The sequence below is a fragment of the Nelumbo lutea genome, chromosome 5 (genome assembly GCF_056320005.1).
Source record: "Nelumbo lutea isolate HS-2025 chromosome 5, American lotus-T2T, whole genome shotgun sequence".
Classification (NCBI taxonomy): domain Eukaryota; kingdom Viridiplantae; phylum Streptophyta; class Magnoliopsida; order Proteales; family Nelumbonaceae; genus Nelumbo; species Nelumbo lutea.
In genome coordinates this window covers 73,760,240-74,048,597 of record NC_142688.1, presented here as the reverse complement: position 1 = coordinate 74,048,597, position 288,358 = coordinate 73,760,240, and the positions used below count along the sequence as shown (strand labels likewise).

At 38.9% G+C, this 288,358-nt stretch overlaps 5 protein-coding genes and 1 pseudogene across 8 annotated transcripts; 4 read left to right on the top strand and 2 right to left on the bottom strand.

Annotated features, from left to right (window-relative positions):
• Positions 1-15,506: 15,506 nt before the first annotated feature.
• LOC148852914 (Integrase-type DNA-binding superfamily protein) lies at positions 15,507-16,919 on the bottom strand. The gene has a single exon (XM_088942827.1). The coding sequence runs from the start codon at positions 16,828-16,830 to the stop codon at positions 16,129-16,131; it is 702 nt and encodes a 233-aa protein (XP_088798953.1). The 5' UTR covers positions 16,831-16,919; the 3' UTR covers positions 15,507-16,128.
• A 34,646-nt stretch (positions 16,920-51,565) lies between these two features.
• Positions 51,566-62,762, top strand: LOC148852913 (T-complex protein 1 subunit beta-like; annotated as a pseudogene).
• Positions 62,763-64,673: 1,911 nt separating this feature from the next.
• On the top strand, positions 64,674-73,748 carry LOC148852912 (uncharacterized). 3 transcript variants are annotated; one of them, XM_088943091.1, is made up of 10 exons: positions 64,674-64,859; positions 65,201-65,809; positions 66,254-66,658; positions 67,169-67,230; positions 67,307-67,402; positions 67,558-67,651; positions 70,651-70,752; positions 70,879-70,928; positions 72,098-72,151; positions 73,587-73,748. In XM_088943091.1, the coding sequence occupies exons 1-9, from the start codon at positions 64,779-64,781 to the stop codon at positions 72,120-72,122; spliced, it is 1,524 nt and encodes a 507-aa protein (XP_088799217.1). In that variant the 5' UTR covers positions 64,674-64,778; the 3' UTR covers positions 72,123-72,151; positions 73,587-73,748. The 3 variants fall into 3 exon arrangements, with proteins under 3 accessions (XP_088799217.1, XP_088799216.1, XP_088799218.1); XM_088943090.1 differs by lacking the exon at positions 73,587-73,748 and having other exon boundaries at positions 72,098-72,377; XM_088943092.1 differs by lacking the exons at positions 64,674-64,859; positions 73,587-73,748 and adding an exon at positions 64,916-64,992 and having other exon boundaries at positions 72,098-72,377.
• A 32,656-nt stretch (positions 73,749-106,404) lies between these two features.
• Positions 106,405-110,920, top strand: LOC148852911 (plasminogen activator inhibitor). Its single transcript, XM_088945115.1, has 2 exons — positions 106,405-108,161; positions 109,120-110,920. The coding sequence occupies exon 2, from the start codon at positions 109,544-109,546 to the stop codon at positions 110,756-110,758; it is 1,215 nt and encodes a 404-aa protein (XP_088801241.1). The 5' UTR covers positions 106,405-108,161; positions 109,120-109,543; the 3' UTR covers positions 110,759-110,920.
• Positions 110,921-140,645: 29,725 nt separating this feature from the next.
• Positions 140,646-144,184, top strand: CYTC-2 (cytochrome c-2). Its single transcript, XM_088947910.1, has 3 exons — positions 140,646-140,976; positions 143,457-143,590; positions 143,839-144,184. Exons 1-3 carry the CDS (start codon positions 140,865-140,867, stop codon positions 143,932-143,934), a joined length of 342 nt encoding a protein of 113 aa, XP_088804036.1. The 5' UTR covers positions 140,646-140,864; the 3' UTR covers positions 143,935-144,184.
• Positions 144,185-167,143: 22,959 nt separating this feature from the next.
• LOC148852909 (esterase/lipase/thioesterase family protein) lies at positions 167,144-282,034 on the bottom strand. 2 transcript variants are annotated; one of them, XM_088944173.1, is made up of 13 exons: positions 281,653-282,034; positions 278,195-278,276; positions 278,046-278,116; positions 269,232-269,346; positions 269,005-269,084; positions 237,316-237,400; positions 237,118-237,198; positions 222,797-222,891; positions 219,521-219,571; positions 190,208-190,288; positions 179,557-179,629; positions 179,354-179,463; positions 167,144-167,528 (listed from the first exon to the last, which is right to left on the bottom strand). In XM_088944173.1, exons 1-12 carry the CDS (start codon positions 281,751-281,753, stop codon positions 179,365-179,367), a joined length of 1,014 nt encoding a protein of 337 aa, XP_088800299.1. In that variant the 5' UTR covers positions 281,754-282,034; the 3' UTR covers positions 167,144-167,528; positions 179,354-179,364. The 2 variants fall into 2 exon arrangements, with proteins under 2 accessions (XP_088800299.1, XP_088800298.1); XM_088944172.1 differs by having other exon boundaries at positions 179,386-179,463.
• Positions 282,035-288,358: the final 6,324 nt, after the last annotated feature.

The window sequence follows — 288,358 nt, the reverse complement described above, 5'->3', positions numbered from 1 at the left end:
TTAAAAAAATAAAAGAAAATGATCAAAAACCATTGAACAGGTCAACGGTTCGACTGCCCAGGTCAATGGGTCGTTGACCAATTCAATGGTTTTTTGCTAGGGACCAGGTTTGGGGTAAAACAGAACCGGTTGCCTGGATGGCTCCTAGGCCGAATGGTCCGACCGTCTGAGTCAACCGCGGTTTGAAAACCATACCTATAATGGTGGAAGCTTTAGTTGTTTTTGAAGGTCTTACCTTAGCCAACGTTTTGGGTCTTTCCCATGTTATCATTTAGAGTGACTGTCTTATAGTGGTGGAGTAGATTTTGAAGCAAGGGGTTGGCTTTGAATTGGACTTGTCCTTTTTAGTTTTTAGTTTTTGATTGCTTGAAGTTAGCTCAATAGGTGGTGAATGCTTCTTTTTCTAAAGTAACTCGTTCAGTAAACAAGGCTGCTCTTGAAGCAAGGAGAAAGGGCCTTTCTCCAAAATCAGTCATTAATAGAATTCATCAAATGTTTGCTAACTTTTTCTGGGGCACCTTTGAGTTTGGGAACAGAAATCATTGGATTAGTTGGAATAAAATTTGCAAGCAACTGTTGAAGGGGGATTGGAAATTAGATCGTTGTTTGACTTTCAAAAGCTTTTAAGCTAAAAATGTGGTTTAGGCTCTTACAAAAGGATTTTTTTTTGGGCTAAATTTATGATCTCAAGGTATGTGAAATCCACCCCTTTCCCTCTTCTAGAGAAGACAAGAAATTGGTTAAAATCTTGAGCTGACATGCTAGATCTTAAAGACACGAATCATTTCAACTGTGTTTGGTTGGATGGAAAAGGTCTAATTTCTTTTTGGTAGGATATTGGACAGGTTTTGGCCCATTAGTCCACAAATTAGATGAAGAAAGTAACTTTGGAATTGAAGATTTCAATTTGAATCATATCTTGAACGATGACAGGAATTGGAATTTTAGGAATGTTGGAGACATCTCCCAGAATATTATTCAGATAGTTACTTCAACAAAGCTGTATCAAAACAATGAAGTGTTAGAAAAATGCTCATATGGGTAGGACCCGGATTGTGGCCCATCATAGTGATCAAGATTCAGATTGTTTGGTCCTAATCCAATCATCCAAATAGAGTTCATTATGTGGGCGACAGGACTTAAACACATTCCTAAAATAGTTCCAGAATTTGGGGATTTGACAATTTAAATCTCTTTAGGTAAGCTCTTTGATAGGGGAGATTGCCTAAGAGAATTAATATGAGAGAGGACCCCTCTCCCCTGGGTGTGTGAAGCATTCTCTCTATTACCTAATCTCTTCCTAACCTCCAATTCATGAGAGTGCATCCTATCAGCACTGTTTCTTAGAGAAATGATACATGAAAGAATCATTGTGACAAAAGGGGATAGACTAAGTCCTTGCAGTCACTAAGAACCCATCTTGGCAGAAGAAGATATTGCATTCAAGTGCAAACACATGTATAGGTTCAGCTAAGGAAAGTGCATGGACGTGGTTGTGCTCCATCCCAAAGGCTGATACGAGAAGGAAATTGACTTCTGCAGGTCAAGAACAATGGTTATGGTGACTGGAGGTATAATGTTTGTTTATTTTTGTTGTTTTGATTGGTCAAAGCAATTACTAATCTTCATGATCTGCTCATGTCAGGTCTGCTTTATTATTTTAGTTTATTACTCCATGCTTTTACCTATTACCTAGATTGTTCAAAGGCTAGTGACTACATGGCCGACCTTAATGAAGAGGATAGACTAATTTGGAAATGCAACTCCAATGAAAAATTTTCCATCTCATCGGCCTGGAATTTGATTAGAGTTCAAGACCCACATGTGTATAGGCATTATTATGTTTGGATGTCTGGAATTCCTACTAAAGTTTCTGTTTTCATGTGGAAGCTTTTTAATGGTGTGATTTCTGTTGACAGTGTGATAAGAAATCGAGGTGTTCAACTTGCTTCGAAGTGCTCTTGTTGTGGCCAACCGTGTGCTGAAACTGAGTCACGTCTTCATTAATGGTGTCATTGCAAACAAACTTGGGACCTATTTCAGCAACATTTTTTATGTTCCTACCATCGTGGCTCAATATATAATGGATAGAACTTAGTTGTGGTGGAACCTCACTAGAAAAAAAAACTGCAACCACTTAAGAGAGTTCTCCCCTCTTTACTACTTTGGGTGTTATGGAAAGAAAGATGCAAAAGAAGGTTTGAAGGTAAAGGACTTCCATCTAGTATGCTCATTAAACAATGGATAATGGAGATCAACATGTCACAAGGTAAGTTTGACTCTTGTGAGATCAATCCATACATTTTATATTACTTGAAAATCCTATTTGTCTTATTAGAAAAGAAAAAACTTCTACGGATCTATTGGCACTATCCATCTGAATTTCCCTTTAAATTGAAAGTTGATGGGTCTTGTTGTGGGAACCTAGGTGACTATGCTCGAGGTGGGATTATTAGAGATAACAATGGTGTAATGGTTTGTGCTTTTAATAACTTTTATGGTGATGGCACATCAATTCAAGTATAGTGTTGGGTGCTTCTGCATGGCTTAAATCTTTGCTATAGAAAGGGTTTTGATGAGGAATAATTTTGCTCATCCAATGACGTAATGACATGTGGAGCGATGCAATGACTTGATGACACTCCAGCATCCTCAAATACCTCAGTAGTCATAGTCACCTCGGGAACTTTGGGTCACTCAACCAAGACTGGGGCCCGAGCAGCTCACTGCACTCACCGACCTATTCCGGTGCCATGTAGCCTCCTTCTAGAAGCGAGCCAGCTGTCTCTCATCTCCTAGGGATCATGTCACATACCAACAGATCTTATCTTGATCCTGCCTGAATCGGATGAACTTAATAAGACTTATCAGCTTACTTAGAGTCCATCTTCGGGTGCAGAACATACTCCGGGTTAGACAGGCCAGTGATTTTGGACACACATCGTGAGGCCCATGGCAGCTCGCCTATATAAAGGCTTCACCTCCAACCTCACAAGGTATGCGCAATTTAGCTCTCTCACTTGATTACTTACAAGCTATCAACTCTCTCAAACCTCCTTCGCTAATTGAAGCATCAAAGTGCCCACACTAGGTAAAGTACCCTAGAACACTTTAGTCTTTTTGCCTTGCAGTTTGATTCGGCCACATAGCAGTCTGTCCGAGATTCTTTCCAGTAGGGAGCGACTAGATCATGCACGAATAATTGGCCGTTTGTGGGAAAATGCAACAAAAAGCCGTAGTCTCACCTTGCTCTCTTATTTCTACTGATCCAATGGCATCTTCAAGCAACAATCAACACACCACCAACAACAACAACCAAATCACAGGGGGGCAAGACCAGCCCACAGCACACCCTGAAGTCCCTTATGTAAACATTAGGTAGGTCACAATGCCCTTAACTTTGCCTAGCGTGCCACCAATGCCAAACCAAGCCTTCCATCTACACTAGGTGAATGCGCCTCTCCCTCCAGTCGAGCCGTCAATGGTTTCCACTAGGATCGATGTGTGTCAGTTCCACGATTTAGTGCAGTAAGTCTATGGTTTGAACCTTCAGATGCGGACATGGGAAGAAATGTTTGTCACCTTCATGCAACAACCACAACAGCAACAACAACAAAATCAGCATCCAGGTGACCAACAACCCAGCCACATAAACCAGGACTAGGTCCCGGGTGTACCTCATCGCATTGACGACCCGAACCAAGTCCCAGTCGAAGAACATAGCAGAGTGACGACACCCATTGGCACAAAAGGCAACAACATGACCGAGGTGTTGAGGAGAAGAAATTTTCGATGTGCACATCACCACACTGGGAGAAGCTCACTCCCACTAACAATGAGGAGGCAGAGAAGAAGGGGAAGGTAAGCCAGGTAGTCGCACAACCAGCAACACCGCAACTGACCTACACCTCTCCACTAACACTAAAGATCCTTACGACCTCATAACCTAAGGACTTCAAAGCCCCAAGCATGGAGTTATACAATGGCACAATGGATCCTATAGATCACATCGACAGCTTCTAGAACCTCATGCAGCTTCATGGGGCAAACGACGTGAGCCTCTACATGTCCTTCCCAACAACTTTCCAAGGTACAGCTCGGATGTGATACTCGGGACTGGCTGTAGGCTCGATAAAGAGCTAGAATCAATTCGTAGACTTGATCACCACGCACTTCACCACCAGCAAGAGGTGTACCAAATCAACGACTTACCGATTGAATGTCGTCCAACGACCAAACGAGATGCTCCACGACTACATCAAGTGGTTCAACCAGGGGCAAGCTCATAATGTAGATAAAGACGACTGAGTACATAAGATGGCCACCCAGAATGAGAGGTGACCTCACCAATTGCAACCCAAACAAATACTGTCACTTCCACCGTGACATAGGCCATGATACAAAGAGTTGCAGAAATTTAAAGGATGAGATCAAGGAATTGATCCATTGCGGCTATCTGAAGCAATTCATCAAGCACGATGACTGAACCCGAATTGCAGACCAGCCAAGAGAAGTGTCAGAGTTTAGCAGGAACCAAGATCAAGATCATCCACCTCGGGATTCACTACCACCAGAGAGGCCTATTCGTGGAGTGGTCAACATGATCACCAAAAGATTGATTGTGGTAGGATGTACCACCATGACGGAGAGGAACTCAATCTGAGAGCTTGAGCACGATAATGAGAACCTGTCAAAGTGCCATTGCATGAAGGAAGTCATATACTTCACCAAGGATGACACTCGGGGGATCCAATATCTGCACAATGACACCCTCATTGTCAAGATGGTGATCAACGACTTCGAGGTAAAGCAGATTTTGGTTGACTCCAAGAGCTCAGTTGATATCATTTTCATGGGGGCTTTCAAAAAGATGTAGCTAGAGTGAAAAGACTTGTAGCCATTAGATGTACTACTTGCCAGTTTCAATAGAGACGTGGTGAGGCCCTTAGGCCAAATCAAGGTGTCAGTTGTAGTAGGGTCAGAGCTCAACTCTATCCGATTTGAGCACACCTTCCTGGTGGTCGCGACCTCGTCCTCCTATATCGCGATTCTAGGTTGGCCCATCCTACATGCACTTCGCACAGTGATTTTGACCTATTACCTTTCAATGAAGTTTCTAATGAGGTATGTAGTAGGAGTGGTACGAGGTGACTAGTTGGAGTCACATAAGTGCCATGTCACGGCGTTAAAGGGTAAGGGAAAACTAGCGAACGATGTTGGCCTGGAGCCACCCCTGGGAACATTGATGAGTGAGCTCGACCAATGGAGGACAATGTTCTAGTCTCGGTCTCTGATATCGAGCCCAAGAAGACGGTCTAGATCGGAGTTCACCTGGCAGAACCACTTCGGTTTCAACTAGTAAGTTTTTTTACTTTAAAATTTAGTTGTTTTTGTATGGTTGAAAACAGAAATGCCCGACATAGACCCATCAATAATTACTCATAAACTTAATGTGGACCCTTTAGTCAAACCAGTCAAGCAAAGGAAAAGGAACCTCGCCCCAAAGAGGTGGAGGATAGTAGATGAGGAAATCAAGATGCTCCTTGCAACAAACTTTATTAGAGAGGTTCAGTATCTTTGTTGTGTAGCCAACCCAGTGCTCGTGAAAAAAACAAAAGGAAAGTTGCACATGTGCATTGACTATATTGACTTCAACAGAGCCTGCTAAAGGACAGTTTCCTGCTCCCTAGAATAGACTTCCTAGTAGATGTGGTCTCAGGGCACAAGTTGTTGAGCTTCATCGACGCCTACTCTAACTACAACCAGATCCGGATGGACCTAGAAGACCAGGAAAAAACTACTAAAAAATGCTAGAGCAACTTCCCAACGCCTTGTAAATAAACTATTTCCTCCATTGATTGGAAATAAAGTTGAATGTTATGTTGATGACATGGTCATGAAGACCTAGTTTGCAAATTCCTTAGTCGATAATTTAAATTCTGTTTTCCAAATACTAAGAAAATTTAACATGAAGCTCAACCCGAACAAGTGTGTCTTCGGGGTCACGTCAGGAAAATTCCTTGGCTATATAGTGCACTGACGTGGCATCGAAGCCAAACCAGACAAAATCCAGGCAATCCTAGACATGAGACCACCTAGGTTAATTAAAGAAGTACAAAAATTAACAGGCTAGAGCTACCCTAAACTGATTTATGTCTAAGTCGGCTGGGTGGTGTCTCCAATATTTCAAAGTAATAGAAAAGAATGACGATTTTGAATGGACCGAGGTGTGCCAACTCACGTTTGATGAGCTCAAAGGGTACCTCAGTTCACATTCACTATTGACCCAACTTGAAGCTAGTGACGAGCTAAAACTCTACCTCTCCACGAATGGCGAGGTAGTGAGCTCGGTATTAGGTCGAGAAGTAGACAATGTAAAACAACCTCGTCTACTACATAAGCAAAGTTCTGCATGCCACTAAGACCAGGTACCCCAACATAGAGAAGCTAGCCTTTGACTTGGTCTTGGCAACTCGAAAGCTATGCCCTACTTCTAAGACCATACTGTCATATTCCTAATTGATCAACCTTTGAGGCACATTCTTTAGAAGCCCGAGGTCTTGGGAAGGTTGATGAAGTGGGCAATCGAGTTAAGCAAGTAAGGAATCAGGTCCAAGCCATGCCCAACAATCAAAGCACAGGTCCTAGCAGACTTTGTCTCCAAGGTTACGTTCAGCACGCCAACCCTTGGGGTGGATGAGCCAGTTAACACGTCAGAGGGATCAACTAGTGCAACGCCCATCCCGACCTAGGATGAAGAGCCCTTTATCCTCCACGTTGACGCCTCATTTAATTAGCATAGAAGTAAAGCTTGGCTAATACTTTGTAGGCCTAATGAAGTGAAGTTGGTGTATGCCCTTCGATTTGCATTTGAAGTGTCGAACAACGAAGCGAAGTAAGAGACATTGATAGGTGACTGACTTTAGCGAAGCAAGTCGGCGTATGCAATGACTCTCAGCTAGTTGTAAACCAGGTGAATGGGCAGTATGAGGCTGGTGAGCCCGCCATGTTGAGAGAGCTCCCGCCCGATTTCCACCCTTGGTATATCCAACAAATACCAAGGACCGAGAATGTAGAGGCCAATGCACTTCCAAAACTGGCCAGTGCAACTGATGTAACAAGGAGAACGGTCTATGTTGAAGAGTTTCCACGACCTAGCATTGAGAGGGTGGAAGAAGAGGTCACTCCTGTTTTGGCAGCAGAATCAAGCTAGATGGATCCGTTTGTCGATTAACTGAGCCATAGGACCCTAACATTAGACTGCAAAGTAGCTCAAAGGGTAGAGCACCAGTCAACTCTTTACGTCATTATTGGCGAGGAGTTGTATAGGAGGTCTTTTATGCTCCCCTACTTGCATTGCTTGCATCCTTCAAAGGCTAGCCAGGTGCTACACGAGATCCATGAGGGTCTCTATGGAGGACACCTGCAGGGCAGGACACCTGTGGGGTAGAGCACTTGCCCAAAAGGCATTAAGGCAATGCTATTATTGTCCTACAATGAAAGCGGACACACTCGAGCTCGACCCGAAGTGTGACAACTTCCAAAGACATGCGAACGTACCCTACCAACTTCCAAAGACATGTGGACCAACCTCAACCTGGTGGAAGACTACTGAGATCGAAGTGCCCATCCTACGATTAGAGGCATTGCGGCCTACCAGCTATGAGTAGCTCGATAATATAATGCCCGAGTTAAGAGATGTCACTTTTGAGTTGGTGACCTTGTACTTTGGAGTGTTATGGAACTTGAGGCCGATGTAGGTAAGGTAGGGCTGAACTGGGAAGGTCCCTATAGAGTACTGCAGGTGATCTGGAAAGGAACGTGTATAATCTAAGGAAGTACTACCTATGAGCTCAGGAGTCTAGCATCCGCAACTTCAAACAAGTCTTTAAAAAATTTCACCAAGTATAAAAGACCACCCACCTCGGTGACCTGGTTGAGTTGCCTCACCTAAAGAGCACGTCAGTAGGAAGTTTGGGTGAAATTTCACTAAGTATGATCATATGGATGGCCAAACCCTATAGGAAGGTTGGGCAAAATTTCAAAAAATTTCTTTCACTCCCATCCGAGAATTGTATTCCCTAATTTAGAAAAGTTCATTTTCAAGGTCCATTCTTGAATCAAAATCGGACCATATTTGAAACCAAAAGGGAAGTGAAGAATATACCTGATATGAAGTAACAATAACTCCCAACATAGGTGTTCACGCCTAAGGGGAAGACCAAAACCCGCCTCCACTGAATATGACAGTGTGTGGTGAAGCAGGATCAGTAGGATGGTTCTTCAGCAAAAACCAAACTTCTTCAATAAGACTCGAACAAGGTCTGGTGAGCACGACTTCATATTGTTTCTTCTAGCAAGAAACAATATCTAGGACCTTTTTTGATCATTTCCACAGGTGAAAATCAAATTGAGTAGGGGCAACAAGAACTGGGGAGAATTCTGCAGATTACTGAGTATATCTAAACTGAGGAATTCACCCCCTTATTTATAGCCTTCTTTGGATCAGCCTTCTAATCCAATTAGGAGAGAGTTTATTGATTGAAATCTGATATTTGGATTTGGACTCTTAAATGGATAAGACTTATCTTATCCTTCAACTAATCCTAATCAGGTTATAAATCAGATTTCGCCCTCTTTTAATTAACTGACTTAAGCCCACTTTGAAATGGGCTTTAGGCCCATTAAGCCACATATCTCACTAACCCTTTAATCTGTTGGCTAACTTGGCTCTCTTTGTATGGCGTGGGACCCTAACATCGATCTACACATCAGCCACATATGTTCAACCCAGCCTCTATTATAAGGCCTGGTCGAATTCACTGTAGGATACAATGAACCCCTGAGTCCATCACCATGGGTTCTTAATGGGCCCAACATTTAAACTAAATGGTCATTGGATCCATCCATCTTATGAAAGCCCAAGGACTATGGGCAGATGCAAAATTAGCCCATCAGGTATTACTCTCAATGGTCTTACCCTTAATGATCATACACTACTTGACAAGAGAGAACCTCTCCCTAGACTGCAACGTACAGTGTTGCACTCTCTACTCACATGGATCCCGGGAATTAAAACCTTTTCTAAAGAATTTGAAACCATAATATATATATATATATATATATATACATCTCTATATAAATATATTTTGCAAAACAAATTTGAAATCCACTACCGGTAGTTTAGGTTTCCATCAGAGAGAGTGCATTCCCCGATTATTTACTTTGTCCGACAAAAGGTTGATCCTGTCACTATGATCACCCACTCAGGTGAATTCTTGGACTATCCCAACGTACTCAGGTTTTGACCCCCTCTAAGGATCTCACTGATTGGCATATCAAAGATAGCCCAATCCGACACGTAGTGCAGTATCATAATCGTGTCTAGGGGTCAGGTGTAATATTTCAGTTTTGCCCATCTATATCCAAGGTCCAGGGCAATACTGGAATTTAGTTCGGTTCAAGTTTTCAAGAAAACCCACTGCATGTACCTCAGGTCTGACCCTGGCAGTTAAGACAAGCCACCCCAACCAACTCGGCGACACATCAGTGTCAGCCTTGGCAAGATAAATCTTCCTAGATTTATCCAATGGCTATGAAGATTCTAAACTAACACGAGTCTCATAAGTGTCCAGTTTAAGGGTATTACACAGAAACACACCATAATAACATGAATCAATTATGCACTTTATTCATCTATAATAAATGACAATAAGTACATCAATCTGATTGGAGCTAAGGGTATACACTATCTAACAAAAGGTCCCCTATGCCGACTTGGTAATGACCTCAATTCGATAAGCCTAGTCGCTTCGGCATATAGGTAGTTCAAGTTAATTCTATACTATGCCTAGTTGGCACATAGATAGATTGAGTTGTATTCCATACTATGCCTAGTTGCTTCAGCATATAGACACCTTGGGTTAATCTCATACTATGCCTAGTCGTCTGGGAGCTAGGCACCTTGAGATAATCCTACACTTAGTTTATTTTTGAAGTTTTAGGTTCAAGAGAAGTACTAAAAGAAGATGGATGTGAGGTGTGTAGAAAAAAAACTTTCATTCATTGAAGTTAAAGATTGATTTCATCATCATCACCAAGAAAAGGGAAAAAGTTCTTCAAACCAAGCTTAGAGGCACGACACTTTACAAATTTACAAGGGGTCCAAGATAAGAGGTAAAGGATTCAGAAATTCTGAGGCTCCTCGTCCCCATCTCTATCCATTTCGATAGTTTCCTCCTCGGCAACATCTCCCTCGGCTGCATCCTCTCCAGTAGAATCATCTTTGGCTCCCACCTCAGCTCCCTCGTTGACCCCATCTTCATATCCTCAAAATCTATTTCCTGGTCAATCTGATCTAACATCTCATTGGTGTAGGCTGAGGACTTGATGGGTGTGAGGTCGAGCTCAGGATACATCGAACTCATCAGCATCCGATAGAGTTTGAAGCCCTGATGGAAAGCCACAACTCCGAACTCTTCCTTCTCTTGTAGATAGATGTCTGTCAAGACCTTGTACTCAATGGAACGGGCTTCGGCAACTTGGACCTCATCAAGAAATTGGACCTCGCATTCAGCGAGGCAAACACCCTTCTCTTGAAGATCCTTTTTGAGCTTCTCGACGTGAAGCTCCAGCTCGCCGACGTGGTTCCTCTTGCTCACCAGCTCATCTTTCAATTTCTTGATGGCACTAACAACTCGCTCTACCTGGGACTGATACTTGCTCGCCACCACCTCAGCATTGTTAGCCCTCACCAGATGGTTCTCAGACATCTTGGGAATAGAATAGTGAAGAGGTTGGAAGTTTATCATCATGAAACGCATGGCTTTGGCACCGAGCTCACCGGATTGCATCTTGGAGAGGTCGGAAACCTCCTCGGGGAAGATGGCCTCATTGCTCTTGACCAAGGCAGTCCTGAAGTCCATAATGGACCACCTCTCCTCGGGGGCCTCCTTGGCTGATGGAGCCCTGGGTTGCAGAGGGCATGCCTCAGGCGTTTGGGCCACCTCGGTCTTTTGTGAAAGCCTCTTCGCTTGATCTTCCTCGACTAGGTCAACCACTAGGACTTCTTTCATAGTAGTTTGCACAGTGGGCTCAGGAGAGGATTCCCGAGGTGCGTCCTTGTGAGACACCTTCCTCTTCTTTCTCTTTCTCATGCTCTAGAGGAACCCCAAAGTTGCGATGCCCAACATGTCACCAGCACAAGAAGTTCGAGAGTTAGTCAAATTTAATGTGCAGCAAAGAAAGCAAACATCCAAACCTGGGATGACGACCTACCCAAAGGACTAATCCTGAATTGGATTAGCTTCTCCTTAGATGTTTGGGCCACCTTGGTATCTTGTGAAGGCCTCTCCTCTTGATCTTCCCCAACCAGGTCAACCACTGGTACTTATTCAACAGTAGTTGGCACAGTGGGCTCAGGAGAGGATGCTCGAGGTGCACCCCTATGAGACACCTTCCTCTTCTTCCTATTCCTCATGCTCTGGAGGAACCCCAAAGTTGTGATGCCCGACATGTCACCTACACAAGAAGTTAGAGAGTTAGTCAAACTTAATGTGAAGAAAAGAAAGCAAATATCCGAACCTAGGACAACAACCTACTCAAAGGACTCATCCTAGCCTAGATTAGCTTTTCCTTGGTCAAGAAATCCTTTAGATCTAGCTCGCGGTCTACCGGGTTCTACACCCTGGCCTGCACTTGCTCGCTCATTTCCTCCCCGATGTCTTTCACCCCCCTCTCTAGTGTGTCGGGAAGGGCCACCCACCAAACAATGCAAGAAAAAAAATACTTACTCTTCCAGGTTGGGACTTTGGATGGGAAGCCTTAAAGAAGTTTGTATCCATGCCTGTAATATAGGTAGTAGTTGACTTTGCCCGAGGTGCTAGCAGGAATCTATTTGATTTGGCAGAGGCCAGCAAAGGTCTTGATGTCAAGGAGAAGGCCGAGGTGAAAGAAAAGAGAAGTTGTACCAACCAAGGTACGAATAGAGTTCGGGTGTAATTGATTAAGGCTGACATTATAGTAGTTTAGCACCTTGGGAACAAAGGGGTGGAGCAGAAACTAGAGACTTTCCTTTAGAGCCTCCTTGAAGATGACCACCTTGTCCTCGTCGTGCTCCCAAGGAAAACCATCGGTGGGAAGAGAATGGCCATAATGGTTTGGGAACTTGTACTGAGTTGCCAGATTATGGATCTCCTTGGCAGACAACTCAATGAGACTAAAGTGGTCCGACACTCTAGGCTTAGATGGCCGACGGGAAGAGGAGGCCCTTTTATGGGAACTTCATCGGTTTTGGACCGAGGTCCCCTCCTTGGCCAGACCAAGTTGAACCCTCTCCCCACTAGACTCACTACTCGACATACTGAAAGGAATGAAAACACAAGGAAATGAAACAAGCAAAGGAAGATGACTCACCTAAAAGGAAAGACCGACCTCGTCGATTGAACTGATGACACTGACAACAACATGTTCCGTGACCTCCGAATGCACCAGAGCTCAAAATGGGACGAAGTAAATGGGCCCAAGGTCCTTATTTATAGTTGCCTTAACTGACCATGGATGGTCTAGATTGAACAAATCCAATGACTCCCAGGGGTGCGACTATTTCGTATTTTGAGGTTGAATTCGGTTAAGCATGTTTTTAACGTCCACGGAGTTTATAGTTTGCGTGATGTCCGTGCATACCCAAGATGCGACCACACCCCTTAAGGTCGAGCCAGTTGAGTTGATCAAGTTTGAATCGTTGGTTGGACCTCGACTAAACCAAAAACCGGCCAAATCCATTCAGTTCATTGAGATTCTCGTCTCGAGTTAGCTACATCGGGCGTGGGAGTGGAGGGCAATTGATGAGGGATAATTTGGCCCATCCAATGATCCAATGACACTTGGAGCGACACAATGACTTGGCGACACTTCAACATCCCTGGACAACTTAGCAGTCCTAGTCACCTCGGGCACCTCAGCCACTTAACCAAGACCAGGGCCCGAGCAGCTTGCCACACTCACTGACATACCGAGGTGCCACATAGCCTCCTTCTAGAAGCAAACCATTTGTCTTTGATCTCCTCGAGATCACACCACATGGCAACGGATCTTATCTTGATCCCACTCGAATTGGATGGACCTGGATAAGCCTTATTAGCTTACTTAGAGACTAACTCTAGGTTAGATGGGTCGGTGATCTCAGACACGCATCATGAGGTCTATAGTATCTCGCCTATATAAAGGCTTCGCCTCCAGCCTCACAAGGTACGCGCGATTTAGCTCCCTCACTTGATTATTTACAAGTTATCAGCTCTCTCAAACCTCCTTCGGTAACTTAAGCATTGAAGTACCCACACCAGATAAAGTACCCCAGAACGCTCTGATCTTTTGGCCTTGCAGTTCGACCCGACTACATAGCAATTTGATGTCCGAGTTGCCTTCCAGCTGGAAGAGACCAGATCGTGCACAATCAGGTTTGATAGAAGTGGAAATAGAAAGTGATAACAAAGTTCTAGTGGATATCCTTATTGATTGCCTCCTCGGTGTATCACCAATGTGTTAAAAAAATCAGATTTATGTGTTTGGCTATGAGGTATAAAGTTTATCATACTCTTCGCAAAGGTAATACATGTGTAAATTATCATGCAAATTTAGGTATTGAAGAAAGGAGATATCATGTGTTTAATTATGCTATTGAGCTTTCTTGTGATCTCTTAACCTATTTGAGGGAGGATCACATGCGACTACCAATCCTAAGAATTGATTAATGAGGTGTTTATATGGTCTTTTATTTGTTTTCTTCTGTTTTGTGTAAATTTGTTGGGTAGGGTTGAGTAGGAAAGGAGGTTTGATTGTATTTTGGGTCTTGGCGCAAGGTGGGCTACGTCCTCCCTTGTAAATGATTTTCCTTTTGATGTTGGCAGATTAATAAAAGTTTAGGTGGCCACCCTTCCATTTGGAGCAAAGTTTGGGGTTAAGGCTGTGTTTGGAAACGATGCAAATAAGTGTGAATGCAAATATGTAGAGTGTAAAATGGTTCATATAAATTGAAAAGTTGGGTTAGTTTTGTACTCACAAATTTACCTTCTTACCAAACAAACTTTTAGTTGTAATGGATGCATACATGAATTTCAATAAAACATATGTTTCTTTTTTAATCAAAAAACCACTTGAATGCATATTTGCTTCTTTTTTTATTGATGTATTTTTACATCTTAATATCAATGTAAATATGCATTGGTCTGTCAATTGTCAATGCATAAATGTAATGTTGCCAAACATATGCAAAAGTGAACCAGACTGCAAATTTACCCTGAACCAGGATTTACTTTTGAGTGATTTTTCTTAAGGCTGTGTGTAGTGCAAACTTATTTGCACAAGTACAAATGCATGGGAGTGCAAATGTAAAAAATGCAAATTCTTGTTTAATTTTTATTGGATTTTATTTTATTCTGCTTCATATCTTAATTTACTTCATTTGTACTGCAATCAAACGAAATAAACTAAAATTTGAAACAAAAATAGGTCAGAATTTACACTGGCATGGTTTTGCATCAGTACAAATTTATTTCTATTGTAACCAAACACAAAGGAAAATTTAGAAAATAAATCAATTTTGAAAAAGAAATTGGAAGAATTTTGGATAGCATTTGATACAAATAGACATTTTGAAAAATAAACATTAGGGAGGTGATTGCAATTATCAAACTTTAGGGGATGTTTCAGCAACAGTTAGAAGAGATTTCAACTATTTACCAATTATGTTTTAGCAACATGCCCCATGCATCTAAACCTTAACATATCATTTTGCCCTTTATTAAGGACCTGATTTTTGAGAGGGCTGAGGTAAAGATTCAATTAAGCTGGTTCAGGTGCTTCAAAGCTCGGGATAAGCTGTTTAAAAAGGTTGATGTGGACAGTTCTTCATCACATGAACTGATGGACAGCCGATTCGGGCTCTCCAAATTTTTTTACCCAAAAATACCTTATTTATTACCTGAGTCCAGATCTGCGCCCCACAACGTCCCACAATACATCCTCGCCTCGTATTGAGAACATCTCCTCATGATGATACCATCGAATCTGGTATTATTATTTGAGATGTTCCCAATACACGACGGAATGCGCTGTGGAACATTGTGGGACACAGATGTGAACTCTTATTACCTTAACAGCGTGGGGCCCATCTTAAAAGCTGGAAGCTGCTGCGCTTCAGCACTCCCAAATGGGTACTGAACTAGCTTAATATCTCTTTAACACTTTATCTCTAGGTAAAACGTTTGGGCTATACGAAAATAATCGAATAAAATGTTACACTTAAGTTGTTTGATTTGATAGAAGAAAAAAATGCTATGTCTTCTCAAGGATTTTTTGAGAACTTTCCGTCACCTTTCTCTTTCTCCCTTATTTTATATCATACCAAACACAGCCTTTAGGTTCTGAATATATTAAATGGGAAAACAAACCTAAAAAAAGCATAAATGAAAAATCCCCAAAGCATATTAAGTAGATACATCCACCACTTGTTTAATTCCAACTTTTCAAGCATTAATTCAAGATAATTAGCCCATGTTTACATGTAGAAAAGATACTTTGTATTAGCTGCAACAACAATAATGAAGAAAAAAAAAGTAAAAATATATAAAATAAGTCATTATGTGAGCTTGGCCCCTCCACTTCTCTCACAAACAGAACGACCACAAGCTATATGTAACCCTCAAAAAGCATCTCACCTCTACTCAGATGGGCCCCTTGAACACTTCATCTTGGACATGAAAGGCCCCCCTTGGAATAAATTATACAGGAAGTAATGTAGAATTAACAATTCTCTCACAGATACAAGCACTCACAAACTTTAATTATATTCCCCAAATCCCCACCTACCAACAAACAGTTCCTTTTTCTTGCTTTGTTTCTTCCCAAAGCAGACCCTAACAAATCCCAAATCCCCAATATGAGAAAATCCGGTTATATTGTTTAATATGAGACAAGAAACAACATGGAGAAGGACCCAATGGATATTATCCTAAAATAAAATACCAGTTGGGCTAAATCTCTCTTTCTCTGTCTCTCAAGTTAATTAATGATCTTTCTCTTAGGCTTTAGTTATTATTAGAATATAGCTACAAGTAATCTAGCTAGGGCCTAGGGGGCCCAAAGGAAATCGCTTTGCATTTCATTCCCCCAGTAACTCATTTCGGTATCCCTGTAAACTACAGTAGGTGGCTCCACCAACAGAGCCTCTGCTAACTCTGTCCACATCTTAGGGGAGTCCAGTGGTGATTCATTTATAGCCTGAATTTGACTCTGTGACAACCCCACGGTTGTTGGAACAGAGTATGAGCTGGAGCCAGAGCTACCCACCTCGAAGCTTCCCGTCGGGTGGCCTTTGAGCAGTGAAGCCGCCTCATGAGCTGCCGACCGGATGTCATCAGCATTGGAACTCACAGGACGAGGAAGCCTGCCCGCCAACTCAGGGAAGTTAAGCCTCGCCGACCGTCCTCTAAGCTGTAACGCCGCGACATCGTAGGCGGTGGCTGCCATCTCCGGCGTTTCGAAGCTGCCCAACCAAATTCTCGTTTTCTTCCCCGGCTCACGTATCTCCGACACCCATTTCCCCCATTTCCGCCTCCGAACTCCCCGGTAATTCCCTCCACTCTCTGCTACACTCTGCTCCATGAATCTCCAACTGAGCAATTCTCCAGTAGATTTGCTAATTCCTGGCAAACGTTCAGACGAGGAAGAGTGTGAGTCATGCATGGAATATATATAGGCGAGTGATCGATGTTGATGGGTATCGACGTGGGCTTTTATTATGAGACGAAGGGAGCTTCCAAGTAGCAGCATGAGTGGTAGTGTGTGAGTTCATGGATATATAAACAAATCCTGAAATCCAAATTGAATATATGCTTAAATGAGCGATTGATTCGGTTAAGTTGAAGAGTTTCTTTTTGAAGAACAGCTGGATCATACTAAGCTTCATCATCTCTGTCTTCCATTAACACACTTGTCAGTATTTGATATCTTTGAATACGAGAGAGCTTTGAACAGGTTGAACGACAACCTCTTTCCCTCCTCTCACCCTGTGCTTACGTACGTTCTCCGCGTCAACTGGCAACAACCGGTTAATTGTTAAATCAGGGGTTTGGTCTCCGTACTGTTTACCTAGTACGTTTTCGGCACGTGCCATTTATGGTCTGGCGGTGATCCACTAGTCCTGCTCTCATTGGTATTCCCTACTCTCCCCACGTCTAACCAGTTTTTGTTTAAAGATTTAGAACCGTCAAATGGATCCGGGCTGGTTAATTAGGGACAGGGTGGACCAATCCCAAACCCATTAATTGTTCCACAATATTTATATTATATATTTACGGAAAAAATATGTATGTTATATAAAATAAATACTTGCCTTGGCAACCAATTTTGGGATGGACCCGTCCAAATCAAAATCTATTTAGATGGATTAGATAGACTGGTCCAGACTTAATAGTCAAAGTGTTTATTAGATTGGACTAGACCTGATCCATTGGTAATGGATTTATATTAGATTGGATAAGGTTGAACCAATATTTGTCTATTGGTAGAAGATTAGAATATAGGTGTCAATGGACCAGGTTTGGGTTGGAATAAATTTAAATTAAAATCAATTTGACCAGATTGGAGGGTTTAGACATTGAATTGAATTTGTCCAAATTGGTTCAAAATATTCATTGGATTGGATCAAATCTGGTCTAATTCACACCCCTAGGTGCAAGTCATGAAGTTAAACCAAAGTAACTTATATTCCGCCCTTTCATTCTTATTTGCACATGTGTGTAGCATGTTTGGAAACGATGCAAATAGAGTGTATTGCCTGTGTTTGGCAACAATACATTAATGAATTGACAAATGACAGAAAACACATTTTTCCGGTGTATATTTACATTAATAATACGATGTAGAAGTACATCGATAAAAAAGAAGTAAATTTGCATTCAACTGGGCTTTTGATAAAAAAAAGGCATATGCTTTATTGGAATTCACGTTTGCATCCATTACAGCTAAAAGTTTGTTTGGTAAGAAGGTAAATTTGTCAATGCAAAACTAATCCAACTTTACAATTTATATGAACCATTTTACACTCTACATATTTGCATTCACACTTATATGCATCGTCTCGAAACACGGCCATAGTGAATCAGTTATCAATCAAGATTAATTAGCTCTATCTGATTGGTTATATTTGATATATATATAATTTAATAAATTAATGGAAAAATCTATGCTCCTTGAAATGCATGATATCGGAAGGGAAGAGACCGATCAAAGCCCTAGTGAATTTTGATAAACACCTCCTTATTGGTTACCACTTTTTTATGATATTGGTTGATTGATTAAAAGTTTTTGTGGTATTAATTATAGTTGAACCCTAAGTTAATAACAATTTAAAATTTCATTTTTGATAAAATACTTTCAATAAAAGTGACAATAAAATAATAAATTGTTTATATTTTGAAAGGCAAGCGTTTTAATCAAAATTATATTTATACTTTATATGAAATTTTCCCTTTTAACATAAAGCACAAGAAAAAAATACATGAAAACCAGTAAATCTATATAACTATATAATTGGTTCCGGTTCTACTCGGTTCGAAACAGAACCAGAACTGTCATAATCGGTCGGTTCGGTTCTGCCGAGTAGACCCGACACATTGGCAGAGTTTGTTACAGGAGTTATGGGCTAAAAGTGATGGGTCCCACAGGCTCTACGGATCCAACGGATCAAAGCCCAAGGGTTCGGTTCGTAGTCCAATATCTGCTGTGTCATCAGAGGATATATATAATATCCAATTACAGAACATAACGTATGGCTCGTTGAAAAGAATCATTGTTCAGCGGCTGCTATTTGCCACGTGTAGCGTACAGATTGACGTTGATACTTTGGACCTTGCAATTATAGCACCAGTAAGCAGTAACCAACCAACTTGCCACTTTGCCAGGCAAAAGAGATCAGGCAATTTTATGGTGTAGCCAAGTCTTATCATCAACAATATGTCTTACTGATCTAGCGGTTTTACAAAAGTGATACAGACCGTCAAACAGGAACGGTCTAGATCACAAGTCTAGCATAGATGATCCGATTGAGATGTAAGAGTAAGGCCCCACCGTCTAGAATGATAGACCGCGTTCTTTTGTTTTATCTCCAAAGAAACTGTGGAAAGTGAACTGATTCATGCGTGGGTTGAAAACCAGTCAATGGCCCCATACCGATTTAAATGACTTGACATTCTTATCCCGGTTTGATTTGATGATTTCCACGAAAAAAAAAAATTTCAAGTCTATGATTTATTATAGAGTAATTTACTAAAACACCCCTTCAATTTGCAACTGATTTACTTTAATCGATTTTTGTTAAGAGCGGTTTGTATTGCCACAATCACTTAATCATATGGGTAATGGATTCATTCTAGTATTTCATATCAAGTTTTTAGAGAGAAACAATGTCTTCGAGAACAAAATTTACTGAACGAATTTTTTTTTTATTAAATCTGTTCTCATGGACGTTAAGATAAAGTCATCATTCTTCATTTTCATTTAATAAAAGGTCCTGGATTCAGTCCATCCATAAAAATTTTAGCTCCACCCTGAAGTATAAAAACCCTATTTTGTTTTTCCTTCCAATATCAATTTACAAAATATTTATCAAGGATCTTAGTTAAATTGTTTGAGTAATTTAATTTTTTCTTTGTATGATCCTAATTTGATCCAACATGTTATAAATTGGTATAGTATAACAATGTTTTCAACCTGCCGTTGACCCAATCAATTGAACCACTTGTACCATCACGTAGTCAAGATTGATTTTGGGTCTGATTTATATATATACTGATGTAGGCACATGTGGCAAGACTTAAAATGGCACCATGTGGCAGGACTAGGAAGCATTCCTAGCCATTTGCTGCTAACCAACTCAACCCGAGCTCAAATATAAATAAGTGGCTATCTTGGCATTCTCTCCTTAGGCCTTGTTTGACCCCCTTCTTAGTGCTTATTAATTTGCTGGTCGGAGTCTCTGCCCCTAGGATAACACATGGGGCCTCTGGCATGCTTTCTCCTTTATAGGTTGGATTTATGGGCCAGCGGCTTCATCATCCCTTGGCTAAGAAAGTGAAAATACCTCGTTGCCCTTGACCCATCCTTGACAGTAATAATTACATAATATAAAATAGTTTTAGGTAAGTTCAAAAATATAAAAGAATAAATTTGTAAGTATAAAAGTAGGAATGACCAGGACAGAGACGGAAAAATTTGGGGATGCTTATTCCCTGTTAGGACAGGGGTGGGGTTAGGATTTTTAACCTTGTTGGGGTTTGGAGCAGAGGATAGGATGGAGCATTTGAGTTTGGGGTCGGGGATAGGAAAAATCTAACCCCGCCCTACCTAGTTACCATTTCTAATTGTAACCGTATACTAGAAATATCTCCGTATTTAAAATATTTTTATTATATTTCCAAGACAGTATAAGCGAGAAAACAGTGTGAATATAATCTTTTGAGGTCTGAATCAGAGTTCTAAATTAGTTACAAATAATAGGACATGTTTTAGTGAAACGTAGGTTACAGGATAAATGAGAAAATCTGAGGGATCTTTTAGTAAATGATCCCTTATTATGAGTTAGCAGCTTAATGGGAAGGAATATATATATATATATATATATCGGCCAGCCTGTAAAAATAAAATTGGGCCATCATGGTAGAGATTCTTTTTATTTATTTTTTTCTTTTAAATGCAGAGTACAAACTGTTGGGACATGCTCATTTAACTTGAGTTGAAAAAGGATCTCGGTAGTACTATTTCTGTTATAGGCGAGGTGGTAAAAGTCTAAGGATATCAATGTACTCCTAATTTCTGTTAGGTTTTTGCTTTACATTATGCTGGTTGCAGTGTAATTTTATTTGTAATAGTACAAATGCATAGAAGTGCAAATGAAAAAAATATAAATTTTCATTTAATTTTTTTTTGAGTTTTACTTTATTCTATTTTTTGTTTTAATTTACTTCATTTGCACCGTAATCAAATAAAATAAGCTAAAATTTGAAACAAAAATAAATCAGAATTTATATTCAAACTATTTGCACTGCCATAGTTTTGAATCAATGCAACTTTATTTGCATTGCAACCAAACACAGCTAATGAAAAACTCAAGGGAGTGCAAATTTTGATCACTTTAGTTTTTTTTTTTTTTTTTTTTTTGTTTTTTCTAAAGATATGATATTGGAAAGGTTTTGACCAATCATAACCCGCTTTGAATTTTGATGAAAATCCATTTGATTGGTTCCTTCTTTTATGATGCGAGTTGATTGGTTGTAAGTTTTTCTAATATCATGTTTTTCCATCATTATAATTGAATCTCTTTGCTATATTTCTTTGAGAGGAATAAAATTTGAGGTGAAATGATTTGGTTCTTACTTTATATGGGAGAAACTCAATGTAGGAGTAAGGCTATTTCTTACAGGTTCTTTTAGGAAGAAGCATAATCCTGAGAATTTTACATTGTGTGAGAGAATGAATGAATAAGGAAGAAGGCCATGTTTGGTTCAACTCCCATTTTTTCTCATTCTTACCCAAGATGAAATTCTAAAATGGACAAGAACGGATAAAAACGGGTAGAATGAGAAAATATTGTTATGAACTAAACACTTTTATCTTAAAAATGAATTCTTTTCAAATTGGCAAGTGTCCTATGTTGCTTATTTTTATTCATAAACAAAACTGTGTTAACGGTCATAAACCGCCAACCTAGGGTCTCCAAAATTGTCGCATAGATGTTTATCGATGGATGGTTGGTGGTCAATGCCTGTTGGCATAAGTTTTTACAACAGTCCACCAATAAACATAAATGGTGGTGGTTTTGTAGACCTGGGATGGTGATTAATGACCACTGGCATAGAGTTTCTTTAAATAATGAAAATGAGCAAGATGGGATATGATTGTTTTTCATGTTTTAAGAGGCTCAATTTTTGTGCTATGGGTTGATTTTTCATTCTGAAAAGAATGAGTCCTATGGCAAGAATTTTGTAATCTAACGCTCTAATACTACTCATTCTTGCCTAAAATGAACAAGAATAAAAAAAAAAAAAAATATGAGGCCCAGAGCAACGAATTATGAAGCTATTTTTGTTGAGCCAAGATCTACCACACCTGTAGCTATGTATAGCAGGCTTCCTAACCAATTATGAGCGAACACACCATTGTTTCATACATATGGAGCCGACACCAATTGTTTTGGCAATAGATCCTGAGTGCTGTTTGTTTGCAGTAATAATATGAACTACATGCAGATTTTGCACCCAATCCAACTTTACATCCAAAATTTGCACTCTTTTGCCTCATCATTTGCACATATAGTGCAAATTTTGCACCATTTTCCTCCTACCTCCCTTTTGTCTTATATAAAGTGGGAACCATATAATCCTACTTCTTACCCACACTTTTAGACAAATAACCCTCATCTTCATTTTCTTTCATATAAGGTGGAGACCATTAGGGGTGAGCATTCGGTTTATTTGGTTAAAAACCAAACTGAATAAACCAAAATTTAAAAAACTGAACTAAAAAAATAAAAACAGAACCAAAACCAAAATTTTTGGTTATTTCGGTTACAATTGAATTTTAATAATGTATATTTTATTATATATTATATATTATAAAATATATATTATGAAATCAAATTTCAGTTATTATATATTAATATATAAATATATTATATATTACATTTTACATATTATATAGTACATATTATATATATATATATATATATATATATATATATATATATAGATATATATCGAGCTCGCAGGCCTGGAGGTACTATTCTTCATCAGAAGGCACTTCGACAATGTTCGAAGGTCCTACCTCGCCCTTGGAGTCCGGCTCACCATTAGCAGCGTCGGCCATCTCCTAAGTGATGCGCGAAGTGGATATCGCACTAATATCAAGCTCGGGGTATGTATTCCGTATCATCCACCGACTTAGTTTAAAGCCCTTTCGGTACGAATCCTCCATCAAGTCATCAAAGCGCAGCGAGGCGATATATTCGTCGACTGCCTTCTTCTTAGCGTCCTCAATACCTTGGGAAAAGATCTGCGTCCTCTCCCTAATGTCCTCCTGAAGGTATTCAACCTGATGCTGCAGATCTAGCCTCAGGTCCGCCATTTGCTTCACAACCACCCCCATGGCCTCGGCATCTCTCTGAGACCTCGTCTGCCTGGCCATAGCAGCGCGAGCAGCCGCCTCAGTAGCACGAGCAGCTGCCTCAGTAGCTCGGGAAATCGTCTCGGCAGCACGGAAAGCCTCTTCGGCAGCTCTCGCCTGCCTCGAGCTCCTCTCCACCTGGGCCGCCAAGGCATGGATAGAAGAGTTCACCTAACAAAAGGAAAGAACAAGTGATTAAGAGAACGACAGCAAGAGGGATAAAAGCATAGAAGCCCGACAAGAAATCTGGCTCACCACCATAGCATGAGTAGCAGCACGACAAGCGACCTGGTTCAAAGGAAGATCGGTCCACACTGCGATCTCCTCGGGGAAAGTGGCCTCCCTACTCTTCTGAAGAGCGTAGTTCGGCAACAACATGCTCCTGAATTCCCCTTGGGTTCCCGAGCCTGAGGGCCCAGCTCGCGTATAAGCGGACTCAGAGTAAGCGGGAGCACTAGAGTAGGCGGGAGCCCCCGTGTGAGTAGTCTCGGTATAAGGGGCCCCTGTCGGTTCTTGCATTGGAGCCACCACGGGCTCCCTGGGCAGATCCTCTGACGGGTAGTCTGATACCTCGGGCTCCGCATCCTGGGGCAGCTCGACACGAGTTCACTTGGCGACTCGCTTCCTCCTCTTCATGCCTTGAAACAGGTGCCCACTGTGAGTCCTTTCTGAGTCCATCACACCTGTAAAAAAAAAGAGTTCGGCATCAGAATAAACGAAAGAACAAAGCAAAACGAGAAACCTCTGAGCAAGAAACCTACCCGAACTCAGGCCGGCCGCAATGAGCTTAGTCTCCGTCAGATACTGATGGCATTTTAGCCCTAGCCATGCCCATTGATGGAGGCCCTTCACCGTCTCTTTATCAAGTGTAACACCGGAGTCAGGGGCGGCCATCCCCCACCCGGTCTGAAACGGCCACCCTAGTACACTTCGCACCCCGAAGTAGTCCCGCTTCCATGCCAAGACCTTGTTGGGAAGTTCGTGCAAGAGCTTAAAACCCGGGCGAGGAAACAGGTAATACGCTCGCCTACGCCCGGGAAGGGGACTTGCTTGTTTCTTAAGCATTAAAATAGAAAAAAATATCTCCAAGTCTAAAGGAAAGCCCTGTTCACAAAATAGGGAGATTGTCCCCACCAAGTTATGAATAGAGTTCGGGTGAAGCTGGCTGACAATAACGCCAAAGTGATTCATGACCTTGACAAGAAGGGGGTGGAAAGGCAGTCGCAGCCCCGTAGCGAGCTGCTCCCGGAATATCATGATCTCTTTAAGACCGTGTTCCCAAGGAAAGCTACCCGAAGGTATGAAGTAGGAGTACTCCCCAAGCAAGTTGTAATAGGTAATAAGGGATTGGAGCCCTTCAGGCATCATGGTCGAGGGACCAAACCTGTCTAGCATCCGACCTCGACGAGAGGTAGACACCAAACTGCCCGAAGCAGCTCGGCCTACGGGCTCAAACTCTTCCTCAAGTTCTACCTCAAGTTCGCTAAGGTCGTCGGGGGATGCAACTCGGTTTGTAGAAGTTGCATCAGACCCACTTGAAGAACCGTCGGCCTACGGGAACTGGAACGAGCAAAAAACCTTGAAGGCGAACTAAAAGCCTGGATGCGAGCTGAAAACTTGGATGCGAGCTTAAGAAGCAAAGCGCAAAAGTGAGCGACTGGGGTCCCCCACTATTTATATCCACAGTGATCGAGAATCAACAACGTAGATCAAAGCCAATCCGACGGCCCGCAGTCACGCAGACCACACGTCCCCTGAGACCAAGACGTGATTGGCGCACGTCCTTCTGAAACTGACAGAACGCCGGCGCATGTCTTTCTGAAACTGATAGAACGTCGGCGCACGTCTTTCTGAAACTGACAGAACGTAGCACACGTCTCCTCGCATTAAAAACGGCAGCAACGCATATTTTCAAATTTGAAAAGACGCCCGCTATCACGTCTCCCAGCGGCTAGCTTTTTGAATTTTGATATAAACGCACGCCGTCACGTCTGTCAGCATTCATAGACAGATTGACGCGTTTCCCGTCTTTTTGGTGCTCGAGAAACCCAGAAAATCCTGACGAACGCGCACTTTGCACTATTAGTCAAACAGTTCGAAGTACGGGACAAATTCACCTGCCACCTCGCGAACTCCCCGCGCTAGGGCAAGACCCTTAGCACGAGGAGTGGGGGGCAATTGATGAAGGAAGATTTGGCCCGACCTCGTAATTACGCAACAAGTGGCAAGGCAACAACTCAGCACAAACAATGTGCCCAAGGCATGAGCACCAAAGGAACCAGCGGTCCGAACTCCCTACCAGCAGTCCGAACTCCATACTAGGAGCCCGAACTCCCTACAGGGAGCCCGAACTCTCCCTTAGGCCCCGAGCCAAATACAAAGGGCAATAACCCGAACTGGCCTACCCCATGGCAGTTCGGAACACACCTCTATCCGAACTCAAGACCACCTCGCTCACCACTCCAGCACTTCGCCTCCAGGACACCGAACTGAATAATCGTACCATGCCTAACACCGAGGAAGTTCGTATCCAGGGGTGGCACACCTAACTGACTTGGGATCTAACGCTTGACAGCCGCACTTCAAACGACCACCTACCACCGCCACCTGCCACCGCCATCTCCAGTTGCAGAGACGACTCTGACAAGGAGCAGTGGCGGTTCTGTCCCAGTAGAGGGGATGACACCCGAACTGGCAGAGCACAAAAGTAATCATACCCAACCTGACAGAAGCCTCGGAGTGAGTGCGCGAAGTGGTTATAAAAGGCTCTCTACCCCCCGAGAACAAGGTATGTGAACTTTGCGCCATCTGGTTTTATCTTGGCTTTGTGAGAATTCTAACTTGAGCTTCGGAGCAATCTCACCGGGTTCCCCCCGGAGTTTCCTCATCTTCTCCCTTTCAGGTTCTCTGTAGCTCCGTTCAAAGGCAAGGTCGTTGACAGATAGGATTGGCCGGATTGTGCACCATCATTATCGAATTAGTTTTCAAAATATTTGTTTTTACACTATTAAAATTAATGTTATGGATTTAATTAATAGAATTTAATGATGAGAAAAATATATCTTAAATATAGGATTTAATGAGAGAATATACCATAGATATAAGATTTATTGAGAGAGATTAGGAAAATAGTTTTATTTCCAATTGATTTTAAAATTTACATTCCATTTCCATCATAAAAAAATATTTCTTATTTATCACAATTATTATTTTTTATTATGTTGAATATATGATGTTAAAATGCTCTCATTTTTTCCAGTTTCTATATTTTTTTTTGCATTTTATATATTTTATAGTTTTATTATTTAATTGCGACAATATGGATTGGTCTATTTGACCCAAAATGGTTTAATTTCTTACCACCATCTAGATGAAAACACTATGTTTTCTAGGTAGACTTTAAAAGTATAACTTTTTATGTTATTGGAATTATTAATTTATTATATATAGATTTAATTAATAAAATTTAATGCTGAGAATAAACAAAAATGCGTTAAATATATGATTCAATGAAGATGAATGCAAGTTAATACCTCAAATGTTGGATTTAAGAGAGGAAATATTTGAATGCATTGAATCTATGAAAATTACTATTTTTCAACTCATTTAATATTAATAACTTATTACCCTATTTACCCACATTTTTTATCAATAAATTTAAATATGGAGTGGTAAATTTTGTCCTCAAAAAATTTCAGAAATATTCTTGAGGTTATTTATGCTTTTTAAAATAGTATAGATATAGATAAATTTTATATGTATTTGTACCGTACATATTTGTATTCGTATTACTCCTTCCAGACTGAGCCAAAACTAAAAGTAATTGGAGTCCAAAAAGCAAAAGTCCCAAGAAACATTAGCCATCGCTTTGGTTCTACCTTCCTGACCTTTGTAGAAACAAACCCACATTGAAGAACCCATTGATAATTATTTTGATCCGTGGTTATGGGTATTAATGTGGAAACAATTTGTAGGTAGACCTGTTCATGGGCCGGGCCGGGCCAGGCTTGGGCTGTGTTTTGACTCTTTATTAATAGAAAAATGTTAGGCCCGAGCCCGAGCCCGAGCCCGGCCCGACCAACGGCCTACAACTTGGGCCCGAGCCCGGCCTTGATAAAAAGCTCGAAGCCCGAGCTCGAGCATGAAGCCCGACCTAATAAAAGAAATTTGAATTTTTCCCTATTCAAATGGACATTTTCTATTTTAATTTATATGTTTTTTCCCCTATTTAAATGAACAATGGGCCTACAAGTGAATCAACAACATTCTCAAATCAAAAAATTTATTCAAATGGACATCACATAGGGTTTTTACTTAGGTTTAACTATAGGTCGGGCCGGGCTATTTTGGCAAAGCCCGAGCCCAGCTCGAATTTTATGTGGGCTAGACTTTTTGGCCCAAGCTTAAGCCCGCGGGCCAAAAAGCCTATTCAAGCCCGTCTAGGGGTCGGGCCGGGCCGGGTCTATTTGTAGGTAGTCGTGATCCGAGTTCTTATCAAACACATCTCTAATTTCTAACTATGCAACCTGGATGGTTTCGGGTTGGGTTTTGTTAAAACTTAAATGGGTCTGGCCTGAAGACTTGAACTCAAAAGTGTAAATGCTAATTCAGGCTGACCCGAATTGCACCCCCATTTCTGAGCTAAATTGTGAACATCCTACAGAGGTATTTCTTCACTATTTATACCAAGGTTTATAAAACTGACCTGGAAACAGAACCACTTTGGCCATTAGTTTCTGCTTCAGTGGTTCAATCTTTCAGTCCAAATGGGTCAATCCATTGCAACATTAAATATTAAAATAAAAAATAATTAAAATATAAAATTGACCAAGAAACTATTGTCCAGGTCAAACAATTTAGCGGTTCGATCATCCGGATTAAGTGGAGCACAAAACTGATTAGATGATCGGTTCCCAGGTTGAACGGTTCAATCATCCGGATTTGATAAGTATTTTTCGAAAGATTTTCTAGAAGCTTTGACAGCCAAAAGACGTAGTGGTCTTTTACATAAAAATCTTGGCAGTCCACAGACCGTTTGATTGGAGGCGTGTCTTTTCGTGCAAAGACGAAACAAAAAAAAAGCCGAAAAACTTTAATTAGAGCTTTCCGAATTTAACCTAAAAAGGACTTCTCACATCTTTTCGAGATACAATCTTTCAACGATTAAATTTTCTCCAAAGTAAACAAAAAAAGATCAGACTATCACATTTCTAAACAGCCAACAGCCCAAACGGAAAAACACGCCACATAACCTCACCGGAATAGACCCAAGTAGCCAACCAGCCCTGAGTCCATTTCAATTTGGTTCTCTGCATTCCAGCTAGACCGGTTGCAAGGACCAATTAAAGTTGGAAAAAACATGAAAAGGAAAAAGGTAGCCGGCCCCTCTCTTAGGGGGATTGTGTTAAAAGTAGGGGAGTATATACTTGTCCAGGCCCACGGCCCGATAGCAGTAGCCCCTAGTCAATATACCATGGGCTTATTCTACTGGGGCCTCCTCAACGTACGGTCAAATTAGTGGGGTGGATACTAGTATTTTTAATTAAAAAAAGAGACAAAGTGTGATAACGAGACGATGGATAGAAAAGCTCTAGCCTTATCTAAATGTCTCCACCGACACAGGTTGCTTTGTCAAGCAATAATATTAACAATGAAGGATGCAAACAAAGCCTATATTTTAGGTTTATAATCAAAGTAAAATAAGGCTAATAGGCAGCCCTGTCGCACTCCATGTCTGCGGGAGGAAGCCAGAAATCCTCAAATTAACTCAAGAGTGTTCTGAGAAGGCAGAAGAAAAGGAGAAATGTTTATTTATGGTAGAACCAAAGAGACAAATTGACAAACACATAGGGGGAAACAGCTGCCACACACACTCAAAAAGGGTGGCTGTTGTGCTTGGGATCGAGTTAGAAAGCTATTAGAAACAGAAGCAGAAGCAGATACAATGAAAATGAAATTAGAAAGGGAATGATACGGTCTTTGACCGGCGAAAAGGCATGGCAAATGATCAAATAACATGTGCTCTCTGTGGACCCTTATTAGTTTTTACTAAAAGGCAGCACCTTCTGATTTGAATTCAATTAATGTACAATATATATATAAATCTAATACAACTTTGCCTGAGAGAGGGTTGCCTCAGCAACTTCTCTTTATCTTTATCTTTTCATTATTTGCATGGAGAATGGAAGAGAATTAATTATATTTCTTTCAATTCGGACCAGAGATCTCTGTGGAGGCTAGTAATAGAAAGGAAGCACCATTTGATTTTGAATTCGATTCTTTTATGTTTTAAGATATCTTTGTCCAATTCGGAATTAGGGGGCATACTTTTTTTGGATTTTGAGTCGAGTGAAAGTTGGTCGATGGGAATCAAAATCCCATTGACCAATAATTCCTCGTTCTCTTTTTAGATTTATGTGGGGATTAGGAAAAATTTATTTTCTTGGATACCATTTACCCGGGTAAGTGGTACCCATCTCCTAGGTGAGTAAATAATTTTCTCACCTAGGGGTAAAGTTGTCAATACTTGAATGGGACAAAAATACCCCTTTTAATAATGAATTTTTTATAGCTAAAATGGTAATTGCCTTATTTACATGAAAAATAAAAGAATATGCATAAATGCACTTAACCGGATAAGTGTTTCCCAAGAAAAACTTACTCAGGTAACTAACTACATTTACCAAAGTAAGTAACTTACTGAAAAGTGAATAGGACTTTAATTTATAAGTACATACACAAATCTAATGTCAATTGACAAAATTAAATATAAGGCAAAAACTCAAATAAGCTACCATTTAATACTGAAAGAGGAATGCCTTAGGGCTACCTTATTTCTTCTTATCTGTTCATCATTTGCTGTGAAGCTCTTTCTAGGTTGTTTGCAAGAAGAATGGAAGAGAAATATTTACATGGCTTTCAATTCAATGGATATAATTCCGAACCTAAACATTTGATGTTTGTAGATGACTTAATTTTAGTTGGGAAAGCATCTCTTTTAGAATTTAAGGCTATGTTTGGTTGCAGTGCGATCTTATTTGCACCAGTACAAATGATAAAAATGCAAATTCGGAATTAACCTTGTTTTGGGTTTTATTTGATTCTGGTGTTAAGTTATACTGCAACTAAATAAGGTAAAATTTGAAACAAAAATAAATCAAAATTTACAATATCATAATTTTGCATCAGCACAAATTTCTTTGCATTGCAACCAAAAACCGCCTAAAGGACTTGTGTTGCATCAATTATGATCCTCAGAATCTATCTACAAAAGAATGGGTTCTAGATTTTTTAGATGATGAGACTTTGTATAGGCGTTTGATACAAATCACTAATTCTCGATTCTAAGAATCATGTTTGGCAGCATCTTATTTCTTAATATCAATTCTCAAACAGAGAACTCAAACTGTCACAAATAGTTTTACTTATAAGTGCCTATTACAAATATAGCCCGAGTGACTACAAGATCAACGCATATAAAATCATTTTCATGTGCCTACAAAAGAAATATATAATATATTCAAGAAATATTCATTAATCAATTAGGCTATGTTTGGTTGAAGGAAAGGAAGGGAAAGATAAGGCTACCTTTTCCTTCAAACCAAACATAATGTTAGTGTTGAGATAAATTACTCTCATCTCTTTGCATAACATACCAAAATGATGTATTTTGTAACATACAAAGACTAATAACTTGTATAGCAAAAACAAACCAAAGAATTTGATGAGGAATTCATCTTTGGCCTTCGAATATGCCTTTTCATAATAAAAATGAAAAAATGGGTGTTCAGAATTGAATAGATGTGAAAGCCAACAAAATGAAAAAATATATAACGAAAATACAATATTTTCCTTAGAGTTCTACCATCATCTAAGTGTCACTTGAGAGCAGGGGTGGCAAATGGGTGGGCTGGGCTGGGTTGGGTTGGGTTGGATTGGGTAAGGGTTGAATACCAACCAACCAACCCACCATCACCCTTGTTAAAGGGTCATAACCCACCTTAACCCTGACTCACCCATATTGACCCACTTGACGCATCAATATTGACCCTTAACCACCCTCACCCATATTAACCCACCTATTCTCACTTATAAATACAAAAATGGATTAGAACGGCTTGTATACCCAAAATAATAAATTTTGAGAGAATAAACTCTCTCAAGACTACCATATGACAAAAATGAGTCATGTCAACCTGTATACCTGAAAATGCAAAAATTGTAGATAAATGCAGAAAATACAAAAAAACCCCAAAAATTATAGAAAAATACAAAAAATACAAAAAAAACTAAAGAATTACAAAAAATTCAGAACTTTTACAGAAAAATCAAAACATATGCAAAAAATACCAGAAAATTGTAGGAAATCCATGAAAAACACCAAAAATGCAAAAATATGCAGAAAAGCACAAAAAATTGTAAAGAATGTAGAAAAATACCAGAAAATTTTAGAAAATGTAGACAGATACCAAAAAATTACAAAAAATGCAGAAAATACCAAAAATAAAGAAAATGTAGAAAATAACAAAAAAATTGCAGAAAATGCAAAAAATGCAAAACATGCAAAACTTTTATAGAAGTGCTTTCGCAAAAGTACTTTTGTAAAATTGCTTACGTAAAAGTACTTTTAAAGAAGTGTTTTTGTGTAAAAGTACTTTTATAAAAGTGCTTTCGTGTAAAAGTGTTTTCGTAAAAGTATTTTTCATAAAATTGCTTTTGTGAAAGTGCTTTTGTGAAAGTGCTTTTGTATAAAATTGCAGTGAATACAAAAGTTAATAAAACTATTTTATTTCACTTTTAATCTCAAAATGGAATGTGCATGATGGTTTGAAAGTCTAATGAGATATGGCCACGATAGGAGGCATGAGTTTGAATAACTGTAACTTCTAATTTTTGAGATTTAGCGAGTATAGATAGAGTTGACTTTGACCCAACCCATCTTGACCCGCATGACCCAACCCATCTTGACCCTAATGGGTACCCTCGGCCTAACCCACCTTGACCATTTTCCACTGACCCTAATGGGTACCCTCGGCCTAACCCACCTTGACCATTTTCCACTGACCCTAATGGGTTACTTGACCCATATTGACCCACCAATAGATTGGGTGGGTTGGATGGGCCAAATGGGTTAGGGTCAAGATTGCCAGTCCTACTTGAGAGCAGAGTTAGTATTGGAGAGGGTAAAGGAAAGGAGGATAGGAAAAACCATATGTTTTTTGTATAAAATTACATGGTGGCCCTACTCTCACATATAAATTTGGAACATGTGTCTAGAGAATCTTGATTATTAAAAGAGAAATTATTTTTCACTCTTGAGAAATGTCGATTCCACCCATATTTTTACTCCAAATTCGAAATGAAAACCAAGAATCGATGTTAGTAAATGCATTTTTTATCTGGATGGTCGTGAGAATCAAAAGAATCTATTCTTCAAAGTGAAGCCAAACAGGGCTTAAAAACTTGAAAGAAGCTATTAACACCTAGGGCTGTTAACAAAAATCATCAAACCAGTCCAAACTGATCCAATATAGCCAGTTTTTAAAGTTTTTGGGTCAATTTTGGTTCATCAATATGTATAAACTGAATGGTCGGTTTGATTTTCGGTTTGTATGTTTGTAAACCAAAAATAACCCAGCCCAAACCAGTTATGTCTTGTTATGTTTAGTTTTTAACGTCTCTATGTATTCAGTCTTTTATAGTTTTATTTATTAATTACTTTTAACTCTTTTTGAGGCTAACTTATGAAATACTCAAATGTTATATAATTAATTCTATTTTAGTAACTGATGCTATTTAACAAAAGTAAAAATCTCTCTTTCTCTCTTCATTAAGGTTGTGTTTGGTTTGAAAGAAAAAAGTAGAGAAAGGAAGGAAAATGTAGGGAAACCTTTACAAGCCTTGCATAGGTTTTCCTACGTTTTCCTTCCTTTCCCTACTTTTTCCTTCAAACCGAACATAGCCTAATTGTTTTTCATTTCTCTTGAGAATGCCTACTTTCTCGTGTGAAAGACTCAAATGACATTTAACCAATGTTATTTTAGTAATTTTCTTTTGACTTTTTCCACTTTTTCAATTACGTTTACTTTTTTAGGTAAAAGCTACACAAATGACACATTTACAAGCTCTACTTTTTAGGTCAAGCATACATTTTATTGGGACTGAAATGTTAAAATCAGGAGTGTCATTAGTCATTGGGCTAAAATCAGCCACAACTAACCAAACCAAGAAACCGACTCTCAACCTGAATGGCCAGTTTCCATGTATGGACGGTCGGTTTTGGTTGGCCAAAACATCAATTGAGTTGTTGGTTTGGTTCAAAAAAATTGTGTAACTGAACCAAACCGACCTGTGTATAACCCAATTAACACCTCTTGTAGTTGGTCCGGGCAAGTATCAAACTATAACTTATCAACCATTTATTTTAGTAAAAAATGTGCATAGGAAACATTACAAAATGCTCAAATCTTGCTTTTAGGTGTGTCTCCTTTCTAGTGATGACTATTTCCTTGGTAGTCACTCCTTATCATTTGATTGCTCCAAGAAGGTTTATATGAATTTTTATCATAGTGCAAGCAAGACATGAACTTTCTAGTTAGATTCTTTTTTTACTATCTCATGCTGCTAGAACAATCTTAAACAAGTTAACCCCAAGTTCCTACCAACCTACATTTATCCACTCTTCTTAAATCAGTTTTGGAGCTCTTATACCCTTATCCTAAGTGAGGTATTCTTCAAACCCATGACACCTAGAGATTTAAGCAGGTAAAAAAGCCTGACCACTCCTATCCAAATGATATCTGGGTGCAAACTCTTCATTATGAGCATCTTAAACCACTTTCTATTTGAACAATAGGATAGGGATGTTCATTTTTAGACCGACCCAGAAATTTTGGGCCTTGGAACTAAGATTTGTGTTTAGGTCCCATCCACACATATTTATATACATCATCAGTGGCTATAAATTTGGCAATTATGGAGTTCAATTGACACATCTATTATTTGCAAATGATCAGCTTTTATTTGGTTGGTGCACATCTAAAGAAGTGACACAACTTCTAAACATTCTACATACTTTTGTTCATGGTCATGAGAAGAAATTAATTTTCAAAAGAAGTCTATTCACTTTAGTACTAATACCCATAGACAAATGAGATGTTGTATTGCAGAAAAGTTTGGTGTTTCTTTAATGAATGGAAGGGACAAGTATATAGGTGGCCCACGTTTTCTTGGTCATTCAAAAGTTGCTGAATGGAGATATTTGGTTAACAAGATCAAAACGAGGCTCTCAACATGGAAGAAAAATACAAGCTCCTATGTAGGTGAAAACCAACTCACCATCTGGTTTAACTGGAAAACCAGTGAATCGGTCTAGATTTCATGAAACCACTTGGGTCACTAAGTAATTGAAATTCTAAAATGAATGTAACAAGACTTAAACCCATGACATTTTATTTTTCATATATTGCTTAATTAGCACCAATCCACCTCTTTACTTGTACATTTAATGACTCTTTATCGTATATATTTACTTTATCACATACGTATTTTTAAGAAATATAGATTAAGAAATTTGCACCTTGGTCATTTACTTTAAAAATTAAGGAATTTGCCATCCATTCACCGTATTTAAGTATATTAAAAGTTCTAAAATATATTATATAGTATTTATATAACCCATAATATATATACATATATGCCATATCATCATTGTTTGACTTCTTGTTCGACCTCGGTTGAACCTCTGACCCGTGAACCTCTCTCTTCTGTGATTATATGACCGGTTTGATTCTCTAAACATTGATATTTGTTCAAGACAATGAAATAAATTCTAGCAGTATGTAAAGTTCGTCTTCGTTTGGTTGGAAAGCCAATGCTACTTGACCACTTTAGATAAAAAAGGCTAATAATAGTAAAAAAAATAAATGAATGCATGCTTTATTCAAACATACAACTAAGTACCGTGGCAAGGGAGGTGATTAAATGCAAGCCATGTGTGCGGCTATGATGAGTCTAAAAGTAAGAAAGTTCTTAACTAACATGAATGGTTTACTTGTATGTATAACAGATAAAAGAAAATGATAATCTATACAACTTTAAGAAGCACGAATAGCCTCAAGAATATTTTTAGAATTTTCTAAAGACAAAATTTGCCCCTTTATATTTAAATTTATTGATAAACAATGAGGAAAAATAGGATAATTTGTTATTGATATTAAATGAGTTGAAAATAGGTAATGTTAAGATATTTACTTCATTCAATTCCCTATCACTAAATCCAACATTTAAGATATTAACTTGCATTTACCTTCATTGAATCATATATTAATTAAATCCATATATAATAAATTAATAATTCCAATAACATAAAAACTTGTACTTTGAAAATATACATGAAAAATTAGTGTTTTCATCTAGGTTGTAGTAAGAAATTAGACCATTTTGGGTCAAATGGGGGCCAATCCGTGTAGTTACAATTAAATAATAAAATTCAAAAATAGATCAAATGCAAAAAATATATAAAAATTAAAAGGCTTGAGAACATTTTTAACATCATATATTTGACATATTAAACAATAATAAGTATGATAAATAAGAAATATTTTTATTAATTATGGAAATGGAATGTAAAATTTAATACCAATTAGAAATAAAACTATTTTCCTATTCTCTCTCATTAAATCTCATATATAAGTTATATTATCTCATTAAATCCTATATTTAAGATATACTAGCGAGGATCCGTGCGATGTACGAGATTTATTAAGCGAAAGCTAAATAATAAAAGGGTCATTTACTAAAATACCCCTTATAGTTTCATGGATTTAATAAAATCTATCCTATAGTTAGCATTTTACTAAAATACCGCTTATAATTTGTAATGGATTTAATAAATCTTCCATTAGATGACAGTGTTGATCCTAATGTTCATTTAAATAAATTTAATCAAAAGAAAATTAAAATAAAAATACCATTTTTCCCTTAATAAGACACGAGCAACCACTCTTTTGGCTATATTTGGTCAATTTTGTTTTATGTACAAAAAAGTGTTATGGGTATTTTTGGAATAAAAATCATAGGCCTAATGGCAAACCAAACACTCCTTAATGAAAGGTTGATTAAGTAATAAGTTGTAAAATATATGGTATGTTTAGTAAAATGAAAAGTATAAGGTAGGTTCAAGTAAATATGTAAAACTATAAGGTGTGTTCTAGTAAATGACCCAAATAGAAACACATAAAAGTATACAATTGTTTTATATTTTTTACTTTTTTAATAATTAATAATTATTCATATTTTATATACTACTTTTAATAAATCTTTTATAATACAAAAACAACAACAATTAATTTTAGTTAGGTTTATTCATCAAACTGATGAAACTAACCAACCTGATCAACTCGACCGAGTTGGTCGATTTTCTAGTATTTTAGGTCGGCTTTGGTTAAAAAATCTCCCAATTCAACCAAGTTGGATCAGTTTCACATTGGCCATTTGTAAAGCGACCAAAATCAAATGACCTATCCTTGGATATATATTAATATTTTATATTTTAAATATAATTTTTAGTATGAAAAAAGTGGAAATTTTCCCATATTTCTTAGTCTAAAATATTTTATATCATAAATCTAATGTTTAAATTTATTTTTAATAATTGCACTATAATTTTTAAAATTTAATTTAATTTTTAAGTTTAAATATTTTGAACTGGCTAACAAAACAAAAAACAATCGACCCAAACCAATACAACTTGAGTGGATCGGCTTTCACAAAAGGTCAATCGATTTTAGTTGACCAACTCCCCAACCTGAGTAGATCAATTTGGTTAGCCAGATAGCCTAATATCGAACCAAACCAACTCATGAGTACTCATAATTTCAGCTAAATTAATAGTCTCATCTCTGATAAATAACAATAGTTTAATCTCCAATAATTATTGAAAATTTACAACAAAAAGACAAGATTATTGAAAATATATCGATAATAAAAATAATACAATAATTACAAAAATATAATAAGTACTAAAAATATATTAACTTAATCAATAAATAGTATAATCTTAAATAATAGTTTAATCTCTAATAAATATTAATTAGCAAGTTATAACAAAAATACAATAGTACAATACAATAAATTTAAAAATTTCAATAACAGTAGCTTAATCTCCAATAATTATTAAAAGGTTTCTATTAGATAACAAAACAAAATAAATTTATACATAATCATTGAAAATACATTTATCACAAAAAACAATAAATAATTATTGAAATACAATAAATTTTAATTTTAGTATATATAATTATATAATAAGGGACCAACTCTTAAGCCTATTTACTTAACACTTAAAGCTAGTTAGGCTTGCTACTTCAATTCCAATGTGTCTAAACACTTATTTGAAACCTTACCATCCTAAAAGCCCAAGTCTAATTAGTTTAGCCCATTATATAATTATGGAGTTAAAGCAGCCCAACAAATCACTTACAATTAATCTCTTTACTAATAATATTCAACACGAAATATGGGGAAGAACTTTTTACCTCTTAGATTTTTTGACATGGTATCCAACTACTAGCAGATTCGGGTATCATCATAGGAAGCTATACAAAGCACACTAACACAGTAGCAAATCCTATTACATTGATCATCACTTGACATATCAATGTTGAATATTCCAACATACTTGAGTATTTGACCCCAAAAGGATCTAACTAATTGGCATATCAAAGATAGACAAGTTTGATACTCAACATGATACCAATATCAAGTGTAGAGAATAAATGCAACACCCAGTTATTCCACCTATCACAAAGTCCAAAAACACATTGGGTTTGGTCTAGTTCAATGATTCCTACAAATACTCATTCTCAAACCATATGTTATAACCCTAGCAATTGAGACCCACTATTCCACTACCTTAGGTAGGGGGTGGATTCAAGCTGAGCCAAGCCGAATAGTACTAGGCTCGAGCTCGGCTCGAGTAAAAAATTCATAAGCTCAAGCTTGATTTTGAGAAAAAAATATTTTATAAAAATAAAAAATTATATATAAAAAATTAAGAATTATAATAATTATAATATTTTCATTATATATTATTTTCTATAATTTTATTATATTATATATATATATATATATATATATATATATATATATATATATATATATATATATATATATATATATTCAAGTTGGCTTGTGAGCCTCACGAGCCGAGCTCTAGTAGGCTCGAGCTCGAGCTTGGTTGAAACCGAGGTGAGTAGAGCTTTTCACGAGCCAAGCTCGAGTAGCTCGTGAAAAGATCGGCTCGTTGCCACCCCTAACATTAGGTAGTATAGGAATGGCAACCTTGTTATGGTAAATTCTCCAAGCTTATTCAATAGTTCTGAACATTTGAACCCATATTGCAATAACTATGTAGTCTTATACATACTTGTAATATGAACTACGGTGTAAAGTAATAGAACAAACTCATGATACATGAAATGAATGATATTTTATTCATAATAATGTTATGTACAATACATCAGTTGGAGCTAAGACATACACACTATCTAACATCTTTATAATAGGTTGAGAGGTTCAAGGTTTGCCCCTTCAAAGCCTTGATGAAATAAGCCGAGGGTTTTCCATTTTGTGCGAGCATAGCCCCCAGTCCGTGTCCACTAGCATCACACTCTAAAGCAAAAGTTTTGGCTAAAATCTGGAAGATCCAAGACTGGAATAGTCAATTGTCTCCTTTAGAGCCATAAAAACATTTTCTATAGAAGAGTCCCAACTCCATCCGTTCTTCTTAACTAATTTGGTAAGTGTTGCAACAATTAGCCAATAGTTCTTGATGAAATTACAACAATATCCCGTCAATCCAAGAAAGTACTTCAACTCCTTGATAGTTTGTGGTCTAAGCTAAGATACCATTGCTTGAATGACTATAACTCCTTGTTGCGAGATTACATGCCCAAGGTAGCCAATCTCCTTAGTGTCTAATTGGCATTTACTTTGTTTAGCATATAACTCATGGCTTTCTTTTCAAAACATCTAGAGTTGTTCTCAAGTATTTCAAGTTCTCTTCATGGGTCTTACTATAAGCCAAAATATCATCGAAAAATACAGAATGAATTTTTGTAGATACTCCCTAAAGAATGGTCCATTAGAGTTGAAAGGTAGCCAGGGCATTTGTAAGCCCAAAGGGCATTACTAGAAACTCAAAATTCCCTTCCAAAGTGTGGAACATCAACTTGGTTGACCTATATCTAGTGGTAACCAAATTGAAGGTCGAGTTTGGTTGAGAGCTCTATAATCAACACAAAGCCTCTATCCACCATCATTCTTCTCAACTAAAAGAATAGGCCAGTGAGGACAAGGGGCTGGAGCTTAGATGAATAATCCCTTTTTGAGCATTTCAGAAACAATATTCTCAATCTCCCTTTGGGCATTAGGGTACCTATAGGGTGGAGTACTGATTGGCTTCCCTTTCTCAATAAGAGGTATAAAATGGTCACATGCAATGTCGAGGCAATGGCAACTTAGATGGTGGTTGATAGATATCCTCGAATTCATTTAGTAGAGCCTCTATTTTTGGGTCAACATCTGAGGTTTCATTGGATTCAGCTATGCTAACTAGCTGGTTGGTAAGGTCTCCTATTGGTCGTAGCAGTGATTCAGGACCAAATCCAAAAAAAAAAAGCAATGAACGCAAGGCTTTCATGGCTGAACCCTTAGGGAAGGGGGTCCTAACACCTCTAATTAGGTGTGTGAGTGCCCTAGTCATTTGTATATTGTGGGGTTAAGTCTGCAAGATCCCACACCACCGGCCCCGGGACTAGAATAGCATCATAACCTTGGAATATAATTGAAGTAAATGGGAACAATCTACAATTGTAGTATGCCCTTGGGTTTTGTTGGGTACCTGTAAGGGTGTCAATGGACCGGTTTTGGATTGGACTCCATTCAGTCCAAAATCAATTTAGACGGATTAGATGGACCAACAAGCCATATTGGATCGAACCAATATAGTCCAAAATATTTATTAGATTGGATTGGACCTGGTCCATCCGTAACAAATTTATATAGGACTGGATTGGAGTAAACCAATATCAGGTCCATTGATATAAGATAAGAAAATATGTGTCAATGGACTTGGTTTAGGTTCAAAACAATCTAAATCAAAATGAATTTGAACAGATTGGGCTGTCCAGACATTGAATTGTATCGGCCCAAATTAGTGCAAAAAATTCATTGGATTAGATTGGACCTGATTCATTTATAATGGGTTCACATTAAACTGGATCAGATAGGACCAAATCTAGTCCAATTGACACTTCTAAATCCATACCTGTCAGCATTTGCCATCTCCCTCCAGGAAATCTTTGTTGGGAACCCGAACTTTGAAGGGACTCGTGGCTATCATGGACAACTTGGCTCTCTCAACCACCTTCCCCTTAATACCCAAACTCACCATTATGATGGATTGGTCCTTCGGAACATTGTGGAGAATGAAATAATACTACATACTGAGCTGCCATTGATGAAGAAATTGAGAGCCACTACCACCAGAGTGTGGGATCCCTTTAGGATCTTGTTGATTAGGAGCCACTGCTCCTCCAGAGGCCAACCTTTATCTTGCTGCTGCTTGGTAGTTTCAACTGTAAGAATGGCATGGTTGGGTCATGACCCGATTTGTGGCCCATCATAGTGGCCACAACTTGGGTTGGTCAAAACTCTAGAGAGTTCCCAACATGAGCTCATTGGGAATGAATTGGAGACCTCCCATAGTCAATCCATGTTTGATACACATGAAAAATGTAGTTTTAATCAACTCCTCACAAATGTGTGTACAAGAAGAGGAGATGTTGAAACAAGAAAGACGGGAAACCATCAATCTTGTAGTAAAAGGTGATAAGAAAAGAAAGGGTCCTGCAATAAAGAGTAAGGGCCAAAATTTGGCTAAGGGCAAGGGAAAAACTGAGCCCACTTGTTTCTTTTGTAAGAAGAAGGGTCATTTTAAGAGTGATTGTACTCGCTTCAAAGGGTGGTTAGAAAAGAAGAAAGCTCAAAATGGGAAAGATGAAGCAAGTACAAATTTTTCCCTTGTGTGTGAATCTAACTTTGCTAAAACTCTTTTTGACTCTTGGTGGATTGACTCGGGTGCTTCAACCCATATTGTGAGCACCTTGCAGGGCCTTCAAAAGGCAAGGAAACTTAATCCGACGAAGCAGTTTATCTACCTTGGAAATGGGAATAAAGTGGTCGTTCAAGCCGTAGGAGACTTAGAGTTATCTCGTTCTATTGGTTTTGTTTTACTTTTAAATAACGTTGCTTGTGTTCCTGGTTTTTCCAAGAATTAAATTTCAGTTTCCAAACTTGCACTTGGTGGTTTCAAACTGGTTTTTAGTAGTTTTAAACTTGAAATTTATAAATCAAATAAATTGGTTGGTTTTGGTAGCTTACAAGATAATTTGTATAGACTAGACTTCTCGTCGAACACATGAAAACTAATTTCCTATATAGCAGGTGTCAAGAAAAATCCCACTGATGAGAATTCGTTGTTTTTATTGAATAGGAGACTGAGTCATATTTCAATTGACCACCTCAAAAGGTTAATAAATGATGGAATTTTACAACCCATGAACCTTGAGGACTTCCCCACTTGTATAGATTGCATCAAGAGAAAGCAAACTAACAAGAGGGGAAAAGGTGCCACCAGGAGCAACACAAAACTAGAGTTGATTCACACAAATATATGTGGATCACTACCTATCTGTTGTACGAGTGGTCAAAGGTATTTTATAACCTTTATAGATGACCATTCAAGATATGTGTACATATATCTACTTTATGAAAAATCTGAAGCCTTGTAGGCATTTAAGGTTTTTAAGAATGAAGTGGAAAACCAGACCAAAAATCAAATTAAAGTTGTACAATCTGATAGAGGGGGTAGTACTATGGAAGGTACACAGAGTTGGGTCAAAACCTTAGACTCTTTGCCTTGTTCTTAATAGAACAAGGTATTGTTACTCAATATACCATGCCCGGTTCTCCAAATCAAAATGGAGTTGCAAAAAGGAGAAACCGAACGCTTATGGACATGGTGAGGAATATGATGAACAACTCTGTCTTACCTATAAATCTATGGGATGAAGCCCTAAAAACCTTCGTGTACATTTTGAATAGGGTGCCTATCAAGGCAGTTCCTAATACTCCTTATGAGTTTTGGGTAGGAAAAAAGTCCAGCTTGAATCATGTACACGTATGGGGTTGCAATGCAGAAGTGAGGGTGTATAATCCTCAATTAGGGAAATTGAATCCTAGAACCATCAGTGGCCATTTTGTGGGGTACGTTGAAAGATCAAAGGGATATAGGCTCTATTGTCCAAATAACTCCCCAAGAATTGTAGAGGCAAGAAACGTAAGGTTCCTAGAGGACAACTTGGTAAGTGGGAGTGGGACTTCAAGAAATCTTGAGTTCCAATAAGCCAGCCCAAGTGTTGGGCATTCTTGTACTGTCCTACCTACACATTCTACTATGGTACAAGAAGAACAATAACCTACAATAGAACAACGTGTTGTGGTTGAACCGCCTAACACTATTCCTGCACAACCTGAAGTTGAAAGTCGGGATGAGGTGTAGGAAGCCCCATTTGTACCAAGAAGATCCAATAGGATTAGACGAAGCACCGCATCCTCAGACTATGTCTTCCTTCAGGAAACAAACTTTGATGTGGTTTCATTAGAAGACCCACTTACGTTTAGAGATGCCATGAATAGTCCTAGCTCTGCCTTCTGGTTGGATGCCATGAAGAGTGAGATTGACTCTATGGCCACCAATGGTGTTTGGGATCTTATACCGCAACCGGTGGGTACCAAGATTGTTCCATGCAAATGGAGATTTAAAACAAAGAGAGCACTTACTAGTGAAGTTGAGAGGTATAACGCTAAATTGGTGGTCAAAGGGTACAATACTCAAAAGAGAGTAGACTATAATGAGACTTTCTCACCTATCTCCAAGAAAAATTCATTTAGGATCATGATGGCACTCGTAGCTCATTATGATATGGAGCTGCACCAGATGGACGTCAAGACTGCATTCCTGAATGGGAAACTTGAGGAGGAAATCTACATGGCACAACTTGAAGGATTTTTCGTAGAGGGCAGAAAACACTTGGTTTGTAGATTCAACAAGTCCGTATATGGCTTGAAATAGGCATCCTGTCAGTGGTATTACAAGTTTCACATCGTGATTATCTCATTCAGTTATAAAGAAAAAGTTGTGGATCAATGTATATACCTCAAGGTTAGTGGGAGCAGTTTTGTTTTGTTGACTTTATACATCAATGATATTCTAATTGCCAATAATAGAGACATGGGCTTACTACATTAAACCAAGGAATTTCTTACACAAAATTTGATATAAAGGACATGGGAGAAGCATCCTATGTTCTTGGAATTGAGATACAACGGAATAGAGCCCATAGTGTGTTGGGTTTATCCCAAAGGGCATATATTCAGAGGATCTTGGAAAGGTTTGGCATGGTGCAATGTGCGCCAAGTGCAGTACCAATTAATAAAGGGGATAAACTTAGCATCGAGAATAGTCATCATACGAAATATAAAGGGAGGACATGAACAGAATTCCCTATGCATCAGTTGTAGGAAGTTTGATGTATGCGCAGGTCTACACAAGACCAAACATTGCATTTGTAATGGGAGTACTGGGTAGGTTTCAAAGTAACCTAGGGAGGGAACACTGGAAGGCCGCTAAGAAGGTGTTCAGATATTTGCAGGGAACAAAGGAATTTGTTCTCACATATAGAAAAGGGCACAATTTGGAGCTATTGGGGCATACTGATTCTGACTATGTTGGGTTCCCTGACACTAGAAAGTCAACAAGAGGGTATGTATTTTTGCTGGCAGGGGGAGCTATTTCTTGGAGAAGCTCAAAAAAGAAGCTGAGAGCATCCTCCACCATGGAAGCGGAACTTATAGGATGTCACGAGGCCACAACCCATGCAATGTGGCTGAAGAACTTTATCGCCAGTCTCGGAGTTCTGGTGCTCAACAGAGTTGACAAGCCAATATGGCTATTTTGTGATAGTGCTACAATTGTGTTCTTCTCAAAGAATAATAAAAGTGACAGTGTTGCAACTTTATCGCCAGTCACTTGGTTGTGAGAGACAAAATTCAGGAGCATAAGATTACTATTGAACACATTGGAACTGACAGGATGATTGTTGACCCCATGACTAAAGGATTGTTCCTTAATGTATCTGTGAACCATGTTAAAGATATGGGTCTGGTCAGTTTGTTTTTTATGTAATATGATACAATGACACATGTCTATGATCAATTTTGTTTGCTCCACTATCTTTGTCCCAAATCTATCGATTTATATGCACATTCTGTTTGGATAGATGTACTAGAGAAGACATAACAAAAAACACTAAGGGTTGTGATGTATGACATCATGATGCATGGAAGGAAGCCTTACATGTGAGTGAACCGCCATGATCTATGTCATATTTAGCAATTACTTAAGTGACATAAATGTAATCCAAATCTGCAACTTTGATCAACCTTATGTTTCCCTCCATATCCACTATTCGGGCCAAGTGGGAGATTGTAAGAATGACCCGGTTGAGTCATGACCCGATTTGTCGCCCATCATAGTGGCCACAACTTGGGTTGGTCAAAACTCTAGAGAGTTCCCAACATGAGTTCATTGGGAATGAGTTGGAGGCCTCCCACAATCACTCCATGTTGGTAGGAGTTTAATTGAATTTGAATTTAAAATTCAAATTTAATTAGATAATGAAGACAATTTAGGGAAATGATGGGACTTGGAGAGATTCTCTCTCAACAAAATAGGGAAGTTCCTTGATAGGAGGAACTAATTAGGAGGTGGAGAGAATTAATAGGATTTTAATTTTCTCCTTGAGTCAATCCCAATGAGACAACTCATAAAGAGAAAACATTCAAGAGAACCCCTATCATTCTCCTTGAACATGAGAGAGCTCCAAGAGAGGGATTGGCATGAGAGGAGAAAGAAAATAGTGAACAGCCAAGAGAAAAAAGGAGGAAACTTAGTGCTGGTACATTGGTCATGCAAGAATAGCTCCAATGGTTCCAGACAACCATTGCTTGAGGGCGTGATTGCAAGAGGATTACACAGTCATTGTCAGAACAAGGGAAACTCAACGATTTACATTGGTTATTGTTTCAGCAAAACAGAAAATAATGTTTAACATGATTCTCGTATGAACCATGCTTGATCACCCCCTGTATCGTCCATTGGATCCGAAATCTCGAGTCCTAGTCATGTTGTTCAATGGCCATCATCTACTTGTGCGTAGCTCTCAGAGAGTTGAGCTTTTAATTTCCAGAATCTCATCAGCAAGATTGGCTTTGATTTAGTTTCTCTCCAAGCTGTAAGACGTTCTTCCACTCCGGCCAGGTTTCTATCATCGTCGTTATAGTGGAGGAACCATTACTCATAGTCGAAGAAGTTAACAGAGTAATAGAAAAGGAAAATAACTCAATATTAATTTTATTCATGATTTCAATTACATTGCATAGACAAGGTGACATGTCAAGTGTAAATCTGAGCCCCACCTTACAGGTGGGATGAATTCTGACCAAATCCATGGCTAAGATGCGGTTTATAAGAAGGGTTACTGGTAGTGGACCTACATCAGATTTGCAATTTTAAGGCCGAGCCTATCACTATTACTTCAATGGAAATCGATAACCATTATATATATATTTATTGCTACAACCTAATTTTAAATATTCACTAATATTTAAGTAATATTTAATCATTAATAAAATAAAATATTAATGGATGATATGAAAAAACAATTATTTTTATTAAGTAATTAATAGCAATTAATTATTTTAATTAAAAAATTACAAAAAGCAGCATTGTCTTCCTTCCTCATAATGGTTGTTGGTTTCTATTAATTCACCTTCGCTTAATAAAATCCATGCATCAATTAGGTTCCTCATAATGGTTGTTTGTAATTTTGGACATCGAAAAACCACGAGGCTAGATCCAGTAAATTGCTTTTGCAAGGCCCAAGACCAAAAGTAGACATGTATAAGTATAACCCTTTAAATGGGTCATTTCCATGGCGACAATATAATCGAATATTTGGAGTAAAAATCCAAATTAACACAATATATGAATCCGCACCCAACATGATATTTGAATGAGCCCAGCATGATGTTTGATAAGAGCTGAAGTTGCTGAACTGAAAAATTTATTGTTTTCTCTTTTAATGAATAAAATAATTAAATAATAAAAGAATCAAGGGCATAGTTAGGGGTGTTCATGAAAAACCGAAAAACCAAAAAATCAAATTGAACCGAGAAAATCGAACCATAAAATGCGGTTAATCAAACCGGTCAGTTTGGTTTCAGTTCGGAATTTTTGAAAAACTGAAGGATCGGTTCGGTTTTCGGTTAACCTATAAAAAAACCGACGGTTAACCAAACCGACCGGTATATATTTATATGTATATTTTATAAATACTTTTAATATATGTCACATATTTTCTATGTATTTTATATAAATATATATTCATTATATATAAATATATACTTATGGTATATTTATAATGATCTATTTACAAATATATTTTTTATTTTTAAAATATTTATAATATATTATATTTCATTTATTATTTATAATACAGTATTATACATATATTTATATAATATATATTATAAATATAAAAAACCAAAAAATTGAAAAACTGAACCGGTCAAAAATCGAAACCGGCAGATTGATTAACCAGTGGTACTGGTTCGATTTTGGTTTGGCAAAATGGAAAAACTGGTACTACCGGTTCGATTTACAAAAAGGGGCCATGGTTCAGTTAACCGAACCGTGGACACCCCTAGGCATAGTGATCTACCAAACTTCAGTTTCATCCATTAAAAAACCCACAACCTCCTTTCAAATCCTATTCATTAAAGACAATTAAGACAAAGCAATAAGCATTTCAGTTCAGGCATTTTATCTGTTACGAAACTGACCCTAAATGGCTTTTTAATATAATGCATGGTTTTAAAAAATGACCCAAAAATGGAATCATTCTAGCCACTGGTTTTTGGATCTACGGTTCGACCGTTTGGTTCAAATGGATGGCCTATTTTGATAACAAAAATTTTTAAAAATAATTAAAAATAAAAAACAACCAAAAAACCATTGGACGGATCAACAGTTCAACCATTCGGGTCAATGGATCATTGACCAATTCAATGGTTTTTTACCAGAAACCGGGTTTGGGGTAAAACGGAACCAGTTGTCTGAACGGTTTCCAAGCCGAACGGTCCAACCGTCTGGGTCAATTGCATTCGAAAACTATGATGCAATGCATGGATATATTTTCAGCATTATAATTTGAATTTGACACGCATATGGACAAAGATGTAGCAAATAGAATGTTACTTGACCTATTCTTAGATGATGAAGAGGCACAAGTCAGATAATTGGTTTGAAGACTTTGTACTGTATCGCACCTGGGCTTTCAGCCTGGGTCCATTGAAATTTTAGTAATTCTCCAAGCCAAGCCCATCGAAATTGCATCCCAAACCATGAACACTATGGGTCCAAGATGCCATCCCAACCCCAACTTCAGTTTTTTCAGTATGGAATGAATGACTTAGTTATAAAATTTTGTAAAATTTCTTGAGAACTTTTCCTCTTTTTTTTTGTTTCTCTTTTATTTTATATCAAACCAAACACAGCCTAAAGGCAGTGAGAAACCATTGAATTCAGCCAATTCAGCTGTTATAAAAACGGCCTTTAAGTAAATTATTTCTTCATTATCTCTGATCCATATCATTTCTCTCCAGGACGGCACAATGGCCATGCAATTCTTGAAACAGGATTTGCTCCTCACACCAATCTCATAGCACATTGCAGTCGTGCATTGAGAATATCTCCTTATGAATGACTCCGTACAAGAATGGAAGATGTTCCCAATGCACAATTGAAAGTGATGTGAAGTTGGTGTGAAGAGAAAATCCACATTTGCAATTCGTGGAATTTTACCCTATGAATGTCGGGCTCATGAAGCAACCATTAATTCAAAGTCTTTCCTTGTTATTTCAAATCAACCTCATTTCCTATTTGAGGGACCTAACAATACCATGCAACTGTTGGATTTTTCACCTTAGGCTGTGTTTGAAAATGGTGCAAATAAGTGTGGATGCAAATATGTAGAGTATAAAACGGTCCATATAAATTAAAAAGTTGGATTAGTTTTGCATTGACAAATTTATCTTCTTACCTAACAGACTTTTAGCTGTAATGGGTGCAAACACGAATTCCAATATAGCATGTCTTTTTTTATCAAAAGCCTACTTGAATGCAAATTTACTTCTCTTTTATTGATATATTTTCACATCTTACTATCAATATAAATATGCATTGGAAAATGTGTTTTCCGTCATTTGTCTAATGTTGCTAAACAGAGGCAAAAGTGAAACAGAGTGCAAATTTATCCTGAACCAGGATTTACGCTCCATTCGCATTGTTTCCAAATGCAGCTTTATTTATAAATGTACAAATGGGTGTTTTGTATCGTAGTTTTGCAAAGACTGTTTTTCCATACTGCCACATAAGCACCACATAGGTGTCGTGACTTTACTAAATCAAAATCTCGTTTGGTGGGATTGATTCAAAACAATTATTTGTACTACTCTTTATTTTAAGTTATGTGAAAGTCACTAATGTTGTATTTGGTTTAGTTGTTTAAGATAAAGCCAAATAAGAAAGAAAGAAGAAGAGAAGAGAGGAGATAAAGGAGAAGAAGAGAGTTACGAAAGTGTGCCTCAGGTTACTATTCACACGAGAGACAAATCCTTTGTAATTTTGCTGAAAGTACAAATTCGTCCCTACTTTTTCAAAATATCAAGTTTGTCCTTCCTTGGGTGCCAAAATACAAAGAGGAAATAAAACCTAAAAAGCTCTTTCATTTTATTGCATATTCTTAATAGGTTTGAAGGAAAAAGTAGTGAAACCCATATAAACCTTTCCCTACCTTTTCCCTCAAACCAAACAATTTAAATGAAAACACAATTCCTAAAGGAGGTATTTTCACCTTAAGTATCCCATGTGAGACCCATGGCGCTTATGTACATTAAACAACAATGAATAATTGTATTATTGCATTATATATCCAAACCTTTCTTTTTCTCAATTTATAATATTTACATCTGATAGCGGATGATTTGGTCCAACCTCATAATAAGGGGACACGTGTACGTAATTCAACATTGGTGAGAACTCAGCATAGCCAGTTCGATATGAAGTAATACTCCATTATCCCGAGCTAGGGATCCCTCGAGCTGAAATCATCCCGAACTAAGTGCACTTCGGTACTCATCCCGAACTAAGAGCACCTCAGCACCAAGTCGCGGCATCAGTTCATAATTCAGTTCAGGGTGTACGACCCTTAGCTCGAGAACATCAGTTCAAGGGAGAAACCAGCTCATATATACCGATCTACCCTCAACATAATCCCGATAATCACTCTAATGGTTCTCGAGTTCCACAGGATCACGTCTCTCAATAGCTAAGCATTATCTCTCCATTCGATTCGGGCGGAAGTGATTAGCCTTATCAATTGATAACGTTATCTCCAGATAATGCGGAAATAGGCTCTATCATGGCAAAGACCACAGAACTTCTCCGTAAAGCCCATGAGGACTTCATTATATAAAGGCCTCCCTCCCGGGGCCCAAAGGTACGTGCATTTTACTGCTCACTAGCTCTTTTGCTCTTTAATTACACTTAGCTCGCATAAACTGACTTAAGCATCGGAGCGACCTCGCCGGGTAAGCGCCCCCGGGTTCTCTGATTTTTTGTGTAGATTCTCCATGTCCCGTCGTCTATAGGAAGCTAAGCCACCGCCTGCTAGGAGCAGCCAGATTGCGTAGCATCAATTGGTGTCATCTGTGGGAAACGCTTCAAAAAGCCCTTTTCCACAAAGCATTTTCATATTCAATTTCCATGGCTTCTTCTAGCAACGTCGGACGCAGCACTAACATGAATGCTTTCGGGGGCCAATTCTAGGTTCCAACCATGTGCATTGGTCAATTCACTGTACCCCTCTCTGCAGACGGGGTCCCCACGCTGAACGTACCTCAAGTCATTGCACCGGTGAACGCACCACTCCCTTCTCTAGTAAGTACAACTTTCATAGAGCCCTCTGTCATTCCCTCGGTTGTTGGACAGAACCAACTTGATGACCTGGTGCACTGCATGTGGGTCATGCAGGCCCAAATGCAGCAGGTCCAGCAAATTCAGTTGTACCAGCATCAAGTCCTTCATCATGTCTATCAGCAACAGTACCAGCTGCAGTTCTCTCCGCTGTAGCAGAATCAACAGCCGCTTCCACCTCAACATCCAACCACGCAACAAACCAAGTCTCACCGCCGTAACGAATGCCCTCCTCTCCGGGGAGAGACCTCTTAGATCCAAAACCTTCAGGGGAGTCAAGTCTCATCCCGCGACAGGAGGGAGAGACAGATTACTCCTCCCACCTCACAACAAGTAAATAGGTCGGGAGGCACCCAGCCCACCAGGCCCGCTTCTCCTCGGCCTTCACAATTTGAAGTTCCACTCGCAGAAAACCGGTTTAGCGCTCTGGTCACGGACTCCAAACAAGACCCTTCAGTCCATAGCAGTCGTTGTCAGCAGTCCGAGCAGCTTCCAGTGAGAACGGTACTTGACAATACTGAGGCTAGTTGCACTAATGCAGAGTCGGTAAAGAAGCAACAAAAGCGATGTCGCAGAGGTCATCGAGCAACAGTCCAGAACTCCCCTGAACTGCTGAAAGGAAAAGAAGATGCAAGCTCGGGGACTGCGAAGACCACTCCGCTTCTCACTGTGCCGTCTCCTCTATCTCTCGAACTCTTGGCCACTCCAATGCCAAAGGATTTCAAGGTACCTCGCTTAGACAAGTATGATGGGTTGTTTGATCCAAACTACCATGTAGACTCACTTTAGTCTCAAATGCACTTAGTTGAAGCAGATGAATCCTGCATGTGTGTTGCTTTCTCCACAATTTTTAAGGGGGTAGCTCACACATGGTACAGAAACCTTGCGCTCGGGACGATCAAGAGTTGGGCACAGTTCGTACAGATCTTTACCTCGCACTTCATCACTAGTAAGAGGTGCCCAAGGTCTCAAGAAAGCCTCATCGGCATTGTCCAAAGAGAAGTAGAATCCATCTAGAGTTACATCAAGCGTTTTAACGATGCGTGCTTGTAGATTCCTGATCTAGACCCCGATGTGAGACTTACAGCTGTAAAGAGAGGAATCACCCACAAAGAATTCAAGTGGCACATGGTTTCTAACAAACCAAAAGATGTCACAGAGTTTCTCAAGCTCGCTGACCAGTTCATCGGAACAGAGGAAGAGATGAACCAGAAGAGCGAGAACCCACCAGAGAAGAGGACAAGAGAAGGTGTGACCTCAACTAACGGGAACAACAAGAGAAAGAAAGACGAGCCAGTCCGAGGAGGAAAGCCTAATCAACATTCCCAAGCTCCTCAAACTGAAAGAAACTACACTCCCTTAAACGCGAAGTGAGCAGAAATCCTCCTGGCGATCAAGGATGCTTCTTACGTGAAGTGGCCACCTCGGATGAGAGGTGACCCGAACACAAGGAACAGAAATGTATACTACCACTTCCACAGAGATCATGGTCATAGCACTGAAAATTGTAAGAACCTCCACAACGAGATAGAAGAACTCATCTGTCGCGGATATCTGAAAAATTTTGTATTAAATGATAATAAAAGTCAAACAGGTCGGCAGGGGGAGCAAAATAGAGACGTTCCCAAATCCAGCAATAGGCAAAACAAGTAGTCGCAAAGACAGTTGCCCGAAGAGAGGCCAATTTGTGAAATAATACATATGATCACCGGCGGATCGATTGTCGCGGGCTGCACCTCAGCCGCGGCAAAGACATCAGCCCGCGAGATCGAAAGAGAAGAACAAAATCCTCCGAAGCAGTTGAGGTTGGAAGAACCCATCTTCTTAATTGAAGACGACGCGTGCGGAGTCCAGTACCCCCACGATGACGCGCACATCATAATAATGAGAATAAATTACTTCGAGGTGAAACGCGTCCTAGTAGACTCCAGCAGGTCGGCAAACATTCTCTTCAAAGATGCATTCAACAAGTTGCAGCTTTAGGAGAGCGACATCAAGCCCGCAAACACTCCCTTGGTAGGCTTCAACGGAGAGGAAGTCAGGCCCCTAGGAAAAGTCACAGTACCTATGGAGGTCAGTACCTGGCCTAACATAGTGAGATTCGACCACACTTTCCTAGTGGTTGCAACTCCCTCCCCGTACAACGCCATAATAGGTCGGCCTATCACCCACGCTCTACGCACAGTGCTGTCCACCTATTACTTGGCCATGAAGTTCCCTACAAACTTCGGAGTTGGGATGGTGTGAGGTGACCAGCTCGAGTCTCGCAAATGCTACGTCGCCGCCCTCAAAGGGAAAGCCAAGGCAATAGATGACCTTGAGTTGGATTGACCTACGGAGTACCATGAGGAGTGAGCTTCACCAATAGAAGAGACAGCCTCTATACCCGTTTCAGTAGAAGATCCAGCCAAGACTCTTCAGATCGGCGCTTCGATTGAGGAGCCTCTACGATCACAACTGGTAAGCTTATTACTTCAAAACTTAGATGTTTTTACATGGTCGGAAGCAGAAATGCTCGGCATAGACCCTAGCATAATCACTCACAAATTGCACATTGATCCTGTAGTTAGGCCCGTTAGACAGAAGAAACGCAACTTAGCTCCAGAGCGCTGGAGCATAGTTGATGAGGAGGTCGGTAAACTCCTTGCAGCCGATTTCGTCAGGGAGGTCCATTACCTGAGCTGGGTGGCTAACCCCATTCTAGTGAAAAAGGCCAATGGTAAGTGGCGCATGTGCGTCGACTATACCGACCTGAATCGAGATTGCCCAAAGGACAACTTCCCACCTCCCAAAATCGACAGTTTGGTGGATGTGACCTCAGGGCATGAGTTGCTGAGCTTCCTAGATGCTTATTCAAGCTATAACCAGATCAGGATGGACCCTGTCGATGAGGAGAAAATGAACTTTATAATCAAGCTAGGCCTGTACTGTTACAAGGTCATGCCCTTCGGACCGAAAAATGCTGGGGCAAGTTTTCAAAGACTTGTAAACTGATTGTTTGAACCGTTGATCGGCAAAAAAGTAGAGTGTTATGTAGATGACATGGTCGTTAAAAGTCAATTTTCAAATGATTTAATCAAAGACTTATCTTGTGTTTTTCAAATTTTGCGTGAGAACAATATGAAATTAAAGCCCAACAAATGTGTCTTCGGTGTCACTTCGAGTAAGTTCCTGGGTTATATCATTAACCGATGTGGCATCGAGGCCAACCCCGAGAAAATTAAGGCAATCCTAGACATGAGACCGCCCCGAAAATTGAAAGAGGTTTAGAGGTTGAACGGTAGAATAGCTGCTCTGAGCCGTTTCATGTCTAAATCGGTAGATCATTGCCTACCTTTCTTTAAGGCAATTAAGAGAAGCAAAGACTTCGAATGGATCGAAGAGTGCCAGCTCGCTTTCGACGAGCTCAAAAAGTATCTCGCCAGCATCCCAGTTTTGACCCGACTCGAGGAGTGAGATATTTTGAAGTTGTACCTCTCCGCGAGTGACGAGGTAGTCAGCTCGGTACTGATAAAAGAGGTAGATCGGGTTCAACGACCCATCTACTATGTTAGTATAGTTTTGTAGGACGTAGAAATGAGGTACCCAGAAATCGAAAAGTTAGCGTACGTGCAAGTCATTGTAGCTCGGAAGCTTTGGCCATATTTCCAAACTCATACCATCGTCTTCCTCACCATCAAACCTCTGAAGCAAGTCTTGCTCAAGCCCGAGATTTCCGATAGATTGATGAAGTGGGTCATCGAGCTCAGCGAGTACGACATCCAGTACGAGCCCCAAACTGCCATGAAGGCCCAAGCCTTGGCCGACTTTGTCGCGGAATGTACCTTCAGCGTTGTAGTCCCAGAGTCGATTGAGCTTGAGCATAGAGAAGCTTCAACCAGTACGGCACCATTCCTGATTGGAAGAAACCCGACCTAGGATGAGGAGCCCTGGATCCTTCATGTGGATGGCTCGTCAAATCAGCAAGGAAGCGGAGCTGGAATCATTCTGTACGGGCCAAGCAGGGTGAAAGCGTCCAACAATGAAGCAGAATATGAAGCGTTGATAGCCGGGCTCGCCTTAGCAAGCGAAGTACAAGCTAAACACCTCATTATCTGCAGCGATTCCCAGCTCGTGATCAACTAGGTCACCGGTGACTATGAAGCCCGCAAACCGACCATGGTCGCTTACTTTATCAGGCAGATCCTGAGGTCTGAGAATGCTAAGGCCGATGCCCTATCTCGATTAGGCAGCACAAGCGACAACACCATGAGAACCGTGTACATAGAGAACTTGCCTCGGCCTAGCATTCTCAGGGGGCCAGAAGAGGGCGCTCCTGTTGCGCAAGCAGAGAGCTAGATTGATCCACTCGCGAGCTATCTGCTCCATAGGACCCTCCCTGTAGATCGTAATTCCGCCAGAAGGGTAGAGTGTCGAGCAGCCAAATACGTCATGATAGATGGACGACTGTACCGAAGATCCTACACGCTCTCTTATCTACGCTGCTTACGACCTTCCGAGGCTGAATTTGTACTCCGCGACACTCATGAGGGTTCATGCGGCGGACACCTGGGGGACAGGGCTCTCGCCCAAAAAGCACTACGATAGGGCTACTACTGGCCAACGATTAAGGCAGACGCGATTGAGTTTGTCAAAAGATGCGACAAATGCCAAAGGCACGCTAACATCCACCACCAGCCCACTGTCGACCTAAAGTACCTCACCACCCCATGGCCCTTCGCACAGTGGGGAATCGACATAATTGGACCATTCCCGCCAGCGACAGGACAGAGGAGGTTCCTAGTGGTAGCAGTGAACTACTTCACGAAGTGGGTGGAGGTCGAACATCTTGCAATGATCACAGCGCGAACCATACAAAACTTCTTCTGGAGGAATATAATTTGTCGCTTCGAACTACCTCGAGTACTTATCTCTGACAACGGCAAGTAGTTCAAAGACATAAAGTTCCAAAACTGGTGCAAAGACATGAGGATACAACAGAATTTCACCTCGGTAGCGCACCCTCAAACCAATGGCCAAGCGTAAATCATGAACAGGGCCATCCTCCGCGGACTGAAGGCATGATTAGCCCGAGCTAAAGGATTATGAGTTGACGAGCTACCTTGTGTACTTTGGGCTTATCGGACCACTGTGAAGACCGCCACAGGTGAGACTCCCTTCAACCTCATTTATGGCACAGAGGTAGTGATCCCAACCAAGATCGAGGTGCCTATGCTACGCCTGGAGGCACACGATGAAGAAGCGAATGAAAGCGAGCTACGCACCAACCTCGACCTACTTGAAGAGGTACGGGGCCTAGCATACATTAGGACCGCGACCTACCAACAGAGAGTAGCTCGGTACTATAACGCCAGAGTCAAGAAGCAGAATCTCCACGTTGGAGACCTGGTTCTTCACAAAGTTATGGTGCTTGAGCCCGGTATTGGTAAGCTCGGACCGAACTGGGAAGGACCCTACTGGGTAAAGCGACAGCTCGGGGAAGGTACGTACGAACTCGAGACCTTAGAAGGGAAACAGGTACATCGGGCATGGAACATCGTCAACCTAAGGCAGTATTGTCTATAATTGTCGAACTAGGGACTGGACTACGAGTCGCTTCCACAGCCTAAGGACCAAAGCACCGAGCTAACAGAAAAGACCTCGGCAACATAAGACCCAATCGCCTCCTTGGCATGGGCAAACCCCAAAGGAGAGTGAATCCCTCAACCTAAGGGCTAAAAGCGTCGAGCTCACAAAAGACCTCGGCACCATATAAGACCTAGTTGCCTCATCGGCATAGGCAAAATACTTTCAAGTAGCCCGTGTGTAGACAGGTCGAGCATATACCCTACTATGTCGCTCACCTCGGCGTACACCATAAAATTGCCCCAAGTACTAGGTGACAGTTCAAGGCAACGACAAAGTGAGGAACCCCCCACTTCGGTTATCTAGCTCGACAGCTCAACAGTTCAGGGAAAAATCACTATGGTCAGAAGATTAATTGCACAACACTTAGCAAAAAATGTATTTCATTATAAAGAGTTCATCACAAAAGGGGAGAGAAAAAAAAAAAAGATGCTGAGCTTGCAAGCTCGAAGTACAAAGAACTATTCGAGGTACTCATCATCCTTGCCCGAAGTCTTGGCAAAGGAACCAATCTTGTCGGCAGCACCGGCCTCTAAAGTGTCGGGTAGCTCATCACCACTCTCCGCTTCGGATTCTGGGTCTCCAACGGTTTCAAGGGCCATCTCATTTGTGATCTGCGAAGTAGTGATGGCACTCATATCGAGTTATGGGAACTCGCGCTTGGTCAGCCACCTACTGAGCTTGAAGCCTTTACGATAACCCTCCGATCCGGCCTCGATCAACTCTCCCTCGAACTCCTCTAAGCTCTTATAATCTCCGATGGCCTTGACCTTAGCTTCCTCTATGGCCTTGAGAAGAATTTTTGTTCACTCCTTAACGTCGGCCTCAAGGTTCTCCACCTGGTGCTGCAGATCCGCCTTCTCTGATGTCAGCGACGCAATGAGTTCTTCTTGAGCTCGCGCATGGTCTTCCAGTTGGCTGATCTTGTCATGAGCTAGATCCAGCTCGATATGAGCCCCACAAGACGAACTCTCAGCAGCTAGGGCCCGTTTTAAGTGCTTCTCGGACTAGTAAGTCAAGGCATGCACGGTGGAATTCACCTGCCAAGAGCAATAGATTAGTACCAGCAAAGTTACAAGTACAAAAATCAAAGTAGAACAAGACTTACCACCATGCAGTGGGTAGCTGCCCGAGCCCCGAGCTGAGCTAGCATTAGCTCAGCCCAGCTCGCGACTTCTTCAGAGTACACAACTCTTTTGGAGGCTATATTGTGGAGTCAAGATACTCTAAACTGTCTCTCCACTCCCCGAAGAAGCAACAGTTGTCGTAGGGGTGGGCCCTAAAGATGTCTCAAGTACACAAGGTGGGACCTTCTCCATCTCCAAGTCAGTCATCGGAGGCGCACTGGAAGGCTGTTCAGGCTCAAGGATGGCGGGCTCTAGGGACTCAGTACGAGCTCTTTTGGCAGCTCACTTCTTCTTCTTTCCTTTCATCCGCCCAAGAACCTTGGTCGCGTTGAGATTCATGGGAGTTGCACCGAAACTTGGCATTAGCGACGTCAACAAGAATAGAGTACCAACTATCAGAACAACTCTAAACCAAATACAACCTACCAGGACTCAAGCCGGCCTGCACGAGCTTATCTTCGGCAAGGTAGTCCTCCAATGGGTAGGAAAATTGTCTATGTATCATTTACATATACCCAATAAGCATACCCATCTCCAGGTCGCTAAATAACTTTTCCACCTGAGGGAAAAGTTGCCAATACTTAGATAGGACAAAATTATCCCTTTTAATGATGGATTTTTATGAGTAAAATGGCCATTATCTTATTTCTCTCTGGGAGCTTTGATGGGCTGAGACATGTGAGAAGAAAATACTTATTAACATTATATTTCTATGTTCTTTTATATTTATATGCTTATTCATTTCTTTTTCTTTATTCTATTTTCTATAATAAATTTTTACATTTTATCAATTGTTTTGTGAAATGCTCTTACAAATTATATAAGCGTATTTTGGAAATTTAAAAATGTTTAAACTAACACATAATAATCACATAAGAATCTATTCTGTATTTAACGGTAGGGGGCGATGTGTTGAAATCTGGATGTTTAGGATGAATTTTGTTGCAAATGAAAGTTCAGACCTTCAGCAACTAAAGTGTGAATGCCTTATTTTATGTTTTGTGTCAAATCAGATTTTGTGTGGGAGTGAAACTTAGATGGACACAACTTAAGCCGAAACCAACCCAGCTCGTGATTTTAGACAGGCTAGGCATGGGCCAAAAAATTTTGGGTTTCTTATTTTTTGAGTTGGGTTCAGACCTAACTCTTAAGTAGTCCAAACCTGACGTGAACCCAATAACACCTTATTACCCAAGCCCAACCCAATTCTACATATACAATATCCATATATAGATATATACTTACTTACATGCATAAATTCATATATAAATACATGCCTTTATATTAAATTTTAGTGTGGGCTGATTGACTAACCTGAACCTAGCCCGAGGCCGAATTGAACTCGAGTGCATTAAATTTTACTGTAGACTAAGCCTGGATTGAATAGATCGGACTTGACTCAGGCTTGAGTTTTAGGCGCCATTCTTATAGGTTCAGATTAAACCCAGCCTAGATTAGCTCAACTTTCCCAACTTCCACCCATAGTTTGGTGTACAGCCATTGACTCATATGTGCGTCTCATGTACTATGGTGTACAGCCATTGCCATTGCGAGACATCTGAGAATTGTAACAGAAATAGGTTGATTTTTTTTGGGTAAATTACAAAGACCTCCCATGTACTATGTACTATGGGGTCTGTGATAAAGACAACCCTGTACTTTGTTTTGCGACAAAGACCCCCCATACTTTGATCGTGAGACAAAGACCCCCTTTTGTTAGCCTTCCGTTAACAAAAACCTCCATTTGTTGGACAAAGACCCCATTTTTTAATTCCCATATTATCCTTGTAATACCTATTCGAAGAAAAACACTATTCATCTTCCTCAACCTCAACAGTAGCAACAATAGTTGTTGCAGTGGCGGTGGACTTCCAAAATCCTCTTTCTCTCTCTCGCGGTATCTCTTCTTAGCCTTCCCCCTTCTCTCATCTCCTTCCTTCTTCCCGATTTCCTCTACCTTCTGTTCCTTGCAGATGGAGAGAGAGAGAGAGAGAGAGAGTAATTGTTTTCCGTTCCTCTACAACACCCTATCTTTCTTCTTTGATAGAGACAATGGTTGTGGTTGTGGAAGCTGTGTTGCTCGCTGAGGTGCATTGGATTGATACACATTGAGGTCCTCGCTTGACTACTCAGTTGCTCTGCCACCAATTCCACCACCGCCTCCGAAGGCCATCATCATGGGAGGAATTGATCCCTATGATGGACTAGTAGGTAATCCCAATTGAAATTTTTGGTGTTGTTGAAGAGGTGGAGGAGGTAGTTGGGGTTGGGGAGGTGAGATCCTACTACTGCTGCGATCATGGTTCTTGTTATGGTAGTAATAACAATTCGCCCCCGATTGGGGCTCCCCCTTCATCTCTTTCCGGTGAAAGTTCCTGTGACAATCGCATGCAGCGCATTTCAGGGCCTCTAGGGTCCCTTCCTCGCCACTCGGCATGAATCTGCCGATCCTTTGATTCTCCCTTCCCGCCGTAAATTGGAAATGCCCAATAACTTTCCATTTCTAACCTGTTAAAGATGTAGTCACAAATAATGCCTTCAACTGAAGTGCATAGAAATTGCTAAAATTTTGGTAGCAAACACTGCAATGGACATTGACAAAGTAAAGATCTATGGGGCACGTGTCCGTGTTGATTCTATGTCACGGGTTGCACAGATTGAAGGGGCAGAAAAATAGAAAATGAAAGAGAAGGTTGAGAAGATTATATGGGATCAGTGGCTTTGTGAATAGACGATTGATTTACAATTTTCCTAAGGAACTATTTGCAGATGTGGGAATTTTGGCGATTTGAGCATGCTGATTTTGATGGAATTGAGCATCTTGCTCTGGTAACTGGTGGTGAGATTGCATTGACCTTTGATAATCCAGAGTCGGTTAAGCTTGGGCACTATAAGCTCATTGAGGTGCTAGTTTTCGGGTGCTTGATGAGGCTGAAAGGTCTCTACATTATGCCCTGTGTGTACTGTCTCAAACTATTGTCGACAACAAAGTTTTACTTGGATGAGGGTGGCACCTGAGATGGTGATGGCAAAGGAAGTTGATAAATTGGCCCGTAGGACTCCAGGAAAGAAGTCTCATGCAATTGAAGCATTCTCACGGGCCTTATAGGCCATCCCTACAACTATTGCAGATAATGCAGGTTTGGGCAGTGCGGAATTGATTTCTCAGCTTCGTGCAGAGAATCACAAGAAGGGGTGTACTACTAGAATCAACATCCTCTCAGGGGCATCAGGAGACATGGAGAAACTTGGAATCTCATGGTCATTCAAAGTCAAACAGGCTATGCTACTTTTTGCAACTGAAGCTGTAGAGATGATACTCAGAATTGATGAAATCATCACTTGTGCCCCATAGAAAAGAGAAGACAAAATTTCGGAGAATTGGGATAGAGAAAGAATGAGAGAGGATGGTGAGGGAGGGGAAAAGAAGAGAAGAAAGGGAAAAATAGGTTAAATAGGTTTTAAGAGAAAAAGGGCAAACAAAGAGAATAGAAAAAATTTAGTAGGGTATTTTGGTAATTTTGTGCATTTTGTTATCTGACTTAATGGTCAAAGGGGGTCTTTGTCTCACTATCAAAGTATAAGGGGGTCTTTGTCGCAAAACAAAGTACATGGGGGTATTTGTCACAAACCCCATAGTACAGGGGGGTATTTGTAATTTACCCTTTTTTTTCTTTTTGGTATTTGGTGATATGTCCCAATCCCCTAGGCTTCATTTGGGTCTGGTGTAGAACATCATCAGTGTAAAAGCACACTGATGATGTTTTACACTAAACCATATATATAGGTGACCGTTACATTTTGAAAACTGATATAAAAAAGTGTAAAGTTTTACATTGATAAAATCGATATAGTTTTTTTATAAATTATTGATGTTAAACCTTATGCTTGATGAGGTTTTACATCAATTCGTGATGTAAAATTCCACTCCATTCAAATGTCAACAAATCTAAACCAAAGTGAAATTTTCCGTCGGTCATAATTACACACTCCTTCCAAACTCCTACAAAACCGAAATTATATAAATTTTACATCGGTTATTGATTTACATCACTTCCAAATGCAGCATAGGGCACACCCCCAATCATAACCCCTCTTCTCCCCACGATTAGATTCCGCTTTCTACTGGAACTCCACAGCTAACATACCAACTCAACAACCCTTCAGTTGGCTAAATGGGGTTGAGTTTGGGTTTTACCGTTTTAGCAGCAAAACTAAATTCATTATCAAGTTTTGGACCTAAATGGAAGTAGGACTATACCAATTTGGTATAGGCGTATCCAAGGTGATATGATAAATTTGAACATAGATAAATAAAACCTAACATCTTTTCAAATCCTTGGCCTTCGCTCAATATGGACATCATTCAGCCTTACTATGCTAGGCTTCAAGGCCTTGACACAAAACATGAAGCAAAGACGATCTAGTAATGACAATGGGACAGATATTCCCCATCCTCCATCTTGATTTTGTAATAAATCCTTGTCTCCAACTCTGATTCCCATCAGGAATAAAAGTTTCCTTCTATCCCCAATGGCCAATGGGGATGGGTTTTCCACGGGGACTCGAATTTCCAAAATGTTTTAGTTAACAATATTTTTAGAAAAATAAATTTACTTAAAATAAATAAAAATTTTAAAATATAAATAATACTTTAAATATATTTTAATATATAAATAATGTCATATATAATAATATATTTAATATGAATAATATTTAATATATATTAGGATTGGGAGAAGGAAGAGATCTCATTGTTGGGAACCCATGGGGGATAGGTAGAATTGCCATCCCTACTGGCTAATCTGAAAAATATCATACCGAAAATTCACTTGGGATGGATCAGGGTTTCTAGAGATTAGTTCAACACCCAAGAATTAAGCCTAAATCTAGCATATTTATCCGTTCATCATTCAAGCCTTATCCCAACTATATGGGGTCCTCTACATGTCTACGTGAATCATGTTTTGTCATTCTGTTTCGTTTAATTTCATACTTATTGTTGAATTATTAGTACTTAAAACATTTCTTACTACTCCAACCTTTGCTCTTTTTTATTTATCCTTAACCCATCTAACTCCTTTAATTGCCAATAGGTTCCATCTTCTAATGGGTGTTCAAATGTCTTTTATGACTTCGATTCTTATCCTATTCTTTGCATTTTTTCCACTTATCATAATCACATGATTCAAAGTATCGGAGATTGAACACAAATTTTGAGAGTTTAATTTCAGAAAAACTATTTTTTTTTTTCATTTTCTTTTACCCAATGTCCAAAGTATCAAAAACGCCAAGTGTATCAGAAGGGAAATTTTAAGATACATATTGGGATACGCCTTGGATACGTATGCATATCAGAGAAACACTAAGATACGTTTAGAAACACTATAAATACTTTAATAAATTATAAAAATACATCAATAACACTAAATATAAGATCTCAATGAGGTGTATATACATTGAATTAATATATTTTGATGATTTTATGAAGAAATATATTATAACTATTTATAATTTCATTAAAAATCCTATGCTTAACTATAATTCTTAAGCTTTAATGTTTTATAGGATGAGAAAAATCCAACTCTCCTATCCAACCACAAAACATGCATTGGCACAACTTTTATGTGAAAATATAATTAATAATTATTTATTGTTTAAATAATTATTTATTATTCATTTTAAAAAATATATAAAAAATAAATAAACATTATATAATATATTCAAACAATAGTTATTAAAGAAGAAATTTCAATTGTGGATATGATAGATCATCCATAGAATTATAATATATTCAATCAGTATGATCAAATGATAAAATATAATTAACTAATTAATTTTTAATTCTAAAAATTTAAAAAAAATAATTATTAAAGAAGAAATTTCAATTGGTCTTTGGATATGATAGATCATCCATAAAATTATAATATATTCAATTGTTATGACCAAATGATAAAATATAATTAATTATATTAAAGAAGAAACTTCAATTGCTCTATAGATATGATAGATAAATCCATAGATCTAAAACATATTTAGTCTTTATAGGCAGAGAAAAAACTTATATTTTCAATTTTTTTGTTAATTTATATTTTCCCCAAATATTTTCATGAAATTTTCATAAATATATTGATAGCGCAAAAAATGTGATTTTGAATGTAGGAAATGTAGATCAACATAAATTTAAGCATTTAAGAAAAAAAAGAAATCACAAGATATTATAAAAGATTGAAAATTTTACCTATTTTTGCCATATTTTTTTCAAAATTTGAAAAATCTTTAAAAAAAATTATCAATTCACACTTGTTTCTTCCAAAATTTTGCAAATCTAACACTCTAGGAATGAAGTTTGGAGTTTTAGAGTCATTTGGGGTGAAAGAAGGCTTATTTCGGGGAAAATAAGCTTACTTTCCTCATTTAATTTTTTCTTTATTTCTGACCATATCTTTTTCATCAATACGCTACCGATATGCCTCGATACACCCCCGATATGTCCCGATACACCCCTAATACGCCCCAATACTCCCTGATATGGGTCTGATAGACATGAGAAAAAACAAAACATCCAATTTTTATGCATATCTTATATGGTTAACAAAACATCCAATTTTTATGCATATCTTATATGGTTTTTAAAAGATACGATATCAAAATGTTAAACTTTGCTTTTACCTAACAAATTGATAAGGGTGGACTGTCACATCCTGTATTATGATTAAAAAAAAAAAAAACATGAAAATCTTCAAACTCTATATAAAAAAGCCTATTGATGACATAAATAATATAATACACTCAAGTTAGGATAAGAGTATTATTATTATTTGATAGAACCCATTAACGTTAATAGGTGAAGCCTCATCAGCCAACCTGGCAAGCCTGAGCGTGATCTATTATTGCTTTATTTTGACCCGTCTGTATATGTTGACAGTGTTGTAGTAGGCATGATTTGACACTTGGTCCGTTTTGGGTTCATTAAGAAAATATAAGAGAGAAACAGAAAGTTCACGGAAAGTTCCTAGGATTTTTTTCCCTGATAATCCATAAATGGGCCGAGTTTGGGCTTTAACTCATAAAGAAATTTACTCTTACCAAATTGCTAAATGGGCCTTATCAGAAAGAAAAATAGATAAATGGACGTTGATGCTTTTTGAATGTATCATATACCACAGGACCACTAGCTTCGGTCTAGGCCCCTCATGACCTAACACGTGGCAGGTATCAGAAGATCAGAACCAATGGTTGGATGGGTCCCACTTAAGAGAATGCTTACTTCAAAGTCAGTTGATCTCCGTGGCCATTAGCCAATCTGGTTCATGTCAATTTCAGAGATTTCGAAGAGTTTTAAGTGGAATTTCAAGGTCAATAGGATAAGGTTGTCTCGCTCCCTAGGTGGACCCCAACCCAATCCTAGCCATCTAACGTTTGATTGACGTGGGCTCCATTGTCAACGGCTCAATTTCTAGAGAGAGAGAGAAGTCTTTATCGGTTGACGAAGAACTCTCAAATTATGACAACAATGACTTAATGAAGAAGAGCATCTTCTTGCAGTGACGTGCACTGAACAAATAATATAGCCCAGCTAAGAAGAAATGGCCACCGACATGGATCAAACATACTGTGATTGGTCTCGCTCAGAACTGCCGGCCGACCGGAGCGATAGCGATTCTCAGGTATAAATTTGCCGGCTTCATTGATCTTCATTGGGTTTTTTATTGTAATTGCACACATTGGATTTTTTTCTCCGGAGCTCATTTCTTTTCTATCATGTTAAGCATAAGATGAACAGAATAACGTAGGATGAAGGTATGTTGGGGGGGTAGACATGGACACCCTCATTGGTAGAACTCAGAAACCTTGCTTCAGAATTTGCTCAAATTGCTATATGAGATTACCAATTGGAATGTTAGAATTTAGAAAGCTATAGTTTTAGGGGATATCAATGGTTATTAATGTTGTTGCTATTTTTGCTGTTATATCATTTTAATGATGGATTAAAAAAAATAAAAAACAGGAAGCATCAATCTCTGAAATGTTGGATCATGGTTCAATTTCTTTTGGAAGATATTCTGTTGAGTCACTGGCATGGGAAAAATGGTCAGTGTTCTCTCATAACAAATGCCAGGAGGAGCTGGAAAAATTCAAGGCCCCTGGTCTAGTTGCCCGCAAGAAGGCCTACTTTGAAGAATATTACAGAAGAATAAGAACACTGAAGAAGTTGCAGGTTGAGCAAGAGGCAAACCTTGCTGCTGATCCTTTCAGCAATGGTGCTTTTCTTGAACAGAAGGATGAACAGGGTCCCAAATGGCAACAAAATAGTGTTGATTCTACCACAGAAGAAGAGGGAATGAACCTCAGAAATGATCCCGTGGCTCATTTCTTAGAGGGGGAATCAGCTTTGACTTGTGAAAATGATGGTCACAATGTGATCTCGGAGAGAAACCTTGAGGCCTCTGTATCTATTGTAGAACCTAACGCATCTGCACAAGAGGTTGCACCAGAACATTCAGAGTCAACAAGTAGGTGGTCCTTGGAAGATGCATGCTCAGATAACATTATCTCCAACAATGTGGAGCTAAATTTCAAGAAAGGAGAAGTTCATAAAGCTGCAGCAAAAGCTAAGGTACACAATGAGTTTGGATTATTTATATGTTATTGGTATTTTTGGATTATTTATCAAGATCATCTTCTTTGATAGATGAAGATTAAAACAAACATCTTCAGGTAAAAATTAAAATGTTGTTAGTTTACAGGTCAACCATGATAGCACAAATGCAGAGTTTTGAGAACAAACTAGCAACTAAAGAAAAGCATCTATCAAATAATATGTAAATAGACCAGAAAAGCATCTGTTCATTACCATCAACATTTTCTCTTAGTCTGTCCCCTATAAATCCTCTAATGTGTGATTCTTCATACTGTGTCATTCTAAAACCATGTGTGCCCTGTCCACTTAGTACATTATGCTTCCTCATTCCTCAATTTCTAGATGATTTTGTTTCTTAATTGTCAGTTTGCATTAGATGAATAACCACACTGACTAGTTTTTTTATATGTTCTAATAAAGGAGACTGCTGCTTCAGCAAGAAGCAAAACAAAATTGGACAGCAGCACAAAGGCAAATGCAAACAAACCATTTGACAGGCTCAGAAGTCTTCTCCACAAGGCAGTTAGTGTGGAGGCTGAGAAAAAGCTCGTTTCAAGCAAAGTGACAACTGCTAGGGTTAACATCAACAATACCTCCATGTCTTCACAAAGACCACTTGCTAGAGTAGATAATACCAGGGTTACAATTAGCAACAACTCTACCCCAGTGCCTTCACACAGATCACTTGGAATGGATAAAGGGGGACACTCTTCGTCTTCCAATGTTAAAGATGGGACTCGTGGTGGTAATCTCATTTCAAAATCCTTAGAGGAAAAATTGCCATCAAAGTCTTCAGTTCATTCACAAAGGTCATCATGTGCTCAGGTAGAATTTTGGGTTGATGATGATACTCCTTAGGCTGCGTTTCAAAACGATGCAAATGGAGTGTAAATCCCGGTTCAGGGTAAATTTGCACTCTGGTTCACTTTTGCCTATGTTTGGCAATATTACATTTATGCATTGACAAATGACAGACCAATGCATATTTACATTGATAATAAGATGTAAAAGTACATCAATAAAAAAAGAAGTAAATTTGCATTCAAGTGGGCTTTTGATAAAAAAAAGCATATGTTTTATTGAAATTCATGTTTGCATCCATATTACAGCTAAAAGTCCGTTTGGTAAGAAGGTAAATTTGTCAGTACAAAATTAACCCAACTTTGCAATTTATATGAACTGTTTTACACTCTACATATTTGAATCGTTTCCAAATGCCGCCTTACTTTTTCAGTCTAATGTGCTGTCTTATACTTTTTGTTGTTACTGAACTTAAAAAAGGAAAGTTGGTCTCAATTTTATGCTTGGTACTGTCTCTGACGTCTAATTTTTCAGAGCAACTCAAAGAAGATTGCTGTGACTGGTAGTGGTGTCCAAAATAAAACTTTAGAGAACAGGTCAGATTCTAGAATAAAATGCTTGTGATTTAGTCTGATTATACATTATAGGAATCTTACTTTGGATATTTTCCAGGGGACCTAAAGCTGCCAGAGTAAAGTCATCAGGAATTGGTAACAAATCTGTAATTCCAAAGGGAATAAATGCTAATAACCAGAGGCCTAAAACCATGTAAGGCTTTTTGTGTTTTAATTCTTCGTTTTCTTCATCCAATTTGATCATGATAATTTTTCTGCTTCATCATTATAGCATGCTTTTTCTTTTTTTAAATGCATCTTTCACCCTTTCAGAACTGAAAACTGAACTTCTGGCATATGTATACCCAGGTTTACAAACAATTCTGCACAGACTAAAACAGTTCAAAACAATGTAGTCAAGCCTAATGCCAGAAGTAGTGTCAGTGAAGAGAAAGAGAAAATGGTAAAATCTCAAATTATAATCCCTCGTAGCAATTGGATTATGCAATCTATGTTTTTATCATATACAATGGTCTCAATTTAGAGTCTATGTCTTTGTGATATTGTGATTTTATGAAGAAATATTGCAATCTTGAATACATTCTGAAGGATTCCTGTTATTTCTAGATATCAACAGCCATTATTCATCAGCTCACATTAATGGTTGGTTATGCTAGATTTTTACCTCCTGGTCTTCCTTTCTGATTTCCAAATGGCCTCATTTACAGCTGTTCCTATTTTTTTCTGAAAGACAAATAATTAGTGGAGAAATATCTGATAGCATGTTTAGATAAGGATTGACAAGACTATGCTGATTCCCTTCATTGGCCAGAAGGCCTTATGGAAGAAACAAACTGAAATTCTGGGTAAAGAAGGGGAAAACTACTTTTTATGAACAACAGTAACTTTTATTGATTAATAAGGCTCAGATTGGAAGGAGTACAAATACAAATATGTACAGTACAAATGCATACAAAATACAAGGTTTTGCACTCTACCTATTTGTATTTGTACTCCTTCCAAACTCAGCTAAGTGAAAAAAAAAAAAAGAATATGTACAAGTATGCTATACAACCCATGTTTAGACTGGCATACCACTTAGCCTTGAATTTACATCTGTGCCCCACCGAGCTCGCCCCACAGACACCCCACATACACATCTCAGCGTACATTGGGAACATCTCAATGGGGGCAATTGCCCACACTGACTTCAATATAGATCCACCAGTGACTTTATGTGGCTGAATCTAGTTGGGGATCATTTGTTGGTTTTAATTATATTTCTTTTTAAAATTTACTTTATTCTTCAAAGTTGTACTCATTCTAAGCAGAAGACCAGATTAGAATAATCCTCTAGCATGTGAGATCCAGCAGCAAATGGATGAACTACCATGGAGATCACACTGCTTCCTCCTTTCTATAGCAAATCAGATCTCAAAGTGAGGTTGATTTGGCACTCTAGTGCTTCCTATGTTTAGCTATTTAGGGCTTGTTGAATGCACTCCCGAAATATCATATATAAAGAGGGTTAAACACCAAAGGGGGTGTTAAATCTGTTAGGGTCTCCATCTCTTAAGGATTAGGTTTTAGCAGAGGTACTCTACCTGCCAATTTGCAGAAGGGTCCACTGAGGTTTGGATGTAAGTGAGTGTTTATAACACCTGCAGAGCCCTTGCCCCTCTATGTTCACAAAGGAATATTAACACCATGGACTTTTTGGAAGTAAATCACTCTAATGACTTACCACCAAAAAGTAGGGTGCCTCCCCTACCTTGAACTTAGGGGTGTCAATTGGACTGGATTTGGTCCAATCCGATCCAGTCCAATGTGAGTCCATTATAATGGACCAGGTCCAATCCAATCCAATGAATATTTTGGACCGGTCCAATTTAATGTCTGGACCATCCAATCTGTTCAAATTCGTTTTGATTTAGATTGGTTTCAACCCAAACTCGGTATATTGACACTTGTATTCTTATCTTATATCAATGGACCAGATATTGGCTTAATCCAACCCAATCCAATATAAATTTATTATGGATGGACGAGGTCCAATCCAATCTAATAAATATTTTGGAACAGATTGGCCCAATCCAATATATCTTGTTGGTCTGTTCAATCCGTCCAAATTGATTTTGGACTGGACAGGGTCCAATCCAAAATTGGTCCATTAACACCCTTACTTGAACTGTCAAGAAGAGAAAGCTAGCAGCAGTATTGTCTTTTTTTAACTTTTAATTACCAACATCTATGTGAATAAGTCCTCACTCAGTTTGAGTGACTGCTATTTCAAGTATTTTTGGTAGGATCTACACTCATCACAATTACCCTCACACTGATGTGTGCATTAACCAGGTCCCCTTTAAACTGAAATGGACTAAGGAAAGCAACAAATCTACTATGGAATTTTGTTTTGCTAAATTAAATCTCAATATCACATTGCTTTCTAGGTAGACTTGTCTGGTTTTCTCTTTTCTCTTGTTTTTTTGGTGGATATAGACCTTTTCATGTATAACATACTAAAACGTGTGCTTCCACCTCAAGTATAACCCATTTATACATTAATCCTGACCACTAAGTCAATTAGATGACCTTACCAATTTCTAATGTAAACCTAAAGTGTAAATTTTTAAAATGACTGTTCATGTTTGGAAAAAGAATTTTAAATGCTAGCCAGGTTAGGATCACCTCAATGTTGTGAGATTCAATGTAGAGAAGTTGGGCATTGTAAGTCCTATGGATGATCATTTTTGGATTGAAGCGTATGGTAGTGATTACCACCCTTGTCAAATTAAGAATACTTCCCATAGAATCTTAAAATTTTTAGGCCCCGTTTGGTTTGCGGGAATAGAGGTCTGGAATCGGAATCGGAATCGGAATGGGCTATTTCGATTCCAACTGTTTGGTTGAGCGGATTCAGAATCCCATTCCCATTCCTGCTGAAATGGCATTCCCCCATTTGAGGGAATGGCTATTCCCTGCCTCTCCCTTGAGAATGAAATCTAATTCCAGCTGATTTTAATTTCCATTCCCATTTCTGTCTGAACCAAACAGACTATGGGAATAGACCATTCCGATTCCGATTTGATTCTAACTGCAAACCAAACGGACCCTTAGTTTGTAGTTGAAGTTTCATTTTTTATACTTAAAAGAACTATGATTTGAATTGACTGATGAAGGTTATGATATTACTCATATGATCCATTAGAATATGTTGGTAATTCTATTACTTTAAGTATCATTTAGTATTGTATGCCTAGTCATTCATCTATATAATAAAAACATTTGTATATATCATTTAAAATTACAGAGAAATGTCCATATCTTGAGATGTCTGATTTCATAGTTGGATTTGTATCTGATAACCATCTTATGATTTTAGCAGTGAACAAATATCTGTTTGGTTGATTTTTATCCTTTGGTTCTAATTATCAGAAAATGACATCTCTGTTTCATTTTTAGGGAAGAGAGGAAATGGGTGGGATAGGATTCAGTTCAAGGTTTTCTTCCTTAGTTCTTAATAGTGTCTCACATGCTCAAGCTCCAAAGTTGGAGCATAAGAAGGTCCTAATCCGATCTGTCTCCTAAGTTCAGCTTTGGTTTCTCTTTCCTTTTTCTCCTTTCCTAATTTTTCTCATGAACAAAATAAATGACAGAGGTTTTTACCTATCTTTAATAAAATGATTTCAGGTTGTGCCATCACAATCTGCTAGTCTAACACTCAGTGGGAAAAATGCAAGGTAAGATTCTTCTATCTACAAGCCTAACATCTCTCCCTGTTGAATGCGTAATTATAGGCTTATTGTTTAAACCACATCAAAATAGGGGTGATCATGGGCTGGGTGGGTTGGGTATCACACCTATTATAAGGGAGTCCCGGGGGACTCCGGATCACCTGCCCAAGTCTACCTCCAACACACTACCCCTGTGAATTGGGAACATCTTCCCCTGCATAATATACTACTTAGGAGGATGAGATGTTCTCCATGTGTGGCTGCGATGTTATGTGGGTAGACGTGGGCAGGGTTTGTGTAAGCAGGAGATCTGGACTTATCCCGAAACGGGTTTCCAGGCCTACATATTACAATTTAAATATATTATATTTAATATATAGGATTTTATATTACATATATATATTTATAATATTATACTTGATATAATATAAAATATATTATATGTAATATGTATTATATATCATATTATACTAATATATATATATATATATATATATATATATATATAAATATAATATGTGTATTCTGGGCTGGGCCTAAAGTATTGGGCCTATACATAGCCGAGGCACAAGCCTGGAAATTTGCAGGCCAGGGTAGAAATGATCGCCCCTACATCAAGCCCTAATTTGGGGCTAGAAATTTACCTCAGGTGAAAGCTGACATGATGGATTGATCATTGCAATCAAGTTGGTGGTTTACATGATTTTTACTTCAAGCCAAACAGTGAAAACTTAACTACTGATGGGTGAGGTCAATGACTATAACCTGAAATTATTAATGGATTCAATCAGATTCTTACCTAAATGCATGGTTTTAAAAAATGACCCAAAAAGGGAATCATTCTGATCACCGGTTTTTAAGTTGACGGTTTGATCATCTGGTTTGAATGGACGGCTTATTCTGACAATAAAAATTAAAAAAGTAATTAATAATTAAAATGGCAAAAAACCGTTGAATAGGTCGATGGGTTGACAGTTCAACCACCCAGGTCAACGGATCGTTGACTGTTGACTGATTCAACGGTTTTTAGCCAAAGACCGGGTTTGAAATAAGACAGAACCGATTGCCTAAACGATTCCTGGGCCAAATGATCCGACCGTCCGGGTCCATGGCAGTTCAAAAACCGTACCTAAATGTCGATAGTTCCCACCATCTGATGTATTGACATGGTGCAGGCAGCGAAAGCCAATCTGGAGATGACTTTGGAAAATATGGAAAGGAAAATTCAGGTCAGTATTGGAGGCATTGGATCGGGGCATCTGCATAAAGCAGTTGCTCAGCATCCTTGAAAATAGTGATATTGTCATGCATTTACATCACAAAAAATAGTTACATGGTTGTTTGCATAGAAGCAAAATGAAAGCATCAACAGGGAGGATAATGCAATTGTTTGTCCTCACAATTGTATCTTATGTTGCAGCTCCAAAATGAGTTAATCATTCCAATTTAGATTTACATACTGTGTAGGAGATGGTAGAAGTCATTTTCCTTTTAAGATTGTCAATGGACCAGTTTTGGATTGGACCCCGTCCAGTCCAAAATCAATTTGGATGGATTGGATGGACCAATAAGACCTATTGGATTGGACCAATTCGTTCCAAAATATTTATTAGATTGGATTGGACCTGATCTGTCCGTAACAAAATTATATTGGATTGGGTTGGATTAAGTCAATATCTGGTCCATTGATATAAGATAAAAAATATATATGTCAATGGACTGGGTTTGGGTTGAAACCAATCTAAATCAAAATGAATTTGAACAGATTGGATGGTCCACACATTGAATTGGACCAGTCCAAATTGTCCAAAACATTCGTTAGATTGGATAGGACCTGGTCTATTTATAATGGACTCACATACTGGATCGGATTGGACCAAATGAAGTTCAATTGACACCCCTATTTCCTTCCATATAAACTGTTTACTTTAGGTTCCATTTAGTTGCAATATGAATTTTATTTGCGCTGGTGTAAATGCATAGGAGTGCAATTCATCCAAAAAAAAAAACAATACACTAGGAATGTAAATGGACTGAGTGCCTACTTATATGAAAGAAAAATGAGGAAGGTTATTTATTTGGGAGAATAAGTTAAGAAGCAAATTTATATAGTGCCTACTTATATATGAGAGAGAATTAAGGTAGGAGGAACTGTGGCAAATTCTGCTTCTTTTAGATGCAAAATTTGCACTGATAATGATGCAAATGGAAGAGTACAAATTTTCAATAAGGTAAAATTGCAAATCGTAGTTACAAACAAATGGATGCAAAACTGAAGCAGGTGTATCCAGTTGGGATTTGCATTGCAACAAACGAAGCCTTAAGTTTGAATTCGTAATTTGGTTTCTTTTTTAAATTTTAAAGTTTATGACAGAAAAAAAAAAAAAAAAAGAAAGAGCAAAGAAAAGTCAGACCCACCTATCCTTATTCCTTACCATTGTGTGAAAGCCCAAAGAAGTCATCTCCACTCATACTTGCAAATTGATTCAGCGAATCAGTAAATTATATAATGATTGCAAAATTTAAATGTATTAAATATATGAATAAATACTTAATATTATCAAAATATTAACAACTAGTTCCAAGTTTGATTCACTTTATTGTGTGTTCTTATCAACCTAGTTAGCTCATTTTGCATTATAATTCAATCCAAAATCTTATCAGGTTGAGTCAGTCCGAGGGGAATGTGTAAGAGCATGTGTTATGCACGTGTGCAAGTATTAACGACATATGATATTGTACATTTGGATGTAACTTTTATGACTTGTTTGGAATCCAAGGTAAATATCCATTTTAAATATAAAAAGAAAGCCCATATCTTATAAAGAGATGTGCACTAACCATACTGATTTTTGATGCAGAATGTTTTATGTCCCAGGCTCCATTTGGGAAGAGTGCAAATGCAAATATGTTCAGTGCAAATATAAATGAAGCCTATGTGTATGATCCATTTATATTTGTATTTGCACTCTTTCCACACAGAGCTGAAGGTTCAGTTGGTTTGCTTTGGATTTGACTTTGTTTTATTTGTTTTTGTGAGAAGTAAAAATAGGAAGTAGAATTGATATAACCCCGACCCAACCTTATATGAAATAGAATGGAGGTAGGAGGGTGGTTATTTGTTTTGGAGTGAGTTAAGGAGGTGGTCCCCGGTTAGAGAATTGAGGTAGGAAAAAATTTATGCAAAATTTAAATCGGTTTTTGAGATACAAAACTTTTACAGCCAATGAGTGAAATAATGTTCTAAAAATCAATTGGAACCATATTTTAATCTAATAAGTTAATGTAAGATTTATAAATTAAATAATAACAATAAAAATATAACAAATAAAATTTATAAAAAAATGAGCATGTCTTTAATATTATATATTCATCATATTAAACAAAAATATGTATGAAAAATGAGATATGTTATTATTAGAGATGAAAATGGATAAACATACAAGGAAAAAAAATGAATTAATGTCTTACCCATATCCTACTGACCTAGTCAAATAGGTCAATAGTTCAACCAATAAAATCATCTAATTATTAACCAAGAAAATGGCTTTTAAAATGGTTGGATTGAAACAAGCTCTTGATTAAATTTGAATGGTTGATAGGTCCATCAATTCGACTATTTGTTCACAAGTTGAAAAACATTGATATAAAATACAAATAAGAATATTTAAGGCTAAGCCTTTAAGTTGAAAGGCAATATACTCACTAATACCATGTTTCAATTATTTGTCTTTGTTGCCACAAGTTACTGTAAATATAATCGTGCGAAATTAGGTATGAGCCAATTAGTCTATTGTCTAGGTTAGGCAAAATTGTTTTCCTGTTCAAGAGGTAGGTAGGTCAGTGGTTCAATCATCCAGGTCAAATGGGTTAGTCAATCCATAATGTCCTAGTAAAATAATATTATTAAAATGAATAGAAATACAAAAGTTATAAAAATTTGGGCATGTCTCTAAAATCATTTTTATCATAATAAACAAAACTTGTTTTTTTTTTTTATTAATGCTGAAAATGGAATAAAAATTTTAAAATTGACTAGAAACAAAACCACTTTTCTATTGGGGTGGTGTGTAATGAGTTTAAACATCCAAGTGAATTGAGCCAACCCATGATATTATAATTAAATGATAAATTAAGACTATATTGAACACATCTCCATTCTCTTATATAGTTTATTTATTATAGTAAATAAAATGAGTGAAATTAAGGAAAAATCTATGATATCAGAAAGACATGGTATCCAAAGAATTTTGACCAATCAAAGCATCACCCTGAATTATGATAACACCCAATTGACTTCTTTTATAATACTGGTTGATTGATTGTAAGTTTTTCAGGTATCATGTCTTTTTGATATAATAGTCGACAACGACAATGACACTAACAACAACAACAACAATAATAATAATTGTTATTGCAAGTGAAATTTTTATTTGCAATGCACATGCCCATTTACTAGTTATAAAAAAATGGGCAAGTTCAATAAAAATAACATTTTTAAAGGTTTACAGCCAATACGAGCACCTTTTTGCCCTTAATATCAATAAAAATAACCTTTAAAATATAATTTTAAAACCCGTGACAAGAGCAGGGCGGCGAAAACAATCCCTCCGTCTCTGACCTCCATTTTCTCTCTTTCTCTTTGACCCTTCTTCCTCTTCTTCTTCCATCTATGGTCTTCGATCCTGTTTGTTGTTTTTCGGCGATGAACAACTTTTAGCAAAAATGTTTCCTAAACATTTAACGGACCCCTATTCTCACTCCTCTACATTGGTCAAGTAGAAATCACGGTGACAGCCAAAGCTTGCGGCTGTCTTCTTTAGGTTTCAGACAAATCTCTGACCAGGCGTAGTTTCTTCTTGCTGAGCTTCTATTTATAAATGTCTCACCATTATCGATTGAAGAAGGAAACCAAGAACGTCAAATATTCTCATCCCCTGTTACAGTGAACAAATTCAGGCCGAAATCCACTGCAAGTAGACAATATTCTCCTCTATGACTCTTTTTTGTTTATTTGATTATTTTCTTTTATAGGCCCTTCAATCCCTGTTTGAATAGCATACATTTGTTCGATCATTAGAGGCAGCAATGAACCACTGCATAGCTATCCTCCGTAAAAGCCATGGTCAATGGTGAATACATTTGTTTACAACTCATTATTATCATCTTTTTTTTCTATGTTTAAATATGTTTTTCTTGAATGAGGAGAGAGACCGAATATGGAGAGATTTGCCACCATTGTTTGGAATTCGATCTCCTGTCCATGTCTACCCACACAATATTGCAGCGCACATGAAAAATATCTCATCCTCTTACATAGTATTATGCAGGGGAGATGTTCCTAATTCAAGGGAGTAGTGTGTTGTGGGTAGACATGGGCAAGAGATGAACAATATCTCCTATCCTTATTTGATATTTAAAAAAAAAATACTATATTTAAAAAATTATATTAAAAAGGTTATTTTTATTGATATTAGCGGGAAAAAATTGTTCTTATTGGTTATAATTCCATTGAAGAATCATCATCATCAAGAGCACAGATCTCCTACAAGCAAAAACTCTGCACACATGGCATCCAGCCATGCATCGCCAATATCTCTGGGCAGTACAAATATATTAAATTCGTAAGGAGATACTCCAAATGTATCTTACAGGATATCCTATCATGACCAGCAGTTTGCTCGTCAATAATCTTATAGTCAAGATGGTCACTTAGCACACTTCCAACTGGGAGGCATGGCATCAAACCTGTGGAACCGCTCTTTATGGAATGGAAGTGGTCCTCACATGCACCTGCTCTGCCCCACCCTTTCAATGGGTTGAGTTTGGTACAGGTTTGGCTCAACCCTAAGCAACTATGTCCCCAACCTGAGTACCTGACCTGACCTGGCTGAACAAGAACGGAATATGAAACCGACCCGATCCGTTGCGCAGCACACACACACTCAACGAAGGATGTTTATAGCAGAGTTTCATGCTGCAATGTCAAACTTGACATGAAACCCAATTAAGACGGACCCAACCCTGTCGGGCTGGGTGAGTGTAGATTTACCCTAGGTCTTAAGTGATGAGTCAGACCAGTTCAGGAGATGGAGGAGACCTAAACTGCCCTCCCCTGAATTGGTTGCGAAAAAAATTAAAAAAAAAACATAAAAATGCAGTTTCGATTCACCTTATGCCCACGTATCGGACATATCGATATTTTGAACCTTGTGCGATATGCAAATTGGAATCACTAGCTCGAAAGATCAAGTCCCACAGACCCATTCCTATTGGTAATCCTCCCACCCTGTTAGCAATGTGTACCCAACTATTTATTTTCATTTAAACTTCCACTTGGACCCAAATTTTGCAAATTGCGTATTCGCTCACCAAATAGTTCCAATCTGTTATGAGGGTAATTGATTAAAATAATCTGCTATGAGGCTACAAAGTAGACCATGTCATACCATGTCCTTAAGGCTGCAACTGGGCCGATTTACCCCAAACTCAGCCCTAAAAAAGTAGGGTTGGGTCAAAGTTTCGGTTAGGGTTACAAACTGACGTTGGGTAGGGTCAACGTTCCGATTAAAGTTAGGATTGAAAGGTATAAACCTGACTAAACTTTGGATTGGGTTAAGGTTGAGATATTTATCAACCCAACTCAACCCAAACCCAATTTAACTTCATATTTGCAGGTATAAATATAATATATGTTTTAATTCATCTAAGTACATGCTACTCTGCATCCATAAATGAATATATCTATACTTTTATGTATTCTTCACTAAATGTTTATGTATTTATCTATCAATTCATATATGTATGCATGCATATTGTATGTCAAAAATATCAAAGTTTGAATGATTTTTTTTCTAAATCATGATAATTATATTCTTTTACACATACTAATTCTAATGCTGAATTAACATGTACCCTTAGAGTCTAGGAAATAAGTACTTTGGGCAAAAGGAGGAAGAGAAATCCGGCTAACCCGAGACTAACCCTAGATCAACATCAACCTAACTCAATCCTAGCCCAATCCAAAGTTTTCAAAATCGGGTTTGGTTAGGGATGACATCAACCCAACCTAACTTGGACTGACTTGCAACCCGATGTATGTGACTCATCAAGAAATGACTCAACCCTAAAGCTCTTTTAAAAAGGTAGTTTTAAAATTTACATTTGCTGCAAGTATGGTTATACAAAATTATTTTGAGCACCCAGGGAAACAAAGATATAACTAGTGATCTAACAAACAATTAGGCACCATTTGAAAAACCCAACGATTTTTTTTGTTTCTTATACCTCATTGAACAGAGTTGCATTGAAGAGGAACCGAACCGAACTGTGAGTGAACCAAGCCTACAAACACAAACAGCATCAAACTCCCCAAGGAGTGTCCCTAGGGGAAAACCCTACATTGCTCAAGTCAATCATTGGATGATGAAAAGGCAGGACCAAGCTGAGGAGGCTTGGCCAACGATAGAGGTAGCATTATGCAAGGTGTGAGCACGAAAACACAAAGAAAGCATGACAATACATGTCTTATGGAGAGAGAGAGGCGGGGGGGAGTCATGATATACAAGGTGTCCAACTCCCTAGATTTCCCAACTAGCCTAGAAATCTGCACATAAGGGTGCTTTTATTTGATCTCCAATCTATAATAGACATGAAACAATAGTTGACCTGGCAAGGTTTCCCACTAGCGTGGACACTGATTCTATGTAAACTGGCAGGGACTAGTTTGATGGAGACTTTTCCAAAATGCCCCTCTATTAGGAGCCACATAGCAACCTTTGATTGGACTCCACTATCTACCCACATCTGTGTCCAAGGTGACGGATACCTAGTCAGATAGTGCGAGGTTGGTTTCGATGAAAGAAGTAACTTTGTTTCACAAGTTGGGTCGTTGGATCTTTTATGGCCATCTTAGAGAGAGAGTTTTTGGAGATCTTCATGTTAGATAGTGTATGCCCTTAGCACCAATCGGATTAATGTATTAATACATTTATTGTAAATGAATACAAGTACAAAATTGTTTCATGTTATAATTGGTGTGTTTCTATGTAATTACTCTTAAACTGAATACTGAACATGCAATGTGTGCTTGTTTGAAACACTAAACCCGAACTAATTTCCAGTTATGCCCTGGACCTTGGAGACTGATAGGCAAAACTGAAAAGTTACCCATAACCCCTAGACTTAATTATGGTACTGCACTGGGTGTCGGATTGGGTTGTCTTTGATATGCCAATCAGTGAGATCATTTGGGGTTCAATACCTGGGTATGTTGGAGCAGTCTGAGAATTCACTCGAGTGGGTGATCATAGTGATAGGATCAACCCCTTTGTCGGACAAAGCGAATGATCGGGATTGCACTCTCTCTGATGGAAACCAAAACTGTCGGTAGTCGATTTCAAACATGTTTGAGATTTACTTTGCAAAATATATTTATATGATAATATATATATATATATTATGTTTTAAGAAAAATGTTCACAAAAGGTTTTAATTCCTATGACCCATCAGAGCAGATAATGCGACATTGCACCTTGCAACCAGGGGAGAAGTCCTTTCCTATCGGGTAGTATTTGATCATTATGGGTTGAGAGGTTAAGTGTAAGAGACCATTGATGGTTGTTTTACCTGATGGGCTATATCCTACTTAAGTCCATTATCCTTGGGCCTTCATAGGATGGCTGGACTCAATGATCATTTCGTGTAAATGTTGGACCCAGTAAGAGCCCATACTAATTGACTCGGGGGTTCATTGTGCTTGATAATGAATTCGGCCAGGCCTTTTCAAAGAGGCTGGGCTGAACCCATATGGGCTTATGTATAGTCATTGTTGGGGTTCCACGCCATACAAAATGAACCAAATGGGCTAGTAACTACCAAGGGATGTGAGCCACTTGCTTAATGGGCCTAAAGTCCATGATTAATTAGATTAATCAAGTGGTTAGATGATAGTTTAAGCAGTCATGTGACTTGTGTGAATATGGGTTTGGATAAGGATATGGGCACCCATTAGGATAAGAGGATAAGTCTTGTCCACTTAGAGAGTCTATATCCAAATAAAGATTTAGATTAGGAACTTCCTAATCAAATTAGGAGTAGTGCTCCTTAAGGTTTATAAATGGGGAGAAGGCGAATTGCTCCATATAACACTGCTCTCAGTTCTCCCCTTGTTCTTACCACTCCAAAAACCCTAATTCGACCTCCGCTTCTTGGACTAATATTGATCAATTCCCTCTATGATTTTTGCAAGAAAAATACATAAAAAATTTGTGCTCACATCCTTTGTTCGATCCAAGGTGTTGGATTACAGTCTTGCTGAAAACTGTGTTGCTAAACTAGCTTCAATTCAAGTTGCTCTTCAGTGGAAGCTGGTTTTGGTACTCTCTTTGGGCATGAACTACCACTTTGAGAGTTACATTTGTTGAGTCCATATCAGGTATACTTCTCCCTTTTATTGATTTGAGATCTGGTTCGGTTTCAGTGCAAGAACGATGCTAGAAAAAACAAATTTTCTAAAACTATGAATATGATTCCCAAAAGGGTGAAAGAAATTTTTGAAATTTCGCTCAGCCATCTAGCATGGTTCAACCATCCATATGATGGATTTCTTCTTCCTTCAGTGGTATCAGAGCTAGGTTTAATCTTGAACCAAAATCAACCAGATCTAAAATAGATTTAGAATTGGCCGAATTGTTCTGACCGATTTGTGCAGTTAGTAGTTTTTTGAGAAATTGGTTCTCAGATTTTGGGTGATTTGATCTGAAATTATTTTTATTATATTTTGATATTATTTTAGAATTGTTCTATTATTATTTCTTTGGTTCTTGGGTTGTCTGTGTGATGGAAATCAAATTCTTTATTGACGCCAAGATCTGTGCACCCGGAAATTATTTATTTGATCATTGGTCTATAAATATTTTTTTTCATTTTTAGAAAAAATGTATTAGGATTTATTCTAATGTAATTAATAGAAAATTAGGTTTTTCTATTTTTTTACATTGGAAGACCTACTAGAACGCGTGGAGAAGGAGATGGAAGATTTTACGGAAAAATTGCAATATGCGACTAACAGTTTTTTGCAAGTTTGTAGTTCATCCGTATCGGATTTGAACCATCAAAATTGCAGCCCTAGATTATTTTTTTTTATTTTTTCTATGATTGATTGTCAATATTCAGCTATTAAAAATTTTAGATCAAATTTTTGTGAATTGTTGCATGTTTTGGACAACAAACCCTTGGGCTGAACCAATGGTTCAATGGGATCAGATCATAGCTCCATGGGTCACATTTTAGGTGGCTCAAAATCGGATTTGGGCCAAGGGTTTGATGGCCCATCACATGGACCAATCCGGCCCTCCCTTGAAAACCCAATTTATGTTAAGTTAAAGCAACATCAGCCCATTTTAGCATAACTGTTATGTGGGTCGAACTGCTTTTTGCAATTTAGCCCATATACTTAGATGTAATTATTGGATAATTCATAGGCCTTTAATGGGTTGATTGTGTGTTAACTTAAATTAATTAGGGTTTTACAAGCTTTTAATTGATTGGATCAATTTGTGGTTGTACTTGTGCTTGTGATGTACTGAATGTAATTCATTCATGGGCCATAAGTGCTTGGTCCATGCTTGATCGTATGTGGCTCTCTACAAATACCATGGCTGAATGCATATCATTGCCATGGTGCCCATAGATCATTGGATGATTTCCCCTTTTCAATGGGCCCTTGATCAGCTTTCTCCCCAAGAGGAACCTCGTGGAACCCTAGCCCGTTTTGGGCCCATTTGAATATGACTTTATGAAAGTCCGTGGAAGCCACTTTGGTATGACCTAAATCAGACCTAGGGACCTTTTTGCTTGTTCCCCCCCCCCCCCCCAGATTAATATAAGTGCAAGAGATAAGGAATATCATATGATGGAATCTCTAAAGGCCTTCCATTATTAGCATGAAGGAGAGTTGAATCGGTGGGTGAAGATACACCATAAAATTGGGCTATCCATTTTGATGGTCCAGTTGGTTGGATTGCTTCATGAGATGATAGGAACATCATAAAATGAGGTGGGAGAGGCCTATCCTAAAATGGAAGACTCTTTCACAATACCTTGGGGTCCACAATATGACGAGTCAGCACTTACCAGACTGAAAGGTTTAACCCAAAATGGCAATGAACCTTATTTGATGGAATCCAAAGGGAAAGCTCATTGGATGGGTGGATATGATCCTTCATAGAAAGTGGTAGGGTTTTGTAGGTGAAATAGTTTGCTCCATGCACCTATGTAATTTCTCACATTTCCAAGGACATGTACCGTGTCCCCATCACTAAAATAGGAGGAAAATCTAAGAGATGAATAAATGGAGATGTAACATAGATAAAAGACCACTCTATGTAAGATAACATAAAACAATTTTAGGTCATGGATTAATATCTGTTGCCTTTTATTAGAAATGGCACACAGACAATTCGCCAAATTGTTGGATGATAATAAACTTGAGGGACCTAACTATGCTGCCTTGTACCGAAACCTTAATATGGTCCTCATGTCCGAGAAATTGGACAAGGTTGCCAAGAATCCAACTCTAGAACGTCTAGGTGATAGAGCTTCTGAAGCACACAGGACGGAATATCAGGAATGGGAAGCGATGAAATCTCTTGTCGGGTGTTACATTGTAGCATCTTTAAATAACACAATAGAAAGTCTTCAAACTGTTGATAACCACGAGGATGATTGAGAGCCAGCCAGTCCATGACCACGTCATGCGAATGATGGGGTATACTAACGAATTGGAGGCTCTTTGATCCCAACTCAATGATGACACCAAAAGTAATGTTGTCCTAAACTCTCTACCTCCATCCTTCAATCAGTTTGTCATGAATTACAACATGAACAAGTTAAAGGTTAACCTTCAAGAACTCAGCAATATATTGCAGAGTGCTGAAGAACTAATCAAGAAGGATAAACCAATAGCCATGTTTGTTAAAAGTGGAACATCAAGCAAAAGAAAGATGAAGGGCAAGAAGAGGCCTCAGAAGAAGGCGGGCAAGCCAAAAAGGCAGAAGAAAGACATGTCATTGGATGAATATCAATTTTGCAAACAGACCGAACACTAGAAGAGGAATTGTCTTCAATATCTAAAACCCAAGAACAAAGAAGGTAATTTTGAATCTCTTGTCATAGAGACCAATTTGTTGGTCATTTCTGCATCCTGGTGTATTGACTTCAGGGCTTCTACTCATGCATGTAATACATTGCAGGGGTTAAGAGAAAGTAAAAGGCTGAATGGCGACAATGTGATTCTTTACTTAGGAACTTTTGCAACAGTTGCAGCTACAACTATATGAACTATAGATTTAATTTTCAGAGAATGCATTGTAATGCTTAAATATTACAATTGAATAATAAATTCCTTACCTATGGAGAACTTGAGAATGGTCTTTATGTCTTCTGTCCTTCTCTAGAAATGAATATAACTGAAAATACATTGGAAATTATCCCCAAGAAAAAAACACATGATACGGTTAATCCTACATGTCTGTGGCATTACCGACTTAGTCATATCAGCATAGATCATATCACAAGATTGGTAAAGGCCCTTTGGATTTTCTAACTATAGAAGATCTTCCAACTTGTGAGCCTTGCCTTCAAGGTAAGACGACTAGACAGCCATTTACGGGTAAACTTGAAAGATCAATAGGCACACTTGACCTGATATATATTGATGTATGTGGTCCCATGAATGTTAGGACACACAACCTGCATTGTTATTTCATAACTTTCATTAATGATTATTCTTGGTATGATTATGTGTACCTAATGAGACATAAGTTTGAATCATTTGAAAAGTTCAAGGAGTTTAGGCAAGAAGTCAAGAAACATTTGGGGAGATGCATCAAAACCCATTAATTAGATCGAGGAGGTGAATATCTCTCCAACAAAATCAGATACTACCTTAAGAATAATGGGATTGTACAATAATTGTCTTCTCCAGCTACACTACAATTAAATGATGTGTTGGAGAGGAGAAACCGGAACCCAAGATAGCAAAAAGTGTTTTGTAGTCAAAATGCCTATTTTTTAGAAGAAGATTACATCTTGAACGATCATCGTCAGGAAATTGTTTTTGATGAGGAGAGTTCAAGAGTAGTGGAAAATGTCCCACGGGTTCTAGATAATGCCCAACTTAGAAGATTTGCCCAGGTTTCTAGAATTCTAGTTCGTTACGACTATGATCAAGAAAGTTACTTGATGGAAGCCACAATTAGTGAGGAAGATCCCATGACTTATGCAAAAGTTATATTAGACATAGATTCCTTGAAGTGGGTAAATGCTATGAAAGTCGAGATGGACTCAATGAAAACCAATAGAGTTTAGACTCTCGTAGACCAACACCAAGGGGTGAAAGAAATTTGATGCAAATGGATCTACAAGAGGAAGAAAGGCCCTGATGGAAAGGTTGAGATCTATAAAGCTCGTCTTGTAGCGAAAGAATACACTCAAAAAGAGGGAGTCGATTATAAGGAAACATTTTCGCTTGTGGCCATGCTTAAATCTATACGGATTCTTCTAGCTGTAGCAATACACTATGATTACGAGATTTGGCATATGGATGTCAAAACTGCGTTCCTGAATAGAGATCTTACTAAAGGAATCTATATGCAGCCGCCGCAAGGCATTATTGCTACTGGTCAGGAACACATGGTGTGTAAACTGAACATATTCATTTATGGATTAAATAAAGATTCAAGAAGTTTGAACATCCGATTTGACTCTACGGTCAAACAATTTGACTTTGAGTAGAATCCGGATGAACCCCATGTTTACAGGAAATTAATAGGAGATAAGGTTACATTCCTTACTCTGTATGTAGATGACATTCTGCTCATTGGGAATGATGTAGAAATGTTGACTACGGCGGAGGTATGGCTTTCGTAGCAATTCTCCATGAAAGATCTTGGAGAAACCTCTTACATCTTGGGACTTTGACTCTATGGAGATAGATTGAAGAGGACAATAGGATTATCCTAATCTACTTACATTGACAAGATTGTCAACAGGTACAACATAGAGAATTCCAAGAAGGGATTTGTCCCTTTTAGACACAGAGTCACTCTCTCCAAGGGTATGTCTCCCAAGAATCCTGAGGAAATTGATAGCATGAGAGAGGTTCCCTATGCCTCTGCCGTAAGGAGCATCATGTATGCCATGTTGTGCACTCAGGCAGACATTAATTATGTTGTGAGTATAGTAAATAGATACCAGTCAATCCCAAGACAGGAGCACTGGACTACCATGAAAAATATACTCAAATACCTTCGGAGGACAAAAGAGTTTTGTCTTGTCTTTGATGGTAGTTCACTACAGATCATCGGGTATATTGATGCTGATTTCCAGTCATACCTAGATGTTAGAAAGTCTACATCTGGTTACATCTTTATAATGGGGTCCTGTATAGTAAGAAAAAATATTCCACAATCTTTGCCAATCACGTTGTCGTAAGTGAGGCTGCCTGATAGATGAAGTTGTTCATCTTGGAATTTGGAATCCTACCATATCACTCATTCCACTGTTGTGTGACAATACTGGATCTACGGGAGATAGTTGGTAGAGGGGACGTCTAGATTCAGAATGTAACATCAACAGAGAATATTGTAGACCCATTGACTAAGCCATTTACACAAAAAGTGTTTGAGAAACACGTGGATAGTATGAGATTGAGGCTTGTACCAGATTGGAGCTAAGTGCAAGTGGGAAATATTAAATAGTGTATGCCCTTAGCTCCAATCAGATTGATGTACTCATACATTTATTATAATGAATAAAAGTACATAATTGTTTCATATAATAATTGGTGTGTTTCTGTGTAATTACCATTAAACTAGAAACTTATAAGACTCATGTTAGTTTAGAATGTTCTCAGTCGTTGGATAGACATGGGAAAGTTTGCCATGCCAAGGCTGACACTAATGTACTGCCATGAAGGTTGGGGCAGCTTATCTCAACTGCTAGGGTTGGGCCCAAAGCACATGCAATGTGTGTTTATTCGAAACACTGAACTCGAACCAATTTCCAGTTATGCCTTGGACTTTGGAGATTGGTGGGCAAAATTGAAAACTTACACATAACCCCTAGACTCGATTATGGTACTGCACTGGGTGTCAGATTGGGTTGTTTTTGATATGTCAATCAGTGAGATCCTTTAGGAGCCAAAACCTGGGTATGTTAGGGCAGTCTGAGAATTCACTCGAGTGGGTGATCATAGTGACAGGATCAGCCCCTTTGTCGGATAAAGTGAATGGTCAGAACTGCACTCTCTCTGATGATAACCAAAATTGTCGGCAATCGATTTCAAACTTGTTTGAGATTTGTTTTGTAAAATATATATATTATGTTTTAAGAAAAATGTTTGTAAAAAGTTTTAATTCCTGTGACCCATCCGAGCAGAGAGTGCGACATTACACCTTGCAGTCAGGGGAGAGGTCCTTCCCTGTTGGACAGTGTTTGATCATTATGGGTTGAGAGGTTAAGTGTAAGAGACCATAGAGGGTTGTTTTACCTGATGGGCTATATCCTACTTAAGTCCATTTATCCTTGGGCCTTCATAAGATGGTTGGACTCAAAGATCATTTAATGTAAATGTTGGGCCCATTAAGAGCCAATACTGATGGACTCATGGGTTCACTGTGCTTGACAATGAATTCGTCCAGGCCTTTTCACAGAGGCTAGGCTGAATCCATATGGGCTTATGTAAGGTCATTGTTGAGGTCCCATGCCATACACAGTGAAACAAATGGGCCAACAACTACCTAGGGGCGTGAGCCACTTGCTTAATGGGCCTAAAGCCCATGATTAATTAGATTAATCAAGTGGTTACATAACAACTTAAGTAGTCATGTGATTTGGGTGAATATGGGTTTAGATAAGGGTATGGAGCACCCATTAGTATAAGGGGATAAGTCTTATCCACTTAGAGAGTCCAAATCCAAATAAAGATTTAGACTAATATTGATCAGTTCCCTTTCTAATTTTTGCGAGAAAAATACAAAGAAAATTCGTGCTCACCTCCCTTGTTCGATCCAAGGTGTTGAGTCACAATTTTGTTGAAAACTGTGTTGCTGAACCGGATTCAATTCAAGCTGCTCCATCTTCAGTGGAAGCTGGTTTTGGTACTCTCTTTGGGTGTGAACTGCCACTTTGCGAGTTACATTTGTGGAATTTATATCAGGTATACTTCTCCATTTTGCTGGTTTCAAATCTAGTCAAGTTTTAGCGCAAGAACGACCCTAGAAAAAACAGTTTTTCTAAAACTGGGAATACGATTCCCGGAAGGGTATAAGAAATTTTTGAAATTTCGCTCAACCATATAGCATGGTTTGGCCATCCATATGATGGATTTCCCCTTCCTTCACTTCACTCATGATGCATTGGTTAAATGTGCTTGTAAAGGGGTTGCATCACTTCTATGCATGGTTGTTGGAAGGTTGGAGACACGACCTAGGTTGTAGATCCTCATTTGATCTAAGTCGTTGGAGATACTACATAAGGAGGAGACCAAGCGACTAGGACTCTATCATTTGCTTCAAGTGTTCTTTGGTGTCTAGGTCAAGGCATAGCTTGTCCATCTATTTTTTCTTAGTTAAGTCTTCTGCTCAATAAGCCTTTCTCTATGTTGCTTGTTAATTATTCGATGTCTTCTTCTTCCTCAATTTCTAGGTTAAGAGGGGGCTACTAATAGATTAAGAGCCATATTCATGAGCAAAATGTGGTTTATAGGGGGCTACTAATAGATTAAGAGGGGGCTGCAATTTCAGATTTCTTAGGTGGATTGCAGTCCACTTATCCCTAAAAAAAACTGTAATGGGGGATGTTGATGATGACGTTACAATTAACATGGTACTAGATGAGGTTGGTGATTGGAATTGGGCTAGGTTGGGTGTTTCTCTTGATGATGAAGTAAAAAACTCCCCTGCGGCACTCAAATGTGACGAGTAAGTCTAAATAACAAGCAACAACACAAGAAAATGCAATAAAGACGGCACACGAATTAGACAAAAGGCAAATTGTATTGCATTAGTGGATGTCAAGCATAAGCACATAGTTCAGTGTCGAGGGGATTTCATGCTTAACATTTACATGCTCTTGATTCACTTGACTACCTACCTCCCCTCAAAGAGTGTTAAGTTTTTGGGGAAGTGACATAAAGATACATCAAAATTATGAAAAATCATACTAGATAATTACAATAATGCCATTAGCAATCACTCCATACAAAAATACATGTATAGCCCACCCATGACACACACTTGGACATTAGAGTGGCGGCTGTAGGCATGATGGATGGCACTTAATGGTGTGGCGAAGAGAACACTTGTGACAGTAGCCAGCCTTCGAGGACCAAGACTGAATTGAGTGGGGGAGACTATCACAAGTGTTCTCTTCGCCCCGCTATCAAGTGCCATCCATCGTGCCTACAGCCGCCACTCTAGTGTTCAAGTGTGTGTCATGGGTGGGTTATGCATGTATTTTTGTATGGAGGGATTGACAATGGCATTATTGTAATTACCTAGTACGATTTTTCATCATTTTGATGTATCTTTATGTCATTCCCCCAAAAGTTTAACGTAATCTTTGAAGGCAATTAGGTAGTCCAGTGAATCAAGAATATGTAAAGGTTAAGCATGAGATTCCCTCGACACTGAATTGTATGCTTATGCTTGCCATCCATTACTGCAATACAATTTGCCTTTTATCTAATTCGTATGCCATTTTTATTGCCTTTTCTTGTATTATTACTTGTTGCTTAGACTTATTCATTGCACTCAACTGTCACACGAGGTCCCAACGACTAATCCCGTGACATAAGGACACAATTACTTTCTCTTGTAAATCTGCTGTGAAGGTGGTTCGGACTCAAGGTTACAAACAATCCCTAAGGTTTTTTATTTTCTTTTCTTACATCGAAAGTTTTTTGCGGGGGCATCCCTACGGATACTAAGCTTTTTTGTTTGAAAATTAATAAAATATTATGGTGGCCGCCCTTTTTTACGGAGAGTAAATTAGGATAAAAAAATGGATAGAAAAAACTTACAAGTTAAAGCGGCAATAAGAGCACTGGATTGTTAACCATGGGCTTTGTCAAAATTCTAATGAACCCGACTCGAAACACTCAATGAATTTGGGAAGTTGTTCGTGACTTCTCACCGTAACTCAGATATTTACTTGAAATCTTCTCCACTTGGCAGCAAAAACATCTGAACCGTCGTCCGATATAAAGCTCATAACCCTTGAAAATAATGAATAATAATAATAAAAAACCAAGCAAATCGAGTTATTAAACCACTGCAAATGTCCAAGTGGATTGACCTTGCGTATGTCTCCACCAACACCAAGGGTTGAGTCTTGGAATGATGGAATCTCTGGGAGACCCATAAGTCACTTGGGAGAGCTGCTGAGCTTAATGGTCAGCTTAAAAGTGTAAATCGGGCCATGGTCCGGCACGAATTTGTACTAGCCTAGCACGGTCCGACGATTATGTGGGTCATGTTAGGTCTAATATATTAATAAAATAAAGAATTACTTTCAATTTTATTATATTAATTTATTTAATTATTATATATAAGTAATTGTATACATCAAAATTTATATAAAATTAAAATTTTAAGTTTTTTTTAATTCTTTTAAATAAATAGTTTTGACCCGATCCATGACCCAGCCTAGCCTAAGGCTTGGCCCAGAGACCATCCTGGCCTGCGACATGGCACAGCACAGCACGTGCCCACACAGGCTTGGGGATGGGCTGTGCTGGGCCAACCCCCCAAATTATTTCAGGGGAGAGTGGCATGACCCGTTTTACACCTCTAGGTCATCTAAATGTTTGGAAATGCTTCTATGATAAAATAATAATTTGGGCTTTCTATATAAATAATTTAAAGCATGCTTTTTGAACCCTTGTTGACCTAAATGGTCAGACTATTCGGCTTAGAAATCATTAAGTCAATTTGTTCTATTTCACCTTTAACCCGTTTTTTATCAAAACCATTGATTCAGTTAATGATTTGCTGGTTTATATGGTTGAACTGCTAATCTGTTCAACCAATTTGATAATGTTTTTAGTCAATTTTTTATTTTAATTATTTTTACTTTTTATCTTTAAATTACAATAGACCATTTGTTCGAATCGAATAATCAACTACTGACCCAAAAAACAGTAGCCAAAGCGATTCCGATTTCAGGTCGAATTTTAAAACATTTTTTTATAGGCTATGTTCATAAAGCCAGAAGCTGCTAAGCTTCCGCCCTCCCAAACGAGCGCTAAAGCTCCAATTCATTCACTAACCGCTGACAAACTACCCAGCTGTCCTGTACAAATCAACACAAATACAATACCGTTTATAGCGATTTCATCGCTTAGATTCTGAATAGAAGTTTCAGATGATTGATTATTATTTAATCCGATGGTGGAGATTGCGGAAGCATCGGTGTTATATGTCTTCTGTATCTTCTAACATTTCTGTTTCCAGTTCCCACTTGCCCGTTAGTCTCACCGCGTATTCCTTTGTTGGCGAGTGGTTTTCAAGTTTTCATTTATCAAAAGGATAGCGGGTTTATATTCAATTGTGTGGAAGGGCATTATGATAATTTTACCCTTGCGATGCAACATGCCAGTACCGGTTTAGCAAGACGAGGAAAACAACGAGCGCCTGAGGCTCAGCGGCACCACAACCGGTCAACTCCGTTCAACGCTTCTGTAACTTCGACTTTCTGTAGCCGGTAAAAAAAAGTGAGGGGTCCATGATAACCCTCCATTTTTTATTTTTTATAAATAAGTCATTCATTAATTTTTTTAATTTGTTACGATCCAAAATTATAAGTATCGGTATCCGATATTGTATTGAACAATTTAGATACAGATACGAATATGTATACATTTTGAAAACACATGAATACAAATGACACTATGAAATAGATACAAATTTGGTAAATACATCAATTACACTAGTTTGAAGGTCAAAATAGCCACAAATTAAAAAAGATATAAATACATAAGAAATATATATTTTAATACCATATATAAAGGAATATATTACAATTAATATTATAGAATTCATATATATCATACAATTTTATTGCTAATCTATCAATCACGAGTCTAAGATCCAGATTATATAGATCTTTACAAATTAACACATGTACAAAACCATTATTATGTTATATTCTATTTAATTCCAAGACACAAACAAATGCTATTATATTTTAATTATAATATCAATTATTTTCTATTTTAATATTTTTACTTTTCAACATTAACAGAAAAAAGTCAACCAAGTATTAAAATTTGAAAAAATGTTTGATAAACAATATATTTATTTTTGTAAATAATAAATATATTATTATAAAATATAAATCAAAATATCAATTGATAATTTATAAAATATATAATGTTGACTTAAAATATTTCATATCAATATATTAAAATTTTTAAAAGCACATAATATTGCAAATTCATTATTTTTAATTACTAAAATGATTATTCCATTATTATATAGTATAATTAAAATATCAATTAATAATTTATAAAAATATATAATATACGAATTTAAGTATAAATGTATGAATTTTAAGTACTAAAATATTTATTCTATTATTGGTAGCTTATAAAATTGGTAGACTATTTATTTTATTTATATTTATAAATATTAAATTTTAATTTTATTCTATTTAATTTTAAGTTGGGACTGTTGAATATAAAGATAAGACATTTATTCAGATTGTATGTTTACAATACAGATACGAAAAGTTATTGTATTTCATTTATCATTACAAAGTAAAAGTTGGCTTAGTGGCTTAATTCATTAAGCACCTAAATTACAAGAAAGACTTGAGTTCGAATTGCATGTATTTGTGTATTGCGTGTAGCGGTGCGTATCGTGTAACGGTCCATATCGGGTGTGATATGCACCAATACGGTATCGTATAATAGTGATACACACGACTGGCACAGAACTGTAGAGAAGATGGGCCGAATGGCCCATAGGTTGTTTATTCTTCTTGTTATTTTGGGGCCATCCTGTCAATGTTAAGTAATTTTTTTAAGTTCTTTGTAAATTCTTGCCCAACTAACGACCTCCTTGTAATTACTCAAATATATCTAATAAAACAGTGTTAGAGGGCTGAGATAGAGACAATTCGAAAACTCTTCTCATAACCCTCATTGCCGAAACACACAAGTCTCCTCTCCTCTCTTCAGTTTCAACATGGTATCAGAGCATATCTGAACTTGAACGTCCTAGGGCTGGAAGCTTAGTCACGTACTGCCTGATTCTTGGAGGTCATTGGACGAGCCCAAGACTAGAATCTCTTGGGGAAGGGGTTCGGTGACCAGGAAGAATCAGAGAAGAAGAAAAAAAAGGGAACAACTCGGTTCTGTTTTTGAAGCTCGACTGTGTTTGGACTGTTGAAGCTCGAACTGTAAGTTGTGCTCAGTTTTCTGGTTCTGTTTTGCATTACCTTTGACTGTGTTTGGACTGTTGAAGTGTCCGAAAATCCTAGTTGTTCTGTACTACCTTCAACTGCATTAAATCTGGTTTAACCCAGAAATTTCTGGGCTGTTTTTCTCTTCTTCTTGGACTGTTAAAACCTGCCAAAACATCCTTGTAACAAGGCTGTGTATTGTTACTCTTGTTCGGCTGTTTTAGAGGGTTGTACGAACAGATTTTGGGGTCTTTTCTCTTCTTTGACAGTGGGGTTGTCTCTATTGCCCACACTGTGTTTGTGAAAAGGCCTATTCAGCAATACCGATTGGTACTTACTCTTCTTGGCTGAGTGTACAACCCTGAAAAGGTACTTCGGCTGAGTGCACAATGCCTAGGAGTTTCTGATTACTTCTTGAAGCCTGAACTCAGTGTGTTGTCTCCTTGTGGTCGGTTGAACTCAGTTATTGCTTGTTCTTATCCAGCATACTTGTAGAAGTCATCTGAAATCATATTTGGAGTGTTTACATGATGTACTCCTCAGAGTTTGAAAACAAAAGTGGTGCTGAATATGGATTGGGTCAGGGGACTCCAAGTGATTCCTTATTGACTGTGACCACAGTTAAACTAGATGGAACTAATTATCTGGCATGGTCACAATCAGTAAAGATTCATGTTTGTAGTAGAGGAAAGTGGGGGTTCATTTCCGGGAGTAAGAAGGCTCCCCCAGAAGATGATCCATCCTACGAGAAGTGGATGCAAGAAAATTACACTGTCATTGGGTGGCTTGTGAACTCAATGCAGCCACAAATCAGTCAACACTACCTATGGATGAATTCAGCAAAAGAAATTCGGGATAGTGTTGCAGAAACCTATTCCCAAAAACTCAATGTGGCCCGGGCATATAAATTGAGAAGTGATGTAAAGAATTTAAGGCAAGGAGAGAAACCTCTTGCTGTATATTTCTCAACCCTGAAATCCTTATGGCAAGAGATTGACCTAATAGAAGCTGTAACTTGGGACACCACTAATGATGCAGAGACCTACATAAATTTGGTTGAAAGGAACAGGGTTTTTGAGTTCTTAACTGGACTAAATCCGGAATATGATATCACAAGCTTATGCATTGGTGAGTAGTGAAGAGAGCAGAAGGGTTGTTCAGGTTCATGGGGCTGATATTAATGATCACTTTGCCAATATGGGGATTAAACCTAAAGGGAATGTTGGAACTTCTAGTGGTAGAGGAAAGAAAGAAGTTGTATGTGAGTACTGCAAGAGGTCGAAGCACACCAAAGACAAGTACTAGAAGTTACATCATAATCTTGTTCCCACCAGGTTTCAAAAAAAATTTGATAGTAAAAGATCAGGAAGTGCAAATGTAGCTGCCGGGCCAGATAGTGAAGAGATGTCTGCTTCTGCACAGTTGGCAGCTATGAGAACAGAATATGAAAAATTTGGGAAGATGATTAGTCAGTTGAGTGATGTGACCTTTGCTACCGACCCTTCAGGAAAATCTACTACTTCAACATTTGCTCATTCAGGTATAAGTGCTTCTGCTAATCATGCTACCTCTTCAGGTAATCTCAAGATACCTTGGATTATTGACTCGGGTGCTTCTGACCATATGACCAATCTATCTACCTTGTTTGTTTCATATGACTTACTTCCTAGACGTGATAAAATCACTTTAGCTGATGGTTCACTTGCCCCTATCTCTGGTAAGGGAACCATCAAGGCTACAGATTCCTTGTACCTCCCTTCTGCCCTTCATGTACCTAAATTAAATACAAATTTGTTGTTTGTGAGCAGTTTAACCAAGTCACTAAACTATTGTATAACATTTTTTCCTTCCTATTGTGTTTTTTAGGAATTGGAGTCTCAGAAGGTGATTGGGAGTGGCCATGAGGCGAACGGAATATACCTGCTTGATACTCCGGGACAATGCACTGATCATCTTGGGAATGTTGCTCTTGGATCTGTCTCTTCAGAGTTTGTTAATCGGATTATGTTGTGTCATTGTCGTTTTGGTCATCTGTCTTTTTCGGCTTTAAGTCATCTATTCCCTGAACTGTTTAAGGGAATTAGTCTGTCTAGTCTTCATTGTGAGTCTTGTGAATTGTCAAAGCATTGTAGAAGCAAGTATCATTTGAGAAATAAAAGATCTTTTGTTCCTTTTAATATTGTGCATTCTGATGTGTGGGGGCCTTACCACTTACCCTCCATGGGTGGCTGCAAATATTTTATCCTGTTTATTGATGACTTTTCACGATTCACTTGGATATTCCTGATGAAATCCCGTGATGAAGTTCCAAGACTTGTAAAACAATTCCATGAATTAGTTCTAACCCAATTTGATACCAGGATTAAAATCTTCAGATCGGACAATGCAAAAGAATACATTGAGAAAAACCTATCCTGCTATCTTTTTGACATGGGGGTTATTCATCAAAGCTCATGTGCTAGGACCCCAGAATAGAATGGGGTTGCTGAGAGGAAAAACATGCATATTGTTGAGGTTGCAAGAAGTATCTTATTTGCCTCACATGTTCCTACCAGGTTTTGGGGTGATGCTGTACTTACTGCTACCTATCTTATAAACCACATGCCATCCAGGGTTTTAGGGTTTAAGTCTCCCTTCACTCTTCTTCATCCGAACAAATACCTTTTTTCTGTTCCTATTCGTGTCCTTGGCTGCACCTGTTATGCACATGTTCCAAGTGTCCAAAGGCATAAGTTTGAACCCAAAGCCCAAAAGTGTATCTTCATTGGTTATTCCCACAAACAGAAGGGTTATTGTTGTTTTGATCCAAAGTCTGGCAATCGGTATGTTTCAATGGATGTCACCTTTGATGAGTCTTCCCCTTTTTATGGTTCTTCTCCAAAAGAACATTGTCCACAGGGGGAGAATTTGGCACAGGTGTTTGCTCTTCTTCTTCCTGTCCCTATTGAGTCCCTTGATGTGTCTGTCTCTCCCTCAAATGAATCAAGGTTGGATCAGTCATTTCATTCTCCTTGTCCCGGTACCCTACCTCCTCATCCTATCCTCAATCCCAAGGTGTATCAAAGGCAAAGATCCAGAAATGTGCAGGTTGTTTCTCCTACAACACATGAGCATCCTACACTTCCAGTCACAGAAGAGACAACAGGTACTGGTTCAGCACCTTTGGATTCATCCTTCCCTGACCTTGATATTCCCATTGCTATTAGAAAAGGAAAACGGAAGTGCACTGCACACTGCATTTCCAAGCACCTTTCTTACAGTTTGCTTTCACCTTTATATTTTGCCTATCTCTCTTCTGTTGCTTCTCATCATATTCCCAGGTCTGTGTCAAAAGCTCTTAAAATTTCAGAATGGAGGGATGCCATGAAATCTGAAATAGATGCCCTACACAAAAATGACACATGGGAAGTTGTGGATTTGCTTGAAGGGAAGAATCCTGTTGGTTGCAAGTGGGTCTTTACTATCAAATACAAAGCTAATGTCACCATTGAAAGGTACAAGGCCAGGCTGGTTGCAAAAGACTATACACAAACATATGGAATTGATTATTTAGAGACTTTTGCACCTGTTGCCAAGATGAAATCTGTGAGGGTTCTTCTATCTTTAGCTGTTCACTTTGACTGGCCCCTTTATCAATTGGATGTGAAGAATGCATTTCTGAATGGCGAATTACATGAGGAGGTTTACATGTCTCTTCCTCCAGTGATGTATGGAACTGATATAAAAGGGAAGGTATGCAGGTTGAAGAAATCTCTTTATGGACTAAAACAATCCCCTAGAGCATGGTTTGAGATATTTAGAACAACACTTGTTAACTTTGGTTATGTGCAGACACAGTCCGATCATACTCTTTTTGTGAAGAGGAGTGGACCTCTGGCCATATACCTCATTGTGTATGTAAATGATATTGTAGTGACGGGTAATGATGCCTCAGGAATTCAAGATCTAAAATCTTTTCTCCATACATAGTTTGAGATTAAAGATTTGGGGGAATTGAGATACTTTCTTAGCATAGAAGTGGCTCGATCCAAGGATGGGATTCTTATCTCCCAAAGAAAGTATGTTCTTGACTTGCTCTCTAAAATTGGAAAGATGGGTGCTAGACCAGCTGCTACTCCTATTGATATGAGTCATAAACTCTCAGCCTCAGAAGGGACATTGTTAGAAGACAAAGGAATCTTTCAGAGACTTCTTGGAAAACTTTTGTATCTATGCATGACTCGGCCAGATATTGCATATGCAGTCAGTTGCATTAGCCAATTCATGCATTCTCCTCGAGACACTCTTTGGCAGCTGCAGAGAGAATCCTAAGTTATTTGAACGGCTCCCCAGGAAAGGGTATTCTGTTTGCCAAGCATGGTCATATGAAACTTGAAGTTTACACCGATGCTAATTGGGCCGGGAACATTGATGACAGAAGATCTACCTCTGGGTATTGCAGCTTGGTAGCTGGTAATGTTGTTTCTTGGAGAAGCAAGAAACAATCGGTTATTGCTCGGTCTTCTGTTGAAGCAGAATATAGGGCCGTGGCACATGGGGTTTCTGAATTATTATGGCTAAAATCTTTGATGGAAGAACTTGGAGTTGAATATGACAAGCCAATGATGTTGTACTATGATAATCAGGCTGCCATCAACATTGATCACAACCCAGTGCAACATGATAGAACCAAGCATATTGAAGTTGATTGACACTTCATTAGGGAAAGGGTATCTTCGGGTGAAGTGTGTCTTCCTTTCATCATATCTGAAAGACAATTAGCAGATTTTCTTACCAAAGGCATTTCCAAGGCAAAACTTCAGCATGATACCAGCAAGCTTGGCATGATTGACATCTATGCTCAGCTTAAGGGGGAGTGTAGAGAAGATGGGCCGAATGGCCCATAGGTTGTTTATTCTTCTTGTTATTTTGGGCCCATCCTGTCAATGTTAAGTTATTTTTTTTAAGTTCTTTGTAAATTCTTGCCCAACTAAGGGCCTCCTTGTAATTACTCAAATATATCTAATAAAACAGTGTTAGAGGGCTGAGATAGAGACAGTTCGAAAACTCTTCTCAGAACCCTCATTGTCGAAACACACAAGTCTCCTCTCCTCTCTTCAATTTCAACAGGAACAATGATCCTATATCCACTACCACCTATCGTATCAATATTTTAATCCAAAATTCTTTGTCAAAAGACAATTTTAGAAATATGACTTAGGGGGCCATTTGGGATGGCTGAGCTGAACGTTTGGTTAAGCTGGTTCAACTGCTTTGAGGTACTCTACATAAGTTATCTAAAAGAGGATGAAATAAACAGCCTAAAATGGATCATTAGCCAATTTGGATTATTGATTTTTCACCAAATATAACTTAATGGCTATCCTTATATGGCCCACCTTAGAAAGCTAGAAGCCACTGCACTTCAACCTTCTCAAACGAATAATAGGTTTTGTTAAAAAGGAAAGTCCGATTTGAATTTGAATATGATTCATTTTTTTCTATCGTTGGATACCGATTTAGTAATTAATTAGTCTAAAACCACAACATATATAATGAAAATGGTAACCAATCAGGTGGTGTTAATCCAAATTCCTTGGAGATTTTGATTGGTCAAGGCTCTTCCATTATTACCTTCCCCGACATTATAGATTTTATCTATTATGATATGGATCAAATTGAGATATTAACATGTATAAAATGTTATTTTTAGCATTACATTTTTTTTGAATTAATTTGCATTGGGATTTATATAAATTTATTTTTCATTTATAATATATATTTTCTTTATATTTAATTTTGTAAATATATTTTAACTTTATTTAATTTGTTGATATTTTAGTCAAATTGGATTCAAATTAAATACATAGATATATAAATAAATTGTATCCAATGGAATTGCGATCTTTCAAATTCTTATCCGACTTGATTCAGATATACCCCTATCCAAATTCAATCTGACACCATGGGGGTACACAGCAGGGGCAGCCATCCCCTAAACCCAACCCCTCCTAGAACCCTAGTGCATGTGGGGTTCAATCCCAAGTCTCCACTATAACCACCAAGAGACCTTACCAAGTGGTCAGTTGGCACCTTTCCCAAATTTGATCTCAATATTGTTCATCTTTGTCAAAAATGCATAGTTGGATGCCAAGACTATCTTTTGTTTGATAAAAAAATATTAAAGAATAGAAAGTCCATTTCTCTTATTTTTTTCAAGACAAACATAGTCTAAGTGAATGCCAACTTGTAGCCCTTGGAAAAATCGAGTTTGGCTTCCATCAGGGCAACACCCATTCGAGCAGCCTTGCATTGGGAACCATGCCCAAGAGCAATGGAGGATAGTAGATGAGGAGGTTAGGAAGCTCCTCGTAGCAGACTTCATTAGAGAGGTCCAATAAATAAAGCCTTTTCTGATTTAATTGAAAATAAAATTAAAGCTTGTGTTGATGATATGGTAGTGAAAACATAGTTTTCAAATTCTTTGATTTTTTATTTTAATTATGTTTTTGACATTCTAAGAAAATACAACATGAAACTCAACCTGAACAAGTGAGCCTTTAGGGTCACGTCGGGCAAGTTCCTCGGGTACATAGTGAACTGACATGGCATTGAAGCCAACCCAGATAAAATCCAAGCCATCCTAGATATGAGACCCCCTAAGTCGATTAAAGAAGTTCAAAGGCTAACAGGTCGGATAGCCACCCTGAACTGGTTTATGTCCAAGTCGGATAGGCAGTGCCTTTCGCTCTTCAAGGGCATAAAAAAGAATCAAGGCTTTGAGTGAACTGAAGAGTGCCAACTCGCATTTGACGAGCTCAAGGTGTACCTCAGTTCTCAAACATTGTTAACCAGGGCGAAACCCGAGGATGAGCTTAAACTCTACCTCTCTGTGAGTGATGAGGTAGTCAGTTCGATTCTCATTCGCGAGGTTGAAAAAGTGTAGCGACCTGTCTACTACATGAGTAAAGTCCTGTATGCCATGGAGACCAGGTATTCGAAACATCGAAAAGATGGCCATCTCGCTGGTGCTAGTAGCCCGTAAGTTGCATCCTTACTTTCAAGCCCATACCATTGTGGTCTTAATCGGTCAACCCCTAAAGCAAATAATCCAAAAGCCTGAGGTCTCGAGTAGGCTGAACAAATTGGTAATTGAGCTTAGTGAGTATGACATCCGATTTGAGCTGTTTCTAGCGATCAAGGTGTAGGTCCTGGCAGACTTCATCATCGAGTGCACATTCAACATACCGACCCCTGAAGTTGTCGAGCCCATGACCACCTCGGAGGCATTAACTAATGCGGCACCTGACCTGACTTAACGCGAGGAGCCATGGATCCTCCATGTGGACAACTAGTCCAACCAGCATGGAAGCAGAGCTAGGTTGATCCTCTATGGACCTAGTGAGGTGAAGCTGGAGTATGCTCTCCGGTTTGCATTTCGAGCATCGAATAATGAAGTTGAGTATGAGGCGTTGATAGCTGGGCTATCGCTGGCGAAAGTGGTCGGTGCGAAACATCTTGTAGTGTGTAGCAACTCACAACTAGTGGTGAACCAAGTGAATGGGCAGTGTGAGTCCTAAGAGCCTGCCATGTTGGCCTACCTAGCCAAGGTTAGAAATCTCCTGCCCAACTTCCAATCTTGGTACATTCAGCAAGTGTCGAGGTTCGAGAACACCAAGGCCGGTGTGCTCTCGAAGCTGGCTGGTATGACAGGTACTACAAAGAGAACGATCTACATTGAAGACCTGCTATGACCTAACATAGAAAGGGTGGTAGAAGAGGTTGCTCTTGTTTTGGCTACAGAGCCAAGCTGGATGGATCCATTCATTAACTATTTGCACCACGGGGCCCTACCTATAGAGCATAATGCAGCTCGGGGGGTGGAGAGGCAGTTAGCTCGCTATGTAATCATAAGCGAGCAACTGTACCGCAGGTCATTCACACTCCCCTACCTGCGCTACTTACGCCCAACTGAAGCAAGCCAACTGCTATGTGAGATCCATGAAAGTCTCTATGGAGGACACCTAGGGGGCAAGGCGCTTGCCTAGAAGGTGCTACAACAAGGCTATTATTGGCCCACAATGAAGGCAGGCACACTGGAATTATTTCGAAAGTGTGACAAGTGCCAGCAGCATACCAACATACCACACCAGCCCGCTCCTAACCTGAGGTACCTTACCAGGTCGAGTCCATTTTCACAGTGGGGGATAGATATCATTGGTCTCTTTTCACTTGCGATTGGGCAGAGGAAGTTCTTGGTCGTCACGGTTGACTATTTTATGAAGTGGGTGGAAGTCAAGCCACTAGTATCCATCACAACTCAGAACATGAAGAACTTCTTCTAGAATAGCATCATTTGTAGATTTGAACTCCCCAAGGTATTGATTTTGGACAATGGGAAGCAGTTCGAAGACATTAAGTTCTAGAACTAGTGTGTCGAGATGGGAATCCAACAAAACTTCACCTTGGTGGACCATCCCTAGTCATACATTCAGGTTGAAGTAACGAACATGGTGATTCTTCGTGGACTCAAAGCTCGACTTTCTCGAGCTAAGAGTTTGTGGGTGGATGAGTTGCCCATTGTCCTTTGGGCTTACCAAACTACTATCAAGACAACGACCGGGGAGACTCCTTTCAACATAACATATGGGATAGAGGCTGTCATTCTAACCGAGATCGAGGTGTCGACCTTGCGGTTTGAGACAGACGATAAGGAGGCTAATGAGGACGAGCTACGGACTAACCTCTACCTAGTAGAAGAAGTCTGTGACTCGGCCTACATTTGGACCGTAGCATACCAACAACAAGTAGCTTGGTATTATAATGCCCGTGTGAAGAGACACCAATTTTGAGTTGGTGACCTAGTACTCAAGAAGGTTATGGTACTTGAGCCTGGCGTGGGAAAGCTAGGTCTGAACTGGGAAGGACCCTACAGAGTTTTCTAGGTGATCGGTGAGGGTACATACGAGCTTGAAACATTGGAGAGGAGGCAAGTATCTCGTGCGTGGAACTTCGACAACTTAAGGAGGTATTATTTATGAAGGGTTTGAAAGTTTTGAGTTGCGTCTACCAAGACTAAAAAATTTCACCAAGTGTGAAAATGAAACCGCCCGCCCTGGCTACCTAGTCTAGCCGATCTACGCTATGAGCACTTTGACTAAGTTGTACACAAGGGGAAACCGAATTGCTCTTAGCTCTATGGCCCCTACACTGACCTCAGAACACGTTGACAGTTTGACAACTTGGCATCATTTTGACTTGGTCCAAATTATGAGTCTAATCGCTTTGGCACCTAGGCAATTCGTGCACCTCGTTACCTCGACAACATCAAATGTTTTTTCGACATTTAGCCTATTTTCTAGTAACTGAAAATACAAGGCGAAAAAGATGGGCACAGTATAGGCAAAAAGTCGATTTCATTAGATAGAAGAAGGAAATAGTACATCACTACTCAAAAAAATTTAAGGAAGCCGAGTTCGAAGGCTTGGCATACAACATATATACATGGGGAGTCCAATACAAGAGGCAAAAAGTCTAACATTCTAGGGCTCATTTGCCCTTAGACCTTCCACACTGGCATTAGTTCCGCCATCTGCACCACCTTCGACCACATTGACCTTGTTCTCCTCTTCATTGGAGTCAGGCTCTTGATCGACCTGACCCATCATCTCATTGGTGCACGTCGAGGACTTTAACTTGTTTAGGTCAAATTTCAGGCATACTGAGGCCACTAGCATCTGACATAGCTTGAAACCCTTGTGAAAAGCGTCGGACCCGAACTCCTCCCTTTCCTTCAAGAAGTTAGGTGAAGTCTTGATCTCTTCAACTGCACGGACCTCGAAAACATGGATGTCATCTGGAAACTTGGACTATTTCTTGGTGAGCTCAACCTCCTTCTCTTGTAACATTTGGTCCTTGTGCCTGAGATCCTTGGTTATCTTCTCAACCTCCCTCATCAGGTCCACATTGTGACCCCGCTCCACCACGAGCTAGTCCTTCAAGTCACCGATGAGACAAACAACCCACTCAATTCAGGACCTATACTCCATCACTTCCTCCTTGGCAGCCTAGGCCCTAGCCAAATCACCCTCAGCCTGCCCCAACAAAGAATGCGCCAAAGTGTTCACCTATAAAAGAGATAAAGGGAAATAAGTCTAGAATGGAGGTCAGAATGAACACAACGAGAAGGTTAGGAACATACCACCATGAGCCAACACATAAGCTTTCTCCCGAGCTCACTAGGACATGACTTGTGAAGCCTCACAACCTCTTCAAGAAAGACAACCTCCTTACTCTTCACAAAGGTGGTTTGAAAGTCCATGATAGTGTGCATCTCCTCGGGATTGGTCTTGGCATTCGAGTCATTTTGTATTGATATTGATCATTGATCATTGAAATAGGATTCATGTAGCCAATCCATATCGTTGAGATAAGGCATGAATGATGAGAGGGAGGGGAGGGAGGGTAGAAAATAGCTTCCATATTTGTAATCATTTGTAACATAAATTTATCATACGTGATCTTGATCTCAATTCAATATTTACCATATTACATTTATTTATATAATTCTATTTCTTTTTTCTTTTTGGGCATTTAGGATAAGTAAGGTAGCATTTGGATAAAATTTAGGGTTTGTGCTTTTCAAGTAAAAAAAAAGAGAGAGATAAAAACACAAAGTCCCAATGTTCAAAACACCTTTTTACTTCAATTTATTTCCTATAAAGCAAAAGATTAAATTATTAATGAATTTTCTTGATAATTTGATCTCAATTCAATATTTACCAGATTGGAGGTGAGCAAATGGATTTCTACATGGAATTGGCCTCAATTAACCCTATCAATTTGTTACCATGTAAGGTTTGGTTCCAAATTCTTGGAACCAACCCCCACCTAGACCAACTCCAAGGTCCCTATTTGAACTGACCTAGATAACCAACATTTATTGGTCTTGGTGGAATTGGCCTTGGTTAACCTTCATGTAATTAACCTTGGAACCAAACTTGCCTTGAAATAAATCCCAAAATACATTGAGGGTGTGGAAATTTAAACCCAAATACTCATGGTTACAAAGACCATCATCTCACTTGACCATTAAATCACTTAAATGATTCGATCATTTTTCTTCAATTTAATATTTTAATGTGTATAATAAGTAATGTAAAAAGTAACATTTACAAAATTTAGATTATAATGATAAGTTTTAGACTATATATAAATATATCATGATAATCTACAAATTAAATTAGTTGACCTAGAAATTTAAGTTTTGAACTTATTATTATTAGGGAAATTTTCTTAAACTACCCCTGCGGTTTAGGAAATTAACTGACTATACCCTATTGTTTCTTACAATTGACAAAATCTTTCTTACCGTTAGTATCTGTTAACGGGAGGATTAAAAAGACTATTTTGCCTATCATTCTTCTTTAAATTTTCAAAATGAAGCTTTTGGCACCTTATTGAAAACAAGAACTTCAAATAAAACTTGTCTGAGGAGGTGGACCTAGAACCATGATTTGCAGATGAGACCAAGCAGGATCAAACATTAAACTTGGTCGGCCCATAACCAAAACATTTGACAAGCTTTATTAGTGTCTGATGTTTCAAATATTTATCTGTAGTATTCTTGTTTGAATCATTGGAGTAAAAAAACACACAATAGAGGTTCAACTTACTAATGAACAAATTCTGCTTCTTTGGATTTGGAATGTCCTTGAAAGATAAAAGTCGTTCAATTCCAATGATGACACTTGTTGGAAAAACAGTAGAAGACGTCTTTTTAACAACACTTGGCTTGCCCGAGGAAGCGTTCCCATTGTTTGTATGTTAGATTACATTTTCTGTAGTGACGACATTGTTAATAGAATACAGAATTGCTTCCAGCAGTATCAACAACATCAATTTGGTTGTGTTAGACGGTGTATGCCCTTAGCTCCAATCACATTGATGTATAGATACATTTATTGTAAATGAACAAAAGTACATTATTGTTTCACGTTGATATTGGTATTTTTCTGTGAAATTCCCTTTAAACTGGACACTTATGAGACTCATGTTAGTTTAGAATGTTTTCAGCCATTGGATAGACTTGGGGAGTTTATCCTGCCAAGGCTAATACTGATGTGCTGCCAAAGAAGTTGGGGCAGTTTATCTCAACTGCTAGGATTAGACCCAAAGCACATGCAGTGTGTGTTTGGTTGAAATATTGAACCCGGGCCATTTTCCAGTTATGCCTTGGACCTTAGAGATTGATGGTAAAATTGAAAATTTATACATAACCCCTAGATTTGATATGCCAATTAGTAAGATCCATTGAGGGTCAAAACATGGGTATGTTGGGGCAGTCTAAAAATTCATTTGATTAGGTGATCATAGTGATAGGATCGACCCCTTTGTCGGACAAAATGAATGGTAGGGCTTACACTCTCTATGATGGAAACCTAAACTACTGACAATGGATTTCAATTGTGTTTGAGATTTGATTTTGCAAAATATATTTATAGTATATTATGTTTTATGAAAAATGTTGGCAAAATGTTTTAATTCATGGGATCCATCTGAGCAGAAAGTATGGCATTGTACCTTGCAGCCAAGGGAGAGGGTCTTCTCTATTGGGCAGTGTTTGATCATTATGGACTGAGAGGTTAAGTGTATGAGACCATTAAGAGCTAATTACCCAATGGACTTTATCTTACTTAAGCCCATTATCCTTGGGTCTTCATAGGATGGTTGAATTCAATGATAATTTAAGTGTAAATGTTGGGCCCATATTGAGCCCATAGTGATGTGCTCAGGGGTTCACTGCATCTAGTAGTCAATTTGGTCAAGCTATTTCATAGAGGCTGGGCCGAACCAATATGGATTTATATGAGATCATTGTGGAGTCCCATGCCATACAAACCAGGCCTAAATTGGCCATGCAACACCCTTGGGTCATGAGCCTTATAGCTGATGGGATTAAGGCCTATAATTAATAAGATTAAGTAAGTTGTCACATGATAACTTGCTCTAGATCGAATTTGGGTTTGGAAATGGATATGGAGAACCCATCCTCTTAAGATGATAAGACTTATCTCTTAACAGAGTCCAGATCCAAATTAGATTTGGATAATCTCCTAATTTTATTAGGAGAAGTGCTCAATAAAGAAATAAAAGAAGAAGAGGGCGAACTAGACAAGAACACCACTCTCTCTTGTTCTCTCTTGTTCTCTTTTGTCTTCTAAGAAACCCTATCACGACCTAGGCTTTCAAAGACTGATAGAGATCAGTTTTCTTCTAATTTTTGCAATAAAAAATTAGAGGAACTTTAGGCTCACCTTCCCTAATTTGATCCAAATAGTTGGGTTGCAGTTTTGTTGAAAACTATGTTGCTGAATCAACTTCACCTACACACTGCACCATCTTTAGTGGAGGCTAGTTTTAGGACTGATTTGAGCATAAACTTCCACCTTGGTATCTGCATTTATGGTATATGTATTAGGTATAAATTCTCCCCCTTTGATTGGTTTCAAATCTAGACTGGTTCAGTGCAAGACTGAGCCTAAAAAATGTAGTTTTTCAAAACATAGGGATTTCAATTCCTAAAAGGATTAGGAAATTTTTGAAATTTCACCCAGCCATCTAGCAAGGTTCAGCCATCCACATGATGGATCCTAACCCTTCTAACAGGTTGACTTCCGACAAAGTCTTTTGAGAGATTGGTTAAGCATGATTTCGATGTTGGTTAAATACAAAACCTAGATCAAGCTCATTTCCACTAATTTAACAAGTGAAACCCTCACGTCGGGAAAGAAATCAACACCCAAAAACCCTAGGCATCCATCTCAGGAACGAACTTGAAACTCATCATGTTAAAATTTTAAGGGTTTGAGAACAAGACAGGTAATGCAGTGAGAAGCGGAGCAGAGTCAAAGGATGTTGAAAAGAATTGGTGCTAGAAACTAAATCAGGTTCTTTCTTTTAATTTATAATTTATAAAATTTCACAAGATTTGTCTTTCTCGTATCATCCGACTGATAAATTGCTTAAACTTTAGGAATTTGAAGGTCAGACTTAGATTCAGACTTTCCAAAATTGTAGATTCCCAAAATTGTAGATTGCCTCCAGAGCTTCTTGGTGGAAATAGAGCCAGAAGAGGAACCTAATTAATCTTAACTGACCTTTGGAGAAACCTCCCCAACTTTTCCATTGACCCTTCCTAACATAGTACCACTCTTCTTGTTGAATAGGGATGCCTTCGTCTTCTTTGCTTTCTTCTCCGGTGAAACCCCAACAGGCTTCAACACCTCTGTTATTAGCTTCTAACTCAACAATGATGGTTGTTTGTTTGTCACTCTTCTTTTCTTGGTTACTGTAGTGGGTTTAGTAGCTATTGTCTTGCCTTTAGCTGTAGGCTTCCCCTCACTGTCGCACCACCGGTCAAAAGTTTCAGCGGTAACTGTTGTAGGCGATGGTGCTCCTTCTCTATTTAGGCAGCGGTGCTTCGTATGTGTTAAATGGAAGGTTAAAAATGTGATTTTAAATCAAAGAGTATTTTGGATATAATTTTAAATTAAATAAAACGCATGAAGCCATGTATAAACGGTTTGTGACAAGACTTAATGGGAAGGGAGTCGTGTGTCAATTGTCAGAAACAATAAAGCCATTTTAAGATAATATGGACACAATAGGGTATAATTAGTCAATCTCATAAATCTTATGGGTAATTTAAGAAATTTGCCATTATTATCATTAAAATCAAAATTTTAAAGAATATATTCTTTCTTTTTTAGAGATAAGAAAAGTGCTTAAAATTGATCTTAATAGAATAAATTTAGTTCCAAAAACCTAAAACCGACCCAATTGCCATAAACCCATATTAAACTGGCCCTATTCAACCTTCTACTGCATTACATGTATTTATGACTCAGTGCGGAAAGAGTGCAGATAGAAATATTAGTAAAAGTACAAGGTTTAGAAATAGGCATACAAGATTTTGAACGGAAGATATTTGTATTTTCATTCTTCCCAATTTGAGTTATATAATTTTATTTTTCTTTTTGATCATTTGGGACAAGTAAGGATGCGTTTGCATTAGCTTTACGAGTTGTGCTTTTCAAGAGAAAAAAAAAAAAACACAAAGCCCCAATGCTCAAAACACTTTTTACAGCCTTAAACTCTTGAGCAAAAGCTCAAATTATTAAGCGAATTTTCTTGATAAATTTGACAAATAGATTTTTTTTTTTCTTTTTTACTTTTTCCCTAACAAAATACACTAATTTACAAGGGCATTTCGGTCATATTCGGTTTTATACGCAAGCCCTAAAAAGGGGGGAAGGGTATTCACAGTAATTTTTCGGGGGTCAAAAACACACACACAGCCACCGGTAACACAGCCTCGAGAATGCCAGCTAGGTTCGGAGGCACCCGAACCTAGCCTTTGATTCCCGAACCTATAGGGACGGTGTACACAGCTGGAGACAGCCTGTAAGCAACCAAGTCCCCATCTTCCCTTTTTCTCTTCCCAACTTTGATTTCTCAGATTCTCTTTCTCTATCGTCTTTCCTTCTCTCTCGTCGTCGTCGTCGTCGTCGTCGTCGTCTTCCTCTCGTTCCTTCCTCGAGGTTAGGGTTTCTCGATCTTTCTACGCAGTTCTAGGATTCTTCACATTGCAGATCGATAATTACCGCTATGAAAGCTCTTGTTCCGTGTTGTTTCGATCTCTTCTCCGGGCAACAAATTAGGGTTTTTCGTAACGGGAACAGGCGGATCTTCTGAACGGAAATGTTCGACATTCAAGGCATTTCTTGGAAGGTAATTATTCGTTATTTTTATTCATTTTATCATCCAAGCTAATAGTGATTCGTACAACGATATGTACTGATTTATTTCTTTCGGGATTATTGTGGTAGTTTTTCTTCTGTCATGTAATTTTCAGCTGAAAACATAGAGATTCACTGAAAGTATATGATTTTTTTATCGAGATGGTTCAACAAATGGAGTTTTTTCCTTGTTCTTGTTTTTGATTTTCTATTTTAATGGGGTGGAATGCGCATATTTGGTCTGATTTAGTAGATTTTATTTTGGACTAAACTCACCCTTGAAGAATTTGCCCTTTATTTTCTCTTGAAAGGCGTTGAATGTGAAGAGTGTGGCTCATTAAAATTGTATGGAGTGCTTATCAAGAAAAAAAAAAGTTGTTTGAAGGGGATAAAGCTTTTGGCTTCGGGTGATTTGTGATTGGAGAGAGGTTGGAGGAAATCTTGATGTGTTCGTCTTGGATATTTGTTTTCATTCTGACTTGTTATTGAAATGTTCGTTGAACAGTGAGTGAATTAATGAACATCATTTATCATTGTTTTGTGTCAGTTTTGAATGAATTTCTGACATTTCTCAACCTGCAATTTCTGGGACGGATTGATGTAATGACCACTAAATCCCGTGGGTTTTTTCGATGTCTTGAAGGAATTTATTGTGATCAGTAATGTGGATTTAGGAAGATTGGCGACTTTTGATTGGAGAATGAGTAGGTGGAGGAGCATGTTTGGTTTTGCTTATGTTACCTCAGTTTTTTATGGTTCTTTATTACTATAATCTTATTCTCTCCTTTGCCCAATTATGGTGGTAATGTAGTCTGATGTCACCTTGAAATGGTCAATGAAGCACACCGATTTTATTAAATTGAACATTTGAAACCTCGTTGTTACTTTGTGGTTTTCTTTCTCTATATATGCTGGCTCATGTTTGAATTTGGTTTTCATTTGAATTTTAGGTGGTATAGACGGAAATTCAAAGGTGGAAGGCTTCAAGCTTTTTGGATTAGGTGGACTGCAATAAGCTTAAGTTATTGATAGACAGGCATCAGCTGTAAACATATTCGGACTTGATCACTAATTTGTGAGGCAGGCGAGTTTACTTCAAGGTTGCATTAGGATTGCTGGAAGCAGCAAGACATTGGAGTGTAGTAACCTGTTTGAAGGGGCAGTATCCACCAACTCCATTGGGTGTCTTGCTGAAAAAGCATTTTATGTGATCATAGTGAAGTTATTTGGAGTTTGGTGACAGTCTTTTAGAGATATTGCGCAGGTGGCTTGTTTTGTTCTTCTTCCTTTTGCAAAGGAAGCTTGGTCGTTACTGGAGGGCTCTTTCTGCATCCATGCTGGCAGAGAGCATGCGTGGAATCCGTGCTTCGGGTAATGCCCCTGACCAGACTAGTCGCCGATGCATTCGGTGTTGTGACAATTTGTCTCGTCTCTCTTTTGACTCTTCTTGGCTTGCTTTGCATCCTCTATTCAATTTATTTCCGGTCTCGCATAAGAGGACAAGGCTTTTCTCAGCTTCGTTATTTTAATGGACCTTGGATCATCCGAATCACATTAATCTTATTTGCAATTTGGTGGGGTGTTGGTGAGATTGTGCGGTTAAGTTTGTTGAGACGTGGGGGAAGAGTATTTGACTCTTTCAGCTTGAAATGGCAGGAGACCATCTGCAAAATTTATATTCTGTCGAATCTAGGCTTTTCAGAACCATGCCTATTCCTCACCCTTGTGCTTCTCCTTCGGGCCTCCTTGCAGAGGCAGTCGGGAACTTTAAGCCAGAAATGGAACGGAAATACTGCCCGTGTTGTGCTTCTCTATTGCCTTCCAGTGTTTGTTCTTCAGCTTGTTGTCATTTTGGTTGGGCCCAAATTGAAGATTAAAAATGAAGAGAATTATGTGAGGATACCACATTATTTTACAACTATTGCTGCTCCTTCTTCTGATTCTCAGCAGCCTGACGTTGTTGCTCTCTGTACTTACCCCTTACTGAGTGTAATTGTCCTCGGTCTATTTGCAAGTCTCTTAACTGTCTATTTGTTGTGGCTTGGAAGGCAGATGGTTTCATCAGTGATCAACAAGGGATTGCGAAGGAGGGTGTACTTGCTGATCTTCTCTGTCACCTGCTTCTTTCCATTAAGGGTTATTTTACTTGGTTTATCTGTTCGATCCCAGCCAGAGCAACTTCCATTTGAAGCTCTTGTATTTTTAGCTTTTCTTGTGCTTTTATACTGTGCTGGTGTGGGTATTTGCATGCTGGTCTACCTCCCTGTTGCAGATTCATTGGCCCTGAGGGCACTGCGAGATTTGGAAGATGGAGTAAGGTCCTCAGATTACCACAATGATACTACCTCTCTTATTGCTAACCAGAGCCCTTTTGAAGTGAGTTCCGCCACAAGTTTAGGGAGAAACTCAGATGCTTCAACCAAGCGTGGTTCTATCTCCTTCCGGACTATGCTAAAGGATGAAGCATCACCAGAGGTTTATGAGGAACTATGTCTCTTTTCTCCTGCAACCCATCAACTTGTACTCACACCAGGCTCTCCATCTCCAGGCCGGTCCATGCTCCCTCTTGATCAAGTTTCTGAACTGTAAGGTGCAATTGGGCCACTCGTTAAAACAAGTTTTTTTGGTAAAGAAATGTTGTATGTAAAGGGGTTAGTTTAATGATTTAATAAGGATCTTCTTCTGTTCATAGGTGGCTCATGGCTGTATTCTCAATTTTATTTTTACGAGAGAGATAGGTTCTGCCTGCCATATGCCTATTCTTAATTTTATTCTTTGTTGTCTATGTTCTATTTCATGCTATGTTCTAGCAAATTTCTTCCATGGCATAATGACCTTTAACCAAGAATGGATTTTTGTTCTAAAACAAGTTACAAGCAAAGTGCTGGGTTCTCCTGCTATTTGTGATGGAAAACTAATTTTCTTAGCTATTGAAATCATGTCATTGCCATGGTATGAAATTGCGAATATGATGAAGCAAGACAAATGCCTACCATTAATTGTTTAATAGCTGGTTTTGTTCTGGGTTTTCTTTATTATTATTATTATTATTAGATAAACTACTCCACTGTTCTTTAACACTGAGGCTATGAGCTTGTGCCACTCGTTTACTTTCAGGTTTTGGGCTGCTTCTTGTTGATAGCAGGGAGGGAGAGGGGCCGTGATGTTATGACCCACATGGATCATGATCTCATTCTCGTTGACGGGTCCCTGGTTGGGGGTGGGGGGTGGGCGATTTGGCTTTGAAGTCACCCAAGTGGGTCTGTCGGAATCAGACGTGTTTGTCACATGTTACCTGTACTTGCATGAATCAAGTTCCAAAAAAAAAAAATGCTGTCATTCACAGTTGTTCCGTATGATGCTTTTCCTCATTGCTCCCCTCTCCCCCTCCCTCTGTGTAGGTACCATCACGATCGTCCATCCCTGGTCTCTTCATACCGGGAAGGGAAAAAAGTGGAAAACAAAGAGAATACGGATCAACCACAAATTATTTATCGACCCTGCCGTCCTGCAATTTGGTTGCACAGACCATTAATGAATGTTCAGATCAAAATAACATTGTAAGAACCTTGGATGGAGTTGGGGTTGTGCTTGATTCCCTCTTGTATCTCAGGGTGTTTTTTATGTATTAGGGTCTCTGTTATGGGTCCACGAATAGGATCTCGTTACAGGTCGGTCCACGGGAAAACCCTCTGTTTTTCCTTATTCCTCTATGCTTTTGATGGACCTATCTAGGTGCGCCCTAATGGTGATTTGTTTAAGAGATCGATCACCTAATTCTCTTTTACTCTATTTCTTGATTGAATATTCGATATCCTCATTCACTAACGGTGTCTCCTTAAATGGGAGATTACAAGTCCTAATCTTAGGGAGACTTCTTGCTGAATAAGAAGACTTCCAATTCTATCTTGCTAAGGATAAGATAATTTAATAATAATCTGATAACAAGATAAATTAATCCTAATTTGATAACAAGATAAACTAATCCTAATATGATAATAAGATAAACTAATCTTAATATGATAATTTATTAAAAAGATAAGATAAGAGCAATAGAATAAGACAAAAACAAGCAAGATGATTTGATCTAATTTGGCGGTGGGTTAGGTTCCCGTTGCCGTCGGCGGCGATGGTACGTCTTTCTGAAGAATGCATCCATAACATTATTCTCTTCTTGGACTACGAGCTTGTCCTCAAGCTCGAACTCCGGATATGTGGCTTGGAACTCTGTCAATGGGATCCATGTGGCTTCGGTCGATGGTAAGCTACACCATTTCACCAAGACTTCAAAAACTCTTTGATTGAAACGAGAGCGGATGACAACTTTAGGTTGGGAATCAGTTTGCCATCTTCCAAGGGTGGCAGGGAGGGGACTTGGTCCCGAGGAATACCCGTAAATGGTTTCAGCAAGGTGATGTGGAAGACATCATGAATCCGATTGGTCTCTGGCAGTTCCAGCTGGTAGGCCACACTGCCAATCCATCGTAGAACCTTGAAGGGCCCATAGGACTTAGGGGCCAGTTTCAGGGCAACTATACTAGGACTAATAATAGCTGCTTGGAGAAGTTGTTGCTGCTGTTGTTGATCATGTTGTTGCTTCTGCTGTTGCAGTTGTTGCTGTTGTTGGTTGTCTGGCTGCTGTGGCTGAGGGTGTTGCTGCTGCTGTGGACCAAGAAGAGTCTGTTGCTGCTGCTGTTGTTCGCCGAATGGCTCCGTCAAGTCTGGTCGGAGGCTTTTTGTGGTTACAGCCCCTTTTGGATTCCTCTCCCTGTTAGAGGAATACGATTCCAGCAAGCGTCGCAGCTCCCGGACATCGTCTTTGACCTCATGAACCTCCCTGTTGGTTTCTACAAGACTATGCTCCAGTTCGTGGACCCTGGATGATAGCTACTACAGATCTTCCATGACGATCGGCTCTGATACCAAAATGTTATGGGCCCGCGAATAGGATCTCGTCACAGGTCGGTCCACGGGGAAAACTCTCTGTTTTCCCTTGTTCCTCCCTGTTCTTGATGGACCTATCTAGGCGCTCTAATGGTGATTACCTCAAGAGATCACCTAACTCTCCTTTACTCTCTTTCTTGACTGAATATTCGATATCCTCATTCAATAACGGTGTCTCCTTAAATAGGAGATTACAAGAGTCATAATCTTAGGAAGTTTCCTTGCTGAATAGGGAGACTTCCAATTTTATCTTGCTAAGGATAAGATAAGCTAATCCTAATTTGATAATAAGATAAACTAATCCTAATCTGATAACAAGATACACTAATCATAATCTGATAACTTACTAAATTAATCCTAATCTGATAACTTACTAAAAAGATAAAATAAGAGCAATAGAATAAGATAAGAACAAACAAGATGATCTAATCTAATCTGGCGGTGGGTCAGGTTCCTGTTGCTGCCGGCGGTGATGGTACATCTTTCCGAGGAATGCGTCCATAACAGTCTCCTTGTTAAATCTCTACTACACGAGTAAAGAGTCGATTTTGATCATGCTAGTTTTGTAATCATTTCCCCAGAGTAGGTGTTCTTCATGTTTTAGTTTGTCAAGATTCGGATCATTGATAGCATTGGCTTTATGTACATAAGTTTTCTTTTGGGTTTTGTCTACCCAGTTTATGCATTAATTTTGGAGTGCAAGCTTTGTTTTTTGAAAGAAGAGCCAAATTGAAATAACACAACTGAAATCAAAGTAAACATTTGCAATATGAGGATTGTATGTATTGTTGTCTTTTGTATTAGAAAATGTATTTATAGCATGTTTTTTGAAATGGTTAAAGGTTGCCTAATTAGGTCAAATAGGCTTTTTTACAAGACTTTGCTAACTCCATGTGCTCGGAAGGATGGAGTTGATCCATACTGCCCATTGGGTTGATGACTATTTGGTTTTCAGTTCCCAGGTCTCCATCAGCTCTATATCCTCTCCTACCCTTTGTCGGTGTTTATGCTAGTTGAGGTTAGGTGCCCAAAGTTTGTTACTTTTCACTATGATTAACCGTCAAAGAAAAGGTTGGCAACAAGTTCGCAACTAGCAAGGGCTTTCGAGCAGAAATTGGTCCCACTAATAGATGGAGGGGACTGGGGAGATCAAGACGTGGGCTTTCCCTATTTGGCCCCTTGTTCAAAGTTACCTCGTTTAAGCAACTTTTGTAGGCATTGTGCCCTTCCCAAACGCGGATATGCATTTCCATTTTCCAACTTTGACCCCATTTGGCATGTTTTTCCGCGTGGTCTTTCAGCTGTTTACAAGCAAGGTAAACTGTGCTACGGTCTTTTTCCGTTTTGTTCGTAATAGATTTAGTCGCCAAAAGATGGTGTGTCAAAAAGACGCAAAAAGCCCATTTTGGGCTGATTTTGGGAAACTCAAAATGGAGTTTTTCGCATCTCACTTTATTCTCGTGTAGAAAGACGTGCGGTAACCAAACTAGTTTTGGGTTGCTTAGATCTTCATGCAAAAGTTCAATGCGTCTTTTGACTGACAAAGCTACTAGGAGATCTTCCCAAAAAGACATGCCAAATGGCCCCAAATTTGTTTTTACGTTTGGGCGAAAGGCACACAAACATAACGTTAACCCACTAGGGATGTCAATGGGTTGGATTTATCCAGCAAAATTGAACCAGTTATTATCAGTTCTGGTTTTGTCCCGATTAAATTGGGTGAGGACTGAGGACCAGTTCTTGCTGTTCCAATTAAAAGACCCAAAATGATTAAATTATATAAAGGTCTTGTAGTTTTTTTTTTTGGTATCTTTTGCATCATTTGTTATACTAGTAAGTATGCATGTGCTTTGCCCGTGGCAATTCTAGATGATGATAATGATAGTAATAATGTATCAAAATATTTATATTATGTGTTTTTATTTTTTTATTTTAATTATTAATAGGATGTAGTTTGCAAAATCCAAATCTGATTACATTAAAACTCATCCAAATATCATCGGACCAAGTTGTGAAGCTTCAATTATTATTGATAGGCCTACCTACTTGGCTAGATTTTTTTTGTAATATTTTATCTTTTTGGGGTATCTTCTTTTTTTGTTTATTTATCAAACAAATGCAAGATTTAGATAGAGATAATTGAATGAGGTGAATGATGTTCGATCCGAAGTATGCTAAGTCGAACACGCAGTAGATAGTCCTACCAATTGGACGAGGTTGAGGTGGAAGGATGAGGTCGTGCATCATAGTCTACAATCACAGAGATAAGTAGAGGCCTGAGGAATTTATCCCTAGGTAGGCACTTTGACAATCAAGTTAGTACTGAAGATAGAGAGATCGGTTGGGCTGAGTAGGTAGACAGCTGGTCCAAGCCGAGGAGAGTAATGTGTGCGAGATCCCAACGAGCTTACCTTAAGGGGTAAATGCCTTTTTATAGATTGAACACCTGTATTGTAGTCGGATGAGGTTCGTAGGATTGTCAGGATGAGGTCATTCATCGAGGTTGTGGTGATGTGTGCTGGCGTGGTCTGAAGTCATTGGCCACAGAGGTAGATTATGTGGTAGCTTTTGCCAGTTAAGGTGTCACCCAAACAATGGAAAAGTAGTAGTGAGGGTGCCAATGAATCGGTTTTGGACAGGACCCTGTCCAGTCCAAAATCAAAATCAATTTTGACGGATTGGATAGACCAATAAGACATTGGACTTGACCAATTTGGCCCAAAATATTTATTAGATTATATTGGACCTGGTCCATCTGTAATAAATTTATATTGGATTGGGATGGATCAAGTAAATATCTGATCCATTGATATAAGAATATAGGTATCAATGGACCAGGTTTGGGTTGAAACCAATCTAAATTAAAATGAATTTGAATAGATTGGACCGTCTAGACATTAAATTGAACTCGTCCAAAATATTTACTAGATCCGATTGGACCAAATCCAGTCCAATTGACACCCCTAAGTAGTAGTTCAATTTACAATTTAAACATCACAATTAAACAAAGACTAAATTCAAAATTGAGTATTTTATTTAAAAGAATGTTCCATAATCTTATTATTCATATTTTTAATAGGAATGTAAATATTGAATTATAGATGTGTTCAATTTTTTTTTATAAAACTAATTTTGAAATACAATTATAGTACATTTGGTATAAGGTCAATGTCGGGGACTTTGCTCAGCATCCCCATCTCTTGATCAAGTATTTCAATTATTCCCTTGTATGGGCTAATAAAGCTCATGCATTATATGAAATTTAGTTGGATTTTAATTTTATAGCTTTTTATTACTAATTAACTTAATAAATATTTTATTATAAATTTTAATAAATTTCCTTAAAAACAATTTTCATGAAAATGGAACAATAGGTGCAATTATATACATCACCTAGATATTTAAAACTATTTAAATAGAATAATAGTTAACTTTATTGTCTATATTAAGTTTATTAATTAATTTTAATAATAATTATTACTTATTAATTAATTATTAATAATATGATTGTATGATGTCCTAATACTCAATTAATTATTATTTAGGTGAATTAAGTTAAGTAAGTTAAGTAAATTAAGCAAGTTAACTAAACTAAGTAAGTTAATGGAATTTCAAATTTATTAATGAATTTGATTTTAAATGGAACTTAAATCTTTTATTAATAATGCTACTAATTAATTATTGATCTTGCAATAATGATTACTAATTATTTTTATTAGTTAATTATTAATAAATATAATTCTTTTATTCTTTTGTGTACCCATATGCGACACATTTTGTTACGAGTAAACTTACCATTTGATGTACACGTAATTGAAAATTTGGTGCAAATTTATCCATTGTATTAAGTAACTGTGAGCTCTAGGAAGCTCATGGCCAACTCAAAGAAATGGAGTCGCCACCCATTTTTTAGAGCAAATGGGTCATTGTTTTTAGATTTGAAAATTGATTTTATCTCTTTAACAGTGACTGTTCTTTACCAAGAAAAGAACTTAATTGAAAGATTTTATATTCCAAGGATTGGAAGAGCGGTTCAGGCTCAAATTCCAATGAGAACTAGTAAAAATGATTGCTAAAATTTCAACAATCTCTTGAAACGCTCGTAACTTCTTCCAAAACTGATTTTAGGTGATGTCATCATGCTTTAGGTATTAATTTCCCTAAGACCCTTGTTTCTCTACTCTTTTTCTCAGTTTGGAGGAAGCTGGGAATACGAATCACCATGGTTTCAGGACTTTCAACAACCGAGAACTAGATAAAAAACAGAGGTTACGAGTTCAGGTTTAAATGCTAAAGTGAGAGACTTACTTCTTGTGTGCAACCTTGATGAGAATTTTCGAGTAGTTGGAACAAGTTCAAATGAAGCTTGAAGGAGATATTAGGATGGATGGTGTGCTTCTAGAATAAAATCTTGCAATTGAAGGTAGAGGGGTGGACTTGATGTTTGAGCTCCAAATGCTTTGAGATTTTAGGTGATTGAGGGCATTAAAGAGGTTGGAAAATGCTCTTTTTGGTCTTTTCCTTCTCAAGCTCGAGTTGAGCCTTTATTTATAGAGAAAAAGTGAGGAAAATGGGTCTAAAACTTGTCTATTATAGTGCTTCGGATTCAATAGAATTCTTAGACCGAAATGGGCAAAACTTCTATCGTTATTATGTTTCGTATATTGCTTCTTGATTATTTGTTGTGTATCTGATCATTGTTGTTTGTTTGCAGCTTTTGTCTTAAAGAGGATGGAGGTGCAAGGTGAGTGTTCTGATTTCATGGGCCCACGGTTGATCGATGGGCGTACTAGCTTCGACAAGGTATGTATGTGTTATGAGTGTATGTTTTCTGCATATTTTGGATGTTTTGACCTTATGTTTCCCTCATGCATCCTTTCGCTCTATCCCCTCATCTGTCACCATATTGCCACTTATCAAGCGGTTGGCTGTGGAATTAGGCACTCTCTACGTTGAGACTGTGGAGAAAAAGGAGGTCGGTGATGGCATTCGTTCGGTGCAACACCCGTTGGAGGTGTCGGGGCCTTAGGTCGATCAACTACAAGAAGGCATCAGGTCTTTTGATGATCTTGTTGCTAAGTCCATGGGGCCCCTTGATTCCTTAGAGGAGCTTGTGGCCCCCAATGCTTTTGTAGAGGTTATCGCTCCCTCTAGTTTGTCACAAGGGGAGGTTCGACCCTCTCATGGGTCATCGGTAATCATGGAAGATGACAATGATTTAGGAGAGCTTGTGGTGGATGTTCAACTTGTGGGGGGTGATATGTTCGAAATGCCTTGCAACGAAATGGAGATTTCTACGGAACTTGCAATAGTGCACCAAGAGTTGACAAATTACTACAAGAAAGAGGAGATGGTGCCTATCGGCTTTGGGGTGTCTAATCCTGTTATTGTTCAGGGCATCCATAGGTGACAATAGTTCATTGTGTCCCACAATGATGCGAATACAGTGTCCTTAATTGTCCAGAAAGGGTGGTTGCCTACTACCGAGTTCCCACCAGTGATCATGAGTGCCTCCCTGAACACTGTGGCCGACTTGATGAATTCTATCATGTCTTAATCAATGGAGTTGTTATTGTGGTCTCTTTTTGCCCGTTGGTTGAAAATGTGCATCTCGTTCACCGCGATGGGCTTTATGATGGAGCATATCCAGGAGCACGTGGTTCGAATGGCTCACATGTTCTGGAAGACTGGTAATAAGGAGTCTAGCCCATTGACTTCCAAGGGCTTGGATGATCTCCATAAGCTTTTGAAGGTTGTGGATGCCTATATCTTGAAGATCAAAAAGAAGGTAGTGGCTCTTCTTAATGAAGCCTCTCGTCAATAGAAGGTGTTATCGTAGTTGTAGGAAGAGCGCCAAGAGATCATTGGGATTCAAGAGTGGAGAGAGAGTTTAGAGGAGATCACCGAGATGCGTAAAAAGTGGTTTAGTGAATAGAGGATGTATACTTGGTAGCTTTTTATTCCATCATTCTTGTTATGTAAATACTCGAATGTGGATAATACTTAATTAAACTTTTCTTCATGTGGGTCGTCTTGCTCTAACGTGTTTTGTATTGTATACTTTGTTAGTTCTATTTGTCGAGTTTATTTTTTGTTGGGGACTTGTCATGGTCCCAGAGTAATGTTGGCACGCTTGAGTGGCGCTTAATGAGTGGGGAAGTAATTGAGATATATCCATAGTGTCATGTTAATGTTGTATTTTGGGAAGATACAAAGCATTGATATTTCCAATAGGGGTGTCCATGAAAAACCAAAAAATCGAATCGAACCGAGAAAACCGAACTGGAAAATGTGGTTAACCCAATCGATTGGTTCAGTTTCGGTTGGTATTTTTGAAAAGCTGAAGGATTGGTTCAGTTTTCAGTTAACCTACAAAAAATCGATGATTAATCGAATCGACCAGTATATATTTATATGTATATGTTATATATATTTTTAATATATGTCACATATTTTCTATATATTATATATAAATATATACATATATTATATTTATAAATAAATTATATATCATTTATAATTGATAATATAATATTATACATATATTTATATAATATATATTATAAATATAAAAAATTGAAAAATCGAAGAACCAAATTGGTTAAAAACTGAAACCGACAGATCGGTTAATTGGTGGTACCAGTTTGGTTTCGATTTAGAGAAATGGAAAAACCGGTGGTTCCGGTTCGATTTGAAAAAATTGCCCATGGTTTAGTTAACTGAATCATGGACACCCCTAATTTGCGATGAGTATGAATCATTGCCCGACTCCTGGCAATGATTAGGGCCATGTTAAGATAGTTTTAAAAATATTATGATTGTTCGTTCTGGCAAGTGAAGTATTTGGTAGGGGAAAATACAATGCAAAAATAATTGGAAGCTCCCCAATTTAGTGTGCAGGGTTTCAGGAGTAATATGGCATTACTCGTTGCGATATGATCTAAGCGCTTTATCACAATTACTTCGTTGTAGCGTGTTGGTGTTATGGGTCGTGTTGTAGTTTGGTCAAAAGCTCAATAGTTGATTGGAAGAGCGCTTTATGTGTTGCACTCCTGTGTGATTGTTTGAGTGAGGTAAACTGAGCAGTATGCTATATTCGTCTAAAATTATGGTACAGAGGTGACAAGGTGGCACCCCTTTTAGAGTGCTGAGTTTTGCAATATATTTTTACTCTTATGATGTGACTTGAGCACTTGTTGCAATTGCTTTGTTACAGCATACAAATATTCTTGTTACAATAGTATCGTAGGTCATGATAAATGTATGTAGTTTTATTTGTGTTGAGCATATGAAAGATTAACGATCCATTGAAAGAGTGCTTTCTCTACTAGTTTTGGTATGAGATAATATGTATCATAGCTTATTAATGTTGAGTTCATGAGCTATTTAATTATAGTAAGCTTTGCTGTTTGCTATATTTGTGTCTGTTTGCCATGAGGTAGATTGCTAATGCCTAGAGCTTCATACGTAATACGCAATGCCTGGGACTATCAGGGAATGAGGATTCATGCTTGGGGTTGCCAGAGCCCTCATAAGGTTACCAGGATATGTAAGGTCATGCTTGGGGTTGCCAAGGTATGTAAGATCACGCTTGGGGTTCCAATAGACCTATTTATAGGCTAGGTCGGGTCGGGATTTTACTCTTCATTAAAAGGACTTTTTCAGGATCGAGCCCGAGCCCAACCCGACCCGACCAATGGGCCTACAACACGGGCCTGAGCCCAGCCCTCATAAAAGCCCGAAGCCTGGTTGTGTATACAAGTTTGTTGCTCAACGCCAAGGGAAAATGATCATGTATTGTTCATTGCGAGCTCTGGGAAGTTCATGGCCAGCTCAAAGAGATGGAGTCACCAGCCATTTTTTAGAGGAAATGAACCCTTATTTTCGAGTTTGAAAAGATCGATTTAAGTCTTTGATAGTGACTCCGTTTTTCATGGAAAATGTACACAACCAAGAGATTTTAGGTCCTAAGGATTGGGAAAGGGAAAGTATTAGGAACCCCTCTCTCCAAGCTGCTATAGCAGCCCGATACGGGAGTTGTTCATGCTCAGTTTCTTTTGGAGAAAAACATAAATGGTTGCAAGAATTTCTTAAATCTGGATGAATATGCATTCAACTTCTCCTAAGATTGATTTTATGGTGATGTTACTGGGTCTTAGGTACTAATTTCCCTAAGACCCTTGCCTCTCTGCCTCTATTTTTTGTCAAGAAGAAATCGAAAATGATGGTTCTCCAACATTTCAAAACCTCAAGCAACCCAGAAAAACTAAAAAATGACTTACCTTTCGTATGCACCTTATCAAAAGCTTTCCAGAAGCTTGGATGAGATAAAATGAAGTTCAAATGGGTTCTTAAGCTAGGGAATGTTTCTAGTTGCAACAACTTCTGCTTGAAAATGGAAGAGGCGAGTTTGGAATTTGGAGTTCAAAGTACCTCCAAATTTCGGGTGAATAGGATTCGATATATGGGCTGGGAGTTCTCTCTGTGGAGGCCTCCCTCAGGTTTTGTCTCTTTAGTCTCCCCTCAAGTTGGGCCTCTATTTATAGAGAAAATGGAGGGAGACGGGTCTAAAACTTGTCTAGCTATAGTGCCTGGGATTCAATAGAGGTTTTTAACAAAAATAGGTAAAAACTCTTCAAGGAAATAAATGCCTAGTCATGATTTTCTATTTTGTGAAACATTTTCTTTGACTTGGGGGTGGTTTTCAAGGGTTTTGTGCTTCCAATGGGAGTTTGGGGCATGCCTTTCATGGTAGTCTCGTATTTGGGGCTATAAATGGTAAAAAATGTAAAATTGATGAACTTTTAAATGTGGTTTTGTCTTTTCTTACCTTTAATTGGGGGTTTGTTTGGTATTTTAAGCTTTTTAAGCTTATTAGGATCAAACTCATTGGTCCAGGTGATTCAATGGGGTTAAGTAAGGAGCTGATATTAGTCCCCACCCTTTTAAGATTCTAGAATAGACAACTGATATGGCAATTTACTCTAGTGCGCTGAAATGGTACCTTTCTAGTTTAATAGTCAAATAGATGACTTTGATCATGAAATTTGATGTGTTGGGGTTTTTTGGGTTTTTAAACATAGTGGTGAGGTCTGATCGGTCAAATACGCTTGGAATGAGTGAAATCTATGGATGACAAGTTCAAGTCAATGAGATTTGCTGAAATAAAATCTTTGTTTGATGAAGGGTCAAACGGGGGAATTTCAGGATGAAATTTGGTGGGTTGGCACTTTTGAATATCCTGAATTTAATGGAAGTGATGAATATTTTATCAGAGGTGTAGATTGATAGATTTAGTTCAAGTCATGGTCTTAGCTTATGGTTTTTCAATCAATGAGAGGCCCTGAATTGGAATCTTACTTTTTCAATAGTTAGATGGAGGTGTTTAGTCATGAAATTTGACATGGTGGGGTTTTTTGGGTCTTCGAACGCAATGGTAAGGTCTAATTGATCATATGAAGTTGGGATGATGGATGATAAGCTCTAATTAATGAGATTTTTTGAAATAAGATCTTGGCTTAATGAGGGGGTCAAACAAGGGAATTTTGGAGCTACAATTTGGTAGGTTGGCCTAGATTAGGGTGAGGGGTCATGTGGATGGTTCTGATCCGAGAAAGATATGGTCCTTGGCAATCATTCAGGGCCATCAAAATGGGATCTTGATGTTTTTGCAGTTGATCATTGTAGATTTGTGGTGGGATTCGTTAGTTGATTGTTTCCTAGTGATCTTAAGGTGATGGGTATGCTAGATTCGATTTTAGGGAATTGGGGTTTGAATATCGCATAGATCAGGGCCATTAGAAAGGGGGCTACCATGATGAATAATGGATCTTTGCAATTTAGTCATGAAAAGCGATGTGTAACTAAATTATAGTTTTCCAAGTTTGGGAATGATGTCTGATCGGACGCTGATATTGATCTCAATGTTGTTATTTGTCTTGTGGATTGTGTCAAAGGAGGGTAGTTCAGGTTTTGGAATATCTCAAGCTGATCTGATTGTATTTCTAAGTTTTTGGGGTTTAAGAGGAATGGTACAAAGAGGTAGGATGAAGGAACTGAACAAAAATTGGGTGCCAACAGCTACCCCTCTTTGTTGGAGGTAGCAAGCTACCGAACAACAAAGAATAAGATGCATATGAAGATTTTTGTGAGGGTCAAGAGTTTGGAGGAGGAGATTTTGCTGATAGAATTCTAGTTAAGGTTGAAGTTGATGTAGTGAAAACATTTGCTTGGGAATTATTGTACCATCCCAAGCCTCAGAAGGTAATTGCAACTGTCAAGCAAGCATGAGAAAAACATAGTGGTGCTATCCCAAAAATAGTTAGCATTAGTTGATGTTTGATTTTTTTATGCATGCATTGATGATTTGAAGGATTTGATATGTTTTAGTATGAGATGAAGCTTTCTAAGGATTTCAAATTTGTTATTTGTTGGATGCCTATAGGTTGAGTTTGTACAGGTTTTACATTTTTCTATTGTGACATTTAAATTGATAATTTGATGAAAGCCTATAGATTTTGATTTGATCTCTTTACGGATTGAATCTGCTATTTGATTCAAATGTTTGATGGAATTTTACCAAGTTAATTTGTATTTTGTTTTTTTCATTTGAGTTTTTTACAGGTCTCGATTTTGACTTAAATATTTGATAGATTTTGAATTTTGATACAGTTTTTTATTTTTGAAATTAGTTATTTGGTTTGAATTTTTATGGGTTTTAGTTATTTTAAAAGAACTTTGGATTTTGATTTAAATTTTATGTGTTTGATTTTCAAAAGTGGTGATGTGATTTATATATTTGATAGATTTTGACCTTTAATTTGGATTTTTATGGGTTTTGATTTGAATATTTGATGGACTCTTGATTTGAATTTTTTTGGGCTTTGATTAGTTGTTTGATTTATGGATTTTGATTTTTGATCTGAGTTTTTACGGGTTAAGTGATTTAAAATATTTGGTAGAAGTTCACCAATTTTGATTTTTGTATTCATCTTTTATTGATTTTGGCTTTTGAAAGTATTTGATAGATTTTGATCTTTGTTTATGTTTTTATGGGTTTTGATTTTTTGAATTAATTATTTGATTGATGGAAGTTTATGGATTTTGATATTTTTACTAGAGTTTTTATGGGTTTTGATATTTGGAATATTTGATGGATTTTGATTTTTGTTACAGGTTTTGATTTTTGGAATTAATTATTTGACTTTAATAGTTGATGGAAGTTACTAACTTAATATGGATTTTGATCAATTATTTAATTTAAATATTTGATGGAAGCCTATGGGTTTTGATTTTTTGGTCGGAGTTTTTTTTTTTTTTTACAGGTTTTGATCTTTGATGTTTAATGTTGAAATAATTTTAGGAAACCAATTTGAAACCTTGTCAGAGGTCCTGTGATTGCTATAGCGCGTGTTGTCATTTTGATAAGTAATAAGAGCCCTTCAAATAGAAGTTACTTGCCACATTAAAACTTTGATAATTTGGGCGATGAAAACCATGTGGTGCGAAGAAGTGTACGATGTTAAAGTAAGTCTAATGCCCCTAGTAATAGTTTGGACATACTGCCATGCATCAGGGAGGGGCAAAAGATGTTTGAATTCTATAATTGATTTTAGGAGTAATAGAACTGAACTTTTTTTTTCCTACAAGCTATTTGCTCGAAGATATCTCACATGGGATTTTTTTTTTTCGGATTATACCAAGTGATTGCTTTTGATTGATTCCAAAACTTTGCATGAAAGCAAGTCACACAAGGTGATAGATTTTGATGGTTTTCGATGGGTAAAAGATTATGCCAACGAGATTTTAATGAATTTGGATGGGTATTTGATTATGTCCAAAGACAAAGTGAAAGATATTGATGAATTTGGATGGGTATTTGATTGTGCACGAAGCGAAAGATTTTTGATGAATTTGGATGGATATTCGATTATACCCAAAGGCAGATTGCAAAAAGTGAGATATTTTGATAATTTTCGATGGGTATTCGATTATGCACAAAGGCAGATCGCACAAAGCGGGAGATTCCGATGATTTTCGATGGGTATTTGATTATGCCTAAAGGCGGATCACACAAAGTAGGAGACTTCAATGATTTTCGATGGGTATTTGATTATGCCCGAAGGTGGATCACACAAAGTGGGAGATGGCCCACTTCAGCATTCTCTGAGGTCTAGCGAAGGGCTAGGCTGAAGGTGCATTCCACTATGAAGTTTGCTAAGGCTTGTGCCTTGATCACGGGCCTTGGTTGGTACTAGATGTCAAACTCAGAGAGCTTGATGGCCCACTTCGTCAGGCATCCCGAGGTCTCAGGCTTGGTTAGGACAACATTGATGGGCTGGTTCGTCAGGACCACTATTGAGTGAGCTTGAAGTATGGCCTGAGCTTCCTAGCTGAAACAACGAGGGTGAAAGCCAACTTCTTTATCTTGGGATACCTAGTTTCAGCATCGTAGAGGACCTTGTTGGTATAATAAACTGGTTTCTATACGTCGTCTTCCTTGATCAGGACTAAATTGACTGCTTCATCCCTGGCTGAGATGTATAAGTATAGGGTCTCCCCCTCAGTCGATTAGGCAAGAAGGGGAGGTGAGGTGAGATATGCCTTGAGCTCATCGAAGGCGTACTAGCATTCTTCTATCCATTGGAAAATTTTCAACTTCTTGATGACACGGAAGAATGATAGGCAATGGTCGGCTGACTTTGACATTAAGCAATTGAGGGCTGCTATATGACCAATGATCCTATGGGTTTTCGTCACCGTTCAGGGAGGTGCCATATTCAGTATGGCTCGTATCTTCTCAGGGTTACCCTCAATGCTCCTTTAAGTGACGACGAAGCCCAAAAATTTTCCTGATGTGACGCTGAAGGCGCATTTTTGGGGTTGAGCTTCATGTTGCACCTCCACAAGGTGTCAAAGGTCTCGGCTAGGTCCGAGATATGGGTCTCAGCCTTCCGGCCTTTTACTACCATGTCATCTACATAGGCTTCGACGTTCCTCCCCATCTGATCTTTGAACACCTTGTTAATAAGGCGTTGGTAGGTGGCCCCGACATTTTTTAGGCTGAAGGGCACTAATTTGTAGCAATATTGGTCATGCTCAGTGATGAATGGGATATTCTCCTCATCGTCTGGGTGCATTTTTATTTGGTTATATCTAGAGAAGGCATCCATGAATCTAAGTAATTCGTACAATGCAGTGGCATCAACAAGGTGGTCTATCCTTGACAATGGAAAACTGTCCTCGGCGTAGGCTCGATTGAGGTCTATGAAATCAATACTTATCTGCCATTTCCCATTAGATTTCTTTACCATAACCACATTTGACAACTAGTTAGGGTAGTACACCTCTCAGATGAAGTTGGCATCGAGTAAATTCCCAACTTCCTATTCTATGGATTTACATCATTCCGGTGCAAAGTACCTCTTCTTCTGTCGGGCTGGCTTAGAGCTTGGGTCCATTCTCAGCCTATGAGTAATGACTGAAGGGTCAATTCCAGGCATATCAGCGACAGACCAAGCAAAGACGTCGGCATTATGTTTGAGGAAGCTTACCAATTCGGATAGGCTCTCGGGGGGAAGGTTGGACCCGACGTAAACAATTTTTTTTGGGCTCGTCCTCGTCTAGTGGGACGAAGGTGAGGTCCTCGGCCGACTGACCTCGGCTCGTTGGTTCCTCCCTAAGGCCAAGGCCCTCTAGTGGTAGAGCTTCTTTATTCTTATTATTCAGTGCTGCCACATAACATTGGCGGGCGGCATGTTGGTCCCCAAGAATAACTCCGACACAGTGTTCAGTGGGGAACTTGAGAGCGAGGTGGTAGGAGGAGATAGCTGCCCGGAGTGCATGGAGGGTTGGTCTTCCCATTATTGCACTATAGAGTGAGCCGATCCTTACGACCAGGAACTCTGTCATCCTCATCACCTGCTGAGTCTCCGCCCCTACTATGACTGGTAGGGTGATCTTGCCCTCTGGTCTGACAACATTGTTGGAGAAGCCAACTAGTGGGACATCTGTTGGATGAAGGCGATCTGGCACTATCTTTATCTTCTCAAAAGCTTCGTAGAAGAGGATATCGGCCGAGGAGTCGCTGTCAACGAGGATCCTCTTAACTATGAAGTTTGCAATGATGGCTGAAACCACCAGAGCATCATCATGGGGGACTGCTACCCCCTTCAAATCCTCATCTGTGAAGGAGAGGGACTCTTTCTGCTTCTGCCTCTTGGGGGTCAGCCCCTGGATGTTTAGCTACTTAGCGTAGGCTTTACGAGTTGAGGTTGAGGCTCCACCCGAGGCCGTGCTTCCGGCTATGATGTCAATGATGCCAACTATTTATTGATGCTACTGCTGCTACTGCTGAGAGAATGAGGCACCAACCTCGCCTCCAACATACTGCTTGAGGTGGCCTCGGCGTATGAGGGACTCTATTTCATTCTTGAGATCATAGCAGTCCTCGGTGTTGTGGTTAGTGTCTCGGTGGAATTTGTAGTACTTTTTGGGATCCTCCTTTGGGGATTCTTCTTCAACTTCTCAGGCCACTTCATCAATTTCTCCTCTCCAATCTGCATCAGAATCTACGTGTGGATGGAGTTGAGTGGCATGTACTAGTTGTAAGCTAAGCCAAGGTTGATGCCTCCTTGCTATTGTTGTTGCTGTCATTGTTGTGGTCGTGGTCTCCATTCTTTCTCTTCCTTTTTGGGCCTCTATCCTGGTGCTCGATGCCCCTTTCTTGAACATCACCAACTGAAGCCTCTTCGACTACAATGTACTTCTGGGCCCTTTCAAGGAACTCTAATTTCATCTTCAGTTGGCTTTTGGCAATTGAGCACTTGAGGGTCGAGCCAAGAAGGTATCCGCTGATGGTGGCGTGCATGAAAACCATGGGGTCAAGGTCGTGGACCTCAAGCTCTTCCTTGAAGTGGTCAATGTATGACCGTAAACTTTCTCCTCGCTTCTGCTTAACTGTCATTAGCGAGACAACACTCTTCTGGGAGCATCGGCTACTAATGAAGCGAGCGAGGAATAAGCTGGAGAACTGCTCCCATGAGTTAATGGGCCGAGGTAAGAGGCTTGAGAACCATCGTCGAGCATCTCCCTTGAAGGTTGCTTGGAAAGTTCAAAATGTCAGGGCGTTGGAGTCTTCAAACAGGATCAAGAGTGCCTTGAAGCTCTCCAGGTGATCGATTAGGTCTGTGTTCCTGTCGTACATCTCCAAGGTGGAAGCTTTAAAATTTGGGGGTAATGGCTTGGTGATGATGTCGGGGGAGAAGGCATCCATTCTCCCCATAGAGTTACTGTGTTTGGCTGAGGTATCAGTTCGGCCTTCCTTGACTTATCGGAGCTCAGATTTGATAGCACCGAGCTCTACTCATATTTTGGTGAACTGGGGGTTGGGCACGATCTGTGTGCCCTTTGGTCTTCACGGATGTGGTGAGGGTCGGCGTAGACTTTGGAGTGTTTTGAGGCAAGACCGCACGCCTCGCGCATGGTGCGACAGTCATTCAGTTCATCCTAGAGATCTGAGACATGAGGAGAAGAGGCTCAGCATCAGCCCTCGGCCCTAGAATGGGCACTGGGGCGATTGCGATGCCCGCCTTCATCCCCTGAGTTTGCCCTTTGGCGCCGATGATGTTGCTCAGAGGGCTAGCAGCTATCCTTAGATTGTGTTGGTTCCTCCTCCCTTCGGCTGGGAGGTCGGGAATTCTTGGGATGCAGATTGGCTAGATGACTGCTGCTAGATTCAGAGGGGTCGACCTATGGTACATGGCCAGGGTCGAAGGCTAGCTGGCATGTGGACCCATGCTGTCCTGGTTGTGTTGATTCCCCGATGAAGCAGTCTCCTTGGGGAGGACCTCCTACTTAGGGTAGCTCTGCTCGACTCATTGGGTTAAATACTCCAAGCAGTCGAGCACTACCTAGAATTGTTCACTAGTGACAAGGTTCTGGGTGTTCTTGGCTCTTTGCCCCATGGTGATTGTTAGATAGTGTATGCCTTTAGCTCCAATTAGCTTGATGTACATTATGACTTATTATAAATGAATAAAGTACATATTTGATTCATGATATTGTGGTGTGTTTCTACGTAATACCCTTAAACTGGACACATATGAGACTAGTGTTAGTTTAGAATCTTCACAATCATTTGATAGATCTAGGGAGATTTATCCTACCAACACTGACACTGATGTGATGCCAAGTTGGTTGGGGTGCCTTGTCTCAGCTGCCAGGGTGAGACTTGAGGTACATGTAGTGTCGGTTTTCTTGAAACCTTGAACTAAACCAAATTTCAATGTTGCCAGGAACCTTAGAGATACAAGGGCAAAACTGTAATGTCACACTTGACCCCTAGACTTGATTATGGTATAGCAATAGGTATCGAATTCGGATGTCTTTGATTTGCCAATCAGTGAGATCCTTAGCGGGTGTCAAAACCTGAGTATATTGGGGCAGTCTAAGAATTCACCTGACTGGGTGATTGGGAAAATGCACTTTCTTTGATGGAAACCTAAACTATCAGCAATGGATTTCAAATGTGTTTGAAATTTGGTTTTGCAAAATATATTTGTATAGAGATACACTTATATATTATGTTTTCAAATTTTTTGCAAAAGGTTTTAATTCCCAAGATCCATGTGAGTAAAGAGTGCAGCATTATACCTTGTAGCCGAGGGAGATGTCCTCTCTTGTTGGATAGTGTTTGATAATTAAGGGCTGAGAGGTTAAGTGTAAGACCATTGAGGGTTATACGTAATGGGCTAATCTTACATCTACCCACAGTCATTGGGCCTTCATAAGATGGTTGGACCCAAGGACCATTTAGTGTAAATGTTCAGCCCATTAAAAGCCTATGGTGATGGACTCAGGGGTTCACCATGTCCTATAGTGAATTCGGCCAGTCCTTGTAATTAAGGCTGGGTTGAACCCATGTAGCTGATGTGTAGGTCAATGACAGGGTCCCACGCCATACAAAAAGAGCCAAGCTAGCCAATATTAATTGGAAGTGAGCCTGAAAGCTTAATGGGCCTAAAGCCCATTTCGAACTGGGTTAATTGAATTAACTAATTAGGGGTGAATCTAGGTATGGATCAAGAGATGAGGATATGAGGATAACTCTTATCCACTTAAAGAGTCCAGATCTAAATAAAGATTTGGATCAGGGAAGTTCTAATTTGATTAGGAGTACCTGATCTTGATCTATAGATAAGATAAGGGATTATCCTTATCACTTAAAGAGTTCAGATCTAAAGAAAGATTTGGATCAAGAAACTCCTAATCAGATTAGGAAATCATCTCTTTAAGGGTTATATATATAAAGAGTAGGGTGGGTCTGAAAAAACAAATAGTTTGACTGTTTCTACCTCTAGTTTTCTCTTTCTACTCTTGCCACCCAACCCTGTTCGATCTCCATTTCTTGGAACTGATCAAGATTTATCTTGACATTGTTTCTTGCTAGAAGAAACAATTATGAATCTGTACTCACTACGTCATTCGATTCTTGATGAGGAATTAGTGGTTCTTGGAGAAGAACTACTTGTTTATCCTGCCTCATCCTAAGTTGTGTCATATTTAGTGGAGTGAGGATTTGGTACTCTTTGAGTGTGAATATCTTGCGTTGGGAGGAGCTTTTTGTATGGATTCTATATCAGGTATACCTCTCCCTAATATTGGTTTCAGATTTGGTCCGGTTTGGTTACAAGAACGAACTTTGAAAATGTAATTTTCTAAATTGGGAATATGATTCCCGGATGGGAGTAAAGAAATTTTTGAAAATTTGCCCAACCTTCCTGTAGGATTCAGCCATCCATGTGATGGATATCCCATCCCTTCAGTGGTATCAGAGCCAGGTTTACATTCTTAAACCAAAATCAGACTTGATTTGAACCTACGCAAATAGGCAGAATCAATTCTGCCCGATTTGTGCAGATTAGGGTTTTTTCTAAAAATTTCGTTCTTAGCTATGGGCAAATGATCTGAAATTAATTTTTTAATAATTTGCAATAATTATAGAAGTGTTCTATATTTATTTCTTGAATTATGGGTTGTTCGTTTGGTGGAGATCAAAATCTTTTATTGGCACCAAGAATTTACGCACCTATTGTAATATTTTTTTTCTTATTCTTTAGATGGAATGTATAGGATTTATTCCAATGTAAATTAATAGAGAAATTAGGCTTTTTTTATTGTTTTCATTGGAAGAAGTGCTGGTTCGCGTGGAGGAGAAGAAGACATTTGCACAAATAGAAGATCTACAGTCTATGATTTGTAGAAAACAAATATGCAAACTGTGAGTAACCTCTTTCTTGCAGGTTTGCAACCACACGAACAGCCCACTGATATGTTTGATTGTTGATTGTTGATTGTCTTTTATCAACCATGATTAATTTCAGATCATCTTCTTAAATTGGATCTTGAATTAGACACCAAACCCTAGACATATTAGACCCAGATTGGAACAAATTGGTTGGACCGAATTTGTGGCTCAATAGGGACTGTTCACAGCCCTAAAATTTTATAATGGGCCAAGGGTTTGATGGCTGATTGCAAGATGCAATTCGGGTCAACTTGTAAAACCTAGTATTGTTAAGTTCAAACTACATGAGCCCTAATTCAGCTATATGGGCCAAACTGCTTTTTGCAGTTTCGTCCATGTACCTAGATAATGTTTTATGATAATGTTATGGGCTTTAATGGCTTATACAAATTTAACCTAACTATTTTAGGGCTTTACAGATGATCAAATCGATTGGATCAATTATGATTTTATTTCATGTGTATGATGTATGATGTGTGATGTGCTACGTACATGGGCCATAAGCACTTGGCCCATGTCAATTCGATAGTGGCTCTTTTGCACACCATGGCTGAATGCACATCATTGCCATGGTGTCCTTAAGATCATTGGATTATCTCACTTCTTGATGGGCCCCACTTTAGCTTCCTCCCAAAGAGGAACCGTGCAGAACCCTAGCCGTTTAGGGCCAATCTGAATCTAACTTTAAGAAAGTCAGTGGAAACCACTTTGGTTTGACCTAAATAAGAACTAAGGCGTAATTATCTGTTCCCTCTAGTAAAATATGAGAGCATGTCATAGGGAGATTCATATGATGAAACTCTAAAGGCATTCCTTCATTAGCATGAAGATGGGTCATTCAATAATGAGGAGATGCACCATAAAATTGGGTTATCCAATTGCTGATGGGTCTATTGGATTGTTCCATAACATGATAGGGGCATCATAAACCAATGTGGGAGGGGTCTATCCTAAAATGGAAGATGATGAAGGATGATTTGGCTTGACCTAGTAATAGGGGGACACGTGGACACGGCCTGACTAATAGATGACAACTCAGCCCGACATACCAAGTCTGCAACAGATCGAGCTCGGATAACCAAACCACCTCAGCACGGGTCACCTTGGTACAAGGTTGCATCAAGACCACCTCGGTCCCAAGGAACTTTGGTGTTCATTCCAGTTCGGAACTAAAGAGCATCAGTTCAAGGATACTGACTCGGGCCACTACATGGCGACCCCAAAAATCTCTCCATCAGATTCTGAGCCTCACGGGATCATGCCTCGTAACGGTAAGCCTTATCTTACCTCGCTCGGTTCAGGCGGAATTGATAAGCCTTATCAGTTGGCAATGTTATCCCTCAACTAACGTGGAATTGGATCTCATCATGACGAGGGTCCCAAAACCTGCGAGGACTCAACTATATAAAGGCTCCAACCTTGAAGGCACATAGTACACGTGATTTCTCTTCTCTCTAGCTCTCAATATTCTTAGCAATTTTCAGCTCGCAACAAGTTTGCTAACTTAAGCATTAGAACGACCTCGTTGGGTTAGCCACCCTGGGTTCTCTGGTCCTCCTTTTGCAGATCAATCTAGTCCACCATCCGAACTAGAAGATAGATCACCTCTAGTAGGGATCAGATAGATCGTGCTACATCAGAAGACTCTCTCACGGTACCTTGGTGTTTACGAATATGATGGGTAAGCACTTACTGGACAGAAAGGTTTAACCTAAAATGACAATGAACCTTGTCTGACAGAGGCCAAAGGGAAAACTCATAAGATGAGTGGATATAATCCTTCACAAAAGGTGGTGGGGTTATATAGCTAAAATAGTTGACTTCATGCACTATATGTGATTTCTACATTTCCAAAGACATACTTCACAATCTCCGTCACTAAAATCGGAGGGAAATCTCAGAGATGAACAAATGAAAATTGAACATAGATTAAAAACCATATCTATGTAGTATACATGAATCAATTTAGGTTGTGGACTAATAATCTGCCTTGCCTTTTATTAGAAATGGCAAACGGACAATTCGCCAAGTTGTTGAATGATAACAAACTTAAGGGTTTAAATTATACTGACTGGTTCCGTAACCTTATGCTGATGTTAACGTCCGAGAAATTGGACAAGGTTGCTAAGAACCCTACTCCAGATCATCTGGGTGATAGGGCTTCAAAGGCACGTAGGAGAGAGTATCAAGAATGGGAATATAAGAATTCTCTTGCCCGATGCTACATCATAGCCTCTCTCAATAATTCGATCAGATCAAAGTATCCAAGGATATCCTGGATAGTCTGAGGACCATGTATGAAGAGTAGAATTGTTCTACTTAGCAAAATGTCTTAAAATAGTTTATGACCATTCAAATGTCCAAGAACCAATTAGTTCAAGACCATTGACTTAAGATGATTGGATACATTAATGAACTAGAGGCTCATGAATCTGGGCTAGATCATGTCACCAAAGTTGATGTCATCCTGAACTCTTTGCCTCTTTCCTTCAACCAGTTTATCATGAACTATAAAATGAACAAGCTAAATGTTAGCCTTCAGGAACTCAGCAAAATGTTGTAGAGAGCCGAAGAACTGATAAAGAAGGATGAGCCCATGGCCATGCTTGTTGAAGTTGGCAAATCAGGCAAGAAGAAGAGAAAGGCAAAGAAAAAACCTTAGAAGAAAGTTATCAAGCCTAAAAGGCAGAAGAAGGACAAGACATCAGATACATGTCACTTCTACAAGTAGACCGACCACTAGAAGAGGAATTGTCCTCAATACTTAGAGACCAAGAAACAAGTTAATTTTGAATCCTTTGTCATAGAAACCAATATGTTGGTTACTTCTACATCCTGGTGTATTGACTCTAGGGCTTCTATTCATGCGTGTAATACATTGTAGGGGTTCAAGACAAGCAAAAGACTACTTGATGGGGAGGTGGTACTTTACTTGGGGACTTCTGCAAGTGTTGCAGCTACAGCCATAGGAACTGTAGAATTGTATTTTAGAGAAATAATTATTACATTAAAAGATTGTCTTTATGTGCCAAATTTGAGAAAAAAATTGATTTCTGTTTCAAATGTGCATGGATGGTTATTCTATTTTGTTTAATAATGTGATTACTATTAAATGGAATAACAAATTCATTACTTATGGAGAACTTGAGAATGGTGTTTATGTTCTCCATCATTCTCTAGAAATGAATTTAACCGAAACTACATCGAATAATAACCCTAAGAAAAGAACTTGTGATATAGTTAATCCCACAAGTCTGTGGCATTACCGAGTTGGCCACATTAATATAAATCGTATCACATGGTTGGTAAATGATGGTCCTTTGAATTTTCTAACTATAGAAGATCTTTCAATCTATGAACTTTGCCTTCAGGGTAAGATGACAAAACGACCATTTACCGGTAAACCTTAAAAATTAACAGGCATGCTTGACCTTATACATGCTTATGTATGTGGTCCCATGAATATTAGGACACATAACCGGTACGTTTATTTTATAACATTTATCGATGATCATTCACGGTATGGTTATGTGTACCTAATGAGACACAAATCTGAATCATTTGAAAAGTTCAAAGAGTTTAGACAAGAAGTCGAGAAATAGTTAAAGAGAGAAATTAAGACCCTTCGATCAGATCAATGCGGCGAGTATCTCTTTGACGAATTCAATGACTACTTAAAGGACAATGGGATAGTGTCATAATTAACTCCTCCTACTACACCATAATTAAACGGTGTGCTAGAGAGGAGATATCAGACTCTATTAGATATGGTCCATTCACTCCTCGTCCATTCAGAGTTACCTATATTCTTGTGGGATTACACATTGGAGACTACTATTTACATGCTGAACCGGGTTCCAACGAAATCCATTCCTAAGACTCCATATGAGTTACGGACCAATAAGAAACCAAGTGTGAGACACTTAAAGATTTGAGGTTGTTCAACACATATTAAAAGAACTAGTGCTGACAAATTGGAATCCAAAACTAGCCATTGCCTATTTGTAGGTTACTTATTCTATGATCCAAAAGAGAAAAAAAGTGTTTTGCAGTCAAAATGCCTACTTCCTAGAGGAAGACTACATCCTAGATAATCTTCATTAGGAAGTTGTTCTTGATGAAGAGAGCCCAGGGGTAGTGGGAGATGTCTCACAAGCTCCAAAAAATAACCAACCTAAAAGTGGGTAGATGCCATGAGAGTTGAGATGGATTCAATGGAGACCAATGGAGTATGGACTGTAGTAGATCCGCCCCTTGGGGTAAAACCAATTGGTTGTAAATGGATATATAAGAGGAAGAAGGACCCCAATGGTAAGGTTGAAACCTATAAGGCTTGTCTTGTGGCAAAAGGATACACTAAAAAAAGGGAATTGACTATGATAAAACCTTTTTGCCCGTGGCCATGCTTAAATCCATAAGGATCTTACTAGCTGTAGCAACATACCATGATTATTAGATTTGGCAAATGGATGTCAAAACCGTGTTCTTGAATGAAGATCTTACTAAAGATATCTATATGCATAAACCACAAGGTTTTATAGATACAGGTTAGGAACACATGGTATGTAAACTTAATCGATCCATATATGGACTTAAGCAAGCTTCTAGGATTTGGAACATCTGATTTGACTCTACCATCAAATAGTTTGACTTTGAGAAGAATTCGAATAAGCCTTGTGTTTATAGGAAGACCATAGGAAATAAGGTTACGTTCCTAGTTCTGTATGTATATGGCATCCTAGTCATTGGGAATAGATATAGGTGAAAGTATGACTTTCACAACAATTCTCTATGAAAGATCTTGGAGAAGCCTCCTACATCTTGGGTCATTGACTCTATAGAGATAGATCGAAGAGGATAATAGGATTATTCTAATCTGCTTACATTGACAAGATTGTCAAGAGATATAGTATGGAGAATTCCAAGAAAGAAAATGTTCCTTTCAGGCACGGAGTCACTCTCTCTAAGGGCATGTCTCCCAAGACTCCCTAGAAGATTGAGGGCATGAGAGAGACTTCCTACGCTTCAGCCATAGGGAGCATCAAGTATGCCATGTTGTGCACTCGACCCAACATTGCTCAAGCAGTGAGTGTGGTAAATAGATACCAATCTAACCTAGGGCAGGAGCACTGGACAACTGTGAAACACATCCTAAAAGTACCTTCAAAGAACAATAGAATTTTGTCTAGTATTCAATGGTAGTTCACTGTAGATCATTGAGTATATTGATACCAACTGCCAGTCAGATCTAGATAGTAGAATGTCTACATCTAGTTACATCTACACGAGGGGGTCCTGTGTAGTAAGAATAGCAGATTCCACAACCCAAGCCAAGCACATTGCCATAAGTGAGACTGCCTAATGAATGAAAGTGTTCATTCTAGAATTTGGAATTCAACACATCACCCATTCTACTATTGTGTGACAACACTGAACCTATGGGAGATCAATGTTAAAAGGTAGCATCAGTAAAGAATGTGGCAGACCCATTGATTAAGCCACTGACATAGAAAGTGTTTGAGAAACACATAGAAAGTATGAGACTTTGGTTTATACCCAATTGGACCTAAGTGCAAGTGGGAGTTGTCAGACAATGTATGCCCTTCGCTCCAATAAACTTGATGTATATTATGACATTTATTGTAAATGAATAAAATACATATTTGATTCATGTTATTATGGTGTGTTTCTGTGTAATACCCTTAAACTGGACACATATGAGACTTGTATTAGTTTAAAATCTCTATAACCGATAGATAGATCTAGGGAGATTTATCCTACCAAGGCTAACACTAATGTGCCGCCAAGTTGGTTGGGGTGGCTTGTCTCATCTGCTAGGGTGAGACTTGAGGTACATGTAGTGTGGGTTTTCTTAAAACCCTAAATCGGGCCAAAAATCTAGTATTGCCCTGAACCTTGGAGATAGATGGGCAAAACTAGAATGTTACACCTGACCCTAGACTCGATTATGGTACAGTACTAGGTGTCAGATTGGATTGTCTTTGATATACTAATCATGAGATCCTTAACAGGGGTCAAAACCTGGGTGATCATAGTGACAGGATCGACCCCTTTGTCGGACAAAGTGAATGATCGGGGAAATGCACTCTCTCTGATGGAAACCTAAATTGTCGGTAATGGATTTCAAATGTGTTTGAAATTTGGTTTTGCAAAATATATTTATATAGAGATGCCAAGGGAGAGGTCATCTTTTGTCAAGCAGCGTTTGATCATTAAGGGCTGAGAGGTTAAGTGTAAGACAATTGAGGGTTATACTTTATGGGCTAATTTTACATCTGCTTATAGTTTTTAGACCTTCATAAGTTGGCTGTACCCAAGGACCATTTAGTGTAAATGTTGGGCCCATTAAGAGCCCATAGTGATGGAATCAGGGGCTCACTATGCCCTATAGTGAATTCGGACAGGCCTTGTAACTAAGGTTGGGTTGAACCCATGTGGCTGATGTGTAGATCAATGATAGGGTCCTACGCCACACAAAGAGAGCTAAGCTAGCTAGCATTAATTGGAAGTAAGCCTGAAAGCTTAATGAGCTTAAAACCCATTTCAAACTGGGTTAATTGGACTAATTAATTAGGGGCAAATCTAGATATGGATCAGCAAATGAGGATAAGAGGATAACTCTTATCAACTAAAAGAGTTTAGATCCATATCTATTTGGATCGGTGAAGTTTTAATTTGATTAGGAGTAGCTGATCTTGATCTATAGATAAGATAATGAATTATCCTTATCACTTAAAGAGTTCAGATCCAAATAAAGATTTGGATAAAAAAATTCCTAATCATATTAGGAGATCATCTCTTTAAGGGTTATATATATATAAAGAGCAAGGTGGACTAGAAAAAACAACATAATTTGACTGTTTCTGCCTCTAGTTTTCTCTTTGCTCTTGCCACCCTACCCTGTTCGATCTCTATTTTTTGGAACTAATCAAGATTTGATCTTGATATTGTTTATTGATAAAAGAAACAATTCTGAACCTGTTCTCACTACCCCATCGATTCTTGCTGAAGAATAAGAGGTTCTTACAGAATAACTACCTATTGATCCTACATCATCCTAAGCTGTGTCATCTTTAGTGGAGGGAGGATTTGGTACTCTCTTTAGGCGCGAACACCAGCGTTGGGAGGAGCTTTGGAGGAGTTATTTTCATAGATTCCATATCAGGTTTACCTCTCCCTAATCTTGGTTTCAGATTTGGTCCAGTTTGATTACAAGAACAAACATTGAAAATGCAGTTTTCTAAATTGGGAATACAATTACCGGATGGGAATAAAGAAAATTTTAAAATTTTGCCCAACCTTCCTATAGGGTACTATGGTTTGGCCATCCATGTCATGGATATCCCATCCCTTTAGTGATTGGAGCTTAGGGACTTCTTAATTTGTTATAGTTTTTTAGGGAATCGTCTTAGCAGTAGTTCCCACAGACGATGCCAATTGTTGATGCTCGGATTGGCCGAGGACAACAATGTAATTTTGCCCCTGGGCTCTAGAAGTGGGCCGAAGGCTTCGAGGATTCAGAGACGAGGTGCTAAGGCTGAGGACTACAAGCCGAGCTGATCGTGTATCGAGTTCCGTAGAAGCCGAGGGTTGGTAGCTGAGGTGCTGCAAGGCAGAGGATGTTAGAGGCCTCGGGTGAAAATCCAAGGCGGAGACTCTGACGGTCAAGTCAATACAAGGGTACAAAGAGGGGAATTAAGTACAGACGAGGGTTCAGAAGAGGCTACTCATTGGCAATGAATTCCCAAAGTGAGTGCACTTAAGTTCTATAATAGGATCAAATTTTAGGATCAAGATCCCTCACCTGGAAGGGGGTTGCCCCTATTTATACTTGAGGCGCCTGGAGGTTGGTGGAGATGAACGTCTGAGATGGGGGTCGTATGAGGGCAGACAATGAGCTCTGTGGGGATGCGTGGGCGCTCCGCGATTGGCTCCATAGAGGGGTACAGGGTAGCCCCTACTGTGGCGAGTCGCGTCCCTAGTTCTGAAGTTCATGGGTTGGGCGTCCTAGCCTAGAATGGGCTGGTTAGGGCCACCCCACATCATGCTACTATAGTTAAAACCACTTCTACATTTTTTAGCATGCTACTCATTTTCCCTTTCCCTCAATTTCTTACATATTAAAAATCATCCAAAGATTGGTAATCTTTCTCTTACCACCCCTAACACTAGTATTAGGAGTGACTTGAACAACAATAGCATCATAGACACCAACTTTAGTATTCCAACTTGATTTCAATTCATGAAATTTCTAAGCCTCTTAAATCGGTAACTTGAGACACTTGAATAAGCCTTTTTCTTGTTGTAACTTGAATATAATTGAGAATTAAGGACTAGAAAGTAAGAAAGTATAAGAGTATATGACAAAGTATAAGAAAATGTGAGTATATAAGAGTATGAGTATGAAAATTGGTGTGATGGTAATGAGAGAGAGTAAGGGTATTTTGGTCTTTTACAAGCTAGTTGAACGAGACTTCAAATCATAGGAGTACACCTAAATTGATATTCGCCATTCTGGAAACAGTGAAAGACACCCAATTTAAGTGGATTCCGGTGTGAAAAAATAACATTAGAAGAGTAAGGAGAGTATGGTACCTGCCGGAATGCTGGATTTCTTGCCCGCCGTTGTGCAGTCAAGGACGAATTAGGGCTCGGAATTCTTGCCACCTATTCACACTTTTTCTTTTTTTTTTTCTGTGTTTTTTTATCTTTTGTGGGTGGTTGAACCGCATTTATTCAGCTATGTGTATTTCCGTGAAAGTTTCAATCCAACGGTTTCTAACTTAAGAAAGATCAGCCAAAGTGATCTCCGTTTAAGACCATGTTAGCATGCAACAACTTCATACATCTCTAATGACGGCGAAACCAGATGCTGATCCACGAGTTAGACGGTCTAGATCGATTCGACTAGACCGTCTGTGAACTGTGATTGATGAACGTTGAACGTTGAAACCTTCTGTAGTTCATCAACGTTGCAACGCTAAGAAATATTCAGTCATCCGCCACAGAACTCGAATCTTCCGCCACAAGATTCTGACCACGCGTACCCATTTCCCTCGAGAAAGGAAACGAGATGCGAAAAGTCAAAACAGCCACCTTCTAGAAAGATCGCCTTTCTGAGTGGTGGCTGAGTACTTTTGTTATTTAGCCATAAAGTTCTACCTTTGACCGCAAAATTACAGGGATATTTATGTCATTCAGCTCGTGAAACTCGTGGCACCGCCTTGCGTGAGAATAAATTCGACTATTTTTTTTCTTTCCATTTTAAATATTCTCGTAGCTTCTGTGAAGGCGCTTTTTGTCAGAGAAAGAGAGAAGAGAGAGGTCGGTGAAACCCTAAAGGGTCTGCTCTTCGGTCTCATTTGTTCTCTTCAAAACTACGAACTAGAAACCCTAAGTTCCTTTCCCCATAGTTTGTGAGGAATGGCGACATTTAGCGAAGCTCCACCCGGCGATTCCAAGTCAGGAGAGAAGATCTTCAAGACCAAGTGCGCTCAGTGTCACACTGTCGACAAGGGGGCTGGACACAAGCAAGGTAAGATTTCTTGATCTATTCTGATCTGATTCTATTTCTCTGGTTATTCTTTGTTTTATTGTTTCTTCCCTTCGGAAGAAGAGGAGCACGGTTGTCTGATTTTTCTGATCTTGTTTGATGGCTGAACTTCTTGCCATTTGGTTTTGATTGATTGAGATAAGGAGCAATTCAATTTTTATTAATGCGATCTTCTCAGATGCTGTGAATTTATTTGATCTGTCTCTTGTTCCCATCTTGTTTACGATTTGTTGTGTCCTTATTTGTCTTTCTAAAAATGTTGGTTTGATTACAGATAAATTAATTTCCTTTTGTCGATTTTTCTGATTAATTTCATTTGAGTTTCTGGATTGTGATTAATCTATATATTGAGATTTTTGTATGATTCCATGACATGATAACTTTATGTTGGGACTACTTGGTCAAACTGACTTTCATGTCAATTCATCTTTAGTTTTGAACTTCTTATTCGAGAATTTCTTTTATAGAGGTGATTTTAACCGCTCCATACTGGGTCGAGTTATTTGCTATTCGCCTTAATGGAGGAGATTCGTGTATGTTTTACCTCCTTGGTTATATTTAATATTCTTATTTGATGCAGATAGTTCCGTGTGTTATTTTCTCCCTTACCACAACTTTTTTCTAGGCAATGAAGGTTTTATAGAGAAACATTTTTAGTGACTTAAATATCTTCTGTGTTTGTAAGATAGTTAAATCTTTGGGGTGCTTGCTGCCCGGTAGGTAGAAGGAGATGAAGTTATTGAATGAGATTTAAAAATCTCATGTTTAGTATTTGTGCCTTTTTTATTTCTGCTTAATGTCTATTTCCAGCATATCTTCGTTTTGTACTATATAATTTTAATTTGGTGACCTTAGTTCTGTGATGATCTCTATTTAGGCAAAGTGCTACTAGGCTCAAATTAGAATTTGAAATCCAACCCTAGCATGTGCAGAATCCAAATCTTGAATGGAAAACTGAAGTTTGATTGTCTAGACAAATTTCCACTTTACCTAATGGAATCTACATCTCTTTCTGGATGGTGTGATCCAAAATCCTGCTTCAAAAAGGGGGGCTCTCGTCATTTTCTCTACTCTCCCTCTCTCTCTCTCTCCCTCTCTCTCTCTCTCTCTCCTTTTAATCTGAAATCCCGTACAAACTGCCTTTATTATCAGCAATTGCTTCCTCCCATCACCAAAAATACCAGATCACAAATTAGTTGACTCCACTATCTTGAAGTATTGCATTGAAGCTCAACCTTCCAGTGATCCATAAAAGTCCTCCACCACTTCTAGATTTTCCAGAAAATCCTCCAATCTCTTCGCAGGTGCCAGAAGTCTTCTTTTGTTGTGCTCCGGAACGATATTCTTGGTGAGACTGTTCAGCTGAACCTTTTGAAAACCTCTCAGCTTGTGCTTTTACTAGGCAATGACATTCACAATATTTTTTGTCAAATTGAGCAAAACAGGGGAAACTTTCAGATTGATCCTGGATGGATGCAATGAAATGGAACTGGGTGGGTAACAGCTTTAGGCCAAGGTGGGTGAGGCAAAACTGATATTTCATTAAAAACAATATTTTCAGGTTCTCAAGGGATCTTTGCACACAGATGATGTGTGCCCACCATTTAAAGGTCGAATTTCACCAAAGTAGAGATCCCTTTTCAGTAATGTAGTATTTGTAGCTATATTAGGGGTGTTGGACCTTGGACGAGAGAAAACAAAATAGAGCTGCATAAGAGAGATTACATGGCGTCCATCATTCCATCTCAACAAGAAAAAGGAATATACGTAGTGTAGTGGGAATGTGAGATACATTTGATTGTACTTGTTTCATATGCTTATTGCTTTCTGTCTCCACTGAAACGGGATTTCATTTGATTGTACTTGTTGCCTTTACCATTCTATACTATATTGGCCTTCTTACAGAGTTACAGTGCACTTTCCAATTATTCTTTTTCCAAAAGGAATGTAAATATGTTCCTTTAAGAACCTGTCTCTGGTAAAAAGTGAGCGATGACTTGGGGACTAATTGAGGGGAGGGTGGCATAAGGTTCTGTTCTGACAGATTTAGCTCATTGTCTAATTACTATTCGAGTGGAATAATCCATCAGATGTACAGCACCAAATTTTCACCAATTCCATGAGTGTCTGTAGATAAAATTATCGTCAATTTTAACCTTGTTAAAATTACACGTTAATCATGGAACAAGTAGATCTGCCTGCAGGGGTTATCCTTGCTAATCAATACCCGTCTAAGTCTTAAATGAAAGACTGCACGTTTGCCTGTGAACTTGGTTTGTGATGTTAAGTTGTGGCAGTTTCCATCCTGAAAACTAAGAGCACAGAAGCCCATTTGAATTTGAATTAATTTCAAATTGGTTAACTTTTTTGTTCTCATCTTAAATTGCAGATGAGACTGTTACATTTTATCCTTGTCATATTCTACGAATTCTCTTCTTGACTAAGCTCTGTGCAATATGTAGGACCCAATCTGAATGGTCTTTTTGGAAGGCAGTCTGGCACAACCCCTGGTTACTCATATTCTGCTGCTAACAAGAACATGGCTGTGATTTGGGAAGAGAAAACGTTGTACGACTACTTGCTTAACCCCAAGAAGGTATGGATTTGGCTGATTTCACTTTCAAATTCCATGATACAGATGCTTTCTGAAAATACCAGTAGTATGGCATTGTTGCGTGGGTTAGTATGCTTCATAGCAAAAAAGTAGCACATTTTCTTTACCCTACCTAAGCTCACCTTATTGTGATTGATGGTAGAGCATAAAAGTGAACAACGGATTTCACTTCAGAAAGCTCTTATTCTTTTACATGAACTGATGGCTCTCCGTCAAATTGTTTTATGCAGTACATCCCTGGAACAAAGATGGTTTTCCCTGGACTGAAGAAGCCACAAGAACGGGCAGATCTAATTGCATATCTCAAACAATCCACCGCATCTTAATGTTTTCTTCTCTTCTTTTTCAAGCAATTCCTGTCTTTCTGTTTGCGGCTGTTAGAGGTGTCTGCAGTAGAGCCCATATAAAACTATTTTTTTCAAATAAGACCAAACAAGGTCTCTTTCTTTTCCTTCTTGACAACATACATTCATTCTGTAGGTTTTTAATATTGGACCATACATGAATGCCTTTCATCTCATTCATAGAAATATAGTCAATGAAATGCTTAAAGGCTACGTTTGGAGATGATGCAAATAAGTGTAATTGCAAATCTGTAGTGTAAAATGGTCCATATAAACTGCAATGTTGGGTTAATTTTGCACTGACAAATTTACCTTCTTACCAAACAAATTTTTAATCAAAAGTCCACTTGAATACAAATGTAAAATGTGTTTCTTCATTACAATTTTGCAATTTCTTTTGCAAAAGTCACCAAAGGAAATGAGGGGGGAAAGGAACCAAGGCCCAAAAAACCAAAATAAGGGGATTGTGGGGCTTGAAGGGTGCGATAAATGTAGGGTGCACTGTTGGGAAATCATTAGATGCGATTTCAACTTGCGCTATTATGTGATTTCAAACATATGGTGAAAGGGTCTAATTAAGCTAAGTATCATTGGGATGCCATTTCAAATTGCGTTTGAAGGGTCTAACTATGCTAAGTATTGTTAATCCGATTTCAACCTACGTTGGAGGGGTATAACGACACTAAGTATTGTTGAGATGAGATTTCAACCTGTGCTAGAAAGGTCTTGCACTATGTATCATTGAGATGTAACTTCAAAACGCAAAACTAGAAACCTAACTTTCTAAGTTTGAACCTTGATTGCTCACAATGCTTAATGCAAAAGTGCACCTAATAAGCATCATTCGTACCAAGGTTCAAAGTATTGACACATGTTGGTTCATATCGACCAATATGTATCGTTCCGGGGCCCTTTCGATATGCCCCTATAGTGGGTGTATTGGGGGTCTGACTGGTTCAAGGGGTGGAGGAGCCCTAAATTGGTCCCTTGAATCGGTTTAAAAAAATAAAAAAAAAAGTAAAAAAAAAAAGGAATCGATTCACCTGATATGCCCCTATCGGCGTATCCGATGTATCGATATTTTGAACCTTGATCCCTAGTGGAGTCATCAACTTTGAGCTTCGAGAAGTTCATGGATGGTTCAAAGGAGGAGTTGCCTCCCATCATTTAGAGGAAATGGGCCCTTGTAACAACATTGAAAATTTGATTTATCTTAAAATAGTGATTCCATTTTTCCAAGAGAAATGTACTCTACCAATAAAAAGATTGCTAAGAATTCCTAAAATCTTGTAAAAATGCTTTTAACTTCTCTTGAAACTAGTTTTAGGAAATGTTATCAAGTCTTTGGTATTAATTTCCCTAAGGCCCTAGATTCTTTACCTCTTTATCCTAATTCTAAAGTAGTTGGGAATGCAAGTTTTTCAAGACTTCAAAACTTCAAACACCTGAAACTAAATTAAAAATAATAGGGATCACAAACTTGAACTAAATGATGGAGTGAAAGGCTCACTTCTCATGTGTAACCTTGACAAAGGTTTTCTACCATTGAAATGGGTTGAAGTAATGTTTGTATGAGTTGTTGAGCTAGGGAAATGCTTTTAGTTGGCCTTTAATGTCAAGAAAAGTCTAAAAAATGTTAAAGCTTGAAGAGTTTGTTTTTTGAAACACAATGGTCGGATTTAAAGTTTTAAGGCTCAATTGCTTAGGGATTTCTTGTAAATATGATCTCTATAGAGTATAAGAATGCTTCTAGGATCTCCCTTCCTTATTTTGGGCTTGCATTGGGCCTCTATTTATAGAGAAAGAAAGGAAAACCTGAATCTCACCCAACCATAGAGTTTGGGTTTCAAGAGAGTGTTTTCTTGAAAATGGCCAAAGATTTTTAAAGAAAAATATATGTAGTGAACCTTTACTTCTTGGTGCAACATTTTCCCTCAATTTAGGATGGATTTCTATTATTTTTATGTGTCCAATGATAGTCTAGGGCATGATTGTCATTCTAGTCATATTTGGGACTCCCAATGGCATAAATGTAAATTCGAGTCATTCATAAATGCTATTTTTTCTTTTCTTAGCTTTAAGAAGGGGTATCTTTGGGTTTCTGGGTTTCTTAAGTCCACTATGATTAGTTTTATTGGTTCAGGTGTTTGAATAGATCAAGTATGGGGTTGACATCAAACTCCACCTTTTTGAGGTCTTAAGTTGGAAGAAATGAAGTGGTGACTTAATATGGTACATAGAAATGAAATCTTCTTAGTTTAATGGTCAAACAAATGTATTAGGTCATGAAATTTGACATACAGAGGTTTTTTGGGTCTCTAAGCATGGTGGTGAGGTATGATAAGAATGAATTAGATGCAAGAGAGTACAAAAGGCTTGTGAATCAACAATGACTATTTACCTTCTAAGCTGGTCTTAACTCTAGTTATAAGCCCATTCCGGTTCAAATTTTAGGGAGTAAGAAACTCCCATCACTTCATGAAGTGTACTCTTTTGTTCAATTTAAGGAGAGTAGGATGGTAGCCATGAATCTTCTAGAGGGGGAGTAGTAGGTTACTCTCTTTGCCAAGGGAGGTGGTGGAAATAAAAAAGGTGGTGCTTGGATAAAGAAAACCAAGGAAGTTGACAAAGATAAGATGTAGTCACTATGGTAACCCCAAATATACTAAACAAACATGTTGGAATCTTGTTAGGAAGCCGAAAAATTTTCAGCCTTTTTAAAAGAAGCAACCACAACATTCTAGAAAATATTCAAGCTCAATTAATGTTGTTTCTAGTGGTTCATCTCATGAGGGTGTTTGTACAGGTTCTAACCTTAAGGAGGGATTACTAAATACCTTATGTGATTAGTTGGAAGAATATTGTAGGACTCTCTATCAACTTGAAGAGACCTTTATCACTCTTACTTCACATGTGTCCACTTCAGGTAACTAGGCCTCTACATTTCATGTTTCTACTTTATCCTCTAACTTTTGGATCATTGATTCTAGGACAACCAACCACATGACTATTAAGCCTAATTTGCTTTTAACATATCGTTTATTTAAAGGAAAAGGCAAAGTTAAGCTAGTTGATGATTCTTACACCATCATTACTAGCCAAGGTACTGTACCCTTCCAGAATGGACTTCTATGTTTTCCAAGATTTGATTTCTAGGAGAACGATTGGTAAGGATCATGTGATTGATGGTCTCTACACTTTGGATAATGTTGATGCCCTAAAATCAAGTAATATAATACCGCTTGGGACATTTATCTTTTCTATCTTTGAGAGTTTTGTTTCCAATGTTTATTAAGTCAGTGCCTTTGTCTTCACTTCAGTGTCCAACTTGTCCTTTAAAGAAACATTGTAGAACAAGTTTCTCCCAAGAAATAAAATTATTGAATTTCCATCACAAATTGTTTACTCTAATGTGTGAGGCCCTACTACTATTATTGCTAAAGGTGGTTATAGACATTTCATTAGTTTCACTGATGATTTCTCAAGATACACTAGGATCCATTTACTTTGCTCATGAGATGAAGTTCCAAATATAATATAAGATTTCCAAAAAATGGTATTCACTCAATTTAAAGTGGAAGTGCAAAGATTTCATTTAGATAATGCTTGGGAATATTTTAGAGATAACAAAATCAATTTTTTTTCCTAACACGGTACATTCATCTGAGTACTTTCTCCAAGACCCTACAATAGAACAATACTGTTGAGATGAAAAACAAACATCTACTTGAAGCAGCCCATAGTTTGATATTGCATATGCACGTGTCTAAGTGATTTTGGATTGATGTTGTGTTAATCGCTGCATTTCTTATAAACCATATGCCTACTCATGTTCTCAAGTTCATGGCCCCACACCAGCTCTTGTTTCCTTAGTCCCTCACTATTTTCTATCCCTTTTCGTACTTTTGGATGTTAGTGTTTTGTCTAGGATTTATCCCTGTCCCATGGTAAGCTTGATCCGCATTATATTCCTTGCATTTTAATGGAATATCTTACCACTCAAAAGGGATGTTAATGTTATGATCCCTCTACTCATCACACCTTCATCTCCACGGTTGTGACTTTCATTGAGCATCAACCATTCTTTATTACTTTTCTTTAGGGGAAAATAGTACCTTGGAGGAGAAGCAATAGATTCTTGTTCTTCTTTTCACCTGAGTCTTCAGTTCCCTTTGTTGCTTCATGTTGTTCTCGTTTTCTTGTTTGTGCTCCTATTCATCATGTTTGCTCTTTCTATAGATCTCATTCCTATCCTTTGGATCAACATACATCACCAAATGGAAAGGAACTTAAGAGTGTTCCCCCTGTTCCTATTGATTCTTAGGAGGAAAACCTAAAGAGTAGTGCATTCCCTATTGAATCTGGTAAAGCCTCTCCTTAACTATAATCCAAAATTTGATTTTGATCTTCCTATAGTTGTTTAGAAAGGTACCTATTCATGTACTCCTAAGCATTTCATTAGTCATTTTACCACTTGATGCAACTTATGTTCTTACTGTTATTTTCTTTTTTCTATCTTTAGTGTATCTATTCCTAAGTCTATTGCAAAGGCCTTGAATTCTCTTGAGTAGAAAATTCTATGCTAGAGGCACTTGATACTCTTCATAAGAATTGCACATGGGATTTGGTGGATTTTCATAAGGGTAAAAAACCTATAGGATGTAAGTGGGTGCTTACTATTAAGCATCATAATGATAACTTAATGGAAAGATATAAGGCAAAGTTAGTAGCCAAGGGATTTTCATAGACATGTGGAGTTGACTACAAAGAAATGTTTGCTTCAATTGCCAAACTAAACTCCATTCGTGTCCTTTCCCTTGTTGCAATTTTTTATTAGGGATTGCACTAATTAGATGTCAAGAATGTCTTCCTAAATGGTGACCTCGAGGAAGAGGTTTATATGATCCAAAATTTGGGTTTTACTTTAGAGAAAATAGAAGTTGAGGTTTGTTGCCTCAATAAGTCATTGTATGGTCTAAAATAATCTCCAAGGGCTTTGTTCGATAGATTTAATAATGCAAGCAAGTAGTTGATTTCAAATAGCGTTAGAGTGATCATAATATCTTTGTTAAGAGAGAAGGGGATCAAGTGGCTATCCTTATAGTTTGTGTATGACTGTCACTATGGGGAACTAGGGGTCAAAGATACAAAATTTAAAGAAATTCTTAAGGGCTTAGTTTAATGTCAAAGAACTTCCTTGGAATTGAAGTTGTATGACCAAATAAAGGCATCTTTATTTCTTGGAGGAAACACATTCTAAACTTTCTGTAGGGCACTGATAAGCTTGGAATTAAGCCTACAGGTACTCTAATTGATAGCAATTATAAGCTTGGCAAAGAAAGTGGTGATCCTCTCTCTAATGCAAGGCAATTCCAAAAACTTATTGGGAGATTAATGGACATCCTAATATATAAGTCAAGAAGGGCTCTATCCCTAACATCTTTTGAAAAATATTATTATTCTCACATTTCAAACCACATTGTTGATGACTTACTATAAAGTATGAACTTAAATTGAGCTTTTCACGAGCTATTCAAGTTAGCTTGTTAAATGCTTGATTCAACTTGATCAAAATTGAGCTTCAAGCTAAGATCAAGCCCAACATATAGGTTTTTTTCCTAATAATCCAAGATTGAACTCAATGAAGCTTTGCTCATGGATTGATGAGCAAAACGATGCTTGATCAGAGATGGTTCAATAAAAGATCCTTCATTGCTAGCTAATTAGGTCTATCTAGTGCTCACTTACCAAAGGATCGAGGACTTAGCGAATGGGATGAAACATGGTTTATGATAGGGGATATGAAATGAAGGGTATAAGGCTAAAAAAATTATTTACAATAGGAAATCAGATGCTTGACCTTTATGCAGGCCTGTTATTTGCTCTTCATCATGTATCTTTTCATTTTCATTTTCTTTCTTTTTCATGCACTTTACATCTTTCAATATGAAATGTTCTCCTTCACTTATCATGGAAGATTTCACTACATGACAAAGTAAATCAATTTAGAGAATGATAAGACAAATACTTAACCCAACATATTCTAAAAAATATTGAATCATATTTTTATGCCTCAATTTCTTCTTTATTACTCCTTTCTCTTAACCTCCTTTTGTAAATATCTCTCCCTCATTCCCTTTGTTTTCTAACTTCCCAACAAAATGCACACAAGGAATTTTAGTAGTTAATCAAAGAAAAGGTATGTATGCCTCAACTCAATGGAGCTAACTAGCGGATCTTAAGAGATAATAAGGTCTCTTGAGAAATAAGATGGCCAAAGATAACCTCCAATCATTTCCTTTTTCAATTGGCAAAGCATTAGGTTATGATGATTCCTTCAATCTATGCTAACATGGGGGTGGATTGCTAGAGGACACATACTTAAATGGCCAATGCTGCCTCAGTTTAGGATACTTCGGTGTTCTTGAAAAAATATCAAGATTCATGCTCAAGGTTATTTGAAATGTTTAGTGAGGTGGGTAGGGGTGGGTGTCGTTGCTTAAATATTAGGCTTTCATGTTTCATTGAATATTTTCATAACTATATTTGGTTTTAATTATGCAACTTTCTTAAAAAGAAGAATCTTAATCTTCTTCCAAGGGTAATAGGACCCAATAGGACTTATTATTCAATCATGAAAACACTTCAAGCAAAAAAAGATGACAAAAAGGCATTGAAAAAATTAGTATTTCTTTTATTGAAGAGGTTGGACCCATGAGATGGGCTGTCCTACATATTCCTTTGAAAGGGATTAGGCCAAACTTAGTTTAAGGTGTCATAGAATGACACAGAACTAGGAAATAGATAATGAGTATGTACGTGGACAAACAGGTGTTCTCAATCAATGTGAAAGTAAGGTAAAAAGCATTGACCCCTACTCCAAAGTTACATTTAAATCGACGAAAGTGCCTCAATATTGGAGGTAACATTTGAAATAGTTGGGCAAACAATCAAATTATTCTCAACTTTTGACAAAACATCTGAATCGAACACATATACATCATATTCAATTGGACTTTCATTAACACACTACGGCCTTGACAAAGGTCGATTCTTTAATCACTAGCTATGGCTCAAAATTGCAATTGTTAACTTTTCTTGGTCAAAACTATAGCAACATCAAATTTCTTTCTTTATAATGGCTACCTCCTCTAAGAATTAGTAAAGAATTAATGTTATGCTTTGGTTGAGGCCAAAAGGTCTGATTAGATGATGACTTTGTTCTAGGGATGAGCCACTAGTGGAGCTCCAATAGGAGTAATAAGAATGCTAGGATCACAAAAAGCCTTTTCCTTACCTAGGAAATTTATAGAAGTGTCAAGTTCTACATTCGAATTAGGTAATGGGTTCTATTGACTTCTACAAAATGTTGCATTTGCACAAGGTCCTGGTTAGCAAGAATGTTGCCATCAATCAAATCTTAAATCACAAATTTCAACTGCCAGCAATGGTCAGTGGTATGATCGAGCCCTTGATGATAAGCACAGTAAGCATTTTCGTCATAATTTCTAGTCTTGGGCTCTCATAGAAGCCTTCATGTAAGCAATTGAAAAAATCCTCCATGAATTAAAGCAAGGAAAAGCTGATAATGAGGACATGGCAAAGGGGAAATATTTCTTATTTCCTTTTAAGGAAATTGATGATGACGGGGTTATGGGAGAAAGATGATATATTTGTGCTTATATAGGTGTCAGCACCCAATTTTTGCTTTGTCCCTTCTTCCTACTCTACTTTTAGACCCTAAACTATAAAACACAACCAAATTAAATTGAAATTTTCCAAAAACCAATATTTCCTCTTTTGACACAATCCATAAGAAAATGAAAACCTTAAAATCAACATCAACATCCAATCAAATGTGGCCCACAGATTTCAGAAACTATAAATTAGTCATGTATCCACCGTTCATCATACCAACTTCCTTTCTAACAGTGCTAATTCAATGCATCTATTGCCTTAAGATCACTAGGATACAATCAACTAGCAAATTCCACCGCAAGTTTACAACGATCAACCTTAAATTACTAAGATTCCATTCTGATGGTCCTGCATGACTAGAAGTAGAAAATCAAGCTTAACCATTTATTTCTTAGATCAGAACCATCCACTTGACTCATCACCTTAATCCACGCCTACCCAATAAATTTTAGATAAAAAATTCCACTATTTGATCCACTATCAAGCCTATATCTTATTTCAACAAATCTCATTGATTAGATCTTATCATTCATCATCACAGATTCATTTGGCCAATCAAACTTCATCACTGTGTTCGGAAATCCAAGAAACATTGGCATGCCAAATTTCATGACCAAATTCCTCCATTTGACTATTAAAAAAGTGAGATTCCATTTTGAGCATTCTTATTAACTAATAAACCTTTGACCCAAAATAAATATGTAAATCTACACATCTGATCAAAGATTCATCACTTCCATCAGATTCGGGACATAAAAAATGATTACCCGTCAAATTTCATTCCAAAATTCCCCTGTTTGACCCATCATCAAGCCTAAATCCTATTTTAGCAAATCCCGTTATCCAAACTTACCAACTATATATCTCTATCATCACAACTTCATTTGACCAATTAAACCTCACCATAAAACTTCAAAGACTCAAAAAACCCTATCACATAAAATTTCACAACCCAATTTTCTCGTTTAACCATAAAACTTGAAATATACCATTTTGACACACCATATTAAATCATCATGTCATCTATTCTAACCTGAAACCTTAAAGAAGGTGATGTTTGATGTCAGAATCATTCTTGACTTGTTCAAACACCTGAACCAGTGAATTTGGGCCAAATAGACCCAAAAAGCCCCAAAACCCAAAGATACCCCCACTTAAAATAAAGAAAAAAAAAAAACTTTTGTAAGTGGGTCAAATTTATATTTTTTTTGCCACTAACAACCCCAAATACGAGACTAGCTATTATGGCAAGCATGCCCCAAGCTCCCAATGGACGGACAAAGCCTATGAAAACCACCCCCAAATTGAAGAAAACCTTTCACCAAAAAAGAACACTTGACTAAACACCATGTTCTTTGAAAAATCTTTACCTATTTTTGTTAAAAAAGGTATTTTTAAGTCCGTGTCCTTTGATTGGATAAATTTCAGAACCCTTTCCCTCCTTTTCCGTATAAATACAAACCCAATTTAAGATTTGAGAGGGAAAGGAACCTGGGGGGCGAGTTGAAGAGAGGAGAGGAAGAGTAGAAACCTCATAAGCATTCCTCATCCTCTGTAGAACTCCCCATTCCCAACTCACTCGCTATAAAACTCCAAATCCGTCCACTATTTTAGATATGAAATATACTCAAAATCTCCAAGCATTCAACCATATCAAATTTCCATTGAACTCATACAACCACTCTTTTGGTTAGTTCGATTGCTGGAATATCACTAACAAGGTTACATACGAGAGGTAAGCCTCTTACCCCATCTGTAACTTGAGTTTGTTTTTTCTAGGTTGCTCAAAATTCTGAGACCTTGGAAAATCATTGTTTTTAACTATTTTTAGGCTGAGAATAAAGGCAGAAAGGCGAGGGTGGTCTTAGAAAAATTAGTACCTAAGACCCAATAACATCACATCAAAATCAGTCTCAAGAGAAGTTGAGAGCATGTTTTTCTAAATTTCAAAAATTCCAACAACCATTTCTATTGTTTTTCATAAGAAATAAAGCCTAAACAACTCGCATATTGGGTTGCTATGGCAACTTGGAGAAAGGGGTGCCTAACACATTCCCTCTCCTAATCCCTATGACCTAAAATCTCTCAGTTAGGTGCCTTTCCTAGTAAAGAACATAGTCACTATCAAAGAGATAAAATTGATTTTCGAATCTGATAATGAGGGCCCATTTCCTTTGAAAATGGGTGGCGACTCCATTTCTTTGAGTCAACTATGAGCTTCCTGGAGCTCACAATAGGAGAGGGATAATATGTCTACTCAGGGACAGTTAAACTAGTCTGAGAAGATCTTGGATATGCTACTACTTTGAAACTTGTCAGATAATGGGCTTGAGATAGCCAAGACTTAAAAGCAAAAATAGCTTACATTTCATCTCTTCTTTATACTTTGGAGAGGGTTTCCCATGCGATGATAAATTCTTAGGGATCATCACTAGGTTAACTCAACCTTGTCCAATAGCTTCTTTGATTATGACATATCCGTTCATGACATCACTAATATCCTTCAAAGTTTGTGCAATCAATAGGGTATGATATGGAACCTTTATCTTCTTGATGAACGTCCTTACCATCTCTTCTTTTGGCATCAAGTGTCGTAATCTAGCTGCCATTTTGCACCACCGACATGCATATTCCAGAAAGCCTTCTTCTGACTCTAAGTCATGGACTTGAGATTCGATCGATCAAGTGCTAAATCTATGTTGTAAGAGGACTGGTATAAAAGAATGCTTCTGAAACACCTTTCCAATTTTTTCATCTATCAAATTCGCAAACCAGGTTCTAGCACTCCCTATAAGACTCTTCTAAAACATTTGAATGAGTAGTTTCTCATTTGAGTCATATTAAACATGTCACTACAATAGATTTTCAAATAGGTTTATGGGCATCTCTTCCTATTAGACTTTTCAAGGTTTGGCATTTTGAACTTAGCAAGCAACTCCGCATTAGGGTATAAGCACAATTCTCTGAAATCTATAACTCCCAAGTTGCGAACTTTTTTCATCCTCTTCAATTCATCATTCATTTGTTCTATTTCATTCTTAAGCGAATCTTGGAGTGATGAAAGGGTAATTTATGATAGTATATGGGATGCTATGTCATCAAAAGCTAAAGTGAAACATAATAAGGCAAAAATGTAACTAAAATAATATGCTTATTCACAATATAAACAATCAAACCAAATCGGATCCCATGTGAGCCCTACCTATGTTCCAAGAATTCCCTAGTGGAGTCACCAATCAGTGAGCATCGGGAAATGACTCACTTGGGTTGATTTGGAGTCGCCACCCATTAGTCAAGTGAAATGGAGGTGATGGAACCTCTCGAAACAATGCCAAAAATCATCTTTGTTTATAGTGACTCCAAGATCTAAGGCACTAACTGAACCAATCTGGGTAAAACTTAGATGGAAGAGAGAAGGGACTAGACACTCCTTTCTCGGGTCCAATATGTAGGGTCTACACAATCAATCTAAAGCATAGAAATGATAGAGAAAGTAACAAAGTTGGGAACAAACCAACAAAAGGGAATCTCCCCTATTTTTATTTATTTATTATTTATTACTTTTCTTCTTTTTATGTTCTATATTTATTATTATTATTATTTATATTTTTTATTTACTTTATTTATTATTTTGCTATTTATTTATGCAACCCTATTTGTTTATTTCTCCAACTATGCTATAATGTTGCATGGGTAGACGTGGACAAAGTTCTTGTAGGCAGGAGATACAAACTCCTTTCTAACAGTTTATTCCCCCTGCAAATATATTTATTTAAACATCCGGGTATGCTAACCAAACCCTTTATTACAAATTTTCACTTTTGTATTATTTTCATTTTTTGATCTTTTTGTATTATTATTTTTTATTTATTATTGTTTTTATTTCAAATCTGTTTTGTTTTCTACAACCGACACCCCTCTTCATTCTAATCTAGGAATATTGCTCGACCCTAATCTGTCATCTCCCCCTATATCATCTCTTCCTTATTCTCTTTTTTATTTTTTTTCATTTTCCATAGCAAGAAATTCTCCCAAGAGAATTCGAGCCAGTCGTCTTCTTCCACTTTGGCAACAGAGACATTGAACTAAAGACAAAAGAAGGGGTCTCTAGTCATGATCTCCAGAGGTCCAATTCAACGACTGCTCAGTCCGAGTCCAAGTAAATGAAGAGAAAAAACAAACAGATAGTCTACATAAATCAAACATCATCTGAACTAATCAACATTGAATTAACATCGACTTAAACACAAAAAAAAAGAGCAAAAGAAATTAATCCTAAGTCATAGCTTAAAGTGATGATCCATCCTCAGGATAATTAGCAGACATCTTCTGTTAAAATTATTCCATTCAACGAACAAGGCATTTGGAGGAAGCTACGATGGGATTGGGTGGGCATCGAGCTTATAGGAGCCGGTTCGAGGGAACCTCATCACCAGCTCGTCGACTCTCTCCCTCTCCCTCAACCTCGATTAATCGATGGCAGAAATCAGGTAAAAGAAATATATATATTTATATATATATATATATACATTACATTATATATGTATACTATTATATATATATACATATATATATGGATAGATAGAGAGAGAGAGAGAGAGAGAGAGAGAGATGAACCTGAAGAATGATGCAAACGGGACTTACCTAATGAGATGTGCCTATATTTGGCTGATAGAACAAGGGAGGTCTCTCTCAGTTCCGATTTCAGAACTCTTATCTTCAAACTGGAATGATGATCGTAGGTTGCCACCGGGGTTCGACATGAATGAGGAGGGGGGTGATGCTACATCCTTGGGTCAAGCTCGAAATGAAATAGTGAATGGTGCAACGGGGTTGCTACTGCTATCAATGGGTGTTGCTTGACTGAAGGCAGAGATAGAACAATAGAGGTGTGGTTTGGCTTGAAGAGGTGAAAGAGAACTTAAAACCAATGGGGGGACAACAAAAATAGAGGGCATGGGAGAAGATAGTTCGACTAAGTTTGGTTACATTCAAACAACGACAAAACAGGGTCTGATGCGTGGTCTGAAAGACGGAAAGAGGGAGACAGAGAGGAAAGAAAAGGAAAACATGGGAGGTGGAAGAAGAGAAGGAGAGAAAGAATAGAGAAGAAGAATGAGAGAGAGGATAGATTTCTCGGTCCTTGCCGCTTTGTTTGGTTATGAGATTTAGAAGATGATGTACAACTGATTTAACCGATCGGTGGAGGTGAAAAATGGAGAGAGGGATAGAATCAGTTATGGGACAGAGGATTCGTCGCTGCCGCTAGTTACATTCAAAGACATTGCTGCAATGACTTGCAATGACAAGATATGTTCTGGGTGGTCGGGGATGACAAAGAGAAAGAGAAAGAAAGAGCGAGGAGAGATATGTTATGGGAGAGTGGGCTTGTCGTCGTTGATCCACAACAATGGTGGTGAACAGTCGATTAAGTTTATGGGGGTACCGTTCGGTCATTTTGGGTTCAAGGAGGGTCAAGCTAGGATTCTAATCTAGTGGTGGGAGTTTTGGGTCAAAGATTGAAGGGTTGATATGGGTCTAGGCGTATACAATGGTTTTGTGCGTGGGGCCAATGAGATTGATCATTTTATTTTTAAATAAATGGATAAATAAGGGCATTTTTTGTTGAAATTTTCCTTTGTGGGTGTTTTGGGCATTCTGAATTGATTATGGGGTTAGATTGGCCCAACTAGGCCCAAATCAAGTAGATCTAGAGGGTGCTTGATTCAATAATTTGAAGCTTCAAAACGGAATCTATTTAAGATAAAGGGGCAAACAATAGGTAGGGACTTTATAATGTCTAGGATTTGATGGTGATGTCCAATTGGTTCAAGGGGGTCAAGATTATGAAATTTTGGATCAACGAGGGGATCTAAAATGGAATCTTGATTTGATAGAGGGGTAAATGGAGGAATCTTGGGTTAAAATTCTATAGGTAGGTATTTTGGTAAGTATGGAGTTCAGTGGTACAATTTGATTGGTTTCAAGGTGCTACAATTCAAGAGGACTTGGGTTGCAGGTGTTTAGGATAATGAATGGCCACAAAATGAAACATTGGTTTTATGGGGGGATAAACGCAAGGGTCAAAGTATCGAAAACGCTAAGCGTATCAGAAAGGAAAATTTAAGAGATATATCATGATATGCCTCGGATACTCATGGATACACATGAAAATGCTATAAATATTCCAATAAATCATAACTAAACATCAATGTCATTAAATATAAGACTTAAGTGAATTATTTATACATAAAAATCACATGTTTTGGTGGGTTTCATGAAAAAACATCTTATAATCAACATACAGGAATAATCTAATAAATTACTTAATTCAGTTCCAACTTCAAATTTTAAATCTATTATAATTTACAAATTCAGCATGTGAATCCCAATATGATAAGCTAGAATTTAAAAGTTAGAACATACCTTGATCACTTTCATTATCTTAATGGCTTCATTAAACTAGTGAATGATAACAAAGTGATGGTGTTTATTAATTATTTAAATAAAAATTATTAAAATTAGATAATTAATAAATAGACAAAAATCATAAAAAATTATAAAAATTATTATTACTTGGCAATTTATAGTCATACATAAAATTAGAAGTGATGACCATCAATACCATAGGGAGTTATGCGCAGGTTCAAAGTTACTCATATCAACATTAAACTAATCTGACATAACAACAATATTGATTTCAAGTCATCCTAGTAGAATAAAAATTCACATATGTTTGTATAAAATACGCATTACTCCCAAGCGCATTGCTGATAATGAGTTTGAAGTTGATAACTTGATCCATAATCATGTGAATCATATTGTTGTGTACTCTCTATTGTATGAAGATGAATCATTAGTTTGCTTACAATCATATCTTCCATCACCAAAAATCTAAAAACCCATAAGGAGCAAATTGAGTAGTAGTCATGTGTTCCATGCCATATCCATAATCTAAAGATGATCTTAAATTCATGCTACCCATGCCTTGCATCATTTCATTCTCAGGCTTACCATAAGCTTGGATCTGCTCATTTTGCCTTCCATAATCATAATTACCCATTAACTCATTAACTATGAATCATACACTTAGAGTTGTTCTTCATTAAAAGGCATTGAATCATATATTGTAGTATATATTTAAGAAATTCACCACCTTGATCGCCTTAATTTTGGCCACCTCTAGAATTAGCACCTTGATTATTTCTAATGTTACGAGCTGCATTACTAACACCATCACCATCATCACCACCACCACCACCACCACCACTATCATCATCATCATCATCATCATCATCATCATTAGTTGTATATTTTCTCTATTTCTCTTGTTTTTTGACCCACTGATTAATATTTACCCCTATTTGACTAACAACAAAGGCATCAGATTTTGGTGGATCACCTAACTCATCTAATGGTATATTTTCCTTCTCTGCCAACTATGACAATACTAGATCATCTTCATCATATATGTTATTAAGATTAATTAGGTCAAAGTGACCTTTTTGATGCCTCCTATATGTAATAAGATGTCTAACCCTTAGTCATATATTGTAATGCACATATACCAACTTCTCTAGAGTCTCATAGGATATACGATTCTTTTGTTTCGTATGAATGAGGCCGAAGGTACTCCAATTGTGTTCACAACCACTAGATTAAGTAACTTGTGATAATACATTGATTGCAATTTTGCAAAAATGTGGGGCATCTTGACCATACATCAACCACTATTCATTTGAAAAATATAAAAAAAATCTTTCAGTATCATATATCATTAAAATAAAAATTTACTTACTAAAAGACTAATAAGCTTTATTTATTGCTCTCTTTGCTAAACTCTCTCCAAATCCTCCTAGTGCCTCATAGAATAATTTGACCTTATTGCTATTTGAGATAAAAAAAGTATTAATATTATATGATCAAATCATCAAAACATATTATACCATTTATAAATTTATAAAAAATAATGATCAATAAATAAACAAATAATAACTAATAATTATATAAAAAATTATACTTACGACTTACCTCTTGTATGGCAATGGAAGCATTATCTTCATTAGGCTCCAACTTTGCATCCACCCTTTTAAAGAACTTAACAAATCTTCATTAACACTGAGATCCATGGAATATTGAAATGTTAGATTTAAATAATATATTAAAATTCAAAAAATATAATAATATTAATTATTATTTTAAATATTTAGTCAACATAAATGATTGAATGCAAATAATATAAATGTACGAAAGAACATATGTGTTTTGTAAATTTTATGAACGAGTTGTGAATTCCATCTCTTCTCTGTGATATTTATGATTTTCTTTTGGGAATTTAGGCCATCTTTTTTTTTGATAATAAACATAAGGGGCTACACAAGACGGGGAGTAGCACGTCCCCACAAATTACTACAACACATAAACACTAAAGGCCAAGGCAGCTTACAAAGGTTCAGAGAAAGACAACTATCACTCAGCAACTCGGCAACTATCACTCGTGCACATGGCCTTCATAACAGGAATACACATTTTTCCTTTTGCCATCCTCCTCGAGCAACAAATTCTTTGAAAGCTCCAACCACCAATATTTTATGGACCTGTCTTGATCTTTAAGCCCTTGAATAGTTGGGAGAATAATCCTCCAACAATTCCTTACAATAGAACATTTTCTAAAAATATGATCCACATCCTTATCCTCACCACAAACATGACATCCACCATCGATATTGAACCCCTTGCGTCTAAGAAGAGATTTAGACGGAAGTCGATTGTTCAACAATAGGAACATAAACACATGAAGTTTTGGCGGGCACTTTAGCTTCCAAATGTTCTTACTCCAATTAAAACTATTTATTGGATTTGAAACAATTCCACATTTCAATCTATAGGCAGAATTTGAAGAAAAATTTCCATTAGCATTCAACCAAATATCATATAGAACAAGACAACATATTTCCTCTCTATTCCAAACTTTCTAATCTTGATCAATCACATCACTAACTAAGAGTCCCTCATTAACAATATTTCCTTGAGGAACTAAATCAGCGGTGCTTTATCTCCAATCTATCTATCTCTCAAAAAATTCACTGATTTACCATTACCAATTTCTTAGCCCATATCCTTCATAAGAAGCTCTCTATCCTAGAGGATCCCTCTCCAAGCCCACAAGATACCTTTCTTGATTTTAGCATCTAGAAAATTGCTTGCTTTTAGATATTTACTTTTAATTATTTTGACTCACAAATTATTTTCATCAGTAAGAATTTTCCAACCTAATTTTGCAAGGTTGGATTCATTAACCCAGATAAGGTTCTTAATGCCTCAACCACCCTTATCTTTAGGAGTACGAACTTCTTCCCACTTCATTAGGTGAATCGGCTTCCTGCCTTCAAAGTTAGACCAAAGAAATCCCCTTTGAATTCTATTAATCCCCTCAATCATATTCTTTGGGATTTGAAAAGATCTCATAACAAACTGGGGAATCAATTGACAGAGGAGTTAAGAAGAGTGATTCTTCCAACCATAGAAAGAGAATTCTTTTTCCAATTAGCCAACTTGCTAACAATTTTCTCATGGAGATTGTAAAACGTATTTTTTGTAACCCTACTCTTGATAATGGGGGCCCCTAAATAGGATTTATAGTTTACTTCTAATGGAATTTTCATAATTTTAGCTAAAATTTTCCTGAATTTCATGGGCATGTTTTCAGAGAAAATAACTGAAGATTTTGCAAAGTTAGGGCTTTAACCGAAATCCTTTGCAAAGTCATCAAGGATTTCTTTGACTTTAAGACCTGCAAGGATAGTAGCTTCAGCAAAATAAGGCAATCATCAACAAATTTAAGAATAGATAAAGATTCTTGCTCCAACTTTCTAGTTAAGGCCTCAGCACAAAGAACAAAGATGTAGGGAGAAAGAGGTTCCCCCTATCTTATTCCTCTAGTGGGGTGAGTTTCTCTTATGGGCTTACCATTAATTAAAATTTGGTAAGATATTGTTTTGATACATTCCATAACCCAATTTACCCATTTCTCATGGAAACCAAATTTCCTCAAGACTTTCTCAATAAGATTCCACTCCAATCTGTCATAAGCTTTCTCCATGTCAATCTTGCAGGCCATCACCCCTACTTTACCCTTCTTCTTTCTCATAAAATGCATCATCTCATGAGTAATAAGAATGTTATTATTGATTTGCCTGTTAGGAATAAATGCACTCTAATAAGGGAAAATAATTTCATCCAATATAAGTTTGATTCTATTAACTAGAATTTTAGAAATAATTTTATAAATAACATTACATAGACTTATAGGTCTAAAACAATCTACTAATTCTACATTTTTCTTCTTAGGAATAAGTGAAATAAAGGTTTTGTTGAGAATCCTACATAGCTTTCCCGAATGAAAGAAAGCTTTCACCACTTAGCACATTGACTCCTTAACAATAATCCAATATTTTTTGAAAAATAAAACATTGGGACCATCGGGACCTGGAGCTTTAAGATCTTTCATAGAGTTGAGGGCATAGAGAATCTCCTCATCAGTAACATCACTCCCAATATCATTTTTTTGATCATCACTTATACAAGGAGTGATACCAGTAATGACTTTTTCAATATTACAAGTCCCTTCAACCAAGAATCTTTTATTAAATTACTTGCAAAAATAATCAACAATTTCATTCTAAATCATTAATTAATATTACATCCTCATCTTTAATATAGATAATCCTATTTCTAGCCCTCCTGATTATAGTCATTGTATGAAAAAAATTGTTATTCCTATCCCCTAGATTGATCCAATCAATTCTAGATTTTTGGGCCCAATAAAACTCCTATCTTAAAGATATTATTTAATTGTTTATGGAGAGCCCTCTCTAAGTTAGGTAGTGAGGGATCATTCATTGTATCAACTTGTTGCCTTTTCACCTCCTCTAGTCTCCTGAGGATATCCTCTTTCCTTTTGAATATGTTGCCAAATTTATTTCTATTTCATTCTCTAAGAACTTGGACTAGTTTGTTACCAACTTCTTTGATTACTAAAATAGATTTTTACATTGTTTTATATATAATTTCCATTGTTGCTCGTTTTCACCATCAACTATCCGAAAGATTTTAACGATGGGCTCAATCATATTACAATATAGAAAATTTACTCTTCAAAAATTAATGTTACTGACTATTTTTTTCAACTTTTTGCCCTACTGGTGTCTTACTTCATTGCAACAATTTCCATTCATCTGAATCAATCATGGCTCTCAATGTTGCTTTTTGAGAAACAAGACTTTGTAGAGCAATGTAATGAGTAGCAAATTTGGTAGGTCTTAGACGTATTAATTCTCTGTCTTTTGTAACTTTATCATCAAGTTGAGAACTATGGCATGATTATAAATGAAATTTGTAATTTTCTGCCATTTTTTAATAAGATTAGACACCTTAAGTAATTTTAAAATATTTTTCAATATCAAGTCAATATAATGGGTTGCACATGGTTTCTAATATGTGTTTTTTATTTCCTTTCAACATTTTCCCAAATGCTTTGTAAGAACTTCCATTGTTAATTATGATGTGGGTAACGTTTTCAGGACTAATTTTATCAATCATTGAATTCATCAGTTTATACAAATATTGTAAATTATGCCGCTCATATGACGCATTAATATATTTGTGCAATATTGTTTGTCCATTGCAATACATTACAAAATTTATGATGGACAATCCGGTTGGCCATGTCCAACCATCACACATGATGGTAAGTTCATAGGTGTTAGCCTTATGATAAAATGTCTTGAAGTGGTCTTTCAATTCAGCCAATTCTTCATCTAAAAACCTTCCCATCACCTCATAAGTTATGGTCCCCTTCAAACCTTTTTTTGCATATTATGAATTTATTACACTTTTAGGAATGTGATTGTATAATAAAAACTTTGCAATTGTTCTTTTCATATTATGTCCAAAGCCTTTCTCATAACACTCTTTAAGTTTTTTCCATATAGCATCTTTGTTTCTATACAAATATGTATCAATCTCTTTATTATTAGGAGTGTCCCTACTTAATGAAGATTTTTTAAAGGGATTTAGTTTTGAAAATGCTCCTTTCATACTCAATGTATAGAATAATTTTCTTTTACTCTTTGACATGGATGTTTGTAATGATCCACTATCCCCTGATACTCTGAATCTGCAAATACATACTTACTTCTCTGAAATCATTGTACTTACTCCACTTCCCATTATGCAGTTCATGATGCATGCCCCATATTATATGTTATTTATACTTTTCTGCATCATCATCATATATGTTAAAATATTGAGGCCTTGGTTCTATGTCATCCTCCTCCCCTTTATCATCATCATCTCTAGGCCCTAATATTCTTTTAATCATTTTTTTTTTGTCTTTTTCTTGTTAATTCCTTAACATCTCTTATTCTTTGAGATGCTTTTGCATTGCCTTGGAAATTTCTAAGGGCATTTAGGGCAATCGACAACATTTGGATATCCCCTTGCTAAATGATGTTTTAGGTGTGTCACACCACCACCTTTCATAACTAACCCACAATAGTTACATTTTGTATGGAATCGATTATCATCAACTCTTGTGCCATATTTCCAACCAATATCTTCTTTTTATCTTTTAAGTGCCATGTCGAAGGCTTAGATGGTCAAATTCTATATCCCAAATATCACATATTCATAATGTCATACTATCATAATGCATATGCATAAAAATTAATTGAAAATTTAAAGTTATAAAATAATATCTAATAAAATATTCATAAATAATAAATCATAAATCTAACAAGTTATTAAATAAATTATCTAATTTAAGAAATAATAATCATCAAGTGCCCAATTATCCATCATGTTTACACATTTAAAAATTTAAAATCATCTAATTTAACAAATAAATTTATAAATATCCACTATGTTTACAACATTATATGAATCACACCAAAATTCTATTATTGAATAAATTATCCAATTTTAAGTGTTAATGTGTTACTAAACAAAATTTCAAGTGTTATTAGGAAATCCTTTTTTTTTTACTTTTTGAAATATTTTTTTCACTTATAATCTAATCCAATTAAACAAATAACAATTATTTACAAATTTTTTGAGTCCACAATTATCATTTGAATTATATCAATGCCTTTTATTCTGTAATTTTTTTAAACATTCTTAAATATTCACATGAATTCTTTTTAGTTACATTAAAAATTTTGTTAAGTGTTATCTAATACAATTAAACAATTAAAAGTTATTGATTCAAATAATTATGTAACATTTTTAACTAGTCATGTAAGTATGTAACGATTATTTAACCAAACATTTTTTCTATAAATTTTAAATAATTATTTATTTTTATTTAAATAATTATTTTCCATGTTTTATTCTAAAAATTACACTAAAATTAAAAAAATAAACATGTAATAGAAAAATTGAATGGATTTATGGACATTATAGATCACCCATATATTTATAGCATAATAAATATTTATGATTAGATCCTAGCAAAAAATTAGAGAAATAAATAAGCATTTTTAATCTAAAAATAAAAAATAAAACAAAAAATAAATTTAAATTTTCACATGATATTTCAGGATGGAATTATGGAGTATGTTAAATCAGTGTTATCTCTTCAATACACTCAACCTATAAAATTAAAAAATTAATTATTTTAGAATAAATTTTAGTTGATCTATGGTTATGGTAGATCATCCATAGATCTACAACATAATCAATTTTTATAGGTAGATCACATCAAAAACATAAATTTCCATTTTTTGTATTGTTTTATTATTCTAAAATTTCTTCACATACTCACAAATATCTACACTAAAATTAAAAAAAATAAATATGTAAGAGAAAAGTTAAATGGATTTATGGACATAATAGATCACCCATATATTTACAACATAATAAATATTTATGATTAGATCATGGCAAATATTAGAGAAATAACTAAACATTTTTAATCTAAAAATAAAAAATTAAACAAAAAACAAAAAACAAAAAGGAAGAGTTCTAGAGAGTTTTAGGAAGAAAGAAGACTTCTAAAGTGGGTTTAGAAGCCTTCTTTAAAATTGTTTTCGCAACACAGTAAATTCGTAGTGTATTAGTTGATGCGCTACCGTATTGGTAGCATATCGACCAATACGCGCATAGAACATGTTGAAATGCCACAATAAACATAGGAAACGGTGAATAGGAATGGTACATGCATTTTAGTACCGTTCCCTGTGTCGATAAGCCAAAGATACGATATGTATTTGTCGATACGGGCCGATACATTGCAAAATTTTAAACCTTGGCTAAACGGAGGAATCTTAAGTTGAAAATTTACAGACCATTATTTTAAAATGTCAAGGGTTTGATGGTGTAAATAGGAGTTAATCGAGGCTATCGAATTGGCATTGAGTAGGTTTAAATTTAGGCTATTTGAGTTTTTTTATGTTTCAAGAAGATTAAAATAGTCTAATCAAGTGTTCGGGGTGAATTGGGGATCCAAGCGGTGGACTGAACAAGAATCAAGTACTGAGACTAATTAAGCTTATATTATATATAATATTTTTAATCTGTGTTTTAATAATAAATCATTGCTAAGCTAGAACATATGAACTTTTGAATCAAGTTGAATTGAAGCTCAAGTCTCTAGCTTGAATTGAGTTCAAATTTTGTTTTTTATCAAGCTAAACTTGAATAGCCAAATAAATATTTGGCTCAACTAGACTCAAATCCACCCTTTCTACTTCAAATAGGAAATAGGAAAAAAAAACCCTATCCTTAGATTAGTCTAGAATGATAATATCACGTTGCCTGGATTTATCATAATTATTCCTAATGTTAATTGTATTTGGTAGTGATTGGTACTGTTGATGTTTTTACCTTAAATATTTTGAGTTGATCAACAGAAATTGGCATACAACTGTTAGCTGTTTACAGTTGAAAGAGGCCTAAATTAAAAATGCGTGTAAAGGCATCTTATAAGAATGCCAAATTGGGATTTCAGGTAAAAACAGCAATTGTATTACCATGGAAAGGGGTTCTTTAACCATGCATCATATAGGAATTTGACCATCTTCAAGTGCAAAATGACGTTTAACAGTTAACACTTGGGGCACTAGTCCCATATGTCGATCGCATTTTTGACATAGGATGTGTAAATTAGGCATTTACTGCCTCCAAGATTCAAGTTGGCATCAGTGATGGATTCTCCAGATCAAGCTTTAGACATTTTGTGTTCTTGATAAAATATCAATGATTATTGTTTTGGAGATCTATACTAAACTCTAATGCTTCCTGCATATAGAATAATCTTACACGTCATGTCATCTTTAGGGATATACTCAACTTTGAAGGTGGTGAAATTTGTCCGGATTTATATAGAATCTGTCCAATATGAAAAATCCTTTGAAACAGAACCAACGTGTAATTTTAATTTAATCTACCCTAATATATAGCTGGGATAGGTTATAGATAATACTTGTAAACTTAATTGAAGTCAAAACTGAAAAAATCTTGAATAAAAGTTGAAATGAACAAACCTCTGACAAAAATTGTATTACCATACAAATGCCACCCTTGGTTCAGAACTCCATAATCTAAAGGGTGTTTGCCAACGTAGTCATTTTCTAAACCCCAGTATTTCAGGAAAGCAGGTCCCATAATTTGATTTGGTTTTCTAAAATTTGAAAACCAGGAAATAAGGTTAGAGGATCTTCAACAACATTCATTACGACATTTTAGAATCAACCAAACTTGATTTCATTTGGTTTTCTCAGCTCATCTTTGATGCTTGTCAAATCAATGACCTTTTTCCCTTGATTTCTCTGGTATTTAATTCAAGGCAACTATTGCTGTGGTCGACGGAGTCCTGGTATCTGCAAAAGATTTTAATAGAGATTATCGTTAGAACTGATGTAGTATGTATATCCTTATATTCCTTAGACTTCATCAATTTATATTTATTTGTCCTTTAAAATTCAAATTAGAAAGGAAATTGAAAAACAAAAATTGTTGTCTGCCACAGAAAAAGAGGTAGAAATAAGAAAAGAAAGAAAGCGTGTTGAAGAGAAGCAAATTCAGAGTAAGTGGTATATTTAGGGTCAAACATATTAAGGATGATTACCAAAGTACCCTTTCATTTAATGTAATCAAACATATTAAGCATTGGGTAGATACATTTTTGGTAAAAAATCAGCTAATTGATCTTTAGAGTTTACAAAAAAGAAGGCATTTCACCCTTCTCGACTCTCTATCAGATAAAAGCACATCTATTTCAATATGCTTGGTCCTCTCATACTAAACATGGTTACAAGCAATGTTTATTGTTACCTTGTCATTGCAATAAAGAGACATTGAACCTCTCATGGGAAACCCCAATTCAGTAGTAAGCTCCTTAACCACAAAACCTTACCAATAGCCCTATACTTGGCTTCAACACTAGATTTGGCAACAATTGCTTACTTCTTGTTCTTCCATGTCACTAAATTCCCTCAATGTGCAGGAACTTGTGATAGATCTTCTATACACTTCAACTCAAAGATAACCATTAGAGAAAAGAATACCTCTCCCTGGGTGCTTCTTTAAGTACCTAAGAAAATGCTCAGAAGTAGTAAACTGGGCTGTTGTAGAAGAATGTATGTACTCGCTGAGAACTGAATATATCCAATATCTGGTCTAGTCATAGACATGCATCGAAGTATCAACCTCTGGAATTGTCTCACAAATAAAAGCTTCTCTGCAATCCTTATCAAGTTTTAGGTTAAACTTCATAGGTGTATCAGCTGGTTTGAGCCTTTGTACTAGTTTCCTTGAGTATATCTACGATGTAAATTTGGAAAACTAAGATACCATTGTAAGGCCTAGCAACTTCAATCCCTAGAAAGCACTTTAATCTGACTAGATCTTTCACCTTGATTGTGATGTCAAGTAACTTTTTTAACTGTTCAATTTCCAGTGATGTCAAGATTACAAACATGTATACTAAGAACTAAAATTTAGTTTTGTTCCCTCTTAACAAACAAGATGCGATCAGTTTGGCATTGTTGGAATTCTACATATTGTAGTTTCTTATTAAACCTTTCAAACCATAATCTAGGGAACTGTTTGGGTCCATATAAGGACTTTTTCAAATAACAAACTTTTATTCACTACCTTCAAGTTGCAAACCTAGTAATTACACTATATATACCTTTGCTTCTAAGTCTCCATTAAGGCATGCATTCATCATATCCAATTGATGAAGTGACCATTCAAAATTTCTAGCTATAGATATAATAGAACCCATATCGAATTCATGTTAGAAATTAGAGCAAATGGCTCATTATGGTCAACCATTGTACTCTATACACCTTACTACTTTTGAGTGTAGATGTTTTGTTTATATCTATTTCCTTTCTGGGAAATTGGATCCTAGGTTACTCTTTAGCTCAAAAAGGGTACAATATGTTATGGTTTGATGTCTCAAAAGTCTTATATATCTACAGACATCTTTTTTTTTCTTAGTCTTAGGCTTTTTTCCTTGCCTATTCCTATATCCTCATCTAGTTCTTAGCATTCTCCAAAGCGTCGTCTTTAATATACATGCAGTATCAACAAGATGTGTAAATGCCAAAGCTATACATGCAGTATCAACAAGATCTCATGGGGCAAATCTAAACCAGAGGACTCTGTCCCAACCATTTTTTTTATCAATAGCAAATGATTTCATTAACTAAAGAAATAAGATTACAAAGGGGAGATAACCTCTCTTGTCTCCCCAACAAAAGAAACGTTGCAAAAAAAAATTACAGTTGAGCCCAAAACAAGTTCTCCCTATTCACCCCTTGTTTTGCTAACCCATCAGCAAAGGAATTTGCACATCTCTTTTTTTTTTTTTTTTTTATCAATGACAGGAACCCATTAGATTAATAAAAAAAATGTAGTTACAGCACTCTAGAGAGAGATAAAAAGGCTTAACTCTCTCCAGGAGGACAACAAAGAAATAATTACAGAACAGCCCAAAACATTTTATCCCTTCCCATCCCCTGCTTTGCCAAGGCATCGGCAAAAGCATTTTCTGTTCTCTTAATCCACTGAAAATGGATTTCTAGCCCTTTAGTCAGCCACTTAATCTCCCTCCTCTCATTAGCAAATTTCCAAAGTCCACTCTTTTTCTGTATCCAGCTTAACACCAGCTTTGAGTCCCCTTCAACAACTAACTTTGTATATTCAGTTCCTTAGTCTTCCTTATCCCCTTCAGTACAGCATGGATCTCAGCTTTAAGAGAGTCCCCAACCCCAATGGGACCTGAATACATTGCAAGCATCCTCTCATCATCATCTCTGAAGACCCCTCCTACTCCTGACGGACCTGGATTTCCTTCACTACTACCATCAAATTTTAGCTTTGTAAAGCCACAGGCTGGTGGTGATCTCACACAGGACAAACAGAAGGGTGAGTAGGAGCAAAATTTGCCACCTCTGTCCAGCTATTCAGCAACATGTCTGTAGAAACATCAACAAACAGGTCCAAGGATTTAAGCCAGTGCACCACCCTAACTATTATTACTTCAACAAGGTTTTCTTTACTAGTTTCATTTTCAGAAAAAGTTCTGGCATTCCTTTCCTCCCATAGGGTCCAGCAAATAGCAGCCCTCATAGATCTCCACATAATCCTTCCCCTTTTGTTTGGCCATCGAAGGAACAAAGAGCTAAACAAGCTTTGAATATTTGGTGGTGGGGTCCACCTACAACCAAACAAGGAAAGAAACCAGTCCCAAAGATCAACAGCAAAGGGGCAAGAAATTAATAAGTGGTAGGAACTTTCACCGTTAGCCTTGCAAAGAATGCACCGATTAGGAGACAAGCACGAAAAAGGCCTTTTTCTTTAGAGTAAGTCATAAATATTACACCTTTCTAGGAAGGCTTCCCAACAAAAGGCTCCAACCCTTGGAGGAATCGGCTCACCCCAGACATCCTTAAAAGGAAAATTTTGTGCAAAATTATTGGTCGAAGGTTAGAGGGACTTAAAAAGGAAGAACAAGAGAAGGTCCCAGAGGGAGTTAGGGTCCATAGTCTCTTATCCCGCTTAGAGGGGTACAACACCACCCCGTTCAAGATCTGAACCAGATTCAAGACATCTTCAACCTCTACATTCCTTAAGCCTCTTCTGAACCCCAAATCCCAATCAAACACAAAGTTGGACTAAGAAGGAACTAGAAAACTGGATACAACCTTGCCTTTATACCTAGAGAGGGAAAACAAGGAGGAGAATTGATCTTTCAAAGGTACTTCACCCACCCAAATGTGCTCCCAAAATTTTACATGATTTCCAGAGTAGAGGTCATACCTGATGTACTGCAAAAAAGAAGGAAGAATGGCATGTACTGATTTCCAAGGAGAGGCACCATTAGACCTTGCCAAAGTTGCAGAGTCCTAGCCGTCGTCTACCTGACCATGAATACTCAGAACTACCCTAGTCCACAACTTATCCCTCTCACCTTCTAAACTAGTAATGTTCCCTTAAATGTCCCTTATAACACCCCCAATACCTGAAGGCCCTGGGTTTCCGATACTGCTTCCATCAAAGCTCAATTTATAGAATCCATTTGGAAGGGACCAAATTGGAAGTGAAACCTCTTGAACCGGAGCTGAAAAGGCAATTTCTTTCCATTTACTTGATAAATCATCTATTGAGACCTTGTTGAAAAGATCAATTGATTTAAGCCAATGGAATACCATAGAATAAATCACCTCCTAAATGGTTTCCTTATTCCTCTCCCTCCCTGAAAAGATTATGGAGTTCCTTTCTTCCCATATTGTCCAAACAACAACAGCTCTCACACAACGCCACATTATTTTTCCCCTTTTCTTTGGCAACCTGGAGAAGGAAGGAGCAAACAAACCTTTCACATCTGATGGAGGGGCCCACTTACAACCAAATAAAGAAGAAAACCATTCCCATAAACCTTTAGCAAATGAACAAGAGATCAATAAATGGTAGCAATTCTCACCAGCAACCTTACAAAGACAGCACCAATAAGGAGATCACATGTGTTAATTCTTTCCAGGTAAGCTTCCCAGTAGAAACAACCAATCCTTGGTGGGATAAGTTTGCTACACACTTCTTTAACAGGAAAATGTAGACCCCCAATGGATTCCGGTTGGGTTAGGGTGTTGGAAAAGGAAGAGCAAGTAAACAAACCATGAGTGGGGGTCTAAATTCTTCTATTAGCTTGATGAGGGTCCATCAAGTACACTCAAGAGAGACAAAGTACAACTTAACTCAGTATCCCTAATAGCCCTTCTTAAGCCCAAATCCCAATCAAAACCAGAACCGAAATTGTAAAGAACCAAGAAAGTAGAGATAGGCTCATTTTTATAGGGTGACAAAGCAAACACAGAAGGGTATTGATCCCTGAAAGGAGAATTCCCCACCCACAGATGTTCCCAAAATTTAATACTATTCCTAGCGTGCAAGTCAATACCTGATCCAAGGCAAGAACGAAGGATAGCTTGGATGGCTTTCCACGGGGATGCTCTTGTAGTCCTTGCTCTCATTCCAGTGTCCCAACCGTTTTCCGTAGTCCCATGAATGCTCACCACTACCTTTGCCTACAACTTTTCTTTCTCATCAGGGAGTCTCCACAACCACTTGCCTAAAAGAGCTAAGTTTTGTTTCTATACATTTCCAACTCCCAAGGCCCCTAATTTCTTTCTCCTACAAACCACTTTCCACCTAATCCTATGATCATTTTCTTCCTCTCCTCGGGTTCCCACAGAAAATCCCTCATTAGTTTCTCCAACTTCGTAGCTATTCCATTGGGAATCTTGAATACTGACAAAAAATAAACATGCAACTTAGCTACAGTGGACCTAGTTGAAGTAACCCTTCCTCCCATGGGTAGGTAATTTCGTTTCCAAGAGGCAAGTCTCTTTTCAAATCTCTCCACCACTGGGGACTAGAAACTCACTTTCCCAGGGTTATCACCTAGAGGAAGAACTAGGTATTTCATAGGCTAACTAGATACCGTGCAGTCGTGCACCCCAAAATACCAAAACACTCATCCATCTCCCCCTCTCCCATATTCACTCCAGATATGCAATATTTCTCAAAATTTACTTTTAAGTTTGACATTTGTTCAAAAAGTTTCACCACAACTTTGAGATTCTTCACCCACCCCTGATCTCCACCATCACAAAACAAAATTGTATCGTCAGCAAACTGTAGATGAGTAAGAGATACTTCTTCACCACCAATTCTCCATCCTTTTTTATGAAACCTGTACTATATAACGCAGAAGGGCATTTTCATCGTTTCCTCTTTTTATTTTGTCTTGTTTGCCTTGACATATAAATAGCAATGTTGGGCACCACCAGTAGTGATTTCTTTTTGGCTCTTACGTCATTCTTCTTCTCCTTCTTCTTCTTCTCCTCTTCTTCTTGCTGAAAACATGGTATCAGAGCAGGTCGGTGCTCTGTAAAATCTCCTCAACTGCACCGGCCAAGTGTTCTGTGATTTTTGGACTAAGAACAAAGGAAGCACACTGATGTTCTGGACCTGAGAACTGTTCGACTGCATATCCTTCGTCTGTTCTGTGCTTAAACTCGACTAAAGCGATTCCAGGAGGTGTTAATGATTGGCTGAATCTTCCTAAGAGGTCGGCTGTTCGTTTTTTTTCTCTGTTGTTCCCTACTGTGTTACTGGAAAACCCAGAATTCTCTCAGACTGATCAGGGACACTTTGTAAATTTTTTTTGGTTCTTGGTGCTGATACCAAGAACAGGTTAAGGTTCTTTTGCCTTGAACGAATGATATAAGGTGGGTTTAATCCCTTTGTGGATCGGATGATCCAGAAAACCCTTTTTTCTTTGTGAAGAAATCTGTAGGTCATGAGTGACCTGGTTCGGCTGACTGATACAGCAGCTGTTTACTGATGTTTTTGGCTAATATTATCCTTGGAGGATCTGTTACACATGTGAGAGTGTTCAGGTGACCAGTATCGCAGAAGAAGTTAGTTCTTTGATTGTTATTTACTCAGAGTGAGGGTTGTCTTCTCTTGTGGTGCATATAGACTAAAACCATGAACGCTGAAGAGTCTGCAACTTCGAGAACCACCATGAATCACAGTGGAATGAGTAGTGGTCATGACTCCATGAATTTCCCAATGACTATCACCCCGTTGGATGATAGGAACTACCTGGCTTGGTCTAAGGAGATGCGGCTGTATATCACAGCCAGGGGTAAGGTAGGATAATGTTAATGGGAAAATAAAGGAACCTAGGGCTGGTACTGCAAAATACGATAAGTGGGACCAAGAAAATTGCATGATTATGTCCTGGCTTTTTACATTCATGCTACCATCTATCAAACAAAATTTTATGTCAGCTGAGATAGCAAAAGAAATATGGGACCAAGCACAAGCAACTTACTCAGAGCAGAGACATTATGCTAGAATTTACCAACTACAAGTGGAATCTTCGACATGTAAGCAGGGAGAAAGGAAACTATCGACATATTATTCTGCCCTCACTTCAGTTTGGAAAGTACTTGACTATTACCAGAATGTTGAGTGGAAAGCGAAAAGGATGCCAAAGCATATGAAAAGTTAGTTTCACAACAAAGAGTGTTCGCTTTTCTTCTGGGTTTGAATCCCGTGTATGAACCTATTCGTGTTCAGATTTTGGGCAGCAAGCATATGAAAAGTTAGTTTCACAACAAAGAGTGTTCGCTTTTCAATCTGAAGAGAGTAGGAAGTCTGCCATGAATCCTCCTGAGGGGGAGACCATTGCCCTTGCTGTAAGGGTAACACCGGGGCACCGAGAAAAGGGGAAAATCAGAAAAAGACGGATGATAAAGACAAAATGTGGTGTACTCATTGCCAAAAACCTAGGCACACTCGTTAAACCTGCTGGGAATTGAATGGGAAACCGAAATGGTCACAGGAATTGGGTAAGAAATCAGCACAAGAGCTAAGCAAGAAGCCATACCAGAAGAAGTTTACTTTGGCTCAATTAGCATCTCATGAACATCAGAGTACTTCTCAGGGTTGCCCCCCTTCTTCTGACCCAAAGGAAGATATTATAAATTCCTTTCGTGACCACCTAGAACAATATGGTAGGGCTCTCTGCAATGTTGATTCTGGACCCACACCTTCTACTTCTTTTGCCTCCTCCTCAAGTAATTCTGCCTCAGCTTTCCATGTGTTTACTGATAACCCGGAATCCCCATGGATCTTTGATTCCGATGCATCCAACCACATGACTAGTAAGTCAACTTTGTTTCAAACATATTCTCTTCTCTCTGGCAAAGATAAAGTGATGCTAGCAAATGGATCCTTCTCCTTCATTGCTGGTCAATGATTTATATCTTTTCCTTTTGGCCTCTCCTTATCTAATGTCCTACATGTTCCAAAATTACCCATCAATTTGTTATCCATTAGTAGTATTACTCATGCTTTGAATTGCTCAGTAATTTTTTTCCACATTCTTGTGTTTTTCAGGATTTGGCTACCGGGAGGACGATTGGTTGAGGGAACATGGTGGATGGCCTGTACGTGCTAGAGAACAAAGTTGGTCTTACAGTTTCAGACTCTTTGAGTCCGTCGAATAAGAGTCAGATTATTTTGTGGCACCACCGTTTAGGCCATGTTTCTTTTGAGTCTTTGAAGTTTTTGTTTCAAGAGTTGTTTAAGTCTTTGTCTATTAGTGATTTTCAGTGTCAAGTGTGCCAATTGAGTAAACATTGTAGAACCCCATTCCTTTACGTAATAAAAGATCAGAATTTCCTTTTCAAATTGTGTATTCAGATGTGAGGGGACCTATTAATATTCCAACTAAGATTGGTTACAAGTATTTTATTTCCTTTGTTGATGACTTCTCTCGCTACACTTGGATTTATCCAATGCACTCATGGGAGGAAGTTCCTAAAATTGTGAAAGACTTTCAGCATATGGTTTACACCCAATTTCAATCCGAGATCCGAATCTTCCAATTAGATAATGCCAAGGAATATTTCCATGGAGACCTCGTAGATTTCTTTGCCTCCTATGGCTCTCAACACAGGAGATCTTGTGCTAGAACCCGACAACAAAATGGGGTCGTAAAAAGAAAAAATCGACATCTCCTTGAAGCTGCTCGAGGATTAATGTTACAGATGAATGTTCCTAAAAGATTTTGGGTGGATGTTGTGCTAACTGCTGCCTATGTCATCAATAGAACACCATCTCGGGTATTGGAATATAGGTCTCCTCATCAGCTCCTTTTCCCTAAAGCTCCTTTGTTTCCTATCCCTATGTGGGTCTTTGGATGTAAGTGTTTTGTTCATGATCTCTCTCCTACTCGTGGTAAGTTTGATCCTAAGGCTATTGTGTGTATTTTTCCTGGTTATCCCCTTGCTTAGAAAGGTTGTCGTTGTTTTGACCCTGTGTCTAAAAAATATTGTCTCTGTGGATGTCTCTTTCTTTGAAGATGTTTCGTACTTCCCTGTTTCTCCTTAGGGGGAGAGTAGAGTAGAGAAGAAACAGAGTTAGACTCAAGTTTTGTTGCCCTCTATTCCTGAGCCTCCTCTATTTCGTGTCTTTTGGAGATTGCACTACAAAAATCAAATCCAACATAGTTCAATAGCCACAGAGCCACCAGAAACCATGCCACCAATGCCATAAGAATCTCAGGGGCTGGATCCTTCACCCCACCCAGGTACTATTGTTCCAGTTGATGTTCCTGAACCTATTCATATTGACACTTCAAATTGTGATCTAAACCTCCCTATTGCAAAAAGGAAGGTGTCGGATCATGCACCACACACCACCCTATATCTCATTTTTTATCCTATGAGAATGTCTCATCTTCCTTTCGTGCTTGTCTATCTTCCATTGATAGTATTACCCTTCCCAAGAGTGTTGCAGAGGCCTTGTTCTTGAATGGACAAATGCAATGAAAGAAGAGATCAATGCTCTCCACAAGAATAGAACGTGGGAACTGGTAGATCTTCCTTAGGGAAAGGAACTTGTGGGGTGCAAATGGGTCTTCTCTATAAAACATAAGGCAGATGGGTTTGTGGAAAGGTACATGGCTCGACTAGTTGTGAAAGGTTTCACACAGGTGCATGGAGTTGATTATGCCGAGACTTTTGCTCCGGTTGCAAAAATGAACTCTATCCGGGTTCGCATGTCTTTAGTTGCAAATCTTGAATGGGAGCTTCACCAACTTGACATAAAGAATGCCTTCCTAAATGGTGATTTGGAAGAGGAAGTGTATATGACTCAACCCCCTGGTTTCTATGCTAAGGGAAGTGAACAGAAAGTCTACAAATTGAAGAAATCTTTGTATGGTCTAAAGCAATCTCCAAGAGCTTGGTTTAGCAGGTTTCATCAAGTAGTTCAACAAATGGGTTTTAAGCAGTGCCAGTCTGACCACACACTTTTTTTAAAGAGGGAACAAGGAAAAACAACAGCCTTGATTGTCTATGTAGATGATATTGTCGTCATTGAAGACTGGGTCTCAGAGATTCAGAGGTTAAAAAAATTTCTCGCTACACAATTTGAGGTAAAGGACCTAGGGCACTTGCGTAATTTCCTTGGTATTGAGGTTGCTTGCTCTCAGCAAGGCATCTTCATTACCCAAAGGAAGTACACCCTAGATCTCCTAAAAGATACAGGGAAGCTTGGAGCTAAACCAGCTGACACACCTATAGATGTAAATCACAAACTTGGGGATTGCAATAGTGAATTCTTGAAAGATCCAAGGCAGTACCAAAGACTTGTAGAAAAGCTTCTCTACCTATCCATGACCAGGCCTGACATAGCATATGCTGTGGGTGTCCTTAGTCAGTTCATGCATGCACCCAAGGAGGCACACTTAGAGGCAACATACAGAGAGTTCTTAGGTACCTGAAGAAATTTCAAGGGGCAGGTTTACTCTTTAAGAAACATGGGCACATGGGAGTAGAGGTGTATATAGATGCAGATTGGGCCGACTAAGTGGATGACAAAAAATCCACCAGTGGATATTGTACCTTTGTTGGTGGAAACCTTGTGACTTGGAGAAGCAAAAAACAGAGTGTGGTGGCCAGGTCAAGTGTAGAGGCAGAATACAAGGCTATGTCACATGGAGTTGTAGAGTTACTGTGGATCAATAACCTATTGAATGAATTAGGATTTCCTTTCGATGATCCTATGTCACTCTATTGTGATAACAAAGCTGCCATCAACATTGCAGCCAACCCAGTTCTCCATGATAGAACCAAGCATATTGAAGTGGACAAACATTTCATTAGAGAGAAAATTGAGAAGGGATAAGTGTGCACTCCCTACATTAGGTTTGGTGAACAACTTGTAGATGTTCTTACTAAAGGATTATGCTCACTACGACATTATAATCTTTGTGACAAGTTGGGGATGATTGACATCTACACCCCAATTTGAGGGGGAGTGATGAAATCTGTACTATATGCCACAAAAGGGTATTTTCGTCTTTTCCTCTTTTTTATTTTGTCTTGTTTGCCCTAACATATAAATAGCAATGCTGGGCACCGCCAACAGTGGTTTCTTTTTGGCTCTCACATCATTCTTCTCCTTTTCTTCTTCTTGCCGAAAACACTTTTATTAGACCCCTTGCATCTACTTTTGAAATCAATCTCCCAAACACATCTGCTATTAGGGTGAATAGGAAAGGAGAGAGAGGGTATACTTGCCACTACTCTGCATGTTTCTTCAATTCCTTGTGACCATTGGATTATTGACTCAGGGGTGTCAACCACATTACCGATAGGCCCAGTCTTTTTTCTTTATATTAACTGTGATCAGGGAGCGATAGGGCGAGGGGGGCACCTTGCCGCCTAGTTTCCTAGGTGGTGGAATTTTTTATGTAGAAAACATAGATTCTACAGTAGTTCCCTAGGTACTATAACCATATTTCCTTAATAATTATTCATAGTTTTCATAAGAAAAGTTTAGAGTTCATGTTAAAGTATAGAAAATCAACATATTCATGAAAAGAAAAAGAAGGAAAAGAAAATTAAAAAATATAGGGACTGAACCCTTATTTTTGTTATAGGAAAAGAAGAAAAGAAAAAGTAGTACTAGTAGAAGAATAAGAAGAAGAATATATGGAAGAAGAAAATGTGTTGATTAGACAAAATTTTAAGTTCTTCCCTACTTAGTGGTTCAGGTTTTGAAGTCTTTGAGGGTTCAAAACAGCATTTAGCAATGTTTGTGTTGATTAAACCCTAACAAATAAGAAAATAATAAAAAGAAATTAGTATATAAACACACAAAATGGATATTTTAGTTTAATAATGTCTATTTTATAACTATAATGTCAAAAAGTAAAGAATAAAAAACTATATTATAATAGAAAGTACAAAACTTCTTGTCAATTAGGTGAGGCGAGCCTCAAAGGGTGCCTTGTTGGCTAGATGCCGCCTTAACAACTATGTTTCCTACTTTGTTCAAGTCAGTGTCAGTGTCTTCATTGTAGTGTCCTACATGTAAAATAAGTAAACATTTAAAACTTATCCTTTAAGTAATAAAAGAGTTGATTTTCCTTTCCAAGTTGTTCATTTAATCTGTGGGGTCATAACTCTTTTGCAATTAATGGTGGATGTCATTGTTTAATTAGTTTTATTGATGATTATTCCAAATACACTTGGCTTTTCATGTTTCAATCACGAGATAAAGCTCCACAAAAATGATTATCTGTAGAAGTCCATAAACCAAACAGTACATTGTGAATCATCATGTAAACCAAGCGCAAACCTCAATTCCATGAGGGCCAATACGATTGCGAGCAATAAAATTGAGTATAAGTGATGCAAATTCATCAGGTGCATCTTCCTGCAACATATAAGAAATTTAAATAAGACATAATCTTAATGAACTCACTGATAAATTATGAGGAAATATACTAAAGGAAATAGAGAAAATAACCTGTATAAAATGACCAGTGTGCCGGACAACCTCCATTTGGAACTTGCCTTGCATTTGACCTATCGTGAGAGATCTGTAACAGTATATGGAAGTTAGCTTCTTAATGTATTACATTTAGTTGACCATTTCTCTTGTACTTTGATGTCCTTAATTTAAGACTGACGATTGATAGGACATAACATGGTCAAGGAAATATCTCAAGACTTGATTTTCTTTTCTTACTACACCTTGGTTAGTGGACCCAAGTCGAAAATATTGGTCCCTATAAATAATCAAGAGAATTTTGTTCTGATGAACAGGCATGTGACAACTATAGAGTATGAGAACCTTGTGTTGGATGATCAAAAGAGTTTTGAGATACTTGTAGGGGTTAGGACGAGTACTCTGTCTTTACACTTGATGTTTGGAGTGCAAATATTGTTTGGCAATGTTTATTGTTTTTTTTTTCTTTTATTTTTATTTTTGATAGTAAAACAAAAATTCTCATTAAAAAGAATAAAGAGAATTACAATCCACTCAGGTCTTAAGGTAAAACTAAGAAGGAACAAGTTAAAAGAAACTCTCAGAATTACAATTTTGTAACTCAAGTACATCACAAAAATTAACCCTAGATTTGAGATGCCAACATGCAAACTTGTGCACCACTGCACCCCAGGCCTAGATTGCAAGCCCAAGCCTGGCCCTATACGAGTCCGAGCTGGGCTTTCTGGGCCTATGACATGAAATAATAAGATTTAATTTAATTAAATATTGTGTAAATGTAATACGTACAAAAAATTACACAAGCCAAAGTTAAATTGGGCTTGAATATGGCACAAAAACAAGGCATGGCCCTCATTTAATTGTTATACTTGATTTGGCTTGGGTTACCTATCCCTTTATAGAGGAAGCAAGGCCTTCATTCTCATTCTTGAGTTTTGGAACACAATAAATAATTAGTGCAGCCATTGAGTGTTTTCCCAGGTCCCACATTGCTTAGGGAATGAGAATGAAGCTTTTGCCTTCATCTATATCAGGCTTTGCTTAAGAGGACAAATCTCATACTTGAATTGGCTCAAGTGTTGACATATGTATTGACACGATTCAATTCATAAATATTTATTTATATGTAAAATAAAATAAAATTTTTATATTTAACATATATATTATGGGCCAGACTGGGCTTAGGCTGGGCTTGAAGTATTAGAACCAAGCCTGGCCCTGAATTTTCTGGGCCAGAGCCAGGCTGTACAAAAAAAATCTGAGCCCAAGCCCGGAAATTGCAGGCCGGGCCAAGAATGATCACCCCTAGTTGGGGGGGGGGACTTTGTGTTGGAGGATGAACTACCCCCTAGTGTGTAGCTCTTCAAAAGATATCAAAATATAATCTTATCTAGCATGATAGGACCAAACACATTGAGATTGATAGAGACTTTGTGAGAGAGGATTGTGTCTAGAGAGATGTATTCCTTACATGCCATCTACAAGACAAGTTGTTGATGTCTTCACTAAGGGTCTTGCCAAATCCAGATTTGGAGAATTGGTATGCAAGCTAGGCATGATGGGCATCTATACTCAGCTTGAGGGGGAGTGTGGTGCGACTTAACAGTGTGGGCCTCGGCCCATTTATGTTATGTCTTTCTTACTTCTTGTTGGACTGTACTGTTGTGTTAATGGGCTTGGGTCCACTTTCATTTTAAGTTACACTACCTCTTACTAATGAGGGGTAAAATTGTAATCTTATGTTTTATTGTTGCTCTAATATAAATACCAGTTTGAAGGGCTGCTTAGAGGCTTCCACCCTACTCTCAATCTCACTTCTTCTTCATGAATCCGGATACAAATACGTCCAATCCTAAGTGTAAAAGTTGTCAACTATCCAAGCATTGTATACATTCTTATATTACGAGCAATAAAAGATGTTCAGTTCCGTTTGATCCTGTTCACAAAGATATGTTGGGACATTCCTCTTGTCCTCTCATGTATTTCAAGCAATAAAAGATGTCTAGAAAGAGGGAAGCCGAGCCTCCTTTGCAAGCTTGATTTGGAAAAAGCTTATGACCATGTTCACAGGAGGTGCTTAGAATTTGTCCTTGAGAAGGACTTTGGTCAGAAGTGGAGGAATTGGATTGAGGTTTGCATTACTTCCCCAAATTCTCCATCTTCCCACAGCTGCTCCAACTGGTTGTTGACCAAGACACAATGGTGGCTGACTGCTATGAGCTCTTGGGGAATGTTCTAAAATATTAATAGTTTAGTAAAATATATAAAATAATAAAATATTAATAATTACCTAAATAGTTAATTAATAATTGTTGTTAGGGTTGATTTTCCCACTATTTTACCTTTTGAAACCAAACAAACTTGAAAAATGTCCACCCATTTTCCCTTTCTCATCCCATCCCATCCCACCAAAATCTTCCCACAAACCAATATGCAGCCTTAGAGATTTCTTTACTACAATGATGGTATCTTCCCTATTCCTTTCTGTGTTTTTGGTTGCACATGCTTTGTCCACATCTAAGGTCCTCACATTAACAAGTTTGACACTAAGACTATGAAGTGTATATAACTCTAATCAAAAGGAGCATTATTGCTTTGATCCAATTAGTGGAAAACGGTTTGTTTCTTTGGATGTGTAATTCTTTTTAGATTGTACCTTATTTTTCTCACAGGGAAACAAAATGAGTTCTTTACTCTATTTTCCGAGTCTCGATGTCAGTCTCTTGCTTCTACTTCTAAGTCTCCTCTTCTTTTTCCTACCATTGATTCTAGTGATGTTATGATTTAGGTATATTGACAAGAGAAGAAAGAATGTTCTATTGATCAGTCACTTCCTGTCTCTTTTGATGATGCAGGCAATATGGACCCATCAGTTCCTTAACTACTTTACGTCCACCATTTACTTTGCCTTCTCCTCCATCTGACCTTGACTTATAGCTCTCCATAAGGGTAAGTGTTGCTCCACCACTCATAGTATTTCTCATAATATTTCTTATGATCATTTATCTTCTGCATAAAAGTCCTTTCTTGTATTTCCTATGTATCTATTCCAAGAAATGTGATTGAAGCAATAGGACAGCCAAAGTGGAAGGCCGCAATGCGGGAAGAGATGTATGCTTTGCTTAACAATGGAAAATGGGACACCATGCACTTACTAAAGAGGAAGACACCAATTGCTTGTAGATGGGTGTTCATAATTAAGCATACATAAATCGGCAATTGAATATGAGGAGATATTCTCACTTGTAGCAAAAATGGCATCTATTCGCATACTCTTGTCTCTAGTTGCCCATTATTCTTGGTCTCTATACTTCCTAGATGTCAAGAATGTCTTTCTTAATGGGGATCTTCATGAGGAGGTATATATGGATGCTCCACCTGGTTTTTTTAGTGATTTGCCTAAGGGGAATGTAAGCTCAAGAAATCATTGTACAGGTGGAAACAATCTCCTTGTGCAGATTTGACCACTTCTGTTAGATCATACTCCGTTGATTAAGAAGTAACGGCAGTTTATTGTCATCTTGATAGCATATATAGATGATAATCTGATATAGTTCTCACAGGGAACAATGAGGAGGAGATCATTCATCTCAAAGAGTTCTTGGAAAGTTGAGATATTTTTTTAGTATTGAGGTTGCAAGATCCCAACATGGCATTTACATCTCTCAGCAAATGTACTAAATCTTCTCACAGAGACAGACAAACTAGGGGTGAAGCCAATTGACACCCCCATTGATCCTAATCGCAGGACTATTGCCACTGAAGGGGAGCTTCTTAGTGATCATTGAATGTACCAAAGGTTGTTGGTAGATTGTTATGTCTATGTATGACTCAACCTGACATAGTTTACTCAATTAGTGTGGTGATTCAGTAAATGCTTACTCCTCGCACCACTCATTTTGTAACAAAGTACAGGACCTTGCCTACTTGAAGGGCTGTCTAGGGAAGGTATTCTATTCTCTAAACATGAGTAGTTGAGAATAGAAGTATATACTGAGGTAGAGTGGGCAGCTTCCCTTGGTCCATTGGGTGTCTCCAGTGCCTATAAATAGCATGGATAGTATGAACTTTCCTACAGCCATCACACCTCTTGATTACCTAAATTACTTCGAGTGGTCAAAGATTGTGAAGTTGTTCATGACCTCAATGGGAGAATTAAGGTACCAAAGGGTGGTACTGCTGAACATGATCAATGGGATCAAGAGAATAACATGATCATGTCTTGGCTAAGACTACCTATGAAATTTGGGAGTAGAAAACAGCCACCTACACTAAACAGACATTATTCTGTTGGACAGTGTATGCCCTTGGAGATCCAATGATGTTTGTGAACTGTTTGTTTGTGAATAAAAGTGCCTTATACACTTATGTGTCATAGTGGCAAGATTCAAAATTTAGCTATGTATCGGCCCATATTGGCCGATATGTATCGTTCCGTTAAAGGCCTCATAAATCGAATGTAAAGAAACTAGTCGTTCTGTTTCTTTTCATCTGTATAAAGCCGATATAGGCCCATATCGGACCATTTTGGGTCTGTATCAGTCAATACGAACCTGATACTCTAATGTATCAGCCAATACATTGTGGATTAATTACTCTCCCTCTCATTAATTACTTTAATACTCCCTCTTTCATTAATATTTCTTTTATTGCTAACCCTTCTAATTAATTTCTCCCCCTCTCTCTCATTAATTACTCCCTCTCAATAATGTTTCTTTTATTGCTAATCCTTCTCATTAATTACTTCCTCTCTCTCTCTCTCTAATCTTTAAGGCAAGTTTGAATTTGAATTTTATATTTGGCACACCATTCTGATGCCTATTGCACATAATTTTGAGTGTAAAAACTTGTAGAAGACTGGGCCGATTGGGTGCTATCATAGTTTTCAAGGCGCCAAGGCGAGGCTAGGCGATAGTGGGGTGCCTTGTCGCCTAGGCGATAGATTTTTTTAAGTAAAAACATGTATCTTATGGTAGTTCCCTAGGTTCCATAATCATATTTCCTTAATAAATATCCATAATTTTCATAAGAAAAGTATAAACTCCGTGTTAAAGTAGAGAAAATCAACATATTCCAACATATTCATGAGAAGAAAAAGAAGAAAGAAAACCCCTATTTCTGTTATAGGAAAAGAAGAAAAGAAAAGGTGGAAGAAGAAGAAGAAGAAGAAGAAGAAGAAGAAATTATTATATAAATACACAAAAATTAGTAAAGAAAAATAAGAAAATGTGTTGATTGGACAACATTTTATGTTCTTCCTTGCTTATTGGTTCAGGTTTTGAAGTCTTTGAGGGTTCAATACAGCATTTAGCAATGTTTGTGTTGATTAAACCCTAACAAATAAGAAAATAATAAAAAGAAATTAGTATAATAAACACACAAAATGAATATTTTAGTTTAAAAATGTCTATTTTATAATTATAACCTCAAAAAATTAAGAATATAAAAGTTTTTATAACACACTATAGAAAAGTTGCAAAGGCCTATTTTATAATTATAACCTCAGAAACTGAATGTTGCAAGTGCCTATAAGATGACGAATGATGTGAATAATCTAAGATAAGGGGGGAAGAATGTAGTTGTCTACTACTCAATGTTGAAATCACTATGGCAAGAGATTGATGTTATGGAAATAGTTGTATGGGAGAGCACCAAGGATGTAAGAGACATTTAGAAAATTGGTGGGCAGTTACAGGATTTAACCCTGAGTTTGGTATTACGAGACAGAATATTCTAGCCAAGGATGAAGTAACTCTTGCTCAAGCATATTCTATGGTGAGCAGTGAAGAGAGTAGGCGGCAAGTACAGGTACAGGGACCACCTTCAGAACATTTTGCACATGCTGGAATAAAACCAAAGGGGCGTTGAGAAGAAAGGGGTGATGTGTGTATACTGCAAGAAACCGAAACATACTAAGAATACTTGTTGGAAACTTCATCCAGATCTTCTCCCAAAAAGGTTTCGGAATAACAACAACAACTTTAAGAAAAATGGTCAACCTGTGTTGAGAAAGTTTAGGCAATGGTGTTTTTAGTCATTTCCTCTTCTCTTTGTACTTTCTTTGTATTCAGGTGCCCAAGTAGGGGCCTAATTGTAATTTCTTGTTTCAAAATATAAAGTGCCTTTTGAGAGTGTGAACAATAACAAAAGCACACCACTCGACACATTTTTCTTCTTCTCTCTTTCTTTCTTTCTTTCTCATACAAACCCTAGATTTACAACACTAGTTTCACAACTTGGTAACAGAGCAGGTAAAGGCACTTGGGAGTATCTTTCCTATAGACTCTATTCGACGAGATGAATTGTTGATGTCGGACCGCCACCGGATGACGTTAGTAGACAATACAAGTGTTAGCAACAATACATGAATCCTACATGGTTTGATTTGCCCTGAGTTTAGAAGATTTTTTGTATGACTCCTATCTCTATTTGAAGCTTCTATGATTTTTAGTGGCTTTTTTCAAGCAGAAAATTGTAGAAATTCCAAATCTGATGTCGAGCCTTGTACACTGTTTAAACAATTGTTCAGCTGCAAAACCTAGACCATTCAGGTCATTTTTCACTTTGGGAGCAATGGGAAGGGGTTCAGTAATTTTCTAAGCCCTAGACAATTTTTGGGAGATTTTCTTCTCCCTCTATTTTGCTGCCAACCTAGTTTTTTGGCCTTTTTTGTCTCCTAACCGTGTGGTGACCTAGTTTCTTGGGTCCTTAGCTGTTGTTAAGTATTGGGGGCCCTTTTTGGTTGACGCAAAAGTGTTTTGCTAGAATATGGAATCATTTAAGGATGTACAGATGGTTTCCAATGTGCTCTCGAAAAGTGCAGACATTTCCAGTAGTATGATAACTACTGTTAAACTTAATAGAACGAACTTTTTAGAGTGGTCCCAATCTGCTAAACTTACCATCAATGGGAGAGGTAAACTGGGATTCATCATAAGAAAGGAGGGGAAGCCAAACCTAGAAGATCCGAAATATGCAAAGTGGGAATAGGACAACTCCCTTGTAATGTCATGGTTGATTTGCTCAATGCAACCTCATATTGCCCAAAACAACATGTTTCTTCCAATGGCCAAATATATTTGGGATAGAGTTGTTGCCACTTATTCCCAAGTTAACAATACTACTAGAGTGTACCAGCTTTAAAGGGAATCTTGTAGTATGTGCCAAGGAAGAGATTTGTTGCTATGTATTTCTCTTCTCTACAATCTATCTAGGAAGAAATGGATCACCTAAAGGCACTTACAATATGCGTCAGGGGGAGAGATTTGTTGCTTGAATCTAGAGTTTGATTTTACCAAGCAACATATTCTTAGTGCCGACAAAGGATTTAAATATCGACAAGATACACCCGGTACGGGCCGTATCATATCGGTATTGGTTGACAGCGGTACAGGATACGCTACAAATAGAAGCGTATCTCATAAGTCATTTGTATCGCACTGACACGAATGCGTATCAGCTTGTATCGTATTAAATTGGCCGGTAGGCATCAGTACAAGGCGATACACGCGAAACGCCATGTCTCTAAACTTCATAAAAATTGCACATATGACGATACGAACCCAGCTCATTCGAACACACCTATCTTTTGCCACACTCTAAATAGAACAAAATACGTGTTTATATTTTATTAAGTAGAATAAAATAAATATAATATGACGTGTTTATTCTATTTTATTAAATAGAATAAAATAAATTATATTACCTTTTTTGTGTCAACATACAATTTAAACAAAAAACACGTGTTTATATTTAACAATTCTAAATATTCCAAACAATATTCAAAAATAGTGATTTATAAATTAATAGAATAAATAATCTATCAAGTCCATATTTATATAAAAATATGATTTTTAATATCAATAAAATTATAATAAAATATTAATAAAAATAATTATTTTAATATTTAAATTGCACATGATATGCATCTTAAATTTTTTATATATTTTTACAAATTATTAATTAATATTTTAATTTACATTAATAAGTCATCACAACATATTTATTATTTATAAAAAATAAAAATATTATTTACAAAATATTGAAGAATATAATATTAAATTGAACCTATCAAATCCACTATCTACATTTATTTCAAAAAATGATTTTTTATTTCGAATTATTTATAGAAATAAAAATATTAACAATGGAATAATTATTTTAGTAATTAAATATTATGAATTTGTATAGGATATGTATCTTAGAAATTTTAACAAATTTGATATACTTTAAGTTAATATAAAATATTATATATAATATTAAGTGTCATATTAAAATATTTATATATAAAATACATATATTTAAATATATGGGTTGGACCAACCCTAAACACAAAACCTAGGCCCAAACCTGGAATTTCCAAGTTGGGTCGGGCTGAGATGATCACCCCTAGATGTTTGTCAATAAATGCTAAAATTGATTATTAAAATTTATATGTTAACAAATATTAAGATTTAAGATATTATTTTGATTTTCTGAAAACCAAGGTAAGGTATATATGTACACATTTTAGTTTTTCCGTCATTTTCAGTAGTTACCGATTGTATTCTGATGTCTCACACTTCATGTAAACCATTCAAGTAAGGTTTTTATGTTTAAATAACTTATTAACTCATTTATGGTCATATATACCAAGTGCTTGTTGTTATTAATATATTTTTTAGGATTTATTTGAGTTTCATAGTGTATCCATGCATATCTTGGTTTTACATTTGTATCTATGCGTATCCAAAGTGTATCCCGATATGTCTCTTAAAATTGCCTTCCGATACACTTTGCATTTCTATTATTGAGCCTTGCATAGTGGTATGTTTCTGTGATTTAGTCCTTATCTACATTATATAAATAGATAATTAATAGACAATCATAATTGGTATGTAGACTAAATGTTCTCAACCGGTGAATAAGATTGGGCAATTTATTCTGACAAGGTTGACATGCTTGTACTGCCTTGAGAGGTGTAGTTTGTCACAACCATTAGGTTAAGACCCAAGGTGCAAGTATGGGTGTTTGAGAAACACTGAACTGAACAATTCCAAAGTATCCAAGACTTTGTGATTGTTGGAATATCTGGATTGTTACATGTAATGGTCAAACTTGATAATGGGTACCTTGCTGGGTGACTGATCTTTCTACTTTTGATGTGCCAACTAGTGGGATCCTTTTGGGTTGATACCTGGGTATATTGGAGCAATCAGGAATGTGTTTGTAGTAGGTGATCATTGTGACAAGATCTATCACTCTGTTAGATAGAGAGCATACCATGAGACGTGTTTTCTCTGATGGATACCCAAATTTGTTGATAGTGGATTTCAAATGAAGTTTGAAATTGGTTTTGCAAATTTTATTTATTAGTATATTTTCTAAAATGTTTTGCAAAGTTGTTTTCCTGGGATTCCATCATGGTAGAAAACATAGCACTGCATTTTACAGAATAGGGATTAAGTCCTTCCCCAAATCACAGTGTTGGTATTGCTGACAGAAGGTTTATTAAGTGTTTTAAGGCCTAGAACCTGACAAACATGATTCAAGTTGGACCATTACTTGGGCTTGGAGAGTGGCTAAGCCTAAACCCTGCAATGTTAGACTTTAATGGGCTTAAGTGTAGGCCCATTTTACCTAGATGATTGCTCCTACAATGATTAGGATAATTCGGCAAGGGTGGACCCCACCTCTTGAGATCAATCTTAGGATTGTGGGAATCCCATGATAATGGTCTCCATATCTGTAACTCTTATGGGTCCTATGCAATCTTCTTTTCTTAATTGGACTCAAAATCTTCTTTTGTTTAGCAAGTTCCAAATTTGTTTGAGCTGGACTAGCACAGTCCTAGTTGAACTAGAACCCTCTAATTGTAGAGAGATACTCCTCACCGGTTTAGGCCTAGGGAACTGCTTTTAGAAATTTTCCCTCTCTAGGCATCAAATTGGGCACCCTTTAGAAGCTTAGGGAGGTTATATATGTCTCCCATTGGGATTCACACACACAATAGACCTCCTAAAAGAATTCAGTCATAGTTATAAGAACCTTTAGACTCGTGTAAACAACTTATTTTCTGGTCCAATCTCCTCCATCGAAGATTGTCTTCATCCTCAAACTGCTGGGGAACCAATTGGAGAATACAAAGAAGCATCCATTTCTGCAAGACATACAGTTGTGCCACTTACAGCTGCTTGCTAGGATCAAGAGAAAGGTTGCAGTTTGAGGCATGAACACCCTAGTGACCATATGCACTTGTGGTTGGATTTGTGCATCAGGTAAGAGTTATATTAATTGTTTTGGTCTAAAACAAATTCATTCTTCTCCTCTTCTCTTCTTCTCTACTTATTTTTCAACCATTACATAGTTTTTCTTCTTGTTTTACATTTGCTGAACTGAACAAGCCTAGACATTAAGATAGACATCCATCATCACCACTTCCAAAAATATAATTTACTATTTACTAAGGTCCAAATCAACTTCAACTTTACATAGTGCTTGGGAAATTGGGAAACATGGCGGGAGCTTCTTTTGGTATTTCTTTTTTTTTCCTCTTCCACTTTGGCCATACTGCTTGTATCCTTTACCCCTTTAATGCGAAATTTCCTTTACTACTATTACAAATGGTTTCCAAATTTCATATAATATATTCAGAAGAACAATGTGAAATATGTAGGTACATGAAGATTACCTGTCCAGTCTGTCTGTTCCTGCTAATAGTAACAGCTTTGGCACAGGACATGAGAGAAACTTTTCAGAAAGCCCTTCATACCTGGAATATTAGGAAAGTGTGTATCAATTAGTTAATATAGGTTTAATGGACCTGCATCTTGAATTATTAAAGAAAAAACTATAAGAAAAAAAAGGAAAGAGTAAATAGAGAAAGATAACCAAGACATTTCCCACATCACATAAAGCAAAAATAAAGACAAGAATCATTCATCAAAAAAATAAAGACAACAATCCCAACAAGGAAACCTAGGCATGAGGCATTTGGGATATGACTATTAAATTCAATGGATTAAGAAACATAGTGATTGATATACCAAAAACTTAGTAGACATTGTAGTTAGGCAAGGACTCACAAACAAATAAAACCCCCAATGACCAACAGCTTGTGTTCCACATAACAACATGGACCCCCTAACCTGGAAAGACATTCAATAGACCAACTTGCCCCCTATGCTCCCTTCCCCACCCAAGTTGATGTGATTGTGCTTTCTCCCTTTACTACCCTTCTTTTCTCACATGATTCTTCAAATGACTATATGTAAGGTAGCCCAACCATAGTTCTCAAGGTGGAACCTAGGCACCTGCCTAGGCCACAAGGTGCCCTTGGAGGGTCCCCTCACCTAATCAACAAATCTTCTTCTTCCACCCTTTCTTTTCTTATTTTCTGATAACAAAATTAGGGCTTTAGCCCCTATATTTTCTGAATTTTCTTTTCTTTTTTCTTTTTCTTTTTCTTTATACTTTTCTTATGAAAATTATGGATAATTATTAAGGAAATATGGTTCTTGGTTACTATGGAACCTAGGGAACTACCCTAGGGCATATTACTTTTAATTAAAAAACTGAATTGCCTATGCGAGTAGGCAACAAGGTGCCCCCAATCTCCTAGCCACACCTTGGTGCCTTGAAAAAACTATGAGCCCAACAAAATATCCCCTTCCACCTCACTTGATTGATAAACCCTGACTACTCTTTCAAAACTAATAACATTAGCTTCACATATCTCACCACCAAATGCGGAGGCATGACGCGAGGTATTCCACTACCTAGAGGCATGAGGTGTAGTTCAGAACGTAAGAGGTGTAAACCTTCTAAGCACAAAGAGGCGTAAGCCTACTTAAGAGGAGGGAAAATGAGGAGGAAGGAGGATCTCAATTTTCGTTTTTTTTTTTGATAAATGAGTGATATTTTATATTCAAAAAGGAACAATATCATAATACAATACAGATTGCCCAAGGAGAGGCACGAGCTGGTACCTCTCCTAAACAACAACCATGTATTACATCAGACTAGGAAATGAAAATTTACAGAGCTGCCCAGAATAAATGTTCCCATTATGCCCCTTGCTTAGTTAACCCATCCGCTATGGTATTAGTTGTTCTACCCACCCACTGAGAATTAACAGTCATGTTCCCTTGATGCCCCTTGCTTAGCTAACCCATCCACTATGGTATTAGCTGTTCTACCCACCCACTAAGAATTAACAGTCATGTTCCTTGAAAACCAATTAACTTTCCTTAGAAGGTCCTTGTAGCACCATATAACTGAATCTAAATCTTTTAACCAACCCACAACTTTGGAGTCTCCTACCATAACAACTTCACCGAGTAGTATCAAGGATTTAAATGTCAATATGATACGCCAGATACGAGGCATATTGTATCAATATCAAAGTAGGGCGATACAGGATACGTATCCCGTAAATCATGTGTATCAGATCAATACGTGTGCTTATCGAACCCTATCACATTGTATCGGCCGATACACACTGATACACAGTGTCTTCTATTAAAAATGTAAACAGTGCTAATAGCATGATTTGAACCTGAAACACTGCGCTTGTGGCACCAAAAGTCTTAAACCCGTCATCAAACCACTAAGCCATGTCATGCTTTGTGACATTTAACGAAATAAAATAATTTTTATTAATGCCTATCCAAACAAATAATCAATATTTATGTTTAACAACTCCAACTAAAAACTAAAATATATAATATTTAAAATTAGTATTTTATAAACAAATGGAATAAATAATCTATCAATTCTATATTTACATCGAAAGATGATTTTAATATTAAGAAATACCTACAAATAAAATATTAATAGTAGAATAATTACCTTACTACTTAAATTTATAAATATGCACTTGATATATATCTTACAAATTTTATATATTTTTATAATTATTAATTAATATTTTAATTTACATTAAATGACTATATTTATTATTTACAAAAAATAAAATTTGTTTACAATATAGTCAAGAATATAATATTAAATTAAATCTATAAAATCCACTAATTTACATTTATATAAAAATTAATTTTTTTAATTTCAAAAAATTATAAAAATATAAATTTTAATCGATTTGATATATTTTAAGTTAAAATTATATATTATTATAAATTATTAAATGATAATTTAATTTATATTTGAGAATTTAATATTCTGTTACCTTTTTTGTTTATGTGAAAAAGTAAAAATAATAAAACAGAAAATAATTGATATAATAATCAGGATAAATATAATAGGTCCATCATGGACTCTTAATTAATGCATTGTATGATATATGTGCATTCTACTATATTAATTATAATATATTTTTATGTACACCATTAAATATATGTCTTATATATTTATACATTATTTATGGCCATTTGACCATAAATTTAGTGTTATTCATGTATTTATGAATTAAAATTATATATTATTATAAATTATTAAATGATAATTTAATTTATATTTGAGAATTTAATATTCTGTTACCTTTTTTGTTTATGTGAAAAAGTAAAAATAATAAAACAGAAAATAATTGATATAATAATCAGGATAAATATAATAGGTCCATCATGGACTCTTAATTAATGCATTGTATGATATATGTGCATTCTACTATATTAATTATAATATATTTTTATGTACACCATTAAATATATGTCTTATATATTTATACATTATTTATGGCCATTTGACCATAAATTTAGTGTTATTCATGTATTTATGAAATTTGCACATGTTTCCCTAGTGTATCCAAGTGTTTCCACGTTTTTTGTCTGTATCCATGTGTTTCCAAAGTGTATCTATATTTGTATCCAAGTTGTTTGATATGATACTCAATACCGATACTTTAATCCTTGAGTAGTATATAACTAGTGGTTTCTCGCCCTACCTTGGAGTGTTTGCATCATTCTTCAACTTGTATGCTCTTGCCACATTCATCTTCTTGGAGTATTTCAACTACATTGTCCCATATCTCCTCAGTTGGATCCATCCATAAATATTGTTGACTAATGTGAGGCTGCATAGAGTTTTAATTAAAGCAATTCTTTATGTATGTTTAATACTATTTAATCCAAAGGTTACATTATAAAGCATTTAGGTGATGAGTTTATGGTGATATTTTAACTATTAGAGTGAAACTCCGAGCTGCCATGTGTGTATCATATGCATATTGATACTAATCCAACTGAGTTCAACCCATCATAGGATTTGTTAGTCACTGTCAATGATTAGGATCAAACAGATGTAAATACTTTTCTATCAGGACCTTAGAGATACTCGGGATAGTGGTATTATGATAAATTTGCTTTGACATACTGTGGGTGAGGTTATTATTGAATTATAACCGACACACTAGGTATGATTTTTTATCAATAACTGAAACTTTTTGAAAAAAGAAATTAGAAAAGGTACATAAAGAAATAGTAACATAGTGTATGTTGCGAAGCGGAAAATGACATTGTAATCTTGGGGATTGCCAACAAGAAATCTACACCCTCAGACAAGAAGAGATTGTCACATGAATTGTGTTTCACCTAGTTCAACCTACACCCCTTATTCTGGTAATAATCTAATGTCACTAATAATGATGATAAACTTCAAATCCTTGCATTGACAATTTGAACCTTTCTACAACATCTTCTGGCTCATTGTCTTGAAAGAAAGTATTTCTTATACCTAAACTAAGCGCCAATGTAATTTCAATTGGACAACTTGTTGACAATGGATATGATGTTCATTTCTCATGTAATGGTTGTTTGATTCAAGACCAGCTCACTGGGAATGTGGCAAAGAGTGGTCGTAAGGTTAAACATCTCTTTGCATTGAAATTTAATCGTGACTACTCCACCAAGTTGTTTTATGCCTCTTCCAGGAATTCTCATGATATTTTTTGGCAGCTTGGGCATCGTTGCTTAGGTCATCCTCATCATGATCAATTGTGTTTGATTGAGAAGAGAAGAAAAGAGAGAGAGAGAGAGAAGAGAGAAGAGAAGAGAGGTTCGATTGAGAACCAAAGACTAAAGGGCTGGCTGGCTACCAGCTTCTTATTTATATTCCCTTAACATAATAACCAAAGACTAAAGGAACTAGCTAACAACACCTAGGTTGACCAGGCTGACAGCATACTAACAACAAACCAAAATAAGTTTCACAACACTCTCCCTCAAGCTGGGCTGTATATGTCTATCATGCCCAACTTGTCACACAACTCATTGTGCCGCGAGTATGGAAGTCCTTTTGTGAGGACATCAGCAAGTTCTTCCTTAGAATTGACATAGGGGATGCAAATTTCCCTTTTTTCTAATTTTTCCCTTACTGAAGTGTTTGTCCACTTGAATGTGATCGGTCCTCTCATGTAGGACAGGATTGTTGGCGATGTTAATGGCTGCCTTGTTGTCACAGTAAAGAGACATAGGATTATGAACAACAACTCCAAGCTCCCCTAGAAGATTTTTTAGCCAAAGAACTTCAGCCACCCCATGTGCCATAGCTCTATACTCCGCTTCAACACTTGACCTTGCTACCACACTTTGTTTCTTGCTTTTCCAAGTCACTAGGTTTCCTCCCACAAATGTGCAATACCCATTTGTGGACTTCCTGTCATCCACAGCACCTGCCGAATCAACATTTGTAAAGACTTCCACCTTTAGATGATTATGCTTATTGAATAGTAGACCTGTTCCTGGATACTTTTTTAAGTATCTAATAACTCTCTCTGCTGCCTCCAAATGAGGTTTCCGAGGAGAGTGCATGAATTGGCTCAGGACACCAACTGAATAAGCAATGTCTGGACAAGTCATGGATAAATAAATTAACTTTCCCACTAACCTTTGGAATTGTTTTACATCTTTCAGAGGTTTACCATCACAGTTACCCAATTTATGATCAACACCCATAGGAGTATCTGGTGGTCTTGCACCTAACTTGCCTGTGTCTTGTAACAGATCAAGAGTGTACTTCCTTTGAGAAATGAATATACCCCCTTTAGAGCAAGCAACTTCAATTCCAAGAAAATACTTTAGAAGACTTAGATCTTTCACTTCAAATTTAGATACAAGGAATTGTTTCAATTGTTGTATTTCTGAACTCCAATTTCCTGTGATGATAATATCATCCACATACACTATCAAAACAGCAACCTGTTCCTAACATCTCTTCACAAAGAGCGTGTGATCGGACTGGCATTGCTTGAACCCTACTTGCTGAACTGCCATATGAAACTTACTGAACCAAGCCCTGGGAGATTGTTTCAAACCATAAAGAGACTTTCTTAGCTTACACACCTTATTCTCACTTCCCTTGGCACAGGATCCCGGGGGTTGAACCATGTACACCTACTCTAGGTCACCATTTAAAAAGGCATTCTTAATGTCTAGTTGATGCAATTCCCAATCAAGATTAGCAACTAATGATAGAAGAACTCAAATTGAGTTCATCTTAGCTACTGGAGGAAATGTCTCATCATAGTCAACTCCATACACTTGAGTGTACCCTTTGGCTACTAATCTTGCTTTATACATTTCAACTGTCTCGTCCGCCTTGTGCTTAACTGTAAACACCCACTTACACCCCATTTGGTCTTTCCCCCTTGAAAGATCCACTAATTCTTAAGTTTGATTTTATGAAGGGCATTAGTCTCCTTCATAGCATCTGTCCATTCAGGGTATTTTAAGGCTTCTACAACATTTTTGGGTACAGGGATGCAATCAACTGCAGATAGGAAGGCTCGGTATGAGGGGGAAATGTGATCATAGGAGACATACTAGGTGATGGGGTGTTTGGTAGTGCATGACCTGACTCCCTTTCTTTGAGCAATAGGAATATCAAGGTCATCCATAGTAGGAGCGGGGGTGTCAATAAGTATAGCAGGGTTTGGACTTTCCTCCTGGGAGTTTGATGGTGTCGGATGCTCAGTGTTTGGTAGTTCCACATCTCTGTCACATTACTGATCTCTACGACATGTACGTTGGAAGACATGAAAGGGGGCAAGGTCCGAAATAAAAGGAAGAGAGACTTGGTGGACTTGAACCTGGTTCTCCTCTTCCACACTACTCTCCCCCTAAGGAGAAGTAGGGAAGAACGGTTTAGACTCAAAGGACACATCCATAGAGACAAAATTTATGACTAACGGGATCAAAGCACAGATACCCCTTTTGAGAGGAGGGATACCCCAAAAAGATACAAGGAATGGACCGAGGGTCTAACTTTCCCCAAGACGAAGACAAATCATGGACAAAAGCACGACAACCAAAGACTCTCATGGGAATGGAAAATAGAGGGGAATAAAACTGATGAGGGGCCATGTAGTTCAACACTCTGGAGGGTATGCGGTTCAAGACATAAGTGGCTACAAGTATAGCATCCATCCACAACCTTTTTGGAACATTCATGCGTAACATCATTCCTCGAGCTATCTCAAGAAGGTATTTGTTTTTTCTTTCAGCAACACCATTTTGTTGCGGTCTTCTTGCACATGAGCTCCTATGAATAGATCCATGGGAGGCAAAGAACTCATTAAACTCACCATGGGAGACAAAGAACTCATTAAGCTTAACATGGAACTGCGTAAACACCATCCGCTGGAAGTCTTGCACGATCATTGCAACTTCATCTCTGCTACGCATCGGGAATACCCATGTATAGTGAGAGAAATCATCGATCAAAGTGATAAAGTACCTATACCCGCCCTCAGAGATTATAGTAGTAGGCCCCCATACATCCGAATACACAATATGAAAAGGAAAACTGGATCTTTTATTAATTGAACGAAAGGTTGTTTTATATTGTTTGCTCAACTAACATGTTTGACACTGGAAATTGGACACTGAACATGACTTAAATGAAAATGGAAACAAAGACTTCACTATTTCAAAATAAACATGACCCAACTGCCTATGCCACAAAAATATTTGACTTATTTGACTAGCTATATGACTCCGAGGACGACACCGAGAGAACGACTTTGTTGTCGAGAATATAGAGACCATCCACTAGGCTTCCTCTACCAATCGTCTTCCCAGAAGTTAGATCCTAAAAAAAACACAAAAACTAGGAAAAAATGTAACACTACAATTTAAAGAGTTTGTGATGTTACTGCTTGAAAGCAAATTTATAGGAAGTTGGGGAACATGCAACACACTATTCAGGTTAAGGCCATGGGGAAGGGATATTGATCCTTGGCCTACAATGGAGGAGAATGATCCATCTACAAGCCTCACTTTATCCCTTCCTAACAAAAGGCTATAAGTCTGAAATAAATTTGGCTTACCGGTCATGTGGTTAGAGGCCCCTAAGTCAATGATCCAAGGAGAATCAATAGTAATGGTGACATGGAATGCAAAAGCCACATTACCTGATGTAGATGCAAATGAAGTAGGAGCACCAGTAATTGAACTACCCATCTGCCACAAATCCCTACCATATGACTCCAAGTGACCTCTGAAGGAATTCATGATATCTTCCTTGGAGTCAGAACTACTGAAGTGGTCCCGTGTAGTACCAGCAACTTGAGTATTTTGGGTTGCACATGTGCTGCATTATGTGTTGTATTTGGCTTCTCCTGACCTTGCACTTTACCCTATTCTTGGTTCTTCACTACCCACTTGAGCTTCCCGTGAATTTCCCAACATGTGTCACTTGTATGTCGCGAGCACCGACAGTGGGTACAAAATAACTTGTCTTTATCATCAGCCTTCTTGGAGTCACTTTTCTTCCCCATATTGTTATTACCCATTGCAGCCAAAGCTACTTGTTGCCCCCCATCAGTTGTAACCATCACACTCCGCCTACTTTCTTCAAATTGAACAAGGGCATATACCTCTTGAACCAAAGGCAACTCTTTGCTTCCTAAGATCTTAACTCTCAAGGGTTCATAAGCAGGGTTCAGTCCTAACAAGAAAGCAAACACCCGTTGCTGAGAAACCAGCTTCTTATAGGCCTTAGCATCATCATCATCATGTTTCCACTCTATAGCTTGATAATGATCCAATTCTTTCCATATGGAAGTAAGGGCCAAATGATAGGCAGACAAACTACGATTTCCCTATTTACAGTGTAGGTGTTCAAGACTGCTATCAGTCTTGATCACTAAGAAACTTCAGGTTCGAAAAGAAGAGAAAGTGAAGAAGAAAGAGGAGAAATAGTAGTGAGAGAGCAGTAGAACACAGGCTTTGAAAGGAAGGACAAAATCTCAATGTTTTGCAGCCGCCACTTCAATTTAATATTTATATGTTATGCTAGTTACATGAAAGGACACATATACCCTTGGTGTTTACATCATAACACATAACAATATAAAACTGAAAAGTAAATAACAACTAGAATAACAGAATAACAGATTGACCATCAGCTATGACTAGATACATTCTACCCTACGGACAGAGTGGGACCACAGCTGTGGGCCCCACATCAGTGTTCTCTACAGTCCCCCTCAAGTTGGGAGTAAATGTTCATCATTCCCAACTTGGATAGATCCGCTTCTAGCTTCTTTCTTAATACGGCTTTAGTGAGGATGTCTGCTAGTTGCATACTAGATGTGATGTAAGGGAGGCATACTTCTTGAGATGAGACCCTCTCTCATACAAAATAGCAGTCAACTTCAATGTGTTTGGTTCTGTCATGCTACACTGGATTATGTGCTATATTAATGGCTGCTTGATTATCACAATACAGCATCAGGGGCTTCTCATACTCAATACCCAACTCCTCAAGTACAGATCTTAGCCATAGGATTTCAGCCACTCCGTTGGCCATGGACCTGTATTCTGCTTCAGCACTAGACCAGGAGACAACACTTTGTTTCTTACTTCTCCAGGAGACAAGGTTTCCTCCCACAAGGGCACAATATCCTGAGGTAGACCTTTTGTCATCAACACTCCCAGCCCAATCAACATCCGTATAGACCTCCACCTTCATGTGGTTGTTGTTCTTGAACAGTATACCCCTACCCAGGCATCTCTTCAAGTAGGCTAAAATTCTTTCTGCCGCAAGAAGATGTGTGGTTCTAGGAGAATGCATGTACTAGCTAACAACACTAACAGCATAAGTAATATTTGGCCGAGTGAGGCAGAGATATAGGAGCTTCCTACCAATCGCTGGAACATAACTTTGTCTTCAAGAAGCTCCCCACTCTCTGCACTAATCCTGTGGTTCTGTTCAATTGGTGTATCTGCAGGCTTGACACCTAGCTTTCCAGTTTCTGCCAACAGGTCTAGGACATATTTCCTCTGAGAGATAAAGATCCCCTGTTTGGATCTAGCAACCTCAATACCCAAAAAATACCGGAGTACACCAAGGTCTTTCACCTCAAATTCTTGATGAAGGAGTTGTTTAACGGACTCAATCTCATGGCTATCATTCCCTGTGACCATAATATCATCAACATATACTGCCAGTAGTGTCAAGGAGGACTCCACCCTCTTGATGAATAGAGTATGATCTGACTGGGCCTGTACATAACCAAACTTCACAAGGGCTAGTCTGAATCTATCGAACCAAGCCCTAGGTGACTGTTTCAAACCATACAAAGCCTTGTTGAGCCGGCAGACCTTCTTACCTGTTTCTGCATCATAGAATCCAGGAGGCAAACGCATGTAAACCTCTTCCTGCAAATCTCCATTCAGAAAAGCATTTTTCACGTCCATTTTGTATAAAGAGCAAGTGTGACTTGTTGCAAGGGATAATAGGACTCGAATAGTGGTCATCTTGGCTACCGGGGCAAAGGTCTCCAAATAATCTATGCCATAAGTCTGTGTAAACCCTCTTGCAACTAACCGAGCTTTATACCTCTCAATGGATCCATCTGCATTATGCTTCACAGTAAATATCCATCTGCCATCTGCATCCAACTGGTTTCTTTTCTTTGGACAGATCAACTACCTCCCAGGTGTTATTTTTCAACAGGGCATCCATCTTTCCATTCCGGGACGGATAGGGCTTCTTGCATTGTTCTTGGAATAGGGACATCGGAAATGGAACTAAGGTAGGACCTGTAGGTAGGAGATAGGCGATCATAGGATAAAAAATGGGAAATACAGTGGGCTGTAGATGTGGTACAATGTCGTTTCCCTTTACGGGCTGCAATCGGAAGGTCAAGGTCATCTGTAGGAGGTGAAATGGAAACAATAGAGGAAATCTCTGTGGGCCCTGGGACTGTAATACCTGGACCTGGAGCTGCAGATGAGATTGGAGCTGGCCTAGACTGCTGATGATCGGGGTCAACCTGCCTACACCGCCTGTGATAGACCCTCAACTCCTGATCCCTCTGACCACCCTCACCATTGCAGCTCCCCCTCAACTTCTAATCCCTCTGACCGCCCTCACCATTGCAGCTCTCATCACCCAATGGAACAGGTAAAGGAACTACCCCACTCCCACTGTTCTGCCCTGAAGACAAGGACTCAAACCCCTACTCTCACTGCTCTCCCCCTGAGGAGAAACCCGAGGATAATAGGGTGTCTCCTCAAAGAATGTGACATCCATGGAGACAAACTTCCTCCCTGAGACAGGATCATAGCAGCAATAACCCTTTTGAGTTTGTGCATAACCAAGGAAGATGCATTTGGAGACTTTGGGTTCGAACTTGGACTGATGGGGTGTGAGAAGCTGAACAAAGCAGGTACAACCGAATGTTTTAAGGGGAATAGAAAACAAGTCCTCACGTGGGTGTAGAAGGGAAAAAGGAGATCTCATATCAAGGACCCGGGAAGGAACCCGATTAATAAGATATACCACCGTGAGGATAGCATCACCCCAGAAGCGGATAGGAACATTGGAAGTAAACATGAGACTTCTATCCACTACCAAGATGTGCCTATTCTTCCTTTCGGCAACTCCATTCTACTGAGGTGTATGAGGGCAAGAGCTCTAGTGGATAACCCCATGATGAAGAAGATAAGATGTCAATGGTTTAGCAAAGTATTCCTTTGCGTTATCAGATCTGAGAACTTTGATCTTGGCATCAAATTGGGTTAGGATCATTTGGTGAAAGTTTTGGGCCAGGGCAGGTACCTCATCTCGTGAACACATGAGATAAACCCAAGAAAAACGGGTATGGTCATCAACAAATAACAAGAAATATCTATACCCACCAATGAAAGGGATGTGATAAGGCCCCCAAACGTCAATATGCACAATATCAAACAAATTATCACTCCTTTTATTACTCAATAAATAAGGCTTTCTACAATGCTTAGCAAACTCACAACTTTCACACTGCAACTGAGACAACTCAATAGACTCAAATAAAGCTGGAAAGACTCTTTAGAGACCGAAAGGACAAATGACCTAATCGGTTATGCCAAAGCATAACCGGACTCACACTCTGAGAAACAAAAGACATCTTCTCTACTGACTCTTCTTGACGGAACCTCTCTCCGAGCAGATAGATCCCATTCGTCTCATGGCCAGTCCCAATCACCTTCTTCGCCTCCAAGTCCTGAAAAACACATCGGTCAGGGAAGAAGGTCACTAAGCAGTTCATATACTTGGTAATACTACTGGCTGAAAGAAGGTTAGTATCAAGCTTAAGAACATGCAAGACAGATGACAGGGAGATGGTATTTGATAACTTGATGTCACCCTTCCCAGAAATAGGAACCAGGGAGCCATCGGCAATAGATACTTTATCCCTACCAGAAGACAAATGGTAAGTGGTAAACAGTGAAGGCAAGCTAGTCATGTGATCGGATGCACCTGAATCTATTACCCAATAAGGTTCAGTAGTACCTGGAGCTGAGGCATGGTAAGCTGAAGCTCGAGTACCTGAATGTGCGAAGGCAGATGTGGCAGGGACTGATGGTAACTGCAGTGGCTGAGCTGAATTTCCAACTTCCTTTTCTAACTGTATTAGGGCAGCCCGAACTGCAGCTAAGGTCTCTAAAGATGTTCCTTTTGTGCCAGATGAGGATGCTGAATCAGTGTTCACGGCCACATGAGCAGTGCCCTTCTTGCTTCTCAACTTCGCAGGAACCAAGTGAGGATGCAGTTTCCAACATGTTTCTTTTGTATGTTTGGGCTTCTTACAATGTTCACATACCACATCCTTCTTGTCTTCCTTCCTCCTGTCCTTCTCTGAATCACCCCCTGATTTGGGTGTGACCACTACAAATGCTGGTGTGGGGGGCTGAGGTTGCATCATAACTTTCCTTCTGGTCTCTTCACTGTGTACGAATGAGTATGCCTGAAAGAGAGTCACACTGTCTCTAGTCAAAATTTGTTGCCGCACAATATCATACTCTGAATTTAGGCCAGCCAGAAACTCAAATACCCGGTTTGTCTCAACCTGCTTTCTATATATCTGTGCATCTTTGGGACTCTCCCACTCAAGAGTCTCTAAGTGATCAATCTCACGCCACGGGGATTGCAAGGTAGAGAAATATACTGAAACCGGTCTCTCTCCTTGTTTAAGATTTTTCACTTCACATTTCAATTCATATGCTCTGGCAACATTAAGGGGTTGGGAATAAGTTTCTTTTATAACATCCGATATCTCCTTAGCTGTCTTTGCCCACAAGTAATTTCGGCTAATATGAGGCTGCATTGAATTACACAGCCATGTCATAACCAAGTAGTTTTCTTGGATCCACTTGGTATATGTCGGGTCTCCCTTGGGGGGTTCTTTCATATCTCCCAAGAGGTACCCTAATTTACCTCTTCCCCCAATAGCCATCACGGCTGATTGGGCCCAATCCAAATAGTTTGATCCATCAAACTTTACGGTTGTAATCTAACCACCCATCTCAGAAACACTACCATAACTGATGTTCCCAAAGCTGCCTTCTGCCTAATTTTTAAACTCCATTTCTGTCAAGTCTCAAAACAGCACTTGGACTACCAATCACAATCAAAAAACAGTATAGGCCTGATCTGTATTCACAGTGTATGTGCACAAAACTGGGATAACTCTGATTTGAAACCAACTAGCCAACATAACAGTAGCTATCCGTAGAGCTCTAACCCCTTAAGAGGGTTCGAAAACCCCAAAAAACTCTGAAAAACAACTTAGAAGTAGGTCTGATAAGCTTGGCAGAGTTAGGGTTTTAATCAGTCCTTAAAGTGAATAATTCAGTTGCACAATCCAATCAGTACCGTATAGATAGACTTGTAGTAGGGTTAATAAGAAACCCTGGAATCTGATCAATGCTAACAAAATAAACTTGAGGACAGCTCTAGGTAGATCGCAAGGTTCAGTCTAACACTAGGACTTGCCGCAAGATCACTTTCAAACCATAGAGCAGAGAGAAACAAAGTTGAGATAGTTCGGCCCAACAGTAGGGTTTGTTGTAAAACCCTAGTGAATCGAAGAGAGAAAACCCTAGAATGGTTCGGCCTCCCTCTCCAGATAGGTCCAACCTATCTTCTCTGATAGAACTTCTCTTAGAAAATAAATAACTTACAAGGAAAAATTGTTCGCTGCCTTCTAAGGTTACCCGAACCCTAGTCTTCTCTGATCCTTCCTGACCACCAACACTTTGCAACCCTAACAAGCTTCCAGTAGCTGCTAGCACTTCTAGCGATTTCCAAGAATCAGTCTGCGAACTCCTCCTTTTCAGCTTCCAGTCCTAGGAGATTCTCTGGTCGGCTGGTATTAGACTCACATGAGAAACCCTAACTTGGCTCTGATACTATGTAGGTGTTCAAGACTGCTATCAGTCTTGATCACTAAGAAACTTCAGGTTTGAAAAGAAGAGAAAGTGAAGAAGAAAGAGGAGAAAGAGTAGTGAGAGAGCAGTAGAACACAGACTTTGAAAGGAAGGACAGAATCTCAATGTTCTGCTGCCGCCACTTCAATTTAATATTTATATGTTATGCTAGTTACATGAAAGGACACATTTGCCCTTGGTGTTTACATCATAACACATAACAATATAAAACTGAAAAGTAAATAACAACTAGAATAACAAAATAACAGATTGACCATCAGCTATGACTAGATACATTCTACCCTACGGACAAAGTGGAACCACAGCTGTGGGGCCCACATCATTGTTCTCAAAATACAAGTTGAGGATTCAGCTTGCAACTGATAAATTTTGGCATAATGCCTTTGCTCATAATAGGTGGTTTTGGCCTGTTCCCAAATCTCACTAGTGGTGTCTGCCCACATAAAATTCTTCTTCACCTCGGGTTCCATGGCTGCAAGGAGCCAAAACATCACCATACTGTTTTCTTGGTCCCACCTATCATGTTCAGTTGTCTCACATTTTGGTTCTTTCACTCTGTCATTTATGTAACCAGCTTTTCCCCTTGCTGTTACATAAAGTTTCCCACTTTTAGCCCACTCCAGGTAGTTCAGGTCATTTAAAGGGGTAATTGGCATGGGAAACATCATGTTTTCACCCCCCATACCAGCTGTACTACAAGTTGGTGTAACTCCAGAAACTCCAGAAGATGCTGAATCATAATTTTCCATTGAGAAGAAAAAAAAAAGGGTCACAAATATATGAGACCAGATCCCACGCAAACAGAATGCTAAACTCCCAAGAATTTCCACTTCCGGAAAGAGAAAAAAATACTGCTGAAACAGTCCAGCAATAGGTCGGCCCTTAGAATAGCCCAGTAATCAGTCCAACAACTAGTCTACTAACAAGCTACTGAAAACAGTCCATTAACAGCAATAGTTCGGCCACAAGGAGTCATTAGCAAGGCCAACCAACAGTTCGACAACAGCACATGATAAAAAAAGGAAACACATACCCCTGTCCAGTATGGAGATGTAAACCTCAAAACCACAGCATTCACAGCTCTTCACAGCATAGACCACAAAGAAAAAAGGGGGCACATACCCCGGTCCAGCACTTGTACGAAGGTGCAAGAGATCAAGAAAAAGAACCCAGAAAAAATTTTCACAGCATCAAACCCAGAAGATATTTTTTCACAGCATCGGAAAAATCCAGAAAATGCTTTCCACAGCAGCGAACTAAGAGAGGAGGGTCATTCCAGCACCGCCCCTCTTCTATTAAGGCTTCCTTGGTGTTACGACCAAGGAGGAACTCAAAGAACAGCAGCCGCAAAAACTTTGATCAATCCGATTAGAGTTCTTGGTCAACCACGTCCAAGAGATCAAGAGAAAGAGAGGGGAAAAAGAGGACTGAGATGCAGATGAGAAAAAAAATTTCAAGCCCCAGAATTATTGCTCTGATACCATGTGTTCGATTGAGAAGAGAAGAAAAGAGAGAGAGAGAGAGAGAGAGAGAGAGAGAGAGAGGTTCGATTGAGAACCAAAGACTAAAGGGCTAGCCGGCTACCAGCTTCTTATTTATATTCTCTTAACATAATAAGAACAGTAATTACAAGAATGCCCTTGGTGGCAAATCATAATAATGAACAAATAACAAAAAAGAAAAAAGGAACTAGCTGACAACACCTAGGTTGACTAGGCTGACAGCATACTAACAGAACCAAAATAAGTTTCACAACAAACTACAATCATTCATTTTACATTTTTTGAAGAGTAAATAACCTCCTTTTGCATCATTGTAAAATCTTGTGTTACATGTTCTTTAAGAAAAAGTACTATTTTACCTTTTCCTTTTAAACATAGCCGTTCTTCCTCCCCTTCTGAAATAGTTCATACTTCATACTAATGTATGGGGGCCTACACTTGTTTTGTCTCAAATGAAGTTCAAGCATTTTATATTGTTCATTGATGATTTTAAACTCATTTCACATGGATTTATTTCTTGAAAAAGAAAAATGAAGTTCTTCCTTACTTTAAAACTTTTTGTTCTATGGTTAAGACTCAATTTTCTACTAAAATCAAAGTTCTACATTCAAACTTAGGAGGGCAATACATGGACAATCAATTTCAGGACATATTCCACCGTATAGTATTCTTTCCCAATAATCATGTCCTGAAACATCTCAACAAAATGGCATAATAGAGAGGAAGAATTGTCACCTCCTTGAAATGACTTGTACACTCCTTCAGGATCCAGGTGCTCCTTCCTCCTTCAAGGCTGATGTTGTAGCAACTTCAATATATCTTATAAACTACCTTCTTCTCTTTCCAGTGTTTCTCCATTTCAGCAATTATATAATCATGCCACAGATTACTCAACTCTACATGTCTTTGGTTATGTTTGTTTTGTTCAGCTTCCTCCACACATAGAAATGTCAGCCCAATCTGCTATGTTTATCTTTCTAGGTTATAGTTGCAATCACAAGGATTTCCTTTATTATGATCCCACTCTTTACCAGGTTTGTATTTCAAGGAATGTTAATTTTCTTGAACAGGTCTCCCATTTCAAACAAATGGCCAAATGCCCAAGTCCTTCCTTAGTTGTTCTTAATGATTTTGATCTTCCTAACTTACAACGAGATGACATTTCTACTCAGGTTCAATCTTCTAATGATTCTTTGCAGCTCTATCTGAGATGCCCACGTATCGCCACCTCTATTGCTCACCCAATGGATGGTCCATTAGCCATCACTCCACCAGAAGTCACTACTCCATCAGTAAGTTCACCTCCCTCACCTCCTTCGCATCATTCCTCTTGTATTTCCCATCCTCTTGTCTACTATGGATTTCCTTCCACCCATACTTCTTTCTCTTTTGTTCTTCAAGCTATAGATATTCCCAGAAATCATCGAGAAGCCCTCTTTGTTCCTCATTGGAAGGAAGTGTTAGAATGCTCAAGTCAGGGGTATTTTGGTCATTCTGGTTTATCTTCTTGAAAGTGAAAGGTCTATTGTATCTGAGTTTAAGTTATGTGTCCCATCTTCTATGAGGGACAAAATAGTCTTTCTTGTAACTCTAAGTTTTTTTGAATAAATTCAAGTGAGTCGGCTAGGAGGGGTGATTTTACATTCTCACTTCTAGTCTGGCCGAATACTCTTCTTCTTCTTCTTCTTTCTCTTTTCTTTCTTCTTTCTTCTTTCTTCTTCTCTACTTTGACCTAGAATCTACTAGGGTTTACTCACATGGTATCAGAGCGATAAGGTCTTGTGTTCTCTCTTCTTGCTGCTGTCCTCTTCCTGGGTTCGCCGCCAGCTTCACAGTAATTTTCATCCTTCAGCTGACCTGATTAGAGATTCAATAAAGGGCTGAAAAAGGAGTTGTCATTTTGAGGGCCTAGAGGTGAGAATGCCTCTGGCCGGTGTTGTGGTGGTCGTTGAAGTGGTACACTAGACCCTCTATTCAGTGTACGAAGAGGACTGGACGTAGACAGGTATAAACACTGCTGTCGTGTGCTCAAATAATGGACTCTGAATACTATTTTGTGCTTCAAAAGTTAGTTGTTGTGGAGCTTGGTGAGACTGGTACGCATATCAGTCATGTCCTTTTTTTTCTTGCTCATATGTGTGCTGAAAGAAGAGTCGTAGACTGCTGAAGTCCACGACAGCAGTGGCGTGGTGGTGGTTGTGTCGTGGTGGCTGACATATCTATGATTCTAAATGCTTAAAAGTGAACTCCTAGACCTTGCGTGTAATCAGTTCTGCAGTATGAAGAACAAGTTTTCGATGAAATGACTGAGTGATTTCAGCCTTGGCGTGTTGATGGTAAATGGTCCTGCAGTGTGCAGTCAAGGTGTTTGATGTGTTGACTGAATGATTTCAGCCTTAGTGTGTAGTGTGTAATGTGCAGTTGAAGAAGTTGGAGTTGGTGGCATCATAAGTGAGATAAGTCTTGTGAAGTGTGTGATGTTGTGGTGTAAATTTGAAGGTCAAATAATTAAGATGGCTTCATTTGCAGATGGGAATGACAACAAAACAGGCATCATGCCTTCTCCAGATTATCTAAGTGTTCAAATGACATCCATCAAGTTGAATGGTGAGAATTATGTACTATGGGCAAAATCCATGGAGGTGTTCTTGAAGGCCAAGAGGAAAGTAAAACATGTGAGAGAGGAGAAACCTCCCTCTGATTCCCCTAGGTTCAGTGACTGGGAACAAGAAGATGCGTAGATAATGACGTGGCTTTGGAACAGCATGGAACCAAAGATTAGTGTGAACTTCATGTTCCTAGATACAGCCAAAAAAATCTGGGATCATGCTAAGAAGTTGTATTCTGGACAAGACAACACAACTAGGGTATATCAGTTGTACCAAGACTACTTCAATTTGAAGCAAGGGAGTCAAAGCTTAGAAGAGTTCTATGCAAGTTTGAGGAACATCCGCAATGAGCTCAATGTGTATCACCCTCTAACATCAGATGCTCAGATCCAACAACAGCAACGTGAACAACTTGATGTGACTAGGTTTCTTGTGGGCTTGAAGGCTGAGTATGAGCCTATCAGAGCACAGATATTGGGGGGATCCGCTCTCCCCTCACTTGAAGAAGTTTTTGCCTGTCTTAAGAGGACATCCATTGAACCGGTAGAACATTCTTCCTTCTCTGATAGATCTGGTTTGTAGTGACTAAAGGGAGTGGTCGTGGATGTAGAAGTGGTGGTGGTAGCAGTGGACCTCCAAGCAACCGTGGTGGACACATGTTTAACCGAACTAGTGGCCAGACTAGAGGCCGAGAGTTAGGGGGAGGCCGTTGAAAAGGAAGGAGTAATGCTCAAAGAAAGTGTACACATTGTGGCTTAGAGGGGCACACAGTTAATTTCTGCTATGATTTGCGTGGTCCACCCAACACTTGGGCTCACCATGCTACGTCTAAGAGTAGTAGCACAATTACTGAAAGCCAACAAACTGACCCAACCCCCTCCACATCTGCTTGTGCTTCTGGGTAGGAAATGGTGAGTGTACCACGTGCAGTATATGAGCAGTTCCTTCAAACATTTCAGTAGAACACCGCTACACTTGCCCATTGAGGTATGGCTTCCTTAGCTTCAAAAGCCTCACCCTGGATCATTGACTCCGGAGCCTTGGACCATATGTCTGGGACTCTTGATGTATTTTCTTCCCTTTCTCGCTCCTCCACATCTCAAACAGTTACACTTGCTAATGGTTCTACATCTCCTATCTGTGGTGTTGTGATGTTGATCTCTCCTCCTTGTCTTTAGCATCAGTTTTATATGTCCCTAAGTTCCCTTTTAACCTTATGTCTGTTAGTAGATTAACCAAGTCCCTTAATTGTTCTGTAACCTTCTATCCTTCTTCTTGTGTGTTTCAGGATCTCAAGACAGGGAGGAAGATTGGTGGAGGGCATGAAGCAGGTGGTTTGTATTACCTTGATGGTGGTGGCCCCCCAGTGGCTTTTCAGTCGTCTCTTACTCCTCTCCAATGGCACTACAGACTTGGTCATCCCTCTCTCAAGGCTTTGAAGCTGATGGTTCCTTCCTTGAGTCATCTTTCATCATTAAATTGTCAGTCATGTTAGTTGGGAAAACATCATTGAGTCTCATTTAGTCCAAGAATTGATAGTCGTGTCTCAAGTCCTTTTGCTTTAATTCATTCTGATGTATGGGGTCCAGTTAAAGTAGTGCCATACAATGGGTATAAGTATTTTGTAATCTTTGTTGATGACTTTTCAAGGATGACATGGATCTATCTTATGAAAGACCGTAGTGAATTGTTCTCTATTTTTCAAAAATTTCATGGTGAAATACGCACTCAATTTGGTGTTCATATGAAAATACTTCGCTCCGATAATGCCAAAGAATACAACTCCTCACCCTTTCAGCAATACCTAGAACATCATTGGATAATTCATCAAACTTCTTGTGCCTACACCCCACAACAAAACGATGTAGCTGAACGGAAAAATAGACATCTTCTTGAAACTGCTCGGTCCTTGATGATGAATATGAATGTCCCAAAGCATTTTTGGAGTGATGCTGTTCTTACATCCTGTTTTCTGATAAATCTGATGCCCATGTCAATCCTTGGAAGTCAATCCCCTTTCTCCGTGTTGTTTCCCACTTTGTCTCCATTTCCTCTCACCCCAAGAGTCTTTGGTTGTGTTTGTTTTGTTCAACACTTGGGGCCTAGAGTAGACAAGCTAGCTGCTCGAGCTACGAAGTGTATCTTTCTTGGATACTCGAGGACTCAGAAAGGGTATAAGTGTTACAACCCCAAATCTCATAAATCGTTTGTGTGCTCTGATGTCACCTTCTTTGAATCAGTTCCTTTTTTTCTCAAATGCCGGGGTCTCTTCTTCTCCCTCTGTGGTTCCTCTTCCTGTACCGATTGTGGACACTCTTCCCGTAGCTCCCATTCCTACTGCAAATGCACATCATATGCCTGTTACTACAGAGAGGCCGCCAATTACTCAAGTGTATACTCGCAGAAGTGCTTCAGCCCCTCCTCCCCTTCAGCATGTTGACAGATCCTGCTACTACTCCTTCTCCCTCAGATCTTGATCTCCCTATTGCTCTGCGGAGAGGTAAACGTACTTGTACTTCTCATCCCATTTCAGACTATGTTTCCACTACTCATCTTTCTGCTTCACATTGCAAGTTTATATCATTACTCTCATCTGTTCCCATTCCCAAGATTGTACAAGAAGCCCTTACCTCCCCAGGGTGGCGGCAAGCCATGGAAAAAGGACTCTCTGCTCTACAACATAATCACACGTTGGAACTCACCACTCTTCCTCCTAGTAAGCACACTGTTGGGTGTAAATGGGTCTATACAGTGAAGTATCTTCCTAATGGCAATGTGGAACGATTGAAGGCAAGGTTAGTGGCCAAGGGCTATTCTCAGTTATAACTGGTGTGGACTATATGGAGACATTCTCTCCTGTGGATAAAATTGGTTCAATTCGGGTGTTGATTTCATTAGCTGCTATGTATGATTGGCCTCTCGTACAACTTGACATAAAAAATGCCTTCCTACATGGTGATCTTGTTGAGGAGGTGTATATGGAGCAACCACCAAGGTTTGTTGCTCAAGGGGAGGCTGGTAAGGTGTGTAGGCTCAAAAAGGCAATCTATGGACTGAAACAATCTCCACGTGCATGGTTTGGCAGGTTCAATGAAGTGGTGAAGGCCTTTGGGATGAAACAGTGTCAGGTTGATCATTCTGTGTTCAACTATAACTCAAAGGATGGGAAAATCTTGCTAGTCGTGTATGTGGATGATATTGTCATAACTGGACGTGACAGCAATGGAATTGACAGGCTGAAGAAATTCTTATTGGACCACTTCAATACGAAAGATCTAGGGAAGCTGAAGTATTTCCTAGGAATAGAGGTTGCGAGGTCAAAACAGGGGATCAACCTATGTCAAAGAAAATATGTTCTTGATCTACTTGAAGAAATAGGGTTGTTAGGTGCTAAACCAGCAGAGACTCCTATGGAACTCAATGCCAAGTTGAGTGTGGATGCAGGTGAAGAGTTTGATGATCCTGGAAGATACAGAAGGTTGGTGGGAAAGTTGAACTACCTGACCATTACCCGACTAGATATATCATTTGTCGTGAGTGTAGTGAGTCAGTTTATGCAACATCCCCGAGTTCCTCACTAGGAAGCTGTTCTGATAATTGTTAGGTACCTAAAGGGTGCTCTAGGTCGTGGTTTGTTATACCAAAATGAAGGAACTCTTGAGATAGTAGGGTACACAGATGTTGATTGGGCTGGCTCTATATCAGACAGGAGATCAACCATAGGGTATTGTACCTTCCTAGGCGGCAATCTTGTAACTTGGAAGAACAAGAAGCAAACAGTGGTGGCAAGAAGTAGTGCAGAAGCAGAGTACAGGGCTATGGCCCATACCACATGTGAACTAGTATGGCTGAAGAACTTACTACAGGAGATGGGATTCTCAATTGACAAACCCATGAAACTATACTGTGATAACCAAGCTGTTGTTCACATCTCATCCAATCCCGTCTTCCATGAAAGAACTAAACATATTGAGGTGGATTGTCACTTTGTGAGAGAGAAAGTGATAAGTGGGGTAATAATTACATCTCATGTGAGCTCAGGAAATCAGTGGGCAGATCTCTTCACAAAGGGATTGTCTTGGGGAAGAATAGATTACATTTGTAACAAGCTGGGACTATATGATATATACTCTCCAACTTGAGGGGGAGTGTTAGAATGCTCGAGTCAGGGGTATTTTGGTCATTCTGGTTTATCTTCTTGAATGTGAAAGGTCTATTGTATATGAGTTTAAGTTATGTGTCCCATCTTCTATGAGGGACAAAATAGTCTTTCTTGTAACTCTAAGTTTTTTTGAATAAATTCAAGTGGGTCGGCTAGGAGGGGTGATTTTACATTCTCACTTCTAGTCTGGCCGAATACTCTTCTTCTTTCTCTTTTCTTTCTTCTTTCTTCTTTCTTCTTCTCTACTTTGACCTAGAATCTACTAGGGTTTACTCACAGGAAGGAATCCATGGATATTCAAATGTGTGCCCCTGACTGAGAATAACACATGGAAGATGGTAACTCTTCCTCTAGATGCTATAGCCATTGGTAGTCAATGGGTATTCACTATTAGACTAAAATCTGATGATAGAATTGATAGATATAGTGTTCATCTTGTTGCCAAGGCTACACATAGGAGTATGGAGTTGATAATGAGGAAACCTTTGCTCTAGTTGTCAAAATGACAATTGTCCACCTCATTCTTGCAGTATCTACTCTTCATGGATAATCTATTTTTCAAATGGATGTCACCAATGCATTTCTTCATGGTAATCTCAAGGAAACTATTTACATGAAAACACCAATTGAGTATTATACTAATCAACACTTGGTATATCACCAATAGAAGTCTCTCTATGGCTTGAAGCAAGCTCTTCGTGCCTGGTTTGAGCACTTCCACCATGCTCTTATTGAAGTTGGTTACCATCAGAGTTGACTATGATTAATCCCGCTTCTTTTCTTCTGGTAATGGGAACTCACCATTTTGGTCGTTTATGTGGAAAACATCGTTGTCAAAAGTGATGACCTTGAAGAGATCCAACAACTCAAATTATTTCTCCAAGGAGGACCTTCGTACTAACTTATTTTCTGGGTTTGGAGGTACACTCATCTACAAGAGGCATTTACTAAATCAATGAAAATATAATATAGACCTAATTCAACTACGTCACCTCACTGACTCCAAGTAGGATGATACTCCTATGGAACTCAATGTAAAATTATCTCATGAAGGAGAACTTATGAAAATCCTACTCTATATCATAGACTGGTTAGGAGTCTTATTTATCCCACGATGACTTGCCTAGACATAACTCATGTAATTCAATTAGCCAATTTATATTTGTTCCTAGACATCCTCATCTCACTACAGCACACAAGATTATCTGGTATCTCCGTGGTTCTCTTGACCGAGGGTTCTTCTTCCCTTCTTCATCTTCAATCCATCTCTGTGCATACTCTAATATGCAGATTGGGCAAGATGTCCAGATACATGTAAGTCTACAACTAGGTAGTGCATTTTCCTTGGAAATTCTCTTATCTCATGGAAATGCAAGAAGCAAACTACCATATCCAAGTCTTCCACTATAGCTGAAATATCAGGCTATGGATGCTACTTGTGGTGAGATAGTTTGGCTGGGAGGTCCTCTATAGGAACTTCATTCCCTCTCACTGCTCCTCCATTATAATGCTAATAATAGGAGTATCATTTCCATTGCTTCCAATCCAATCTTCAATGAACACACCAAACATATTGAGGTTGATGGTCATTTCATTCGTGATCAATTTATAGCAGCGATAATCACACTTCCTCATATCTCCTCTGAGCTACAGCTTGTTAATATCTTCACTAAAGCCATGGCTCGTGCACGTAATGAATTCCTTGTGGGCAAACCGATGCTTCCACATCAATTTCAGGGGAGAGTGTAGAAAGGGCTGTATATACTCATTTTATTTTATTTTATTTCCATTTATGTTTGGTGGATCTTATTGTATTGCAATAGTGTCAATCTTTTCAGCCATTTCAATCTAGAAATATAAGCTAAAAAGTGAAGTAACAGCCCTGATAATTAGTTTCCAAGTTGGTTAATCACTACACTTGATCTAGAGATTATGCAACTGCTGAAATCAGTATCCCAACAATCAATCAAGAGGATCACTCAGAAGAGAAACCCTTGACAGCAAGGCCGAAGCAAACAATATAGAGAAATAGAAGAGATATCGGGTCCAGCAGATATGTATAGTCAATCACTTCAGTTATACAATCCACAGAAATATGCCAAACTATGGAGGAACCAAAATCCTTCAAAGAAAATGCCAAAACAGATCCAACCTGATAGTTCTAAGTGATAACAATCCAAACCAGCAGTGTACCAGGACTGTCAAACTGAAGAGAAAAGAAATACTCTCCAGAACTGATAACAAAATGCAACTGAGTAGTTTAGGGAGTGAGAGTACCCTAGGGTGACACCAAATATGGGGTCCCAGGAAAAAATAAGATCGCCGATTAAGCAGAAAGGTCAGATTCACCAACTTGATGTGCAGATTTCCAGAAACTGCCGCCCAAGAGAGGAGAGATCAGAACTCCCCAAATACTTGTCTGATGAGGCAAGAAAAAAAAGAAAAAAAAAAAGAAATGTGTATGTATTCTGTTTTGCATTCTTGTAGTAGGATCCCAAACTATCAACACAAGCTGAATTTTCCTTCAACGATTCAGTTAATAGATCTACAGGGAAGACTCCTTTTGAGGTTGTGTACGGTCAGTCACCTAAAAGTGTTGTTGATCTAGCTCCTATAACAGGGTTGCGGCGAGTGAGTGATGATGCTGAAGCTTTATCTGAATCCATTCGAGAGATTCAAGAGAATGTAAGACAGAAGCTGAAAGAAAGCAACCAAAGGTATAAAGAAGCTAAGGATAAGCATCGTCAGATGAAAAAGTTTCATGAGGGCGATCTAGTCATGGTTTATTTGCGGCCTGAGAGGTTTACCGTTGGGATCTACCATAAGTTGAAACAGAAAAAGATCGGTCCGTGTCAAGTGCTGAGACGGTTTGGTGATGATGCATATGAAATTGACTACAAGCTGATTTATCCATTTCACCCATTTTTAATGTAGCAGACCTCTTTGACTACCATGGGGACCTAGAACCAGCAAAAGGATGGGCAAGGACAAGCACAAAGGGCCAGTAGTTCTAATGAGTTTGCACAAGTAGAGGGTGTAGAAGATGTCCGAATCACCAACACTCAAAATGGGGCCTATTTTAGGTTCTTGGTCAAGTGGAAAGGGAAACCATCAATTGAGAACTTTTGGATTAGTGAAGAGGAGTTTATGAAGCTAGATGGAAACATGTGCAAGGATGCTAAAATTGCTGCTCGCACGGGGTCGAGCTCTTTTTAACCCTGCGGGAATGATGAGGCAAGAAAAAATAAATAAATGTGTATGTATTCTGTTTTGCATTCTTGTAGTAGGATCCCGAATTGTTGTTTTTGGGTAGCTGTGTTGATAGTTTGGGACCAGGGGTATTTTTGTCATTTTATAAGTCAGATTTTTTGTCAGGGGCAGTTGGGTGCATTTCTGTTGGGTTTTGGTCTCTTGGTTCTTTTTTTAACAAAAGTTATCGTTTAGGGGTTCATTTGAAGTTAGTTTTATTCTTAAGGAGTTGTTGGTGAGAGGGAAACATTTTGGGGAATTATGTGTAAATATTTTAACTAGCTTGTCCAGCAAGCCAGTGAGTCTTATAAAAGAGAAGAGGGTTGTTTCTGTAGGGGTCTTTTAGTTCTTTCTCTCTTGTTTGAGCTGTAGCTCAGCCCCAGCTAGGGTTTTCAAGCATTGGGAGTGTTGGGAACCAAGGCCCAGACCTCCACTTACTTGCACCTACCTGAGGAAGAAGGCACAACAGCAGTTTCAGCACCCAACTGCAGCAAGCAACACGTCAGCTGGTCCCTTTGCATGAATTCGTTAGAGCTCAGAGTTTGTTGTTAGAGCTTAGAGTTGGTTGAGATATTTTGTAACCGAAATCATTATAAGTATGGGTTGGTCGAATGAATGAAGCAGGAAAAGACTGAATTCTCTCTTCTCTCTCTCTCTCTTTCTTTTCTCTTCATTTCAGCTTAGGAGGAAGGGTCTCCCTCGAAGAGACTCCTGAGGTGAGCAGCAACTCATCAATTGGTATCAGAGCTGCGTCAACTAACTTGAACGATCGAAGACGACCAACACCAGATCGGTGACGCTGGACGAGAGGGTGGACAAGATCGAAATCAATCTCCACCAGGTGGTCACGGGGCTTAACGAGATCAAGGAAGCCATGTCAGTGATCGCACCTCAAAAGGAGAAAGCTTCTCCCACTGCCGGCCGAGAAAGTGACAATGAAGAATCCAACTGGGGCTGCAGCAGGAGAGGGAATTTCATTCTAGGAAAAATCACCAAACTGGATTTCCAACGTTCTACGGTGGAGATCCGATTCCTTGGATCTTCAAGGCCGAGAAGTATTTTGAGTATCATGATGTATAGGGACTCTAGCGCGTGACCATCGCCTCTTTTCATCTGGAAGGGGAGGCGATTCAGTGGTTTCAGTGGTTCTGGCGCTCCTGACCCCAAATCTCATGGCAAGAATTCACGGAGGCACTGTGTATAAGATTTGGTCCTACTGGGTACGACGACTATGATGAGATGCTATCCCAGGTAAAACAGACGGGAACGGTGTGAGACTACCAAGTCAAGTTTGAACGGCTATCCACCAGAGTATATGGGTGGCCAGAGAAGGTGTTGGTCAGCTGCTTTGTTGGAGGACTGAGGGACGACATCAAAGTTGAGGTGAAGGCTCTTCAGCCCACTTCTCTGTCTGTTGTAGCAAGACTGGCAAGGTTGCAAGAGGAGCGACTCGACCGACTGAGGAAGGTGACAACTTGACCATCCGGGCCCCTGTTGAAAACCCCGCCCCGCCAAGATGGACTTCTCCCTCGGCCCATGACAGAACCCAACTAAACTATGTGGGAAACCACTCGGCCCGCCCAAGGACCCACACCACCAAATAGGAGCCCAGTCCCCTTCAAACACCTCTCCTGGGCCAAAATGCAGGCCCGGCATGAGAAGGGCCTGTGCTACAATTGTGATGAGAAGTTTGGGCCTGGCCACCGATGCAAAATCCAGCGGATGTTCTTGCTGCAATGGAAGGAGACTGGGCAGGAAGGTGAGGAGGAAAGGGAACCGGCCGGACTCAATATGACAACCCAGAGATCTCTCTGCAAGCATTAATAGGGCTAACATCCCCCAAATCTATGAGGGTTGAAGGGAAACTCAGAGGCCGCTGGGTATCCGTAGTCATAGATAGCAGAAGCACACTGAATTTCATCACACAAGTATTGGCTCGCCAACTATGTATGACAGTTCTCTACACTTCCCCATTTGTTGTTAGAGTGGCGGATGGTAACCACATTGGAAGTGAAATCCGTAGTCATAGATAGCAGAAGCACACTGAATTTCATCACACAAGTATTGGCTCGCCAACTATGTATGACAGTTCTCTACACTTCCCCATTTGTTGTTAGAGTGGCGGATGGTAACCACATTGGAAGTGAAAGTATTTGCAAACATGAAAAGCTGGTAATCCAAGACTACACTTTCACCGTGGACTTGCACCCATTGGATTTCAACGGGGCCAATGTAGTGTTGGGTGTTCAATGGCTGAGCCAATTGGGCCCAGTCCTTTGTGACTGGGGACACATGACCATGGACTTCTATTGCAATGGGCTCCGCTGTCATCTGCAAGGTCAGGAGGTACCCAGCCCAATAGTGGAAGGTCTACACTCCATGATTAAAGGGGGGTTTGGAAAAGAACACCTGCTGCTGATGCAGATGGGCCCAGTGCCTATTGGGCCTTTACTAAAGCTAGAAACTGAGGTCCAATCATCTGAGAAGGACCAAGATGGCATACAAAAGGTGATAGGCCAATTTCCAGAAGTCTTTAGAGACCCAGATCAGCTTCCCCCAAATCGGTTCCAAGATCACCGTATACCTCTAATTCCAAGGGCAGCCCCTACTAACGTGTAGCCCTTCAGATACCCGCATTTCCAAAAAACTGAGATTGAGAGGCTCGTTAAGGAGCTCCTGCACAAAGGATGGATACAGCCTAGTACGAGCCCATTTTCGTCCCCAGTGCTCCTTGTAAAAAAGAAAGATGGGTCCTGGCGTTTTTGTGTAGATTACCGGGCCCTGAACCATATCACAGCCAAGGATAAGTTCCTGATCCCGGTTGTGGGTGAACTATTAAATGAGCTGGGGCAAGCCAAGTATTTTTCCAAAATGAACCTCCAATCCAGCTATCACCAAGTCCGGGTCCACTCTGAAGATGTATACAAGACAGGTCTGACCGACCAATTTTGGCACCTTCCAATCCCTCCGTCACTGCGTGTCCGTGCGGGAGGCCAGCTTGCTGCCATTGTTAATGTAGCAGAACTGATCCAGGAGGAGTTTTACTTCAGGTTCAGGTCTGAAATCCCTAAAAATCCAAGTTATTTTGCCGTTTCCAGCATGGTATTTCTTGTGCTTATTGCTGTATACTTGAGGTATTGCATGTAACTTGTCTTTCTGTCCACATCATTGTCCAATCACAATGAGATTTTCTTAGTAGGTAAACCAGGTCTGGGCGACACACCAGTTACAGTTTCCCTTCAAACAGATGCTTTCCCAAAGAGTTCAATGAAGATCTCCCTTGCTGAAATCGCAGTCAGAGTAACCAGGATTAGGGTTGATTGAAACAACCCTAGCTTCAGTCGATGAGTCCAGAAACCAGTAGGATTTGAGAGGTTAATGAGTGAACATAGAGCAGACACAGTCTACAGAGCAACCTGCTCTGATACCATGTCACACATTCAGTTTGTACAAGAGAGCTCAACAGGTTTAGGGTGAAAACAGAATAATTGATCCCACCCCAAAGAGGCAGAATATATAAATATATATATATATATATGAAATATGTGTATTTACAGAAAAGCCCCAGGCAAATATGATTTAAAGGAATTTTTCCTAAATATTTTAACATATGTTATCTGCACGATACTGAAAATCAGATATGCACAAAGCAACTTTTGACCAAATGAAATGAAGAAAGTATTCTTGTATAATGCATTTGATAAGTCAAATCCTGATGAGCATTCCTAATTTCCATTAGCAATTGCAAAAACTACGACTACATAAGTTGCCACTTCCAAAGTATGTACAAAACAAATTAATACATACCAGCCCCTCCAGTATCCTTCAGTTTCTTCTAGCCGTGTTCGGTAAATATAACTGCCATATGCCTTCATAATTAGAGACATGGTTGTCTAATATAGAATTAGGAAGTGTACATTTTCTAGAATATGGTATGCAGATAATAAATAAAGAAAGAGAAAAAGAGAAGAGGTGAAGAAAACAGCAGAGAGAAAAGATGAAATCTGTTGATTGAGGAGAAAAAAGCTCAGCTTCCCAGCCAGCCAGGTTATATGTGGACAAGGTCATATGTGAAAGCATAATTACAAGTATCCCTTGTTCAAGCAATTATCGTATTTCCTAAACTACCACATTTAAGAAATAAAATAAAAAGACATATATACCCCAGATCTAAACAAATAAAACAAAGAATAAATAATATAACAGCATATATAACATAACAAAAACTCTCAATACTGCCCCTCAAGCTGGTATATATGTTATATAGACTAAGCTAGTTACTGAGAAAGCCAATCCAAGGCCGATGCAATGCCTTGGTGAACAGATCTGCTAGCTGATTTTCATTTCTCAGAAATTGTGTATCCACAACACAACTTTGAATCTTTTCTTATGGCAATAAACCTCAATGTGCTTTGTCCTTTCATAAAAGATAGGGTTTGATGTAATATGTACAGCAGCCTGGTTTAAACAAGATGCATAGAAGTGTCACTGTGATCCTCATCATCTCCTTAAGTAAACTTTTAAGCCATATTATTAGCTCACATGTAGTAAGACTCATGGAACAATATCCAGCTTCAGCAGTAGGTTTGGTCACCGCAATTTCCTTCTGGCCTTCTAAGAGATTAGAAACAACTAGGAACGTATAATATCCCATAATAAATTGACAAACAATAGATGAACCAACCAGCCCTGCATTGTTAAACTCCAGCATGATCAACTGTCCAATGATCCTAAATAATATTCCTAGACCTGGTGACTCTTTCAAAAATCGTAATATCCTAAATACTGCTTCAAGGTGGGGTTCTCTTGGTGAGCATATGAATTGGCTAATAAAACTAGTAGCAAAGATATATTAGGATGAGTGATGGTCAAATTGTTCAGCTTTTCAACCAGCCTTCTATACAGTCGTGGATCATCTATCTATCTATCTATCTATCTATCTATCTCAGTATTTTAAAAGTGCAAGACCCAAAAAAGGTGCAGGGATCAATTTGCACCCGAGGCACAAGGCACAAGGCGAGGTAGTACTTTTCTGAAGCAAGGCGCAAAAATTAAAAAAAAAATGCTAAAAATCAAAAAATGTCAGAAAATTCAAAAATGCCAAAAAATAAAAAACAATCAAAAATATAAACTTAAATTTTAAAATAAATGTTTTAAAAAATAAAAAACCTATTATCTAAAATTAAAATACATAAACTTAACATGTAAAGCATATTCAAATTAGAATTTAAAAGTAAAATCAAACATAAAAAACATTTTCAAGCATGTAAAACCCGCAATCTCATTTTCAAACATATAAAACATTCCTTGTCGCCTAGCCTCGCCTTGGCGCCTTGAAAACTATGGTTTAGACATTAGTTTGGGTCCAAGCTAGGGTTCATATTTAGGTTGGCCCTTAACCTAACCCACCCAATCCATCAAATTTACACCCCTTCTTTTTTAGAGAGAGCCAAAAGGGTTCTAAAAGTGATTTTAGAGGATAAGAGGGATTTAATGGGGATGGGAGATAACACAAACATTGACTATTAAGGTGAGAGAGAGAGAGAGAGAGAGAGAGAGAGAGATTTAAGAATGGTCTTACTAGAGAGTAAATATGGATTTTATGAGAGACAATGAAGTCCAGTGAGGGTGTTAATTTTGCCTTGTTATATTTTTTTTTATTTCATTTAAAAAATAAATATGTACATGTGTGAGAAAGGAATGGAGGCGGCCCCTGTGAGCACTGTAGTGAAAGGACTCCTCAGCTCCCCTATTTCCTATTTCTATTATATTGCCACCAGACTTGTTTTCCAAAGAACAAGGGTTTAGTAGGAACAATAATCTGAGAAGGTTTGTTTGAAAAACTATTCTAGTGGTTACATAAGATATGAAGAGAGCTCCACTGCCCAGATAACCATGGTTAAACTCGATGACACCAATTTTTTGAGACTCAATCAATGAAATTATCTATTGGAGGATGTGAGAAGATGGGTATTCTTACAGAGAGAGGTGAAACCAAATATCATCCTACTTATAATCGATGGGAGAAGGAGAAATTATTTGGCATATCATGGCTTGATTGCTCTTTGCATTCTCACATTGCCCAGAACTAAATGTTGTTGATTATAGTGAAGGAGATAATAGGATAGGTTTAATGCTACTTATTTCCAGGATAAGAACATAGTGAAGGTTTATCAACTCCAATGAGAGGCCAATAATTTGAGGCAGGGGAGAGAAGTCTGTTGTTATGTACTTTTCTTCACTGCAATCTATCTAGGAAGAGATGGATCACCCTGAAGCTCTAGAATAGAGGAATCCATGCTGAACAGTACAAGAAATTTATTGAGAAGACTCGAGTTTTAGATTTTTAGCAGGGTTAATTCTGGAGTTTGTTTTCATGAGGCACCAATCAGATTTAACATGGCTCTCAAAGTTGTGTAAAGGAGTACAAAAGAAGGCAGGTCAGAAGATAAGGGAGAACCAGTATACTGTAATCCTTGCTCTGACACCATCCCTGTACAGATGATAAAGAAAGAGCAGAATAGGAGAACAGAACAACAGAGAGAAGATTTTCCAATTGAGGAGATATACTCAACTCTCCCAATCAGCCAGGTCACTAAATAATAAATATAAATAATCTCATAACTGAAAATAATTACAGGCATGCCCCTTCTTAAGAAATTACTGTAGTTCCTAAATTACCCAATTTAAGTCATCATCATCATCCATACCTTATCCCAACTATATGGGGTTGGCTACATGAATCCTGTTTTGCCAATCTGTTCTATTTAAAGCCATACCACACTGCATATTATTAGTGCTTAAATCATTTCTTACTACTTCTACCCATGTCCTTTTTGATCTACCCTGAGCTCTTCTAGCCCCTTCAGTGTGTAACAAATCACTTCTAACTGGCACAAATTACTCCATTTAAGCAACAGCATAAATACCCCAGATCTAAAGAAAAATAAAATAAGAAAAAGACATCAAGAAAAAAAAAAAAGCAAAAACTACACACCATCAGAAAGTATATATGGCAAGTATGATACAAATGAGAACACTGGTATTGTTAAACAGGTATCTGTTGACAATGGAAGTTCTTACCATTTCTTTGAGTCATCATACTTCAAAGTCGACGGAATGGACAGCCGAGCAGACTCAATGTTCCTTAAAGAGCCTCCTTTCACACTCCATTCAATCTATGAAAAACTTCTTCATTTAAATACACTAAGTTGATAATAGCAGACTAGGACAGCAAAAAATATGATACAATCATTTTTTTTCTAGTAAAAGAAATAATTTATTAAACAAAAGAGAAATTCAAACATATAGAAGACAAGGATTTATGGCCCAAGCATCAATGCCAAAATAACTTATATATAGCATTAATCTCAAACATAACAACCAGACAGATGACAACCGCACAACTGAAATGTTCCCACGGCAAGAGCATCCACAACAGCTTTCTTTTTAGTAAAGTCTCCATTGTATTAAATTTGTCATGGTAAACCTCCCAACAAAAGGCTCTGATTTTGGGTGGGGTTGGACCTTTCCAAAAGTTTCTTAGAAGACAATTTGAAGAGGAGAGGAAGTCCCTAAAGAGATCAAGGAAGAAGGAGAAAACTGGTGGAGATCAAGGAAGTCACTCCACCAAGAATCATAAACCCATCCCACAAATTGATCATTAAAAAATCTATGTTTCATAATTCCTATTACAGAACAAATCTGTACTGGTTTTAGCCCTAGATTAGCAGAGAATAAAGATAGAAGAAAGAGAGAGATGAGAGAAAGAAGAGGAGGAGAAAACTGGTTCGATCTAGAGAAAATGATGTTCTTTCTCTAGTCGAAGATTGTATTTACGTGTTTCTGATTAAGTACATAAAGACTTATACCCCTAATTATGGGACATATAACTTAAACCTGCACATAATAGGCATTACATCACACTAATAATATATACTGAAAAGAAAAAGCTACTCCTGTATAGTCAACTCTTAACAATTCCCAACTCCCATTGTTCCACACTACTCAATCCACATCTAACAACACATAAACGAAGCGACCGATCCCTGAAATGCAGAAATAGACACTAAATAACAAGACTCTTATCTCTATCTCCCCTCGGGTGGTGGCAGGGATAAAAAAATGATATAACAACAAATATTGTTAACTAACACAATGAAGCAATGTAAGACAAGATTTCAGTCTTGAGACAGTGAAGAAATCTCAGAGTCAACTTCTTTGTAGAATTTCATGTTGGTGAAAGTGACATAAAATTCTCTTCTTTCTTTGGTGGCTTTTATTTTATTTTTCCCTTTAGGTTGGGGCACAAGCAAGGAGATAAGACTCTTAGAGCCTATTACTCCTCTCTCAATTTGGCTTAACTAACGCCCCTCTACCTTTCAAGCCTAGATGAATGAAGTATTTCATCCGTCTCCATAGGCTTATTTTGGCATTTTTAGATGATATCCTCATATATAGTGTGGACTAGGACACGCTCTTACAGCATCTTCGCACCACCTTGGGCCTCCAGCAACACCAATAATTTGCCAAGGCTTCAAAGTGTTGCCTTAGGCAGAACAAGATTCATTACTTGGGCCACACTGTTTCAACCAGGCAGGTGATGACAAAAACATGGAAGATTGCTTGCATGCAATCTTGGCCGCAACCCAACTCCATCAAAAGCCTTTGAGGCTTCTTGGGTCTGATCTACTGCCACAGAAGGTTTATTAAAGCCTTGTACAAGGATTGAAGTTGGCAGTATCCTCACCCCCTATGCTCAACTTACCCGACTTCATCAAGAAATTTGTAGTAGAACGCAACACATCTGGCATCAAGCTTGCCTCTGGGGGCTGTACTAATGCAGGATGGGCATCCATAGACTTACTTCAGCAAAGCCTTGTTAGATGAGGCTTGAACCAAATCCATGTATGGAAAAAAGGAGCTCATAGCCTTTCTTTAGCAGTTCAAAAGTGGAGGCCTTACTGGTAACTAGTTCACCACACGGACTGACCAAAGGAGCTTAAAGCACCTATTGATACACACCTCAGAGCAACAACACTGGATATCTAAATTGTTGGGCTTCAACTATGTTATAGATTATAAGCCCAGCTCATCTAATCCAGTGGCAGACACTCTCTTGCAAGTCACCAAGTTGGCCCACTTAGGTATTTCACAAGCCAGCTGACCCTTACTGGACCTCCTCAAGACCAAAGTCCAAGAGTATCCTGAGCTCACTCACATCCAAGAAAAGTGGAAGGTGAACCCCACATCTACACCTAGATATTCAGTCATCAACTCCATTCTCTATTACATTCACCAGTTAGTGATTGCCCAAAAAGTCCAGGCACATGCCAAATTACTCGGGCTTTTTCATAGCTCATCCTATCAGCAAGCCCCCTTAGCTAAAAGAGCCAAATGTCTTCAATTGCACTAGGATGATGGGTTACTGCCCACCTCAGGAACAGCTTCAAGGGCAGCTCTGTCTCCTACAAAAGAGAAGAGATAATTCTAATTAAATGGTGCACTAAGCATTTCCTTCTGTAATACCAGTATTTATAATCATTAGCTCATATCGCACATGGGCTGTTATAACAGACTACTGACGTGGCCTTCTCACAAACAAATATGACAGGTGGTCCAGGCTTGCCGTTAGGGGGAGCTTTCTCAGCTGCTGCTCGAGCTGGGCTGGTTCTAGCCGTTGGAGTCTGGGTGGGCTGATGTCGTGCTCCCTGAGTTTTAACAAATCCTCCCTCCCGGAGATCAACCTTGTCCTCAAGGTTGGAGTGAGGAAACTACTGTTTGAGGCTTTCAAAATTTTCCCAGGTGGCATCTTCTGCAAGGAGTTGTTCCCAAACTACCAGAGCTTCTTGGACTATCTTTTGGCCATTCTTAACCCAACAGAAATCTAAGATCTTGAGCGGCTGAACTATCAGTTCCTCTTCATCAGTGAAGGCGGGGTACTGAGGACTGAGTGATAGATCCTTCCCCAAGATGTTTCTTAGAAGAAAAACAGTCCTTGAGAGTGTGGGACTGTTTAGAATAGATGCAGAGATCAAAAGAAATCAAAAAGAACAGCAGAAAATACTTCTTCTATGGAGTAGAAGGTGAAGGAGATGGTGGCAATAAGGGTTTAGAGTATGAGAGTTTCGAACCTTACTCTCTCTCTAACACCCTAACACTATTTTATTAAGTTAAATTTGATTAATTACAAGGAGGCCCTTAGTTGGGCAAGAAATTACAAAGAACATAACATAGAAAGGATGGGCCCAGAATAAAGCCCATTACAGAAAGGAACATAAACAGTAAGAAAGGATAAACAGCCTATGGGCCATTCAGCCCATCTTCTCTACACTCCCCCTCAAACTGAGCATAGATGTCAATCATGCCAAGCTTGCCAGTATCATGCTGAAGTTTTGCCTTGGGAATGCCCTTAGTGAGAAAATCTGCTAATTGTCCTTCAGATATGATGAAAGGAAGACATACTTCACCCGAAGAGACCCTTTCTCGAATAAAGTGTCTATCAACTTCAATATGCTTAGTTCTATCATGTTGCACTGGGTTGTGAGCAATGTTGATGTCGGCCTGATTATCACAGTACAACATCATTGGCTTGTCATGCTCAACCCCTAGTTCCTCCATCAATGATTTTAGCCACAATAGTTCAGAAACTCCATGTGCCATGGCCCTACATTCTACTTCTGCTGAAGATCGAGCAACAACCGATTGTTTCATGCTTCTCCAAGAAACAACATTACCAGCCACCAAGCTACAATACCCAAAAGTAGATCTTCTGTCATCAATGTTTCCAGCCCAGTCAACATCAATATAGGTTTCAAGTTTCATATGACCATGCTTGGCAAACATAATTCCCTTTCCTGGGGAGCCTTTCAAATAACACAGGATTTGCTCTGCTGCTGCCATATGAGTGTCTCGAGGAGCATGCATGAATTGGCTAACGCAACTAACAGCATATGCAATATCTGGCCGAGTCATGCATAGGTACAGAAGTTTCCCAAGAAGTCTCTAGAAGACTCCTTTGTCTTCTAACAATGTCCCATCTAAAGTAGAGAGTTTATGACTCATATCATTAGGAGTAGCAAATGGTCTAGCACCCATCTTCCTAGTTTCAGAGAGCAAGTCAAGAACATACTTCCTTTGGGAGATGATGTGGACGCTTTTATTGGGAAGACATATCACCGCCGGCAGCAGCAGTAAAGGGAGCAAGATTTTCTGATTCTCATCTTATCTAATTCTAGCTAGATACAGTTCTTATCTTATCTTATCAGTTTAGTCTTATCTTATCTTATCAGTTCAGTAGGATAGATTAAGGGAGTCTTATCTTATCAGTTCAATCTTATCTTATCTTATCAGTTCAGTAGGATAGATTAAGGGAGTCTTATCTTATCTTATCAGTTCAGTCTTATCTTATCTTATCAGTTCAGTAGGATAGATTAGTAGGGAGTCTTCCTAATTAGCAAGGAGTCTTCCTAAAAGTAGGGTGGATGTGGAGATGCAAAATCCCCCCAATCTGGTTACTGCTATGAATTTGGCTCGCGCCTTTGAACGCAAGCTGCAACTCAACCGTGGAAGTATCAATATAGGGCGGCCTCCAGCAGCATGGGCATCCCCGGAACCACTCGGAATGGCTCCATCTTCAGCAGCCAGCCAAGAACGGAAACCACAAACGAGCAACGGTTCCAGATCAGCACCCAGTGTGGGATGCAGCGTTGTTGCACCCCCTATTAAGCACTTGTCCAGGGCTGAGGTGGCGGAACGCAAGGCGAGGGGACAGTGTTTTAATTGTGATGAACTTTACTCAGTAGGGCACAAGTGCAAGAGACTTTTCTGCCTCTTGATGGAACAAGAGGAAGATGAGGATGAACCCTCTTCGTTGGAACCCAATCCAGGAGGGCAAAATCATTCCACCTATCCTGGATTCTTTTGACTGTGCTTCAAGACACCCATCCTGAATTCGAGCTTGAGGACAAGCTCTTAGTCCAGGAGGAGAGTAATGATGTGGACGCTTTTATTGGGAAGACATATCACCACCACCACCAGCAGTAAAGGGAGCAAGATTTGCTGATTCTCATCTTATCTAATTCTAGCTAGATACAATTCTTATCTTATCTTATCAGTTCAGTAGGATAGATTAAGGGAGTCTTATCTTATCTTATCAGTTCAGTCTTATCTTATCTTATCAGCTCGGTAGGATAGATTAGTAGGGAGTCTTCCTAATTAGCAAGGAGTCTTCCTAAAAGTAGGACTCTTTATCTCTTGTAATCTCCTATTTAAGGAGCTGATATTATTCAATAAAGGCATCGAAAATTTCAGTCAAGAAAAGAGTGAGGAGAGTTGGTGATCTCTTGAACAAATCACCATTAAGGCGCCAAAATAGGTTCTTCAAGAAAAGGGAGGAACAAGGGAAAACAAGAGGTTTTCCTCGTGGACTGACCCGTGACGAGATCCTATTCGCGTGCCTGTAACAGGAGATAAGAATCCCATTCTTGGATCTAATAACTTCTATGCCAAGGAAGTATCTCAATTCCCCCAAATCTTTAATCTCAAACTCTGTATGGAGGAAAGATTTGGGATCATGAATTCCTGAAACATCATTACCAGTCACAACAATATCATCTACATACACAATGAGGTATACTGCCAGAGGTCCACTCCTCTTCACAAAAAGAGTATGATCAGACTGTGTCTGTACATAGCCAAAGTTAACAAGTGTTGTTTAAATCTCTCAAACCATGCTCTAGGGGACTGTTTTAGTCCATAAAGAGATTTCTTCAGCCTACATACCTTTCCTTTCATATCTGTTCCATACATCCCTGGACGAAGAGACATATAAACCTCCTCATGTAATTCACCATTCAGAAATGCATTCTTTACATCCAGATGTCATCTTGGCAATAGGTGCAAAGGTCTCTAGATAACAATCCCATATGTCTGTGTATAGCCTTTTGCAACCATCCTGGCCTTGTACCTCTCAATGGTGCCATCAGCCTGATATTTGATGGTAAAGACCCACTTACAACCAACTGGATCCTTCCCTTCAGGCAAATCAACCACTTCCTGAGTATCATTCTTGTGTAGGGCATCAATTTTAGATCTCATAGCATCCCTCCATTATGGAATATTAAGAGCTCTGACACAGACCTGGGAATAGGGTTAGAGGCAATAGAAGAGAGATAGGCAAAGTATGAAGGGGAAAACAGATTGTAAGAAAGGTGTTTGGAAATGCAATGTGCATTACACTTCCGTTTTCCTTTCCTAACAGCAATGGGAATATCAAGGTCAGGGAAAGATGGCTCCAAAGGGGCTGAAACAGTACCGATTGTCTCCTCTGTGACTGGAAATGCATGAGGCTCATGTGTAGTAAGAGAAACAACCTGCTCATTTCTGGATCTTTGCCTTTGATACACCTTGGGATTGAGGATAGGACGAGGAGGTAAAGGAGGAAGAACACTAGGACAGGGAGAATGGAACGACTGGTCCTTCCTTGATTCATTTGAAGGAGAAGCAGACTCATCAAAAGACTCAACTGGGACAGGAAGAGGAAGAGCAAACACCTGTGACAAATCCTCCCCCTGTGGACAATGTCCTTCCAGAGAGGAACCATAAAAGGGAGAAAGCTCATCAAAGGTGACATCCATTGAGACATACCGAGTGCCAGTCTTTGGATCAAAACAACAGTAACCCTTTTGTGTGGGGGAATAACCAAGGAAGATACACTTGTGGGCTTTTGGTTCAAATTTATGCCTTTGGACACTTGGAACATGTACATAACAGGTGCAACCAAAGACACGAAGAGGAATAGGAAAAAGGTCATTGTCCGGATGAAGGAGATTGAAGGGAGACTTAAAACCTAAAACCCTGGATGGCATACAGATTATAAAGTAGGTAACGGTGAGAACAGCATCACCCCAAAACCTTGTACGAACATGTGAGGCAAACAAAATACTTCTTGCAACTTCAACAATATGCCTATTTTTTCTTTCAGCAACTCCATTCTGTTCTGAGGTCCTAACACAGGAACTTTGCTGAATAACCCCCATGCCAGAGAGATAGCAGGATAAGTTCTCAAAATATTCTTTTGCATTGTCAGATCTAAAAATTTTAATCCTAGTATCAAACTGGGTTAGAACAAATTCATGGAATTATCTTACAAGTCTTGGAACTTCATAACAGGATTTCATCAGGAATATCCAAGTGAACCGAGAAAAGTCATCAATAAACAAGATAAAATATTTGTAGCCACCTATAGAGGATAAGTGGTAAGGCCCCCACACATCAGAGTGCACAATATTAAAAGGAAAATATCTTTTATTGCTCAAAGGATAATTGTTTCTACAATGCTTTGACAACTCACAAGATTCACAATGAAAAACTGGACAAACTAATTCCCTTGAACAGTTCAGGGAATAAATGACTCAAAGCAGAAAAAGAAAGACGACCCAAACGAAGACACAACATAATTCGACTAATAGACTCTGAAGAAACAGACCCAAAAGCAACATTCCTAGGATGATCAGGGCATTGTCCTGGAATATCAAGCAAGTATATTCTGTTTGCCTCATGCCCACTCCCAATCACCTTCTGAGACTCCAGATCCTAAAAAACACAGTAGGAAGGAAAGAAGGTTACACAACAGTTTAATGACTTGGTTAGACTACTTACAGATAACAAATTTGTATTTAGTCTAGGTACATGAAGGGCAGAAGGTAGGAACAAGGAATCTGTAGCTTCCCTCGCCGGAAATAGGGGCAAGAGAACCATCGGCTAAGGTGATTTTATCACATCCAGAAAATAAATCATATGAAACAAACAAGGTAGAAAGGTTGGTCATATGATTAGAAGCACCTGAATCAATAATCCAAGGGATCTTGAGATTACCTGAAGTGGTTGCATGATTGGCAGAAGCCCTTATACCTGAATGAACAAATGCATAAGAAGCTAAATTTCCTGAAGGGTTGGAAGAAGAAGTCACACCCTCTAGATGACTAATCATCTTCCCAAACTTTTCATATTCTGCTTTCATGGCTGCCAACTGTGCACAAGCAGACATCTCTTCAGTATAGTACTAGTCATTATCTAGACCAGTAGCCACATTTGCACTCCTTGTGCTTTTACTATTATGCTTTTTCTAAAACCAAATGGGAACAAGATCGGGATGTAACTTCCAGCACTTGTCTTTGGTGTGCTTTGGCTTCTTGCAGTACTCACATACAACATCTTTCTTCCCAGAGCCACTAGAAGTCCCTGCAACTCCTTTGGGTTTAACCCCCATATTCGCAAAGTGACCACTAATACCAGCCCCTTGAACCTGGACAATCCTTCTGCTCTCTTCCCTGCTCACCAATGCACATGCTTGTGACAATGAGACACTCTCCTTGGATAAAATATTTTGTTTTGTGATATCATATTCTGGGTTTAGTCCGGTTAAGAACTCAAACACCTTGTTTCTTTCAACCAGTTTCCTATAAGTCTTTGCATCATTGGTGGTGCCCCAAGTTACAGCTTCTATTAGGTCTATTTCTTGCCACAGAGACTTCAGGGTTGAGAAGTATACAGCTAAAGGTTTCTCCCCCTGCTTTAAATTCTTCACATCACTTCTCAATTTATAGGCTCTAGCCACATTTAGTTTTTGGGAATAGGTTTCTACAACACTGTCCCAGATTTCCTTTGCTGAATTCATCCATTGATAGTGTTGGCTAATCTGTGGCTGCATTGAGTTCACAAGCCACCCAATAACAGTGTAATTTTCTTGCATCCACTTCTCATAGGATGGATCATCCTCTGGGGGAGCCTTCTTGCTAACGGAGATAAAGCCCCACTTTCCTCTACATATATAAATCTTTACCGATTGTGACCATGCTAGATAATTAGTTCCATCCAGCTTGACTGTGGTCACAGTCAATAAAGAATCAACTGGAGTCCCCTGAACTTGTCCAAATTCAGCAACATTCTTGTTTTCAATCTCTGAGGAGTCCATCATGTAAACACTTCAAATAGGATTTCAGTCGACTTCTACAAGTGTACTGAATGAGGATGGAGCAAGGACTGTGTTAAACCAGCCTCAAAACAGCAATACACAAAGCCAAACCACACCCGGAAGCTGTGAGAACCAGGTCTGAAGCAACGCCTTGTTGTCTACACGAGACACTAAATAGCTTGGTTCGGCCTTCAAGAAGTAATCAGAAAACCTCCAAGAACTGTGCACCCAGTCGAAGCTCCTTTTCTAATCAGAAATTCTAGGTACTCACCAAAAAGTACCCCAAAAAGAGCAAAGACCAGTCTGTATTGATGAAGAGGCCTTTTTACAAACACAGTGTGGGCAGCAGAGAAGACCCCACTGTCAAAGGTGAGAAACACCTCAGGAACAGTCCGTACAGGGCCCAAAAAACAACCAAATAGAAGCAACAACTCACAGCACTGAATCCAAAGATGTTTCGACAGTTTGACAGTCCACAAAAGGAATAAAAACAACCCAGAAATCTCTGGGTTAAACCAGATTAAAAACAGCTGAATAGCTGTACAGTTTTCAAAGAAACTTCGAACACTTCAACAGTCCAAAAACAGAAAAATTACCCAGAAATAACTGAGCACAACCTACAATCTCTGACTTAAGCTCCAAATCAGAAACGGAACTGTTCTTTTTCTCTGATTCTTCCTGGTCACCGAACCACTCTCCAAGAGATTTGAGTCTTGGGCACCCTCCAATGACCTCCAAGAATCAGGCGACACAAGCTGAAGCTTCCAGCCCTAGAACACTCTCATGTAGTCGGCTGGACTACACCCACATGAAAGCCCAAGCCAAGTTCAGGCCTGCTCTAATACCAAGAAGAAAAACAGTCCTTGAGAGTGTGGAACTGTTTAGAATAGATGCAGAGATCAAAAGAAATCGAAAAGAACAGTAGAAAATACTTCTTCTATGGAGTAGAAGGTGAAGAAGGAGATGGTGGCAATAAGGGTTTAGAGTATGAGAGTTTCGAACCTTACTCTCTCTCTAATACCCTAACACTATTTTATTAAGTTAAATTTGAATAATTACAAGGACGCCCTTAGTTGGGCAAGAAATTACAAAGAACATAACATAGAAAGGATGGGCCTAGAATAAGGCCCATTACAGAAAGGAACATAGACAGTAAGAAATGATAAACAGCCTATGGGCCATTCGGCCCATCTTCTCTACATTCTTCAATAAGGAAACATGGAATACAGGATGAAGCCGCACAGTGGCTGGGAGGTCAAGGTGATAAGCAACTTCTCCAATCCTTTCTAAGATGCGAAAGGGCCCAAAGAATAGAGGTGAAAACTTCTGCCATGTTCTGCGGGATACTGATGTCTGTCTTTAGGGCTGTAGCTTGATATGCACTAGGTCCCCCACCTGATAAGATATGTCACGGTGTTTTTTGTCATATTGGGTCTTCATAACCTGTCTTGCTCTTTCCAAGTGGTGCTTGAGGCGTTGAATGGTAGCATCCCTAGCTAGTAGTTGGTCCTCTACCTCAGCTACCTAAGTGGACCCCTTCTCATAGGGGTAGTAAGGCTGGTGGCTCCCTCCCATATAGGGTCTTGAAGGGAGTCGTTCCAGTGGAGCTATGGTATGTTGGTGTTGTACCAATACTCAGCCCACGGCAGCCACTTGACCCAGTGCCTTGGCTTTTCTCCTGTGAAACACCTAAAATAAGTCTCCAAACACCGATTTACCACTTCTGACTGTCCATTAGTTTGGAGATGGTAGCTGGTGCTGTGGTGTAGGAGAGATCCCTGTACCTGGAAATATTCAGACCAGAATCCGCTCACAAAGGTGGAGTCCCTGTCAGTAGAAATAGACCTCAGCGTGCCATGGAGCTTGCCTATGTCTTGGACAAACACCTTGGCAACCCGGGCTGTTGTATTTGGAAAGTGGTTGTATTTGGAAAGCCAGTCTACCACTACTAGAGTTACTGTCTTTCCAAATAATGGGGGTGGACCGGATATGAAATCCATAGTTATATCATCCCATACCTGATCTGGTATAGGCAAGGGGTGGAGAAGGCCTGCTGGAGCTTGAGTTTCATACTTGTAATGCTGGCAAGTGGGGCATTTGGCGACAAACTCCTGAACTGTCTTCTTCATTCCAGTCCAGATGTAGTGTGAAGCAATTCTTCTATAAGTTCTTAGGATACCTGAATGTCCACCTGTGGCCAACTCATGGAAAAGTCGTATAAGGTCCTGTATTAGAGGAGATTGGGAAGGTAGCACCATTTTGTTCTTATAGAAGAGCTCTGAATTGATGACTGTATATCCGGGAACCTTAAGAGGATTTGAAGCATACTGAGCCCAAAATTGCTGTAGGTGAGGGTCTTGTTGGGCTGCAGCCTTCAACTGTTCAAAGAGAGGGTAAACGGGCCTGGAAATGCCTATGGAGTTCAATTCATTGGCCCTAGACAGGGCATCGGCGGCCTTATTGGATGGCCCAGGTTTGTATTCCAGCCTGTAATTGAAGCTTAACAACTTATATAGCCACTTCGCAAATAATTGATGCTTCCTAAGAAGGCCCAAAGTGATGTCTAAGTGCTCAAGGTGGCTGGTCCAATCAGGGCTATATATCAAGATATCATCAAAGAAAACCAATTCAAACCGGCGCAAAAATGGAAGACGTCATTCATAACTGACTGAAATGTGGACGGGGCATTGGTCAGCCCGAAGGGCATGACCAAAAACCCATAATGCCCGTCACGGGTCCGGAAGGCTGTTTTATGAATGTCAGTCGGGTGGACCCAAATCTGATGGTAGCCCGACCTTAGGTCTAGTTTTGAGAATACAGTAGCCATCCTGAGCTCATCAAGTAACTCATCTATAATAGGAACCGGAAACTGATCCTTGACAGTGATCTGGTTCAGGGCACGACAATCCACACAAAACCTCCATGTCCCATCCTTCTTGACAAGGAGAACCGAAGACAAGTAGGGACTCGAACTGGGTTGAATCAACCCTTGTTGTAAAAGTTCATTCACTATTTTCTCTATCTCCAATTTCTGGTAGTTTGGATATCTGTAGGGGCGCACATTCGCAGGCCCTTCTGCAGGTTGAATGGGAATTTGGTGATCCTGGGCTCTAGGGGGTGGAAGGCCCACAGGACCGGAAAACACATCTTCAAAGGCCTTCAAAAGTTGTTTCAGGTCCTGCTCCTGGTCTGGTGAGAGCTGTAAGGCATCCTTAGCTGTTAGCACCGGCCCACTGAGGTTAGGGCCCAACATCATCACAAGAGGGGGTTCCATGAGTTGGCACTATTTGGCCACAGAGTTATAACCAGCCGCCCTTGGTTGGTTAGGCTCCAAACCCTTAAGGGTACACTGTTTCCCGTCAACAGTAAATTCCATAGTAAGGTTCTCCCAGTCACATACCACCCGCCCCAGTTGGCGTAACCATTGAACACTAAGGACCACATCAGCCCCTCTAAAGTTTAGCGGATGCAATTCAATGCTGAACCAGTGCCCTTGAACCATGAGATCTATGGCTCGACACACCTCACCACATCTGAGTCGGTTCCCATCAGCTACATGGACTGAAAAGAATTCGACTGGTCCAACCGGTAAGCCCAACTAGCGAGCCAGCAACCCAGTAATGAAGTTAAGGGTGTTGCTGCTATCGATTAGGATGGAAACTTGACGTCCCTTGACTGTCCCCTTAACTATCATGGTACTGGGGGAGTCCAGGCCAATCAGGGCCTGTAAAGAAATCTTCGGTTCGTCTGTATCAACCTCAACTTCATCCTTTGGGGTTGGGACTCGTCTTCCTCAAGAGCTTCATCAGATCGGAGGAGGAAGAGATGTTGGCTCTTGCAGCGGTGGCCGGGAGCAAACTTTTCATCACAGTTATAACATAGACCACGCTCCCTTTGTGACTGCATCTCCGACCAAGTCAACTTTCTCAGGGGAACGGTTGGACCAGTGGCAGTGGCTTTTGGGTTCCCTGTATCCGGCCAGTTGGGTGGGATCTTTAAAAGTGGGCCAGGATTTTTGTATATCTTCTTAAGCCTACTCAGGTGCTCTTCATGAAGTCTAGCCAGCACTGCGGCGGCACCAACAATAGCAAGGGAAGGGCCTTCCCCTCTATCATAATATCCTCATGCAGGCCCCCTACAAAACTTCTGACTAGAGAATTTTCAGGCCACCCATAAACCCTGGCTACCAAGCACTCGAACTCTTGCTGATAGCAACGCACAGAGCCGAGCTGCCTGAGTTTAGAGAGTTTCATCAAAATTTTTGTAGCCAGAAGGCGGCATAAAGCCTTAGTCAAATCTAGCCAAGTCAACTGGGGTGAGACTGACAGTACCATTGGTACCACAGTATGGCTTCTCCTTCCATATGGATGGAGACCACTGCTACCCGATGATGCCCGGGTATCTCATTGTATTCAAAATACCATTCAGCTCTAAATATCCATGAGATAGGATCGTCACCTGAGAAAAGGGGAAAATCGATCTTCATTGGTCGCACCAGTAGCCCTCCGTTCCTTTTCAAGCCAGCTTGACTAGAACTCTCGCCTTCACTGTCACGGCGAGTTGGGAGGACATTGCCGTGATGGCTTCCTTCGGCTCCTTCATATCTCCGGCTATCTACTGTATATTGGTTTCTAGTTTATCCACTCATTCTTCCATGGAAATCGAACGGGTGGTCGGCATCTTCTGGCTCTGATACCAATTGATGGGACACTGCCCACCTCAAGAACTGCTTCAAGGGCAGCTCTGCCTCCTACGAAAGAGAAGAAGAGATAATTCTAAGGAAATGATGCACTAAGCATTTCCTCTGTAATACCAGTATTTATAATCATTAGCTCACGTCGCATATGGGCTGTTATAACAGACTACTGACTTGGCCTTCTCACATAAATGAATCTGACAGGTGGTCCAGGCTTGCCATTAGGAGGAGCTTTCTCAGCTGCAGCTCGAGCTGGGCTGGTTCTAGCTGTTGGGAGTCTGGGTGGGCTGATGTGTGCTCCCTGAGTCTTAACAAAGAATCTCCAACCACTTCTAAGTTGCAGTCCTTCCACTAGTAAGCTTTTATTAAACTAATTGTTAATCACCTCTTCCATAATCGCAACTGCCCTTCCAAAAAAAAAAAAAAAAAACAAATCATCATGTTCTTCTCGTAGTAGAGAATGGCATATGATAAAGCTGTTTATTGGCCAAATCCCTTTTCACTTCATTCCATTATGTGCTTTACTCACTTCTTGGGCATCATTAATTTTTGTTTAGATTTCATCATTCACAACACAGACAAACACATAGATAGATAGATAGACAGACAGACAGACAGATGCCTTCAGATGCATGAGTATCACTTCAACTAAAACTATGATAACAAAAACAGATAAAGGACAAAAACCAGCATTCAAAAGAACAGTGTTCAAATTTCAAGTATCATGGATACCGCTTTTTCAATGGAAGAAAAATGCTGCATTCTGCTTGATAGGACTTTCTGCATGTGAATCAATGAAGCCATGGCCGTACCCTGAAGTTATATTTGAACAATACAACCAATTTACAATACAGAGACAATTTCATGTAATCTTGACATGATTTTGCTGGGGGAGAAAGAAGAGAAAAAGAAAGAATAGAAAACATGCACCTCCACAACATCAACAACAATAAGCCCAGCCAAGCTTCGAATTTCTTTCTTTGCTGCTACATGCACAGCAACTGAGCCTCCCATGCTGTCAGCAACATAAATATAGATTCAATATGGAATATTGACTGACAATGTGAAGAAAAATGAAAAACAAAAAAAACAAAAACTTTTCAACTGAATTGATGCAAGACACACACATGCGTATAAATAATGGGGGGAGAAAGAGAGAGGAAGAGAGAGAAATAGACATAAATATTTGAAAAAAGGATTCCTATATGAATTAGTTATGGAGCTTATATGCACAACCTAGCCAATTTAAGCCACATGAAATGACATGAATACGCTGAACCATCCATTGAATTGGAGGCCAACTGGACAGTCCATTCGTTAAATCCCACTACCACATCAGCCTAGTACCGAATATACTATTAACATTTACTACAAGAAAAGTTTGTTGTTCAAGATTGCATCCATGATGTCTTTTTCTGATAGTTTTATTGCATCCATGATGTCCAGAAAGTGACAGTCATGTCCAACAGTAATATCTGGAAATTTAATTGCTAGTGTAGCTCAAAAGCAAGCATTGTAGGTGTGAAAAGATCAGAAGCTTCAAGAATGGTAGGGAAGGCTCAATCTCCATTCCACCATTGCTGAGGAAAGACAAGGGGAGAAGGGTCATTAAGGACATCGACAGTCGGTAGGAATGAGGCATGTTGAGGTTGAAGGGGACTCCAAGGTGATCATTTCTTGGGCTAAAAACAATAGAACTACTCTGTGGACTTTCAAACAAGTGATAAGGGAAGTGGAAAAGATCGCAAGGGAGGTAGAGGCTGAATTTAAATGGGTTAGAAGGAGTGCAAATGGGCTAGCTGATAGGTAGTCCTAGAACAGAAATGGAGCTGATACTGGTTGACAAGAAATGTGAGGTGGAGGAAGAACTGATAGTCCAGCTGTTAGTAGTGATTGCAGATGACTGAGCAAGCACTTGGGATGACCGACAAAGAGGTGGGGCAGTTTGGCAAGTGGAAGAGGTTGTTCCAGACAAAACACTTCACCTTTATTGGGCAGGTAAAATGGAGGCCTAGAAAGATAAGGAACAGTGCAGTGGCAAGAGCACACTAGTTTGGGTAAAACAAAATGTCCTGGAGATTAGAAAATTCTAGGGGGTGCCTTTTTAAGGCCATGGTCAGGAAGAGTTGGCATTATTCCTAGCAGTTGACAAGAAAAGGTCGTAGTTATGCCGTCTCAACACAGATGGTTACAAGTGGAATCAAAGGATACTCGGAACCTAACAGGGTGCTGTTAGACAGTTGTATGCCCTTAGCTCCAATCAGAATCATGTACATTATGAATTTATTGTAAATGAATTAAGTACATATTTGATTCATGTTCCAGTGGTGTGTTTCTGTGTAATACCCTTAAACTAGACACTTATGAGACTCGTGTTAGTTTAGAATGTTCACAGCCGTTGGATAAGTCTGGGGAGATTTATCCTGCCAAGGCTGACACTGGTGTGCTGCCAAATGTTGGGGTGGCATGTCTCAGCCGCCAGGGTGAGACCCAAGGCACATGCAGTGTAGGATTAATTGAATCTTTGAACCGGACCAGATTTCCAGTATTGCCCTGGACCTTGGAGATAAATGGGCAAAACTGGAAAACTAAACCTGACCCCTAGACTCGATTATGATACTGCACTAGTTGTCGGATTGGGCTGTCTTTGATATGCCAATCAGTGAGATCCTTAGCGGGGGTCAAAACCTGGGTATGTTGAGACAATCTGAGAATTCATCTCAGTGGGTGATCATAGTGACAGGATCAGCCCTTTGTTGGACAAAGGTAATGATCGGGGATGCACTCTCTCTGATGGAAACCAAGACTACCGACAGCCGATTTCAATCGTTGAGATTTGTTTTGCAAAATATATTTTATATGAGATATAAAAGTATATATATTATGGTTTCCAAACGTTTGCAAAAGGTTTTAATTTCCAGAATCCATGTGAGTAGAGAGTGCAGCACTATTCCTTGTAGCCGAGGGAGAGGTCATCTCTTGTCGAACATTGTTTGATCATTATGGGCTGAGAGGTTAAGTGTAAGACCATTGACGGTAATGCCTGATGGGATAATCTTGCATCTCCCCACAGTCCTTGGGTGTTACAAGGTGACTTGGCCCAGGGACCACTTAGGGTAAGTGTTGGGCCCATAGAGCCCATGTGATGGGTTTCAGGGGGTGCACTGTCCATAACAGTGTATTCGGCCAGGCCTTGTAACAAAGGCTGGGCTGAACCCATGTGGCTGATGTGTAGATCAATGTTTGGGTCCCATGCCATACAAGGAAGCCCAACTGGGCAGCAGTTTGGAAGGCTAAGTGAGCACATAACCTTATTGGGCCTAAAGCCCATTTCGAACAGGGCTGATTTGATCAGTTAAATAAGGGGCGAATTCTGAGATTGGATTAGCAGATAGGATTGGGTCTTAACCCTATCCACTCAGAGTCTAGATCTAAATATGATTTAAATATGGAAACCTCCTAAAGAGATTAGGAGAAAGCTAATCTGATCTGCAGATAAGATAAGGGTTTACCCTTATCACTTAAAGGGAATTCTGATCCAAATATGATTTGGATCAGCAACTCCTAATGGGATTAGGAGTTGATCCCTTTAAAGTTATAAAAGGAGGAGGGGGCGGCAGCCTTTAGAAGATATACATTCACATCCTCTTCAGAGCTGAAATCACAGAAAGAAGAATTCAGCAACCCTGTGAAATTCTTTCTTGCTGCCTCCTTCCTGTCGCCGCCTCACCTACCAGTTCGATCTCCAGTTCAGTGGGAGAAATCAAGATTGGATCTTGATATCAGTTCCTTGTGAAGGGACTGATAGGAAGTTGTGCTCACGTGTTATCCTGCTAATTCTTGCGAAGGATTAGGTTCTTGGGAAGAACACTACTGATTCTGCTCCATCTTGCACTAGCCATCTTCAGTGGGAGCAATCTTTGGATCCTTCCTTGGGCGTGAACACCTTCGTTGGGAGATATTATTTCTCCGTATCAGGTATATCCCTCTCCTACTGCTTTTGTTCAGATCCGGTTCGATTCTTAGTTCAAGATTGATCATTGAAAAATATGATTTTTCTAAAATAGGGAATACGATTCCCAGTAGGATGAAGAAAAATTTTTGAAATTCGCCCATTCTATTCTGCAAGATTCGGGCATCCATACGATGGATATCTCATCCCTTCAGGTGCATTTCCCGAGCCCTTACGCACAATTCTTCCATGTCTCACAGCATTGCTTTGCTTAATGAAATACTCAAGTTTGTGCTTCTCAAGGTTCCAGAGGTTCAGATGAATGCTTCGCAGGACTTTGATGACTTAGATCAGTGGTTCGCAAGGTTATTTTGCCAACCTATGCTGTTGGGCATGTGCATGCCCTTACAGATGGCCCATCTTGGAGTCACGTGATGACTTAGAACTGTTGTGGGACATAACGTTGTGGGGTTGGGCCCTCTTTTATTTTCTGTTGTATTTTTCTTGTCTATGTTTAATGGACCTGGGCTCATTTTGTTCTTCTCTTCTCCTCTTCAAGATTGTATGCAAACAAGGTATCAGATGTTGTCTTCTGATCGAACTTCAAATCTCTTGTTTCTCTATTCTTTTTTATTCTCTTTTCTTTGTTTTGGGTTGTTGAAAAAAACTCTGGGTCTGCTCATGGAATACTGAGTTTGTCTTTAGGGCTTTTCCTTGGGAAAGAGTCCAAGGAAACCCAGAACAGTTTCTATTAATCCCTAGTAGGGCAAGACAAGCCTGTTCTCTATAGTTTTGTTATTGTACCTTTGGGTGGCAGGATATCCAATCTGTTGTACCTAATATTTTCACAAATGAATAAAATTTCTTTGTCGATCAAAAGAAAAAGGAAATCCCATTGCTACAGGGGAACTTAGTCAAGCCTTCAATGCAACCCCATTTGTTCCAAGTTATAAAACCTATTTTTATCTCTGAGGATTAATTGCAATCATTTCTCTTGAACTTTATGGCACTTCTGGAAGTAGACCCCCTTTGCTACAAGCCTAAACTCTAACAAGAGGCATAAAATAGTCCAAAATACCCATGCTATTTTGACCAAAATGTTTATTTTCCAAATTTTCTTGTCATATCAACTGCTACCCCAAACCCTTCCAATCTCTTTTTGAAAATTGATTTATTTTTCAAATTTATCTATCATATAAATCGCTCAAAGGTAAAACTGCAACTTTAAACTCTCATTTTTTTGTGGTTGTTCATAAAGTTTGTATTGTTTTTACCATAGAAACCAACCTCAACAGTAACTACATGGGTATTTTGGATATTCCCATGTCTCTTGTTAAATGATTTTAACAAATGGATCTACTTGCAAATATGTCAGAAAGTTTAGGGGGGTAATTGCAATTATCAAACTTAAGGGGTGGTTTCAACAATGGTGATAAAGCTTCATGGAAGGCTTCATCAATTTTCGATTTTGATAAATTTTATTGGTTTTTGGTGCTACCCACCACTAACAACCCCCTCCCTTTAATAATGAATTAGTTGATATAGATATTAATTATTAAAAATTATAAATGTCCAAACTCCTTAAAAATAGAGTATTGATCATCCTGAAAATTGGTATGCATGGTACAATAGACATTCATATGTTTGGATATTTTGAACCTTGATCTGATATGAAATCTGATATATGAAGCTTGGATCAGATTTGGGTTGGGCTTTTGTCAAATCTGAAGGTCTAAGCCCAAAGAGTTATTAGACTTAGATGTGGCTGGATTTTCTTTTTATGGAAACCGAAATGTGCAACACAAGCCGTGGGTAGCACATCCCCACGAGTATGCAAAACAAATGAGAGACAAATTAGAGGGAGTCCCCCAAGTTCTCTAGTTCTAAGTGAGTTAAAAGATCTGTCGCTTGATTTGCCTCTCGGAAGGCATGGTGGTAAGAAATCCTCAGGTTGAAAGCATCCACGATCTCCTTACAGCTAGAAATTATGCTCCTTAAACGCCATGGAGGGAAGTGGGTCGCTAAAGACAAGAGATGACCAGCATTGAGTTGCCTTCCATGATGATGGGGGTGTCTTTGAAGTTAAGAGCAAGTTGGGAGGGATTACTTTCTAGAGCCTTACCTAGAGTCACCTGTAATCATTGACCCATCACCCTTCATCAAGGAGTGGGAAAACAGGTCCAACCCCATTTAGGTTTGAAAACATGAGCCTATGTTATCTAAGTTTCAACCAAAAAATGAAGAAATGGTGGAATGAAAGACAACCCATAGTCAAATGGAAGGGAATGAAATTTCAAAGGAAGTTACAAATGCTAAAGGTAAAAATTAAGGAATGGAAAAAGGAACATTTTGGGAGATTAGAAAAGAGAAAAGAGATAACGTTAATCAGATTGATCAGTTGGTTACAAAGGATATTTTAGGTGAGTTAGGGAAAGAAAAGAAGCAATAAAGGTGGGATCTGAAGAAACAGTTAGAAGACATTTTATACAAAGAAGATATCTCTTGGAGACAAAAATCAAAGAACCAATGGATAAAGGAAGGAGACGGAAATATAAAAGTTTTCATGTAGTGGCTAACAGCAGAGCTTTTGTGGATGGGGTAGTTATTGACCAAACAAAGGAAATAGCTAGAGCTTTTGTGGATCATTTCAAATATATTTATATAAGGCCCTTAAATAGGAGACTCTTGGTTGAGGACCTGAACTGGCCTAGTCTAAGAAAGGAGTTTAGGATGTGATTTAGAAAGAAGGTTTAAGTTGGTAGAAATTAAGAAAATAGTATTCTTAAAGGACAGACCAATGGCACCAAGGCCGGATGGTTTCACAATGGCTTTTTACCAAGATAGTTGGAAGGTTCTAAAGAATGATGACCTCTTTGACGTCTTTTGTGAATTTTTTTGAAGGGGAATAATAAATCTAGGAATGAATGTTACCTTCTTGGATTTGGTTCCCAAAAAGGCTAGAGCTAATTACCCCAAAGATTTTGGTCGATCAATCTGATCACTAGCTTGTATAAAATCATTGCAAAGGTTTTGTCCGCGAGGCTCAAAAAGGTATTACTCTCCATCACTTCTCCTAATCAAGCTGCTTATGTGCACTATAGATAAATCACGGAATCAAATTCTCATTGCAAATGAGTGTGGAAATTTTGAGATCTAGAAGAAAAGGGTTGATTTGCATATTAGATATCAAAAAAACCTATATTCTAGTATATTAGGCTTTTTTGTTGGGACTTGTAAGTATTGAAAAATTGTGGTTTTGGGGAAAAGTGGCGCAAGTGGGTAAAGGGATGTATTCAAATGTGCTACTCGATCCCCAAAGTTGTCAGTAGACGTTCAGGACTGCTATCAATCTTGAACCCTAATGGATTTTAGGTACGAAAATAGAAGAAAAGGTGTAGAGAAGAGAAGAGAAAGAGAAGAGAGAGCGGTAGAACACAAGAGTTGAAAGGAGGAGCCGAATCTTAATGTTCTGCCGCCGCCACTTTATTTAGTATTTATAGGTTATGCTCATTACATGGAAAGGGCAGATCGGCCCTTAGTATTTACATAACAAATAGAACAAAATAAAACTGAAATAACCAACTCACCACCAGCTAACCATGGGATGACTAGAACACCTTCTACCCTACGAACACAGTGGGACCATAGCTGTGGGGCCCACATCAGTGTTCTCTACACTCCCCCTCAAGTTGGGAATAAATGTTTATCATTCCCAACTTGGAGAGATCCGCCTCTAGTTTCTTCCTTGGTACAGCTTTGGGGAGGATATCTGCTAGCTGCATGTTGGATGTGACGTATGAGAGACACACTTCTTGTGATGAGACCCTCTCTTGTACAAAATATCAATCAACTTCAATATGTTTAGTTCTGTCATGCTGCACCGAATTGTGTGCTATATTAATAGCCACTTGATTATCACAATACAGCATCAGGGGCTTCTCATACTCAATACCTAACTCCTCAAGTAGTGATCTCAGCCATAGAATTTCAGCCACACTGTTAGCCATTGACCTGTATTCAGCTTCAGTACTAGATCGAGAGACAACACTTTGTTTTTTACTCCTCCAAGAGACAAGGTTACCTCCCACAAGGGCACAATATCCAGAGGTAGACCTTCTATCATCAACACTCCCAGCCCAATCAGCATCCGTATAGACCTGTACTGACTGACAACACTAACTGCATAACTGATATCTGGCCGAGTGAGGCAAAGATATAGGAGCTTTCCCACTAATTGCTGGAACATAACTTTGTCTTCAAGAGGCTCCCCACTCTCTGCACTAATCCTGTGGTTCTGTTCAATGGGTGTATCCACAGGCTTAACACCTAACTTCCCAGTTTCCGCCAATAGATCTAGAACATATTTCCTCGAAGAGACAAACATCCCCTGTTTAGATCTAGCAACCTCAATACCCAAAAAATACCGTAGTGCACCAAGATCTTTCACCTCAAACTCTTGATGAAGAAGTTGTTTGAGGGACTCAATCTCATGGTTATCATTTCCTGTCACCACAATATCATCAACATATACTGCAAGTAATGTCAGAGAGGACTCCACCCTCTTGATGAACAGTGTATGATCTGACTGGGCCTGTACATAACCGAACTTCCCAAGGGCTAGTCTGAATCTATCGAACCAAGCTCTAGGTGACTGCTTCAAACCATACAATGCCCTATTGAGCCGGCAGACCTTCTTACCTGTCTCTGTATGATAGAATCCAGGAGGCAACTGCATGTAAACCTCTTCCTGCAGGTCTCCATTCAGAAAAGCATTTTTAATAACCATTTGGTACAAAGGCCAAGTGTGACTTATTGCAAGAGATAATAAAACTCGAATGGTGGTCATCTTGGCTACCGGGGCAAATGTCTCCAAGTAATCAATACCATAAGTCTGGGTGAACCCTTTTGCAACTAGCCGAGCTTTGTATCTCTCAATGGAGCCATCCACATTGTGCTTTACAGTAAATACCCATTTGCATCCAACTGGTTTCTTTCCTTTGAGTAGATCAACTAGCTCCTAGGTATTATTTTTCAACAGGGCATCCATTTCAACTTGCATTGCACCTCTCCACTCCGGGACTGATAGGGCTTCTTGCACTGTTCTTGGAATAGGGACATTAGCAACGGAAGTAAGATAGGACCTATAGGAGGGAGATATGCGATCATAGGATAAAAACTGGGAAATGCAGTGGGTTGTAGATGTGATGCAATGTCGTTTTTCTTTACGGATGGCAATGGGAAGGTCAAGGTCGTCAGCAAAAGGTAAAGTGGCAACAATGGAAGGAGTCTCTGTGGGCCTTGGGACAGTAATACCTGGACTTGGAGCCGCACAAGAGGTTGGAGCTGGCCTGAACTGCTGATGACCGAGATCAACCTGCCTGCATCGCCTATGATAGACTCTCAACTCCTGATCCCTCTGACCACCCTCACTACTGCAGCCCTCATCACCCAATGGAATAAGTAAAGGAACAGCCCCAAAAGTATTAACCCTACCCTTACTGCGCTCCCCCCGAAGAAAAGGACCCAAATCCCCACTCTCACTGCTCTCCCCCTGAGGAGAAACCCGAGAATAATAGGGTGCCTCCTCAAAGAAAGTGACATCCATGGAGACAAACTTCTTCCTTGAGATAGGATCATAGCAGCAATAACCCTTCTGAGTTTGTGCATAACCAAGAAAGATGCGTTTGGAGGCCTTTGGTTCGAACTTGAAGTGATGGGATCCGAGAAGCTAAATAAAACAGGTACAACCAAATGTTTTTAAGGGGAACAGTAAACAACTCCTCATTTGGGTATAGAAGGGAAAAATGAGGTTTCATATCAAGAACCCAAGAAGGAACTTGATTAATAAGATATACCGCCGTGAGGATAGCATCACCCCAGAAGCGAATAGGGACATTGGAGGTAAACATAATGCTTCTAACCACCTTCAAGATGTGCCTATTCTTCCTTTCTGCAACCCCATTCTGCTGAGGTGTATGAGGGCAAGTGCTCTGGTGGATAACCCCATGATTAAGAAGGTAAGATGCCTATGGCTTAGAAAAGTATTCCTTTGCCTTATCAGATATAAGAACTTTGATCTTGGCATCAAATTGGGTTAGGATCATTTGGTGGAAATTTTTGTTCAGGGCGGGAACCTCATCTCGTGAACGCATAAAATAAACCCAAGAAAATCGAGTATGGTCATCAACAAATAACAAAAAATATTTGTATCCACCCATAGAAGGGATGTGATATGTCCCCCAAACATCAGTATGCACAATATCAAAAGAACTATTACTCCTTTTATTGCTCAATGAATAAGAGTGTCTACAATGTTTAGCAAACTCACAACTTTCACATTTCAACTGGGACAACTCAACAGACTCAAACAAAGTAGGGAACAGACTCTTTAAGGAACGAAAAGACAAATGACCCAATCAGTTATGCCAAAGCATAACCGGACTCACAATCTGAGAAACAAGTGACTTCTTATCCACTGACTCTTCCCGACGAGAACTCTCCCCGAGCAGATAGATCTCATTCGTCTCACAGCCAGTTCCAATCACCTTCTTCGTCTATAGGTCCTGAAAAACACATCGGTCAGGGAAGAAAGTTATTGAGCAGTTCATATGTTTGGTAATACTACTAACTGAAAGAATGTTAGTATCAAGTTTAGGGACATGCAAGACAGAAGACAAGGAGATGGTATCCGACAGTTTGATGTCACCCTTGCCAAAGGAGCCATCAGCAAATAAACACTTTATCCCTTCTAGAAGATAAACGATAAGTAGTAAACAATGAAGGCAAGTTAGTCATATGGTCGGATGCACCTGAATCTATTACCCAACAAGGTAACAGGGTTCAGTAGTAGAGGATTCTTTGGATGTTAATAAGCAATATGGAAAACTTGGTGAGAGGGTGAGGAATTGAGATGGGAGAATTTGTGGAGATAGGCCGATGGAAAAAAGCTTTGAAGATTGAATCTAAGGAGCTCCTATTTGAGGAACTGAGATTAAGTGGTCAGTTGAGCTTGAAAATCAGGGAAGCAAAGAGAGGGATGGTGCTGTTAGAAGGGGTGGGGGTAATTGAAGGGCTCAAGGAGTTTGTGGAAGGTGCGAGTAACAAAGGCAAGCAAAATAGTTGGAAAGAGCTTCTCTCAGAAACTGGAAGAAGGTTTGTGGTAGAGTGTAAGAGAAACCTTAAAGGTTATTTTATCTCCTTGACAGAATTTTTTGGCAAGGGTAGAAAGCAGATGATCTGCTTTCCAAAAGGAAGGAAGAGTCAGGGCTGGAAGGCAGTTCAGGGTGCCTTATGTGAATTCCTAAAACGCCTGAGTGCTAAAAGAGAAGCAATAGTAAAAAGGAAGATAAGCAGTTCTAGTAGTATGGTGAACAATATTAAGCAAGAGACTCTTTTAGTGATGGGTGGGGCAGGTAAATACAGAATGGGAGTAAACATACAGAGAGGTGATTGGGAAAGTAAACTGATAGTTAAAGCTTCAGCTCCCATTCTTGACTGGATGAAAGTTGCAGATCTGTTAACAGCAAGTTTAAAATTGAAGAGCACATTTATTTTAACACCTTTTGAGAAGGACAAGGCTTTGCTGGATCTGCTTGAGAACAGAGTAGAAGTTGAGGCTTTAAATATCCAAGCTAAACTTGGAAATTTCACAGTATCAAGATGGTGTCCGGGATCAAACTCCAAAGATTTCTCTGTTGAAGATGGAGTGTTGGTGCGTCTTTTAGGTCTTCCCTTTCACTTGTGGAAGCAAGAAACTGCTAAAGCCATTGCTTTGATGTGTGGAGGATCACTAGGAGGTGCCTTTTGGGGAGACCTTCGTTCAGCTTCCATTTTATTGAATGGAGTAAAATCTGAGGAGATTCCTCGGAAGATAGAGGTGCTAGTCGAAGGGCATTACTACTCAGTATGGCTGGCTTCATCCACTGAATCGATGCTCTGGAAAGAGGCTCGTAGGGAGGGAGATGAGAAGGTTGAAGAAGAAGAGCTGCGTGGCAAGAAAGGGTTGGAGGATTCAAACAAGAAAAGCACTTTCACTAAAAAGGAAAAACATTTGCTGGAGAAACAAAAGGGTAGCAGGTAGGGAGTGGGATTTTTGCGTGTGGAAGCAGTGAACAGTCTGGAGGGTGGCAGGTCCTTTGCACAGGTTGTAACCGGCGCCAAGACTTTTTTGAACAAGGAAAAGGGGTTGGTCCAAGGAAGAACCGAACATAGACCTATTAAAACCAAACCAGGGCAGGGGTGGGACGTGCGTGACCTTCTTAAAAGTCACGTGAGCTCGCAGGTGTTTAAGAATGGGCCAAAGCAAAAGCCCATGTGGGCTGCTAATGGTATTTTTAAAGGCCCAAACAGGTCAGCAGGCCCGACCCAGCTTGTTAAAAAGGCACGTGAGCCTTTAATGAAACACGTGACTAGGGTTTCGACTATGATAGACATTGGTTACGGTCTATCATCGTTCCCAGCCGCGAGCCGAAAGGGGGAATGCGCGCAGCGCCGGAAACAAGAAAAGAAGAGGGCGTTACAATGGGTTTCCCGACGAAGTTTGAAGGAGCTTAGCCTCGTGCGAGACTTCTCAGAGAGGCCGAAGCCAAGTTTCACTAGGGGAAGAACTGAAGAGAAGAAAGAGAAGTTTGAAAGATGGGTGCAGTGTGGTGAAGGCGATGATGAACCGAAGGACCTTTTTGTTGATGGCTCTAGCGTGGGCAGTGTAAATGATGAAGGCAGTTGTGCTAGAGGTGATATGGAATGGTGGAATATTGCAAGATTATTCCAGGGTGAAGACTGCAATCGGCTTATCTCACTCCCAAGACCACAGAGTGCGCAAGGTTTATCAGAAGGGGAAAACCGGGAGAACCGGAAGCAGAGCAAGAATACACCATCTAGGGGTGACCCAGGGGTAGAGTGGAAAGATCACCAGGTTGACCAAAGGACAGAAGTACTTCCCAACCAACTCAGGAAGATAAGTGTTTACCAACCTCTGGAACAAGAGAAGGAGGCCGGGAGCAGTCCTTTTCTAGCTTGTCCATCAGTCCCAGGTAACCATGTGATTTCTGTTTGTGCTACTAATGTGTCTCCTATGTCTTTGGTTCCAAATTCTGTTCCTGTACCATGTCCTGTAGCCCATGAATATGCAGCCGAGCTAGTAGGCGGGCTCTCTGAGGAGGGGGAGAGAGGAAGAAAGGATTGTGGGAAGGTGAGAGAAGAAAGGTATAGGAGTGGAAAAGTGTGGGAAATTATTGAAAGAGTGTTTAAGGATGTGGAAGGGAAGTTGATTTGGAGGAGGGAAGGGGAGGAAGGAAGAGAGGAGGGGTTAGTGGAGAGGAGGGAAAGGAATGAGGGTAGAGATGGAGAGGATTACGGGGAGAAAGCAGGGAAGGAGGGAGGTAACATTAAGGGGAGGAAGGTTGGAGAGGAAAGAACTGAGGTGGGACTAGAGGAGAGGAAGGAAAGGCAGGTGGACAGAGATGAAGGGGATTCCGTAGGAAGGGTAGGGGTGGTGGAATCGAGGAGAGAAGACACGATAGCATAATTTGTAGGGAAGTTGGCTGTAGGCTGGAAGATTTGAACGAGTTGAAAGAAAGTTTACAGAAGAGGAAGATGCAGATCATAACAAAGAAGAAGAGGTTGAGTGAAGTAGAGAGATTAAAGAGATGTAGAAGGAGACAAGAAGCTCGATGTAAAAGGAGATAGAAGGAAAGGGGGAAAGTAGTGGGTAGGTGGCAAGGGGTTTGTAAAAAAGAAGCGGAATGAAGATTCTTAATTGGAATGTGAGGGTAATTGGGAATGCGAAGAAGAGAGCAACAATAAAAGAGGTAATAAGACGGTATGACCCAGACATTATGCTGCTGCCAGAGTCTAAGAGAATGGAGTTTAATGACAAATGGGCAAGGAGTGTATGGAAAGCCAAGGGGATTAGCTGGGTGGCGGCTCCATCGTGGGGTGCTTCCAGGGGGATTGTAACAATGTGGAAGAGGGATGTGGCTAAAGGTCTGGAGGAGTTTATCGGAAAGTACTCGGTTTCCATGAAGTTTAAGCAACAAGAGGATGATTATATGTGGGTGCTCACAAATGTTTACGGACCGAATGACTACAGAGAGAGAAAGGAGCTGTGGGAGGAACTGGCTGATGTTAGAGGGTTGTGGGATGGGCCTTGGTGCATGGGTGGGGATTTCAATGTGATTAGATTCTCGGAAGAGTCCAACAAGGTTAACCAGAGGGTGACAAAAAGCATGAGGAATTTTAACAGTTTTGTAGATGCCTTTGAGCTTAAAGAGAATCCCCTAGCACATAAGGCATTTACATGATCAAATCTCCAATCTAGACCCATTTGATCTAAGCTGGATAGATTCATGTTCTCTTTGGATTGGGAAGAACATTGGGGAACCTTGGATGCTAGAGCTCTCCCAAGGGTGACCTCGGATCACTAGCCCATAGTGTTATGTAAGGAGGAAAGAAGGTGTGGAGGTCCTACCCCCTTTAGATTTGAAAATATGTGGTTACTTCATCCAGGGTTTCCTAACAAAGTGAGGGAGTGGTAGCATGAGTGTAACCCGTTGGTGGAGTGGGAGGGGATGAGATTCCATAAGAAACTACAATTTTTGAAAGCAAGAATCAAGGAGTGGAATTTGATGGAGTTCGGGAGGACTGAAAAAAGAAAGGGAGACTTGATGAAGAAGATTGAAAGCCTTGACTTTAAAGAGGAAAGGGGAGAATTTGAAGAGGAAGACAATGACCTCAAGAGAGAATTGAGAAGACAGTTAGAGGACTGCCTGCACAAGGAGGAAATTAGCTGGAGGCAAAAATCTCGGTGTAAATGGGTGCAAGAGGGAGATAGAAACACTATGTATTTTCACTCTCTAGCAGATGGCAAGAGAAGGAAGAACTTTATCTCCAAATTGGTAGTAGATGGACTTGAGTTAGTACAGCAAGAGGAGATTGCCAGGGCCTGTGTGGAGCACTTCAAATCTATTCTAAGAAGGCCTGTGAGTAGAAGGGTGTGGGTAGAAGGTTTGGATTGGCCAGATGTAGGGGTGGAGAACAAGAGAAGGATGGAAAGAAGCTTTAATATAGAAGAGATCAAGGAGGTTGTGTTTTCTATGGATAGAACAAAAGCTCCAGGGCCGGATGGGTTTACAATGGCTTTTTATCAGGATTGTTGGGATATCTTGAAAGATGATCTCTTGCGGGTGTTTGAGGAGTTTTTCAGGAGAGGAATTGTCAATCCGGGTGTGAACTCTACATTTATAGCCTTAATTCCATAAAAGAAAGATGCATCCCACCCGAAGGATTTTAGGCCAATAAGCTTGGTTAATAGCTTGTATAAGATCATTGCAAAAGTGTTGTCTTTGAGGCTGAAGAAGGTACTGCCAGATATCATTGCACACTATCAAGGAGCTTTTGTGAGTGGAAGACAAATTACAGACCAAATTTTAATTGCTAATGAGAGTGTGGAGAACTTTAAGAGGGATAAGAAGAAGGGAGTGGTCTGTAAGCTGGACTTGGAAAAGGCTTATGACTTGGTGGATTGGGAGTTCTTGAGAAAAGTTTTAACTAAATTCGGGTTTGGGGCTAGATGGTGTAAGTGGATCATGGGCTATGTCCGGAATTGTCATTATTCAGTGCTAGTGAATGGGACAGTGGTAGATTTCTTTCCAGCCAGTAGGGGGTATAAGACAAGGAGACCCCCTATCTCCTTTCTTGTTCATTTTAATTGCGGAGGTTTTGGGGAAACTGATTCACATAGCAGATTCTAGGGGGCTCATTAGAGGCTAGAGGGTTGGGAGGGTGGAAACCCCCCTCACTCACTTATAGTTTGCTGATGACACGATTCTGTTTTGTGAAGGTGGTAATGTGAGGTTTATCAGGAACTTAAAGTCGGTGATACAACTGTTTGAGCAAATGTCCAATTTGAAGGTTAACCTTGGGAAAAGTTGTGTAGTGGGGGTGAATTTGGAGGAGGGAGAGATCAAGGAGAGTGCTGAAGTGCTGGGGTGTGAAGTTTCGGGGTGGCCTCTGAACTACTTAGGATTACCATTAATGATAATCCCAAAAGAGAGAGTTTCTAGAACCCGGTGATGGAAAGGTTTGAAAAAAGATTGGTATCCTGGAAAAAGAACTACCTCTCTCTTGGTCGAAGAATTACACTAATTAAGGCCACACTTGCTAACTTACCCATCTTTTTCAAGTCGGTATTTAAAATCCCAATGAAGATTGCTAACAGATTAGAGAAGATAATGAGAGATTTCCTATGGGAGCCGGGAGAAGAGAAGAGGGATCATAGAGTTAGCTGGGAGATAGTGTGTAGGAGTAAGTCGTGTGGTGGTTTGGGGCTTGGGAGTATTAGGAGAAGGAATATGACTCTGCTGGGGAAGTGGTTGTGGAGGTTTCCTATGGAGAAGGAAAAGCTATGGGCTAGAATAGTGGCAAGTATTCATGGGCTGGAGCACAATGGATGGGACGCTGGAATCAGAGCTAGGATCACAAGCATTTCTCCTTGGAAAGCCATTCATGACCTGCTACCAGTTTTCATTCCTAATATCAGGTATGACTTGAATTCCGGTAACTCCATAAAATTTTGGGAACAAACCTGGGTGGGGAGCGCCCCTTTAAAGGATCAGTTTCCGTCTTTGTATGCTCTTTCTGATTTGAAAAATGAGTCGATCTCGTCTTTCACCACCCCGTCCTCTTCCACTTTTGGGATTGGGTGGAACTTGGGTCTAAGAAGATATTTGAGGGACTCAGACTTCGACTGTATTTCGAGCCTTCTTGCACTTCTTGATAACGTTGTCTTAGACCCCACTAAGGCGGATTCTAGAATTTGGACACCTACCCCCAATGGCATTTTCTCTTGTGCTTCGTTCTTCAAAGTCTTAAGTCAGTCCACCAGTCCTACCTTGTCCCCTTTCCCTGTTGGTGAGATTTGGTGCAGAGCTATACCTCCTAGGGTTGGTAGTTTTTGTTGGGAAGCCTATTTGGAAAGAATCAACACTGGTGATCTACTCCAAAAGAAGAGACCCAATACTTGCTTGTCACCTCAATAGATTCAAGGACATCATTGGGAGCTAAAATACCTGAGTGAGTATGATCCTCCCTCGAGGAGTCTGGTGGCACTGGAGGTACAGCTTCCGGATTCTCTACAGCTCTTGGATTTGGTTGGCCTTTGCGACGACGAGAAAAAACATGAAAATGTGGAGGGTTAAGGAGAGAGGGAAGTTGAACTAGCTTCTCCTCATGTCTACACTCCCCCTAAGGAGAAACAGGATAGAAAGGCTCATCTTCAAAGAAAGAAACATCCATGGAGACATAAAATTTACGAGAAACAGGATCAAAAACATGGTAGCCCTTTTGAGTGAAGGAGTAACTAAGAAATATGCAAAGTATAGCACGAGAGTCCAATTTCCCACGGGTGGGAGATAGATTTTGGACAAAACACCGACAACCAAAGACACGAGGAGGAATAGAAAGAAGGGGAGCCTTAGGAAAGAGAAGTGGTTGTAGGGCTTTGTACTCTAACCGACGAGAGGGCATACAGTTTATAAGGTAAGTGGAACAAAGAACAGCTTCAAGCCAAAACCGTTTGGGAACATTCATATGAAGTAGTAAACCTCGAGCCACTTCAAGGAGATGTCAGTTCTTCCGTTCGGCCACACCATTTTGTTGTGGTGTGCGGGCACAAGAGCTACGGTGAAGGGAACCATGCGAAGCAAAAAATTCCGTGAGGTCACTATGAAAAAATTCTTTTGCATTATCTGATTGGAAAATTTGGATTTCAGTTTGAAATTGAGTGAAGACCATCTGCTGGAAATCTTGAATGATTTTTGGTACTTCTTCCCTGGTTCGCATCGGGTATACCCACGTAAATCTAGAATAATCATCAATGAGGGTAATGAAATACTTGTAGCCACTCTCAGATGGTAAAGTAACAGGGCCCCGCACATCAGAATGAACAATGTGAAATGGAGATTCAGATTTACTATGTCTTTGAAGAAAATGAGTTCTACAATGTTTACTCAACTGACACGTTTGACAAGAAAAGTCAGAGACAGATATTGACTTAAACAGTTCTGGGAATACAACTTTCAAAGACTCAAAAGACAAATGACCAAGACGACAATGCCATAAATAGACTTTTTTTCTTACAGGACTGACTCATAGACTCTGTAACATGAAAACGAGCCTTATTCTCCAGCATGTAAAGTCCATCAGCCATACGACCCCTACCAATCGTTCTCCCCGAGGCCAAATCCTGAATCACACAATGAGAAGGGAAAAAAGTCACTGAGCAATTCAAGGAATTAGTAACACTACTAACAGAGAACAAATTAATGGGAAAGTTTGGAACATGAAGAACATCAGAGAGGGTAAGGCCAAGAGGAAGAGAGATAGTTCCTTGACCAGCTATGGAAGAGTATGATCCATCGGCTAGTCTCACCTTGTCTCTTCCAGAAAGAGGGTGATAGGTTTGAAAGTAAGAGGACGTACCAGTCATATGTTTTGATGCTCCAGAATCAATGATCCATGGAGAGTCATGGGTGTGAGAAGCAACATGGAAAGCAGTGGCAGGGCTACCTGACGTAGATGCAAATGAGGTTGAGGGAGGAGTATCCATATGACGAATTGCTCTACCATAGAGCTCTAAATGGTCATGGAAGGAATTCATAATGTCCTCCCTCGGGTCAGGTCCAGTGAGATGTGTCTGAGTCACAGTAGAAATGGTGGGCTGATGCTCCCGAGTAGCCATGTTGGCCATGTGATGTTTCTTTGTAATTTGCTGCCCGTACTTCTTATTCACCTCTGAACCTTGCTTCTTAGTCAGATCTTGAGCCCATTTTGGTTTCTTATGAAGATCCCAATTGGTATCTTTGGTGTGTCGGGGTTTCTGGCAATGAGTGCACCACAATTTTTCCTTATCTTCTGTTTTTTTCTGGAGATCTCCTTTCCGGGAAGAAGATCCCCCACCAGTAAATACACCCCCTTTTGCAACTAACACAACAGCATCCCCACTAGGGCTATTCATCAAATTTCTCCTGCTTTCTTTAGATTGTACAAGAGCATAGACTTCCTGAACAAAAGGGAGATCCTTAGAGCTGAGAATCTGAACTCTGATAGATTCATACATAGGATTCAGACCATGTAAGAATGCAAACACCCTTTGCTGGGAGACAATCTGTTTGTACTTCTTAGCATCCTCATCACACTTCCAATCCACACTCTGGTAGCGATCCAACTCCTTCCAAGCAGATGTTAAGTCAAAGTAATAGACCGATAAACACCTCTCCCCCTGTCTACAAGTAGAAGATGTTGCCTGCAGTTGATAAATTTTGGCATAGTGTCTCAATTCTGAATATGTAGACTTTGCTTGTTCCCAGATTTCATTCGCAGTTTCAGCCCACATGAAATTCTTCCTGATTTGAGGTTGCATGGAAACCAAGAGCCAGGACATAACAATACTGTTCTCCTGATTCCATCTATCATATTCAGCACTCCCAGAGGATGGTTCTTTTATCCTCCCATTAATGTAGCCTATCTTCCCTCTTGCAGTGATGTATAACTTGATCCCTCTTGACCACTCTAGGTTATTTAAACCATCAAGAGGGACAACAACCATAGGAAAGGATAGGTCACCCCCACCCATTCCATTCGGCATTGAGGAAACTCCAGATGAGGCTGAATCTTCACTACTCATGATTCCTGGTTTAAAAAAAACAACCAAAGGAGTACTTCCGTACACGGCTATTATAGAAACAGGTCCTTCTGACCTACGGTTTCACTGGGAGCAAAGACTGAACACTGTTGTGGCAGTACTGGAACAGGTCTGTATAACCTACCGGTCTTGTAGGAATCCAAGAAAAGAACACTGCAGTTGCAGTACACAATCAGGTCTATATGACCTACAGTTGTACAGAGGTCATATGACCCTCCAACAGAATAGAAAAAACAGGTGAAGTTCACCACACCCCTAATCGGCAAGTCTGGTAGTCGAACAGTCAATGACTGAGATCAATACAATATCTGCTTTAGGACATCAACAGTCCATCAAAGGGGTAAAGAAATACAAAAAAGAAACAACTGATTTGTTAAAGAAACACAGTCCCTCAGTAGTCCATCAATCGGCTGAACAGTCAATCAATAAACAGTCAATCCGAAGGGCAGCCAAACAGTAAATGAACAGTACCTCTTTTAACTTCAGATGATAGCCTCTCTGTAAACCATAACTCCCTCTACGAACCTCAGATGATAGCCTCTCTACAGTCGAATAGACAATGAATACCACTTCTGGGCTAGAAGATGAAAAGTCTCTATAACTTCTGGGTCGAACTGAATACAACTGATTAGCAGTTCGATGGATACAGCCCTGGGAGATGAAAAGATTATCTGCTCGACATTGAACAACAGGTTTGCTTGACACCACCCTTCAGGCCTGGATGACTTGCTCTGATACCATGTTGAGCAAGAGCAAGAGCAAGTGAAGAGACAAGAGGAGAGAAGAGAGGAAGAGAGGAGAGGAGAGCCGAGAGGACTGAAAGCCCCTTCTGAACTTAGGGGGTGAAAGAATGATCTATTATTATTTATACTAGTACAGCCGAACAATGTAAACAAAGGAGAAATTACAACAGTACCCTTATGGTACTAAACCTGAATACATAAACAACTGACAACAGACTCTATAGCCACAAGACCATCTTTATTCTCCAACACGTAGAGGCCATCCACCATGCTTCCTCTACCAATCGTCTTCCCCGAGGCCAAATCCTAAAACACACATGAAGGCAGATAGAAAGTAACTGAACAATTCAATGAGTGAGTAATACTAATAATAGAAAGCAGATTTATAGGTAATTTAGGAACATGTAGTACGTTAGAAAGGGTAAGGCCGAGTGGGAGAGATATGGTTCCTTGGCCGGCTATGGTGGAGAAAGAACCATCAGCTAGTCTCACCTTATCTCTCCTAGAGAGAAGATTGTATGCCTGAAATAAATCTGACTTACCGGTCATGTGGTTTGAGGTTTCGAAGTCCCCAAGGGGAATCAGAGGTATGAGATGACACATGGAAGGCAGTGGCAGTGTTACCTAAAGCAGATGCAAAAGAGGTAGAAGTAGGACCAGTATCCATCTGGCAAAGATTCCTACCATATAACTCCAAATGGTCACGAAAGGAGTTATTATCTCTTCCTTAGTGTCAGAATTGTGATGCCTTTCCTGAGTTACCATGGGACCAGTCTCTTGAGATGCCATATAAGCTGAATTATACCTTTTCTGGTTCTGCTGACTTGGTTTATTGCCCTGATCAGTTGTTGACTTCTTACCCAAATCATGTGCCCATTTAGGTTTTCCATGGAAATCCCAGCAGGTACCTCTGGTGTGTCTTGCCTTCTGGCAGTGAGTGCACCAAAGCTTTCTCATATCACCTATTCTCTTCTGAGAGCCACCCTTCTTAGAACCACCTCCGACATTAGTATCTGAACTTCCCCAGACAACTAAAGCAACTAGCTCCCCCTCTGTAGAAATTATCACATTTCTTCTACTTTCTTCTGATTGAATCAAGGCATAAACCTCCTGAACTGATGGCAAATCTTTACTTCCCAAGATCTGCACCCTGATGGACTCACATGAAGGATTCAGCCCCAAGAGGAAGGCAAATACCCATTGCTGAGATACAAGTGATCTGTATGTTTTTGCATCCTCATCACACTTTCAGTTAACATTCTGATAGTGATCAAGTTATTTTCATATCGATGTCAGATCTGAATAGTACACTGAGAGACTCCTTTCCCCCTACTTGCAAATGGATGATTCAACTTGTAGTTTTTATATCTTGGCATAGTGTCTCTGCTTTGAATAAGTGGACTTTGCTTGCTCCCATAAAAGTTTCAGCCCACATAAAAGTTTTTCTCACCTATGGCAGCATAGAAACCAAGAGCCAAGACATCACCATACTATTTTCTTGGTTCCATCTATCATATTCAGTACTTCTGCTCTTCGGTTCCTTCACTTTCCCATTGATGTATCCTATTTTTCCCCCATAAGTGATGTAGAGTTTTATTCCCCTAGACCATTCAAGGTAATTCAGACCATCAAAGGGAATAACAGCCATGGGGAAACTCATCCATTCCCCCACTTAACCCCATTTTGATTTCCAAAAATCTCTGAAGTAGCAGAATTCTCAGAAGACATAGTCAACACAGAATTTTTTTATCAAAACCCTTCAACTTAGGATCCCTCCTTTTATCAGAACAAAAAGCTCCACAAACAACAAGTGATTAGTCCACCCACACTGCAGTTTTTGGACTTAATCTGAGCACAAGACCAACACCAATTTCCAAAAAAAAAAAAGATGACAGATCTGATTATCAGACCTGTACGGAGTAGCAGTCCTAGCCTACTAGTTTTCTCAGAAGGTCTACAAGCAATAATCACAAGGGGAGATCCTTACACACAAGGCATCAAGCCAACAAGTAGTGAAAACAGGTCATACGTGACCTACAGCAACCTTTCACAGGTACAGGATCACATGATCCAAAACAAACAGAGGAAAAACCTCACAAGGGTGTGCCGACATTCAGTGGTTCAGGTCCATTCGTTTTCCTCTTGGTACAAGACCAAGGTAAGAGAAGAAAAGAAAAAAAAATGGGGTGGTACCAGTTGCAGGTCTGATTCGATCAACCCAGATGTACTCTGTTCCACCCAGATTCAGCAGCTTGGAAAAAACACTTGATCGCCCAGATTCAATGGTCACGCTTTGATACCATCTTGACAGTAAATCTAAATGAAGTTTACAGCAAAAGAGAAGAGAAGAGACGAGAAGAAGGAAAAAAGAAGGATTGAGGGAATGGAACGGTGCTGGCGGCGCCAGCTTCATTATAATATATAGGGAAAAAAAATAAGAAGGGAAATGACCCTTGTGCCCCTACTAAGTCATGGTACAATAATAGATTAAAATAAAAAAAAGGCTTTAATCAGCCAAACAGACCCTAGCAAACATAAAATCAATTATTTCAACAAAGCTCTTGTAGCCCTTGCCAAAACTCCCACATCCCTTCATCAACCGCTTGCCCATGAATACTCAAGATTACCTTAACCCACAACTTGTCCCTATCCTTTGCACCAAGTACCAAGTATTTACTTACCAAGGAAAAGGGTCCAGCAGAAAGTTTGGATTTTTGGTGGGGTAGGTTTGCTCCAAATTTCTTTCACCGGGAGAGCCACCCTTTGGGGCCTAGCAGAAGCAAGATGACTGAAAAAAAGAGGAGCAAGAGAATAGCCCATCTGGGGAGATTACCCCAAATCTAGAATCCTCCAAATTGGGGTCTAAGTAAACTGATTGCAAGGTTCCAAGGAGATCAGTCAACAAGATACACTCTCTATCCCTAAGGCCTCTTCTGAAACCAAGGTTCGAGATGAGACCTGAATGGAAAGCCACACACAAATTAGAAATGGTTTCATTCTTGAAGCCGGAAATGGTATAAAGGTCAGGAAATTGATCTTTAAGTGGTGATTCCCCAACCCAAAGGTCTTCCCAGAAACGGATTCTATCCCCCTTTCCCACATCAAAACGGATGGAACTAGAGAATGTACGGTAGACTTCGTGAATAGTTTTCCTAGGAAAGGGTGAAGTGGAGTGATGAGCCAACTTAGAATCCCAGCCATTGCAATCTAGACCATGAATGCTTTCAATTACTTTGTGCCACAACCTATCTCTTTCAAAGGGAAATCTCCATAACCATTTACCCAACAATGTGGTGTTCCTTAGGGCAACATTTCCTAATCCTAGACCCCCTTGCTCTTTTGGCTTCCTGTTCCCACTTGACTAAGTAATCCTTTTTTTCGTCCCCCGGTTTCCAAAGAAAATCCCTCATGAACTTCTCTAAATGTTTTGCTATCCTTATCGGGTTACGAAAGGTAGAAAGAAAATAGATGGGTAGATTTGCTAAAGTGGCCCTAACCAATGTAATTCTTCCCCTTAAAGATAAATAAGTTCTCTTCCAAGTGGCCAGCTTCTCTGCAAACCTTTCAACCACCGGCTTCCAAAATCCTTCTGTCCTTGGGTTCCCCCCCAACACCTCTGCAATGCTCAAGAGCTCTTCTTCCTCCACATTAATTCCAGCAATTCTGCTTTTGTTCCAATTGATTCTCAAACTAGAAATACCCTAAAAATTCTCAATCAACAACTTTAGGTTACTCACCATTTCCAGATCAAGATTCTCGCAAAACAAAATCGTATCATCAGCAAATTGGAGATGTGAAACAATTACTTGATCTCTTCCAAACCTCCAACCCCTGATCAGGTCCTGGGCATCTGCAGTTGTATTCATCTTACTGAGGATCTCTGTTACTAAGGTGAAAAGGAAGGGAGAAATGGGGTCCCCTTGTCTTAAACCTCTCTTAGTCGGGAAGAAGTCTTTTGCCACTCCATTAATAAGAATGGAATAGGACAGCCCTTTCCTCTTCCTTCTCCAGCCTCTCACCTCCTTCCACGTTGGCACCTGGCCTCCACCTCAGCATCGTCTTCCTCCTCCAAGCAGCCTTCTCACATTGCTGCTTCCACCTCTGTCAACACCCAAACCTTCCTCCACAGCCCATCAGAGAAGAGAGCAAAAGAGCAAGAGATTTCTTCAGGTTTTATCCCACTGATCCTTGCACTTACCACCTGCAAATTGTCAAATTTGCAGTCCTCCATCAACCCCCCAGCATGCTGATGATTTTATCAAGACCAGACTTCCTCCAGAATTTAAAAGGAAGCCCTACCATTTTAATGGTAAAATTACCCCCTGGAACAACTTCCTCATTACAAGACATGTGCCAACTCTCGATCATAACAAGCGCCTACTAGATTTCAGTTGAGGAGAACTCTATCATTTCATTTCCGAAGTCAAGGATTGCCTTAGTACCGCTGAAAGTTAAGATTGTTGTTGAAGACTTTATGCTCAATTTCTCCACAATCGGTTTCCAGTCTACTATTTTCTTCCTGCTGTTAGCACTACCCTCTGCTCCAAGACCCCTTTTTCCACTTTCATTTCCAGCGTTTGTTTTTTTAATGAGGCTGAAATTATCAGCTCTTTCTTCTGCTCTATCTCATCACTAGAATCTGCTCCAACCGCCTTTCCAACAGCATCTACCACCATATCTATTCTCTCCTTATCTCCCACATCCAACAATTGTTCACCCACCTTGTCTTCTCCAACGTTAATCAAATAGCTTTGTAATCTGCTTGCAAACCACTTCTATCCTTCACCGTCCTTCCCTTCTGGAATACAAATTTTCTGCTTTTTTTTCCCCTAGGCTACGTTTGGTTTGTGGGATGGGAGGGGAAAATATAGAATATTCTGAAATACTCCTCCCTTCCCATGTTTGATTTGTGGGATGTCATGAGATAGGATGGGAAAAAGGTGGGATTATAGATCCCAATTCTTGAGATGTGGAGTCCCACCATTTTGGTGGGAAACAAGTGGGAATGTAGGGAGAAACTTGTTTAACAAAAAACAACACCTTCCTTGTAGTATTTCTAAGAGTTAATACTAGATCCATGACCTAGAAATAAATTATTAATTATTCAATAACATACTAATAAAATATTTAATTAAAACAATCAACAAATAACGTAAAATAAATAATTAATAAAAATAGTAATCAATAAATAATTTAATAATTAACTATTTTTAAATAAAATATTAAAATTATTAATTAAGCCATAGATATTAATAAAATAAAATGTTAATAATAAAATATAAAATAATTAAAATTAAAATATTAATTAATGCTAATAATTATATCAAATTAAAAATTAACAATAAAATATTAAACAATAAAATATTAAACAATAAAAATATTATTAATTAATTAATAAATCACAACAGAATATTTAATAATTAATTAATGAATTAAATAATTATTTTATAATTAATAATTTCATTTAAGATAAATTAAGAGAAATAAGTCATCAATGAAAAAAATTTAATAATTTATGAATAATTAATAGTAAAATACTAAAATTACTAATTAAGTCATGGGTATTAATAAACTATAATATTAATAATAACGTATAAACTAATAAATGTAAAATGTTAATTAATTATTTATTTATGGATTTTAAAAATTCATATCTAATTAATAATAAAATACTAAGTAATAAAACAATATTAATACTAATTAATAATTAACAAAAAATAGTTAATAATTAATTAACTAAGTAATTAGTGAATAAATAAATAAGGATTTTTTATTAATCTAATTAATGGTTCATTAAAAATAATTAAATAATAAAAATGTAATAATTAAAGATAATTACTAATAAAATAAAATTATTAATTAATTCATATTAGATATTAATAAAATAAATTTTAAAATATTGATTCTTAGTTAATAATTAATTAGATAATCATCAATGTTAATTAATTATAAAAATCTTTCATTAAAACATTAGTAATTAATAATTGTTATTATTAGTAAAATATAAAATAATAAAAATATTACTAATTAATTAATTAATAAGTGTTATTTATCAAAAAAAAAATTAATAATTGTTACTAGGGTTGATTTTCCCACTATTTTCCCTTGCAACCAAACAAGGGAACATGAAAAATTTTCACCCATTTTCCCTTTCCCATCCCATCCTTTCCATTACCACCAAAATCATCCCACAAACCAATTGAAAGCCCTTCCTAGAGTAACCTCGGACCACTACCCCCTAAGTCTCTACCAAGAAAACCTTATTGGAGGCCCCACACCCTTTAGATTTGAGAATATGTGGCTGGAAGTTCCAAACTTTATGCAAAAGGTAAAAGATTGGTGGTCAGAAGGTGGAATAAGGGCTAGAGAGAAGGTGGTGAAACTCTCCAAGAAGTTGAACAAATTGAAGGAAAAAATCAAGGAATGGAACAAAGAGGAATTTGGAAAACTTAAGGTCATAAAGGAGGAATTAGCTAGGAAAATAGAGGAGTTGGACCAAAAGGAAACCCGTAAAGAATGTGGGCCGAAGGATAGAGCTAAAAGATGGAACTTAAAAGTGCAACTAAAGGAGATCCTAAGGAAAGAAGAAATTTCTTGGAGACAAAAATCAAGGATAGACCAGATTTTTTCACTCCCTAGCAAATGGGAGAAGAAGGAAAAACCAAATCTCCAGTATAGAGGTGGAGGTAAGAGTAGTAAACTCAAAGGAGGAAATTGAAAGGTGTTATGTGGATCATTTCAAATCAATCATTGAATCCTCTATTGAAAGCAATTTGGATTTGGGAGAATTACAGTGGGATAGAGTTCCAGAAACCGAAGTTGCCCTCTTAGAAAGAGCCTTCAGTGTAGAAGAGGTCCATGAAGCAATTTTCTCGATGGATAGATCTAAAGCTCCGGGACCGGATGGTTTTTCAATGGCTTTCTATCAAGATTGTTGGGAAATCTTGAAAGATGATTTAATGGATGTCTTTGTTGAGTTCTATCAAAAAGGTAAGCTCTCTCCAAGAGCAAATGCAACCTTTATTGCTCTAGTGCCAAAAAAGAAAGAGGCCAAAACCCCTAGGGATTACAGACCGATAAGTCTTGTGGGTAGCATGTACAAGATCATTGCTAAAGTTCTGGCTGGTGGGTTGAAGACAATCTTGCCCTTTGTTATTTCTCAGAACCAGGGAGCTTTTGTAGAAGGGAGACGAATAGTGGATCAAATCTTAGTGGCAAATGAATGTGTGGCAGCTAAGAAAAAACAAGGTGGCAAAGGTTTGGTTTGTAAATTGGACCTAGAAAAAGCTTATGATATGGTGGATTGGTCCTTCTTGTTGAATCTCATGGAAAAGATGGGTTTAGGTGAAAGATGGAGACTATGGATCAATGAATGTATTAGCTCGGCACACTTCTCTATCCTCTTAAATGGGGTAGCAAAGGACTTTTTCCCGGCTAAAAAAGGATTGAGATGGGGTAATCCCTTATCCCCATTTTATTTACTTTTGTGGCTGATGTTCTGAGTAGACAAATCATCAAGGCTGACCAAGAAAATTAGTTTAAAGGCTGGAAGATTGGTAGTTCAGAAGTGATGGTGTCTCACTTGCAATTTGCAAATGATACAATCATTTTCTGTGAGAGTTGTGATGAATCCAGTTTGAGGAATCTGAAAAAATTGGTGGACAAGTTTCAACAGGCCTCCAAACTAAAAGTAAATTGGGGAAGCTGTATGGTAGGAATAAACATCGGGGAGGGGGACATCCAAGCCATTGCAAATTTGCTAGGCTGTGAAGTGAAAAGTTGGCCTTTAGAATACCTATGTATGCCCTTGGGGGGAAACTCGAAAACTAAAAGCTTTTGGAAGTCAATCTTAGAGAGATTCACAAAGAAGTTGGCAATGTGGAAGAGAATTTATATTTCCTTGGGGGGGGAGAATCACCTTGATAAAATCCACCCTAGCAAACCTGCCCACCTATTTTCTCTCAACCTTTAAGATCCCGGTGAAAAATGCAAGGAAGTTGGAGAAGATAATGAGGGATTTCTTGTGGGAACCTGATGATGAAAAGAGTGATCATTTAGTGAAGTGGGAGAAAGTCTGTAAACCTAAGGAGCAAGGTGAACTAGGTATTGGGAACATCTTATAGAAAAATAAGGCCCTCCTAGGGAAATAGCTGTGGAGATTCCCTTGTGAAGAAGATAGGTTGTGGCACAGGGTCATTAAGAACATTCATGGTGAAGCAGAAAACGGTTGGGATGCAAAACTAGCTTCCAATGCAGCTCCAAATTCCCCCTGGAAGGCAATCTTTGAGTTACTACCAACCTTTCTTCAATTTATCTGTTTCAATGTTGGGTGTGGCAATAAAGTTTTATTCTGGGAAGACCTTTGGGTTAGGGATTTGTCTTTTAAGGTTAAATTTCCGGACCTCTACTCTTTACCAAACCTTAAAAACAAACCTATTGCTAGGGTTGGCATACTTTCAGACTTGGGTATCTCTTGGGACTTTGGCTTTAGAAGGGGGCCAAGGGAAAATGAATGTGAGTCCCTATTGCTTTTGCTATCAACCCTTGAGAATGTCTATTTAGACCAAACTACAGCTGATAGTAGAGTCTGGTCCCCAACTCCTAATGGTTTATTTTCTTGTGCCTCTTTTTTCAGTTTGCTCACTCATTCTAATCCTTTGGGGGTGAACTTTCCAGTGAGAGAAATCTGGTGTAAACCGATCCCTCCTAAAGTACAAGCCCTCTGTTGGGAAGTGTTCCTAAGGAAGGTAAACACTTGTGATGTGCTACAGAAAAGAAGGCCAAATAAGTTCCTCTCTTCTCATGTGTGTGTCCTCTATAAGGATTGTGGTGAAACCCTACCCCACTTACTCTTATCTTACCCTTTTGTTTCTTGTATTTGGGAAATTGTTTGTTCCCTCTTTGGATGTAGATGGGCTCCCCCACAGGATGTCTTAAGTCTATTCAGCCCCTCCCTCCTGAGGCAACAGAAGAAAAGAGGAAAGTACTTATGGAAGGCAGCAAGAGCTTCTTTGGTATAGACTATATGGGAGGAAAGAAAGCAAAGACTCTTCTCTGAAAAAAGTAAATCAAAGGAGGAAGTCATTGAAACCATAAAAATCAGAACTGCACATTGGGTGATGTCCATAGAACTACTCAAAAACTTCTCCACAAATGAGATTCTAAGAAGCTGGACTGAAGTAGCACAAACAGATGTACCCAAAGAAGTTGTGAGAGTGGAGTGGAAGCCACCTGCACTGAACAAACTAAAACTAAACTTTGATGGGAGTTCCTTTGGTAACCCAGGAAGGGCAGGTATAGGGAGTGTTATTAGAAATCATCTAGGTGAATTGTGGCACTCTTCTCAGGACCAATAGGTATTGGTGACTCAATACAGGCTGAATCTTTGGCTCTACTTCAAGGTTTAAAGATGGCTGAGAAGATTGGTACAACAGATTTAGAAATAGAAGGAGACTCACTGCTGGTCATTTCTTGGGCTAAAAACATCACATCAGCACCTTGGAAGCTCAAATTTATATACAGAGAAATTGACATAATTGCAAGGAGGTTCAACTCTCAGTTTGGTTGGGTCAAAAGGACTGCAAATGGGTTGGCGGACACCCTAGCAAAAAAGGGGGCAAATAGATCTACCTTGTACTGGGAAGAACTGTAAATGTTTTGTAGTGTTTGCAGATTGGGTTAATGCATTCTGCAACCTATAACTATTGTATTTCAATATTTCTCTGCTGTTAATAAAAATCTTTTTGCTGATAAAAAAAAAAAAACAAACACAGCCTTTTCCTCTGTTACTGCAACGAACCATCCTTTCTTGTTACACTTCAATTTGGCTGTATAGTTCTTACTTTTCAGCCCCAAACTAATCTTCCACTCAATCCTTTTTACTGAAAAACTTGCTCCATCAATTAATCCTTTAAGCCACAGGATTGCTTCAACAACGAGAAAGATAGTAGCTTCCTTGTCTTCCCTCACCTTCAACGAACACTGTCCATTACTTCTACAATCTTCAAACAGGAATTACTAAGCCTCGAACTGCATTCTCCTCTCCATCTCTTGGCTAGCTGGAATCTTGCTTCCTCTCCCATATCACTTCAGGAGCTAATGGTCATTAGCTCGTTAACTTTGAGTCTTCTTCACTAATTAGCTTTTCTACATTCATCTCCATTGCCACTGCACAGGATCATGATAATATCTTACAACCATAACCTCTTCTGAAGAAACCTATCATGTATCGTTTTCACATTATTGCACTATCCTTGGGACTAATTGATATTGGAGACTCATTAAGAGTAGAGATAAAAGCTTGTGTCCTTTTTCTGGACAATGGCTATGGACAAATGTCTGTCCTGGACCAATCTTGAAAGAAGAGGGCTGCAAATTCAGGATAAGTCTTGTGTCCTTTGTGATGACCATCTGGAAACTACGGACCATTGGATTCACTGCCCTTTTGCTTCTCAGGTGTGGCATCACTTCTTGAAGATGGTGGGGATTTGTTGGGTCATGCCTACCACTAAGGAGTTGCTATGCTGCTGGAAAATCAGTAATTTGAAGAAAAGAGGGAAAGTGGTTTGGTCCACTATTCCAGCAGCTGTGATTTGGGCCATTTGATCTGAGAGAAACAACAGAATTTTTAATCAAAAAGTGAGAGGGGCCGAGGATATAGTTCAGCTGGCTGTTGGTAAACTGCTTTCTTGGATCTCAGTCACTCCTGAATTCAGACACTCAAATGTAACTCATCTATTGAGAACTCAATCAAGGCCTGTCCGTTTGTGGGCATGTTCTGTTTTGTACTTTTATGAGTTAGTTTTAATAAATTTATCTTACCTTTTCAAAAAAAAAAAAAAAGAGTAGAGATAAAAGCTGTAATGGAGGGCGTGCAAAAAGCAAAGGCTATGAATGTGAGTAAAATGATTATTGAAGGAGATTCACAATTGGTAATTGGGTGGCTACAGAATAAAGAGAATGTTCTATGCATCAACAGAAATGAATTAAAAAGTTAAGGTAGCTAATTATGACATGGAAGTGAGATTTCAATGGATTCAAAGGGGAGCAAATAGCATGGCTGGTTCTCTAGCCAAACAAGGGATGGGGAGAGATCAAATGCTCTAGGCACAGTTGTAAATGAAAAAAGTGTGCATGGGTAGGAGATAAGAGGTTTTATCTACTAAAGAATCTATAAATTTGTGTACCCCATTTTATTATTAAAAAATGAATAAAATCCGGATGTTATTGATCATAAAAAACTTAAGAGTCAATTATTTGGTCTATTGAAATTAAAGTCATCCATTGGTTAAATATAATGGTAGAAATCTGTAACTATCCCACTGATGATATTCTTATCAGATGGTACGGACAGTCCTATCATCTCTACTCCCCCCCCCCCCCCACACACACACACATACACAGAGAATGATGAAAGTGAAACTGAACTTTGATGGATGCAATATAGGTAATCTGGGCAATCAGGTATTGGAGGTGCCTCCAGGAACCATGTTAGCAAGATCCTAAAGGCATTTTTCTGGACCAATAGGAATTGAGAGTTCAATAAGAGCAAAACTAATAACAGTACTCCAAGGCTTGAGACTTGCAAAGGAGATAGAATATGATAATCTGATTATGAATGGGACTTGAAGTCATCATTGCATGGCTGAAAGGAGAAGTGACTGCACATTTAGAGCAGCCTTTGCATGAATTCCAAGATCCTGGCTGATTCATTAGCACATGAAGGAACCTATAGACATACACTGGTCTAGTGGGTATGCCCCTTGAGTTGAAAATAAGATGTATATTGGCCTAATGGGAAACAATTCCACAAGTTTTTGACGCAGCATTGACTCCTACAGCCTTATACATTATTTTTATAAACACAATATCACAGTTACCGATCAAAGAAAAAAGAAAAGAAATGAAAAAAAAAAGAAGAATGAGGGAGAAACAGATAGAATTATCAATTCATCAAAAAAAAGAAACAGATAGAATTATCAGCCTAATTGGCAGGTTGATGCCTTCTACTTTAATTATATTATGGGGTAAAATTATGAGTATAACCTTCATAACTGTCCTAGTAGATAGACCTGTACAGTAAACAACATAGGAACTGACCTTTGGCAGGTTAATAAAACTAGCTTCTAGAATAAATACTGTCAAAGTTGAGAAAAAACCTTTCTTCAGACAACCCAAAGGACCATAAGAGCCTAAAAGCAAATTAGCATGGAAAGGTGGCATACCTGTGGCCAACAAGCACAATTGCAGGAGGAGAATCTCCAAACATTGCCTTTATAACAGCCAAAACGTCATTGCACAATGTCTGCAAAAAATAAGCTCCAAATTCATTTTCATCGAAAGGGGATGATGTAGAACAGTGCTTCAAAATACTGGTAGGCCATGGAAATAATAAGCATAATGCATGTACAAAATTTTTGTGGAAATTTTCTTCTTAGGTATTAGGATATACCTCAATAGAGAGGTCTATATCATTTTCTGTGATTGACTTTCCATGTCCCCGCAAGTCCATAGCTACTACTCGAGCCTTCTCCTTAATTTTGCTTGCTGACAATGCAAATGAAAGCCTGACAAGATGAATGAAACAATAATTTGGCAATTTAAATGAAGCCTAACCAAACATATAAACAATAATGAAGCAAGGCGGTGGTATGTACTCAGGACCAATTGGCCTTGGAGACTTTTTGACAGCTGAAGTTTTGTCCTTGCTGGCACTGCAAAGTTTAAGACTAGCAAAGAAACTGGGGTTTCAACAGGTGGAAATGTAAGGGGATTCAAAGCTAGCCATATCTTGGACAATTGTAGCTGTCCAGCTGTTTGGGCTTACAGACATGCCTTTAGGGAAAGTGAAAGTCTAGCAATGGAGATGACTACCACATTCAGTTGGATTAAGAGGACTGCAAATGGGATGGCAGACTCATTAGTAAGCAAGGGGTTAACAGACAGAAACTGCTTTGGACACAAGTGTAACTCAAATTCTTATTGAAAATATGGGTTATTGGAATTTTCCAATAATTGCTTGACTATTTTAGAATTAAGTTAATTAATCAAGTTCCTTTTTGACTATCAAAAAAAACATATAAACAATAATAAAGTATGTAATAAAAATAACAAGCACAATGCAATAATGGCAATCTTTTTTATGTTCACCCTAAACTTGACGTTCTGGGTAGACTCATCATAAGAGCGAAATACAATACTTTTAAAGGATGGATGGTGGGAATACAAGAAGTCGTGGTCACACCTCTACAATTTGCAAATGACACAAACACCAAGGTTTAAAATGTCGATATCAGTGGAAATTGTAGAGGAGATGGGCCAAATGGCCCATAGACTGTCATTTCATGTTATGTTATGTTTCTCTTTGTTATGGGCCTTATTCTGGGCCTATACTCTGTAATGTTCTGTTTTTTGTATTTTTCTGCCCACTCAAGGGCCTCTCTGTAATTTATCAAAGATTAACACCTTAATAAAATGTTTAGAGTGTTAGAGTGAGGTTAAATTCGAAACTCTCACTCTCTAACACTCATTGCCGCCAGCTCTCTTCTCTTCCTCTCTTGTTTGTTTAGTTTCTGTTTTGCATCTAATCTCAAACAATTCCATACATCAAGTGAACTGTTTTTCAACTTGGTAGAGCGGGTCATTGCTTGGCGTGTCCCTCATGTGGTTCTAGTTCAGCCAACTGCATGAGGAGGTTCTAGGACTGAATGTTTACAATCATTCGCCTGGTTCTTGGAGGTCATTGGAGGGTGCTCAAGTTTCTATACACTTGGAGAAGGATTCGGTGACCAGGAAGAATCAGAGAGCAAGTTTTTCAGCCTAATTTGAAATCAGAGAAAAGGGGTTTCGAAGCTAGCTCAGAGAGCAAAGTGTTCGGCCTGGTTTGAAGTTCAAACCAGAGATACTGTAAGTTGTTTTCTCAGTTCTTTGCTGAGTTATTTTGATATTTGGGAGGACTGTTAAAGCATTCAAAGCACACCTCCATTCGGCCCACTGTTGCTGGACTGATTCTACTCAGAAATTTCTGGGTTATTCTGGAAGTGTGGTTCGGCTGTTATTGGACTTCCAAACTGCTGAAAACTGATCTAAACTAAGTGGTACAAGCCTCTACTTTAGTTCAGCTATTTCCTAGACCTAGACGGAGTGTTCTTGAAGTGATTTCTGCTGGTTAACAGTGAAGTGTTGACTGTTGCATACATAGTGTTTGTAAAAAGTCCTCTTAGGTACTGTGGACTGTATTTTTTGTTCTCCTTGGGAAATTATTGTTGGGAACCAAGAATACATATTGTTTGGAGGCCTGTTGATTGTTCCTTGAAGGCTGAATCAGGGTTTCTTCTCCTTGAAAGTGCTGCCACCGAACTTGGTTCTCACGGATGTCAGATCTGAATTGAGTTTGTGTGTTGCTGTGTTTGCTATTATTTCAATTCAATCTGAGTTCTTTGAAATCATGTCACTTTTTTGAAGGCTTGCCGAAACCCTAATTGAAGTTGTTACATAATGGACTTCTCAGAAATTGAGAATAAGAGCACTGTTGAATATGGACATAATTCGGGAACTACAATTGATTCCTTGTTGGCTATAACTACAGTTAAACTGGATGGAACCAATTATTTGGCCTGGTCACAATCCGTAAAAATTCATATTTGCAATAGAGGAAAGTGGGGGCTTATCTCTGGGAGCAAGAAAGCTCCCCCAGAGGAGGATTCCTCTTATGAGAAATGGGTGCAGGAGAATTACACAGTGATTGGGTGGCTTGTGAACTAAATGCAGCCACAGATTAGCCAACATTATCTGTGGATGAACTCGGCTAAAGAAATTTGAGATAGTGTTGTAGAAACTTACTCCTAGAAGTTGAATATTGCCAGAGCCTACAAACTGAGAAGTGATGTGAAGAATCTAAGGCAGGGGGAGAAGTCACTTGCAGCATACTTCTCAACCCTGAAATCTCTATGGCAAGAGATTGATTTGATAGAGGCTGTGACATGAGATACCCCCAAGGATGCTGAAACATATAGGAAATTAGTTGAAAGGAATAGGGTCTTTGAGTTTTTGACAGGGCTGAACTCTGAATATGACATTACAAAGCAAAACATCTTATCCAAGGAAGATGTTTCATTATCTATAAGTAGCTTGACCAAGTCATTAAATTGTTGTGTAACATTTTTCCCTTCTCACTGTGTGTTTCAAGACCTGAAGTCTCAGAAGGTGATGGGCGTGGCCATGAAGCGAATGGAATATACTTACTCGACACCCCTGGCCAATGCTTTGATCATCCCAAGAATGTTGCTTTTGGTTCTACTTTTCCAGAGTCAGCCAATCAAATTATGTTGAGTCATTGTTGGTTGGGTCATTTACCTTTTTCTGCTTTAAGTCATTTGTTTCTCAAACTGTTTAGGGGAGTCAATGTGTCCAGTCTCAATTGTGAGTCCTATCAGTTGTCAAAGCATTGTAGAAAAAATTACCCTGTGAACAATAAAATATCCTCTTTTCCTTTTCATATTGTGCACTCTAATGTGTGTGTGTGTGTGTGTGTGTGTGGGGGGGGGGGGGGGGGGGGGGGGGGGCCTTACCACTTATCCCCTATGGGAGGTTACAGATATTTCACCATGTTTATTGATGGCTTTTCTAGATTCACTTGGATATACTTAATGAAATCACAAGATGAAGTCCCAAGACTTGTGAGGCAATTTCATGAGCTTGTTTTAACTCAATTTGATACTAGAATGCAAAAGAGTATTTTGAGAAGAGCTTATCCTTGTATCTCTCTGACATGGGGGTTATTCATCAAAGCTCCTGTGTTATAACCCCTGAACAAAATGGAGTTGCTGAGAGGAAAAATAGACATAATGTTGAAGTTGCAAGGAGACTTTTGTTTGCCTCACATGTTCCCACAAGATTTTGGGGTGATGTTATAGTTATTGCTACCTATCTCATATACCGTATGCCATCCAGGGTTTTAGGGTTTAAATCCCCCTTCTGTCTTCTTCATCCAGACAAGGATCTCTTCCCAATTCCTCTTCGTGTGTTTGCCTGTACCTGCTATATTCACATTCCAAGTGTGCAGAGACATAAGTTTGAACCAAAAGCCCACAAATGCATCTTCCTTGGTTACTCCCCCACACAAAAGGGTTATTGTTGTTTTGATCCAAAAACTGGCACCCGACATGTCTCTATGGATGTTACCTTTGATGAACTTTCTCCTTTTTATGGTTCCTCTCAAGAATGACATTGTCCACAGAGGGAGAGTCTGTCATAAGTTTTTGCTCTTCCTCTTCCTATCCCAGTTGAGTCTCTTGACAAACCTGTATCCTCACCAAATGAATCAAAGGATGATCAATCACTTCATACCTCTTGTCCTAGTGCCCCTATTTCTTTACCTCCTCGTCCTACCCATAATCCCAAAGTGTATCAAAGGCAGAGATCCATGAATGAGCAAATAGTTTCCCTTACAACAGATGAGGCTCATACATTCCCAATCACAGATGAGATAACAGGTACTGCTTCAGCTCCTTTGGAATCATCATTCCCAGACCTTGATGTCTCCATTGCTGTTAGGAAAGGGAAGCAGAAGTGTACTGCACACTGCATTTCCAAACACCTTTCCTATGACCTGATTTCTCCTTCATACTTTGCCTACCTCTCTTATGTTGCTTCTAACCCCATTCCTAAGTCTGTCTCAGAAGCTCTTGGGATTCCAGAATGGAGAAATGTTATGAAGACTGAAATGGATGCTCTACATGCAAATGGTAGTTGGGAGGTGGTGGATTTGCCTGAAGGGAAGGATCCAGTTGGGTGCAAGTAGGTTTTTACTATTAAATACAGGGTTGATGGAACTATTGAGAGGTACAAGGCCAGACTTGTTGCAAACGGCTACACACAGACATATGGGATTGACTACCTGGAGAATTTTGCCCATGTTGCCAAGATGACATCTGTGAAGGTTCTTTTATCTCTGGCAGTTCACTTTGATTGGCCTCTCTATCAGTTAGATGTAAAGAATGCATTTCTGAATGGTGACTTACATGAGGAGGTCTACATGTGTCTTCCTCCAGGAATGTATGGGAAAGATATGTAAGGAAAGGTATGTAAATTGAATAAATCACTTTATGGTCTCAAACAATCTCCTAGAGCCTGGTTTGAGAGATTTAGAGCTGCACTTGTTGAATTCGGCTATGTTCAGACACAGTCAGATCATACTCTGTTTGTGAAGAAAAGTGGATCTCTAGCAGTGTATCTCATTGTGTATGTTGATGACATTATAGTGACTGGTGATGATGCCTCAGGCATTCTGGCTCTTAAGTCTTTCCTCCATACAGAATTTGAGATTAAGGATTTGGGGAGTTGAAATACTTCCTTGGCATAGAAGTTATCAGACCCAAGGATGGGATTCTTATTTCCCAAAGGAAATATGACCTTGATTTGTTGTCTGAAACTGGAAAACTGGGTGCAAGACCAGCTGCAACTCCCATTGATATGAGTCACAAACTTTCAGCTTTGGATGGAAATTTGTTGGAAGACAAAGGGATCTTTCAGAGACTTCTTGGGAAGCTTCTGTACCTATGCATGACTAGGCCAGATATTGTGTATGCTGTCAGTTGCATTAGTCAGTTCATGCATGCTCCTAGAGATACTCATATGGCAGCAGTAGAACGGATTTTGTGCTATCTGAAAGGCTCTCCAGGAAAAGGAATTCTATTTACCAAGCATGGTCATCTAAAACTTGAAGCCTATACTGATGCTGATTGGGCTGGAAATATTGATGATAAAAGATCTACTTCAAGGTATTGCAGTCTGGTGGTTGGTAATGTTGTCTCTTGGAGGAGTAAGAAACAATCTATTGTGGCCCGTTCCTCCGCAGAAACAGAGTATAGAGCCATGGCACATGGAGTCTCGGAATTGTTGTGGCTAAGGTCCTTAATGGAAGAACTTGGGATTGATCATGACAAACCCATGATGTTGTACTGTGATAATCAAGCTGCCATCAACATTACTCACAACCCGGTACAACATGATCGAACCAAACATATTGAGGTTGATCGACACTTTATTCGAGAAAGAGTCTCCTCCGGTGAAGTGTGTCTTCCATTCATTACTTCTGAAGGACAATTGGCAGATTTTCTCACCAAGGGCATTTCCAAGGCAAGACTTCAACATGACACTGGCAAGCTGGGCATGATTAACATCTATGCTCAACTTGAGGGGGAGTGTAGAGGAGATGGGCCAAATGGCCCATAGACTGTCATTTCATGTTATGTTATGTTTCTTTTTGTTATGGGCCTTATTCTGGGCCCATACTCTGTAATGTTCTGTTTTTTTTTGTATTTTTCTACCCACTCAAGGGCCTCTCTGTAATTTATCAAAGATTAACACCTTAATAAAATGTTTAGAGTGTTAGAGTGAGGTTAAGTTCGAAACTCTCACTCTCTAACACTCATTGCCGCCAGCTCTCTTCTCTTCCTCTCTTGTTTGTTTAGTTTCTATTTTGCATCTAATCTCAAACAGTTCCATACATCAAGTGAATTGTTTTTCAACTGAAATGTCGGTAATCCAAATATAAGAAACATGTCGAAAATGTTGGAAATGTTGGAAATATTGTGCAAAATATTTTTTTTTTGATAAATGACAGAAATTTTATTAAACCAGCAAATAAGAGTTACATGCAACCCGAGGAAAGGCACGAGATGTGACCTTTCCTTTAAAGCTAGTTATAGAATTATAAGTACAAAGAAATTACACTGAAGTCCAAAATAAAGTATCCCGAAGAACCCCTTGTTTTGCAAGCAAATCAGCCAATGATTTTGCTAATCTGCCTACCCACTGAACTCTGATTGTCATAATCCTTGTTAACCATTTAACATTTTTGAGAAGATCTCTAAAACCCCAAATCACAGTGTCCGGATCCTTCAGTCAACCCACTATCACCTGGGAATCCCCTTCATATTCCTTGTGAAAATTATAGACATTGAGGAAACATTGTAAAATATGCAAAATATAGAATGATATTTTATGAAATGATAAAAGTAGCATCAGTACACTTTTTAAACTATTATCTTGTTCTGAATCATTGAAAAAGCTAAGAAACTAAGGTTATAGACAAGAGAATACGTTCTGAAGTTGCCCTGTAAACCTTTTTGAAGTTATGAGCAAAAAAGCAAAAAGCCCAAAAGAGATTATCCCACTAATTAAAAAACAGCCCCGAACAAAGATTGTCTTTGAACTCCTTGTTTAGCTACACTATCAGCCAAGCTGTTGGCTGATCTCCTAATACACCTTATTTGAATCAACATGTCTTTAGATGTCTGCTTGAAGCACCTAAGCTCATTCCTTAGCTTCCATATTACTCCTTCCCCCTTCAGCCAATTCACAACAATTTTTGAATCCCTTTCAATAATCAGCCTGTGAATCTCCATTTCTTTAGCTTTTTCCACTCCATAAACTGCTGCCATCAGTTCTGATCTCACCACATCACCATGCTGAAACAGGACTTGAGTACATGGCTAGAATATTTCCATTCTCTTTCCTTATTATCCCACCAATACCTGATGGGCCAGGATTTCCCAAACAGCTGCCATCAAAATTTAATTTCTTCCACCCAGCAGCTGGAGGAGATCAATCTCATTAACTCGAGGTCTTCTAGATGCAGTGTTAGCAATTGTTCCCCATGATCTGAAGAAACCTTCTATCTTAAAATCCGCTTCGACAAGACCCCCCCCCCTTTTCAATTGGTGCTATGCATCTTCTTTTTTCTTAACATAAAAGATTTTTATTAAAAATAAAGAAAAATGAGATTTTTCATCCTTTTCTTCCTCCTCATCCCCCCTCCTCTTAAGGAGGCTTATGCCTCCTTGTTGGTTGATACATAAAACCAAAAAAAAAAACTAGTTCGGAAGTGCCAGAGATCCATTGGCTTCTTATTTTTAAATTCCACCTCCTAGGCGCCTAGGCACCCGGGTGCCCCATGGTCTTGGTCAATCATTCCCGTCTTGGATGTCTGGGGTAAGCCGATTCCTCCTAGGGTTGGAGCTTTTCGTTGGGAAGCTGTCCTAGAAAGATACAATACTTTGTGATGTGCTCCAAAAGAAAAGTCCCTCATGGTGTTTATTCCCATATTGGTGCATTCTGTGTAAGGCAAATGGTGAGAGCTGCTACAACTTATTAATCTCTTGCCCTTTTGTGTCTGATATTTGGGTTTGGTTTCTCTCCTTGTTTGATTGCAGATGTACTCCTCCACCAAGCATACGGACTTGTTTGCTTCTTCTTTTTTCAGGTGGCCTAAGAAGAGGGGCAAAGTTCTTTGGAGATGTGATAGGGCTGCCATTTGTTGGACAGTTTGGGAAGAAAGGAACACACATATTTTCTCTGAAAGGAAAGGAGAAAAGAAGCTATCATTGAGGCAGTGTACATTAGAGTGGTCCAGTGGGTAAAATCTCTAGAGTTGTTTGATTTGATGATATACATAAAGGTTTGATGCTCACTAATTGGAAAGAAGTTGCACTTTCAGCATCAGACCAAATGAAAGCCAGTCTTACTTGGTCTGCACCAGCTCCAAGGTTCATAAAACTAAACTTTGATGGTAGCAGTGAGGGCAACTTGGGGCCTTCACGTGTAGGAGGAGAGATGAAGAGGGGAAAGTGATTGCGATGTATTCTGGTCCTATTGGGGTTGCTGACTCTCTTAAAGTTAAGGTCATGGCAGTGTTAGAAGGGGTAAAGAAGGCAAAGGATTTGAACCTTAAAAAGCTAATTGTAAAAGGAGAATTCGAAACTGGTCATAGGATGACTGCAAGAGGAGAATAGTAAACTCTGGAGATTTGCTAATGAAAACGGAGAGTTTGATTGAGCAGCTTGGGGAATAGAGATTCAGCTTCATTGGTTGAAGAGAACTGCTAATTCCTTTGCAGACACCCTGGCTAAACAAGGGGTGGGAAGGGAACAATTGTTTTGGGCAGTTTTGTAACCGTTCCTCTGTTTTTCTTGGGAAGGGTTAAGAGATTTTATTTCTCCCTGTGTTTCCTTTGTAAGCTATTGTTTCTTTTTTAATAAAAAGGTTCTGTTATTGATCATAAAAAAACAATGTTCTTCCAATTAGCATCATATGCATTATATATATAGGCTTATTTATTATTGCCAATATGCAAAGCATTCATCTTCTCAAATGAAAAATCAATTCCAAGGTGCATTGACATCTTGCAAGCTAGGGTACCAGACTATTATGAATATAAGTAATCTAATAGATGATTTTGTCACTAAAAAGGAGTAGGGTATACCCTGAATAGCCACCACCATGTAGACAAAAAACAACTGGTCCTTCAGCTCCTGCCTTGTATACATGATAAACCTAAACAAGAAAGCACATCAAGGAGACTATCCCTTTTATATGTAATAAAAAAGAAAATCAGGACAAAAAGTTACTCACATCATTTGATCCAGGAAAAGTGATGTCATCCTCTTGGTCAAAATAACCCGACCATTCTAAAGGTGAGAATTTTTCAGAAGCCCTGGATGTATAATACTGAGTTTATAAGATATGTATTTCTATTTAGATAAAGAAAAACAGCAAAAAATGATTTAGATAAGATTCTTAGCCATTGTCACAGATGCTTTTACTTTCATAGAAACAAGGCCACCACACTATAGTAATAAAAAGATATCTAGGCAATATGGTGAGCTTAGTAGACTTAGGTTTCCATATAAATGAAGTGATCAAAATGGACACTAAACTTCGTGCCTTCCATTATAATGGAGTGTCTGGCCAAGGTTATACAGGCTGTCTGAGCAGAAAATCACAATTGATCAGTTCTATGAATGGAGAGGGGAGCAGCTGATTTGGTCTCCAAAGTTTAGAAGGCCTTTACTTGATCAAGAAGTTGAAGAATGTATTCTACTGCTGGAGAAATTAGAAGGCACAAGTATCTCTTGGAGCACAGGAGATGATCTTTGGTGGAAAGAGTTCAAAGAAGGAAGATTCTCAGTGAAGTCTTTCTACAAGGCAATAACAAGAGAAAGTGTAGATACAGGACAGATAAAAGGTGTATGGGGTAATCCAGTACCACTAGGCCCTAGGATTGAGGCATTTGCTTGGTTGGTAGAACATGACAGCATTCTTACTACAGATCACTTGAAGAATAGAGGGTTTCACATGACAATCTTCTGTTACTTATGCAACTTTGAGGAGGAACAGTTCTGCACCTGTTCTTTTCTTGTAGTGCAGCAAATTTCATCAGGAAGTTTTTCTCTTTCCTGTTCGGGGTCAATGTCTTTCAACCTCTATCCCCAGCCATAGTTGGCACCTAGGCGACTAGGTGGTTTTTCATGGTCGCCTCGCCCAAACACCACAAGTTTTGCATATTAGGCGCCCGCCCAGAGACTTAAGCGGGTGCCTACATTCATCTAAAAAATTATTTTTTTAATTTATTGTTTTGATATTTTTTTAAATTTATTGTTTTGATATTTTATTGGATGTTTTATTCTTTTAAAATAAATCTGGTTACATGATATCATTTTAGTATTAAGACCAAATATACAGCCTTTTTTTTCTTTATGTCGTAAGCGTTTTTTTGGTTCGATTGGAGAGGGAGGAGAACCGAAGACTTCAAACCTCAGCCCAACTCCACCGCACCTCAGCTCCAGCAAGCAAGTTCTTGTTCTTTTCCAGATTTCAGACATTTTTTCCTTTTCTTTTTTCGAAAAAACAGGGGCTCTGCCAGTCCTCCCTTTCTCATCGTCAGTAGTCACTTTCAGTCATCAGTAGTCACTCTCAGTCATCAGTCGTCCACCCCATGAGTCCATTTTTTGCCCTTTTTTTTTAAAAAACAGGGGCTCCGCCCTATACTCCTCTCCTCCCTTCACTGATTCAGTCATTGCTCTCACTTCTCACTTCAGTTTTTAACAGCTGAACCTATCATTAATATATATGAATATGATTATATGGCTGAAATCTATAGATTTTATATTTATAGATTCCATCGCCTAGGCGTCGCCTAGCCTTGCCTAGCGCCTTGACAACTATGTCCCCAGCAGAAATATTCTCCAAATGGCCAAAATCAGAGGAAGAAAGAAAGCTAGAATCATGTGGAGCTGCATTCAATTTGCAGTTTGCTTGGCTATATGGAATGAGAGGAACAGAAGGATCTTTGAAGATAAGGCAAAGTCCATTGATCAACTGGTAGCCGCAGTGAGCAATCTGATTTCAGATCGTGTGCTACAGCTCCCAGAGTTTGACACAGTGAACAAAGCTGATTTCTTAGAAAACATTGAGTACTCTTGAGTTACAGCCCTGTAATGAAGATTTATTTTCAGTTTGAGTGATGTACCTTTGCTCGGTTTGTCAACTTGACAACCAAAAGTTCTTGTAATGTACCTCATTTTCAATTTAATGAAATTTTTCTACTGATATTTCCAAAAAATAATGGAGTGTCTCAATATCTAGAGCATAAGGTCATCTCTCATCCAACTCTAGGACTTGAGTCATCCTCGACCTGAGTTGTCTCAAAAACCAAAGTACATCAATCTAATTCCATGTTTTCAATCCTCATTTCTCCCAACCCGGAGACACAATTACTCTCTCAAATCACCTAGTAACTCTACAATATCCCTCATTTCCTCATCCTTTGTACATTTCTTTCTAATGGAGCTTAATACCACCACCCATAAGCCCTCACAATGAAATTCTGCTGAGCGGAAGTTTATAGAAAACAAGAAATACTCCAGTACAGTCAATACTACCATCTTAGATGCCAAAAATGGATATGGATAGGGATCAACCTATTCTTCATCTATATAATTATCAAAAATTTACTTGTTTTGAGGATTCTTAAGTGTTTACCAGTTGGATCCCCATACATAAACCAACCTACAACAGTATCCAGTGAATTTGAGTCCAGAAACAATGCTTGTTAGACCAAATAATCAAAGAGTAGTCATTTTAGATATAATCTGACATTTTAGATCAATATATAGGACTCCAATTAATTTAGCCATAACTTATGGCACTAAAATAGGACATCCCAATTGCTCTTATACCAAATACTTAATATATTTTAATTTAAGGTTGCAAGATTATTGCATGTCCTATTATTGTTAGTTTGAAGACGTAGCCCCCAAGAGAAGTTCACATTCAGACTCCAGCATATTTGTTTTTCTTGATTATTAACAAAAAGCTTCAGAATAACCAAACGAAAGCACAACAGAGTCCAGAACTAGACCTCCAGATGATTCTTTCAAGAAAAAATTAGAAGCAGATGTACCAAGACAGGAAGATGTTGAAGCCCTTAAAAGAATCATCAGTAAATGGCAAACAGATAATAAAGTTTCGATCTTGATCATGCTAATCTTCTCAATCAAATGAAAACACTCAGGAAATCTCGAAGATCCAATACCATCTAGTTCATGCCACTCCTAAATTAGAACTGAAAAAGTAAATGGGGAGAAGGAGAACGGCTTATTCATCAGGGTAAGAAGGAAAATGGGACAGCTTTTCGTTGTGCAGTAGGCAGATTATAAAAATCCTCCATATCCGATCAAAACTCCAGTTATACAAAATTTCCAAATTTCATTAGTTGTGCTCCTTGAAATTCGATCTTTAGTATAATTTAATTCAACTTCACAAGTTTTTGCCATTCTCAATGCAGCTATCTATTATTTAAAGAGAGAAAACAATATTTAGCAATACAAACCGAATGTGGTAAGAAAGCAAAAACAAAACAAATATTTTATACCAACTACCCATGAAAGACACATAAACGCATAAAACGATGAAAAATCTATGTAATGAGATCCTTTTATTCGTACTTTTGCATCGCTGTGATTGAATTTCCAGAAAATCTTATGGATCAAGTAGAGAAACATCAGACACAAATAAGATGGGGAGCTTACTGAGCTGCTGGGCGAGGAGGAACCGAAGAAAAAGCAGAAATGTGCTGAGGTTCCTCTTCCGAGGTCTCTTCGGGAAGAGAAGAAAGATTCGAGGGGTCCATCACCACCAAAGCAGAAATTTGAGAATGAGAACTATGAGTAACTCTCGATCTCTTCCCTTGTTTTCTTATTTACGAACGATGATTTCATCAAACTTCGGGCGGAAATACAGCACGAGATCAACACAAAATGACGTCGAAGGGGTTATGCTAATATGCTCCTTTGGTAGCCAGACTATGAAATGGAGAACCGTGTTTTGACCTTAACACGAGATCAGCATGGCATTTGGCATGGCGTGAGCACATACGTGTATAAAACCTCCCTTTGATTTTCTATTAATCTTACAAACCTCCCTTGTGTTTTGACCTTAACAAAACCTCTCCTATAATTAAGCAAAATACCTCCCTCTAATCTGATACCTGATCCAATTATCTTAGATTCCAATGATGTATTTATGCAATTGGATTGGATTCGGGTTGTAGAGATGATGGGTCGAATGGCTTATTTTCTCGCGACTTTGTTAATAGGTAGTGTGTCTTAGTTATATGGGCCTATTTTCCTTTTTTATTGTTGTTTTTGGTGCTAACCGCCCTATTAAGGGCATTCATGTAATTGTCCTCATTTTTTACAACAATTAGGGGTGAGCAAAAAACCAAACCAACCGAACTGAAAAATCGGTTAACCAAACCGGTCGGTTCGGTTTCAGTTCAATGTTTTCAAAAAACCGACAGTTTCAGTTAACCATTTAAAAAAACGGCGGTTAATCGATATATATATATATATATATATATATAGTAATTTACTTTTTTAAATCTAATAAAAAAGTTCAGCAGTCTAAGAGTGTTCAGACTATCGAACTGAGAGTCTGAGACTTTCAGCAAGTTCGCCAGTCCAGCGAACAGCCTGTCTGATACCACACCCACCACGTAGGGATTTTTTCCCCCTCTCTCTCTATCTCTCTCTATCTCTCTCTCTCTCTTTCGAACTCTCTCTCTCCGAGCTCTCTTTCTTTCCCTTTTCTCTTTTCCCCAACGGGCAACAGACTCTCTCTCTCTCGACACTGGCGATCCCAGTTCTCAGTGACACTGGTGATCCCAATGGGTTAGAGGCTCCACTGCATCTCAGTGACACTAGCGATCCTAGTTCTCTTTGATTGTGCTTTTCCCATTTTTTTAATTTTGAGGGCACAAAAAAACCAAAAAATCGAACCGCAGTTAACTAGTCGATTGATTAACCAGTTGCATCGGTTCGGTTCCAATTCAATTAAATGTAAAACTAAACATATCAATTCGGTCCATAAAATCACCCCCGTGAGCACCCTTAACAACAATAGAATAAATATATTATTGGGAGATAAAGAAGGGTTTGAACTCTCTCTCTCCCTCTCGCTCTCTCTTTCTCACTCTCTCTCTCTCTCTCTCTCTTCTTTCTTCCATCTTGCTCCTCCATTACTTTTCTCTCTTCCATATTCTTCAATCTTTCTCTTATTTTCTTTATTTTATTATTATTGCAAGTGAAATTTACAACTTGGTATTAGAGCAGCAGTCCAAGTTGGAAAGGTTTCTAGAGCCTCTGGTAGGAGCGGCTAGACTTTCTCCCTAATTTGGTTGTTTGAATAGCATTCTTTGACTTAAGACAATAAGTTTTGACTAGTAACACCCTATTTTAATTTCAATTTGTATCTATTTGGCCAATGGAGTAAACTAGATGTGAGATGAAACTCTCCACTGATTTCCAAATTGGTCTATGAGGGTTTATGGAGACTCTATTAGGGGTAGTAACCTCAATAAGGTTGGATGAAACCAATTTTTTAGCTTGGTCTTAGTCTATAAAGATCCATGTTTACGATAGAGGGAAATGGGGGTACATCATTGGAACCAAGGAGAAACCTGCGAAGGGTGATCCTACCTATGGGAGGTGGATGTAGGAGAACTACACTATAATAGACTGGTTAGTGAATTCCATGCAATCTCATACCAGTCAGCATTACTTGTAGATGGAGACTACAAAAGAGGTGCGGGGCAGTGTTACAGAGACCTATTCCTAGAAGTTGACTGTTGATAGGGCCTACAAGCTGAAGAATGATGTCAATAATTTAAGATAGGAGAGAAATCTTTGGTTGTTTATTTCTTTATATTGAAAACTCTTTGGTAGGAAATTGACTTGATGAAGACTATTGACTTGCTAAGACTCATAGTAAGCTAGTGGAGAGAAATTGGGCCTTTGAGTACCTTACTGGACTCAATCCCAAGTATGACATTATTAGAAAAAATATTCTAGCAAAAGATGAAGCTACCTTGTCCCAAGCCTATGCCATGGTTACCAGTGAGGAAAGTCTGAGACAGATGCAGGTTATAGAGGTCTCAACTAATCATTTTGCAAATGTTGGGATGAAGCCAAGGGTTGGTACTGAGAAGAGAGATGTGATGTGTGAGTATTACAAGAAATCTAAGCGCACAAAAGATACCTATTGGGAACTAAATCCAAAGCTTATACCTCCTAGGTTTAAGAATAACAATGGTAAGAGTGGGACTGGAAAGAGTGGCAATGCCAATGTAACCACCTCTTTTGAGGTTGAAAGGGGTTTTCGTGATGAGAAGTTAGTGGGGGAACAACTTTAAACTGCTACAAAAGAGTATGGAAAGTATGGACGATTCATCAGCTACTTAGAGTCCACTGCTATAGCTAGTACATCTTTAGGAAATGGCTCCACATCTGCATATGCCCATTCAGGTATTTGTGCTACTGTAAATCATGCTTCTATCTCAGATAATCTCATATGATCACTTGGATAATCGACTCCAGTGCTTTTGATAGTGTCCCATTTATTTTATACTTACCAACTTTTAACTGACCAAGATAAGATCTTTCTTGCTAATGTTTCCTAATATGGGTGTTATTGGCCATTCTATCAGTGCACGACACATGGCACATCCCAAGGGTAATTTTGTCATCTCGACTTCATACAAAGGCACCCTTTTCCTTTCTAGCGAGTCATCAATGCGAAAGTGCACGTCACGAACGTTACAGTCCTAACCAAGTCCTCCCTAGCACATTTATTGTAGGGTAACACTTGGTCGCATGGATAATGCTCCTACTATATCCCATAATCATGGCCCCCAACAGGCAGAGCCATTACACCACATCCACCACAATGACTCATGGGCGACTTCGACTATATAAGGGACTCCATGGCCTCAGGTACCTCTCTTATGTGCATTCTACTCTTTTACTTCTCTTGCTTATTGAGACCTCAGTACTCTTTGAGCCCTTAGCTAACTTGATCGTCGGAATCCTCACCCCTGGGACCACATCCCGGATTTTGTCGTCCTTTTACCTTGGAAGTGACAAAGCTACCCTCATCTCTAGATTTGGCAACAATAATTGGCGTTGTCTATGGGAACGATTTACTAAGCTAATCTTCCTTGTAAATTTAAACTTCTCCACTTATAACTTTGGCAATGGTTGACCATCAGGCCAATGCCCCTCCTACTCCTCAAAACTTGGTCACGTTGAATCCATTCAACATGCTACTCCAATGATTGGAGAACCTCTCTGATCGATTGGACAATTTGCAGTTAAAAGTAAGATGGTGGCGAGGATAGGGAGAAGGTCTCTTTGAAAGACAGAGGAAGGCCAAGAACTGGGAATCAATTCGGAGGCCAGGGTATGAAGGGAGGGTGACGAAATGAGGGATTAGTGAGGAGAATGCTAGATGGTTGAATTTAATTATGAGAAAGATCTCTATTTATGGGGGAGGCCCCGAGATCCTAAAAGGGAGGAGTTAGAATTGTTTGTCTTCTACTAGGAAAGGGAATATTGGATTCGCTGTCACTCATTAAGGACGCTGTTGGGGTTTCGCCACGTGTCCCTATGGGGACCTTTCCGAGCATTGGCTTTCCTTTCACTCGGAGATCCTCATAATCCATGCATGCTACTACCCTTTTGTGTGCCTTGCTTGACTGACATGGTATTGGTGACGCCACCATCTAGCGAGCGATGACTTATCAGACCTACATGGTGCATTGTTACATTCGTCCCTTCGAGATTATAGGTGTAGGTAGCATCTAGGCTCGGTTTTTTGTGAATTGGGGTGTCATAGCGATTGAGGGTTTATCGTGGGGCAGAGTGCATGTGAACCTCATCGTGGGTTTGACATGGGTTTATCGCAGCCCTTCGATGCATTGTGGGTTCATTGCAGAGGGAAAATTGTCCGTAGACCGATCACAGGAGTCCATATGGTATCAATCTAGTGTTTACTGTGCCTTGAGAGACTAAGTGAATAGTATGCACCTATGGTAGCAACTAGTGGGAGGCCAACACCAATCAGTTGACTTGCTAACACAAAATGCAACCATGATAGCATAGGGGTGGACACGGGCCAAGCTTTTAATGAAATATTCGAGGTTGACTCATGAAAAGCTTGATTTAGTTGGATCTAAACCAAACTTTGAGCCGATTTCAAGCACAATATATAGGCACATTTGCTAATCGAGCTGAGCTTGAGCCAAATAAAGATTGGCTCATGAGGCTAACGAGCCTAATCAAGCTTTTACGTACATGCATACAAATAAACATACATACATACATACATACATACATACATGTATAATTTTAGAATGGATTCATTGGCCATCCCAAGCCTGGCTCGGGCCTGAGCCCAACCCAAGTGCATCAAATTACATTGCAAGGTAGGCTCAGGTTGTAAAGATCGAGCTTTATCTTGGGCTCAGGCCTTAGGCTGAAATCTAAGGGTTGGGCTTGGGATGACCATAAACCCGGCCCAACCCACCCTATTTGCATGCCTATTAAGTATGTTATAGTTATATTTTATATAAAACTTGAGAAGTAATTAACTTTTTTAATTTTTGTATTTAAAAATTAAAGCCAAGTCATATTAAATCTGAATAAGATCCAAGTTCGTTAGGATTTGAATTTGAATTTGAGGTCTTCAAATTAACTAGATTCAGATGCAAACTTTCAACATTCATATCAAATTTGGATTTTTCTCAATCTAATTTGAATCCATTTGGATTATAGTCCTATTTTCTTTACCCAATAAAGTTTAAAAAAATAATTCTCTCTATTCTTCTAAAATGGAGTCAGGTAAAAAGGCTCAAGCAAAATAAAATGAAGGGAATTTGTTCTTTTGGAGATATTTTAACGAGGCTCTATTTGGAAAGAGTAAAAATATAAATATGTACGGTGCAAAAATATACAAAATACAAATATTTATGGCATAGAGACTCTTGATCACCTTCTGGTTTACCATGCGAAGAGAATGTGGGATGCCTCGCCAGTGGGAACCTGCAGAGTGGCTCTAGACAATGGTGAGCACGCTCTTAATCCTAAGAGATCAAATTATTTGTGATATATCTGCCCAACTCAAAGTAGTAGAATAGGATATTCTCAATATGATATCATCTCAGGGGTCATACAAATTTTCACACCCAGATTACAAGTTGTGAGAAGTGGATTAGGAATCATGCTGACTGGTTGAAGCTTAATTTTGATGGATCTTTCCCTAATGTAGGATCTGGACCTGGTATTATAAGAAGAGATCATTTTGATTCGTTGGTACTAATTGAGCAGTAGGCTAAATTGCTCATCGGCAATTGAAAGTGAAGCCTTTGTTCTTTCGAATCTCTCAAGCTTATCCATGCTCTCTAGCTTCACCATGTTTAGATTGAGGGAGACACACTTGGTGAATTCTAACTATCATTGCAAATTGCAGAGCTATCTTCAATCATCTCTCTCACTGTTTAGAGTTCAGCTAGTTTTGTTCCTCATTGCTACAACAAGACTACCCATGCTAATGCTCGTCAAGCTCTTTCTTGCTCTCATCCTCATACCCGGCTGCAGGTGCCCCCTTTTTTTTTGAAGTTGTGCTACATTTTGATTTATAAGTCTAAATGGTTTCCTTACCTCTAGAGTAAAAAAAAAGACACAATACAAGATTTTGTAGTTCACATATTATATTTGCACTCTTCCTATATGGAGCCTAAATGTATATCAAATTGAAGTTAAGAGTGAATCTCATAATTTAAAAATTTTAAAGAGTTATATCAGCATTTTCCACTTGCACCTTTTTTTAAAACTATAAGAAAGGATTTTGTTAGTAACAAAACACATTAAAAGTTCATAAGATTGATAGAAAACCTAAGGAAGGTATTTATAATTTTTACTATTTTTTACTCAAATCTCAATGCTCATTTAGGAGAGCTTTTTTAATTCAAATTGAACTATTGAAGTTCCTTTTCCATGTGGGGCCTGAAAAGAGCTTGATGAGCAGATGCTTGGAAGTGGCAGCTTTCTTATTCTCGGCCTCAGCATTCCCTTTTATCGAGGCAGTTCCCTCTCGCTTGGCCTTTGTCATAGTCCCTCGGTTGGGTCCTTCCTTGACTTAGACATCGTCGTCTACAAAAGCCTCTCCTTTAAACTGTTGTCCATTTCTGCAACCAAGAACGACAATCAACTTTAGAAAAAGAAGCAATGAAAGTTAAATAGCCGACAATAGGAGTGCCCACACCGAGGGGGTAGGATTGAGGCCAGCCCACACCAAGGCCTCCTTCATCACTAAGGGCCCAATGTGAATTGCCCTAGTCAATGAGTCCGACGTTCCCTAGTCAGACTAGAAGGACCATCCTTGTGGATAGCTAACAAAGAA

Coding starts and splice junctions, on each gene's coding strand:
- LOC148852911 (XM_088945115.1), top strand. CDS start 109,544: ATGCCCCTGACCAGACTAGTCGCCGATGCATTCGGTGTTGTGACAATT.
- LOC148852909 (XM_088944172.1), bottom strand. CDS start 281,753: ATGGACCCCTCGAATCTTTCTTCTCTTCCCGAAGAGACCTCGGAAGAG. Junction 237,199..237,315: donor TTGTTGTTGATGTTGTGGAG/GTGCATGTTTTC, acceptor ATATAACTTCAG/GGTACGGCCATGGCTTCATT. Junction 190,289..219,520: donor GAAGGATACTGGAGGGGCTG/GTATGTATTAAT, acceptor CTAATATTCCAG/GTATGAAGGGCTTTCTGAAA.
- LOC148852914 (XM_088942827.1), bottom strand. CDS start 16,830: ATGCTGCTACTTGGAAGCTCCCTTCGTCTCATAATAAAAGCCCACGTC.
- LOC148852912 (XM_088943091.1), top strand. CDS start 64,779: ATGGCCACCGACATGGATCAAACATACTGTGATTGGTCTCGCTCAGAA. Junction 66,659..67,168: donor AAAGGTCATCATGTGCTCAG/GTAGAATTTTGG, acceptor CTAATTTTTCAG/AGCAACTCAAAGAAGATTGC. Junction 67,231..67,306: donor AATAAAACTTTAGAGAACAG/GTCAGATTCTAG, acceptor GATATTTTCCAG/GGGACCTAAAGCTGCCAGAG.
- CYTC-2 (XM_088947910.1), top strand. CDS start 140,865: ATGGCGACATTTAGCGAAGCTCCACCCGGCGATTCCAAGTCAGGAGAG. Junction 140,977..143,456: donor GGGGGCTGGACACAAGCAAG/GTAAGATTTCTT, acceptor TGCAATATGTAG/GACCCAATCTGAATGGTCTT. Junction 143,591..143,838: donor ACTTGCTTAACCCCAAGAAG/GTATGGATTTGG, acceptor TGTTTTATGCAG/TACATCCCTGGAACAAAGAT.